The 288,358-nt window shown below is 42.2% G+C and overlaps 2 protein-coding genes, 1 long non-coding RNA gene and 1 other non-coding gene across 4 annotated transcripts; 2 read left to right on the forward strand and 2 right to left on the reverse strand.

The window, feature by feature from the left end:
• Positions 1 to 8,533: 8,533 nt before the first annotated feature.
• LOC126278750 (uncharacterized) lies at positions 8,534 to 111,820 on the reverse strand. Its single transcript, XM_049979026.1, has 7 exons — positions 111,557 to 111,820; positions 91,417 to 91,557; positions 65,810 to 66,339; positions 40,219 to 40,318; positions 25,209 to 25,322; positions 18,530 to 18,685; positions 8,534 to 8,590 (listed from the first exon to the last, which is right to left on the reverse strand). The coding sequence occupies exons 1-7, from the start codon at positions 111,818 to 111,820 to the stop codon at positions 8,534 to 8,536; spliced, it is 1,362 nt and encodes a 453-aa protein (XP_049834983.1).
• On the forward strand, positions 98,126 to 98,199 carry Trnat-ugu (transfer RNA threonine (anticodon UGU)). The gene has a single exon. It is a non-coding gene; the product is annotated as a tRNA-Thr (tRNA).
• Positions 111,821 to 138,258: 26,438 nt separating the features above from the next.
• Positions 138,259 to 198,967, reverse strand: LOC126277873 (gem-associated protein 8-like). Its single transcript, XM_049977400.1, has 3 exons — positions 198,451 to 198,967; positions 141,302 to 141,355; positions 138,259 to 138,589 (listed from the first exon to the last, which is right to left on the reverse strand). The coding sequence occupies exons 1-3, from the start codon at positions 198,965 to 198,967 to the stop codon at positions 138,393 to 138,395; spliced, it is 768 nt and encodes a 255-aa protein (XP_049833357.1). The 3' UTR covers positions 138,259 to 138,392.
• A 91-nt stretch (positions 198,968 to 199,058) lies between these two features.
• LOC126277874 (uncharacterized) lies at positions 199,059 to 210,707 on the forward strand. Its single transcript, XR_007550614.1, has 2 exons — positions 199,059 to 199,226; positions 209,929 to 210,707. It is a non-coding gene; the product is annotated as an uncharacterized LOC126277874 (long non-coding RNA).
• Positions 210,708 to 288,358: the final 77,651 nt, after the last annotated feature.

Genomic DNA, 288,358 nt, shown 5'->3' on the forward strand with positions numbered 1-288,358 from the left:
CTGTGTGCCGGACCGAGACTCGAAATCAGGACCTTTGTCTTTCGCGGGCAAGTGCTCTACCAACTGAGCTACCCAAGCACGACTCACAATCCGTCCTCACAGCTTTACGTCTGCCAGTACCTCGTCTCCTACCTTCCAAACTTAACAGAAGCTCTCCTGCGAACCTAGCAGAACTAGCACTCCGGAAAAAAAGAATATTGCGGAGACATGGCTTAGCCACAGCCTGGGGGATGTTTCCAGAATGATATTTTCACTCTGCAGCGGAGTGTGCGCTGATATGAAACTTCCTGGCAGATTAAAACTGTGTGCCGGACCGAGACTCGAACTCGGGACCTTTGTCTATCGCGGGCAAGTACTCTACCAACTGAGCTACCCAAGCACGACTCACAATCCGTCCTCACAGCTTTACGTCTGCCAGTACCTCGTCTCCTACCTTCCAAACTTAACAGAAGCTCTCCTGCGAACCTAGCAGAACTAGCACTCCGGAAAAAAAGAATATTGCGGAGACATGGCTTAGCCACAGCCTGGGGGATGTTTCCAGAATGATATTTTCACTCTGCAGCCGAGTGTGCGCTGATATGAAACTTCCTGGCAGATTAAAAGTGTGTACCGGACCGAGACTCGAACTCGGGACCTTTGTCTATCGCGGGCAAGTACTCTACCAACTGAGCTACCCAAGCACGACTCACAATCCGTCCTCACAGCTTTACGTCTGCCAGTACCTCGTCTCCTACCTTCCAAACTTAACAGAAGCTCTCCTGCGAACCTAGCAGAACTAGCACTCCGGAAAAAAAGAATATTGCGGAGACATGGCTTAGCCACAGCCTGGGGGATGTTTCCAGAATGATATTTTCACTCTGCAGCCGAGTGTGCGCTGATATGAAACTTCCTGGCAGATTAAAAGTGTGTACCGGACCGAGACTCGAACTCGGGACCTTTGTCTATCGCGGGCAAGTACTCTACCAACTGAGCTACCCAAGCACGACTCACAATCCGTCCTCACAGCTTTACGTCTGCCAGTACCTCGTCTCCTACCTTCCAAACTTAACAGAAGCTCTCCTGCGAACCTAGCAGAACTAGCACTCCGGAAAAAAAGAATATTGCGGAGACATGGCTTAGCCACAGCCTGGGGGATGTTTCCAGAATGATATTTTCACTCTGCAGCCGAGTGTGCGCTGATATGAAACTTCCTGGCAGATTAAAAGTGTGTACCGGACCGAGACTCGAACTCGGGACCTTTGTCTATCGCGGGCAAGTACTCTACCAACTGAGCTACCCAAGCACGACTCACAATCCGTCCGCACAGCTTCAATTCTTCCATATTTATTTGTGTTCTATTCTGCCATATTTATTTATGTTCCAGGCGTGTTTCGCTTTTTACATTATAGCATCTTCAATTATTTAATCTAGAATGAAAAGTTTTTGTTTTAATTGTTCTTAGAGATTAGAGAATAAGACACCTCATAATTTTGAGATTAATAAATCTACTACAGTTATTCGTTGTTCCGTCGGAAATATGCGTCTCTTTTCATCTGGTAATTCACTGAAGCATCGACACATCTTCACGTCATGATCATTTTGTTTTGTAGTATTCTGAATTTTATTTGCCAACAGAATTAAAACTGTCACAAAGATGACAGGTGTTACGGTATTATTAATTCCTTGCTTAGCATAAATAATTTGCCATATATAATGATGATGAGTAAGCTTTGACTCAGCATTTGTAATTGTAATTCATTTTATTTCCGTATGCTGATATACGTTAGCGGTAAAAAAAGGCTCAGCCAGTAGGTCACTTGCCCACAAACGCAAAGGTCACAGGTTAGAGTTCCATTCCGGAACATAGTTTTAATCTGTCAGGAAGTTTGAAACGCTTTCTTTGCGTATTTACATTAGTCAGCATCAACTGATATTCAGGAGAAGTGATTTCATGCAAATGATTTTGAAATGCCTCTATTTCTTGAGCGAGTGATATTTACACTGGCATCCTATATTTGCACAATTAATGGGCTTATCGAAGGCAGCTGATAAATAGCCACAGCTATATATTACGAGGCTTCCAGGTACCACGGGAACTAAACATAACTCGTGACATCTGTACAAAAACTTTCTTTGCGGGCGTTTGTGTCCGTTAGCGTAGGGAAAAAAAAGAAGGAATTACAAAAAAGCTACGGAATTTATTGCTAAAAATGTAAGTAGGATGTTTAGGTTTTTATGTTGGTAACGCCACATAGCTCCCTGTATGAAAATCACTGACTGTGCTGTGTGCACTCAGTGGCTGTTTGGCATTGTTGCAATACTTGCAATTGTAGTGTTAGGCAGTTGCATGTGAACAGCGCGTAGAGTTGGGCAGTTGGAGGTGAGCCGCCAGCAGTGGTAGATGTGGGGAGAGAGAAGCCAGAGTTTAGAGATGTTAATATGAGTGGACGATCTGGACGTGTGTCCGTCAGAAAAAGGATATTTGTCAAACTGGGTGTTATATATATATTATGACTTTTGAATACTATTAAGGTAAATACATTGTTTGGGCTCTATCAAAATATTTCATTTGCTAACTATATACCTATCAGTAGTTAGGATCTTTTATTTAGCTGGCAGTATTGGCGCTCGCTTTATTGCAGTAGTTCGAGTAACGAAGATTTTTGTGAGGTAAGTGATTCATGAAAGATATAGGTTATTGTTAGTCAGGACCATTCTTTTGTAGGGGTTATTGAAAGTCAGATTGCGTTGCGCTAAAAATATTGTGTGTCAGTTTAGTGATTATCAGAATAAGTAAAGAGAGAAATGTCTGAGTACGTTCAGTTTCGCTCAGCTGTTTGAAAATCAAATTACGTAAGAGGTTTACCAGCACAGTCATTTATAAATTATTTTTAAGGGGATGTTACAAACAGTTCGATTAATAAGGTAAACGGTCAAAGTTGCTAAATCAGCTGTATGGACGCGCTCATCAGACTTCGAGAGATTCACTTAGAGCGAGCCATCGACGAGATCCTTCACGAGGCGCGCTTCAGTTCTATGAACACTGATGGTCATTTTTAGATCAATTTGGTGATGATAATAACTATCAAATCCGCTTGTTGGGCTGAAAAAACAAATTTTAGATCGTAGACTGCTTTGGTTTCAAGTATCCTGTGGCACTTCGGAGTCTACTGGAAGGTTGGGCAAGCTTTTGCCTGAGCACAAAAGGAATAACGGCCACTAACAGCCCCAGTTCCGCCAGACCCACCAACATGCAAGAGCAGCAACACAATTTGTGAATGTAAGTCAACATAAAATAGACGTGTATCAGGAGCATTTGCTAAGTGGTCGCCGTCTTATTAAATTGACAGCCCTCTTCATCTGCCACCATACTGTTGTAATCCCACACTTGCTGCTATGCTAACTGCGCCCTCCGAGATCGGTGCCACTACTTAGGAGAGTTATCGGGGCCTCAGTGACATGTTAGACTTGCGCGTCCTCAGTACTAATTTTATTGTTGAAAGCACTTTGGAACTCATGAATGATTCCTTCCATGATTTCGAACGATTTTATGCAGCCACGTTCCGCGTGAGCCGATAGTCCCTGTCCGTCAAATCTGAGGCCTATCTCATCTTGTTTAACATGTGGTTGTTCATTCACTTTTCCACTTCACAATCACATTACCAACAGTCGACTAGGGATTTGTCACTCAGGGGACGTCCCATGACTAATCCACCTTCGAAGTCGTGAGCTCTCCCGACTGACCCATGCTCCTGTTACTCCTTCTCTACTGACAACACAATACTCCCGTCCTGGTTTTGTGCTGGCGGACACGCTTTTCATGACATCTTGTGGTCGGTTCCGCATTACGTACGGGTCTTCGGGCACTTTCGATCATATAGTATAAGAGTATTTAAATGTAGAATGTACGAATGCGAAACCTTACCGTCTCCTCTATATCTCTATTGTTACGCAACCTTCCCTTCTACAATAACCTATGAAACCTTCCCTTAGGATTTCTATCTCTTGCTTAATAATAACAGATGAAATCTTCCCTTTGAAAGTAATTCTCTTTCTCAATAAGAATAAGTGCAATCTTCGCATAAAAATTTAAATGCTGCTTATTAAAATTGGTTTGCTGATTATTTCGACGAGACATAGAATGTGTCGTCGTCGTGGCCCTCAGTCGTTACCTGCAGTAACCCAAAACTGTTCCTTACCTTTTTTGACTGTTACTGGATCGCCATCTAACTGCTACATCGAACTGCGACATGAATATACTTACTCTGTTTTACTATCTCTATTAGCTGCTGGTGGGCTGTCATAATAAGTGGCTGTATTTATTATCAAAGCTGACGTTATTCTTTAATTAATTTGACTGAAGTTATGTAATGGTTACACTTTTTCTTGACAGCAAGAAAATTTTGCAAAGTTTTACGTTCATGGTTTTTGGGATGGATTATGCAATATTGCCGGCAAAAATTTATTATATTCTGAAAACGCTTCAAATATTTACTGTTGGTAATGAAATGATTTTACAAACGTTCAAATGGGACTTAATTTTTAAAATAATCTTACAACTAGAATTGCGCAAACATACCTTCAGTAGTCCTGAGTTTCTCAAAAACATAATTCATTAATATTAGTTCCTCTTATGATAATAGTTAGTTGACGTTTCTGTACATCCGTTTATAATCTCTCGTAAATCATAGCTGGTGGCTGGTAGGCTCAAAGCTCCTCTCAACCTCTCGCTTCAGACCTGCTACCGACTCGTTTCACATCGCGCTTACTACTGACTTCCTACGAACGCTAAAGTGCGCTCTCTCCCACCAACAATGCATATTGGTGCAGTCAATCCCTGCTGCCATTACAAAATGTATCAATGCGTCGTCTTTCCCGCACTTTTCTTAAAATGTATCCATACGCGGTCTCTCCCGCCCTTTTTAAAATTATATCAATATGCGGTCTCTCCCGCCAACAATACTTTGGTGCAGACATTCCCTGCTACCACAATTATTTCCAAAATGACAAATATTAATTATTCCTACTTAATCCTATTAATAAAATATAAACATCTTTCATAAATTGTGGTTTGACAATAGACAATAGAAATATATACGTCCTACAAATGTCAATACAGAAGTGTATTCTGCACTATGTTTAATTATTTAAAACTTATTCAAGTTTCTACCTGTACCACCTCTTCAATCAGAATTGTTGTATACGATTTTGTCTCTAATGTAAGCAGTGCTTATAGGCAAGAGCGTGTCTACCAAATGTCTCCTTGTCCACGGACGGTCGATGAATGATTTTTCAGGTGCGAAATGGGATTGTGTGCCACGTGTCAGTGCCTTTGTGGCAGAGGGCATACATTAAAGGTGGATCAGAGCGACCGCCAAGCAGAAAGATGTTCCAGAAGTATCAGTGACGTATCGATTTAGACGCTACTTTCAGACCCTTCCCTTATTCTCCGCTTCGTAGCAGTCAGCAAAATGTTCTCGCGCCATTCACGTTGTCAGTCATTCAGAGCAGAGAGTTCGTGACATTCTGAATTGTGAAAATTAAATGTTTCGCTGTCTGTCACACTTCTCCGTCATCGTCTTTTGTACGCTTCTCAACTGAATTACGCCAACTCCACATCTCAAATGAAATTTATTTCTCTTTATACCGTCAATAGTACATTCTTGGCAGCTACCGTTTCCCACTTCAACAAGTTCTTGATCTGAAAATTTAAGATGTACAAATATTGATCAATTTTGCATTTCGCTCTCCTGCATTAACTTGTAGCTTGTCTCGTAGCCGTTACGGTAGTTGTAATTAAGCGGCAAAAATCTTAGTGAGTGTCGGAAGACTTTTATTCAATAGTGTACATAACTCAACAATTTTATTAACAATTTTATTCGCCATGAGCAGACTTCGTTGAGCCGATAACCAGTTTACCATATGTGAAAAGAATATTAGTGCACCCACCAGGATAGTCGTTGCAATACCTAACAGTTACACTGACGAAGTTGATTATTATATTGTGGCATAAACAATATTCATATATATACACGAAAATGTCACAGTTTGTGCTTATCATTGCCCTGTAGTAATTTACTGAAGAAGATCACACTGTGGCAATTCAGGTCTTGAGTTTCGCGGTTGTCGGTGCTCGTAGTTTTGGGTACAGTAGATGTATAATTACGGCTCTTACTCATGCGGGAATAATAACAGACCATACATCATAAATTGCATTGCGCTTTGAAAATAGGTTGGGCTAAATTTTACTTTAGATTAACTACAAGAACTTGTGTGATTTTAGCTTACAGAAATTTTTTGCTGGTCAGAAATTTATAAAAATACATGGTCACCATTGTCCTTACGCAATGTGGATCCCTTATTTCCATGTATGTTCGCCATATTGCAAATTAGGGTAAGTTACATGAAATTATTAACTAGTGAATAAATTAATCATAGTTATATGTTATTTTGTACAAAAAAATTAAGTTAAAAAAGAATGTAGTCAGAATTCAAAATCTAACAAGGTTTGGACGAATCTGCAACGAAAACTGGCAGTGGCTCTGAACTTCAAGATTAATTATTCCGGAAGATAATTAGTTTTAGGTAATTTAAAGTGCTTTATAAGAAAATCAGAATGAAACTTCCTGGCAGATTAAATCCGTGTGCCCGACCGAGACTCGAACTCGGTGCTCTTCGCGAAGGTCCCGAGTTCGAGTCTCGGTCGGGGACACAGTTTTAATCTGCCAGGAAGTTTCATATCAGCGCACACTCCGCTGCAGAGTGAAAATCTCATTCTGGAAAATCAGAATGCTTAACTTTATGTTGGTGTGGATCACATTGTGGAATTGTGTTCATTAGCCCCAAAAACTTTTCATTTATTAAACTTTTAATTAATCTGCTGAACTTAAAGGAAAACTGACCACCAGCGTAGTCCACCAAACCTAGAATAAAGTTAGCCGACAAACTCTGGACAACCCAGCACTTGAGGGTCCATGTAAAAACCTGAATTTTAAACTTAAAGCGAGCCTGACCTACTACGTCGAGAGACCACCCATCAGCAGCGATACAAAGTTGATTCTCCAGTTTTAGCCCCGGCAAAATCTACTCTTAACAGAGATCCCACAGATAGAAATACATGCCTAAAACACAGTGATAAAGCACACTCACTTTCCTTTCTATATTCTTAACACTTCGTTCGGAACAGTCAGAACCAAACAACGAGCTCTGACGAGGCACCAAGTCGATACAACTATTAATGCTGAGTACAACGGCCTTAACGCCCTAACAGCGTAGAGCACGACCCCACTACATCGTCAGATGTGGAGCAGTAAATGTGCCTCGCTGTTTCATATCCATTCGAGCAGCGCAGCAGAACAACAACTGTACCTCCTATCCCGAACCTGTGGGTGCAGACAAACACTGAGAGCCCTCGGCAACAACCACGTCTGCTAAACGCCTCCAGTCAAAAAACAGTTCCGCCGTCAGGAAGACGCCACGCCAAGTTGTCCCACAGAACTGCCATGCCACTCACTGCCCAATATTCGGCACCTGCCCTCATCGGGAGCCGCGGCGCCCTCTCTTTAAGCCTCTGCCAGCCAATCGCAGCTGTTCCGAGCAAACTTGTACAGCCTCGTAGATGAACCAGCGCAAACCAAGGGTATCGGCTGCAGTTACGGCTCAGAGTGTGCTTCAACTTCGTGTCCTTCAGTGTGTTCACTCTGCATCAAACGCTGTTCATGCCTCTTACATAGCCTCCGGGTCTGCTAACAGCATTAAACAAGGCCAATAGTTATCCATTCTGGCTGTCGTTCTGCCTGTCACAGAGAACTGCAACTATCATTTAGATAGCCACCGATGGCGGGTACGTGTATGAGGTTATGTTGATGTCCGGTCATGTCTTCCGGAGGCTTCACTTTTTTTTGTCAAGAAGAATATTAGGTAATTACTAAGGCAGAATTAAGTTCTCCTTTTGGATCTCTCGTTTGAAATGTCATTGTCTTCGTTTTGTGAGTTGAAGCACCCAAAACGCTTTCTTTACTAGTCTGTAACCACTGGTAACAAGTTCTTTGTGGGTTATCATATTAATATACAACACAGTAATTTGGCGCACAATTGATAGGTAGTCGAGATGATGTTTCAATTTTTTAATAACTACGTGTATGTCCGTTTCATGGATGTGACACAGTGCTTGGTAAAGAGGAGGGACGTGATATGCCAGCTTAAGTTGAAGTATTGAATACTGAATCAAACCATTTATTTTTAATACAGAGTGTAACAGTTTTTCTTACAGAATGCTCGTTTAAAGCAGCAAGAAGTATAGTATCGTAAGTATCACTTAAAATTTTAAGGAAGAATGTAAATGTTTAATTTGTCTAATGTTTGACGTGCAGATGAAACAGTGTGCAAAGCGCAAAGTGTTTTTGTCTATGTGAGAAGGATACACCAATGTGCGGTGTTCGTGCAGCCACAACAATAGCGCCCGTCGATATTCTACTGCAAAATCCGTTGAAGAGAGAAGCTGTTCGTCGGAAACGGTGACACTGCCGAGCATGATTCGACCGTTGTTCCACTCCTAGCTGCTCTGCAATTGGTACACCAAGTTGAAGAGCTGATACGATAACTTCATCACCTGCAAAACAACACACATTTTATGCCAATGAAAGTTCCATTGAATCAGTGCAAAGAGAATTTTAAAGATTAGTTATACATTTCCTCGACCTGTAGGGTTGATTCAACTTTGCAATAACAATTATCTCCTCCAGAGTGAAGTATGTCATGTGACCCGATTTACAGCGCGATTAGTCGCAGTGAATTGTGAATTATGGTATCTAAATTGAATGCAGTTGCCTTGTTTTCCTTTCCTTTATTGAATTTTGATTCCCCCGAAGGGGGCGGGCTGGCAGCAGCTTAGTACGCTGCTCGTCAGCCTACAGAATTTTTAAAACGTAAGAAGATAAGAAACAATAAAAGCAGGCGATAAAACCGTGACTTAAATTGTAAAACGGCGGAAAATTGTGGAAAGTTAAAACATAAAACAGAGGGTGGGAGATGCAAATAAAATACACAGGAAGCAGACAAGTAAAATAGTAGACAGACAATTAAAAACACGCCGACAGTCTGGTTTCTGTTCCCAAGAGATATAAAAATCACACCCAGCGACAGTATAATGTCCATTCGCAACACTTCGGAAAAGACGCACAACACTTAACAATCACTGCAAACACTGCACTAAAAAGTCGGCACGAAGATGACACATCACAGTCAAGGACAGATGGGAGGGGAGAACCTGGACAGATTAGGGGAAAAAAGGGGGAGGAGACGAAAAACGAAAGGGGTTGGGGACCGACGGAGGAAGAGGACTCATAACGGGGAGGATCTTGTTTGTCAGCCGGCCGCGGTGGTCTCGCGGTTCTAGGCGCGCAGTCCGGAACCGTGCGACTGCTACGGTCGCAGGTTCGAATCCTGCCTCGGGCATGGATGTGTGTGATGTCCTTAGGTTAGTTAGGTTTAAGTAGTTCTAAGTTCTAGGGGACTTATGACCACAGCAGTTGAGTCCCATAGTGCTCAGAGCCATTTTTTTTTCTTGTTTGTCTGCCTTTCCTTCATATATATACTACGTAAATTTAAGGTGGATTTGGGGTAGGGGAGAGGTGGAAAAGTAAGGATTTATTATATCAGCTACTCTCGGGATTTTATGCGGAATCAGCAGCGACGAGTGAAAATCTGTGCCGGATCAGGACTCCGGCTTACGAGGCAGTTGCGTTAACCAGTGCGCAACCTAGCCACAGTGATTATCGCAATTGCGTGGAATATCTCGGCACGCTTCCCGGCCTATTCACACACCTACCTAGCGCCACCTGCTCGCAGTCCCAGTATATTCCCTCCCCGTGCTCGCTAATTTTAGATTACCGCTGGAGGACGACGCAAATCTGCATCTGCACTGATGTTTTTGGATTCATATTCCATCAAGGCGTATCAATTACACTATGTGATCAAAATTATGCGGACAATCTCAAAAACACACGTTTTTCGTATTAGGTGCATTATAATGCCACCTACTGCCAGGTACTCCACATCAGCGACCTCAGTAGTCATTAGACATCGTGAGAGACCAGAATGGGGAGCTCCGCTGAGAGAGACCAGAATGGAGCGCTCCGCGGAACTCACGGACTTCGAACGTGGTCAGGTGATTGGGTGTCACTTGTCATAAAACTGTACGCGAGATTTCCACATTTTTCGCCGCGTGGGTTAGGCGTGCGGTCTAGGCGCCTTGTAACGGCCTGTGTGGCTACCGCCGTCGGAGGTTCGAGTCTTCCCACGGGCATGGTGTGTGTGTGTGTGTGTGTTGTTAGCTAGTTTAAGTTGGATTAAGTAGTGCGAAAACTTTCGGACTGATGACCTCAGCAGTTTGGTCTCATAAGACCTTACCACAAATTTTCTAATTTTCCACACTCCTTAACATCCCCAGGTCCACTGTTCCCGATGTGATAATGAAGTGGAAACGTGGACGGACACGTACAGCGCAAAAGCGTACAGGCCGACCTCGTCTTCTGATTGACACAGACTGCCGACAGTTGAAGAGGGTCGCAACGCGTAATAGACAGACATCTATCCAGACCATCACGCAGAATTCCAAACTGCATCAGGATACACCCAAAGTACTATGACATGGTCGAGCGGCTGCTCATAAGCCAAACATCACGGCGGTAAATGCCGTATGACCCCTTGCTTGGTGTAATGAGCGTAAACATTGGACGATTGAGCAGTGGAAAAACGTTGTGTGGAGTGATGAATCACAGAACACAATGTGGCGATCCGATGGCAGGGTGTGTGTATGACGAATGCCCGGTGAACGTCATCTGCCAACAGTAAAATTCGGAGGCGGTGGTGTTACGGTGTGGTCGTGTTTCTCATGGAGGGGGCTTGCACCCCTTGTTGTTGAGCGTGGCACTATTACTGCCCAGGCCACACTGATGTTTTAATAGCTTTCTTGCTTCCCACTGTTGAAGAGTAATTCGGGAATGTGCGATTGCATCTTTCAACACGATCGAGCACCTGTTCATAATTCACGGCCTATGGCGGAGTGGTTACACAACAATGACATCCCGCTAATGGACTGTCGCACAGAGTCTTGACATAAACTATATAGAACACCTTTGGAATGTTTTGGAACGCCGACTTCTTGCCAGACCTCATCGACTGACATCAATACCTCTCCTCAGTGCAGCATTCCGTGAAGAATGGGCTGCCATTCCGCAAGAAACCTTCCAGCACCTGACTGAAAGTCTGCCTGCGAGTGTGGAAGTTGTCATCAAGGCTAAGGGTGGGCCAACACCATATTAAATTGCAGCGTTACCGATGGAGAGCGCTACGAACTTGTAAGTAATTTTCAGCCAGATGTCGGGATACTTTTGATCACATAGTGTATATGAATGCGTGATGTCGGTCTTTCGAAAATGTATCGTGTCTGTTCTTCCGGACATGTCCGAAAGAAAAGTCTCCACGCGGAATCCGCAGCTGTCACACATGTTATGTAAATTGAAGGTGGAGGAGGGAGAAAGGAAAGGAAAGTCCCGACGCATCATCAGTTCCTTTCCTTTCCTTTCTCCCTCCTCCACGTTCAATTTACATAACATGTGAGACAGCTGCGGATTCCGCGTGGTGTTTCTTCTGTCGCACATGCCCGAAAGAACAGGCACTATACATTGTATGCTTCAGTATATAGTCCATGATAAACGTAGGTTTGGTTCAAATGGCTCTAAGCACTATGGGACTTAATATCTGAGGTCATCAGTCCCCTAGACTTAGAGCTATTTAAACCTAACCAAGCTAAGGACATCACACACATCCATGCCCGAGGCTGGGTTCGAACCTGCGACCGTAGTAGCAGCGCGGTTCCGGACAGAAGCGCCTAGAACAGCTCGTCCACAGCCAACGTAGGTTTATTATTCCCATATAATCGTTATTGTCAAGATTTACAGTCTAAATTTGCAATATAGTCCTAACACTGATTCCACAAACTCTTGCCTACTAGTAGATGGCGACAGGTAAAAGGTCCTGTGCTCCCACCCTACTGAAAACCTTTCGAACTGACGCCGCTACAGCAGCTCATTTATTCAAGCAGTTCCTCAGTTGCATTTACGAGGCTGAGAGAACCCTCTCACAGATATTTCTACATCCGAAAAGTTGTCAGAGCTCACAAGAAATGAGGTCGAAACTTACGTGTCACTCGCCAAAAACGCTAACCACTAGACCACGCAAGTGGTCCTCTAGACAAGTCACACGATTCCCGTCGTTGCGCACATGGTGTGTGACTTCATACATAACACTCACTGGCATGTAATATGTATCTACTAGGACCATACCGTCCAAAATTGATGACTGGTATGTGTAATATGTTATGCTCCTCAGAACACTACTGTGATCTTGTAATATGGAAAATCGTCCAGCTTATTCAGGGGACATATGGTGTATCTCTTAGCTATCACCCTTCCTTTTGTGTCAGTCAGAAACCCACAGAAGTAAAGGTAAACAATACGATGAAAGGGCTACACAGGAGAAGATATAGACTCAAATTGCAATATAGTACTGATGGTTCAGAGACTCGTCCAGAAGAATCATGTGCAAAGAAATAGGTTACTGAGGTACTGAGGAACCATGAGATGTGTATGAAGTTCTCTGAGGCTGTACGTACTGCTGTAATTAACGCCAAAGTAGGAGGTTGAACCAAAGAGATCAATCACTGATACTGGACAGGGATACATCGGTACAAGGAGGTACATGTGAAGAACACGAGAAATATTTCAGTTGATCTATGAGAAAAGGAAGTACAAAAATATTGAGATAAATTCAGGAACACGCATTATTATGTGCTAGGAGAAAAGCAATCTTATGTATTTCTGAACAAAAGTTTCAATAAAATTTGTAAATCATTTAACTGTTTTGATCGCAAAAATATATTACATTACATTTGAGTACAAGTTTCAGTCGCTAAACGACCGCCTCCATAACACACGCGGTAAATACGGTGTGTCTACGTACACTGTAGGCTAGAGCTCCGTTGTCTGATACTGTTTCTTGATACATGCCCATGAAAGAGCCAAAATTCAATATACTGCTAATTATACCAACAGGTTACAGTGTGCAATACAGAGCCATACTTATTACGAAGTGTACCAGAGTACAAAGTTTACCCATCCTCATAATCAAATATGGCTATTCAGTACCAGGAATGTGAAATCTAGAATACTTAAAGTTGGTCAGGTCTCTTCTTACTAAGTATGTTACCAAGATTGTTTCTAGTATGCAGCATAAGTTACACTGACAAGCCCTTACACATCTTGCATACAGTACCGATCCATCCCCATGAGATTTCCATAGTTTTGGAGTCCTGAATAAAGGCATTCTTAGCCATCGCTTTGCTTCAGACGAAGAGTTGAACAGCTAGGCACAATGATGGTTCCTTAGGCAAAGGCAAACATTTTTGCATGAAGGAACTGACCGTCTTGATTCACAATGGGATTAATGTATCACCATTTATTGCGATTGCTTGTGAAATAATAATAAGTTTACTTAACTTTTATGGTGCAGTGCTTAAATAGGCGAAAATGGAACCCTTTATAGGATCATTCGTTGTCCATCTGTCTGTCCGATTGTCAAAAACCGTTTTTCCCAGGAACGGACAGTTGACATTTATGTCACATACTGGAGGGGGCTATAGACCCTTGTAGGTGTAAAAAATTAAAGCTTCTAAGTCAGTGCAGTCAAAAGATAAATCCATTTATGTAACATATTTCACCACTCGCAACCTCACTCATCAAAACCTATATGGTACTTCCTATTTGCCTAGAAACAAGAGATTTGGCAAAAAGGAGTGTTTCACCGTACAACCAACGGAAAAATGCGAAAACTGTAAATAATAATTTTTGTCATTTCTTATTTGGCTCTGTCCGTTCGTCTGTTATGACTCCTTTTTATGAGGAACGAGTTGACGCATCAAGTTGAAATTTATGTCACATGCCAAGGCGTACATGTTCATGGCGCTGTAATAAATGTAAGCTTCTAAGTCACTGCAGCCAAAAGCTAAGACCATTTAGGTCATTAAAACCTATAGTGTACTTCCCGGTATCCGAGAATCATGCAATTTAGCAGGAAACAAGGTACCTCAATAAAAGTAAATGAAAAAATCAGAAAACTGTTAATTTATATCACAGGAAAAAAATATCTCTTTTTTATTTATTATCCGATATCAAACTTGAAATTAAAACAATGAGTAGTTCTGCATTCAGGCTGGTTGGATCGCAGCGATAAAAGTCAAATATCAGGCAAGGAATGACGTTATTGCTCACATGGTGCGTTGTGAAATTTATCCATCACCAGATATCCAGGCGTGATTACTTCGCGTAGATATGGCGTTTCAACTTGTATATGTAACAAATATTCGCAGACCAGTCTGCGAATGTTCGTTTCATCCATCATCAGACATCAAGGACCGATGCAGAACTGTTGATTATGAAAATAATGGTCGCCTGCCTCCTGCCTGACGTTTTTACATTTATCGTTGTAAAATTAAAACGTTCTCAAAATCTTCAAATCCGTGGGACTGATATCTTGCCAGAAACAATGTTAATAACAGGTAAAAACGGTCGATATTCTCTATTTCCAGAACAGATAAACAATGCATACGTAATTATATATATTGAGTCATGGAACGTATAAGAGCCAGTGAAATGAAAAAGGGATATATGTTCCATGCCTCATCAAATATTCTACTTCGGATTTCATACAGCTTTCGGGAAAGTTTTTAATTATCCCTCCTATAGTCTGAGACTCACCCCCATAATCTGGGTCTTGCCCCCACGCACTTCCACCTTCCCTTGCAACTGATGGTGTGGTAAACAATTAAAGAGTGGTAGTGAGATGTAGATGGTTTACACACATTGCCTCCAACACAGTGCAGAATACATTTGTTAGAAAAATATGCGAAATTTTACCCGCCTACAGGAAGAGTGTCCCAGTTCCAGTGGGGAAGATGTCGAGATGTACCTCAATGATTACTGTAACAGTCGCTCTACGTTTTCCCAAGGTTCCTGTTCTCTCTACAACTTCTACGAGGGGCGTTGAAGAAGTGATGCAATACTTTTTTTCTGAAACCAGGTTTGTTTTATTCAGGATTCCAACACACTATATAGTTCCCCAATCTTTTGGCTACAAAATCCTATTTGTCAACATAATCTCCGATCATTGTGACGGCCTTAAGCCACCTTCCTGGGAGTACTGAATGTCCTCATAGTGCCACCTTAATGGTAGACGTCGGAGCCGACATCTTGCAGCATCGATAACCTCCCCATCATCCACAACATAGTGCGTCCCGCGGAACGCAACTCTTATTGGGCGAAACAGATGTAAGTCGGATGGGGCGAGATGCTGGCTGTAGTGTGGATGAGGAAGAACAGACCAATGAAGTTTTTTGAGCGCCTCTCGGGTCCGCGAACTAGTGTGAGGCCTTGCGTTGTCATGGAGAAGGAGAAGTTCGTTTGCATGTATGTGGTGACAAACACACTGAAGTTCTTTCTTCAGTTTCCTGATGATAAAACAATACGCTGCAGAGTTGATCGTTGCACCATGAGGGAGGATATCAATGACCCCTCCGCCATGACTGTATTGGCAGAGGGCGTCGCTTTGAATTTTTTCTCCAGAGGAGATTATCGTTTTGTTTCCGGTTCAGAGTGATATTTCGCCTGCGATGATGTTCGGCAAAACATTGTGCACGATGAGTCTCATAAAGCGCAAGCCACGCCACACGCACTGCCCTTGTTGCTCTTTATGGTCTTCTGTTATGCGGCGAAGAAGACAACATGCACATACCTCTGAGTGCCCCAACTGTTGTAACGGCGACCGGGACAGTCGCGTGGTTGAAGTGGCGGAACGCGGCAGGACCCGTGGAGCGGCCCGTGAACAACAACACAACGGGAGAGGACGGACACTACCAACGAAGGACCTTACGGCACAACTAGAACGCACAACAGAGTCGAGGAAACGAAACAACACAACCACGTCCACTCGTAAAGAAAACACGAAAACAAATACGCTGCCTAATGCGAGGCGATATGTCCTGAGACGTACGCAAGGCTAGAACGGTAGGCTGTTTTTTTTTGTTTTTTTTTCTTTATTGATTTTCAATTTCCCCGAAGGGGGCGGGCTGGCAGCAGCTTAGTACGCTGCTCTACAGCCTACATACTTTGTTTTTAAAAACGGAAGAAGAAAAGAAACAAGAAAAACAGGCGAGAAAATGGTGACTTAAAGTGTAAAATGGCGGGAAAATGCGGAAAGTTAAAAAAGAAAGCAAAAGGGGTTGGCAATGTTTATAAAAGACACAGGAATCAGACAAGTAACATAGTACACACACAATTAAAAAACATGGCGACAGTCTGGTTTCTGTTCGCAAGAGATAGAAAGCACACCCAATAACAGTATGATGGCAGTTCGCAACACTTCCCAAAAAACACAACAAGGAACACACACTGTAAAACAGTCACTGTAAAACACTGCACGAAAATGGCGGCACAAAGATGACACTCCCGAGCAAAGGCAGATGGGGGGGGAGGGGAACTGGAGGAGGGGGGAAAACAAGGAGGGAGGAAGGAAAAACCGAAAAGGGGGCACAAAGGAGGGAGAGGACACATAGAGGGGGAGAGGGGCAGGGCAGACGCGTGAGGGAATGAGAGGAGGCAGACGAGGGAAATGCAAAAGGACTCGGGGGAGAGAAGTGGGCAGAGAGAGGGGAGGTGGGGAAAAAAGAGGATGGAAGGGGGGAGAGGGAGCCCGGGAAAAGGACAGAGGAAAGGAGGGGGAGTGAGGATCGGAGTTGATAGGAGAAATAAATGAAGGGAGAGAGGGCATCATCTGGGAGGGGGAATTGATGGAAGCCACCTTGGGAAAGGAGATGAAGGGTGTAGAGATGGAGGGGGGGGGACACAACAGTGAAGATGTGGCAGGGGGCAAGGATGGGAGAGAAGAGGAGCAACCAGGGGAGAGGGGGCCAAGGCGGCGGGAGGTGTAGAGGATGCGGATATGATCGATGAATAGGAGCAGATGGGGGAAAGGAATGAGATCGTAGAGGATCCGTGTGAGGGACGGGAGGCATATATGGAAGGCGAGGCAGAGTGCATGACTCTCAAGGATCTGGAGGGATTTATAGAATTTGGGGCGGGGGGGGGGGGCAGATATCCAGGCAGGACTGGCATAATAGAGGATGGGGCGGATTAAGGATTTTTAGGTGTGGAGGATGGTATAGGGGTGAAACCCCCATGTCCAGCCAGAGAGGAGTTTGAGGCGATTGTGGGCTTTGGATTGGATGGAGCGGAGATGAGAGATCCAGGTGAGGTGACGGTCAGTGGTGAGGCCAATGTAGGTGAGGGTGGGGGTGAGGCAGACAGGACAGGCGCAGACAGTAAGGCAGAAATCCAGGAGCCGGAAGGAGCGAGTGGTATGACCTACGATGATTGTTTGGGTCTTGGAAGGATTGATATTCAGGAGCCACTGGTTACACCAGGCCAGGCTGAGCGAGAGGCAGGTGCTTAAGTACGCTATCGGGGACGCCGCTATTGGCGATCTGCAACCACGTGTTCCACTGTGGCGCCCTCACTGTAATTGCGGGCCAGGAGGCGCGCTCCGCCACAGCTTACGGCGCAATGATGCAGAGACCTCTGTGGAGTTCGATGTCCATGACGTCTGGCGGGGATACAAATTCAGCGGCGTGGGGTACCAGACCAATAATGGACAAGTGTGTCACCACTACGAACAGAAACGTCCAGTTGTGCAGCGAGGTGTTTGATTGTGATCCGTCGATCACATGAAATGAGAGTTGCCACACATTCCAACATTGCAGCAGTCACGGATGCGCGTGGTCTGCCGACATTTGCAACCTTGTTGCGATGATGACAGGCACTGTGTTTTTGTTCACTGCCAGGTGTCCGTAAACGTTCTGCAAGCGCCTATGAATATCAGGGATGCTCTGATTTTCCTCCTAAAGAAATTCAATGACAGCTTTCTGTTTAGAACGCACCTCCTCTACAGACGCCACTTTGACAGCTACAATGGCGCCTCCACACATCGGAACTTCATGAAAATAGAGGGGTTGAAGCGGGAATATTCCACGATATCCAAAACAATTGCTGCATTTATTTAACCGAAACTGGCCGGGAAAAAAATGTGCTGCTTTACGTATTGAACGCCTCACGTATTTAACACTCGGATAGTGTGTGTGTGTGTGTGTGTGTGTGTGTGTGTGTGTGTGTGTGTGTTTGTGTGTGTGTGTGTCTGTGTCTGTGTGTGTTTTTGTGGTCGGCCGGACTGGCCGAACGGTTCTAGGCGCTTCATTCTGGATCCGCACTACCGCTACGGTCGCAGGTTCGAATCCTGCCTCCGTCGTGGTTGTGTGTGATGTCCTTAGGTTAGTTAAGTTTAAGTAGTTCTAAGTTCTAGGGGGCTGATGACCTCAGCTGTTAAGTCCCATACTGCTCAGAGCCATTTGAACCATTTTTGTGTTTGTGTGTGTGTGACTGACCTCCTGGAAAGTCTCCCTGGAGATGGTGATGAGCTTCCCCACTCTGAGGCGGAGAGGCTGCCCTGCACGTACCATGAAGATGAGTAGCGAGCTCTTGAAACGGCCGTCGGTGTCTGACCAGTGGGAGCTGAATGCCGAGTGCACGAGTCGCTCACTCTGCAAGAGACCAAGACAGCTCAGGAAAACGACTGTAGATGATCTTCACTCGTCATATGAGGACATGAATGATCAGTGTAATTGTGGGACATTCTTCTCTTACATAACTTGAAATCTTGTTTTTGTTTAGGTCTTAAGCTACAAGTAAGGTTTTTTACAATACTTTTTCTTCAAATAACTGTCCGTGACTAAACAATGACCATGGACCTCGTCAAGGAATGGGGCTTGCTTGTCTCAGTAACACAGGCAGCCGTACAGTATGTGCAACCACATCAGCGGGGTACCTATGAAGAGTGTGGGACAACTAGTGTGGTTGGCAACACTGTGAGCGATCTGGCAACGTTGTGTTGTTCTACCAGTGTAGAACGGTGCGTTCATTTCTTCGAGTTACTCAGTCCAAGTTTCAGCTCTACAGCCATCACGTAATTATTGAGTGTCCCTTCAATAAAGTAGTGTTCATCTTGTGTGTTACGAAAATGAAACAGCGGTATTCAGAACAATGAACGTTATGCCAAAAAGTTTTGTGTTAAACTGAGGAATCCGCAAGTATTACCTTTGAAAAGTTGAACCAGGCCTGTGGGGAACATTCCTTATGAAGAGCAAAAGTTTTTCGCTGGTACAAATCATTCTTGGAGAGGCCGAGAACACATTGAAGATGAACCTCTCTCATGGAGACCTTCAACTTCAAAAACCGATGAAACCTCGAACGTGTGCGTCCTCTTATGAGATCAGATCGGTGTTTAACAAGGATTATGGATGATAACCTGCAAAATTTAATCGCTTTCGCCGTACTTCAAATTTTGCCCGAAGTTTTGCACATGTGGAAGTTTTGTGCCAAAAATCATGCCGAAAACCCTGACAACTGAACTAAAGAACAATCGAAGAAACGTGTGCATTGATATTCTTGAGATAACTGCCAGTGACCACGAATAATTGTCATGTAATCACAGGTGAAGAATCTTGGATTTAGTTTGATCCTGAGACAAAGTGGCAAAGTGAGGTTTGGCACCTGAGACATCTCGACCATAGTAGGGACATCGTTGCATAAAGAATTTGTTCCTCCAGGACGAACTGTCGATCAAGTTTTTTAGAAAAAAGTCCTTGAAAGTCTCGCGAAAAGGGTGCACCGAGAGAAACTGTAATTTGCCAACAAGTGTATGCTGCATCATGACAACGTCCCATGTCACACGGCCACTTCCATAACGGAATTTTTGACCTCAAAAGGCATTCCTGTTGCTCCACAGCCCCCCTCTTCGCCATATCTATGTCTATGTCACTTTTTTCTTTTGCCGATATTGAAAAATGTATTAAAAGGACGTAATTTTGGGACTCTAAAAATAATTCAAAAAATCTCACCCACATGATAAAGACTCTACCAGTTGAGGCTTTTCACCGCTGCTACCAAGACTGGGAACAACGATTCGTCGGTATGTAGCTGTCGAAGGTAACGGCTTGGAAGGAGACAATATTGTTGTTTGAAAAAATATATATATAAAAATTTCATGCATATAAAATCGGTCTCATTACTCTTCTCATAAACCTAATATGAATAGTCCAGATTAACGTATGTTTCCTTAAGGGGGTTATAGCCTTTTTGTAGTTTCTAGAGCAATAGTCTGGATGACGGAAAGAAACCGTCTTATAACATTAGCCAACATGACCTTGCAGTGTTGGTACTCCAAACGGATGAAAACAAGGAGAAACCTCACCAGTTATTTTTCCTGTGGTCGTGCAGGTAGGCCTACTGTGCCCCTGTCCTAATAATGACAGTATCCTCTTCGGTAAAATATTGCCAAGATAAAACATTTCCCCAAATGGATCTGAGGACAGGGGCTACTAGGAAGGATGTTGTCATAAAAACAAAATAAAAACAAAAAATCTGCCATTCTACGAGTCAGAGCATATAAAAGTAGATTCCTTAATCGGGTAGTTAAGTTACAGAATTTGAAGAGAGAAATGTATGAGTTGAAGTTAGATGTGGAAATAGTGAAGTACAATGGCAGGAAGGATACAGTATTTTCAGTAAAAAAAATCAATTTGCTGCAATGCAATAATGGGTCCAATAGTGAACAACAACACAGGGTGTAACAGGGAAAACGATTAATATTTAGGGCTACGACAAGAAAGACCACTGCAAGCAAAAAAGGCTACTAAACTGTGGACTCTAAAATGGCAGGAAGGATACAATTTACCTTATGGGCTATGAGAACTTCTTCATCTTCGGTACCGTGAATCAAATCTGTTCCACTGCAAGCTCTTTACTTTCCATAATTTGGAAGGAGGTAGAACTGTAACAAAATAAAAAAAAAACGTCTAGTGAACATGGGCTCAAAATCCATACCTGAGGAACTATGAGAACTTGTTCACTAGAAGAGATGTGTTTCACAGTAGCGATGACCAATGATTGCTTATAGCTCTTAAGGTACGCACTTTAGATTCTATGTTCACTGGACCTTTTTTCTTCTTTTGGTCCACACTACCCCCTCTCAAAACATGGAAATCAGAGCTCAGAGCTCCTAAGGGGTGGACTTTGGACCTCGTGTTTACTATATTTTCTTTGCTTCGAATGATCGTTTCTGTCATACCTTTGAATATTTAGTATTCCTGCTGAGATACCCTGTATAGAAACATAGAGTGAACTACAATGTAGCGCATAGTCAACGAATAATCATAGCCAAGACAGGCACAAAACCACGATCCTTTACTATTGTACATTATAATTTTCTTCTGGGTGGACACCACGGTCTTTGATAAATTTGAAGAAAGACATTCCACCGACAAGTATTACAAAAGTGCACCTCATTCAGCACTACTAATGTTGGGCATGGCCTGTTTCCAAGTGCATCTAAAAGCATAACAATACACCACAATGAAAAGAAAGTTACAACATCAAAGCGATAGTAATTACTTACAACAGATGTTGATATGTCGTCCTCGTCTCGTCATGCAAAAATCACGTGCTATGCGTAAGTGTGCATAGCATGGACTTCAGAATGCATGGTCTAAAATATAAAATGACAATGGCTTCAAGAATTACAGCATTAACACACTATTTAAAAGCCACATCTAACGAGTAACAACAAGAAGACAAATTTCTTGATGCATAGGTACAAAACACGCCTACACATACCTCTTTATAGTAATGACACATGTCTATAAATGTGTGCGGGAGAAGTCAGATATAAACTGTAAATATAAAGGATCTACAGAGCTGTCCATATACAGTTTCAGGACATTTTGTGCCTTATACTGTAACATGGAAGAAGGTAGAACATATCCTAATAATATTTACTGAACAGTGTCACATATGAACACCGATACAGAAATCTTTACAAACAAATGCCAGGACGTAATTTATAAACAGAACATGGACATTTATAGCATATACATTCATCACAATTTTAGTAAGTTCCCACAGTATAGTACACCGTTATACTTAGGAGGTGCGTCAGAAATTAAGTGCGGGTAAATTAATATTTTCTTAGCTATCACAAATAACAGTATGTCAGTACAGAGATAAATGTAGTTAATATTACAGCAGCGGAACTAGAGTGAGAGGAATAATGCTAAGAGGCCAGTATGTAGAAGATATATAGCATTATACAGCATAAAAATGTGGTTATAGGTATACGTGACTGTACTCGGTTGTTAATAGTACTGCAAATACATTATATATGATTTAACCTTTGTTTATAAAACTGTTACTGATTTAAAATCAAGTTCTCCTTGCAAATGCATAAAATCAGACATTGTATAAGAAGTTGCCCACTTGGAAAATACATTCGATTAAAGGAATTAAATTTTATATCGTTCGGCGTAATATAAATATACATGCCTACGAGCTCGTCATAGGATAAAAAGAGTGAATGAATGTTTGGTGAGATAAAAGAAAGTGATCGAAACGTTAAGCGAAAAGAGAACTTCATTTTGATGGGGACGTAGGGGGCGGAATACGATAGTAGGAAAAGGAAAAATATAGGAACCGACTGGCGGGGAAAGGGATGAAAGGGGAAGCAGCCTATCAATTTTTGCACAAAGCAGTTTAATCACTGATAACACTTGGTTTAAGAATCATGAAAGAAGGTTACGTACGTGGAAAAAAAGTCAGATAGATTATATAATGGTAAGACGGAGATTTAGAAACCAGATTTTAAACAGCGAATCATTTCCAAGTGTAATTGTGAACTCTGATCACAATTTATTAGTTATGAATATGAAATGCAGATGAAATCTGAAGAAACTGCAGAAAGGAAGAAAATAAAGGATATTGAATCCAGATAAGTCGTAACAACCAGATGTTCTTGTGGGTTTCCAAGTGATTATTAGGCAACGACGTACTGAAATTGTCCAGTAGGACAATACTAACATTACTGTACCACCAGTTTCATAAGTCATAGTTGCAAAATACTGTAAAATATCACCAGAGGATGAAACGACTGATAGAAGCCTACCTGAAAATGGATTACTTAGAGCTCTAAAAAAGAGTAGGAACACGCAAGAGTGTAATGACCCTATGCATTCTCTTAGACGATAGGTTGAAGAAAGACAAATCCTAATTTATAGCACTTATGACAACGTTAACTGGAACACATTATTTGAAATTCCATACTTATCAAGAATAAAATACAAGGGGGGGGGGGGGGGGGGGCAATCGCTATCTGTAAGTTGTCGAAAATCAAATTGCAGTTGTAAAACGGACACTAACAAAATTAAAACAGGAGCAATGGAATGTAGACGGATTAAGTGACGGTATCCTGAGAGAATTTGGTTATGAAATGAGATATTGAAAGCAGTAAGCGGTTATGCTATTTAGGATGCAAACAAAACGACGTAGTAGAAGTACAGTGTGTACAGAATGTGTGCAGGAAATAGCAAGAAAAGCTTTACAGGTGAATTCTTTATTTAATTTGTCACACTTGCACGTAATTTATGTGACAGGTACATTTAACACATGAAACAGCTCTGAATCAGTGCAGTTGCATCTGTTGAATGTATCACGCATGTAATAAGATCACTCCACATCTGTCGTATGCCTGTTTGTTATGTAGACGCCACCTAAGTATTTCAGTGGAATTTTGCTTTGATAAACACTTTCGGTGCAGGCCTGATTCGAAAATGAACATCTACGTTCGAAACTACTCGCCAGTATAAATTATCTGCAACGGTCACAGAATTATCGCATCAGTGTTGGTGATCGTTCCCCAACAAAATGTTGGAACTACATTTTCAGGTGAAGGTACGTATTTTAACATATAAAAAGTATTTTCCTTTTTGAAACGTGCATTGAAGCACTGTATTAAACATTTTTCTTCCAGATTAACATCATTATTTTCCTCTGTCATATTTCTCCTAAATTCTTCCATCTCATACAGGTTTTGTTGTATTCTTTCAACCAGCCAGTTCTCTATTTATATGTAACAATACATTGTCATCTGCATATCCCACATACTGACAGTGCATTTAGTACCCTACATGCTGTAGTTTCTTCTTCAGTATGATCAAGTTTTCTTGGTAGCCTTTCTATTTTGAATTTCGTTTTGTCTTTATTTTCTCCTATTTGCTAAACGATGTTCCCACCATAGAAGTTTGTATATATTATCTTTATATCAATAATTCAATGATTTGGTTTGTTTCTTCGCTTTCGGATCCGTTACCTCAGTTTTCACGAACTTCCAGTCATTTCCTTGTCCTTCGTTACACTTAGCTTTTTTTCTGCATGGTAATCATTCTTTTGGTTTACTCTTTTTGAGTTTCAGCCTACTTTTCATCATTACTAAGTAAATTGCATTGTGCATGTTTGCATCAATGGCTATTTTACAGTCGAATATTTAATTTCTAGATGCTGTTCTGGTGATACAGTACCTTTCATTCCTTCAACTGTGAAGATAACAGAATTTATTACAAGATGGGAGTCCATCCTCATCACACAACAGTTTTTTACTAATATAAAAAATTTTGTATGATAAATCTGAACTGTTAAGTTGTAATAGCTCCTGCCTAATCACTGTCTTTCTTATTCACGTTCCACAATAATTTCTATAAACTATGCCATTACTAAATCGTTTTCTCCCTCTTTTAATGTTTTATCGATTTCTCAATTTTCTATTACCTTTTGTCACATCACAGTTCTGATGTTAGCTGAATCTGTATTATAACGAATATCAGGAACTCAATTTCAAACTTGTAAATAATAATTTTTATTTTTATTCAATTTAACGCTTTTCGTACCTTGTTTTCTCGCCCATAATTATTCCACAGTGTGATGTCACTGTAACACTGTAGTTAACTAGCTAGAATTCTCTTTTCTCTCTTTATTTTATCCAAACAGACGCAAAATTTTACTATTCTAGAAATACCACGGCAACAAATACACAGTTTTTGGAAACTTAACTCGATACAATCCTTCATTTCGTTAGTCAAACGCCTGTAGTTCATTTAGCAAAATTTAGTATTTTGTGTTTATACTATAACAGTCATCCCAAGATACATACTTAGTGTTAACCATTTGTGGAGATATACTAACCTGATCTATTATTATCTGCCCTGGAAGGCAGTATATCGCAGTCTCGATCACAAATCCCAGGCAGCCGATCAACGATTTGACTACAGTAGACGAACGTGGGTCTTTCTCCAACAACTGTGTTAATAAAAGAAACAGATTTTGAATTTAGAAAATCAGAAACTAGATTCAGTGTCTTAATGAAAGATGAATGAAGGTAGAAGTTAAAATAGAATAGATCTAAGAAAAAATAGAAATGTAAGACAGATGTACAGGTCATCGAATTCAGTGAGGTTTACTACACAAGATTGACCAGTATGACTAGTGAGCACCATTGATGCTTTTATTCGTCGTAAAGCATTTCTTTAAATGCTCTTTGATCTCAGATACAAGATAAGATGCTAAACTTCCTTTTGGCTGCTATCTCAAGATCTTCGGCCGACGTTTGTGTGATGATTTTTCTGACGTTTCGCCAGCACCAGTGGCCGGCATTGTCCAAACTTCACTCTCCATTGATGGTGGTCGACTGGAGTCGAGCTTACGACCTTTTATCATATGTACCTGGCGCGTCAGCGTCTAAAGGCTTTTCCGTGGTCGTTACCGGTGCGGTTGTCCCCTTGCTACCTGCAACGGACGTTCGGTGCAGCATGGGAATCCAGGAACCATCCTCGAGGCTTTCTTCTTTGCTGCTGAACCTACTGCCGTCTTTGTGTGTTTCTACAGCTTCCTGAACAAGCGGGTGTGATATCTCTTCTCTAAACAAGAACTTCCGTAGCGGCGAATTTTACTATGTGGTCGGTCTCACACAGCTCGTGCTCCGCTACGACCGACTTCCCCACCTATACCAACCTGCAATGCCGCTTATGCTCGGTGATCCTGGTGTTGACTGATCGTCCAGTCATTCCAACGCAATTTTTTCTACGTGTATATGGTATTTGGTACGTTGAAAGTCTGCTGCCGTATCCTAAAACTCCATTCAATATTTCGGCGATCCAACTGTTCGCCATCTTCAGGAAAACACTGCAGCTGCTACTGCTAAGTCCCACTTGGATCTGATGCCAAGGCTGCAAATTCCTTGCATAGGACTCAGCACCGTATCCGGCGCCGCCCCCCACAGTTGCAACCCTCCAAAACTGGGCAGATTGCAGCGCCCTTAACAAAAACACCGGCGGCAACGAAATATCGACTCAGAGACTATTTTCGAACACTCCGACTGACCGCACCAAAGAACGTTCTGTTTTGATGCGACAGAGCTCCAAGTCCTGCTAAGAGGAAACCCATTGTCTCTACCAATTTCTCTAAGCACGTCCGACGTTACCTGGATGACACCATTCCAAAAAGTCGGATTAGAGAGGAGGAGCAGGTCTCCAGACCTCACACCTTGTGACGTTTACTGTGGGGTTACGTAAAACACCCCTATGCCTGACACTCTTAAAAAGTCTGCGATATCACACTGTTGAAGCTGTGAATCCGTTAACGAAAGACCAGCTGTGTCGTGTGAGGCAGGAAATGAGCCGCTGTTTTGATATTTGTCGTGTAACACATGATGCTCACATTGAATGCAGAAAAATTTCAACTTTTCTCTTTCCAGAAACGATGCAACTGTGTTCCTACTTTTTGTAGTTTGGGAGCAATTAATGTCTAAGGCCTGTTCCTTCTTTTTGTATAACCCTCTACTGCCGATTCTGTCCGTCACTCACGAATGGTTGTCAAAAAGGCAGTACCCGACATTAATTTTTCCGATGTGTCACGTCGCCGAATGTTTGATTGTTTCATCCTGTATCACTTATTACGTAACTGGTGGAGTACCGATTAGGCCTCAGAACACTTTCTAGGTGTTTCACTTCGTGTCTGAGGTGCTGCGGCTCACATATTCGTCTTGCTCGCGTTGCGAGCGTATTGATCATGCTAGTTTTCTCGCTCGGGCGGTTATTTGAAAGTTTGTGCAGGTATCGGTCAGTTTGTGTCGGTTTTCGATATACGCCGTACCCCATGTTTTCACCATCTCTCGTGGCACCAGCACATCTAGAAAGCGTAGCATCTGTGTCACACCTTAGGTTCAGGTGCGAAGTCCTTCGCCTGCGCTTCAACATTTAGCATGAAGAAGTTGGCCGTAACTGTACTAATTGGACTATCCATGGCTACGTCGTCCAGCTATTCGCACAAGTTGCCACTCCAAGTGAAATAGCTCATAGTGAGACAGTCGTGAAAGACCTCGGTGCTGCCTTGCGAGAAAATGGAACCGCTATACTCCGGAAATCAATGAGTGTCACTTTGGTAAGCAAAGAAACAACATCAACGCTGACAAGGGTGTCGTTTGGTCCAAGTTCTGCTTTATTTAGTTTCTTAATGAAATATCCTCGAAAACCTACAGACACGGAGCGATACCTCTACCTCCCGAGCCAGAAAATGGGTATGATTAATACGCGAGTAACGTGAGCAAGACGAATATGTGAGCCTTAGCACCTGAAACATGAGATGTAACGCCTAGAAAGCTTTCTGAGCAGCAGAGAGTAGTCCACCAGTTACGGAAGAAGTGTCACAGAATCGAATACTCGGCGAAGTGACAAATCGGAAAAAGTATGTCGAGTATGACCTTTTTGATAATCATTTCCAGAGTGACGGACAAAATCGGCAGTATATTGTGCAGTCGCGGCTCAGAGAAAATTTATAAACCAACAAAGTATTATCTCTGGTGTGTACCCGTGGTCTAGGGGCAGCGTCTTTAATTCATAATCAAAACGTCTTCGGTCCCGGGTACGATCCCCGCCACTGCCTAAATTTTGATAAATAATCAGCATCGGCGGCCGAAGACTTCCGGCATAACAAGTCAGCCTCATTCTGCCAACGGCCTTTTCAAAAGAGGTCGGAGGAGCGCATAGAGGTTCAGGGCACTCTCTTTGTCCTAGGGGTGGGAAATTGCCCCTAAAGGCGGAAGAATCAGCAATGATCAACGACATGAGGATCAGAAGGCAATGGAAACTACTACATTAAAGACACGTAACGTGTATCCAAATGTGGCCTGTAGTTGAAGAACTGTCATGATGATCTCTCCATTGGCAAAAGATTCCGGAATAGTCCCCCATTCGGATCTCCGGGAGGGGGCTGCAAAGGGGGAGGTTACCATGAGAAAAAGATTGAATAATCAACGAAAGGATAATGTTCTACGAGTCGGGGCGTGGAATGTCAGAAGCTTGACCGTGGTAGGGAAACTAGAAAATCTGAAAAGGGAAATGCAAAGGCTCAATCTAGATATAGTAGGGGTCACTGAAGTGAAGTGGAAGGAAGACAAGGATTTCCGGTCAGATGAGTATCGGGTAATATCAACAGCAGCAGCAAATGGTATAACAGGTGTAGGACTCGTTATGAATAGGAAGGTAGGGCAGAGGGTGTGTTACTGTGAACAGTTCACTGACCGGGTTGTTCTAATCAGAATCGACAGCAGACCAACACCGACAACGGTAGTTCAGGTATACATGCGACGTCGCAAGCTGAAGATAAACAGATAGAGAAAGTGTATGAGGATATTGAAAGGGTAGTGCAGTATGTAAAGGGGGACGAAAATCTAATAGTCATGGGCGACTGGAATGCAGTTGTAGGGGAAGGAGTAGAAGAAAAGGTTACAGGAGAATATGGGCTTGGGACAAGGAATGAAAGAGGAGAAAGACTAATTGAGTTCTGTAACAAGTTTCAGCTAGTAATAGTGAATACCCTGTTCAAGAATCACAAGAAGAGGAGGTACACTTGGAAAAGGCCGGGAGATACGGGGAGATTTCAATTAGATTACATCATGGTCAGACAGAGATTCCGAAATCAGATACTGGATTGTAAGGCGCACCCAGGAGCAGATATAGACTCAGATCACAATATAGTAGAGTAGAGTAGGCTGAAGTTCAAGACATTAGTCAGGAAGAATCAATAGGCTAAGAAGTGGGATATGAAAGTTCTAAGGAATTACGAGATGCGTTTGAAGTTCTCTAACGCTATAGATACAGCAATAAGGAATAGTGCAGTAGGCAACACAGTTGAAGAGTAATGGACGTCTCTAAAAAGGGCCATCACAGAAGTTGGGAAGGAAAACATAGGTACAAAGAAGGTAGCTGCGAAGAAACCATGGGCAACAGAAGAAATACTTCAGTTGATTGATGAAAGGAGGAAGTACAAACATGTTCCGGGAAAATCAGGAATACAGAAATACAAGTCGCTGAGGAATGAAATAAATAGGAAGTGCAGGGAAGTTAAGACGAAATGGCTGCAGGAAAAATGTGAAGACATCGAAAAAGATATGATTGTCAGAAGGACAGACTCAGCATACAGGAAAGTCAAAACAACCTTTGGTAACATTAAAAGCAACTGTGGTAACATTAAGAGTGCAACGGGAATTCCACTGTTAAATGCAGAGGAGAGAGCAGATAGGTGGAAAGAATAGATTGAAAGCCTCTATGAGGGTGACGATTTGTCTGATGTGATAGAAGAAGAAACAGGAGTCGATTAAGAAGAGATAGGAGATCCAGTATTAGAATCGGAATTTAAAAGAGCTTTGGAGGACTTACGGTCAAATAAGGCAGAAGGGATAGATAACATTCCATCAGAATTTCTAAAATCATTAGGGGAAGTGGCAACAAAACGACTATTCAAATTGGTGTGTAGAATATATGAGTCTGGCGACATACCATCTGACTTTCGGAAAAACATCATCCACACAATTCCGAAGACGGCAAGAGATGACAAGTGCGAGAATTATCGCACAATCAGCTTAACAGCTCATGCATCGAAGCTGCTTAGAAGAATAATATACAGAAGAAGACATGACAAGAGATGACAAGTGTGAGAATTATCGCACAATCAGCTTAACAGCTCATGCATCGAAGCTGCTTAGAAGAATAATATACAGAAGAATGGAAAAGAAAATTGAGAATGCGCTAGGTGACGATCAGTTTGGCTTTAGGAAAAGTAAAGGCACGAGAGAGGCAATTCTGACGTTACGGCTAATAATGGAAGCAAGGCTAAAGAAAAATCAAGACACGTTCATAGGATTTGTCGACCTAGAAAAAGCGTTCGACAATATAAAATGGTGCAAGCTCTTCAAGATTCTGAAAAAAGTAGGGGTAAGCTATAGGGAGAGACGGGTCATATACAATATGTACAACAACCAAGAGAGAATAATAAGAGTGGACGATGAAGAACGAAGTGCTCGTATTAAGAAGGGCGTAAGACAAGGCTGTAGCCTTTCGCCCCTACTCTTCAATCTGTACATCGAGGAAGCAATGATGGAAATAAAAGAAAGGTTCAGGAGTGAAATTAAAATACAAGGTCAAATGATATCAATGATACGATTCGCTGATGACATTGCTATCCGGAGTGAAAGTGAAGAAGAATTAAATGATCTGCTGAACGGAATGAACAGTCTAATGAGTACACAGTATGGTTTGAGAGTAAATCGGAGAAAGACGAAGGTAATGAGAAGTAGTAGAAATGAGAACAGCGAGAAACTTAACATCAGGATTGATGGTCACGAAGTCAATGAAGTTAAGGAATTCTGCTACCTAGGCAGTAAAATAACCAATGGCGGACGGAGCAAGGAGGACATCAATAGCAGACTCGCTATGGCAAAAAAGGCATTTCTGGCCAAGAGAAGTCTACTAATATCAAATACCAGCCTTAATTTGAGGAAGAAATTTCTGAGGATGTACGTCTGGAGTACAGCATTGTATGGTAGTGAAACATGGACTGTGGGAAAACCGGAACAGAAGAGAATCGAAGCATTTGAGATGTGGTTCTATAGGCGAATGTTGAAAATTAGGTGGACTGATAAGGTAAGGAATGAGGAGGTTCTACGCAGAATCGGCGAGGAAAGGAATATGTGCAAACACTGATAAGGAGAAGAGACAGGATGATAGGACATCTGCTAAGACATGAGGGAATGACTTCCATGGTACTAGAGGGAGCTGTAGAGGGCAAAAACTGTAGAGGGAGACAGAGATTGGAATACGTCAAGCAAATAATTGAGGACGTAGGTTGCAAGTGCTACTCTGAGATGAAGAGGTTAGCACAGGAAAGGAATTCGTGGCGTGCCGCACCAAACCAGTCTGATGACGAAAAGAAAAGAAAAAAAAAGAAGTTCAAAGAGTGTCTCAGATCGGAAAAGGTGAAGAGGGATCCACTTGCAATGTCGGGAGTATACTGCATACCATTCAAATGTGGAGAAATCTATGCTGGAATCAATCAACAAAAGGATCATGCAAGGATAATGTAACATATTTACTAGTAGGTGGAAATGAATGAAATTGCAGCAAGGAGTCGCCAGAGGCCTCCCAGTCGTGCATGGAAAGTTGGACATCACATGGCATGAGGCCAGCGTGACCATAGCGCCAAATGGGGCTGCCAGTCGAAGGAGCAGGAAAAGACAGTGTGCGCCAATCAGTGAGCAGTTACGGTACACTGTGGTGGTGCTCTTCATTACCACGTAGCCCAGAGACAGTATCTGGATGTCTCCACATGGAGAAGAATCGTCGGGAAACTGGATGAAGGACGAACAGTGACGAGTGCAGCCCAGGAGTTTGGATTTGCTCACAGCATTGTTTCTCGTGGATGGGGAGCGTTCCGAACGACAGGCACTGCTGCCTGGAGGACAGGAGTTGTCGACCACGGACAACTACAGCAGTCTATGACCACTCCATTATGCTACAGGTAATAAGGGGCCCATGTCAAAAAGCGGATGCAATTGCAACCACATTTAACAGGACTGCAAGGGACGCAAAGTCATGCTCCACCGCGGCATTGTGATGGTGCCAAGAGCATAGCGATTAGATCAACGGGAAAATTGGGCCATGTGCTCTTCTCGGATGAGAGCAGATTCATTCTGAGTAGTGATTCTGCACGTAGAGAGACTGGGACAAGTAAATCACCCAAGAATATTGTCGAACAAGTTTGTTTTTGTGGTCGAGGTGTTATGGGGGGGGGGGGGGGGGTGATATCCAAACTCCAAATCTTTGAACACGATACAATCACAGGTCAGCATTATTTTGACACTGCCCTCCCTCATGTCCTTCTTTTCGTCTTTTAAGGGTACATTCGGCTCCTATTTTTATGGCTGACGATACCCAACTGGATCGAAGAGCGCAGGAGGAGAGACGCTTGGAACGCGAGGATCTTCAGCGAATGGATTGGCCACCTCATTCCCGCGAGTTAAATCCCGTCGATCAAGTATGTGACGCATTGGACTGACGTAATGTACACTCCTGGAAATTGAAATAAGAACACCGTGAATTCATTATCCCAGGAAGGGGAAACTTTATTGACACATTCCTGGGGTCAGATACAACACATGATCACACTGACAGAACCACAGGCACATAGACACAGGCAACAGAGCATGCACAATGTCGGCACTAGTACAGTGTATATCCACCTTTCGCAGCAATGCAGGCTGCTATTCTCCCATGGAGACGATCGTAGAGATGCTGGATGTAGTACTGTGGAAAGGCTTGCCATGCCATTTCCACCTGGCGCCTCAGTTGGACCAGCGTTCGTGCTGGACGTGCAGACCGCGTGAGACGACGCTTCATCCAGTCCCAAACATGCTCAATGGGGGACAGATCCGGAGATCTTGCTGGCCAGGGTAGTTGACTTACACCTTCTAGAGCACGTTGGGTAGCACAGGATACATGCGGACGTGCATTGTCCTGTTGGAACAGCAAGTTCCCTTGCCGGTCTAGGAATGGTAGAACGATGGGTTCGATGACGGTTTGGATGTACCGTGCACTATTCTGTGTCCCCTCGACGATCACCAGAGGTGTACGGCCAATGAAGGAGATCGCTCCCCACACCATGATGCCGGGTGTTGGCCCTGTGTGCCTCGGTCGTATGCAGTCCTGATTGTGGCGCTCAGCTGCACGGCGCTAAACACGCATACGACCATCATTGGCACCAAGGCAGAAGCGACTCTCATCGCTGAAGACGACACGTCTCCATTCGTCCCTCCATTCACGCCTGTCGCGACACCACTGGAGGCGGCCTGCACGATGGTGGGGTGTGAGTGGAAGATGGCCTAACGGTGTGCGGGACCGTAGCCCAGCTTCATGGAGACGGTTGCGAATGGTCCTCGCCGATACCCCAGGAGCAACAGTGTCCCTAATATGCTGGGAAGTGGCGGTGCGGTCCCCTACGTCACTGCGTAGGATCCTACGCTCTTGGCGTGCATCCGTGCGTCGCTGCAGTCCGGTCCCAGGTCGACGGGCACGTGCACCTTCCGCCGACCACTGGCGACAACATCGATGTACTGTGGAGACCTCACGCCCCACGTGTTGAGCAATTCGGCGGTACGTCCACCCGGCCTCCCGCATGCCCACTATACGCCCTCGCTCAAAGACCGTCAACTGCACATACGGTTCACGTCCACGCTATCGCGGCATGCTTTCAGTGTTAAAGACTGCGATGGAGCTCCGTATGCGACGGCAAACTGGCTGACACTGACGGCGGCGGTGCACAAATGCTGCGCAGCTAGCGCCATTCGACGGCCAACACCGCGGTTCCTGGTGTGTCCGCTGTGCCGTGCGTGTGATCATTGCTTGTACAGCCCTCTCGCAGTGTCCGGAGCAAGTATGGTGGGTCTGACACACCGGTGTCAATGTGTTCTTTTTTCCATTTCCAGGAGTGTATAATGTCCTGATGCACTAATGACCCTCCAGCAGTTGTAAACCGTGGTGGTGGAGGAATGGAGCGCCCTACCACACCAACTCCTTACCAACCTTGTGGCCAGCATAGGAGCAAGTTACAGAGCGTGCATTGGTGTCCGTGGTCACCACACGCCATAGTAAGAGCCATTTCACGCTCTAATGCACAAGGGACCACCATGAGCCCGATGATTGAATTAAAGTTCGTCTTCTGATCGTTTCACTGTGTATTCCTTCCAGTTGCGCTTTATACTACAGCATTTTTTTCTACGTACGGTCTACGTTTCATCGAGTTATGTTACTTGGCAGTGACACATCATTCGAAAGCTACTGTCGTCGTTAAATTTTAGACGCCAAAGTATTATCCTTAGAAACTTCAACTATGTGACTGCGTCTAGAAGTGTATAATTGATTTCGCAGTAGGATATTACCCCTTTCTGTCTCCTCGTTGCAAGTATTGCTTTGCATTTAAAAGGGGAGTTCAGTAAGTAAAGCAGCATTTTTTTTCACACCAGTTTCGACTGAAACAATGCAGATTTTGTTGTGGGACATCGTGGAATATTCCCGCTTCCGCCCTTATGGTTTCATAAAGTTCCGGTATGAAACTTCCTGGCAGATTAAAAATGTGTGCCGGACCGAGACTCGAACTCGGGAGTTTTGCCTTTCGCGGGCAAGTGCCCCACCAACTGAGCTACCCAAGCACGACTCACTCCACGTCCTCAGATCTTTACTTCTGCCAGTACCTCGTCTTCTATCTTCCAAACTTAACAGAAGCTCTCCTGCGAACCTTGCAGAACTAGCACTCCTGAAAGAAAGGATATTGCGGAGACATTGCTTAGCTACAGCATAGGGGATGTTTCTAGAATGAGATTTTCACTCTTCAGCGGAGTGTGCGCTGATATGTAACTTCCTAGCAGATTAACACTGTGTGCCAGACCTAGACTCGAACTCGGGACCTTCTCCTTTTGCGGGCAAGTGCTCTACCATCTGAGCTACCCAAGTACGACTCACGCCCCGTCCTTACAGGTCCCGAGTTCGAGTATCCGTCCGGCACACAGTTTTAATCTGCCAGCAAGGTTCATATCAGCGCATTCTGGAAGTTCCGGAAGGTGGCGGTGCTTTACATAACCTTTAAAATAGCATCTGTACCGGATGTGCGTCGCAAGCAGTGAGCTGTCATTGGATTTCTTTTGGCAAAAAACCGGAGCATCACAGACACTCATTGCAGAATGTCTGGCAGAGACCTGGCAGTGAACAAAACTACGGTCAGTCTACGGGCGAGGCGTCTGTCATCATTGGAACAGGGTCGCGCAAACCTGTCCCGATATCACGCTTGCCGGACGACAGCACTCAGCTGCGATTGCTGCAATGTTGAAACGTGCGGAGGACACTCTCATTCGAGGTGACCGATGGATCACAATCAGACACTTCGCTCCTCTACTGGACGTGTCGCTTGGTACTGTTGACACACTCTTCCACCAGTTGGGGTACTTAAACGTGTGAGATAGCTGAGTTCCTTGTCGCCTAGCAGATGACCATTAAGAGCAACGAACGATCATCTGTGCGGCTTTGCTTGGGAAGTACGAGGCTGATCCTGAGAATTTCTTGTCGAAGATCGGACACAAGCGACAGTTTATCACCGGAAACAAACGGGAAACCTGGAACAAAGTGGCAGTCCATGGAGTGGCGCCACAACACCTCTCCTCCCACGTAAAAGTCCAAAGCCGCATCCCCAATCGATAAAGTCATGGTGAGGACTGTGGTATCGATAGCTACGATGCCACGGTGTAGGTGCAAGTTCTGAAGTTGCCACTACGACAGACACCGACAACAGCGCCCTCTAGCCGGCGCTGTGCAGCTCTCCGAGCGCCGCTTCAGATTCAGCCCATTTGATTCCGTGGAGACGACCAAGCAACATTGTTTGTATTTCATAGTGGCCAAGCCACTACAGATTTTGCCTGTGTAACTGCTGTGAGCTATGAGACATCCGGCTTCGCACCTACATGCTCCTCAGTGCAAAGATAGGTATTCACATTATGTATTAAAGTTAATATTGTTGTGATATAGTAAAACCATTTCTAAGAGCACTACCGAGAGATTTTTACCTCACCTGCTCCTACTCGCTTCCTACATTCGGCCTACCCTTCAGTTTACAGGAGCAGACCAACGCGGCACCTACCAGACGGGATACAAAAAGGATCTTCTGAATCTCCGAATGGCTTATTCTGTTTGATGTCCTCCCTGAAGATAAAACGACCAACTCTGAAGCATACCGTGTTACCCTCAGGCAATGGAAGAACCGTCTTCAGCGTGTTCGTCACCACAAAATGCAGACGAACTTCTTCTCCATGATAACGCAAAGCCTCACACAAGTCCAGGCACCCAAGAAGAACTCACAAAACTTCATCAGATTGTTCTTCCTCATCCACACTGCAGCCCCGACTTCGCGTCCGATTTCCATCCGTTTGGTCCAAGCACTCCGCGTAAATCAGTACGTGGATCATGGGGAGGTTATTGATGGAACAAGACTTTGGCTCCCACATCGTCAAGTAGAGTGATACCTTGCGAGCATTATGGGCCTCCCAGTAAGGTGCCCAAGGCCGTCGCATTGAACGGAGAGTATATGAAAAGTCGGGTATTGTAGCCAAAATAGTGGGAAATAGTATAGTGTATTAGAATGCTGAAGAAAGTCCCGCCAGGTAAGCCGAAAAAGCTAATGCGCTGCTTCCTGGACTCGGGTAGGCGGATTACCGTTGTCGGTCGATGTGCCCGCCAGCCTGGAAGTGGTTTTTATGCAGTTATCCACATCCCGCTAGGTGAATAGCGGGCTGATCCCCACGTTCCGCCTCAGTTACATGACTCGCAGGCATGTGAACACGCTCGCCTTATTCCATGAATTACACTCGCTGCAGACAACAGGGGTACACTAATTCCATCCCGGGGTGTACGGGGTGGCGGCAGGAATGGCATCTGGCCACCCCTTTCCACTAACCTTGCAAATCCGTTCCTAACAATGCCGACCCTGCGTCAGCGCGGGACATGGCACCAGTGAAAGAAAGAAAGAAAGAGTTAGAATGCTGAATAAAACCAACCTGCTTTCAGAAAATAAGTGTTGCATTACGTATTTAACGCCCCACGCCATTTAAAAGAGTGCTCCGGTCAGTACACCAAGGTGTTCTACCTTTCCTTACTGTCATCTGACAATGATGCTTGTAAACCACAGTGACCTCAGTGGACAAATCCGAAATGCTGCTAACGTTGTCTAGTAGATGGTCTACGTCCTGTTAGACTTCCTTGGCACACAGTCAGTGTACCGCAAGTCTCTAGTGGAACGGAAGGTTCCAAATGATTGGAAAAGAGCACAGGTAGTCCCAGTCTTCAAGAAGGGTCGTCGAGCAGATGCGCAAAACTATAGACCTACATCTCTGACGTCGATCTGTTGTAGAATTTTAGAACATGTTTTTTGCTCGCGTATCATGTCGCTTCTTGAAACCCAGAATCTACTTTGTAGGAATCAACATGGATTCCGGAAACAGCGATCGTGTGAGACCCAACTCGCTTTATTTGTTCATGAGACCCAGAAAATATTAGATACAGGCTCCCAGGTAGATGCTATTTTCCTTGACTTCCGGAAGGCGTTCGATACAGTTCCGCACTGTCGCCTGATAAACAAGGTAAGAGCCTACGGAAATCAGACCAACTGTGTGGCTGGATTGAAGAGTTTATAGCAGACAGAACACAGCATATTGTCTCAATGGAGAGACGTCTACAGACCTTAAGGTAACCTCTTGAGTGCCACAGGGGAGTGTTATGGGACCATTGCTTTTCACAATATATATATATATATATATATATATATACTCCTGGAAACTGAAATAAGAACACCGTGAATTCATTGTCCCAGGAAGGGGAAACTTTATTGACACATTCCTGGGGTCAGATACATCACATGATCACACTGACAGAACCACAGGCACATAGACACAGGCAACAGAGCATGCACAATGTCGGCACTAGTACAGTGTATATCCACCTTTCGCAGCAATGCAGGCTGCTTTTCTCCCATGGAGACGATCGTAGAGATGCTGAATGTAGTCCTCTGGAACAGCTTGCCATGCCATTTCCACCTGGCGCCTCAGTTGGACCAGCGTTCGTGCTGGACGTGCAGACCGCGTGAGACGACGCTTCATCCAGTCCCAAACATGCTCAATGGGGGACATATCCGGAGATCTTGCTGGTCAGGGTAGTTGACTTACACCTTCTAGAGCACGTTGGGTGGCACGGGATATATGCGGACGTGCATTGTCCTGTTGGAACAGCAAGTTCCCTTGCCGGTCTAGGAATGGTAGAACGATGGGTTCGATGACGGTTTGGATGTACCGTGCACTATTCAGTGTCCCCTCGACGATCACCAGAGGTGTACAGCCGGTGTAGGAGATCGCTCCCCACACCATGACGCCGGGTGTTGGCCCTGTGTGTCTCGGTCGTATGCAGTCCTGATTGTGGCGCTCGCCTGCACGGCGCCAAACACGCATACGGCCATCATTGGCACAAAGGCAGAAGCGACTCTCATCGCTGAAGACGACACGTCTCCATTCGTCCCTCCATTCACGACTGTCGCGACACCACTGGAGGCGGGCTGCACGATGTTGGGGCGTGAGTGGAAGACGGCCTAACGGTGTGCGGTACCGTAGCCCAGCTTCATGGAGACGGTTGCGAATGGTCCTCGCCGATACCCCAGGAGCAACAGTGTCCCTAATTTGCTGGTAAGTGGCGGTGCGGTCCCCTACGGCACTGCGTAGGATCCTATGGTCTTGGCGTGCATCCGTGCGTCGCTGCGGTCCGGTCCCAGGTCGACGGGCACGTGCACCTTCCGCCGACCACTGGCGACAACATCGATGTACTGTGGAGACCTCACGCCCCACGTGTTGAGCAATTCGGCGGTACGTCCACCCGGCCTCCCGCATGCCCACTATACGCCCTCGCTCAAAGTCCGTCAACTGCACATACGGTTCACGTCCACGCTGTCGCGGCATGCTACCAGTGTTAAAGACTGCGATGGAGCTCCGTATGCCACGGCCAACTGGCTGAGACTGACGGCGGCGGTGCACAAATGCTGCGCAGCTAGCGCCATTCGACGGAAAAAGACAGCGGTTCCTGGTGTGTCCGCTGTGCCGTGCGTGTGATCATTGCTTGTACAGCCCTCTCGCAGTGTCCGGAGGAAGTATGGTGGGTCTGACACACCGGTGTCAATGTGTTCTTTTTTCCATTTCCAGGAGTGTATATATGACCTAGTAGATAGTGTCGGAAGTTCAATGCGGATTTTCGCGGATGATGCTGTAGTATACAGAGAAGCATTAGAAAATTGTAGCGAAATGCAGGAAGATCTGCAGCGGATAGGCACTTGGTGCAGGGAGTGGCAACGGACCCTTACCATAGATAAATGTAATGTATTGCGAATACATAGAAAGAAGGTTCCTTTATTGTATGATTATGTTATAGCGGAACAAACACTGGTAGCGGTTACTTCTGTAAAATATCTAGGAGTATGCGTGCGGAACGATTTGAAGTGGAATGATCATATAAAATTAATTGTTGGTAAGGCGGGTATCAGGTTGAGATTCATTGGGAGAGTACTTAGAAAATGTAGTGAATCAACAAAGGAGGTGGCTTACAAAACACTCGTTCGACCTGTACCTGAGCATTGCTCACCAGTGTGGGATCCGTACCAGGTCGGGTTGACAGAGGAGATAGAGACGATCCAAAGAAGAGCGGCGCGTTTCGTCACAAGGTTATTTGGTAACCGTGATAGCGTTACGGAGATGATTAGCGAACTCAAGTGGCAGACTCTGCAAAAGAGGCTCTCTGCAACGCGGTGTAGCTTGCTCGTCAGGTTTCGAGAGGGTGCGTTTCTGGATGAGGTATCGAATATATTGCTTCCCCCTACTTATACCTCCCGAGGAGATCACGAATGTAAAATTAGAGAGATTCGAGCGTGCACGGAGGCTTTCAGACAGTCGTTCTTCCCGCGAGCCACGCGCGACTGGAACAGAAGAGGGAGGTAATGACAGTGGCACGTAAAGTGCCCTCCGCCACACACCGTTGGGTAACTTGCGGAGTATATATGTAGATGTAGATGTAGTTCTAACAATTTCTTGACCATGTTAAATAGCTCTTATACCTGTCAATATATTTATTATTTGATGTTTGATATTTGAAAGGATGCATGTCGAATGACGTTGCCTTCATCAGAAATATTATAAGCGAACAAAACCGTTCTGAAACCGTTTCATGACGGCAGAAACAACTATTAGAATTAGTTACGTCTATAAACGTTATGTCTCCCATATTATACTTACCGCTGCTAGAGAGATGATGCTCGAGCACAGATTCAAAACATTAATGGCAACTATAAACAGGAGTGGTGTCCCAGTAGCCTTCTGGAACTCGTCGATACATCTGCAACGATACGAAGCATTCCACATGAAGGTTTTGTTGATTACACTTCTATTATCTTTTGACACATGATCAAACATATACACGTGTCCATAGATCTAGAAATCATTTTTAAAAAAACGACATATGGAACACGTTATTTCTGTATGTGAAGCTATTGGCCAAAACTAGGACACAGTTTTCTTCAAACAATATAAATTCGAAATCAGAAATTCTGTGAAAGATTCCAAGTGGATGTGTCACTTGAGTATGACCTAACTTATATCGTAGCTACAATACTGCCACACATCACAAGTAATTCACATTACACGGTTTTGGGTTTGCAAAACTTTAGCTTAACTTCATAAGTTACCCCAAGACATGATATCTTATTATATTGTGGAACGAAAGAAAGCCAGCTTTCCTGTGTCTGACCTGCACAACGGCAGCGGTGGTCTCGCGATTCTAGGCGCGCAGTCCGGAACCGCGCGACTGCTACGGTCGCAGGTTCGAATCCTGCCTCGGGCATGGATGTGTGTGATGTCCTTAGGTTAGTTAGGTTTAAGTACTTCTAAGTTCTAGGGGACTGATGACCACAGCTGTTAAGTCCCATGGTGCTCAGAGCCATTTGAACCATTTGAACCTGCACAAATGGCCAGGTACCGAATCGCACTGGGGAGAAAATAAACACTGAAAGGGATATGTGATTATCCTCTTCATCCGGGCCCAGTTATTTGCTATATTTAACGTTGTATGGGATCGATGCAGCTACGCTATCTTTAGGAGCGATGAGTAAGAAGGTGGTTGCCACGATGGGGTGCACCGAGAGCGATACTGACATTGTCGTATTACGGTGCTCAAAATACACCACTGGATGCGGAGCTTGAGCAAGGCGTGAGAGTCGACGTAACTAGACGATCTTAGACGAAGGGCAACCACAGACATTTAGGTGTGAAACTAAGACCTTCTTATATCAGATATTAACTGTTAGAGTCAACTTTGGCGCGCGGGATGGCCGCTCGGTCTGGGCGCCTTGCCTCGGTTCGCGTGGCTCCCCCCGTCGGCGGTTCGAGTCCTCCCTCGGGCGTGGGTATGTGTGTGTTGTTCTAGGGACCGATGACTTCAGCAGTTTGGTCCCATAAGAACTTGCTACAGATTTCCAACTTTTAGAGTCAACTTTCGAGATTAGAAATGCTGGGTGGGAGCCTAAGTGTAATTAAAGGTGTGTTGCCATGATTCCACTATCCTATTGTCTTTTGTCTGTCAGGTTATGGAATGCGGGGACTAGCTCACAATTGATTCACCTCTTACTTTAAGAACAGTCAGCAAAAGGTTATTCTCCACAGTAATGAGAGTGGCGATGATGTAGGGTCTGTGTGGGGCACGGTTAATTGGAGGGTGCTGCAGGGATCAGTCCTGGAGCCACTCCTGTTTCTCATTTATATAAGTGGTAAGCTTTCTAGTATTACAGATGATTCTAAAATATTTCTGTTTGCTGATGACAATGTAAGGTGTCAGGCAAATCCAACACCTTACATGAAAACACTGACATGATAAGCAAATCCAGTAGTATGTCACATAGCTCGGAATAAATCGTGACATTAAATTAACCAAAGTAATACGAGTAACGAGTGAGCAAATGGAATACCACAGACTAACACAAGAATGCCTAAATGGATGTCGTACCTTCCCACCGTGAGGCAGACGCAGTTCCGAGGGGAGAAACGAGGACAGAAGCCGAGAGCAGAACTGTGTTAAGCTAGATAAGGGAGGGGCTGGGCACCCACGTCGCGAGCCTACCTGTACGACTATACAACCCGCACTTTTTAGCGTGAGGCTTTTTCGCGTCTCAGGTATGTCAAGGACCACCCCCAGCCCATGTTAAAAGCTAGAGCCCTCCAGAAAAGCAGTATAGATCTTACTATAACACAAAAAGGGCCACTACCACCAGAAAGTTTTAGCGTGAGACTTTTTCGCGTGTCTGTTACATTAGGACAATCCTCCAGCCCATGTTAGAAGATAGAGCCCTCCAGAAGAACAGTATAGATCTCACGATAACGCTAAAATGCCCAAACCAGCTGCAGGTTTTAGCGTGAGACTTTTTAGCGTCTCTGTTACGTTGCAAACTTTAAAAAACATTGCCTCACCACGAAAATTATAACGTTTCTCATTGGATAGACAGAAGTTTTGTAGGCGGAGCTTAAGGTTAACATTGAGACCCTGATTGGTCAGATTAAAACACAGCCAGATAGTTTTTTAAACTAACTTCGGTAAATTGTAGTAAGGAGAAGTTTGAGAGTTGGTTCCGAGACGGCGAGCTGGATGGCTGCTGCGCCGGCCGCTGCCGCCCTGACGCTGCTTAAACACCGACAAGGTAATGAACGCACGCGATGCCGCATTTTTGAGCGCATAAGGCTTCACTCAGAACTGCAGAAGTCTCATCTGTTACACCCCCTTTTTGCGTAAAACTAGTGTCGATCGTTAATTAAAACTCACGGTGTTCACATTTGCCACTTGAAGTAAAGATCTGAAACGCGATGATTTTTCTTTTATATAGTTATTGAGAAGCCACATCAGCCACGGTAATTTACGACAAGCTAGATAAGTAATTAAAGATAATTGAGGGTCACTGTAGACCATTTTGATAGTTTGCTCTTTTGTGAAACTTAAATTAAACCTAGATTATAGATGTGATTTGGCATAGGTCATCCTTCGATCGATTGTAGTACTTGGAAACCCATTCAGGGAATATTCGTTCACATTTTTGTTGAACGCATTTGGTTTTTACCATCCTGTATTAAAACATTTCCTTTTATCAATAGTGCAATTTGTAATCATTGTTTTGTGAGTAGAATAAAATTTCCAATGGTAAACTTAACTGATTTTTCGTCGTTATTTTACCAGCTAACTAAAAATAGGAAAGCCTTGAACCCTTTCCACTAAATTTAGTTAGTATTAAGATTCTTTTACAGGGAGTGCAGTGGAGCTGACGCTGAGATCATTAAGTATTTGGTTATATCATCGCTAGTCTCACTGAACTCTTCTGAATTCTACATGTCATGTGTGGTCTGGCGTCTCCTTACCAGCAGCAGGTCCCAGGTTCAAACTAGTTAATTCCGTAAAAAACACGCTCAGAGCGTCGTTGCGCGGAAGTGGTAGGGAGACACGATATAGTACAAACAGACACCACCATGAATGTTTAGAACAATAGATTGGTAGTACAAGATGTTGTGTGCAACATTTGCACTGTTTAAAATAGCGCAGTTCAAGACATAAGCTCATGGCTTCTGGAAAACAAACTAACTCTCAATCAGTAAGACTCTTTTACATATCAACAAAACCTGACGTTCTTTTTACACAGAATGGATGATTAGTGGGACTGAACAGTTCAGATTTGTAGTGTTCAGACAGATAGTAAACTGTTGTGCAACGCCCATGTTCAGGATCTAGTCCAAAGACTGAATGCAGCCACTTTTTCTCTTAGAACAATATTTGCTTATTTTCATTCGCTTATGATGTATGGCAGTATATTTTGATGTTACTCTTTCCATTCTCAAAGAGTATTTTAGGCTCAAAAACTGAATGTTCTGGCAATAAGTTGTGTAAGTTCGTGAACCACTTCTCGACATCTGTTCATTATTCTGGGTATTCTGACATTGGCGTCTCAATATATATACATTCTTTAATTGCGTTTCTTGTTAACAGTATCAGCTTATTCCAAAGTATTAGGAGCTTTCAAAATTAAGCTAAAGCCCGTGTTACGTAGCTGATTGCGTTTATATAAACGCTTGTCGTCCTTTTAGGATTCATAAACATTTTATTTTACCTATTATTACTTTTGAGTTATAATTTAATGTACTGACACGTTCCATGCTCATGAAAATTTGCTTCTCAGTTTCGTCCTACAGAACTAGACGTGTGATATATAAAAAAAGTATACTGTTTACATCAAGGAACAAACGACGATTAATATTTTCTGACAACTTAGGAATCGTTCTGGTGTTACACGAAGCATGCTAGAGATTTTTTTTTGCAAGGTAGGTGCTGTAATCGACGTTATGATGCATTTCAGATCTTATCTCTGTGTTGAACACGCTCTCGCTTTTCCGCAATCTTTGGGATTAATTGTTTTAAGCCGAGAAATTGTGATTACTTTATGGTGTTTTGTTCATAAATGCATTATAACGGCGGCTGGAATGTTATTTAAAGTAGATTAGCTACCGACTATCCACTCATAACAACATAGTTAAACTCTTAGCAACTCTGAACGATTACAAAACGCTACAAGACCTGCTACGAGGGTTTAGGTCAGCAACAGTAAAGCACAGAGCAGGCTGAACAGGTAGTAGGAGTTTCCACTCACCGATTCCCAAAAGTAATCCAAAGCAGTAAGGAACAACAAGTTTTACTGCGTCTCTACTGTACCACTTTCTACGGGCTTCTGGCAAGATTGAGAAATATCTATCGAGGTTCACAACCAAAACCGATCTTGCAATATGGCAGCCCTTGAGCGGACTGAGTTCTCTCTGCCATCACCTCCAGCCTTCATTCCCTGTCCATATCCACCTCCCCTCTCCTTGTCCATCTCATCTTGCTCCATGCCCACTCTCTCTGTCCATTTCCTCTTGTTCATTTCTGACTTCCCCTTTTTCTGTCTGTCTCCTCCTCACTAATATCTGTGATTTGAGTCCTTCTCCTCCTGCCCCCTCCCCCTCTCAGTCTGTCCGTAACGTTATCCCCGCCGTGGTTCCTGGCTCTTGACTCCACAGCACTTGTTTCCAGATAATAACCAATATGTGATAGAGTAGCATGGAGGGCTGCATCAAACCAGTCTCAGGACTGAAGACCACAACAACAACAACAACAACAACAAGCAATATGTGTACAGGGTTTGGTTTAAACTGATCCATTGATTTACCAACAGCTTATTACCCGCAGCTTTGCCTGCGTACGCACTTGTCACATACGTTCACATCTGTTGTTGTTGTGAGCTTCAGTTCAGAGACTGGTTTGATGCAGCTCTCCATGCTACTCTATCCTGTGCAAGCTTCTTCATTTCCCAGTACTTACTGCAACCTACGTCCTTCTGAATCTACTTAGTGTATTCATCTCTTGGTCTCCCTCTACGAGTTTACCCTCCACGTTGCCCTCCAATACTAAATTGGTGATCCATTTCTCTTCTCTCCAATTCTGTTCAATACGTCCTCTTTAGTTACGTGATCTACGCATCTAATCTGCAGCATTCTTCTGTAGCACCACATTTCGAAAGCTTATATTCCCTTCTCGTCTAAACTATTTATCGTCCACGTTTCACTTCAATACATGGCTACACTCCATCAAATACCTGCAGAAACGACTTCCTGACACTGAAATCTATGCTTTGACCATCATCAGTCATTTTGCTCCCCAAATAGCAAAACTCATTTACTACTTTAAGCGTCTCATTTCCTAATTTAATCCCCTCAGCATCAGCCGATTTAATTCGACTGCATTCCATTATCACCGTTTTGCTTTTGTTGATGTTCATCTTATATCCTCCTCATCTATTTAACATATTTCATTCGTATTTGTACACTTGTATTTGTATCTCTAGCCAATTTCGCCCTGCAGCTCTATGTTTGTGACGTCGTATCTTATGTTCAGAAAAATGGCTGAAATGGCTCTGATCACTATGGGACATAACATCTGAGGTCATCAGTCCCCTAGCGGTCGCGCGGTTCTAGACTGAAACGCCTAGAACCGCTCGGCCACAACGGCCGGCTGTTCAGAAGAAACAGAACATCTTGAACACCTATAGATAGAATGCTTTTTTATTCCAGTCTCTAATCACAACATGAATTCTTTAGACGATGACCGGTTTTAGTCTGTAATGACCATCCTCAGATGCCCGTATTACTTTAGGACATGGTGTAAAAAAGATCTGATGATGGTCATTACAGACTGAAACCGGTCATCGTCTAAAGAATTCATATTGTGATCAGAGACTGGAATAAAAAAGCATTTTACAGTATTGGATCATTGTTTGTATATGCGATTATGTCGGAGATGGTGAAACTTATAGATAGGACGTTCATATTCACAGAACATGAATATAAGTATATTCTGCAGAAATGATTAGCATTTCAGTCACCTCGGTTCAGTACGGGTCATGTTGCCCAGCAGGCACATGGTCCGCCGTCGGCCCTCATAACTTGTTTCACACGTGATGGCAACCGCACATATAAGGCGCGAATGGTATAGCCAACCATGATGCACTCACATGGTTCCAAAGTTCATCTGTGGTGACTGACATTGGGTCACAGCACTACGCACGTCGTTTCACTGGTGATCTGGCGGGCCAGGGCAAAAGGCTGACATCCTGTGACAACAAGAAGACACGTATTTGCGCTGCAACATGTGGTTGTGCATTGTCTTGCTGAAAAAAGGCGTCCGCAGTGTTGTCCAAACAGGGTACGGCTACGGGTCGCAGGATGTCATTCACGTAGGTCACACTGTTCACAGTGTCCTGGAAATGCACCATCTGTGCTTTGTAGTCTCATACAGTAGGATCCCACACCGTAAGACCTCGAACGGGCGCTATGTGTCTTGAGCAGATGGAGTCAACATGATGCCCACTCTCCCTGCCTGCGGCGAACCTAAATGCAGCCAAAATTTTCAAACAAACAGAACCTGGATTCGTCGGAAAACACTATCTGATGCCATTCCTGTCCCAAATAACGTCGTTTCACACACCATTGCGTGTACCATGTTTCTGGACATTCGTCAAAAGCAGGCGGAGAAGTGGGCGTTGCACATGTTACCCACGCTGCAATAAACGGCGACGGAGTGTCACCCCTGTGAGTGTACGATCCTTACACTGTTCCACTGTTGCACTAGAGCCGAGGACGACGCACGTCTGTCCTGCAGTGCCGTTTGGATGAGGTGTTGATCTTCTCGAAAGGGCCGGCCGGTGTAGCCGAGCGGTTCTAGGCGCTTCAGTCCGGAACCGCGCGACCACTACGGTCGCAGCTTCGAATCCTGCCTCGGGCATGGATGTGTGTGATGTCCTTAGGTTAGTTAGGTTTAAGTAGTTCTAAGTTCTGGGGGACTGATGACCTCAGAGATAAGTTCAATAGTGCTTAGAGCCATTTGAACCATTTTCGAGGGGGTGGTCTGGGTGGTCCGACCTACATCGTCGTGTTCTACTGCCTCCCGTGAACCATTCTGCACTGCCGATACACTTCGTCCCACACGAGCAACAGTTTCCCGGACGGATGCATCACATTCTCTCATGCCAATAATGCGCCCTCTGTTAAACTCACTGACTTGATGGTACGGTTTGCGCATACGCCTGCGAGGCATCCTGCACATCTGCTCAAGACACTAAAGTATTACCTTCAGTTTATAGCAACAACGAGAACGTCAGGCACCCGTAGGTGGTCTTGTGCCGCTATATTGATGTTGAGCCTGAACCCACAGGCCGACATGGTTCAAATGCTAATCAGTTCTGCAGAACACACTAATGTACATGTCCTGTGAATATGGACGTCCTATCTTAATCATCAAAGTGTTCCGTTTTTTTCTGAACATGAGTGTATGTGTCATACAATGATACAGTTTTGCAGCTACATCCAGTGGCATATGTGGATACTGTCCGCAAATGTGTTGGTAGTAAAGAAGCAATAAATTAAAACTTTACTACATGAACAGTGAAAATGTATTACGCGAAAACCTTTTTACCTTTCGTCATTTTATGGAGGATGTCAGCGAAATATAGTCTCATAAGGATTTGTAATTATGTGTCAACTTTGTTGCAAGTCACTATGTGCTCTCGTTCTCATACATAGGATGAATATAATGTGGCTATTTAGGAGTCGTGAGCTCCGGTAATTTTTCACCCCACTCTTTCGAGAGGGAGATGGTTGTTTCCCTCGCAGTGCTTTTTCCCAGACAGTAAGTTATACGTGTACCAAGTTGGATCGAAAACGACCCAGTTGTTTAGGAGGAGATGTGGAACATACATACATATATACACTTTTGTAATATGTTTGTATAATGCCTCGAAACCAGTAAGAAAGCGCCTAGTACGCTATGTCTGCCGCTTCCTTTAATCCGTGGCAACTGTTATGGACAACACGTTCACACGTCCTTTGGGTTCTTTTACTGTAAGCTTGAAGTCTGACAACAATAGCACTTCAAGAAGTGTACAGGAACATACACTGAAGAGCCAAAGAAACTGGAACACCTGCCTAATATCGTGCAGGTCCCCCGCCAGCACGCAAAAGTGCCGCAACACGACGTATCAAGGACTCGGCTAAAGTCTGAAGTAGTGCTTGAGGAAACAGACACCATAAATCCTGCAGGGCTGTCCATAAGTCCGTAAGAGTACGAGGGAGTGGAGATCTCTTCTGAACGGCACGTTGCAAGGCATCCCAGATATGCTCAATAATGTTCATGACTGGAGAGTCTGGTGGTCAGCGGAAGTGTTTAAACTCAGAAGTGTTCCTGAAGCCGCTCTGTGCCAAGTCTGGACGTGTAGGGTATTGCATTTTCCTGCTGGAAGTGCCCAAGTCCCTCGGAATGCTTAATAGACATGAATGGACACAGGTGATCAGGCAGAGAGCTTACGTACGTGTCGCCTGTCAAGAGTCGTATCTAGACGTATAACGGGTCCCATCACTTGTCAGAGTCGTATCTAGACGAATCAAGGGCCCCATATCACTCGAACTGCACACGCCCCACACCACTGCAGAGTATCCACCAGCTTGATCAGTCCCCTGCTGACAAGCAGAATACATGGATTCACGAGGTTGTTTCCATACTCGTAGACGTCCATCCGCTTGATACAATTTGAAACGAGACTCGTCCGAACAAGCAACATGTTTCCAGTCATCAACAGTCCAATGTCGGTGTTGACGGGCCCAGGCGAGGCGTAAAACTTTGTGTCGTGCAGTCATCAAAGCTACACGAGTGGAGCATCGGCTCCGAAAGCCCTTATTGATAATGTTTCGTTGAATGGGACGCACGCTGACATTTGTTGATGGCCCAGAACGAAATATGCAGCAATTTGCGGAAGGGTTGCTCTCTGAACAATTTTCTTCAGTCATCGTTGATCCCCTTCTTGCTAGATGTTTTCCCGGCCGCAGCAATGTCGAAGATACGATGTTTTACCGGATTCTTGACATTCACAGTACACTTGTGAAATGGTCCTACGGGAAAATCCCCACATCATCGCTACCTCGGAGATGCTGTGTCCCATCGCTCGCACGCCGACTATAGCAACACTTTCAAACTCACATAAATCTTGAAAACCTGCCATTGTAGCAGCAGTAACCGATCTAAGAACAGCGTCAGACACTTGCTGTCTTATAAAGGCGTTGCCGACTGTAGCACCATATTCTGCCTGTTTACATACACTCCTGGAAATTGAAATAAGAACACCGTGAATTCATTGTCCCAGGAAGGGGAAACTTTATTGACACATTCCTGGGGTCAGATACATCACATGATCACACTGACAGAACCACAGGCACATAGACACAGGCAACAGAGCATGCACAATGTCGGCACTAGTACAGTGTATATCCTCCTTTCGCAGCAATGCAGGCTGCTGTTCTCCCATGGAGACGGTCGTAGAGATGCTGGATGTAGTCCTGTGGAACGGCTTGCCATGCCATTTCCACCTGGCGCCTCAGTTGGACCAGCGTTCGTGCTGGACGTGCAGACCGCGTGAGACGACGCTTCATCCAGTCCCAAACATGCTCAATGGGGGACAGATCCGGAGATCTTGCTGGCCAAGGTAGTTGACTTACCCCTTCTAGAGCACGTTGGGTGGCACGGGATACATGCGGACGTGCATTGTCCTGTTGGAACAGCAACTTCCCTTGCCGGTCTAGGAATGGTAGAACGATGGGTTCGATGACGGTTTGGATGTACCGTGCACTATTCAGTGTCCCCTCGACGATCACCAGAGGTGTACGGCCAGTGTAGGAGATCGCTCCCCACACCATGATGCCGGGTGTTGGCCCTGTGTGCCTCGGTCGTATGCAGTCCTGATTGTGGCGCTCACCTGCACGGCGCCAAACACGCATACGACCATCATTGGCACCAAGGCAGAAGCGACTCTCATCGCTGAAGACGACACGTCTCCATTCGTCCCTCCATTCACGCCTGTCGCGACACCACTGGAGGCGGGCTGCACTATGTTGGGGCGTGAGCGGATGACGGCCTAACGGTGTGCGGGACCGTATCCCAGCTTCATGGAGACGGTTGGGAATGGTCCTCGCCGATACCCCAGGAGCAACAGTGTCCCTAATTTCCTGGGAAGTGGCGGTGCGGTCCCCTACGGCACTGCGTAGGATCCTACGGTCTTGGCGTGCATCCGTGCGTCGCTGCGGTCCGGTCCCAGGTCGACGGGCACGTGCACCTTCCGCCGACCACTGGCGACAACATCGATGTACTGTGGAGACCTCACGCCCCACGTGTTGAGCAATTCGGCGGTACGTCCACCCGGCCTCCCGCATGCCCACTATACGACCTCGCTCAAAGACCGTCAACTGCACATACGGTTCACGTCCACGCTGTCGCGGCATGCTATCAGTGTTAAAGACTGCGATGGAGCTCCGTATGCGACGGCAAACTGTCTGACACTGACGGCGGTGGTGCACAAATGCTGCGCAGCTAGTGCCATTCGACGGCCAACACCGCGGTTCCTGGTCTGTCCGCTGTGCCGTGCGTGTGATCATTGCTTGTACAGCCCTCTCGCAGTGTCCGTAGCAAGTATGGTGGGTCTGACACACCGGTGTCAATGTGTTCTTTTTTCCATTTCCAGGAGTGTATCTCTGTATTTGAATATGCATGCCTATACCAGCTCATTTGGCGCTTCAGTGCCGGCAAAATAATGCGTAACCTCGTAACCGCACAGCACAGTATGACTCTATTACTAATTAGCTGATTACACGTCGTTTCCTGGTTACTTATTGATCCCAATCTTATACTGGGGTAGCCTCTAACCTTACCTTTGGCGCGAAGTTACGCGAATGATTCGAAGAAATCGTCATTATGTAGAGGTTAATAGTTAACATTAACAAAGAAACATTTACTGTTTCTGTTTTAAAACCATCCTCACCGATCAATGTTGCATTACACAACAAGAAATAAGATGTGCTTTATCCAGTATTCATTTTTGCGCTGTGAACCTGAAAGATGGGTGCTAAACGGCGCTTTCAGTTTATTCACAGCTTTGTTTTCTTTGGCTGGTGAAATAGTCTTCAAAAACCTTTTTTGCAAAGATATCTAATAATCGGTAGTCGAGAGCTAGCTGTTTTAATGCCTCTCTGTGAAGCACTGCTGTAGTAACGTGTTTCACTCCAAGCGAGTTCCACTTGCTTTCAACCAGTCGGAGTAGCACACGATCAAGTAGGCCACGTGGCTGAGCGTGTTCGTATTAGCACTTTGTTCTTGACACTAAAGCATGGAAGTTAGAGCAGTTCGGAGGTGGCGGCTAAAGTTTTGGAGACTTTTTAGGGAGGCCGTTTTAGTTATTTGCGGCGACTTAGTACACAACCTTCGATACATTTAAACCGTAGTGATATTCTTGTTGTTTTGCGTGACATTTAGCGTGCTGAATTCGTCAAGACTTGTGAACATGACCTCTTACTTAAGCTTGAGGTGTTGCATGTGCACAGCCGTAGTTTGTTTTTCTTAAGTTGGTAACAGATGACAGGATCGTGTCTTTGTGACCCAGTCCTGTGAATTACGCACTCAAGTTTATCATTCCTCTTGCATTTCAATCTTTTCAATGCATTACTGAAAGGCGTGTGTAGAAGACTTGTATTTTCGTGATTGCTGGATATTTGATTCATCTTCAAGTGCATTGTGATTCCCACGTTGTGTATGTCCTTTTTTCGTCAGTTTCAAGTTAATACAGAGTATCTATTTAGTACTACTATCATTCATTTCCGTTCTCCCGGCTCATTTATTTAACATTCGTGCGCAGTTCTGATGCACGCTTCGAGTGACGCGTGTTCTACATCTACATCTACATCCATACTCCGCAAGCCACCTGACGGTGTGTGGCGGAGAGTACCTTGAGTACCTCTATCGGTTCTCAATTCTTTTCCAGTCTCGTATTGTTCGTGGAAAGAATGATGGTCGATATGCCTCTTTGTGGGTTCTAATCTCTCTGATTTTATCCTTATCGTCTCTTCGCGAGATATACGTAGGGGGGGGGGGGGGGGGGGGGGGGAATATACTGATTGATTCCTCGGTGAAGGAATGTCCTCGAAACTTCAACAGAAGCCCGTATCGAGCTACTGAACGTCTCTATTGCAGAGTCTTCCACTGGAGATTATCTATCACCTACATAACGCTTTAGCGATTACTGCTCTTCGTTGCGTCTTCTCTATCTCTTCTAACAACCCTATCTGGTACGGATCCCACACCGGTGAGCGGTATTCGAACAGTGGGCGAACAAGTGTACTATAAACTACTTCCTTTGTTTTCGGAATGCATTTCCTTAGGATTCTTCCAATGAATCTCAGTCTGGCATCTGCTTTACCGACGATTAATTTTGTATTGTCATTCCATTTAAATCACTCCTAATGCCTACTCCCAGATAATTTATGGAATTAACTGCTTGCAGATGCTGACCTGCTCTATTGTAGCTAAATGATAAAGGATATTTCTTCCTATGTATTCTCAGCACGTTACACTTGTCTACATTGAGATTCCCTGCACCATGCATCAATTCGTTGCAGATCCTTCTGCATTTCAGTACAATTTTCCATTGTTACAACCTCTCGATATACTACAGCATCACTCGCAAAAAGCCTCAGTGAACTTCCGATGTTATCCACAAGGTCATTTATATATATTGTGAATAGCAACGGTCCTATGACACTCCCCTGCGGCACACCCGAAATCACTCTTACTTCGGAAGACTTCTCTCCATTCAGAATGACATGCTGCGTTCTGTTATCTAGGAACTCTTCAATCCAATCACACATTTGGGCTGATAGTCCATATGCTCTTACTTTATTCATTAAACAACTGTGGGGAACTGTATCAAACGCCTTGCGAAAGTCAAGAAACACGGCATCTACCTGGGAACCCGTGTCTCTGGCCCTCTGAGTCTCGTGGACGAATAGCGCGAGCTGGATTTCACACGATCGTCTTTTTCGAAATCCATGCTGATTCCTACAGAGTAGATTTCTAGTCTCCAGAAAAGTCATTATACTCGAACATAATACATGTTCCAAAATTCTACAACTGATCGACGTTAGAGATATAGGACTATAGTTCTGCACATCTGTTCGACGTCCCTTCTTGAAAACGTGTATGACCTGTGCCCTTTTCCAATCTTTTGGAACGCTACGCTCTTCTACAGACCTACGGTACACCACTGCAAGAAGGGGGGCTCGTTCCTTCGCGTACTCTGTGTAAAATCGAACTGGTATCCCATCAGGTCCAGCGGCCTTTCTTCTTTTGAGCGATTTTAATTGTTTTCTATCCCTCTGTCATCTATTTCGATATCTACCATTTTGTCATCTGTGCAACAATCTAAAGAAGGAACTACAGTGCAGTCTTCCTCTGAGAAACAGCTTTGGAAAAAGACATTAGTATTTCGACCTTTAGTCTGTCATCCTCTGTTTCAGTACCATTTGGTCACAGAGTGTCTGGACATTTTGTTTTGCTTCACCAACCGCTTTGACATAAGACCAAAATTTCTTAGGATTTTCTGCCAATTCAGTACAAAGAACTATAATTTCAAATTCTTTGAACACCTCTCGCATAGCCGTCCTTACACTACATTTCGCTTCGTGTTGCAAAAAACCCCCTTTGTCTACTCAATGATTATCCAGGCTCCTGACAACTAAATAACTGGTGAAAACAGAATTGTATACACCTTTCCCACATTGTTAGTAATAAACAACCTGTTCTATTGTACGACTGATATTCAGATTGGGAAAGGAAGACTCAAATGCTTTTCCAGAATGCAGATTACTGTGGCAGATTTATGCAACATGTGTATTTTTGTAGCAGTGAAATAACTTCCACGGGACAGGGTAGCGGTGCCTTCAGCTTTTGAAATAAAAAAAGCAAGATTTTGATCTTGAATTACAACATTACTCAGTTGCCTTGGTGAGACATTTCCAATGAGAGATAGTTTTCAGATTACAGTACTGTGATTACATTCGCAAGAAATTATCCCAAAGCACTGGGTCTGGCTACAAGCCCACCACATCAGCACTTTGTAATTTTGATTACATTTTCAGAATTATTTCGACATCGTGTGACGTTCTGTCATATAAGCTATACCTGAAAATTTGAAGTTGCGCGGTTTATTATAAGTGTGATTGCTTCTTTTCTTACTACTCAAGGTCAGCCTGCCTTGTGAAACTGACTGTTTGGTCATTAACATTCAAAGAACAAAGCGTTACTTCAATAAATCAAGGCTTAGTCTATCTAAACACGTTAGCAGATGAGTTTTTAACACAATAGAACACTTACAATCTGTTTGCATCATGGCTGGTAACTCCTGACAGCAGATCGCTCAGTTTCACTTAATGTTCGTCAGTAACTTCAGATCGAAATCAAGCATTAAGTTGAGTGTCGAGTACAGTCATCCAAAAATTGAGCTCAGTCTCTTGGCTCACACTTTTGTTAGTAGATATTTTTAATGCGGAATCTTCTTTGAAAATTAAATAGCTGAACAAGCAGCTTATTTCAGTCTTTTCAGTCCTTCACCCTTTTCCAGTTCTAGTAGCTCCAGCCCTACCGGTGCTGACTTTCAGATAACTGGGAGTGAAACGGAACAGCATCTTCGCTAAGTGCTTACATAAGCAAACTAGTGTAGTGTTCCCACTCTTTCGTTTCGTTGATATTTGGAATAACTTTTCTTTTGTCTACGAAACCTTCACATTTCTTATTTTCATTCGACAGTCTAAGATATTATGAAATATTTTGCCAAATATTTAATTACTTATGTTTTTCTTGAGTAGGATGATGGTGTAGGGCGTAATGAGATTTACAATGTTAGGTATAATCCGTCTTAACTGCAAAATTTTTATTGATATGACCAGTTTCGGTTCATCTAAAACCATATTCAGATCTGATATTTCGGTTACAGGAGTACCCCGTCCAAATCCAGCAACTTTCACATGCTGCGTCACTCCTGTAACTGAAACATCAGATTTGAAGATGGTTCTAGATGAACCGAAACCAGTCATATGAATAAAAATTTTGCAGTCAAGACGGATTATAACTAACATTGTAAAATTCACTGATTGCTGCTAAAATATTAGACATTGTGTCTGTTTTTGCAACGTAATGAGTTTATAGTAGTTATAAGTTTATAGATGGCTGACTTTTTGTATTTTCCTATGAAGATATTGATTTAATTCCTAATGATGAGTGACTGTGTACCATTACTTTTTGGAAATTGATGCAGTGCAATAGTTATGGCCAGAACTTCGGCATCAATATTTCTGTAGTACATTGACGGAAAAAAATCGCAGTACCAAAAAATAATTCATGTACAGTAATGAAATTTCGGAAATACACTTGTCTACATAATATATCGTTGACAGAACCGACTGCGGACCTTTGGTGCAGAGCCGGGTGGAGGGTCTGAATCAGAGGCTCAGACGGTTTTGCGACCGTATTGGCTGCAGATTCCTTGACTTGCGCCATAGGGTGGTGGGGTTTCGGGTTCCGCTGAATAGGTCAGGAGTTCACTACACTCAGCTGGCGGCTACACGGGTAGCGGAGGCTGTGTGGCGTGGACTGGGCGGTTTTTTAGGTTAGAAGGCCTCGGGAAAGTGCGGGATGGGCTGCAATGTCAAAGGGTGCTTGGCAATTACAAGACGTGCTTGGATCAAGGAACAGTCGGAATTATAGTTGTAAATTGTTGTAGTTGCGCTGGAAAAGTCCCTGAGCTTCAAGCGCTAATAGAAAGCACAGAAGCTGATATCGTTATAGGTACAGAAAGCTGGCTAAAGCCTGAAATAAGTTCTGCAGAAATTTTTACGAAGTCTCAGACAGTGTTCAGGAAAGACAGATTAGGCAGAATTGGTAGTGGAGTGTTTGTGTCTGTCAGTAGTGGTTTATCTTGTAGTGAAGTCGAAGTAGATACTCCGTGCGAATTGGTGTGGGTGGAGGTTATACTTAACAGCCGAATTAAGTTAATAATTGGCTCCTTCTACCGACCCCCAGACTCCGATGATACAGTTGCGGAACAGTTCAGAGGAAGTTTGAGTCTCGTAACAAATAAATACCCCACTCATACGGTTATAGTTGGTGGGGACTTCAACCTACCCTCGGTATGTTGGCAAAAATACTTGTTCAAAACCGGTGGTAGGCAGAAAACGTCTTCCGAGATTGTCCTAAATGCTTTCTCCGAAAATTATTTCGAGCAGTTAGTCCACGAACCCACGCGAATTGTAAATGGTTGCGAAAACACACTTGACCTCTTAGCCACAAACAATCCAGAGCTGATAGAGAGCATCATGACTGATACAGGGATTAGTGATCACAAGGTCATTGTAGCTAGGCTCAATACCATTTCTTCCAAATCCATCAGAAACAAACGCAAAATAATTTTATTTAAAAAAGCGGATAAAGTGCCACTAGAAGCCTTCCTAAAAGACAATTTCCATTCCTTCCGAACTGACTATGCGAATGTAGACGAGATGTGGCTCAAATTCAAAGATATAGTAGCAACAGCAATTGAGAGATTCATACCTCATAAATTGGTAAGAGATGGAACGGATCCCCCGTGGTACACAAAAAAGGTCCGAACGCTGTTGCAGAGGCAACGGAAAAAGCATGCGATGTTCAGAAGAACGCGAAATCCCGAAGATGGGATAAAATTTACAGACGCGCGAAATTTGGCACGTACTTCGATGCGAGATGCCTTTAATAGGTTCCACAACGAAACATTGTCTCGAAATTTGGTAGAAAACCCGAAGAAATTCTGGTCGTATGTAAAGTACACAAGCGGCAAGACGCAGTCAATACCTTCGCTGCGCAGTGCCGATGGTACTGTTATCGACGACTGTGCCGCTGAAGCGGAGTTATTGAACGCAGTTTTCCGAAATTCCTTCACCAGGGAAGACGAATGGAATATTCCAGAATTTGAAACACGAACATCTGCTAGCATGAGTTTCTTAGAAGTAGATACCTTAGGGGTTGCGAAGCAACTCAAATCGCTTGATACGGGTAAGTCTTCAGGTCCAGATTGTATACCGATTAGGTTCCTTTCAGATTACGCTGATACTATAGCTCCCTACTTAGCACTCATATACAACCGCTCGCTCACCGATAGATCTGTACCTACAGATTGGAAAATTGCGCAGGTCGCACCAGTGTTCAAGAAGGGTAGTAGGAGTAATCCATTTAACTACAGACCTATATCATTGACGTCGGTTTGCAGTAGGGTTTTGGAGCATATACTGTATTCAAACATTATGAATCACCTCGAAGGGAACGATCTATTGACACGTAATCAGCATGGCTTCAGAAAACATCGCTCTTGTGCAACGCAGCTAGCTCTTTATTCGCACGATGTAATGGCCGCTATCGACAGGGGATCTCAAGTTGATTCCGTATTTCTAGATTTCCGGAAAGCTTTTGCCACCGTTCCTCATAAGTGACTTTTAATCAAGCTGCGGAGCTATGGGGTATCGTCTCAGTTGTGCGACTGGATTCGTGATTTCCTATCAGGAAGGTCGCAGTTCGTAGTAATAGACGGCAACTCATCGAGTAAAACTGAAGTGATATCAGGTGTTCCCCAGGGAAGCGTCCTGGGACCTCTACTGTTCCTGATCTATATAAATGACCTGGGTGACAATCTGAGCAGCTCTCTTAGGTTGTTCGCAGATGATGCTGTAATTTACCGTCTAGTAATGTCATCCGAAGACCAGTATCAGTTGCAAAGCGATTTAGAAAAGATATCTGTATGGTGTGTCAGGTGGCAGTTGACGCTAAATAACGAAAAGTGTGAGATGATCCACATGAGTTCCAAAAGAAATCCGTTGGAATTTGATTACTCGATAAATAGTACAATTCTCAAGGCTGTCAATTCAACTAAGTACCTGGGTGTTAAAATTACGAACAACTTCAGTTGGAAGGACCACATAGATAATATTGTCGGGAAGGCGAGCCAAAGGTTGCGTTTCATTGGCAGGACACTTAGAAGATGCAACAAGTCAACTAAAGAGACAGCTTACAGTACACTCGTTCGTCCTCTGTTAGAATATTGCTGCGCGGTGTGGGATCCTTACCAGGTGGGATTGACGGAGGACATCGGAAGGGTGCAAAAAAGGGCAGCTCGTTTTGTATTATCACGTTATAGGGGAGAGAGTGTAGCAGATATTATACACGAGTTGGGATGGAAGTCATTAAAGCATAGACGTTTTTCGTCGCGGCGAGACCTTTTTACGAAATTTCAGTCAGCAACTTCCTCTTCCGAATGCGAAAATATTTTGTTGAGCCCAACCTACATAGGTAGGAATGATCATCAAAATAAAATAAGAGAAATCAGAGCTCGAACAGAAAGGTTTAGGTGTTCGTTTTTCCCGCTCGCTGTTCGGGAGTGGAATAGTAGAGAGATAGTATGATTGTGGTTCGATGAACCCTCTGCCAAGCACTTAAATGTGAATTGCAGAGTAGTCATGTAGATGTAGATATATTTGATTAACGCAGGCACGAGATAAACTGTTGAAACGACGCCAGTTTGAGGCGCCATGTCACAGACTGCGCGGCCCATCCCGTCGGAGGTTCGACTCCTCCCTCGGGCATGGGTGTGTGTGTTGTTCTTGGCTAAGTTAGTTTAAGTTGTGTGTAAGTCTAGGGATTGATGACCTCAGCAATTTGGTCCCTTAGCAATTCACACACATTTTATTTTTAAACTGTTGTAAATCGAAATGCTAGTTCATTAATAACCGTATAACCTCAGGAATGTTGAATGCAAGCATGCCAACGTGCTTGCATTCTGTTGCACAGGTGGTGGATGTCAGTTTGCGGGACGGAGTACCGTGCCTGTTGCACTTCGTCGGTCAATACGAGGACGGTTAATGGTGCTTGTGGATGACGCTGGAGTGGTCGCCCGTGTTGGAGTGGAGACAGATCTCGTGATCGAGCATAACAAGAGACACTCTGAAGAGCATATGGGACTACAACGGCGGGATGTGGCCGAGCTGTTGGAAAACACTCCTCAGAATGCGGTTCATGAATGGCAGCAAAGCAGATCGAGTCACCAATCTGGCGTACAACTTTGCAGTCACGGTACCTAGGATAGCCATGAGATTTCTCCTGCTGTCATACGATATCGCACTCCTGACCATAACTCCAGGTTATGTCCGGTATGTCTAGAACGCAGACAGGTCCGCTGCAGGCCTCCATCTTACCAACACACAGGCGTCGCTGGCAGTGAGGCAGAACCTGCTTTCATCAGAGAACACAACACGCCTCCTCCCTGCCCCCTAATGACCTCTAGCTTTACACGACTGAAGTCGCATATGGCGGTAGTTTCGGGACAGGGGAATCCACGCTACAGGGTGTCTGGATCTTCCATCTCGGGCAAGTCGTCAGGTCCAGATTGTATACCGATTAGGTTCCTTACAGATTACGCTGATACAATAGCTCCTTATTTAGCAATCATATACAACCGCTCGCTCACCGATAGATCTGTACCTACAGATTGGAAAATTGCGCAGGTCGCACCAGTGTTTAAGGAGGATAGTAGGAGTAATCCATCGAACTACAGACCTATATCATTAACGTCGGTTTGAAGAAGGGTTTTGGAGCATATACTGTATTCAAACTATTATGAATCACCTCGAAGGGGACGATCTATTGATGCGTAATCAGCATAGTTTCAGAAAACATCGTTCTTGTGCAACGCTCTTTATTCGCACGAAGTAATGGCCGCTATCGACAGGGGATCTCAAGTTGATTCCGTATTTCTAGATTTCCGGAAAGCTTTTGACACCGTTCCTCTCAAGCGACTTATAATCAAGCTGCGGGCCTATGGGATATCGTCTCAGTTGTGCGACTGGATTCGTGATTTCCTGTCAGGAAGGTCGCAGTTCGTAGTAATAGACGGCAACTCATCGAGTAAAACTAAAGTGATATCAGAGGTTCCCCAGGGAAGCGTCCTGGGACCTCTGCTGTTCTGATCTATATAAATGACCTGGGTGACAATCTGAGCAGTTCTCTTAGACTGTTCGCAGATGATGCTGTAATTTACCGTCTAGTAAGGTCATCCGAAGACCAGTATCAGCTGCAAAGCGATTTAGAAAAGATTGCTGTATGGTGTGTCAGGTGGCAGTTGACGCTAAATAACGAAAAGTGTGAGGTGATCCACATGAGTTCCAAAAGAAATCCGTTGGAACTCGATTACTCGATAAATAGTGCAATTCTCAATGCTGTCAATTCAATTAAGTACCTGGATGTTAAAATTACGAACAACTTCAGTTGGAAAGATAACATAGATAATATTGTGGGGAAGGAGAGCCAAAGGTTGCGTTTCATTGGCATGACACTTAGAAGATGCAACAAGTCCACTAAAGAGACAGCTTACACTACACTCGTTCGTCCTCTGCTAGAATACTGCTGCGCGGTTTGGGATCCTTACCAGGTGGATTGACGGAGGACATCGAAAGGGTGCAAAAAAAGGCATCTCGTTTTGTATTATCACGTAATAGGGGAGAGAGTGTGGCAGATACGATACGCGAGTTGGGATGGAAGTCATTAAAGCAAAGACGTTTTTCGTCGCGGCGAGATCTATTTACGAAATTTCAGTCAGCAACTTCCTCTTCCGAATGCGAAAATATTTTGTTGAGACCAACCTACATAGGTAGGAATGATCATCAAAATAAAATAAGAGAAATCAGAGCTCGAACAGAAAGGTTTAGGTGTTCGTTTTTCCCGCGCGCTGTTCGGAAGTGGAGTGGTAGAGAGATAGTATGATTGTGGTTCGATTAACACTCTGCCAAGCACTTAAATGTGAATTGCAGAGTAATCATGTAGATGTAGATGTAGATGTAGATAGTGCCATCTGTCCCCCTGGAGCCTGGTCTTCTTCCACTCTACATTCTCGTGGCCACTGCTGCGAGCAATCATGTACAATGGCTACACTTCTGTCGAGTCTTCCTGAAATATCACGGAAGAAAAATCCAGCTTTACATGACGTAGTTCAAACTCAGCGACTTGTTGATAATCGCGTTTTTGTCTTCTTATAGGCCTTCTTGACTAACATCAGCGCACCACGTCCAATCTCAAAGGTAACTAGCGCCCACGACCATTACAGCGTGTGTTTCAAGCAAATCTGATTTGGATCCTCATAGCGGCGCTACTAGTGCCGCTTTTACGCGGCTGGCATGAAATCTGAATAGGCTCCATCTTTCAGATGTAGAAACACGCCTACACGCCTACACGCCAGCATGCTGAGCAAGAGGTAAATTACTTTCCTTTCGGGGTAAAACTCACTTTGTATTCTTGTGAGAAAACAGCACGTAGTCAGAATTTCCAGGTGTTGTGCCGAGTAAGCAGATTAATCTACAGTGAAAAGTGCAGCAGTACAGGTTATCTTAAAGAATTATTTTCTACTGTGTTGAGAAGTATTTTATTTTCTGGATATTTCGTGTCAGATATTGCACTTCATTTTAAATAAATTTCATAACGTACTTCAGTATTGAGTTTCAGTTAAACCATTTTCAATGAGTACATAATTAGTATGCCGGCCGTTGTTGCCGAGGGGTTCTAGGCGCTTCAGTCCGGAACCGCTCTGCTGCTACGGTCGCAGGTTCGAATCCTGCCTCGGGCATGGATGTGTGTGATGTCCTTAGGTTAGTTAGGTTTAAGTAGTTCTAAGTCTAGGGAACTGATGACCTCAGATGTTAAGTCCCATAGTGCTCAGAGCCATTTGAACATGACTAGTTTATTTTAGGATTTAATTAAATTTATTACGGACACACAACACCGTGATTCCAATACAACATCAATTTATTTCTCTCCAAGCAACGTCCATCATGGAATAAAAACATTAATTCAAAGATAATCAATATTTCCAGAGAGTCTATAATTACAAATATCAACCCGCAACACCCTCCCCACCCTGGTCAACTTCTACAGGAATGACCAGTTGGACGGGACGTGAGATTACGAATCCTTCTGAAGTTCGTAAGGTTACAGTTCGTATTTTCCCATCTCTTCCTTCATGAAGATCTTCTATCCGCTCCTTCCTCCACATGTGTCGTGGACGAACATCCTCTTGTAGAAGGACGACATCAGCCAGCTGGAGTCTTCCTGAACCTGGCCTTGGTTGATGAGTTTCATGGAAGTTTTTGAGCAGAATCAGATATTCTTTCTTCCACCTGATCCAGAAGTGTTCTACCATCTCATGCAACCGTTGAAATTCCTTGTACAAGTCCTTTCTAACTGGTGATTTCGTTTATGTTGCACAACTCCTTCTTGGTGTTGCGATTTTTATCTCTCAGTGTATCTGCCGAGGTTGTTCCTGAAGACAAGGCGCCAGCTGTACATTCCTACATTCGCAGTTTCACCTCTTTCTGTTGTAGACGAGTCTACGTAAAAATGTATCCATTCTTCTGATGCGTACCAGGTTGGCACTGTGCCTATCGAGGTGGATTTTATATCAAATTGAAACGATTTTTTCCTGTCGGACACTTCCGATAAATTGAGTCATTCCAGAACAGGGTGTAACAATGCAGTTCTGTTATTTTTCAACTTCTCCCAGTGTAATTCATGACAAAACGGTTCACAGATGAACGGCCAGATGTCAGTATCTAATGGGCACAATATTTTGGCAAGCAATCAAGTTGCTCTCACCAGATTTGCTAATGAATTCACTGCCGAGGAGTCGGCATGGGGCTTATATATCCTCCTTGATCCGCCTGCCACCTCTGCACCCCCCCCCCCCCCCTTACGAGCTGCTGGAAAACACTACTCAGAATGCGGTTCATGAATGGCAGCACAGCAGGTCCAGTCACGAATCTGACGTACGAATTTGCAGTCAGGGTGCCCACGACGTCAGTTCGTTCTGGGATATCTCGTTCCACTTCTTAAGCAGACTAAATGCGGGTTTCCTGGCCTTACTAAGGACATAGCCTCTGTTACGATTGTTCAACTGTTCACCTGCTTAAGTCTCGATAGATTCATTACTCTTCACCAGTCCTCTACTAAATCCTTGGAACTTAGACTTGATCTAGAGACTACCAACATTTTTAGGCCTGTCTTGAGGTCGACATAGCTACTTTTCGATGATACTTACTACGAGCAGGTGGATAGAGTAGCCTACGGAGTCCACTTTCACCAATTGTTGCCAACACGGAACGTCTCGAGGAGGAAGCCGTGAATCAGCCCAATGGAAACCAAACTGTTTTTTTTCTATATAGCTAATTAATCGGTCAATTAATTACGAGAAAGTTGGTCCGATATCCACACCGCTAAACGGCTAAAACAGTAACCCGGCCACCTTTTCCAGCTGTAGGTTACCTGTTTAATGACTTCCAGGGGCAACAAAAATTTTACTTTTAGTATTTCATGCAATTATTGACCGAATTTAAAAATTTAAAATGCTGTCATGGCCTACTCATTAAGGATTAGTCTTACGTTAAAGGTTTAACACAGTAAGTCTAGTATTAGAGACTCTGTATTACCCAAATTATATTCGTCCAGTATTTGAGGAGCACTTAGCGACTTCCCAAACACATCACACAATTTCAAACTTTTTCTGAATTTTTTCTAGCCTACAGCCCAAAAGAAATGAAAGGAAAACATCTGTAAAATAAGCAGACGTCTGAAACTATACAGGGTGCTACAAAAAGGTACGGCCAAACTTTCAGGAAACATTCCTCACACACAAAGAAAGAAAATATGTTATGTGGACATGTGTCCGGAAACGCTTACTTTCCATGTTAGAGCTCATTTTTTTACTTCTCTTCAAATCGCATTAATCATGGAATGGAAACACATAGCAACAGAACGTACCAGCGTGACATCAAACACTTTGTTACAGGAAATGTTCAAAGTGTCCTCCGTTAGCGAGGATACATGCATCCACCCTCCGTCGCATGGAATCCCTGATGCGCTGATGCAGCCCTGGAGAATGGCGTATTGTAACACAGTCGTCCACAATACGAGCACGAAGAGTCTCTACATTTAGTGCTGGGGTTTCATGGACAAGAGCTTTCAAGTGCCTTCATAAATGAAAGTCAAGAGGGTTGAGGTCAGGAGAGCGTGGAGGCCATCGAATTGGTCCGCCTCTACCTATCCATCGGTCACCGAATCTGTTCTTGAGAAGCGTACGAACACTTCGACTGAAATGTGCAGGAGCTCCATCGTGCATGAACCACATGTTGTGTCGTAGTTGTAAAGGCACATGTTCTAGCAGCACAGGTAGAGTATCCCGTATGAAATCATGATAACGTGTTCCATTGAGCGTAGGTGGAAGAACATCACCAACAATGCCTGCCCAAACGTTCACAGAAAATCTGTGTTGATGACGTGATTGCACAATTGCGTGCGGATTCTCGTCAGCCTCACATGTTTTGGTAAAAATTTACAATTCGATCACATTGGAATGAAGCCTCATCCGTAAAGAGAATATTTGCGCTGAAATGAGGATTGACACATTGTTGGATGAACCATTGGCTGCAGTGTACCCGTGGAGGCCAATCAGCTGCTGATAGTGCCTGCACACGCTGTACATGGTACGGAAACAACTGGTTCTTGCGTAGCACTCTCCATACAATGACGTTGTCAACGTTACCTTGTACAGCAACAATTTCTCTGACGCTGACATTAGGGTTATCGTCAACTGCACGAAGAATTGCCTGGTCCATCGCAGGTCTCCTCGTCGTTCTATGTCTTCCCCAGTCGCGAGTCATAGGCTGGAATGTTCCGTGCTCCCTAAGACGCCGATCAATTGCTTCGAACGTCTTCCCGTCGGGACACCTTCGTTCTGGAAATCTGTCTCGACACAAACGTTCCGCGCCACGGCTATTGCCCCGTGCTGATCGATACATCAAATGGGCATCTGCCAACTCCGCATTTGTAAACATTGCACTGACTGCAAAACTACGTTCGTGATTAACACTAACCTGTTTGTGCTACGAACTGATATGCTTGATGCTAGTACTGTAGAGCAATGAGTCGCATGTCAACACAAGCACCGAAGTCAACATTACCCCCCTTCAATTCGGCCAACTGGCTGTGAATCGAGGAAGTACAGTACATACGGACGAAACTAAAATGAGCTCTAACATGTATGTAAATTAAGCGTTTCCGGACACATGTCCACATTACATATTTTCTGTATTTGTGTGTGAGGAATGTTTCCTGAAAGTTTAGCCGTACCTTTTTGTAACGCCCTGTATTATACATAAGAGATCGATTCTTTAGAGACCAGTATAAGAGGGGTTACTGGTTTATAACTGACATTCATGACTCCCACCGGACCTAGAACACAATTACGTTAATATTGTTAAGACACGTAGTGCGTTTACTTACTTGATGATGAGTTGGTGGTGCTGAATGTTCTTGACAAGTAGTCTATACGTATCGTTGCCGTCACTTCTCTCCACATCGCAGTGCCCTGGAATGTAAGCAGGTATCAAAGGTTTTGCTCCAGCGGATTGTGCTGAAGGGAAATTTGGGATGACCGCTGGACCATCGTGTGTCGCTCCGGCGCGAGACGCGCCAACGTGGCGAACCTCACCAATCTTTCTGTTAGAATGTCCGGCGACATCAGCTCCGTTCCCCGTTATTTCAACGTTGTCATTGAGGACGTGAAGCTCCGCAGCGAAGTTGATAATGAGCGTGATGTACAGCACGTCGACGCAAATCGCAACGAACGCGACCCAGCCGAAGACGATGGCCTCAAGCGCGAACGTTACGCTGTAGGTGTCTGGTGCGCTCCCGTCGAAAGGCAGCCAAACTGGCAGCGGAAGTGCAGGATCCGGAGACGTCCCGTTTAGCGGAAGCGGTTGACTGAGCAGGGGGTCCACAGCCCATATCATTCCCCCCATGAGAGCCATAACCTGTGGCAGAAGACGGTGTCAGACATGGATCTGACTTAGTATTCTGTAACTTACCATTTATATTTTAATAAAACTGTTAATATGTTTTTTTCCTCAGTAGCTTGTTTCAAAAAGGAGACCTGTTATAAGTGTCAACATGTATCCTCGTGCATAGAACCACACTACTCGGAGAACTGGAGACTCTGATGCGTTTGTTTAGTTACCAGTTTTAACTACCCAATACGGCAGCACAGGCCGAGAGAAGGAAAGACCAAAATGAAGAGTTTAACGTAAAGAGACTATTTTCTGAAACTACCAGGCGGAAGGTTGCAAGCCTCGATGATAAATTACTGCATAGTTCAACTATTAGGTCATCCTGTGCCCTGGAATAGAGTTATCTACAAGTGACAGAAGTCGTGTGTTAGCGACATGCACATATAGATATGGCAGCACTATAGCGTACTCGAAGTAGACGAGGGACACTCCAAAAGAAGTGCACACTATTTTTGTAAAAATGCAGTTCTCATTCTGCATGTGTGAAGGTTTTACAGTGAGTAGATACATCCTTCCCGCTTGTTTTCAAACTTGGTTCAACCTGTTCCCGTGAGTGGCGCCGCCACAGCATTTCTTCAAGATAGATGCTACACTTGACGTTCGTCAGAAGCAACGTGCTGTCACAGAATTCCTGTGCTGTGAAAACGAGACAGTAGAAAACATCCACAAGAGGTTGAAAAAGGTGTATGAAGATGCTGCTGTCGATCGCAGTACAGTTAGTCGGTGGGCAAGCAGGTTATGTGATGAAAGCGGGACGGCCGTATTGAGGATTGTCCTCGCAGCGGCAGGCTCTTACTGCATACACTGCAGACAATGTGCAGAGAGTTAACGAATTGGTGACTGCTGACAGACGCATCACAGTGAACGATTTGTCACGCTATGGTGGGATAGGGGAAGGAAGTGTTTGCAGAATACCGAAAGTGTTGGCGTTAAAAAAATTTTGTTCCAGGTGGGTTCCCAGGACGTTGACAGTGGATCACAAAGAAACAAGAAAAAACGGTATGCAGCGAACTTTTGGAACAGTACGAGAATGGTGGAGATGAATTTCTTGGAATAATTGTGACAGGTGATGAAACATGGCACCATCATTTTCACCAGACACGAAGAGGCAATCAATGGAGTGGAATCATACAAATTCAACCAAGAAAAAGATATTCAAAACCACACCTTCTGCTGGAGACGTTATGGCTACGGTGTTTTTCGATTCCGAAGGACTCTTGCGTATGGACATCATGCCAAGTGGAACCACCACAAATTCTTATGCATATGTGACGACACTGAAGAAACTTCAAGCTCGACTGAGTCGTGTTCGACCACATCGGCAAAAGCAGGATGTTTTGCTGATGCACGACGATGCACGGCCACATGTCAGTCAAAAAACCATGAAAGCGATCACAAAACTCGGATGGACATCACTGAAACACCCACCTTACAGTCCTGAACTGGCTCCATGTGACTATCAAAAAAATGGTTCAAATGGCTCTGAGCACTATGGGACTCAACTGCTGTGGTCATTAGTCCACTAGAACTTAGAACTACTTAAACCTAACTAACCTAAGGACATCACACACATCCATGCCCGAGGCAGGATTCGAACCTGCGACCGTAGCAGTCGCACGGTTCCGGACTGCGCGCCTAGAACCGCGAGACCACCGCGGCCGGCTGTGACTATCATCGCTTTGGAAGACTGAAAGACTCTCTTCGTGGAACAAGGTTTGAAGATGATGACTCCCTTGTGCACGCTGCCAAACAGTGGCTCCAACAGGTTGGTCCAGAATTTTACCGTGCGGGTATACAGGCGCTGGTTCCAAGATGGCGTAAGGCAGTTGAGAGGGATGGAAAGTTTGTGGAGAAATGAAAATATTGTTCCTAAACGATGTATCTACACACTGTAAAACTTTCAAACATGTAGAATAAAAGATGGGTTTAAAAAAATAGTGTGCATTTCTTTTGGAGTGATCCTCGTAAAACGGCAGTGCATCGGAGGAGATGTCATTTGTACTCAGGGGAGCCGTATGAAAAGGTGTCCGGCGTGAATATGACCGCACGAACGAATTAACAGATTCTGAAAGAGGAATGGTACTTGGAGCTAGACACAAGGGACTTTCCACTGCGGAAATCGTTAGGGAGATCCAGCAGTGGGCGGAGAATATAAAATTTCAGTCAATACCTCTCACCGTGCCCAATCCAGCGGCCGACGGACTTCACTTAACGATCGAGAGCAGCGCCGTTTGCGTAGGGTAGTCATTTGCTAACAGACAAGCAACACTGCGTTAAATAACTGCAGAAATCAATGTGGGACGTGCGACGAACGTATGGTAGGACAGCACGGCGAAATCTGGGTTTTAATGGGCTATGGTATCAAACGACCCACTTGAGTGTCTTTGGTGACAGCACGACATTGCCTGCACCGCCTCTTCTGGGCTGGTGGCCATATCGGTTGGACCTTCGACGACTGGAAAACAGTGACCTGGTCAGACGAGTTCTGATTTCAGTCAGTATGAGGTTATGATAGGTTTCGAGTATGGTGCAGACCCCACGAAGCCATGGACCCAAATTATCAACAAGAAATTGCACAAGAAGATGGTGGCTCCATAATCCTGTGAGCCGTGCTTACATGGAATGAACCTAGGCCCTCTGGCCCAACTGTGTCGATCATTGATTGGAAATGGTTATATTCGAGTATCTGGAGACTATTTGTAACCATTCATGGGCTTCATGTTGCCAAACAACGATGCAATTGTCGTGGATGACAGTGCACCATGTCACCGGACCACACTTGTTCACGATTGGTTGGGAAAAGATCCTTGACAATCCGAACCACTGATTTGACCACCCAGATGGCCCAACATGAATCCCATCGAACATTTATGAGCCACAATCGAGAGGTCAGTTCGTGCACAAAATCCCGCACCTGCAACACTTTCGCAATTATAGACGGCTATGGAGACAGCATGGCTCAATATTTCTGCAGGGGACTCACAACGAGTTGTTCAATTCAAGCCACGTTGAGCTACTGCTCTATGCCGGGAAAAAAAACGTCCGACATGATATTTCGTCCTATCCCATGACTACTGTCACCTCTGCGTATTTCTCCTTCTTACAGTATGGTTGGTTGGTTGGTTTAAAGAAGGGGAGAGAGGGAGGGGGGGGGGGGGGGGAAGGGACCAAACTTAAGGTGTGATCGCCATGCAAAAATAAGTATTGCTTTTGGTTCCAATAGATCTCTTCCATTATGAGCTGATTCTGGACGCACTACGAAATATTGTGAAAGATACAGTAGAAAATAATGTAATATCTACGATAGAGCAGGGAGGATCTACAGGGTGCTTCAGAAGACATAGCAAATATTTTAGATAGTAGTAGTAGTATAACATTAACCCACCAGGGTAGCCAAGAGCGCTAATGCGCTGCTTCCTGCACTCCGGTAGGCGCGCTGGCCCCAGATCGTATCCGCCTAGGGGATTAACGACGAGGGTCTGCCGGCCAGCCTGGATGTGGTTTTTAGGCGGTTTTCTACATCCTGCCAGGTGAATACTGGGCTGGTCCCCACGTTCCACCTCAGTTCAATCGTGATTAACAGTTCTGCCTCAGGTTGTTGATCGCAATTTTTTCGGATGCAGTGCACGTCATAAGATTGTGGTTAGGTTATATCATGAATTTAAATTCAAGGCTACAAAACGCATCGCTTGCCGTAGTTCATTCATTGGTCACTTGAAATCAGCTGCCGACAAGTACCGCGCGTTCGTATCATACGTCACGTCGGCACTGCCAACAGCACCTGCGAAGTGACCCTCTATGTTTGTGTGTCGCTTATCACCGAGTGGCTTCTGATGAGCAGCAAGTGACAGACGTCAACCAACAAGCAGTTTTAATGAGAGTGTACTTAATATTATTATCATGTTCTGTCTAGCACCGACGGGAAATTCAATTAATGTTATACTCCCTTCCTTTCCTTTCTGCCTTTGCCGCGCTCCAACGCGGCGTCGGCCGTGTTACTTGCGTAGGACGGAGTTAGTGTACCCCAGCTGTCTGCGTCTAGTGGAAGTCATGAAAGAGTGTGAACGTGTTCAGACGTCTGCGAGTCGTGTAACTGAGGCGGAACATGGGGACCAGCACAGTATTCACCTGGCGGGATGTGGAAAACCGCCTAAAAACCACATCCAGGCTGGCCGCCAGACGGGCCCTCGTCGTTAATCCGCTGGGCGGATACGATCCGGGGCCGGCGCGGCTATGCCACTCCAGGAAGCAGTGCATTAACGCTTTCGGCTACCCTGGCGAGTTAACGTTATACTACCATTACCCAAAATATGTGCTATGTCTTCTGAAGCAACCTGTAGATCCTCCCTGCTCTTTCATCGAATTTACATTATTTTCTACTGTATCTTTCACAATATTTCGTAGTGCGTCCAGAATCAGCTCATAATGGAAGAGATCTATTGGAACCAAAAGCAATACTTATTTTTGCCTGGCGATCACACCTTAAGTTTGGTCCCTTCCCCCCCCCCCCCCTCCCTCTCTCCCCTTCTTTAAACCAACCAACCAACCATACTGTAAGAAGGAGAAATACGCAGAGGTGACAGTAGTCATGGGATAGGACGAAATATCATGTCGGACGTTTTTTTTTTCCCGGCATAGAGCAGCAGCTCAACGTGGCTTGAATTGAACAACTCGTTGTGAGTCCCCTGCAGAAATATTGAGCCATGCTGTCTCCATAGCCGTCCATAATTGCGAAAGTGTTGCAGGTGCGGGATTTTGTGCACGAACTGACCTCTCGATTGTGGCTCATAAATGTTCGATGGGATTCATGTTGGGCCATCTGGGTGGTCAAATCAGTGGCTCGAATTGTCCAGAGTCTTTCCCAAACCAATCGCGAACAACTGTGGTCCGGTGACATGGCGCATTGTCCTCCATGACAATTCCATCCTTGTTTCGCTACATGAAGCCCATGAATAGTTACAAATAGTCTCTAAAGACCCGAACATAACCATTTCCAAACAATGGTCGGCACAGTTGCACCAGAGGGCCTAGTGCATTCCACATAAGCACAGCCCACAGGATTACGGAGCCACCATCAGCTTGCAAAATTTCTTGTTGAAAATTTCGATCTATAGCTTCGTTGGGCCTGCATCATACTCGAAACTACCATCAGCTCATACTGACTGAAACCAGAACACGTCTGACAAGATGACTGTTTTCCAGTCGTCTAAGATACAACCGATATAGCCACCAGCCCAGACGAGGATCTGCAGGCGATGTTGTGCTCTCAGCAAAGACACTCAAGTGGGTCGTTTGATACGTGGTCCAACTAAAACATTCATATTCCTTTACGTACTACACGAATAAGTAATAAAAATGGGGGTTCCTATTTTAAAAAACGCAGTTGATATCTGTTTGACCTATGGCAGTGACATCTAGCGGGCCAACCATAGCGCCATCTGGCTTCCCTCTTCAAGCTAGAACTTTGTAGTTTTTCTATTGACGCTTATTTTGTGTGATATTTGGCCCGGTCACGGTCAATGGACCACCCTGTATTATCCGATCCACAATATGTAATGGATGAAAACTAGAAACTATGAAATTTCCTGGCAGATTAAAACGGTGCTCCGGACCGAGACTCAAACTCGGGACCTTTGCCTTTCGCGGGCAAGTGCTCTACCATCTGAGCTGCCCAAGCACGTCTCACGCCCCGTTCTCACAGCTTTTAGTAACTATGGTTTTTTTAATTATACCAGAAAATTAAACTGTCTGGTTCACGTATATACCAAATTAGCATCACTAACATTATTTCAGATCATTTAACCGTAATTAACAAAAAGTTAGGAAAACTGATGATGTGAATTGACATACTTTCGCAAATTTCAGCAAAATTCATAATTTTATTCTCGTGACTGCATTATTACATTCCCATAGAAATGTTAGGAGAAATATCTATGTTGTAATTAAACCAATGATTAATTAGAAAATCTCATAAATCTCAACTTACCTACAAAACACACATATTTACCAGTCATCTAATGTGTTTAACATGACTTGAGCATTTTGCGTATCGTGCCAATAACGAAAAACCAATTAGATCAGTTATAATTTAAGTTTTCATTAATGGATATCGAACTTCCTAATTTAAACACTACCGATTTTCAGTCATTTTGATACTAAGAAATTAACATGCAGAACTTTAACCTGAAATTCCCTTTTGGCACTTTGTACCGTACCTCAATTAATGTTCGGCATAAAATTAAAAGAGAAATCAAGATGTAATTAATGCTTTTACGATGGGTATTGTTATTGTAACTTGTTAACCAAATTTCCACACGAAAGTCAAAACAACAATATTTAGAAATGTATTGATAATGAATCATCATTTATTGTCTTTAAAATCGTACTAGCAGTTGTTGTAAATCATTAACTTCCCATGGCAAACAGTAAATGTAATTGTTTGTGACAATAGGCTGAAGAACATACATTGTTAAGATTGTGTATTTATTCAGCGTTTCAACGTACTTGAAGTCAGTCCCAGTTTGGCCAATGTAATAACGCAAAGTCTGGAACAGTCGCTGTTTTGTTAGTCATGTTGATAGAAGACAGTTTATATGTGCACATCTTTGTAAATGCTTACGGATAATACATCTGCCGTTGAAAGGATTCATCAGTTTGTTGGGAAATATTATTTTAACATCCAAGTTTTCATCACTTCCGAAATGCAGGCAAATCTGCAATATACACACATCAATAAATTTTTGCATCACTCCAGTTCCCAGAACTTCTGAAGATATAAGTTGACTGTAAGTATTGTATCACAGACAGTCCCTTTGACTGTTCAGAGATGTCACTAAACCCGCCCAAAGATGTAAACAACCATGCATGAGCATCGCCTATTAGACGAAGGGGGTCCGACAGCCGATCAGTTCCAGTCATTTCACCAGGAAGGAGGTGCACGGCTCGTGTTGTCTGTATTTCAACTATGCCTAGACTGTCACTACCGCTGTTCGATCACGTCCCCATTGTTAATCTGTGCCAGGATGGGCTCTCAACAAGGGAAGTGTGGAGGCGTATCGGAATGAACCAAAGCGATGTTGTTCGGACATGGAGGAGATGGAGAGAGACCTCGCTCAGGCCGCACAAGGGCTACTACTGCAGTGGATGACCGCTACCTACGGATTATGGCTCGGAGGAACTCTGACAGCAACTCCACAATGTTGAATAATGCTTCTCATGCAGGACGTCGTGTTACGACTCAAACTGTGAGTAGTAGGCTGCACGATGCCGAACTTCACTCCCGACGTCCATGGTGAGGTCCACCTTTGCAACCACGACATCATGCAGTGCGGTAAATATGGGCCCAACAACATGCCGAATCGAGCGCTCAAGATTGGCATCACGTTCCTTTCGCCGATGAGTGTCGCATATGCCATCAATCAGACAATCGTCGGAGACGTGTTTGGAGGCAACCCCGTCAGGCTGAACGCCTTAGACACACTGTCCAGCACGTCTAGCAAGGTGAAGGTTCCCTGCTGTTTTGGGGTGGCATTATGTGAGGCCGACGTACGCCGCTGGTGGTCATGGAAGGCGCCGTAACTGCTGTACGATAAGTGAATGCCATCCTCCGACCGATAGTGCAACCATACCGGCAGCGTATTGGAGAGGCATTCGTCTTCATGGACGACAATTCGCACCCCCATTGTGCACATCTTGTGAATGACTTCCTTCAGGATAACGACATCACTCGACTAAAGTGGCCAGCATGTTCTCCAGACATGAACCCTATCGAACATGCCTGGGATAGATTGAAAAGGGCGACGTGACCCACCAGCCACCAGCCGAATCACCGTTGAGGAGTGGGACAATCTGGACCAACAGTGCCTTGATGAACTTGTGGACAGTATGCCACGACGAATAAGTGCATGCATCAATGCAAGAGGACGTGCTACTGGGTCTTAGAGGTACCAGTGTGTATAGCAATCTGGACCAGCACCTCTGAAGGTCTCGCTGAATGGTGGTACAACATCCAATGTGTGGTTTTCATGAGCAATAAAAATGGCGGAAATGATGTTTATCTTGATCTTTGTCCAATTTTCTGTACAGGTTCCAGAACTCTCGGAACCGAGGTGATGCAAACCTCTTTTGATGTGTGTACATCTCCTAATGGACTTTATTGGTAGACAAGATTCGACTGTTCAAAGCTAAATATTACAGTGCAAAATTACATCACTCTCATTCTACCATGACTGTCTCGTAATGAGAAGTATTTTAGCCAGAACTGCAGTTGGAGTAATTTTAGAAACTTCATACGGTTAAGTGGACTCATACTGCCAAGTTTTTAGTAAATTTGACTCTATATTGTAAATACTGTTAAATTACTTCACACACCATCTATTCGCGTGAAGTTTCATTTTGTTTCCTTCTCGTCTTCAGTCTGCTCCACTTTTTTGGTCAGGCAATTTAAAGCGTTACCTTACAGCCCTAGTTAAGCGCAGTAGCTTTCACCGTAACTGATGGTACGGTTTCTGTCTTCCTCTGCTTGTGGCAGCCGTATTTTGCAATGTGTCACAAGTGTTTCTACCTACCCCCATAATGCTCCCCTTCGTCACGCATGAATCAGCGCGGAAGCTATTCATCAACCCACTAAACACTGTCTCTGCTCCGTATATAAACGAAGTACATTTTGCGTTACTTCCGTCGGAGGCAATACTCTCCTATCCAATTATTTATACAAAAGGCTTTTGTGCTGGGACAAGTCTCCTCCACTGCAACAGAGCGAGTCCTTTAAAATCTACGTATAGGACAAGCTGCCCATCCCAGCGTCTTGTTGAAGTGCCTTTACACTGCCATATTTTACAACAAAATTTGGCTGCAATGGTGTTGCCGTTAACACTACTACAATGTCGCTACAGTACAAGGCAATTGCCGGGGGAATTTTTCTGATGTCGAAGACGGTTGCAGGTAGTTGCCGACGTAATGTCGAGGGATTACCGGTGTTGTCCACCGAGAGTTTGGGGGGGGGGGGGGGGGGGGGGGGTATTTCGAGTGTACGTCAACGGCAGAATTATACTACGTTCTTTTAGGACAGAGACAATTACACCCACGCAGATGCAAATATGGGGACATGGTGCTACAGACTTACGCTGTACGTTGCTTTGAAGCCGGCCCCACGGTGTTAGCTGCATTTATGAGTTATGTTATTCTGCACACTGATGTTCATGAATGTAACGATCAAGCTCCATCAAGATTTAAAATTAGGTTCATAACGTCGTCTTATAGAGGAACGGAAGTACTGTAATGTGGCAAAGTTTCTTTTTTATGGAGACGATCAAGCTGCTCAAACATCTGTGCTGAAGTTTTGCCTTTGTACACAACATGCTGCTGAGGAAGAACGGACAAGATCCATTTTCCACTTACAACTAAAGCTGTTCTCTTCTCCTTTTATGTTTCATCTTAATAGTGCTGTAACTTCATGTTACTCATGTTACTGGCTTTCGAACAATGCTTGCCACCCACGTATTGTAAACGAATTTCGAACTGTTACATTGGTTAGTAATAAAACGAATACCGAAATGAAATTGCGGCACATTGTTCATTCAAAGCAGGCTGTAAAAGCGGTATTTCTCGATAGGTCGAGCAGAAACATTCGTGTTACTGCTACCGAGAATGTGCAAAAGGTTGTTTCTTAAGTGAAACGAAAGCATCAGATATGCCAGGGAATGAAGACGAACTATCCAGTCCGGTGTAGATACAAGTACAAGGAAAAGAAAAGCGTTGGGGCGTATTTCTGATTCTTGACAAACATTACGGGCCATGAGTCACGTCATAGGAGACGATTTTAAGTGCTTTTATAGAAAGCAAAAGATTGACGAAAGAATTCTGTGAGACTGCTTCCTATGACAAAACTCACCTGACTGGACTAATCAGTGTAAATCATGTGATGTGAAGTAGGCCAAGAAAATGTCCCAATGAAACGGCGTGACATGATTTTTTCTATGTATGTAAGGCGCAGATGGGTAAACAGGATCTTCATATATGCCAACCAGCATTCTTGGCATTGCATGGTATCGCCAACAAACATCTTATTGCTCTTAAAAGGCATTGGCTATTATAGGGAAAGCGCGTGTGGAGACCAGAGGAAAACATAACACTAGACTAGTGACACAATTAATACAATGATCCGGGCTGTTATGCCGTGGTCGAATGGATTTCATCCTAAAACCCGACGTTTCGTCCCCATCTGTGGAGGACATTTTCAAGGGGAATCGGATTCGCATATCAAGACTTCGGCATATTTTATAAGTAAATTAAATGGCATAGTGGTCCAGCCAGAGGAATTATTTTTGATGTAGTGTCGCTATTCACAGTAGTTCCACTCAATGAAATGTTATAACAGCTGAATCGGATTATTCCTCCCGATGTTTCCGAACTGTTTATACATTGCCTCACAACCATTTATTTCAAATGGAACGGAGAGTTCTATGAACAGACGGATAGTATTGCTACGGCGAGCTTCTTTAGGCCAGTTATAGCGAAATTTCTTATGGAAGTATTCGAGTAGCGCCGCGCGGGATTAGCCGAGAAGTCTAATTCGCTGCAGTCATGGACCGTGCAGCTGGTCCCGGCGGAGGTTCGAGTCCTCCCTCGGGATTGGGTGAGTGTGTTTGTCCTTAGGATAATTTACGTTAAGTAGTGTGTAAGCTTAGGGACTGATGACCTTAGTAGTTAAGTCCCACAAGATTTCACACACATTGGAACATATTCGAGTAGCAGGCATTGGAAACAGCGAACAAGAAACCGAATATTTGGTTCCGTTACGTGGATGATTCGTTTGTTTTGTGGCGACATGGCAGGGAGGAACAGGATCGTTTTCACAAACAATTGAAAGGGATCAATCCAAAGATTCAGATAACCAAGAAGGAAGAGGCAGGCGGAGGATTAAATTTCCTTGATGTGATAGTTTTCGAGGAAGAAGACAATAGCTTGGGCCACACGGTTTACCGAAAGCCCACGCACACAGACCGTTACCTACACCAGGAGTCGAGCCACCACCCACAACAAAAGCGAGGCGTCCTAAAATAGTTGGCAGATGTTGTTGTTGTTGTGGTCTTCAGTCGTGAGACTGGTTTGATGCAGCTCTCCATGCTAATCTATCCTGTGGAAGCTCCTTCATCCCCCAGTACCTACTACAACCTACATCCTTCTGAATCTGCTTAGTGTATTCATCTCTTGGTCTCCCTCTACGATTTTTACCCTCCACGCTGCCCTCCAATGCTAAATTTGTGATCCCTTCATGCCTCAGGACATGTCCTACCAGCCGATTCCTTCTTCTAGTCAAGTTGTGCCACAAACTTCTCTTCTCCCCAATCCTATTCAATGCCTCCTCATTAGTTACGTGATCTACCCACCTAATCTTCAACATTCTTCTATAGCACCACATTTCGAAAGCTTCTATTCTCTTCTTGTCCAAACTATTTATTGTCCATGTTTCACTTCCATACATGGCTACACTCCATACAAATACTTTCAGAAACGACTTCCTGACACTTAAATCTATACTCGATGTTAACAAATTTCTGTTCTTCAGAAACGCTTTCCTTGCCATTGCCCGTCTACATTTTATATCATCTCTACTTCGACAATCATCAGTTATTTTGCTCCCCAAATAGCAAAACTCCTTTATTACTTGAAGTGTCTCATATCCTAATCTAATTCCCTCAGCATCACCCGACTTAATTCGACTACATTTCATTATCCTTGTTTTGCTTTTGTTTATGTTCATCTTATATCCTCCTTTAAAGAGACTGTCCATTCCGTTCAGCTGCTCTTCCAAGTCCTTTGCTGTCTCTGACAGAATTACAATGTCATCGGCGAACCTCAAAGTTTTTATTTCTTCACCATGGTTTTTAATACCTACTCCGAATTTTTCTTTTGTTTCCTTTACTGCTTGCTCAATATGCAGATTGAATAACATCGGGGAGAGGCTACAATCCTGTCTCACTCCCTTCCCAGCCACTGCTTCCCTTTCGTGCCCCTCGACTCTTATACACTCCTGGAAATTGAAATAAGAACACCGTGAATTCATTGTCCCAGGAAGAGGAAACTTTATTGACACATTCCTGGGGTCAGATACATCACATGATCACACTGACAGAACCACAGGCACATAGACACAGGCAACAGAGCATGCACAATGTCGGCACTAGTACAGTGTATATCCACCTTTCGCAGCAATGCAGGCTGCTATTCTCCCATGGAGACGATCGTAGAGATGCTGGATGTAGTCCTGTGGAACGGCTTGCCATGCCATTTCCACCTGGCGCCTCAGTTGGACTAGCGTTCGTGCTGGACGTGCAGACCGCGTGAGACGACGCTTCATCCAGTCCCAAACATGCTCAATGGGGGAAAGATCCGGAGATCTTGCTGGCCAGGGTAGTTGACTTACACCTTCTAGAGCACGTTGGGTGGCACGGGATACATGCGGACGTGCATTGTCCTGTTGGAACAGCAAGTTCCCTTCCGGTCTAGGAATGGTAGAACGATGGGTTCGATGACGGTTTGGATGTACCGTGCACTATTCAGTGTCCCCTCGACGATCACCAGAGGTGTACGGCCAGTGTAGGAGATCGCTCGGTCGTATGCAGTCCTGATTGTGGCGCTCACCTGCACGGCGCTAAACACGCATACGACCATCATTGGCACCAAGGCAGAAGCGACTCTCATCGCTGAAGACGACACGTCTCCATTCGTCCCTCCATTCACGCCTGTCGCGACATCACTGGAGGCGGGCTGCACGATGTTGGGGCGTGAGCGGAAGACGGTGTGCTGGACCGTAGCCCAGCTTCATGGAGACGGTTGCGAATGGTCCTCGTCGATACCCCAGGAGCAACAGTGTCCCTAATTTGCTGGGAAGTGGCGGTGCGGTCCCCTACGGCACTGCGTAGGATCCTACGGTCTTGGCGTGCATACGTGCGTCGCTGCGGTCCGGTCCCAGGTCGACGGGCACGAGCACCTTCCACCGACCACTGGCGACAACATCGATGTACTGTGGAGACCTCACGCCCCACGTGTTGAGCAATTCGGCGGTACGTCCACCCGGCCTCCCGCATGCCCACTATACGCCCTCGCTCAAAGTCCGTCAACTGCACATACGGTTCACGTCCACGCTGTCGCGGCATGCTACCAGTGTTAAAGACTGCGATGGAGCTCCGTATGCCACGGCAAACTGTCTGACACTGACGGCGGCGGTGCACAAATGCTGCGCAGCTAGCGCCATTCGACGGCCAACACCGCGGTTCCTGGTGTGTCCGCTGTGCCGTGCGTGTGATCATTGCTTGTACAGCCCTCTCGCAGTGTCCGGAGCAAGTATGGTGGGTCTGACACACCGGTGTCAATGTGTTCTTTTTTCCATTTCCAGGAGTGTAACTGCAATCTGGTTTCTGTACAAATTGTAAATAGCCTTTCGCTCCCTGTGTTTTACCCCTGCCACCTTTAGAATTTGAAAGAGAGTATTCCAGTCAACGTTGTCAAAAGCTTTCTCTAAGTCTACAAATGCTAGAAACGTAGGTTTGCCTTTCCTTAATCTTTCTTCTAAGATAATTCTTAAGGTCAGTATTGCCTCACGTGTTCCAACATTTCTACGGAATCCAAGCTGATCTTCCCCGAGGTCAGCTTCTATCAGTTTTTCCATTCGTCTGTAAATAATTCGTGTTATTATTTTGCATCTGTGACTTATTAAACTGATAGTTCGGTAATTTTCACATCTGTCAACACCTGCTTTCTTTGCGATTGGAATTATTATACTCTTCTTGAAATCTGGGGGTATTTCGCATGTCTCACCAGATGGAAGAGTTTTGTCAGGACTAGGTCTCCCAAGGCCGTCAGTAGTTCTAATGGAATGTTGTCCACTCCCGGGGCCTTGTTTCGACTCAGGTCTTTCAGTGCTCTGTCAAACTCTTCATGCAGCAAAGTATCTCCCATTTCATCTTCATCTACGTCCTCTTCCATTTCCATAATATAGAGCAAGGAAAATCTGCAAACCAGAGGTGCTTGATGCAGAATTAAAACATCTGACCAACGCGTTGCTCACGATTGGTTACTCGTTCACAGAGGTGAACAGAGAGTTGAGACCACCGCGTTGAAATTTTAGCGATGCTCAAACGCCAGTGAAATCGAAAGTTTTCCTGCCATTCATTAATTACCTGACGCACAGCATATGAAAAATCCTGCAAAAGCGGAACATCGCGGTAATCCATACACTCACACGGAAGATACAAGATCACCTAAAATCGGCCAAGGACGTTCGCCAACAACTAGAAAAAGCTGGCATTTATAAGATTCCGTGTCGTTGCGGTGAGATGTACTTAGGTACTACAAAAGGAACTGTCAAAGAACGGCTAGAAGAGCACAAGGGCAATTGCAGAAGAGGAGAGACTGACAGATCAACTGTTGCGGAACATGCTTTGCAGTCACGAGACCACCACATTCATTCTGGTGGAACTCTAGTTCTGGCAGCCACAAGTGGATACCATGAAAGTCTATACAGAGAGGACAACCAGATTGTAAAACACACCAGGAATTTCAACAGGGAGGAGGACGACGTGAAACTGAATGGCATTTGGATTCCGGCACTGAAGAAGACGTGTACCAGTCTTCCACCGAGGGACAAAGCAACAGCGGACGCGTATTCAAGACATGTGACGTCACGCCATGTGCGAGAATGGAATTTTGCTGTAGTCAGTAGTAGAGATGGGCAAACTCAAACAGGTAACTTTTTCGAAACAAATGAAACAGTACAATGCAATTTTTCGATACGTTGTTTCGAAACAGTGAAACAGTTTGTGTTTTGTAATCTAATAAACCTACACCTTTTATCATCTTGAATGTCTAGTGTATAAGTATGTCCATATAAACACAAATGGGTGCGAGAGCGCTAATCATATCGCAGAAAGTGTGAAACTATCACTTAGGCGTCTTGAAAGTTTCGTATTTCCTGCAGCAAATGCGCTGCTTTCGTGTCGTGTGACTTTCATACTTTTCAATTAGCTGAGGACAGCCATAGCTGAAGACAGAAGAACCACCACGAACGGAACTGGAGGTGGGAGCAAACTGCAGAAACAACGGATATGCTACTGGGATTCCCACATTCCGTTGTTAGGGGTAATATATCCATCCTGCTAATTTCCATGCACACAAAGGGAATCATTGTGGATAATAGGCACAGTGACTATAGACTCTCAAATAATGCCAAATAATTCGAATAAATAACAAAATATAACATAAAAAATTTTGCCTTTCTAGCTATTTCGATCCGTTACTACAAATTCACCATGCTTCCCAGCCCTTCCCGTTCACCATTACACTATCAGTGATATGTCAAACAGATTGCTTGCAATTATACCTACACCAAATTTATGTATTTGTCTAATAACTGTCACTCTACGACTTTTTTTATTCAAAATGCTGTAGGCTTACTTGCGTTACTTAATATGATTACTGTACATGAACAGAAAAGCGTATTTTATAAAAAAAAGTGTAATTTAACTGAATGATCTTCACATATTTATTATTTTGAATAGTATGCGTTGTTTTATTGTTTGGTTAGTGTTTATAAAGCAGATGTTACGCCATTTCGGAATAGGACAGTCAGCTAGAAAAGAAGCTTTATTTTCGGATATCTTAAGCTTCATGCTATTGCTTGTCAAAAAGATTTCGACACTCTTGAAAGTGTTTCATGAAGTGTTAGTTGTGTTTCAGTACCTGTGCCGAGCCCGAATCTCGTCCGACACAGAGCGGAATGAAACATCACTGTTTCGATACAATCAGTCCGTTCCAAGCACAGGTGGACTGAAACAGCCTTATTTTGAAAGAACGACACAGTTTCTGTGTCTGGCTCGAGATCGAATCTGGTCCGGTTATCCGAGACTGGGGCGGAATGAAACACCACTGTTTCGAAACAGTGAACCACAGCCGTTCCGAAACACTGAAACAGCTCCACGTATCGATACACTGTATCGAAACATAGAAACAGTGTCCAAGTCCAGTCAGTAGCGAGCGAGAGCGCGCATAAGACATTCAAAAAAGCCACTATCCCCCTTGAAAATGACGTCCACGGATGGGGACGAAACGTCGGGTTTTAAAGTGAAATCCGTTCGTCCACGGCATAATAGCCCGGAACATTTTATTAGTTGCGACATTTCTGGTCGTGAAAGTTTTCATTTTACACTAGACAAGTGGTAGCTAGGAAGCGGATCGCGAGTCTTTGGCTCCTTGAATATGACTCACCACGTGCGACTGCGCGGGTACAGTGCAGTGACAAAGATATATGACAGCAAATAAAAATTCTTGTAGATATGACTGGTTTTCTTATTCCTATTTTTCTGCGTTTCATTAGTATTTATGTTTGGCAATAAACAGCGGCATGCTACGCCGCTCTTCAGCCATAGTGGTGACAATTCAGAACACAGAATGGAGAAACAGAATGAACATAGTGACGGGCAAAAAATAGTGGTCACAGATACACAAAAAACACGGAGCCGTTCACACTCGACGATAACGACACTGACAACACGTTGACACGGCGCACAGAACACTGATGAATCCGACGGCACAAGTGAACGTTGAAGCATGACGGCGGACACTAAAAACACAAAACGACGTCACACACACGTGACACAGATGGCGATGACCTCCGGCGCGCGAAAGTCCATGGAGCGTGTGCGAGTCCGGGGACCTGCCAAGAGGGGAAGAGAGGTAAAGGGGGGGAGAGGGTGGAGAGGGGAGAACAAAGATGCCAATGGCTGAGGAGATGGGAGGAGGGGTAGATGGACAGGGGAGGGGAAGCCCGGGGGAGGAGTGGGGAGAAAGGGAGGAGGGAGGGAAGGTGCCCAAAGGAACAGACAGAGGAAGAGGGAGGGTGGATCAAAGTTGGTAGGAGGGGTATATGGATGGGAGGAGGACATCATCAGGGAGGCGGAGCTGGCGGAAGCTACCTTGGGAGAGGGTAAGGAGGGTGGAGAGATGGAGACCGGGTGGGACGTGGGAATACAGGTGCGGCAGTGGGCGGGGGCGGGAGAGGATGGGCGAGACAAGCGGGTGAGGAGGATCGAGTTTGCAGGAGGTGTACATGATCCGTATCCTCTCAAGGAAAAGGAGGAGGTGGGGGAATGGTATGAGATCGTACAGGATCCGCGTGAGGGAGGGGAGACGGATGCGATAGGCGAGGCGAGAGCATGGCGTTCAAGGATTTGGAGGGATTTATAAAAGGTAGGGGGTGCGGAGATCCAGGCCAGATGGGCGTAACAAAGGATAGGGCGGATGAGGGATTTATAGGTGTGGAGTATGGTGGAGGGGTCCAGACCCCATGTACGGCCGGAAAGGAGCTTGAGGACACTGAGTTTGGAGCGTGCCTTGGCTTGGATTGTCCAGAGATGGGGGGTCCAGGAGAGTTGACAGTCGAAGGTGACGCCAAGGTACTTAAGGGTGAGGTCGATAGGAAGGCCGTAGATGGTGAGATAGAAATCAAGGAGGCGGAAGTAAGGGGTGGTTTTGCCTACTATCATCGCCTGGGTTTTGGAGGGATTGACCTAGAGCAACCACTGGTTGCACCAAGTGGTGAACCGGTCAAGATGGGATTGGAGAATGTGTTGGGAGCGTTGCAGGGTGGGGGCAAGGGCAAGGAAGGTGGTGTCATTGGCAAATTGGAAAAGGTGGATGGGGGGTGACGGCGGCGGCATGTCCGCCGTATATAAAAGGTACAGAAAGGGAGAGAGGACGGAGCCTTGGGGCACACCGGCGGAGGGAAAAAAGGTGTAGGAATGGGTGTTATGGATGGTGACATAGGAAGGATGGTGGGAGAGAATGGAAGCCGATCAGATGGACGTAATTAATGGGAAGGGCGAAGGTTTGGAGCTTGGAGAGGAGACCGGAATGCCATACGCGATCATAAGCACATTCGAGGTCAATGGAGAGGAAGATTGCGGAGTGACGGGAATTAAGCTGTTCGGAAAGGAGATGAGTGAGGTGAAGGAGAAGGTCGTCAGAAGAGAAGGATGGCCGAAAGCCACACTGGGTAACGGGAAGGAGGCGGTGCTGGCAGAGATGCTGGTGGATGCGGCAGGTGAGGATAGATTCCAGGACCTTGCTGAAGACTGAGCTAAGGCTGATGGGGCAGTAGGAGATGGCAGACAGCGGTTTACCAGGTTTAAGGAACATCAGGATATGGGAGGTTTTCCATAGGTCAGGGTAGTAACCGGTGGACAGGACTACATTGTAGACCCTGGCCAGGGTGGAGAGGAAAGAGACAGGAGCTTCACAAAGGTGACTGTAGGTGACACAATCATGACCAGGAGCGGTGTTGCGTTTTGTGCGGAGTGTAACAATGAGATCCTGTGTAGTGATAGGGCCATTGAGTTCCGTGTGTGCAATGTTGTCCAAGTACTGGAAACCAGGTGCGAGTGGAGGGACAGAGGTGTCAGTTCGATCGCGGACATCCGGGAAGAGAGAGTAATCGAACTGGGGATCATCAGGGATGGAAAAGACATTGGAGAGGTAAGAGGCAAAGTGATTGGACTTACTAAGGGTGTCAGGGAACGGGTGATCATCATGGAGAAGAGGATAGTAGCGAAAGGGTTTAGTTCCAGTAAGGTGACGGAAGGCTGACCAGAACTTGGACGAGTTTAAAGGCAGGGTAGATTTTAAACGGGTGCATGTCTGTCGCCAGTCCTGGCGTTTCTTAGCCGCAAGCAAATTTCGAATGTGCCACTGGAGTTGCCGGTGGTGTCGGAATGTGTCCAGGTCACGGGTGTGAAGGAAGGCACGGTAGAGATTGCGGGATTCACAGAGGAGGAGGATGGCCTGTGGGGGTAAGGTATGACGGTGGGGGTGGATGGCGACAGTAGGGACATGGGCCTCTACGACCTCAGACAAGGTCTGCTGGAGAAAGGAGGTGGCATGGGTTACATCATTAGGGTGGTGGTAGGTGAAGTGGTGGCTATCGACCTGGGTAGAAAGGGTATCCTGGTAGGCATTCCAGTCGGCACGGGAATAGTCATGGACATACTTTGGGGGAGGGTCATTATGAGGGTCGGGGCAGGGGGCAACGACCGTCTGAAACGGTGAGGTGGACAGGAAGATGGTCGCTACCAGTAGGCTCCAGGACATCCACCGTTATGCAGCCAAGAAGGTTAGGGGAGGAAAGGATAACATCGGGAGTGGAGTTGGATTCAGGACGGGTGTGCTGGGGGATGGGAATGTGGTCGCCTTGAAGGGAGGAGAGGAACCGATGCCACAGCTGTAACGACTATGGATGTTGAGGTCGGCGGCGATCACGTAGGAGGAGAAGGTACAGTAAATGTGGGAGAGGAAGTCGAAGGGAATAGGGACGTTAGGGCGGACGTAGATGGTGGCGCAGGTGACGGTAAGGCCGGGGAAGAAGAGACTAAGGATCAGGTGTTCGGTGGGGTCGGGAAGGAGAGGTTGGAGCTGAACTGGGATCTGGCGGTGGTGACCAATGGCAACTCCGCCACGCGCAATCGGGAGGGGATTATCGGAGCGGTGAAGGAGGTAGGGCGACGTGGGAATGGTGTGGTGGGGTTGGAGGAAAGTTTCATTGATGAGGAAGGCATCCGCAGGAAGAGGTTCTTGTTGGCAGGAAGGGAGCGGATTTTGCTGAAAAGGATACGGTGCTGTCGCACCATGACAGGGATTTAGACAAGGGTGTCAAGATGGGACAAGGTGAAATGGGCCTGGTTGTTGGAGTACGTGGCATACATTTTCAAGTGGAAAATGGAACGGGTAGCGAGGGAGACCTGTTGGAGGGTGTGAGGGCGCTGGAAAGGGTGGACGTTTTGTAGGACATTGGTGATGTTTGATGATGTCCTCAGCGGTGGGGGTGGGGGGTGGGGAACTAGGGAATTGCCAGGAGGGGTGGGGGCGTCCAGAGGACGGACAGGTACGGTGAGTTCAGGGGTGCTCGGAGGGGGTTGGGCTTTACATTTTTGGGATTAGGTGGGATAGGGCAGATTGCAGGTATTGCAGGAGAGAGGGGATTGGAGGTTATGGCACTGCCGGAGGAAGTGCGCTTGTCTACAATGCGGGCAGGTGGGGGCCTCGCGGCACTCGGCTGTTGGGTGCACATTATAGCGCAGACACCTCTGGCAGCGCAGGGATTGAAGAGGCGAACAGGAGGAGTCTACCTTATAGCGCTGGTTGAGGAGGAGGGCACCCTCCTTCAGGAGACGGTCAATGGAGGGGGTGTCCTTGGAGAAAACCCGCATAAGGCCGGTGAGGGCGGCCGAGTTGAAAATGCGGCGGACCGCCCGCACCTCCAGCATGGGATGCGCCTTGAGCTCCGCCAACACCTCCTCCTCCGTGATCGACGGATATACCATTGTGAGCTGCAAAGTGACGATGTCTTTGCGAGTTTATTACAGCAAGTGCTGGGTTCTAAGATTTATCAAGATTGAAACCACTATCTCTATTAATTAAGTTAGTCGTCAAGCGAATTTCAATTGCCTCCTTTACTATTGAGTCCCAAAAGGATGGTGTAGTTGCCAAAATATCGAAGTTGTCATACAAGACGTCGTCACAGTACAGCGCACAATGATACATCGATATGCCAACAAAGATCAACTGCAGAGTCATAGATACAACTCGCGCATTATGCACGTCTCTGTCGCCGACCAACTTCTCTGGCGCATTTGCATCTGTGGCCTATTGCGCAGTCGCGTGGTACAACAGTATAATGGGACGAAGCGTGCGTTGGAGCGGCAGTCTTGCGGCTCACTCTGAAGATACAGCCGAAATATTAGAAGAAGAAGGAAATTTCTTGCGGCTGCACACCCGAAACTTAATGGAACAGTCCTTGCGCCGCCAAAACATGAAGACTCACAGCAAAATATTTATTTCATCCTTCGTTTTGTAATCAGATAGAAATGTAAATAACATCGAATACTGCAGAATATACTTTTATTATGGTCTTAAGGAGGTCCTGAATATATGGCGATTTCCGAGTGTGGTCAGACGGGACCCTAGAAAAGCACTCCGTCTTCAGGCCACAAGTGGCCCATCGGGACCATCCGACCTCCGTGTCATCCTCAGTTGAGGATGTGGATAGCAAGGGTGTGTGGTCATCACACCGCTCCGGAACCCTAGAAGGACAGCTTAAATTACTGCGAGTGAAAAGAGGGGCACAAATATTTGGCCTTTTACAAAGAGGTGTACAATCACTTAATCAGTACAGGTCATTGGTTGTTTATTTCCTTGGGTACACAAAGACAATGAAGAGATAGATAATTCACATGTAACAGCCACTGGCACATCCGGCTGGTATATATTTTGATGCTAACGTCATGTGATATTTCGTATGGCATATCAATATCTATTTCCGTCTTTGTTGCCAAATGCCTCCTTCCCACTCTCACCTTTGTTTCCTAGTTCTCTCACCGCCAGCGCTGCAGTCTTTAGTGCGTAAGCATAGACCATAGATGTTATTTATAGTTTATATGCATAAGTTGTGTGTGTGTGTGTGTGTGTGTGTGTGTGTGTGTGTGTGTGTGTGTGTGTGTGTGTGTGTTCTGTTATTTTCTGGTTTTGAGTTTAATGTGCACAGCAGCAGAGAAGTGGACAAACGAGCGAACTATGAATTTCATAAGGGCGATTTATCGAGAACCAGAGCTACGAAATGTGGGGTTGTTGGGATTAGGGAAGGACGGGGAAGGAAGTCGGCCGTGCCCTTTGAAAGGATCCATCTCGGCATTTGCCTGGAGCGATTTGCGGAAATCACGGAAAACCTAAATCAGGATGGCCGGACGCGGGATTGAACCGTCGTCCTCCCGAATGCGAGTCCACTGTTTAACCACTGTGCCACCTCGCTCGGTATATGAAATGTGGAAAGTAATGTATATACGGACAGCACTCTGACAAAGGACGGTCGGAAAGCTGTCGTCGATTAGGTCAGAATTACGCTTGATTTTTCTGTGAGCTTCCGTGTGAAGTTGAACAAAAATAAAGTATAAATAAAAATTGTATTCTTATTTCAAACTTTACTCAATTAAATCTCTTAGTCATTCTACCAAAGCATTCCATACTTCTGGGACCAAGGGATTTATTGATGAATAGTGTATTTTAAAGAGACATCAAACTTCCGTATCAAACACCAGTAGCTAATAAGGAATTATCTCCAATCTGATTATAACTGATTATACTCTCGTATTTGTATCGGTTCTAGCAGTTCACGAATCAGTTGCTTAAACGAGATAGCTCGAATCGTGTTTCCGACATTCAGTAAAAATCAGGGTGCGATTTGTGCTTTCACCATTGGGGAGGATGTCTTAGGGGGTTAGTAGAATTATCTATGTTACTAGCTTGGACACGCATGGTTAAACAGCTATTTATAAATAGATGTTAATGCCGAAACTCACTATTCACGCGTATGCACTATCAGAAAAGCCACCCCTTGTTATATCTTTAAAAGTACACCATAGGTAAAGCTTATTTACAAAATCATCTACATACAGGTATACGAGGGGAATTCAAAAAGTAGAGGAATTCAAAAAGCTGTACTTGTTCTGATGATAGAAAACTGAAACATATTAATAGCATTAATAGTAAGACTTACTAAAAACTTTCAGTGTTCAGCTCCACAAATTTAAATTATATGTAAAGTTTTACTCCAGTGCGTGGGAAATAAACATTCCAGGTTGGGATGCATAAACTAAAACCAGAGGAGGGGATGGTCTGATGCAGAGGGGGGGGGGGGAATCCCCCCCATCCACCCCTGCAAATCGCATACTGGTAAAAATTCAGGGAAAAGGTATGTATCCAGCATCAGTTCACGAGCTAAATTTCCAAGGCATTCCTTTTAATTAAAAAATTAATTTCCACTATCCCTTGTTCGTCTATACTGAGCTAATAGTGTGGCCCCTGTAAACACTTCTCGGCCGCATACGTATTGCCGTAACCATTGCCTTGCAATAGTGGCCGGTAATTTTGCAGTATCTGTGGCTGCAACTCATGTGATGGGAATGTTGCCGGATAACATTTTCGGAATATATTGTTGGCCATATGCCTTTTTATAGTCCCTGGAAATGTAGCTTAAGACAGGCCAACACTGCAACAGCTGTTGCGACAGATGGCCAGCGTGTGAAATTACGTTGAACGGAACACGCCGGTCCTAACTGTACACTCGCCGCAGTTGCTGAACGTAAAATACATGAACGTAACTAAGAATATATTCACATAAAAAAAGTCTTAGGAAGAGTCTCAATATTAGTAAAAAAAGACGCCACATTGCAACAGAAAGTATTTAAAAACACAATTTTGTGGTAATAAGTGGGGTTCGCCTTGTATTCTGATCAATGACGAAAATTTACGAGGATGTACGAGGAGCAGTTCGAACTCATAACGGCATTGATTTGAAAGTCGGTCGAGATGGGACTTCTGTAAGCAGCGGATGCAGTAGAGTCGAAAGGTGGCCTACTTCCAAGCCGGGTGCATTTTAATTGAAATGTGCAGCGAAAGAGAGTTCAATCTATAATAGGAGCAAGGTGGTTCGTCTCAAGGAACTTTCGTCATCTTTAAACATACTTTGTTGTAACTAACAACAGATAGCAGTGATCTGGCGTTACCCAGTACCTTAAGCGTTCGGGTCTATTAGCGAAACTTCACGGGACAACATTGCTCCCGTGTAAGGAAGTTTTAAATACGCGGTTTTCACACAAGAAACAAGCGTGTTACCCAAATTATGCCTCTTGTAGCCTCAACAATCAGTCCTACCTTAAAAATGTGTGAATTTGTTTGGAACCCTGTAGAAGAAAATGAAGAAGACGGTACTAAAGAAAGGAGATTAAACACTGCTGAGCAAAAACAGTGTGTTTTCCCGCCATCGTTAGATTCAATGTCGCCTGGTTTCGTTTTGGGACTTGACGAGTTTGCATTCATGTAAAATGGTTCAAGGACAGTGAAACCACGAGTCTTTGGACGTCCACGCCTAGTCATAAAAAGTGAAGGTCGGAGGCAGGCCTGTTCTGTCATGACAGGCAGCGATCTGTGGCTGATCGACCGAGTACAATATTGGTACAGCCAGAAGTGAAGCAAGCGGTTGCTAGAAACAGGCACTGCGCCGCGGGGGCATACTGTTAGGGGAGGGGAGGGGGGAGAAATTAAGCTGGGCTTCCATGCAGCCTGTATTAGTACTCTAAGGCTCCATGACAACTGAGGACTACATGAACATTATCCCGGACTATCTCCATCCCTTGATGGTTAATGCCTTTCCCAACTGTGATGGAATCTTCTAGCAGGATAACTGCACATGTCATGAGGCCAGAATCGTGGCACAGCGGTCTGAGGAGCATGGTTGTGAACTCACACAGATGTCTTGGCCACAACATTTATCTTATCTTGGCCTGATGGCACACAGCTGGGGCGCTATCAGGCGTTAGCTCCACGCCCACAAACCACCAGCCCCTAATTTATCATAATTGCGTGATCTGGACCTGTAGGATATCTGCTGTCTCGGACGTCAGTAAACCTACAAAGGAATCGCTGCTGTATTTCGTTCCAGAGGTGGACCAGCACAGTATTTTGCCGCTGGTCATAAGGTTTTGGGTCAACAGTATAGATATTTTGGAATAATATCATAGTTATTAATATCTAGGCAACGGCCTTGTCGCAGTGGATACACCGGCTCCCGTCAGAAGTTAAGCGCTGTCGGGCGTCGCCGACACTTGGATGTGTGACCATCCGGGCCTCCATGAGCTGTTGCCATTTTTCGGGGTGCACTCAGCCTCGTGATGCCAATTGAGGAGCTACTCGACCGAATAGTAGCGGCTCCGGCCACAGAAAACCATCATACCGACTGGGAGAGCGTTGTGCTGACGATACGCCCCTCCTACCCGCATCGACATGTGAGGATGACACGGCGGTCGGACGGTCCCGATGGGCCACTTGCGGCCTGAAGACGAAGTGCTATTAATATCTAGAAACAAATAACAAAGAACTTCATTCGAATAAAATTCTGTTAGTTGCTCAAGTATATATGTAAGTTTAGATACAACTGCCGACCATCCACATTTTGCCGACGAGGTTGACGCTGCGAGCGTAGAGGCGGCGTCTTCCAGCACCATCCTGGACGGCTCTCCTCATGACGAGTAGCCAGACCACGACCTGCTGCAGCCGTGTCCGCTGTCGGGTCAACGAGATCCCCTGCAGACATAGCCGACAGTGAGAACATTCTTTATTGGACACTCTGATTGTTTGCATGAGCGCCTGCATGTGGCAAATAGCCACGTCAGCCGTTTGGATATCACACCCTACGACAAAAAAGCGACGCACCACGAAGGGATTATCCGAATAGGACGAAAATCGGTAGACAAACAGAAGATTAAAATTTCGGAAAAAAATTGGATAATTTAGTCAAGAGGAAGAGCGTCACAAATTGAGCAAGTCAGTAACGTATTCCTCCACCTCTGGCCCTTAGGCAAGCAGTTATTCGTCCTGGTATTAATTCATAGAGTTGTCGGATGTCCTCCTGAGAGATATCGTGCCAAATTCTGTCCAACTAGCACATTATATCATCAAAATACCGAAGTGGTTGCAGGGCCATGCAGATAATCCTCCAAACTTTCTCACAAGGGAACCTCCCCATCGCACCTCCTCAGATTTAGTTATAAGTTGGCACAATGGATAGGCCTTGAAAAACTGAACACAGATCAATCGAGGAAACAGGAAGAAGTTGTGTGGAACTATGAAAAAACTAAGCAAAATATATAAACTGATCAGTCCATGTGCAAGATAGGCAACATCTAGTGCAGTGTATGCTTAGGAGCGCCGTGGTCCCGTGGTTAGCGTGAGCAGCTGCGGAATGAGAAGTTCTTGGTTCAAGTCTTCCCGGGAGTGAGAAGTTTAATTTTTTATTTTCAGTTTATGTGACAAACTCTTATGTTTCCATCACTTTCTTGGGAGTGACTATCACATCCACAAGAAAACCTAAATCGGGCAAGGTAAAAGAATCTTTTTACCCATTCGCCAAGTGTACAAGTTGGGTGGGTCGACAACATATTCCTGTCATGTGACGCACATACGGTCATCAGTGTCGTCTAGAATATATCAGACGTGTTTTCCTGTGGAGGAATCGGTTCACCTATGACCTTGCGATCAAATGTTTTCGGTTCCCATTGCAAAGGCACGTCCTTCCGTCTACTAATCGCACGTTTTTGCGGTGCGGTCGCAAAACACAGACACTAATCTTATTACAGTGAACAGAGTCGTCAATGAACGAACGGACAGATCATAACTTTACGAAAATAAAGAAAGTAAACTTTTCACTCGAGGGAAGACTTGAACCCAGGGCCTCTCGTTACGCACCTGCTCGCGCTAAGCACGGTACCACGGCGCTCCTGAGCATACAGTCCCCTAGATGCTACTTATCTTGCACATGGACTACTCAGTTTGTATATTTTGCTTATTTTTTTCATGGTTTCACACAACTTCTTCCTGTTTTCTCGATTGATCTGTGTTCAGTTTTTCAAGGCCTATCCACTGTGCCAACATAACTAAATCTGAGAGGGGTGCGATGGGGAGGTTCCCTTGTCAGCTAAGGAGAGATTTGGTGAGCATGCTGCCCACGGCAGCTTCGGCAAACACGAAGACAAGCAGTAGAAAGCCACGCTGTGTGCGGGCTGACATTATCTTGCTGAAATCTAGGTCCAGGATGGCTTCCCATGTAGGGCAAAAAAAAAAAGGTGCATGAAATATCGCCAGCGTATCACTGTGCTCTGAGGGTACCGTGCATGACAACCAAAGGGATCCTGCTATGAAAAGAAATGGCACCCCCAAACCATCACTTATGATTGTATGGCGGACGACACTGAGGATGGTTTTACACTGCTGTCCGAGATGTCTCCAGACACGTCTTCATCCCATTGAGTACAGTCCAGATGACCAGCGAAGACGTGTCTGGAGCCGCCCCAGACACTGGTAGGATACCAACCTGACTGTCGCCTTCCATATAGCCCGAAAACCAAGAGTGATGGTACAGCGTGCCACTTCTTTTCATAGCAGGACTCCTTTGGTTGTCAAATGGCTCTGAGCACTATGGGACTTAACAGCTGAGGTCATCAGTCCCCTAGACTTAAAACTACTTGAACCTAACTAACCTAAGGACTTCACACACATTCATACCCGAGGCAGGATTGTAATCTGCGACCGTAGCTATCGTGCGTTCCAGACTGAAGCGGCTAGAACCGCTCGGCCACAACGGCCGGCGTTTGGTTGTCATCCGCGGCACCCTTACAGTACAGAGTTACGTTGGCGATATTTTGTTGCCCTACAAAGCAAGCCACACTGGGCTAATATTTCAGCAAGATAATACGGCGAGAGTTTGTACGGCTTGTCTTCGTGCTTGCCAAACCCTACCTTTGCCATCAAGGTCGATGGATCTCTCCTCATTTGAGAACATTTGGAGCAGTTTGGGCAGGGCCCTGCAACCATCTCGGTATTTTGACCATCTAATGCACCAATGGAGAGACTTTGGCACGATATCCCTCAAAAGGACATCCAACAACTTTATCAATCAATGTCAAGCCCAATAATTGCTTACGTAAGAGCCAGAGGTGAACCAACGGTTTATCGACATGCTCAATTTGCGAAGTTGTTTCTCTTGAGTAAATCATTAAACTTTTTCTGAAACTGTAAACGTTTGTTTGTCTGTACATGTACATCACATCTAGTGATTACCGTTCCATTCGGATAATTCCTTTGTGGTGTGTCAAACGTTTTTCTTTTTTTTTTTTGTCTTAGAGTGTATACTGCCAGGCATATAGAGTGATTTTTTTCCCCCGTGTGCAAAATTTTGGGACTGATCAATGACAGCATATGGGATAAAAATGGTCTAATTTACTTATGTCTGGAAATGCATAGTTTTCATGCTAGAGATCATTTATTCAACCATACTTCGTTACAGAGACTGCAGTCTAATACGCGCTGTACCATGCAGCCACAGTGAGCCTGGCCGCAAGATGACACGCAGGTCCGTGAGGTAACGCAGGGTGACACGCGGTGAGTTTTTTGCGAACCACACAACTGAATCGTCCTGCGCACATTAGAGGGCAGCGTAACGTGACGCAGTTCCTGCGCTTGGTGACCCTACGGATCGCAGTCTCCTGTGCGCAGTTTACTGCGAGGCTCACGGTGGTTCTGGCTGTTGGTAGTTCGAAATGGAGGAAAAGCTAATTGAAGCCGTACGTGTTCGCAAAGTTCTGTATGATACAAGCCATGAAGATTACTTGAAAACGAAGCTGCAAGCTGAGAAGTGGGAGAAAGTGGCCAAGGAAACGGACATACGAAATGCTAAGTTGCATTGTAATTCGTTGTTAACATTCTACGTTGACATTGTTAAAACTCTGTAGCAAATTTTCGTGATGTGCTCTGTCCTGATAAATGTTTATCAAAATAGATGCCTAGGTTCCTTACAATATCATTCCTTACTAGCGTGTAGCCCTCCATATCTACCAGTGAAAACGGAATAGATGGATTTAACCACGTCTTTGAAGTCCATATAGAATCGAAACTGTCGTCCAAGTACACACACACACACACACACACACACACACACATATATATATATATATATATATATATAGGCAGTCCCGCGGTTCCGGACTGCAGCGCCAGAACCGCGCGGCCACCGCGGCCGGCTTTGATTTGTTGTTGAATAGTCCTGATGACTAATAGGATTCTGTTTCTGATAGTGTCTGTATGGGAAAATACGGTTTCTGTTAATTGATAATAATGAAACTTCCTGGCAGATTAAAACTGTGTGCCCGACCGAGACTCGAACTCGGGACCTTTGCCTTTCGCGGGCAAGTACTCTACCAACTGAGCTACCCAAGCACGACTCACAATCCGTCCGCACAGCTTCGATTCTGCCATATTTATTTATGTTCTTCTGGCAGAAGTAAAGCTGTGAGTACCGGGCGTGAGTCGTGCTTCGGTAGCTCAGTTGGTAGAGCACTTGCCCGCGAAAGGCAAAGGTCCCGAGTTCGAGTTTCGGTCGGGCACACAGTTTTAATCTGCCAGGAAGTTTCGTATCAGCGCACACTCCGCTGCAGAGTGAAAATCTCATTCTGGATAATAATGAAATTTGCCCACTTCTCTTTCTCACCAGCTACTCTGTCCCTTCTGACTCACGCCATATGGACCTCCTCTTGCCTTCTTCGGCGTGAGAACCTGTAGCCAGTTTCATCAGAGCGATGTAGCACACCGCTTCGAACTCAAACTCAGAATCGGAATCGGATTCAGAACTTATATCTATTAACATAGCAGAAGTAGTGGCCATCTCTGCCAGAGCCAAAGTTCCTCAGCAAACTGCGTATTGAAACTGCGATCCAACCTGCGATGATTGTCGCCGTGACTCACGCTGCCGTGAGGAATTTGGAGTGAGCACCCCTGCGTCACATCACGGGCCTGCGTCTTATCTTGCGGCCAGCCTTACAGTATGCATGGTTTTCTCCTAGAGGGTAGTACTGTTCCTCATACTACATGCCCTTGTGGAACATTCTCTACGACAACTGCTTCTACCATTATTACTTACAGCACGTATATGAAGACAGTAACTGTACTCGAAAGAACAGAATACTGTTGATGAGCGTGCAGCTTTTCCCTGGAATAAATGATGACTAACTGAAACCCTCAGCTGCCGACAGGTGTTGTTGATATACCTCGATGTGGACAGCTGAAAATGTGTGCCCCGACCTAAACTCGAACCCGGGACCTCCTGCTTACATGGCAGACGCTCTATCCTTTTTTTTTTTAGTCTCATTTTGTTCGCTTTTGTTCGTTGCATCTGCTCGGGGCGGACGTCGTAAGACATCCATTTACGTTCGTTTTCGATCGATTGACTGAGTTTTTTTTTTTTTTTTTTTTTTTTTTTTTTTTTTTTGTTACAGAGGGCGCGTAACACTCTGACCGAACACGCTGAGCTACCGTGCCGGCTTCCATCTGAGCCACCGAGGACACAGATGAACAGCGCGACTGCAGGGACTTATCCCTTGCACGCTTCCCGTGAGACTCACATTCCCAACTGTCCACAATTCTACATATGTAATATACCTTATAGACATTTGCCCATTCACTCATTGCATATACACTTCTGGAAATTGAAATAAGAACACCGTGAATTCATTGTCCCAGGAAGGGGAAACTTTATTGACACATTCCTGGGGTCAGATACATCACATGATCACACTGACAGAACCACAGGCACATAGACACAGGCAACAGAGCATGCACAATGTCGGCACTACTACAGTGTATATCCACCTTTCGCAGCAATGCAGGCTGCTATTCTCCCATGGAGACGATCGTACACATGCTGGATGTAGTCCTGTGGAACGGCTTGCCATGCCATTTCCACCTGGCGCCTCAGTTGGACCAGCGTTCGTGCTGGACGTGCAGACCGCGTGAGACGACGCTTCATCCAGTCCCAAACATGCTCAATGGGGGACAGATCCGGAGATCTTGCTGGCCAGGGTAGTTGACTTACACCTTCTAGAGCACGTTGGGTGGTACGGGATACATGCGGACGTGCATTGTCCTGTTGGAACAGCAAGTTCCCTTGCCGATCTAGGAATGGTAGAACGATGGGTTCGATGACGGTTTGGATGTACCGTGCACTATTCAGTGTCCCCTCGACGATCACCAGATGTGTACGGCCAGTGTAGGAGATCGCTCCCCACACCATGATGCCTGGTGTTGGCCCAGTGTGCCTTGGTCGTATGCAGTCCTGATTGTGGCGCTCACCTGCACGGTGCCAAACACGCATACGACCATCATTGGCACCAAGGCAGAAGCGACTCTCATCGCTGAAGACGACACGTCTCCATTCGTCCCTCCATTCACACCTGTCGCGACACCACTGGAGGCGGGCTGCACGATGTTGGGGCGTGAGCGGAAGACGGCGTAACGGTGTGCGGGACCGTAGCCCAGCTTCATGGAGACGGTTGCGAATGGTCCTCGCCGATACCCCAGAAGCAAAAGTGTCCCTAATTTGCTGGGAAGTGGCGGTGCGGTCCCCTACGGCACTGCGTAGGATCCTACGGTCTTGGCGTGCATCCGTGCGTCGCTGCGGTCCGGTCCCAGGTCGACGGGCACGTGCACCTTCCGCCGACCACTGGCGACAACATCGATGTACTGTGGAGACCTCACGCCCCACGTGTCGGGCAATTCGGCGGTACGTCCACCCGGCCTCCCGCATGCCCACTATACGCCCTCGCTCAAAGTCCGTCAACTGCACATACGGTTCACGTCCACGCTGTCGCGGCATGCTACCAGTGTTAAAGACTGCGATGGAGCTCCGTATGTCACGGCAAACTGGCTGACACTGACGGCGGCGGTGCTCAAATGCTGCGCAGCTAGCGCCATTCGACGGCCAACACCGCGGTTCCTGGTGTGTCCGCTGTGCCGTGCGTGTGATCATTGCTTGTACAGCCCTCTCGCAGTGTCCGGAGCAAGTATGGTGGGTCTGATACACCGGTGTCAATGTGTTCTTTTTTCCATTTCGAGGAGTGTATATAGTTAAAGGGTACCCAGCCATTGACCTTCGTCTGTGCGAATGCGCACAGGTTGCCCAAACTCTTACTGGAATGACCAAAGCGTGCGCGAGTAATGAGCGAATCGGCAAATGTCTATAAGGTACATTACATATGTAGATTGTGGACACTTGGGAATGTGAGTCACACGGTATAAGTCCATGCACTCGCTCTATTCGTCTGTGTCCTCGGTGGCTCAGATGGATAGAGCGTCTGCCATGTAAGCAGGAGGTCCCGGGTTCGAGTCCCGGTCGGGGCACACATTTTCAGCTGTCCACATCGAGGTATATCAACAACACCTGTCGGCAGCTGAGGGTTTCAGTTAGTCATCATTTACTTACAGCATGTGCGGGGCTTACTAGCAGCAGACTTTTCCCATCGGGTTACTGGTTTTTTCACGAGGCAACCACGAATCCGGGATTGTGTTATCCATCGTATTTACAGATGCGCCAACTTTACGTGTAGTGGTATCTTCACCTTTCATAACAGTCATCTGTGGGGTAGCACAAAGCTGGAACGTGTGAACTGTGATAATTGGCAACCGTATTTGGCGACCAGTCTTCCTTCCACGTCGCCTAACGAGCCGGGAACTATCGGCTTTTCTTGCGGTTGGCTTTGCCTCCCCTGCTGGAAGAAGTGCCATTGGTGATTCGAAGCCGGTCGCTGTGGCCGAGTGGTTCTAGGCGCTTCAGCCTGGAACCGCATGACCACTACGACTGTAGTCCGAATCCGGCCTCGGGCATGGATGTGTGTGATGTCCTTAGGTTAGTTAGGTTTAAGTAGTTCTAAGTTCTATGGGACTGATGACCTCAGATGTTGGAGCAGCGTCTTCAAGCTGTTAGGGTGCAGCCTGACCGATGTGAAACTGTGAAACAGAAATTGCTGTGGAGCGTATACGCATGAGTTGAGGCACATGGAAACCATTTTCAACACGTACTGTATCTGTGGCTGCATGGTACAACGTGTATTAGACCGCAGTCTCTGTAACGAAGTATGACTGAATTAAATGTTCCCAGAATGAGATTTTCACTCTGCAGCGGAGTGTGCGCTGATATGAAACTTCCTGGCAGATTAGAACTGTGTGCGCGAACGAGACTCGAACTCGGGACCTTTGCCTTTCGCGGGCAAGTGCTCTGCCAACTGAGCTAGCTAAGCACGACTCACCCCCCGTCCTCACAGCTTTACTTCTGCCAGTACCTCGTCTCCTACCTTCCAGACTTTACAGAAGCTCTCCTGCGAACTTGCCTGCGAAAGGCAAAGGTCCCGAGTTCGAGTCTCGGTCCGGCACACAGTTTGAATAAAATGTCTCCAGCACGAAAACCATACATTTCCCGGCATAAGTTCATTGGGCCATTTTTGTTCCATATCTTCTCATCGATAAATCGAGTTTGCACGCGGTGAAAAAAATCGCACTGTATGCATTTAGATCTAAATTATTGCTCTGCAGATTACAGTTAAGTGTTTGCCAGAGGATATATGGAACAACTTTCACACTATTTCTCTACCGTTCCTCTCCCGAATAGCACGCGAAAAAGTGAAGACCTATATATTTCCGTGCGAGTTCTGATTTATCTTCTTTCGTCACAATTGTCACTTCTCACTGTGAAAGTAAAAGCCTAAAAAATATCTTTGCTTTCGGACGAATGAGTTTTTGATTGAAATTTCGTGAAAAGAACTCGCCCCCACGTGGAATGCGTCTGTTTCAGTAATTTCCGCCTCGACTCACTTATCGTATCCATGACACTCTCTCCCCTATTTTGCGATAATACAAAACGAGTTCCTTGTTTTGAATTTTTTCGATTTCCTCTGTCAATCCTATCTAGTAAGGATCACATACGATGCAGCAGTATTCCAGAAGAGGACGGACAGATGTGGTGTTGGCTAAAGTACTAAAAGTACTAAAGTAAATTGGTTGCTTCTTCTGTTCTGACAATAAAAAGCTGACTTTTGTACGTCTTCCCCACAACATTTGTCATGTGACAGATGTAATCTCTGGGTATTTCATTGAACGACAGCCTTTAAGATTACACGATTTATCGTGCAATTTAAATTTAACGGAATCTTTTAATACTCAAGTGGAGGATCTCACACTTTTTATTGCCCAGAGGTGTGGCGCAGGAAACGTTGAAAGTGGTAAGTAGCCGGTGGTTATAGGGGCGTAAGTACTTATCAAGTTGAATAATTTGTTAGCATCACATTCGAGCAAACCACAGTGGACGATCATAATCAAAAACACAAGGAAATATTGCTTGCGTCCAAATCGAATAACCCACTTAAACGCAATTTAGCAATTATTTAGGAGCGCACCTCCCAGTGTCTAATTAACCAAAATTTTCAATAACTGAAACGCATTTCAGCCAAATACAGTTAGGACTTGCAGCAACCATGCCGTTTGAACAAAAATAAACGTGTTGAAAATCTCTTCGGGTTTGCTGCCGGATCCTAAAATCAACTTGACTCGATATTTCGGCGATCCAACTGGTCGCCATCTTCAGTTCTCAGCGGGAATCATCAGCAAGCAGCATTCTCCTGAAGATGGCGACCAGTTGGATCGCCGAAATATCGAGTCAAGTTGATTTTAGGATCCGGCAGCAAACCCGAAGAGATTTTCAAGACTTATTACGCCGGGAAAGCCTACGAAGTCACAAAAATAAACGTGCTTCGTCAGCACGGCGGAATGTACCAGGTGGTTTATGATAGTAAATAAATAAAATTAAACTAATCGTCAGACAAAACCAATCTGTTGCTACCTAACCAGAAAAGTACGGGCTTACAACATGTGTTAATTTAGTGGCTCGACTGCTAAGCTAGCGGGTGTGGCTGTACGCTGTTGCACTGTGCTTTAATGAAATCCTTGAAGTCAAGAAACCCCAAGCTAAGTAACATTCAAGGAATAAATTGCAGATCTGAAACACATGCGAAATGTTAAACAAGATTATATGGGGATGGTCCGTTAGGACAAGATTGTACCCTTACAAACAGCATTAAGAATCACTCAGTTTTATTTAGCACAAGAAAACAAATTACGTTGAGTAGCAGTCTTATACACAGGCTAATATTATACACAAGGAAACAAATAAAATTTGAAATAGCGTGCTATGTAAGCAGGCAGTACATACACAGGCAACATTTAATTTGGGCTGATGGCGCTGCGCAGTACACCAGAACGTTAACCTGAACAAATTCCTCATATCTAACCAGCTCACTCAAGTCTGAATAACTAACTCACTGAAGCATTTCAAAAGTTGAAATGTTGCACTGAAAAGACTTGTCCAGGCTGGCTGCACACCACTCTATCATTTAACACACGTTCAGCTCACCGGCCGAGCAAAAGCTTACCCAACCAGTATGAACAGCAAATGATCCTTAAACCAACTCTGCTTGTTCCTTCCTCAGCTCTTCTCACGTGACCTATTACCGTTTTCAAAATACTGTCTGCACGCCTGGCCACCATTTTCTGAGACATAAATCGTTACAAGTATTAAATATTCCAAATCAATAGATTATAAGAATTTGAACAATTGCACTTGAATGGCACTTCATTACAGTCAAGTATTGTCATATACACTAGAGTTCAAAACTAAAGCAACAAACGGAAATTTTGCGAAGTTGCGTTTATTTTGCCGCAAAACAGTATAAACAGTAAAGCAGAAACAATCTAAAGAATACAGAACGTAAACAACTGCAATATGCGTAACGGTAGACAAAAATGTTCTTCGTTTTTTACAGCTTAACGGATTTGCACATACATTCTGACAACGGGTTAATGTGCTCTGTATGGGGTGTGACCTCCTCTGGCAGTAATATAGGCATGATAAGGATGAGACATGCTGTGAACGATGTCATCAATCTCATGTTGAAGCAACAACGCCTGTTCCTCCTGCAGAGCTGCTAGTAAGTCTTGGAGAGTGGTTGGTGGAAGCTGACGTCATGCAACCCGTCTCCCTAGTACATCCTAGGGGTGCTCTATGAAGGTCATTTAGGAATGCGATCATACCACACCATGCATGCACTACATTCCGTTTCCAAAAAAAACATCAACCAACCGTGCTCTAAGAGGTCGAGCATCATCGTCCTTCAGTTCGAAGCCTGGGCCCATAGCACCTCGTAACAACCGCACATAAGATCCCAATATCTCGCCACGATACCTGACAGCAGTAAAGCCTTGCTGATTCACCTGTACAATTTCGTGGTGTTTGTGTTTAGGGATCCTCCTTGATATCGGTCTTTTTCCACAGCGTTTAGGTCCCGAAATCGAATTTCAAGTTCTCTCCAGACGCAAATCGTCGAGAATCACTCTCCAGACTGAATCAGGACTCATCTGTGAAAAGAAGATTGCCCCACTGATCGATCGTCCAGGTGGCATACTGACGACTCCAATCTAGACGTTCCCTTCTGTGAACCGCGTCAGAAGAACATAAACAGCATGTCTCTGACAACAAAGGCCAAAGTTCCGAAGCCTTCTGTACACCGTTTGCCTCGGTACAACACGTCCACTGATGCTGCGGAATAAGATGCCAGTTGCAGTGCAGTACAAAGGCGGCACCATCATGTCCTTACAACCAAATAACGGTCCTCTCTTTCTGATGTCAGAAATGATCGGCCCTGCTCTGGTCTTCGGGATACTATTTCGGTTTCTGTACCCAACAAACACTACCCCGTTTGATATATGCCCTGACATCATTGTGGTTGTCCGTCTAACAGAATGCCACCTTCAAAATGGTTCAAATGGCTCTAACAAGGAGAAGGCCTCAGACAGGGCCAACCGATTCGGTTCAAATTTGGCAGGTCGCTTGCGTACAACTTAAAACGAAGGAATCTAAGATATTTTGGGTCAACACCCGCGTTTTTAAAAAATCACCTCTAAAGTTTATGACGAGAAATCGACTCAAAACTGGGGGGATCGATAGATAATTGTAAATAGAGCATTTTTCATCATCAGGTATGGGGTCTGCAAACGCATACTTTTCCAGAAATCGAGGTAAGAAACTTTTACAGCTGCCGCTTCTGTATCCACATGGTAAACATTTCTCGCCCACAGCACCGATAACGCCGGCACGATAACACCGCGTGTTCGGTCAGAGGGTTAGTTGCCCTCTGTAATAATAAAAAAAACTGAGTTAATGGATCAACGACGAACTGAAACAGGTGTCTTGCGACGTCCGCCCCGATCAGATATAACGAACGAAAACTAACATATTGAGATTTTAAAAAAAAGTAGAGCAACGTCCAAGGCATCTGGCTGGGAATCGGAGAACCCGGGTTCGAATCTCGAAGAAACCTAGCAGTTGTTCTTCTTTTCGTTTGTATTTTTCCATATCTCAATTGATAGGGATAGAAGGGTTAATAAGGTAAGTAAATCAATAAGGAATGATAATAATAAGGTAGACAAAAAATTTCTCGAACCTCATGGGATAGTAAACAACTAAAATGTTACTCCCGGTCACTTTACAATGGCTCTTTCAGTCACTGTTACGTGTCCTCACTTTTCTTCGAACAACTAGATGGACTGTACTTGTCATATAAACATTCGAAACAAATATATTCACGGCACCAAGAACATCTAATAAATGCAATCTTTCGACAGCTATACTGTTCCTTCCGAAGAGTCGGCGGAAAACAAACTTGGTTTACATTTAAAAGTATGTCTTTTTCGAGAATTAATTTTGATGCGTACCAAGCATATGATATCATTTCCTGAAAAAATCGGTGCTGAAAGTTGGTTATGAATTATGCTGTGAATAGTTAATGCATCCGTGCGGTTGTGCAATTCCCGCTGCGTTTCCAGAAGCACACTGCAATTCTGAAGCCTGGAAATAGAGTTGTAACCTAGCGATAGAAATAAACATCACACGGCTGACACACGGGTGTGCTTCTTGGCGGTGACTTTCGCCGTCTATAAACATTGTGTCATATATTGTAGTATTAATTTGTCCACTCCAGGAATCCAGTATTAGACAAAACTTGTCATCAGAAACGTATGGTTTTACAAGAGTCTCAAAAAATGTTCTGTAAATCTCATTTGCCAGTTTCCCGGGTTTGGAGCAGGAATGTAAGAATTTTCAACGAGTCGGTTCAGCTATTGACCTCTTGTATAACCCGAGGACCAAATGTAACATTCGTTTCTTGTAAACACTGAAAAACCTTAGGCAACGCTTTTCCAGAGGCTGTGATGGCATATTTCGCCGTGTACGAATGTGTTAGTTTGTTCTTACTACCAACTGCGACAAGGGTTCGTTTTTCTCCCTTATGCGATAATGTGCGTCTAATGTCCACCCAATACTCGCATCCTGTTTGATCGGTGTTGCTCACGTAATCACGATTAAAAGCGGTCATAACTGACAACGTTTGCGTGCTGAAAAGAGCCGCCACTTTCTGTATCTCTTCTATATTTTGTACCTCCTTATGAGAGACCTTTTTAGTGACGTGCCGTTGACGAATTTTATACTCCGATTAGAAATTTCTTGCCCAAGATAATGATGCAGCAAACGTAAAATCCTTGTTGGCCGTAAATTGAAGCGCTGCACCTGAAGCCCACTCCTGAAGTATTCTCGTTGTTACATTCTCGTTACGACATTTATCGCCTGGTATTTGTCATATCTTGTCCCTCCTTTACCGATATCACTTTCCTACAGTTTCAAGTCCTTCTTTCTTTTCAGGGCTGTTGTTCCTCCATTCTTTTGCAGTGTTTGTAGGTTCCAATTTGTATGATTCCTGACTAGCGCTACCGCCTTTACTTTTACTTCAAGGGGTATAGCGCCGTAGTTCAATCGTTTAGTAACCGGTTCGTAATACTCATCGGGAACAGGTGAAGCACATATTCCCAGTGACGCGGAGATTTCCAAAGTGTTATGATCATTTTGCGATTCACTAGTCGGGATATCTTCCACTGAATGACCTTCTGCTTCGTCTTCATGGTATAGTACTTCAGTATCAACAAAAGTCATTTCGTTCGACAGCTCCAAAAATCGCTCGACGATAGCCGCTCCTACCAATCTAGAACGCGGAGAAACAGAACTGCCTGCTTCCGTAGTGCACTGATAATGCATCTGTCTTGCAACACTTTTGCAAACCAAAACACAGCGTCGGTAACTTCCCACCTGCCATCGTCTGTGACAGGCTCCCAACTATATATTACAGCGCTAGTCGAAGGGTGTACATCCTCTATTACTCAGATTATACACCTGAAAGATATGACACAACCAGCAATAACTAACATTTTAGTTGTTTCCTATCCCATGAGGTTTGAGAATTTTTTTGCCTACCTTATTATTATCATTCCTTATTGATTTACTTGCCTTATTAACCCTTCTATCCCCATCAATTGAGATATGGAAAAATACAAACGAAAAGAAGAACAACTGCTAGGTTTCTTCGAGATTCGAACCCGAATTCTCCGATTCCCAGCCAGATACCTTGGCCGTTGCGTTATTTTTCGCATTTTGTTCGTTTTCGTTCGTTGCATCTACTCGGGGCGGACGTCGTGAGACACCCATTTAAATTCGTCGTTGATCGATTAACGCAGTTTTTTTTTTTTTATTACAGAGAGTAGCTAACCCTCTGACCGAACACGCATTTTTTTCCATTTTGTTCGTTGTTGATCGTTGTGTTTGGTCGTTGCGGACGTCACATGACATCCGTTCAATTTCGTTTGTTGATCCTTCCACTCAGTGGATTATTTTATTTTTTATTTTTTTATTTATTTATTTTATTTATTTAGTTTTTTTTATTACAGAGGCCAACCAGCTCTCTGACAGAACACGCTGAGCTACCGTGCCGGCGCACACGCTGACCTACCATGTCGGTGCGAAACCATGTCGGTGCGTAAAGCGTTTACCATGTGGGTACAGAAGTAGCAGTTGTAAAAGTTTCTTTCCTCGATTTCTGGAAAAGTTTGCGTTTGCAGACTCCATACCTGATGATGAAAAATGCTCTATTTGCAATTATCTATCGATCTCTCCAATTTTGAGTCGATTGCTCGTCATAACATTTAGGGGTGATTTTCTCAAAATTGCCGGGGTTTTGACCCAAAATATCTTAGATTCCTTAGTTTTAGGTTGTACACAAGCGACCTGCCAAATTTGAGCCGAATCGGTTGGCCGTGTCTGTAAGCACTATGGGACTTAACATCTGAGGTCATAAGTCCCCCTAGACTTAGAACTATTTAAACCTAACTAACCTAAGGACGTCACACACATCCATGCCCGAGGCAGGATTAGAACCTACGACCGTAGCAACAGAATGCCACCTTCAAAAAAAAGGTGTGTGAAATATTATGGGACTGCATCCATCGGGTAATGAATGCTGTTCAATATGGCCGCCGCGAACGTAGACAAGGCTAACGCGACCATCAGCCATCGAGCCGTTGGTGTAAAACCTTTCAGAGCCCCGGAACACGCCAAGAATCGAGAGGAAGTGACAGCTGAGAGCTGCAGGATTAACGGAGTCCTTAGGGCCATTTGAAAGGTCCAGACGAAGCTGCGGTCGAGGCGTACAATATGGAGGCCTACGTGAACGGACCGCAAGTAGATGTACTAAAGGGAAGGACTCCAGTTCGGAGAGAAGGGACGGCACGCCAGCCGCAATCGTTAGCCCTGACCTGGGCCGCCAAAGCGGGAGATGGACTGCCCCGGAGGGAAAAGGAGACGGTAATTCGGATGCTCAGGAGAACTACGAATGTGTGCAGCGTAACTGGCGAGCAGTCGTGCACGTCTGATCTGCAATGGAGGGACCCCAGACTCCACCAGTACACTGGTCTGTCGCTAGTCGGACCCTGCAGTGGTGCACAGGGTCGAGTAAACGCAACGCTTAGGGAGCTGCCGAACCATAAACCACACTCCATCATCAATTCGGGATTGGACAAGGGCTCCGTAGAGCCGCAGCAGCGTAGAGCGATCTGCACCCCAATTGGTGTCGCTCAGACGACGGGGGGCACTGAGGTGCTGCCAGCACTTTCGCTTAAGCTGCCGAAGATAAGGAAGCCAAGTCAACCGAGCGTTGAAAACCAGTTCTTAGTATCGATATGTCTCCACTACAGTGAGTGGATAGTCATGAAGGTAGTTTTGCGTCCGGACGAACGGTACAACGCCGACAGAATTGCATGTCACACGACTTTGCGGCTGAAAACTGGAAGCCGTGGGCTAGAGCCCATGACTGGACCTTGTGGATGGCTCCCTGTAGGTGCCGCTCAGCAACACCAATACTAGAGCAGCAGTACGAAATGCAGAAATCGTTTGCGTACAGAGATGGCGAGACTGAAGGCCCTACAGCTGCTGCTGGACCGTTAACTGCCATTAAAATGAAATAGACACTTAATACAGAGCCTGCGGGACGCCTTTCTCCTGGATATGGGGGGAACTAAGGGAGGCACCAACTTGGACACGGAAAGCTCGAAGCGACAGGAAGTTTCGGATAAAAATAGGGAGCGCGCCCCAGAGACCACACTCATACAATGTGGCAATGATATGATGTCTCCAGGTGATGGTGTCTGGAACAGGCTGTTTGGATGGCAGAGTCGAGGGATACCAGATTATCAGTGATAGAGCGACCCTTGCGAAAGCCGCCCTCACATGGGGCCAGGAGGCTACGTGACTTCAGGACCCAACTCAACCGCCGACACACCGTAACTTCCAGCAGCTTACAAAGAACTTTGGTGAGGCTAATGGGCCGGTAGCTATCCACGTCAAGCGGGTTCTTACCGAGTTTGAGCACCGGAATGACGGTGCTCTCACGCCATTGCGATGGAAAGACGCCATCGTACCAGATCCGGTTGAAGATGACAAGGAGATGCCGCTTGTAGTCAGGCGAGAGATGTTTAATCATCTGACTGTGGATCCGATCCGGCCCAGGAGCTGCGCCAGGGCAACGAGCTGCGCCAGGGCAACATGCAAGGGTGCTGAGGAGCTTCCACTCTGTAAATGGGGCGTTATAGGGTTCACTGTGGTGTGTAGTGAACGAGAGAACCCTCCCTTCCATCCGCCGTTTGGGGACGCGAAGGGCTGGGCGATAATTCTCCGACGCAGAGGCGCGAGCGTAATGGTGAGCAAAGTGCTCGACAATTGCGCTTGCGTCGGTAGACAATACGCCATTGATGTGAACACCAGGGACACCCGTTGGGTTCTGGTACCTGAAAGACGTTTGATCTTGATCCAGACTTGGGAAGGTGACGTATGGTACCCAATGGTCAAGACGTACCTCTCCCAAATGTTTCCGACTTTGTATAAGCTGGTGAACGCGGGCACGGAGCCGTTTAAAAGCTACGAGGTGCTCTAGGGAAGGGAGTCGCTTATGTCACTGCATAGCTCGCCGACGCTATTTAATGGCCTCAGGGACTTCCGGCGACCACTACGGGACTGTCTTTCGCCAGCAGCACTCTAGAGAACGAGGGGTTGCGTTTTCCGCCGCAGAAATGAGCGTTGTGCTGACCTGGTCAATCACAGCATCGATTGAGCCATGTGGGGGGAGATTCAACGGTGTCAGAAAAGGTGAAAGCTTCCCAGTCTGCCTTGTCTAAAGCCCATCTGGGTAGGCGTCCATGGGCATGACGCTGGGGGAGTGACAGGAAAATGTGGAAGTGGTCACTACTACACAGGTCGTCATGTGGTCTCCAGTAGATAGGTGGGAGGATTCATGGGCTGCAGATAGATAAATCAATGGCCAAGTAACTACCATGAGCCACACTGAAATATGTGGTGGCCCCAGTATTTAAGAGACAGAAGTCGAGTTGGGACAGTAAATTTTCGACTCATCTGCCTCGGCCAGTAAGCATGGTACTACCCCACAAGGGGTTATGGACCTTAAAATCTCCCAGAAGTAGAAAAGGTTTAGGGAGTTGATCAATCAGGGCATCCAGGACGTTCATGGGTACTGCACCATCTGGAGGAAGATATAAGTTGCAGACAGTTATTTTATCTTGACAGCAACAGCTTCAAGAGGAGTTCGAAGGAGTACAGGTTCACTACACACCGAGTTAAGGACATAGACGCAAACGCCACCTGACACCGTATTATATTCGCTATGGTTCCTTTAACATCCCCTATAGCCATGGAGGGCAGGGGTTCGCATTGCCAGGAACCAGGTTTCCTGCAGGGCAATGCAGAAAGCGCGTGTCAAGCATAACAATTGTAATAGGTCAGTCAGGTGGTGGGAAAAACCGTCGCATTTCCACTGGAGGATGACGTCATTGTTACGCTGGGAAGGCATGAAGCGATCAAGGAGCAAGTTACGCCTCGGAGTCACCTGCTGCTACCGATTGAGTTCCTGTGCGATCGATATCCACTGTGTCTGAGGGTCCGGTTAGATCTAGGACCTCAGCGGACACCAGAATCTCCACCACATCCTCAGAGGCACAGCTTGTAGGGAGCAGTGGTATGGGTGCCACCACAAGATCTGGATTCTTAGGTGCCTTCTTCTTTTTTGGTTTCTCTCGCTGTTCCTTCGGTGTTTCTGGCTGGGAGGGCTTCACTGGGTTGGTCTCAGGGACTGAGGTGGACCGTGAAGCCCTACAACCAGCTACATGTTGTTGCTTCCGACACTGGTGGGTATCCACTTTTCCACTGGTCTGAACCTGGGAAGGGAGTGACCCAAGGGACCCCATCCTGGGGAGAGGAGCTGAAGAAGACTTACGCTTATCTGGCTGAGAAGTGGGGACTGATGTCCCTGATGATTTGGGGGGGGGGGGAGTGTTGCTCCCAAAGTAGGTGATGTAGAACTAACTGTGAGGGAAGTGCTCCCCACCATCAAGGGAGCAGGTGGAGTCTGACAGCTCTGAGAGCCAACTGTACACAGGCAAAATGGGAGTTGGTAGAACTGTTGCCATAGTAGCGGCATAGGTCACTGTCTTACACACAGGATGGAGCCTCTCATATTTTCTGTTAGCCTTAGTTAGGTCAGGCAGTCCAGGGTCTTGTATTCCATTATCTTCCGTTCTTTCTGTAGAATCCTACTGTGCGGCAAGCAAGGGGAATGGTGCTCTCCACAGCTGACATAGATGGGAAGTGGGGAACATGGAGTATTGGGATGGGAAGGATATCTACAATCCCAACAGGTGGCGCTGGAAGTACAGTGGGAAGACATACAACCGAATTTCCAGCACTTAAAGAACCGCATTGGGGGAGGGTTATAGGGCTTGACATCACAGTGGTAGACCATCACTTTGACCTTCTCGGGTAATGTGTACCATCGAAGGCCATGATGAAGGCACCAATGGCAACTTGATTATCCCTCAGACCCAGTTGGATGAAGTGAACACCTTGCCACGCTTAATTGGCTCACAGCTCGTCATCAGACTGTAAAAGAAGGTCCCTGGACTGTATTTAAGCTCTTACGGGGCATGATGGAAACAGAAACATCCCCCAGCTTGTCACAGGGAAGTAATGCCCATGACTGGGCAGAGGATGCTGTTTTTATTACGATTGACCCAGATCTCATTTTGGACAAGCCCTCCACCTCCCCAAACTTGTCCTCCAAATACTCCACAAAAAACTGAGGCTTCGTGACATGAATGATTCCCCATCAACTCTCGTACAGACAAGATACCAGGGTGAATAAGCTTTGATGCTAGCCTTAGCCATGTGTTCCTCCCATGGTGTGGCCAGGGAGGGAAACGATTTGGGATCATACTTCTGCGCATTGAATTGAGCCCTGGAACGCTTAGAGACTGCTGGTGGGTTGCTACCAGCAAGAGATGATGTACCTCACTTCACCGCATGTCATCTGCCCTGATGCCACCCCCTCCGACCAACTGCTTTCCCCACGGGCGCCACCCAGCCTCAGCAAGGGCCACCTGGCAGGATGGCCATTGCTGGGAGTACCTATGCCCCAGGGAGACAGGCATGTACGTGGGGAGTTAATGGCGCAGCCATAACCAACATGGTACATGGCGGCCCCACCACAACGGACTGGCTATAATGGTGGATATCAGGTGCAAAGAAGTCCATGGTCATCGTCGGTGCAGAAAGCGGCACTGCATACTGCATGGTGGAAAACGCACCAAGGAAGGTGTCCTCGCCCAAAAGACGGAGAAGGAGCGGGACTGCAATGCAACGACGAGAAAGTGGGCTAAAGATCTCAATTCACAAAGGACACTATGCTCTATGTAAGGCGCCTTCCCCAATTGGCTCGCTCTTTGGTAAAATTTTGAAGAATGGAGGTCAAACCCTACGGCGGACCGACACATAAAGGCCGAAACGTGTAAGACTCCTTTTAGTCGCCTCTTATGATAGGCAGGAATACCTCGGGACTATTCTTACCCACGGACCTGCAGGGGACATCTGTTGAGACAACAGAGATTAACTTCCGTGGTACTAGAGGGACTGTAGAGGGTAAAACCTGTAGAGGAAGATAGAGATTGGGATACATCAAGTAAATAATTGAGGACATAGGTTGCAAGTGCTATTCTGAGATGAAAAGGTTGGTACACGAAAGAAATTCGTGGAGGGCTGCATCAAACCAGTCAGAAGACGAATGACTCAAAAAAAAAGGTATCCAGCTACTATCTATCAGATATTGCATTTTGATATACACCAAGTACACAGTTAAATACAATGTCTTCCCTGTGTAAGCTCAGTATTAAATGTATTGTAAGTTACTAGACACTCTTGAATAAGAATACCTACCTTCACTGTGTTGGGTATAGAGACTGTCAGCAGGAAAGAGACTTGAGATGCCTTCTCAGTTTCTTCCGGTGGGTCCAAGTAGAATTTCAAAGTAGAGCAGACAGTGATCAAGAAGTTGGCTGCCGCTGTTGAAAGCAAGATGGCAGTTGTGGCACAGTCGGTCATCTGCGTTCTCAAGGAGCCGTCGCGCCAAGCCATTGGCCTCCCAAGAAGAACTCTCACCGAGCCCAGTAGCCGCTTCTCGTCGTCTGCTGATGGCAGCATACCGCAGGGGTGGCAGTGCCTTTGATCACTACAGTGAGATCAAACAGTGAATTTCTACCACTCCGAATGAAGATCGAGTACGTGTCTTCCTGGGGAAAAAAGAATGTGTGACAAAATAGTAAGAGGATGTAATATGGCTCGCTTTTTGGGCCATATTACTTATAGGATAAGTATGCTTTTGTTGGATCCAGTTAGGTTTTATATTCGCTCCAGAAGAAGGCGCAGCGACTTGTAGGCATGTCAGCTGGCGTTGACGCTGCAGCCTGAACTGCCAACATTGGCTCACTTAACACCCTAACAATGACTTTATTACTCATGTCGCACATACGAACAGGGCATTTTCTTCTTACATTGCCCCTTGCCCTTCTGACAGCGGACTAGAAACCACTGACTTCTGGAATGGCGAAGTGTCCTCCTTTTCTGCACGAAGCACGACTCCACTCTCCACTCGCACACACACACACACACACACACACACACACACACACACACACACACATGCGCGCGCTCGCGCAGTCCGTAATATTATCCCAAAAATAAACTGACAGTTGATGCAATTGACCGTTTCCGACGGAGGTTTTCGGGACGTTTCCCTTAGTTAACAGATGATTGCCAGAACTGGAATTGCCCTACCGCCATTGTCCTCAGCTGGGAACCCCAGACCTAGACTCTGAACCTACTGGGATATTTGGTGTAAAAATACAAACCTCTACAATAGCCTTTCCTCCTCTCAGGAGTAGCGAATAAAAAATATGGAATTGTGAATCCCCTTTGACGCAACACTTCTCATCAGTTTTGGCGAAGTACTGTCATCTTCAGCGCGATCCCTTACCCTAAAATTTGAAAAATTAGGATCATTATGTGCATTACATCACGAGAAAACGTTATTATATGTGAACTGCGTGGTTCCAGATATATGTATGTGTGAATGATGTTATTGTACCTTTCTTCTTTAAAATCATTGGATAATTCCAATGTATGTCGCCGTTTCTTGGCAAATAGTATGTCATCTGCAAAGGTAAGAGCTGCTGTCATTTACAAATATGAAAATGGCAACTAAAAAGATCTGTACTGCGACTGGTACTTGCGGCTGTATTGCGCTATGACTCTGGTGTGACTGAGCTTGTAATTTACTCTGTCGTGTACTTTTTTTACAACCCAGTGCCCTCCAAAACTGCAGCACAGTACGGCCGCAACTTCCGTCTGTAATAACACAGGCATTTTAAGCGTACATTTTCGCATTTGTTAATGACAGCCGCTCGCACCTCCTGCGTGCCGCAAGAAGGGCGCCCACACTTTTAAATAATTTTCTTGAAAGAAAGCACCTGACTGCACAATATTCTTTTTTTCCTTTTTCTGAGAGGAAGAGGTGGGGAGGAGGGGGGGGGGGCGGCTCCCCCTGGCCCAGGGTATGTACGGCCTCGTGCAGAACAAGGCAACAAATATATGCGTTATAAAATGACTTTAAAGTGAAAAGGTTCTATAAAATCATTCACGCACATATATGAAGGGCTTATTTCAATAGTGGTACAAGTCCATTTTTGCTCATATTGAGATACAGAGTCCTAAAGTTAAATGAACGCTGAAAAATCTGTGCTTGAGATACGAGACATATTCAGGCATACGGATTGTTGCTAGAGATTAATCTTTCTTTCTGTTCGTTTGGCTCATTGATTTTAGAAGCATTATAGACAGAAAAGTGGAGGTAATGGACTTGTACCACTATTGACATAAGTCCTTCATGTCGGGAACCAAGCGGTACACATATAGTAACGTTTTTTCGTAATGTAATGAACCTAACTGTCTTAACTTCTCAGGCATTAGAATAAAGAAACCCACTGGTAGAGGTATTTCGCCAAAACTAGTTTGAGGAATTAAATACACAAAACATATTTGCTTCAAGGCAGACCCACAACCTCGTACTGATTTTTACACAGAGGTATAACAACCTAAGAATAGTTCAAGTTACTGTGAGTGTTGGGAAAAAAAGATGTAAATTTAATAAAAAAATTCGCGAAGCGTAAGAGTACAGAAAATAACAGAGGTGGAACGACATTACGCACATACAGGAAGACCAGTACCGTAGCACGTTGCAGATTCTACTCTACCTGAATTTTAAACATTAGACTACATCCTGATGCTCAGTGCTGCCTTCGGAGATTGACGAGCATCTCCATGACGTCCCAGGTGTCGATCCTGTATTTCGCTACATTCTCTGGCACTGAGACTTTCCTGTGTACTACATCATCCAAGACCACCCTTACGGAGTTTCCGACTGTATCTTCCAGATTTATATCCTGAACAGAACACCGGCCTGCGTTCAGATTGCTGCAGCCTAGTGTGAGTGACGAAATTGTGTGTGTGTGTGTGTGTGTGTGTGTGTGTGTGTGTGTGTGTGAGAGAGAGAGAGAGAGAGAGAGAGAGAGAGAGAGAGAGAGAGAGAGAAATCTTATGGGACTTAACTGCTAAGGTCATCAGTTCCTAAGCTTACACACTATTTAACCTAAATCATCCTAAGAACAAACACGCACACCCATGCCCGAGAGAGGACTCGAACCTCCGCCAGGATCAGCCGCACAGTCCATGACTGTAGCGCCCTAGACCGCTCCGCTAATCTCGCGCGGCAGTGACGAAATTCATGTACACAAACAATATAATATCGCTTTTTATGTGCACTGTAATTATAGAGCGGAATATTTAGAATTTCAGTTGTACTGAGGATCTGATTATGTGTAATCGATTAGCAAACTGGTGCATTTGATTGCTGAGCACAAAAAAATTACTTTATGATTAAACTTCTTCTGGGTGTTGTACTGCGTCATTATATAAAATGCTTTAATTATAAACTTAAAACCTACGTTTCGACTGTAATATGACGACCTTCCTCAGAGCGAGACTGGTTTTGGTGGAGGGAAGGTGGCTCTATTTGCTGCAGACGAACGATGTCAATATTTTTAAACCTTTTTTCGGCCCTAGAATATTAATAGGCTAATCATGGCACAAGGAGGAGGTCAGGAAGGAAGCTATTGGTGGGTAGCCGTCTTGTCAGTGGTTGACAGTCTGCAAATCAGCACTTGGCTTCTGGTGGCCACGTTTTCTTCCTGGTGCGCTCGGAAGTGCCCTAACAGTTGCCCTATAGGTAGAGGTCTGCGCGGATAAGAAAAGTGCGATCCCCATCTGCACCGCATCCGCATATATTTAAGTTTTGAGTGAGTAATTAATAGTAATAGACAGTAGTACTTAGAATTATGGTATGTAATGACACAGTTATTGTTAGGGCGCTATTTCTGCGACAACTTAACTACTTTTGGCTTCTTAAATCACAGGACATGCTCTATACCTACTCTAAAGCAGACCATTCCAAACAGGAAAGCACTGGCGCTCCAGAGCACACACAGTAGTGGCTCGGATCTCGTGAGACTGGAAACGCTATTTAACAAAATAAAATTCAATGTAACAGTATTAAATGATGAAAATACGTGTATAGAAACAATTATATTTCGCTGCTCTTGTGCCAAGGCAGCTGAAAATGACGATGGTTTTAAACTGTTACTAGCACATTGCATCATTTACCGACAGTTTTTTTTTAACAGCGGTTACCCCACTTTAATTTATATATTGTATTTCACTGCTGCGGATTCCGAAAGAACGGACACCACATATTCATATAAGCAGATGATTACTAGTCTTGAAGAGGAAGAAGCATTTCGAAAAGCAGAAATTTGCCATATCTGCAAGAAAAGCTCCAAGCACAATGATGTGAAACATAGTGATCATCATCATATTACAGTCAGAGTTTGAAGAGCTGCACACACTGTAAATTCAGCTATAGCCCATAATGTTACGATGCCTGTTGTGTTCCACAAGCCAACAAATTAAAATGCTCATCTTGTAATAATTATGAACCTGTGCGAAGAAGTGGAAGGTAATAAGCACAATAAAATTGTGAAAACAAAGCTGGGCAATTTTTCTGTGATTGCAACAAAAATGGAAAAGTATAAAATATTTGTTAAACCTATTACAGCGGAACATAATGCGATATAAAATTTTGGTCTATATATTCGTGAACTTTATGCCATGCACTCTACAAGAATGTGTGTCATATTTAAAATTGATAAGATGAAAATAAGAAGAAACTACTTCCCCGACAGTGAACAGTTTAAAGTGATTAACAAAAAATATGTACTTTGATGTGAGCATGTAACTGATGAATCCATTTTGTAGGATGAATAATAGCCGCCAATTGAAGCATTTCAAAAGCTGTCTGACCATTGAAACAACAATCAAAGATCTGGAATACCAAAGAGCGTACAAAGTGTGGTGTTTATTTGAATCAATTAATTAGGAGATTACTCCATCTTACACTTGAAAATCGACTTCTTGCTATCGACCGAAGGCTTTGAAAAGTTCCACACTCTCTGTATCAAAATGTACAACCTGGACCTAGCCTGTTATGTCACTCCATGTGGATTAGCTTAGGATGCTTTGCTGAAGTCTGCCAATGTAGAAATAGAACAGTTACAATCTGTCGAACATGGCGTCAGTGGTATCATTGTTTACTACTCACATTGCCATGCTGTTGTAAATAGTAAATTCAGGCCGTTTGTAATATAAGACGACGAGTCTTATATTACGCATCTCAATTTTAACAGTTTTTATAGGCTCTACATGTGGCAAATGCCATACTTACCACTTTGATTTTTCATGGCTGGCTGTGAATGCATCAGACGTAATGTGCTTATCATATAAGATGATTCAGATATAGGTTACATTTTACAAGTAAATCTTGAGTATCCCGAAAATATCTATAAAATTCATTTTGATATACAATTACGCCCGGAGAAAACGGTACCACAATCATGCATCAACAAATCAGTAGTTTCAAAGAAGCTGATTTCCGCATTAGTGATTGTAACGCTGAGAGATGTATGAATGCAGAAAACAATCTCGAATAGAATTTTTTCCAATTAATGAATAACAGAGTTTGGGTAAAATTATAGAATGTGCAAAAAATGAGATTTGTGAAGCTAGTTAAACGTAGGGAAGGTAGATATGGAGCTGCTAGTCAGATTTCAATGACGAATTTCAACCGCAGTGTCGTATTTAAGGAAAATTTGGTTGTTATTGAAATAAATGGACTTAACATCGTTTTTAATAAATGGATAGCTGCAGGAATGGCTATTTTAGATATTTCTAAGAGAGTTCTTGTAGATTTCACTTTTGGATATATGTTGCAGATACTTGATGCAAAAAATGTTTAATTGTTTACACAGATGCGGGTAGCGTATATCTTGTAATTATCTCAAATATTTATGATATTAAAAGTGAACTACATGGGTGATTTAACCCTTCCGATTACCCCGATAATAATATTTATAAAATCCCATGCATCACTAAGAAGAAAGTGAGTTTAATGAAAGATGAATAATCATCCAAGATTGTTACAGGACTAAGGGCAAAAATATAGACTCGCGAAACTGAAGTGAAAAGTGTAACGCATAGAGCAAAAGGTGTGAAAAACTCATCAGCAAAGGAATTAAGCATCGATGATTACCCAGAATGTGTGTTAGACAATGTTGATAACTCAACTGTTCAGTATATAATTCGATTCGAGCTACATACAGTTACCTCTATAAAGCAGCGTAAATTGGTATTATCAGCAGAAAATGAAAAATACGTCTTACTCGATGATAAATTGACTACTATTGCATAAGCTCGTTTTCATGAGGGCAGAGCTGTGTGTGCAACAGAGAACGATTTAAAATTAATTTAGCAGTAAAATACTGGCTGTAGATGAATCGTAACCTACATGCCACACATGTAGCAAGGATATCACTGAAATTTAACCTACATATGATGATAATGTAAAATACTGAAATTGTAACATATATACTGCTGACATTAAAATAATGGTAGCAGAAACGAATTGTAAACTAGATGTTATAGACATATTTTGTTAATGTAACTGTAACATTGGTTATAAATTAAGAGGAGATGCAATTGATGTGTTACGAAAATTTAGCGAAAATCTTTCACAATATATTATGAGTTACATATCCCACTGATTTTCTTGTGATCAGTACCTAACACACCTGTTTGACCCTGCAAATCGCAATAACGCAGTTGGCATCACCACTGGAGGGGAATGATGTCACACCCCACTCATCCGTACTGTAGGAAGCTCTCTGATCGGCTGTTTCATTTTAATAGCATTAAATTCTGAACAGTGATTGGGAGACCCAAACATCTGTGTACTGGCCTATAACATCGCTTTTGGCCAATTTCCAAGAAAGGGGGCGCGGTTTAAAATGGGCGGTAATATACTAAGCTGTGATTGGGAGACCAAAATATGTGAACTTTTGCTTAGAAAATCTCCAACTGACATATTTGCAAGGAAGTGGTATGCCTTAGGAAAAGGGAGGGGTGACGAGGGGGAGTGGGAGGAGGTAAGGGAGGGGAGGAGAAGGGTGCGTAGCTGTGAAGAGGGGGGTGGGACATGATGTCATGTGTTTCACTACCTGCGGAAGCCCGAGAAACGGCCAGAGCGTATTGTTGATCTAAGTGGCCACTGCATTCTTACTACAGTCCGTTGGTGAAGTGGAGTAAAGGGCACTAATTTGCTTTAGGCTGCAGTGTAACTTTGCAGTTGTGTCAGGCGAATCCAGATGGCTTCTTTCGTCGGCTGGATTGGTCTGGCACACCTCGAGTAGCTTTTTTGAATACTGGGGGAGGAAGAAATTTTCATCACCAGTACTTCGTCTGCAAGATGAGGAGAGGTGGTGGGTTATCAACAAACATGACGCCAATGTCTTACATCAAATTCGAAACTACTCTACAGTCCCAGCACACTCTACAGTCATAGCACATGTGACGCCTCTGCTGGTTATCCGACCATTACATGGGGTCGCTAAGCCTGTCAGTCCCTTGACACTATTCAAGTGGAGTAAGCTGTGTGTTAGTACCTCCCTTCTCTCTTCATCACACAACATAAACATGGAGCTACACTGTACAGATACCCATTACAGTTACCTATCCTCATCAGATACACTTAAGTTGCAACTGTCGTACATCGAGTGGAGAGAGACCATTGTGTGAGGAGGATGAAACCAATTTCCCATTAACACAAAGAATTCCACACGATCCTTTCTTTCTGTCATCAGGTACTGAATTTACACAAGCTAAAACCTTTTTGTTGCTTGAAAATCCATTAGTCCATCAAAGACGACTACTGGTTTATCAAGCTACAAAAGTCGAAGAAGGAAGAACAATCTGTTCAGGGAAAGACAGAAATACCATAATTTAAATCACTTAGGCCTTTAGTAAATAGAAATTGCAGAGGAGCTAAGGCGAAATGGATGCAGGAAAGATGATAAGAAATGGAAAGAGAAATGATCGTCAACAGGATTGGCTCAGCATACAGAAAAGTCAAAGCGACCTTTGGTGAAATTAAGAGCTAGGGCGGTAGCATTGAGAGTTCAATGGGAATTCCGTTGGAATTTCTAAAATCATTGGGTGAAATGACAACCAAACGGCAATTCAAGTTGGTGTGTAGACTCTATGAGACTCGCAACGTACCATGAAACTTTCGGAAAAACATCATCCTCACAATTCCAAAGAAACATAGGCAGATAACTGCGAAAACTGTCGCACAGTCATGCATCCAAGCTACTGACAAGAATAAGACACAGAAAAATGGAACAGAAAACTGAGGATTTGTTAGCAGACGATCAGTTTGGCTGTAGGAAAGGCAAAGAAAGGTATCAGAGTGGTAATTCTGACATTCCGCTTAGCATTGGAAGCAAGACACCCTCATAGGATCTGTCGATCTACAAAAAGCGTTTGACAATGTAAAATGGTGTAAGGTGTTTAGGTCTGAATAAAATAGGATTAAGATACAGGAAAAGACGGGTGACAAGCAATATTTACAAGACCCAAGAGGGAACAAAAAGACTGGAAGACCGAGAACGAAGCACTCAGATAAAAAATGTTGTAAGACAGGGATGTAGTCTTTCGCCCCTAATATTCAGTCTATTCATCGAACAAGCACTGACAGAACTAAAAGAAAGGTTCGAGAGTGGGATTAAAATTCAGGGTGGAAGGATATCAATGGCTCGATTCGCTAATGACATTGCTATTCTTAGTGAAAGTGTAGAAGAATTACAGAATATGTTGAATAAAATGAAGAATTTAGTGATTACAGACAATGGATTGAAAGTAAACCGGAAAATGAAAAAAGTAATGAAAAGTAGCAGAAATGAGGATAGAGAGAAACTTAACGTCAGAAGTGGTGGTCACGAAGTAAACAAAGTCAAGGAATTCTGCTACCTTGAAATCAAGATAAATAAATGTAAATGTCGTGTAACTAGGGCCTCCCGTCGAGTAGACTAATCGCCGGGTGCAAGTCTTTCAACTTGACGCCACTGTAGCGACTTTCGCGTTGATGAGAATGAAATCATGATGAATAGGACAATGCAACACCCTGTCCCTGAGCGGAGAAAATCTCTGACCCAGCCGGGAATCGAACCCGGGCCCTTAGGATTGACATTCTGGCGCGCTGACCACTTTTTTTTCTTTTTCTTTTTGTTCATAATTGATCGTTGTGTTTGGTAGTTGCGGACGTCGCAAGACATCCTGTACAAGTTCGGTGGTTGATCGTTCCATTCAGTTTTTTTTTTTTTATTACAGAGGCCAACTGGCTCTCTGACCGAACACGCTGAGCTACCGTGCCGGCTGGCACTCAGCTAGCGGGGGCGGACGAAATCAAGATAATCCATGACGGGCGAAGCGAGGACGACATAAAAAGCCGACAAGCACAGGGAAAGAGAGCATTCCTGGGTACGAGGAAGCTACTTGTACCAGATGTAGGTCTCAAGCTGACGAAGAAATTCCTAGGAATGTGCGTCTGAAGAACATCACTGTTATCATAGACAGTAGAAAATCCGGAACAGCACTTAAGCGGTTGATATCTGTTACTACAAAATAACACTGATAATTAGGTGCGTTGATAAGGTATGTGGAGGTTCTCCGCAGACTTGATGAAGAAAGGAACATATGGAAAACGCTGACAAGAACAAGGGACAGAATGATAGGACATCTGTTAAGGCATCAGAGTATAATCTCCATAGTGCTAAAGGGAGCTGTAGAGGGTAAAAACTGTAGGGGAAGGCAGAGATTGGAATACGTCCAGCAAATAATTGGGGACACAGGATGAAAGTGCTGATCTGAGATGAGGAGGATGGCTGGTAGAACCAAATGACTGATGACTAAAATGAAGTCCAGTAGAGAAGCATACGAGTTTCAATAGCCAGGTATTTACGTGAGAACATCATGGATTGACGTTAGGTCGCTCCCAGGACAACGGCGCGCACATGCAACTTTCAATCTTATTGGACTAATAACACTGTCTTTCTGCACGTACCCTCTACCAACTTCTGTCTCCTTCACCAGCCTTACAATCACGGGACGCATAGGTGGGAGTGCCGAATGCCTGCTGCCACATACAAGAATAGCTCTTCCACCCCTCCACAGCGATCGTTGCACTCCTGACTCGCTACGAATTAAATATAGAGGGTGATTCGCAATTCCTATTACAGGCTTCTAGGGGTTGTAGAGGGGACGTAGTAGATGATGTTTCGATAAGGAACCCGCGTCCAGAAATGTGCGGTTTGGATACAAAATCGTTTGGTGGATCAAATCACTTTCAAATTTCCAGCCTCGAGGTATGCACACAAGCTGAAAAGAGTTCGCCGTCGGCATCTCGTGTTTTAATTACGCCGTCACGTAACACCTTCCTCAATCTGCAATAACGGCTACGAGAAACTGGTACGTTCGAATGTGGGAGGGTTGGCTGAGGTACTCCAAGGACGCGCTACGCTCTCGACTTTGTAGAGGACGTCCTTCGTCACGGGTAGAACAGAACCCGAGGACAAGTAGCACAAGTACTCGAAATATTGCCCATGACATGTGCAACTGCAGCACACAGATCACAGTTCGCTGTCTCCTCTCTGTGCACACCGCGAAGTGGGAGGTTTGAAAGTGACCCGATACTCAGACTGATTTTACATCCAAACGGTACATTTCCGGACACGGGTTCCTTACCAAATCTTGACCACTAAGTCCCCTCAACAACCGCTGCAAGCTTGCAACATTGTAACAAGAATTTTGAATCACCCTGTGTACAGCTACAGGAGTAAAGTCTCGTTTGTCGGATACGACTCGATTTTGGCACCCTGTTCCCTACTAAAATAAAAATGACTCATTTCTAATATATATTCCTGTACGATTCGAATATCATGTTTCCAACAATAAAAACTCTACGTGTTAACCATAAAGTAGTTCAAACAGGTTGTTTTCGCGACTACACATATCCAGTAATGTGATGATACAGTCATGTCCTAATTGTCCTCACTTACGTTAACGCTGAAGCTGGTACCCGTCTGCAACAGGTTCGTAGCGCCACTGTTATGCTGAAGATCTATTCTGACGTTCGCGAATGGTACACGAAACAGGGAAATGTCCTTCACCTTATATGGGTCGATAAAGGATTTTTCACTTTGAAAATGGGAATAAGCGACAACCAGAAACGCTTTTGTGACATACGGAATACATCAAAGACAGATTACAAGCAATGACGTATAGCACCGTATGGTACTCAAATGCTTGCCTGATATTAATTTTAGAAAGCCACTTTCCGATATGTGCTTTGATATCGTCTTTGACGAGTGCTCCATGCAAGGACTCTGACGTAACGCTCATTTAGAATCAGCGACAGCACAGAACTACGTGAAATGTTTGTGATGTAACGTAAGGTTTGTCTCACGTGCGTATCTGTGCATCTTATCGTCCAGCCCTTTCTTTACACTGAACCACACGAAATCCTTATTGCGTGTTAGTGGTTTTTCTATTGTAACATTATCCATTCTCTCATTATTTAATAAGATAGAAGTATATGGGAGTTAACTACAACTGCAATTTACTCGAGATAATTAAATAGTGTTACGGCAATATAATTTAACGTTTCTTGGGCCTAGGAAATCTACATTTGTGTTTAGTTTTCATTTATGTTTGCCTTCACAGATTTATTGTTGTTCACGGTCGCTCCATTCTCTGCAGACACTACAGCATAACTACAGCTGGGATTACATTTCTTGAGTATATTCACGTGACTATTTGTACACATCACTATTCACATATTAGTACGCTTCACCTTCCGGCCGAATCAGTAGCCACTGCCACCATTCCGGGCTTTGCACCAGCCCTCATATATACAAATAACAACTATCAATTATTTTTATATTGCTACAGTTTTTATTTATCTTGATTTGCAATGAAGAAACGAACTTTTCTTAATTTTTCAGTACGATAATACAATGAAGAGCCAAAGGAACTGGTACACCTGCCTAATATCGTATATTGCACCCACGAGCACGCAGAAGTGCCACAACCTTACGTGGCATGGACTCAACTAATGTCTGAAGTAGTGCTGGAGGGAACTGAAACGATGAATCCTGCACGGCTGTCCATAAACCCGTAAGAGTACGAGGGAGTGGAGATCTCTTCTCAATAGCACATTGCAAGGCATCCCAGATATGCTCAAAAATGTTCGTGTCTGGGTAGTTTGGTGGCCAGCAGAAGTGTTTAAACCCAGAATTGTGTTCCTGGAGCCACTCTGTTGCAATTCTGGATGTGCGGGTGTCGCATTGTCCTACTGGAATTGCCCAAGTTCGTCGGAATGCACAATAGACATGAACGTATGATCAGACAGGATGCTTACGTACGTGTCACCTATCAGAGTCGTACCTAGACGTGTTAGGGATCCCAAATCACTCCAACGGCACTTGCCCCACACCATTACAGGGCCTCTAGCAGCTTGAACAGTCCCCTCGAACATGTTGGGTCGATGGATTCATGAGGTTGTCTCCATATGCGTACACGTCCAGACGCACAATACAATTTGAAACGAGACTCGTCCGACCTGGCAACGTGTTTCCAGTCATCAACAGTCCAGTGTCGGTGTTGACAGGCCTAGGCGAGGCGTAAAGCTTTGTGTCGTGCAGCCATCAAGGCTACGCTAGAAAGCCCATATCGATTATGTTTCGTCCAATTGTTGATGGCCCAGCGTTGAAATCTGCAGCAATTTGCGAAAGGGATTCACTTAATTTGCGGGAAGGATGCACTTCTGTCATGTTGTTCGGTTCTCCTCAGTCGTCGTTGGTCCCGTTCTTGCAGGATCTTTTTCCGGCCGCAGCGATGTCGGAGATTTGATTTTTATCAGATTCTTGATATTCACGGTACACTCGTGGAATGGTCGTACGGGGAAACCCCACTTCATTGCTACCAAGGAGATGCTGTGTCCCATCGATCATGTGCCGATTATCTTGATAAACTGCCATTGTAGTAGCAGTAACCGATCTAAGAACAGCGCCAGACATTTGTCTTATAAAGGCGTTGCCGATCGCAGCGCCGTATTCTGCCTGTTTACATATCTCTGTATTTGAATACACATGCCTCTACAAGTTTCTTTGGCGGTTTAGTGTATATTCCGCATAAACGAATAACAAATTTGAAATAGATACATATTTTTTTGTTAAATACTAAACCTTCCTGCACTAAATTTCATAAAATATTTAATTTTAAAAATAAATTCTAAAATATGCAAATTTCACTAATATAAATTGTTTTCGTCCACTTCAATGACAATGTTACCAACGCTTAAGTTTTATTATTTTGTATAGAGTATTGCCTTTAAAATCGTGCTGCAGGTTGTTAATATGGTCAATGTTTACATTTGGAACATCTCCCTACGTAAGTTTATAACGTTTTCCAGAAACTTCCATTAGAACATCCCATATTTAAATCACACCATTAATCGACATCTGATGAGAAAACAAAACTCCATTCTACTGCACTGTGGACTGTTATTTCTGTTGCTATGAAAGAATAATTTCAAATGACATCATTTTACGACAGGCTCCACAAAGAGAATTGTTCCAGTGCTTGAGGGACTACTTAAGCAAGAAAAGTCTTGCCTAGTCAATTTTTCGCCAGGGAAGACGTCTGTTGGGGAAAATGATTGTAAAGACAACATTAGACAATAATCTTAACACACGTCATAATAAACAGATGTACTATAATACACAATTGTTTACGTTTTCTTTACCTCTGTCTGCATTGAACGCCAATGATTTAAGGCTGTTCACATTACAAATGTGTTATCTTTACCTGTTTTTTTTTACATTTTCGGTCACCAGCTACAGTTTGGTCATTCAATGCGATCAAATAATCGTCTAATGCACAACTGACATTTCTGATGTTTAATTGCACTGTTCCTAGCCCGATTGTTGCTTTGAACAGTGTAGTGGTCTTATTGCAGGTAGTACACACATGCCTTCTTTTGCCTTGCTAACTGATCTACCCAGCCGACTATAGAGGGTGGGGGAATTTACAATTTCACATGGTGCGGTTTGGCTTGTTTAATGTAATAGGAATAATTGGTAGAGAAGAAAGAAGCAATGAACGACCTTTAGATTTTTAATCTGGCACTTAATCACTTAGTCACTGCACCACAAGGTACACTACATACTACACTGGCGTGAACCAATTCAAGGGCTCATTGCCATAGTCATTCTTCTTGGCATAACCAGCTGGAGTAACGTTTCTCCACCTCAGCTGTGTTGGCAAACCAGCACGACCATTTGGTCAATGTTCAGTGGTACTGCTGAAACCTGGTACACGTTGGAGATATTGCACCAAGTGGTGACACCAGGGGCTTCTGCTCAACAACAAGCCCGTCCTAAACAGTATAAATAATAGCTGCCCAACAAGACTGGGATATCGAATCAGCAAGTCATTGAGTCGGTGTACAATGTAACGTGAGCTTGCGACATGAGGCCACCATCGCTCAACCATCATGCCGATAGAACTGCCTGCCCGGATTCAAGTGCAGCATCAGTGGTCCAAGTGCCGAACTGAAGCCCTGTCAGCCACCAGCCTGGTGGGCATCTGCCATACTCTGAAGTATTCAACCAGCCTGCCCTGCCTACCCAGGTTATGCAACCTCAGCATTAGCTGGCTCAGCGCAGGACAGCCACCAGGGTCTCACAAGGCTGTCCCATTGTCGAACTAAGACAGGTTTAGTTCCTGCCGGCCACGTCTCATCCACACATCGTGCACCATCCACCACCAGCCTAATGTAGGCATGAATCTCCTGCAATAAACTATTGGGAAATAAATAAAGGATTCAACTTACTTAAAGGGTATGTAGCACCAAGTTTTAATTTCTAAGATGGAAATGGTAAGTTATGATTAAACAACAAAGAAAATTGGGAAATGCTAGCAAAATTAGTTGACAAGGTCTTAAGCTGCCCAGTTCGAACAGTTAAATTGGAATTTCCAGCAATGCCACAAAATATATGGGAAAATTTCACACCAACGCAGAGCAAGAAATTCGTGAAGCTATCAAATCACTCAAAAAACAAAGCAAGTGGTGAAGACTCCATTACAGCAGAAGTATTGAAATTGTCAGAACCAAAGATAATAAATGATCTACAGCTGATTTTTGAGAACATAGGGAAAACTGAAAAAGATTCCAGAATAGTGGAAAATAGCATTAATCCCCCACTACAAAAATAAGGAGACAAACAAAAATGTCCACAATTACAGAGGAGTGTCACTTCTGCCTGTAGCATACAAAATATTATCAAAGATTCTCCTCAACGTAGTAGCAGAAACATTAGACAAGACTGGGAGAATACCAGGGTGGTTTTCGAAAGAGGAGATCCTGTACAGAACATATTTTTTACTTGAAATGCATAATTGGCCACAGAATGTTAACCATCCCTATAACAGTATCACTTATTGATTCCAAGAAAGCATTTGATTTGGTACACAGAGAAACAATGACAAAATCTTTAGAAAATTTGATGTTGAAGCAAAATTAGCAAACATTTGTGAAACTTTAAGAATCTAAAGTTAAATTTATGGAAGGAGTATATCAGCATTTTGAAATGAAAACTGGTGATAGACAAGGAAGATGGTTTATCACCTTCAATGTTTAAATGCGTTCTAGAAAAAATTGTAAGGATCTGGAATTCGGAGCTAAGAGATCACAAAATTGAACCAACAATTCTAGGAATGAAAACAAATGGAATTAAGGTCAGCTGCTTGGCTTTTGCAGATGATTTTGCAATTCTTTCAGACGATTTGAGAGACACAGTTCTTGAAGAAATAACAAATAGAACTGGTCTCAAAATTTCAGCTGACAGAACGAAATACATGACAAATATAACAAAAATCACCAAAATTCAGTGTAACTCACATAGGTAAAATAGAGTGAGTAAGTAAATTTAATTTACTCGGTGAATTATACAACAGAATAGACTCTAAAAGTTTGCACTGGATATAAGAGTCAATAAAATGGAGAGAGCACAAGGTTTGAAAAAAAATTTTCCAACAAGACATGCATATCTAGAAAAATGAAACTAAAACACTACACAACAGTCTCGGGTTATTAGAAAAATAATGGAGGCAGTAAAAAACTACAGGTACCTGAAAAATGGGAAGTACTGAGGCAACCTAGAAAGAGAAAATATCAGAAGCAATGGCTAAAACAAGACTAATCTTTTTTGGAAACTTCTACTGAAAGAATGATAACAGGCTACGAAACAGATATTCCTGTATTTCTGGAAGAACAAATCGACAATACTGTGGATTACAGTAATAAGGAAAGAACTACAAGGAAATAACACCAAAGCACTGGAAAACAGACAGAAACATTTTTAAAAATAAAATACTAAATTTAGAAGACTTTTAACGCAGAAGAAATCAGGAATAATATGGACAAAAGAAAGGAAATGACAACATGTGGAGGAAATGAGGGGGTACTAGAAAAACAGGAAAGAATGTCAATACATAAACTTAAAAAAAAAAGGACTCAGCTGTCCTTGAGCTGTCCAGGACTTGTGCTGCCCACCTACCTCCAGCAGTGAACTCTAGCACCAATTCTACGTACATTACACTCCTTATTCCCAGTCATAATGTTTGTGCACCTGACATTTTGCTTGTTCCTCTTTGTGGTTGGCAGGAGAGCCAACACCGTGTTACTAGAGGAGGCCAAAAGGCACGTGTTTTAGCTCATGCAGGCTGGCATGAGGTCTGGAACACAACAAGGAAATTAGACTTCAGAAAAACGGACGTAGCTGGTGGAATACTTAACTTTAATCCATTAATGACGAACGTCGCTCTTGACATAACATGATTCACAGTATCAATAGTAACTGATAATGGCGCCTTGCTAGGTCGTAGCAAATAACGTAGCTGAAGGCTATGCTAACTATCGTCTTGGCAAATGAGATCGTATTTAGTCAGTGAACCATCGCTAGCAAAGTCGGCTGTACAGCTGGGGCGAGTTCTAGGAAGTCTCTCTAGACCTGCCGTGTGGTGGCGCTTGGTCTGCAATCACTGATAGTGGAGACACGCGGGTCCGACGTATACTACCGGACCGTGGCCAATTTAAAGGCTACTACCTAGCAAATGTGGTGTCTGGCAGTGACACCACATTCCTCCTCCGCAAATTGGCGTACAGTTGTGGCATAAGGCTTCCGCCTGCTGTGGGGAGGACCCCATGTTGACGTATGCGACGAGGTGGGCGGCCTAACAGGCGAGGTTGTGCCACCCGCACCCTTCCATTCGGACTGCGGGGAGCTAGGAAATGCCTGAAAACTTGCTCCAGGGTGCATGCCAACATGCGGTGTATGCGCCCGTAGAAATTAGTGGAGGTTGAGGCCTGGAGGGTAACAAGAAGAGAGGATGTACTGAAGGGCAAGTTCCCATCTCCGGAGTTCTGACAGGTTGGTGTTAGTAGGAAGTATCCAGACAACCCGGACGGTGTAACACTGTGCCAAGATGTGCTGGCCATGCACTAAGGCATGTTTAGCCACAGGGTGATCCTCATTACCAACAAACACTGTCTGCCTGTGTCCATTCATGCGAATGGACAGTTTGTTGCTGGTCATTCCCACATAGAAGGCTTCACAGTGTAGGCGTATCAGTTGGTAAATCACGTGGGTGCTTTCACACATGGCTCTGCCTTTGATTACGTACGCCTTCCAGGTTACAGGACTGGAGTAGGTGGTGGTGGGAGGGTGCATGGGACAGGTTTTACACTGGGGACGGTAACAAGGGTAGGAGCCAGAGGGTAGGGAAAGTGGTTTGGGGATTTCATAGGGATGAACCAAGAGGTTATGAAAGTTAGGTGGACGGCGGAAAGACACACTTGGTGGAGTGGGGAGGATTTCATGAAGGATGGATCTCATTTCAGGGTAGGATTTGAGGAAGTTGTATCCCTGCTGGAGAGCCACATTCAGAGTCTGATCCAGTCCCGCAAGGTATCCTGTCACAAGTGGGGCACTTTTTGGTTCTTCTGTGGGAGGTTCTGGATTTGAGGGGATGAAGAAGTGGCTCTGGTTATTTGCTTCTGTACCAGGTCGGGAGGGTAGTTGCGGGATGTGAAAGCTGTTTACAGGTTATTGGTGTAATGGTTCAGGGATTCAGGACTGGAGCAGATTTGTTTGCCATGAAGGCCTAAGCTGTAGGGAAGGGACCGTTTGATATGGAATGGGTGGCAGCTGCCATAATAGAGGTACTGTTGCTTGTTGGTGGGTTTGATGTGGACGGATGTGTGAAGCTGGCCATTGGACAGATGGAGATCAACGTCGAGGAAAGTGACACGGGATTTTTAGTAGGACCGAGGTTGGAGAGGAAATTCTGGAGTTCTTCACTGTGAGTCCAGATCATGAAGATGTCATCAATAAATCTGTACCGAACTTTGGGTTGGCAGGCTTGGGTAACCAAGAAGGCTTCCTCTAAGTGACCCATAAATAGTTTGGCATACGAGGGGGCCATCCTGGTACCCATGGCTGTTCCCTTTAATTGTTGGTATGTCTGACCTTCAAAAGTGAAGAAATTGTGGGTTAGGATGAAGCTGACTAAGGTAATGAGGAAAGAGGTTTTAGGTAGGGTAGCGGGTGATCAGCATGAAAGGAAGTGCTCCATCGCAGTGAGGCCCTGGACGTGCGGGATATTTGTGTATAAGGAAGTGGCATCAATGGTTACAAGGATGGTTTCCCGGGGTAACAGATTGGGTAAGGATGCCAGGTGTTCAAGAAAATGGTTGGTGTCTTTGATGAAGGATGGGAGACGGCATGTAATGGGTTGAAGGTGTTGATCTACGTTGGCAGAGATACGCTCTGTGGGAGCTTGGTAACCAGCTATAATGGGGCAGCCAGGATGTTTGGGTTTGTGAATTTTAGGAAAAAGGTAGAAGGTAGGGGTACGGGGTGTTGGTGGGGTCAGGAGGTTGATGGAGTCAGGTGAATGGTTTTGTAGTGGGCGTAAGGTTCCGAGGATTCCTTGAAGCTTCGCCTGGACATCAGGAATAGGATTATCTTGGCAAACTTAGTATGTAGTGTTGTCTGAAAGCTGACACAGTCCCTCAGCCACATACTCCCGATGATCAAGTACCACATTCGTGGAACCCTTAACAGCCGGAAGAATGACGATGGATCGGTCAGCCTTCAGATCACGGATAGCCTGGGCTTCAGCTGTGGTGATGTTGGGAGTAGGATTAAGGTTTTTCAAGAAAGATTGAGAGGCAAGGCTGGAAGTGAGAAATTCCTGGAAGGTTTGGAGAGGGTGATTTTGAGGAAGAGGAGGAGGGTCCCGCTGTGACAGAGGACGGAATTGTTCCAGGCAGGGTTTAATTTGGATAGTGTCTTGGGGAGTTGGATCATTAGGAGTAGGATTAGGATTATTTTTCTTTGTGGCAAAGTGATATTTCCAGCAGAGACTACGAGTGTACGACAGTAAATCATTGACGAGGGCTGTTTGGTTGAATCTGGGAGTAGGGCTGATGGTGAGGCCTTCAGACAGGACAGAGGTTTCGGATTGGGAGAGAGTTTTGGAGGAAAGGTTAACTACTGAATTGGGATGTTGTGGTTTCAAATTGTGTTGACTAGAATTTTGAGGTTTTGGTGGGAGTGGAGCCGGGAGTGTGAGATTGAGTAGATGGGAGAGACTGGGCCTGTGTGCAATGAGAGGAGGTCGAGGTTTGTTGGAAAGGTTGTGGAGGGTGAGACAGTTGCGTTTCCAAAGGTGGGAAACCAGGAGATTGGATAGTTTTTTGAGGTGGAGGGTGGCATGCTGTCCTAATTTGCGGTTGGCCTGTAGGAGTGTGCTCTGAACAGCCAGTGTGGATGTGGGAGAGGAAAGATTGAGGACTTTTATTAAGGATAGGAGTTGACAGGTGTGTTCATTGGCTGAGTTGATGTGTAGGTGAAGGATTAGGCAGGTGAGGGCCATGGATTGTTCGGTTTGGAACTGGTATAGGGTCTGATAGAAAGAAGGGTTGCAGCCAGAGATGGAAACTTTAAGTGTAAGGCCTTTGGGGGTATTGAATAGCATATTGCATGAGAGGTAGACTGATTGTCGAAGCACCATACCATGTCCTGTACGTTCACCGGATCTGACGTCCCCGGATTTCTTTCTGTGGGGAAAGTTGCTATTGTGAACCACCGACAATGCCAGACAAGATGTGTCGGTGCATTGTCAATGTATGTGCAAACATTGCGGAAGGCGAACTACTCACTGTTGAGAGGAATGTTATTACACGTATTGCCAAATGCTTTGAGGTTGACGGACATCATTCTGAGCATTTATTGCATTAATGTGATATTTACAGCTGTAACAGCAGGTGTTCTCAGAAATGATAAGTTCACAAAGGTATATGTATCATATTGGAATAACCAAAATAAAATGTTCAAAAATACCTACGTTCTGTATTTTAATTTAAAAAACTTACCAGTTACCAACTGTTCGTCTAAAATTATGAGCCATATGTTTGTGACTATTACAGTGCCATCTATCACAAAGCGAAAAAAGTGGTCCAACTAAAACATTCATATTTCTTTATGTACTACACGAGTATGTAATAAAAAATGGGGGGGGGGGGGGGTCCTATTTAAAAAAAACACAGTTGATATCGTTTGACATATGGCAGTGCCATCTTTTTTCCCCCCTAAGGGAAGTCTTTCCGCTCCCAGGATTGGAATGACTCCTTACCCTCTCCCTTAAAACCCACATCCTTTCGTCTTTCCCTCTCCTTCCCTCTTTCCTGAAGAAGCAACCATCGGTTGTGAAAGCTAGTAATTGTGTGTGTGTGTGTGTGTGTGTGTGTGTGTGTGTGTGTGTGTGTGTGTGTGTGTGTGTGTGTTTTGTTCATTGTGCCTGACTGCCGGCGCTTTCCCGCTTGGTAAGTCTTGGAATCTTTGTTTTTAATATATCAGTTTGTGGAGTAACGTCACCTGAGCAGCGTGGATTGACATGTACAGATGAGGAAACCGTCAGTTTTCAATGCGCTGAAATTATGGAAGCTGCTCCTACCGGTGTCGTTTTATGCAGTCAGCAATGTTTCAGCTGGCCTTCATAAACCACCCCCAAGATTTTCGTACTCTCTCACTCGCTATGCGTAAACTATTAGTCCTACAGAAAAAATGAACAGTGACTTTTTGTAGGAAATATAATGTATTGCATTTTACTTGGATATGATTTCACTGGAGGCCACCGTTTTCGAGTTATTCAAGAAAAATGTACAAAATTGACCTTCAAATGCAACTCCACGCCCACTTTCATCCCTTACCAGTCAGAATTTCTAGTATGTTGGTCGTGACGCTTCCTCCTACCACTGTACGAAAATTTCCAATTACACTAACTGTTCCCGATACTGGACTTGTTTTCGTCTCTATTGATTGGGTTATTGCCACCAGTATAGTCAAACACATACAAATTGTAAAACTGACATCTGTGTGAATTTTACCTAACAGTTTTGTGAGTTTTAACAGCATAAAATAAACAATTACGTCGTTTTATTAGTCAGGCGTACTAACTACAAAAGTACTGTGCTTGTAAGGCTTAAGTTTGGATCAAGTTGTCAACGTAATTAGTTTTAGCGTAACGTTTACAAAAATCATTCTCTTTCACTGCCCTCACAGGCCCAGTTATAATGATGTTAACGTAATAGCCGACTATGTTGGCATAACAGCACAAACAATTCTTTCTTTCGTTCTTTCTTTCTTTCGCTGGTTGGAAAGTATTTGGCGAGATTAGCTTTAAGGGTGGCCGGATGCCCTTCCTGCTGCCACCCCGTACCCCCCTGGGATGGAATCAGTGTACCCTAGCTGTCTGCATATAGTGTAAATCGTGAAATAGTGCGAACATGTTTCAAATGTCTGCGACACATGTGACTGAGGCGGAACGTGGGAACCAGCCCAGTATTCACCTAGCAGGATATGGAAAACCGCCTAAAAACCACATCCAGGCTGGCCGGCACACCAGCCCTCGTCATTAATCCACCTGGTGGATTCGACCTGGAGCCGGCGTGCCAACCCAAGTCCAGGAAACAGTGCATTAGCACTCTCGGCTAACCTGGCGGGTCTCCATAACAGCACAACCAATAGAGACCAGAAAAGGTCGAATATTGGGAATAGTTTGTGAAGGTGGAAATTTTTGTACAGTGGTCAGAGGGACTGCCATGAACAAATACTAGAAATCCTGACGGGTGAGGGATGAGTGTGGCACTGGAGCTGCGTTTGAAAGTCACTTTTGTACATTTTATTTGAATAACTCGAAAACCATGGCCTTCAGCGTAAACGTATCCCAGTACAAAATTTAGGTACATTAAATTTCCTATAAAACGTTCTTGTTAATTTTTTTTCTGTATGACTAATAGTTTGCATGTAGCGGGCGAGGGAATGTGAAAATCTCGAGCGTGTTTTTTGTAGGCCAGATATAACACTGTGGGTTGCATAAAGTGACATCGCAGGGCAGCTGAATCAACTTGTATAAAGTGGATCTTACACAGCAGTGTTGCTGCTAGAAACTGGAGACTATAGTAGTATACATCCTCAGATCTGTGCATTTTCACACTGAGAAACAGCAGGTTTACACAGACATTTGATTCACACAATTTTGTTACATCGGCACCTGCAATATTTTAAAGTTTGGCGCCCATCTGTTACTCAGGAAATAAATTAGCAACTGCTGGTTAAAAAGTGTGTCCTATGGATCATAAAGTTGAAGAAACTTACAACTACACAACAATAATAACTTGATTCTTATTGATAAATGGATGACCTTGTGTAGCTCACAGCCCGTTAGTAGCCTTTTTTTGTACTTAATGCCTTTTGGGAGCCTTGCGTGTTGCCTTGTTGTTATTTTTGTTGTTGTTGTTGTTGTTGTTAATGACAATAGCACTGATGGTTATGGTGAAGATTATGATGGTAGTGGCGATGGTGGTAGTAAAGGGAAAATATTGGAAATCTGCGCAGATACATAGTGCATACATTTCAAACAATATCAGAGCGGCCACCGAGCTTAATATTCCCATCCGACGAGCAGTTCTACATTGACACTGTTACATGGTCTCACTCAATGAGATACTGCTGAGAGGTTTGGCAATTAATCCAGGACATTGGCTCGAAGTCTGATAATCACAAAGTTCACTTCACCAATTGTCTCCTTGCTGTCCTAATATTGGTGCTGAAAATGATTTTACTACGAAGTCTATGCTCGCCGTATAAGCATTCCATTGTGACCTCACCTAAGAGTTCTGGGCCAGGCAATACAACACCCTGAAAATGTCAAGTAAGGCTATAGAAAGTACAACATTCTAAGTCAAATTCGCAGCTGCGACAGATTGCTAATTCTGTTGTAGCCATTCTTACAGCAGAATGGTTATGTGTTATTCCAACAGAGATATACTCGGCCACTCACTACCCGTGAAACTCAATGTGCTCTGCAACACGTGCAGCAACTTCCCTGGCCAGCACAATTGCCGGTCTTGTCTCCAATCGAGCACGTGTGGGATGTGATGGGACGAGAAGTGACTCGTGTGACTCGTCAATAAACAACTCTTACAGAACTACGTGAACAGGTCAAACAGACGTAACGTAACGTATCCCACAATAATATTCACCATCTGTACGATCGGCCGGATGCCGAAGTCACCACCTGGTGATGGTTTTTTATTTTAAAGATTTTATGATGGACATTATTTCTGCTGGGGTAGTGAGGGTCAAATTCATATTATGGAAGTTACTTGAAGTGTCTGGTCTGAGGTCTTCCACAGTAGCATCTACCGAACCTGACAACCCCATCTTTTCAGTAACAGTTATAAAATGTTTGTTAAAAAGTTCTGCAACATTATGCACATCTGTCACCAATCTATCATTTACTCTTAATGCTATTTGTTCCTCTTCATGTTTGGTTCTACCCGTCTCCTCCTTCACTATATCCCATATTGTCTTTATTTTGTTATCTGATATGACTATCTTTTCCTTGTAATATATTTGCTTTGATGTCCATGTTACAGTCTTTAATATTTTGCAGTATTTCTTGTAAGGCGCTATAGCATCAACATCGGAACTGTTTCGGATTGACAGATACAGTTTTCTTTTTGTTTTACAATACACCTCTATTCCTTGAGTAATCCGTGGCTTCTTTGTAGACTTTGCTCTAACCTTGGTAAGTTTTGGGGGAAAACTGTGTTCAAATAAAATAAGCACTTTATTAGCAAAAGTTTTATATTTTTCATTCATGCCATGAGCACTGTAAACATCAGTCCAGTGAGTGTCTCTGAGGAGTGCCCTAAAATAATCAATTTTTGGCTTATTGGTTACCCTCTTGAGCTCAGATTTAACAGATTTTATATCCTGTTCAGTATTAATGTTTAACAGAAGGAACTGCATTTCATGGTCTGAGAGGCCATTGACTACTGTTTTTTTAATATAATTTTGTTCATTGGAATTTATAGAAGATATTATCAATGGCCCTTTCTGAGCACTTGGTTACCCTAGTGGGGAACTTTACAGTGGGAATTAAGTTGAATGATAGTTATACTAACTCAAGTAAGTTCTTATTGGAAGAGACTTTAAGGAAATCTACATTGAAATCACCAGCAACCACTATTTCTTTGTTTTTGGTTGTTAAATGGGCCAGTAAGCTTCAAGGTGGTTTATGAACAGATTAAAGCTACCTGCAGGTGCTCGATATACACTTAATATTATGAATGATTATTTATGAAATTCTGCTTCTGTTACACATTCTTCCATATGCTGTTCTAGGCAAAATTTATGAATGCCTATGTTCTTAAATTTATGACAGTTCCTGATGAATGTGGCAACTCCTCCTTTCTCCATTTCTGATCTACAAAAGTGAGATGTTAACCTAAACCCTGTAACACTTTAAAGTTCTATACCAGTGGCCACATGAAGTTCCGAGAGGCAGATTACGTCAGCTGGGTTTGAAGCCTAATTCATCTATGCAGATAGCTAATTCATTAATTTTATTTCTCAGTTCTCGAATATTTTGATGCAATAAAGATAGCTGACATTTCACATTGAGTGAGTTAAAATTAGGTAGAGTTAAAATATCTGCTGACTGTTGAAAATTCTTAACCAATAGCTGTTTATGCTGATGTAATAAGCTAGAATTATGTTTTTTTGTTTCTTTCTCAAACTGAAGGTTTGTCTCAGTTCTAACCTCTCTTAAAATTTGGTTTCTTTCTGTCCTCTCTACCCTAAAAAAGGGTCTTTTCTGAACCCTATAACCACTAGTATTTTACCACTCATGGCAGTGCCTGCCCCCTTTAACTTTCCTGCTTATTTCCGAGCCAATTCGCCCTTCCCCTTCCTGTTGAGGTGAAGGCCATGCCTAGTATAATCCCATCTATTGAGAGAATCAACAGGAACCACACAAATGTGTGACCCTGCACCCGACATAAGCAGCCGTTCCAGCTCCAAATTAACTCTCTTGATGGAGAGTTCAAATGAGGTCGGTCATGGTGCCCAAGAACAGATACAAACTCAACACTAGTATGCTTCGATGCTGATGCAATATTTGCCAGGTCACACTCTATACTGTACCCAGGATCTCTGTCAATACTGTTGCCTGCCCACCCACTATAGCCACGGCGTCTTCCTTAGTGAAATCTTTTCAAAGTGATCCTAAATCCTCTGCAACCTGCTCCAGACCGGCACTAGGTTTTTAAAAAAATTGGTGACCTGGTATTCTGATCCTAGTTCATCCTGCAAAAGTTGGCCAACACCTCTTCCATAGGAGCTACCTAACAACAACACTTTCTTTCTCTTTACTGATTTCCCTACATTCTTACTTTTCAATTTGCTCCTGAAAGTTTGTTGTGCCCTGTCTACACCTGCAACTGCTTGACATTCACCAGCTTCTAACTGAAGCAACAGGTCAAATCTATTTTCCACATTCACCACAAAGCTGTCAAAGTTCTAGGCCTGTTCCTCCTGTTGCCTGTTTCCATTTCCCACCTCTCTTTGCCCTTCTCCCTCCTTAACCTGTCAAGATCTCCCATGGCTTTATATAATTCAGCCTGAAGGTCGGCAATTTTCCCCTTCTGTTTTAGTATCTTTCTTTCTCTACTACAAATCCTACAAAACCACTGATAAGTCTCATTTACTTCCCCTATTCCCATGTCACTAGTCACCCACATGGAAAAAACTACAGCACCCATCACACCAAAGCCCCGACCTAACAATCCTGTGACAAGTCAAGCACTTTTCACTCATGATAAATGTAATAGTTTATAAAGAATGAGTCAGTTAAATTACAGATAAACATGAAAATATGGTTCCACAAATTTGGCCTACACGCAACTGTGTGTAAACAAAAACAACAGTGCAAAGTTTCTGAAATAACAACTTAAACTTTACGCTACTTTCCGGAAATGCTAGTTAAAAAAGTTTTGCATGTACCAAACTGAATTAGACCATGATAGATAGATAGATAGATAGATCGATAGATAGATAGATAGATGATCACATAGGGCGAACATCTTTCACAACGGAACTTTACCAACCGTAAATAACCAGGCAAGTTTCCCCACATTACATAATAAATTATATTTGTGAGCACTGAAAGGCCACTGTTTGGGAAGAACATTTCCACTATTCCATCTTTAAAATAATTACCGAGTGTAGAGGACTAGTCATAGTGAATGTGAAATTAGTAATTCAAGAATCTGATTTTTACAAAAAGTGCATTGAGGCTATTGGTAGACATTAGTATTTTACTCCCAATATTAACTTGTATAACAGAGCTGCTGTTAAGGAGATGTTACAGTTTTCAGGCAAGACACCTGAAGGACCCTACAGCTGGAAGTCATACGGGACACTGTTTTTAAAGGATTTTTCAGATGTTGCTTACAACCATATGTGCTGCCACTGCAGTGTAAAAATGTCATAGCTAGGCAATTAGAAGCCTACAAACATCACTTAGGAAAACTGGACCAAGAAAATTCCATAAAGGAAATATATATATAAAAAAATATCCCCGCAACATCCACTAAAGGTATAAAAGTGTTAAGTGTTTCATTATTAATTTATTATCTATGAAAAATCTTTACATTATTTTGAAACATTTGTATTTACATTTGCTTTTGGGCTGCTGAAGCAGCAAAATTAAAACATAATCAAACCTCATTATAACACATTTATTATAGTTTTAATGGAATATTGGGCCACATTCGAGGCTGCAACTTATCAACATTTCTGTCAAACGAAAGCTGTAATGCAGTTTCCATTCCCATAATCATAGGAGCTGCTTTACCATACAGCGATTTCATTTCTTCAATTCTCTGCTGACCCACAGGATGCTTTGGCGGCACTGTATCTAAGTTATCATCATCTTCAGCTGCAAAAAGTAAAATGGTAGTGAAAACTCAATATTAATACTACATTTACTATTAATCTACATTCTTGTAAACTGCTTGAGACTATATAAAATAAAAATTTCAACACTGTTCTGCCTAATTGGTATAAAATGTACTGTAGCCATATATTGGTGCATTAAATGAAAGACTTCCTTATCTAATTGCTAAACAATGTACTATTTACACAGAGAAAAATAATTAACAGTTATCTACAGCAAGCTCCCAATTATCTGGGATAATGTAGACCAGAAACTTCACAGATAACTGAAAAAAAGAGATATAGTAATCCAAAACACATGTTTTTACCAGAAATTTTATTTACTGATAGGTCAGATGTTTGAGCAGAGTGAAAACAAGACTCCTCCTAACAAAGGAGCTCTCTTTAGTTCATCAGCTCATGGGTTGTTATCAGACTTTTTTATAACCAAACAAAGAATGAGAAATGGACGATCAGGGTGAGGTCTAGTTTAGTACAAAAAAATTAAGTGGTTGAAAGTAATAAGGTTAATACAGAAAGAAATTAATCACTGAATTGAGGGAAAATTGAAATTTTTATAAACAGCTGTTGCTAGCTATGTAAATGAAGTGTTGAAAAATTTATGTCTTCAAGGTGTAGCTATTTTGCATACAAAAGTTGATCTGGTGTGATATTTGTTTTAAAAGGGTTCCTTCAAATCTTGTACTAAATATGGGGCATTTCAACACATAAAATGGAATGAAAAAATGATCTACATGTATAATGAGGTGTTCAAAACAAATATATTCATTTTAATAATAATAGAACACTTCTTGATTTTTATTTTTTCAAAACTTATCAAATTCTGCATAGATAATCTAATCTGCAAACTGTATAATTCGCATCTGGATAATAAGGATCTTGCTATATATTAACAAACGCATGAGCTGATGAACTAAAGAGAGCTCCTTTGTTAGGAAATGAAGGAGAGAGAGAGAAAGGGCGAGAGGGGGGGTTAAGGAGGGAGAGATATGTGGACGACAGGCATAAGACACTCCCTTTCCAAAACAGTGTAGTATGTACTAGGCTTTACACATGCCACTTTGAGCACCCAGATTTGGATCAAAATCAACTGCTTTGGGCAATGTTGTCTTAACAGGGATCACTGTTGACTGTGGACCAGTGTCACAAATTACTTGCCAATTCGGTGCTCAACAAAAAGAGTGAGCAGCTGTACCTTCCAGAACTTCCTCACTATGGAATATCAAATACATCACATGACACATGCATCTCTGTTCACTGCATATCACAGGGCACAGAGATTAGTCTGGACACAGGAAAACTGCCACTGGACTATTTAAGCAAGGAAAAAGGCTGTCTGGACTAATGAGTTGAGGTACATTGATACATGCAGATAGCAGGGTTTCCATCCAATATAAAACAAAAAACTGGAACTCCCAACATTTGACATACATGCAATATATAGCCAATCTGACAAGAAATGAAAAACATACCTGGTTATCAACTCCCATACATTATGCAATTATCTAGAATGAAAGATTGAGCATACATTTTGGCTGCATGCTAAGTACCAGTGTTAATTGTAAAGTTGGATGACAAGTAGTGGTATATTGTATGAAAACACTCCTAGTTACAAATGTAGAGAACTATTTCTCTTTGGAAAGTATCAATGTAATAAAGTAAATACTAAGCTATTAATAGAAAATAAACAGCAACTATTTAATACAACTGTAGAAGCAGCAGCTATCTTCCAAGTAGTGGCTTTCTCCTTAATTTACTATATTACATTAAACTGATAGTTACGAATGGTATCAAGCAGTGTGTGATAGTTCAATGTTAATGCACTGTGCAGATTAAGTTTTTTGATCTGCTTCTCTTTTGTTAATGCATACCTTGACTAGCTTCCACATCCCTGAAGATAGTTCTTTTTGATTGGACCTATGAAATACAAGGAGTGAATGAACAAATGATTGTGGGTATGTTTGCAACACAGTTGCCAAGAAGGTACTATTCACAATGATTGTGAAGCTTCTTCAAGGGAATAGGTGTTTATAAGGGATGAAATGTTTCTCACCAACATATAAATGTTTCTCACCAACATATAATACGGGAAACTTCTGTCCAATTCTGCAGAAACTAATGTAAAAAAAATTAAAAATGTAAATGAATTAAAGATAATTAGAAGAGATCACTCCTGCAAACTGGGTAGTAACCCTAAATAATTGCATTATTACAAAAAGGATAGTTGTACTCATCATAGAGCGGAGATGCTGAGTCACTGATACGCACAACAAAAAGACTTTTTGTTGTTATATGATGAGTAGCAACTATCCTTTTCATAATATTGGAGACGCTGAGTCGCACATACGCACAACAAAATGATTTTTTCAAAATATGATGAGCAGCTGCTATCCTTGTCGTAATATTGTTATATTAATTAATTACTGTCTACTTCAAAATATATACTTTATAGTACTTAAGAAGATGCAGGGAAGACGAAGATATGAGAAGGGGGCTGGGAGAGGGGACGGGGGGAGGGGGGGGGGGGGGGAACGGCAACAGAAATGCAATTTTCTGAAGATGAAGTTTGTTTTGCCTAATAAAAACACACAACTATCAAAACTCTGAAGTCTTTCAACAGCTAAATTACAATTCCATGTATCTTACTGCTTTCATAAACAATATGAAACTATATAGTAGGAAATAAATCACTCACATTTACCATCAGGCACTTTTTCCTTTTTCTGTTCTTGAGCAGCTCTCAGCTTATCTGTAACAATAAATGCCACATATTTTACAACTTATTAGTTGCAGACAGACAGAACTCAATTTTGGTCCTCAAAATTTAAGGATAATCACTTCTGGCACAATATTCCAAATTCCATTAAAATGTTACAAACTGGTACAAAATCTTACAGAATGATATTGTTAACAATTGCTTTCAACTCCCAAAAGAATTTATAGTGTTTCAAATATGAAAATAGCAAACACTGATAACTCAAACACACAGTAAAACACTTTTCAAAAAACTAAGCAGTAAATTTTGAAGGCAGATCTCTAATTGTGGCACTGAAGTGTGAAGGAAGATGGCGAAAATTTCCCAACATACTTTATTGTACTAGTGACTAATACTTATGTGTTACAGACTTTTCTTATCGATCTTGAGTGTACAAGTAGTCAGCTATTCGTGTACTAAATCATCTCATCTCAGTATCACAGCATACACCGTGAGCCTGTGACACCCGGAGCAACATCCCGAAATGCAATATGGGGTTTGCTGTTTAACCACAAGACAGCTCAGCGTGTCCTGAGTAATGACAGAGGCACCCGTTTGCTGGAGGAAGTAAACAGCCATATCAGCTACGTTGCCACACTGTCTAAGCAAGATCTGCCCATCCAAAATCAATTCTGTTCTTCACTGAAAAATGTTTTTGAAAGTACCTTAAGCCTATCAGTTTTGCATCTATGAGGGTCATTCCGTAAGTCATGGTAACAATGGTATGTCTTGCAACAACATGACAATTCCACGATGTGCATTGAACTGATATGCATTAAGTAGGGCACCAGTACTGGAACCCTGTGTAAATTTATTGGAAACAAGTACAAATGGAACAAAAATTACTCAAAATCAATTACAGTGCTTCAAAATAATCCTCCAGTGCATACATAGAGCATTGCCAATGACGGCAAAGGTGCTGAATGCTATTGGCATAGAAATCAGTGGGTGCCATCTGTCGCTAAAATACCACGAAGATATGCACTCTGCTTGCAGAGCATCTCCCATGCAATGGTTTCCTCAGATGTAGAATGACACTGAAGTCATATGGACTGAGGTTGGGTGCATCTTGTAGTGCGGCCAACCTCACACAGAGTTTCAGGGGCTGGCAAAGACCCATGCTCACATGCAGTCACAATCTGATTTCAATAATGTCTGCTCCATTTCACTCAAAAAATGTTCCTAGCCTTTTTGTTTTATTTTTCTTGTCTCTCTTTTGAGCACTGCTGTGTGTAACTTATACATAATATAGTCTTCTTGTTTCTTTCATTGTAGATATCTCGGGTAGGCCTGTTTCTTACATTTTATTATGTCTACTAGTTCATGATTCCAGACTGGGAGTCTCCTTTCATTTTTATATTTCATTCTTTCTCCTAAAGGTTCACCAGCAGCTATGAGTATTATTCTTACTATTTCCTTCTATTCTATGTTAATGTTCTGTTTTTCTTGCATGTGTTTTAGACCTTTGTTTTCTTTATAACCATCTAAGGCTTGGCCTTGTAGCAAATGTATTCTATGGACTACTTCTTGTGTTTGTTTTTTGATTGTTCTTTTATTGTGTTACAGTGGGATTGTTTGTTTTTTATATAACTAGAAAATGGTCAGTACTGACATTGTATCCTCTTTAGTCTCTGGTGTCTTCTATTAATGGGATGGCTTTCTTATTTGCAATTACATAGTCTCTTATAGATATAGTACACCTAGCACTCCATTCAATTTATGAATATCTTTATGAGGGAAAACCATTTGCTATCCTTAAGTGGCTGAAGGAAGAAAAATCCCTTAAGTGATCTCCATTATAGTTTTTAGTATGTTCTCCATGTGGCCCCTTTATTCCTTTAGTGGTAGATTTACCTATCCTTGCACTAAAATCTCCGGCAATTATTGAATATTCTACTTCAGGTATTCCATTAATCACTGCATGCATTTCTTGTCTCTTTCCCTCCTATGGTCCATATACAGGAATATCATTGAGCAGACTCGCCAATATCTTAAACCTTAAACATATCAGTCTTTCAATTACAAATGTATATGATTGCAACCATTTTCATATCATTATTTGAAAATAGCTCTCCACACAAGCTGATCACAGAGGATATGAAGCAGCCACATAAAAATCCATGGATCACTAGAGGGATTAAAATATCTTGTTAAAGGAAAAGGAAAACTTATCTGTTGGCAAGAACAAGCAGAGATCATACAGTAGTTGCACACTGAAAAAAACATCTCCAAATTAATAAGAAAAGCTATTAAAATCTCAAGAAACAAACACACAATGTCAGATCAGTAATTCCAGCAACAGACTCAAGGGTGTATGGAATGTAGTAAAATGAAACAGGACAACCAGCCACAGAAAAGGATAACACCACTAATGAACTGAATGTAAGGGCTATGAATGACGAGACTCAGGTAGCAAATATATTCAATAATCATTTCTTAAATATAATAGAAATAGGGACCAACAGTTCAAGAGAAAAGTCACAGCAGTATGTAGAAAACGCAGCTCTCTCAAAAATATACGAGGTCTATTCAGAAAGAAGGGAACATTTTGGCACTAAAAAAACTAAGTACAAGAAATACATTTTATTATATACACCTGAAAAAGCGACTGACATACTACTTTTCCACATAGTCACCAAACACATTGAGGCACTTATCATAGCAGTGGACAAGAATTGAAATACCTTCGTTGTAAAATTCTGCCACCTGAGATTTCAGCCAGTGAGTCATGCCCGCCTGGAGTTCCGTGTGGTCATCAAAGCACTACATGGTAAGCCAGTTCTTCATCTTGGGAAACAAGTGGAAGACACTTGTTGCAAGATCAGGGCTGTAGGGAAGATGAGGGAAAATTTCCCATTTGAGTGAATTAAGGAGTTCTTTAGCACAGTTTGCCATGTGAGGCCGGGCATTGTTGTGCAAAAACAAAATTTTGGACGTCAGCTGTCCTCGGCATTTGTTTTGAACTGTTCTTATAAGGCTGTGCAAAGTTTGACAGTACTGGGCAGAATTTATGGTTGCTCTACATTCGAGAAAATCAATGAGAAGCACACCTTGCCTATCCCAAAACAATGTCGCCATCAACTTCCTTGCTGACAAGGTTTGCAAAAATTTTCTTGGTTTTGGAGGGGGACCTTGTGTGCCTCCACTCCATGGACTGTAATTTTGTCTCACAATTGACCTGTTTCACCCATGTCTCGTCACCAGTTACAATTTGATATAGTAATGAATCACCATGTTTGTGGTAGGCCTCCAGAAATGTCAATGTTGCTGCCATTCGCTGTTCTTTATGGTTCTCTGTATGCAAATTGGGCACCCACTTTTGAGTGACAATTTCAAACAACAAAGTCCGTGAAACTTGTGGAAAAGAAATCAAAAGCTCCATTATTGTGAAGCGACGGTTTCCATGAATCATTTCATCAAATTTAGCAACAATATCATCAGTCATACTGCTCGGGCGTCAACTCTTCTCTTCATCATGAATGTTCGTTCAACCATTTTTAAACTGAATCCACCATTTCCAGACAGAACATTCACTCATTACATTGTTTTCATACACTTCACACAGTTCACAATAAATTTCTATAGGTTTTATGTTTCTTGCCAACAAAAAATATATCACAGACTGCATCTCACAACTGGTGGGATTTTCGATTGCAGTCCACATTTCAGATTCGAATATCGAAAAAACCAGAAGTGCAGAGACGTTCCTGCCATCACGGATGGATGCTGATTGAGCTGCCAAGTACACACATACCAAAATATATGCGATCGGCGTGGGCCTAGCAGCATCAGACAGAAATGTTCCCTACTTTCTGAATAGCCCTCGTATATGCTCTCAAAAATAAAAGCTCATCTTGATTTGATGGTGTTTCCAATATAGCACTGAAGATTTGTTCACACATAATGAGCTGTGCCTTATGTGAAATATATAATGCATCACTAAAGCAATGCATTTTTTCCATATTCTCTGAAACATGTCACTGTTAAACACCTCTTTAACAAAGGTGATAGACAAGTGATCCAAGAGATGTCAGTAGCTACCAACCTGTTTCACTACTGACAACATTTTTCAAAGTATTTGAGAAGGTGATGTACTCTAGAATAGTATCAAACATGAGCAACAATCGTATCCTCAGCAAATCACAGTTCGGATTTCAGAAGAGTTGCTCAACTGATAATGCCATTTACACGTTCAGTCAACCAAATTTTAGAAGCATTAAGTAACAGAATAGTGTCGGTTGGCATTTTCTGCAACTTATTCAAGTCATTTGACTGTGTAAATCACAGGGGCAGCTCAGCAAAATTATACCAATGTGCTCCAATGTTGTGGGTTGTAGCTTTTTGAGTTGCAGTGGTAGTTAACTAAATAAGATACATTAATTTTACATATATAAACTGAACTTTTATTTTTAAAATTTATAATCAATAGTTTAACATTGTGAGGAATATAAAAAGAAAAAGAGAGAGTGGTTTCAGCATGAACTGAACCCGGTTCCACAAATTACAAATCTGTGCTTTCGGTCAGTCGCGCACAGTGCCGGTACGATAACAGTTCTTTAAAAGGTCCTCATACTCTATGCTTGCACAATACACCACACACAATTTCAAAGCAAAATTCTGACCTAGTGCTGTGGGCAATGTAGCACTTATGGTGATAGAAGGAACAACATCTCAACGGAGCATCCACAGGTAGAAATCAGACAGCTCTGCGGCTTCTCTGAGTTGATTGTAGTGTGGCTGAATGCCACTTCAACCCTAGACAGTGGTTCCAGTTGCACAGGACTGATGGTATAGGCAACCAGTTATAATAATTTTGTGTGGCTCCCTGACCTCGTGCAGGTATTTCAATTGGACGGCACTTTAGCGACCTGCATGTCCCTAGCCTACACTAGTTATCCAACTGATGGCAGAGGACCTATAGTATCACATGGCATCTGACCCACATGTCATTTCTGGTGACTCGGCAAATCATTGAGAGGTGAAGGCTAGGCTAAAATGCAGATAGAAAAAACTCCACGACCCAACTGGAATTTGATCCCATGGCCTATTTGTTTGCAGTCAAGTGCATTAATGAATTATGTTATATCTAACCAAAAAAAATGTAGAAAGTTGCACTTAGTAATTTAACCAATGTAGTCTGGAGGCATTATTCTGTTAAGTTAAAAAAAATCATCATATATGGGTTTCCCTAGGGCTCAATCTTAAGTCCACTATTGTTCTTCATATGTGTAAATGATCTTCCATCTAATATACAATAAGTAGTAATGGCACTTTTTGCAGATGACACTAGAATTGTAATCAATCCAAGCACACACAGCAACAGAAGAAATGGTAAACAACAATCTTAAAAGTATCACATACTAGTTTTCTGCAAATAGTTTTGCCATCACTTTTGTGAGGACAGAACATATTTTCTTCTGCACATTTAGGTGTACACCATCAATAACAACCAATGTAATACAAGGCTAGGAAATAATAAATCAGGTGGAAACTTCAAAATTCACACACATTTCCACTTAAAAATATTGTAAACCATGTGGGAGACTGTTGTGATTCACCAATCATTCAAAGTGCCGCCGCGCAATTATGCGCGTCCTCTACATGCAGTGCTGTTGGCCAGCCTTGCAGCAGCCGCGCCACCTAATCGGCCAGCCAGCCAGCCAGCCAGCCAGCCAGCCAGTCTGCCAGCGACCGCTAGACTTGGACTCAGTGCCCATTCGAATGTTACCTTGTTCACATGCCTTGCTTGTCAACTTGCTCTGTGACTTATATGTGTTGTGTTGTTTTGAAATATGTGTGTTCAACTGACGTTATAACAATTGCCGACGAGGATGGGATTTTTCCTTTTCATCGTTGACCCACAGGTTTCCATGGCTACTGTCGAACAACTCTTACAAGGTCTAGTTGAACAGCAAACGCTTCTAACATCGGCGATTTGCGATTTCGTCGCGGTGTCAAATGCGGAGCGTTTCTCGTCATTGGCTATATCTCCTTTTCCTCCTTACGACAAGACAGCACTTCTTGGCATTTCATGTCACGGACGAACAAACATGTAAGTCTCTTTTCCTTTCCTGGATTTCACCTCAAATGTATCGGTTGTTGTTGCAATTGGCTCCTATGAAAGATCCTGCATCTTTGTCCTTTGCTGAAATGTGCTCACTTCTGTCTGTCTATTTTCAAAAGCAAAAGCATGTGGTAGCCTCTCGTGTTGCCTTTTATCATTGTCAAAAACAACCGCATCAGTCCTAACGTGCTTGGGCTGCTGAACGGCCTCAGTCGAAAGTGTTGATTTGTTATTGATGTTCACAAAGAATCGTATGCCGATTCCATGGTAGTCTTCCAGAAATTGAAGACTATGCTGAAACAGGCCCCATGCCTGGCTACTTATTGACCTGGCCAACATCTTGTTCTTGTCATGCACGCCTCTCAATATGGGGTCGGTGCAGTCCTTGCGCACCGTTTTTCTGACACCTCTGAACAACCCATTGCTTAAGCCCCCAAAACGTTCACGGATGCCCAACAAAAGTATTCTCAAATTGAAAAAGAAGCTTTGGCCATTATTTATGGTCTTCATAAGTTTGGTGTTTTTCTCTATGGATCTAAATTTCACCTTGTTACGGATCACAAACCGCTTGTTTCCTTGTTTCATCTATCATCGTCACTTCCCGACAAGGCTGCACACCGCCTCCAGCGTTGGGCTCCTTACTTCTCTCGTTTCAATTGTGAGATTCATTTCCGGCCGACAGCTCAACATGCAAATGCTGATGCACTGTCTCGCCTTCCAATGGGTTCTGATCTGCCATTCGATAAGGACAAACTTTTGTGCTTCCACCTGGACGTTGCTGAGCAGCAGGTTGTGGACAAATTCCCTATCACCGGGGATCGGCTGGCGGCTAATACAGGTTCTGATCTCTTTCCCAGGTTTTACGCTGTATTCAGAAGGGTTGGACAGATCATCCGTCCGCTAAGACTTCTGATCCACTGCGGAACTACTACACTTTGCGCTACCGCCTCACGGCTAGGGATAGTGTTATCCTCCTTTCTACCAACAATGCTTCGCTGCGTCTTTGAGTACTCCGGTCTTGCGCCTCCTTCACCAATGGCACTGGGGTGTGTCTTGCACAAAATTTCTGGTGCACCAACATGTGTACTGGCCTGGCATCAACTCTGAAATAGCACATATGGTCACTGCCAGCGGACCCGAAGTCATCTTTGTCACCATGGCCTTCACCTGAGACGCCCTAGGAGCGCATTCATTCTGACTTCATGGGACCTTTTTTAGGTACTTATTGGCTCGTCGTTATTGACATCTAGTCTGACTTTCCTTTCCTTGTCTGTTGCACATCACCTACCACCGCAGCTGCCACAACTGATCTCGCCCGCATGTTTTCTTTGGAAGATCTTCCCACTTCTCGTGTTACTGATAATGGTCCGCAATTTGCCTCTTCCGATTTTGTGGAGTTTTGTGCTCGCCACGGCCCCTCTGTTCCATCCACAATCAAAAGGTAAGGCTGAACAACTGGTCCGCACATTTAAGGTTCAGATGTGTACACTCCTGACTTCTTCTGCTGCTGCTGATGCCCTTCTCCAGCTTCTGGCTTCTTACCGTTTCACCCCCATGGGTGACCCCAGCTCGGCTGAGCTCTTACATGGCCTACAGCCCCGCACGCTACTTCATCCTCTGCGGCCTTCCACCTCACAGCCGCGGGTGTCTTCGCGTGGCTGGTTCACCGCCGACGACCTTGTCTGGGTGCGGGGATATGACAGGCGGCCAAAATAAAGTCCAGGCCACATCTTATGACACCGTGGCCGACGCCTGTATGAAATCCAGACGGACACGGGTGTTGCAGTGCGTCATTTGGACCTGCTTCAGCCTTGTTTGCTGGAAACGCCTGTTCAGAAAGCTGCTGTACCACCTTCAGCTCTACCTGACACTCGAGATCTTGGCATATCTCATTTCTCACAACACAGCCCTCTCACCGTCAACTCGGTGCCAGTACAAGAAAGGTTGCCACCAGGTGACGTGCCTATGCAGGAACCCGATGACCATCATCTGTCGAAGCCAACTTACTTGCCTCCTCCTCCTACGGAAGCCAACACATCGCCCATGTCTCCTGTTATATCAGCTAGACTTGCCGCAACGGGCAGAATGTTGCATGGGGCCCTAGCAGATTCGACCCCTACGTCTCCCGTCATCTCGACCCGGTATCACCGGAGACACTTCCGTCAGTACAGGAAGCCTCCTCCTCGATACTTTATGGCCAGTCAAACAACGCCTATGGACGTTAGCGATCTACAGTCCACCTCCATCAAGACCAGTGAAAAAATTTCAAAGGGGGGGAAAAGTGTTGTGACTCGCCAATCATTCAAAGTGCCGCCACGCAATTACGCGCGTCCTCTACATGTGGCGCTGTCGGCCAACCATGCAGCAGCCGTGCCACCTAAGCGGCCAGCCAGCCAGCCAGCGGCCACAAGACTTGGACTCAGTGCTCATTCAAATGTTACCGTGTTCCCATGTCTTGCTTGTCAATTTGCTCTGTGACTTATATGTGTTGTGTCGTTTTGAAATGTGTGTGTTCAACTTGACGTTATAACAGAGGCAAATCAGTGAGTTGACATATTTTGCATATCTTCATTCGATAATATCATGTGGAATAATGTTCTGGAATCACTCAAGAAAGTAAGTCTTCATTACTCAAAAACGAGCTCTGAGAATATTGAAAGTAAGACTATTGAAATACTGCTACAACATGCAGCTTTTGGCCAGAAGGCCTTCTGAAATATATAGAACACACACACACGCACGCGCGTGCGCGCGCACGCACGCACGCACGCACAATGGGAGGAGCAATCTGGTTGGTGTGGGTAAGGAGGAGGCTTGGGTGGGGAGGGGGAGGGAGAGCATGATATGGGTGGGGGATGGTGAAGTGCTGTTTGTGGAACATAGAGTGGCGAGACGGAGAGAGGGTAGGGCAGTTAGGTGCAGTCAGGAGGTTAGTTGGAGGGTGGGTGGAATGGAAAAGGAATGAAGTAAAAAACCTGTGGGCTTGTGGAATACAAAAGGCTGTGGAGTGGAAACAGGGAAGGGGATAGGTGGGTGGAGAACAATGACTAATGAAGGTTGGGGCTAGGAGGGTTATGAGAAAGTAGGATATACTGCAGAGAGAGTTCCCACCTGTGCAATTCAGAAATGCTGGTGTAGGTAGGAAGGGAATTCTCCCCGAAATATATCCTACATTCTCATAACCCTCCTGGTCTCAACCTTTATTAATCATTGTTCTTCACCCACCTACAACCTTTCCTGTACCCACCTCACAGCCACTTACATTCCACAAGCCCACAGTCTTTTTACATCTCTTCTTTTCTCCCCCCCCCCCCCCACCTCCCCCCTCTGTCTAACTCCTCAACTGCATATAGCTGTCCTAACCTCTCTCTGCCTTGTCTCTGCATGCTCTCAAAAAAAGCACTTTACTGTTCCCCACCCACATCCTGGTCTCCCACCCTCTCCACACCGAAGCCATCTCCTTATCCCCACCAGCCTGATTGCTTCTTCCAGCTCGCAGTCTGGTCTTGGCAGCCAGAGACAGTGGTCACACGAGTGTGAGCTGCATTTGTGTACATGTCTATTGTACATTTCAGAAGAAGGCATTCTGGTCAAACACTTGTGTGTTTACTAGCCTTTTGTTGTGCCTGTCTGCAACTCAACATTTTTGTTATGTGGTAAGTAGCAATCCATCATTTTCATAATACTGTCATTTTGGATTTTGTACTGTAAGAATATTGTGTGATGTTCACTCATTATCATCTTGTGGATATCTGTTTAAGGAGTTGGCCATCTGGATTACTGCTTTATTTGTTGTAAATAATCCACCAAAGTTCAAATGGAACAATTATGTACATAATTACAATACCAGAAGGAAAAAAGACTTTCATTATTCCATATTAAGGTTGTCTTTGGCACATAAAGGGGTCATAATGCTGCAGCAAAAGTTTTCAGCAACTTGCCCAGTGATATAAAATGTCTGACAGACAGCAAAGTAAAATTTGAAAAGAAATAGAACAAGTTTCTCTTTGACAACTCCCTTTCCGTAGGAGAATTTTCTCTACTGTAATGTGTAAAAGACAGTGGGTAGGTATTAATAACTCACATCTGTATATTGTATATTCAATAATAATAATAATAATAATAATAATAATAATAAATAAGGGAATGGTCACCATTAGCCATATTTACAGATTAACTTGTGATGTGAATGTAAAATAACTAGTTCCACATCATTATGATGTATCATGCAAATGATCCACAGAACACAAACTTACTCTGGAACAAAGCTAGTAAATGTTCAGGAAGGATTTATAAGGGGAGCAGGTATGTTTGTGCTCCTTGTTCATTGAGTTTCTGAACAATAATGTGCTTCCAAGTATCTTCCTCTTCTAGGTTTTCTAGCACCAAAGAATATCTTCAGAAGATGATGTAGATGCAGAAAGGCTACCTATACTCCCATCAACAGCAGCATAAGCTCAAACGTAGAGTGGTCTCATCCTAAAATCCCACAGAATGTCAAGTAGCTTTCTGGAATCCAGAACAATGTCTAGACAATGGTTAATAAATCATTCAAGCGACCCTTAAAGTTATAATTTCTTAGCTCAAAAATTGCTTAGTGGCTTTAATATCATGAGTGTAAGAATGCTTTTATGGAATGTGTATTCTAATACATATAACATTACCAATATCAGTACTAGTTATGTGTTCATGTTATATGTTCAAGGCTTGCCATAAAGTGCAGAATTTATAATTCTCACAACCAAATGGTATAAATTTCAGCAGAATATTTGTCATTACAAGGAAAAGATTTAAGGAACTGAATTATTCTTTTAATGAAGACAATTACTTACATGGGTTTTCCCTGGAATGATAGCGAAGATAATTAAGGCAGTGTCTACTGTAATAAAACAATGGAATACTGGAACAGCAGAGAGTTGTTCCATATCAGCTTTGAATTCTATAGCTGAATAAGAAATGTTTACTTCTTCTGAATCAGATAAGCAATATTCCTGTATGACAGGTGAGCAAGGCATTCTGTTGAGAATGAGGCACAGAAAGCTCTGGATATTTCAACACATCACCAGTTTGCTTTCTGTCTCTGTTTCTTACATTATTCTATGTTCTGACGACTGGAAATGCCAGGGGATGCTCCACTGGGGGTCAAAGAATATTAATCTTCTTATTTATCACAGTAATTTGGATTGACACCCATAAACAGTAGCAAAACAACGATCACTATACACACACCAGCATGAAAACCTATGCTAAGCGATTCACATACAACATGAAATGTAACAAAAATGGCAGAATCACATTACTAGTTGGCATGTTACAAATTGCATTGCCTCTCCCAACTGTGCACAAATGCACCACTAGCCAAGCTAATACGCACATTACTCTAGTGACACCTGTTTCCTGCAGAATGTGAATCAATACTGATACATGATAATTAATTTGGTTCAAGCACAAACTCCTTCAAAACAGCTTACTAACAAGGAACACATTGACTAAGTAAATTATGTAACAAGCAATATACGTACAGAGGAGACATGTATTATGAGAATATCTGGAAGATGTGTGAATGAATGAAAAAAAAATGTATATAAAGGCAGCAGTTCACTACACAAATCTGCTCTGCCCTCAGAATTAGAAGCATGGCCAGTTAGAGCTCTAGAATTCCACGGTCATTATATTTAATTTCTTCCTGGTACAGAACTAAATAATAAGTTTCCCACTGGACAACTTTTGTACAAAATTCCCACACTCACCAAACAGCGAACATCATGCTTAAAAATTAAGATGACAAATCAGTTAAAAACACGATACAGTTCAATAATATTTTCCTTATGTTTGGGCAATATATATTTCCCACAGTAGTTGTCTTGAATCTCCAGTGGCCAGTTACTCAACAGAGCCCTGGTATTAGAGCATAAGTTTAAAACAGAAATATAAACTTGCCAGTAATTATTCTTATTCAGTTACCTACAAGCATTGGCAGATTAAACCATATGTTTGCTTCTACACTAAACACACATGTCTTAAAAATTAATGAACCACTTTGCAGTTTTTACATTCTTTAAAACCTATAAAAATTTATTTTACTTGGCCAACATGATATACCTGTAACTGATAAAATTAAAAAAAAACATTATCTATAAGTGATTTAAAGTGTTTTTAGATGCTATTGAAGAGCTTTCACAGTCCTCTTCTATCCAGCTTGTCAATTCAGAGGAAGCCATGGTCTTCATTTGCAGTTATGGCCAGTGGAATGTCATTCCTCAGGCACTTTGTCAGTATGTACGTATTCCCAGACTAAAAATAACACACTATTGTACCCTGCTGTCCCTGAGTTGTTACAACATGAAGAAACAATCATAAATTAATTTACTTTAGCCCATGAAATAAAGGGGAACTACTAGACATACAATATTACTTGCGTAAAACCAGTATTTGGGGAGGCTCTCATTTGCAGGGGAGAGCTTCTACACATGGTAGTATTGAGAGGAAAAAAAAAAAATGGTTCTTATTTAACGCTCTCTGAAGTTAAACACTCTAAATGTTTTACCCAAGTCAGATGTTCAGCTATAATGCAAACTGGATGAACAATTTAAGTAGGTTGGCAACCAATTAAACCTCTCAATTGAATACATCCCAGGCAACTGAGAAATACATGAAAGATGCCACCTCTATCATGCATTTTCCTTGCAACATGTGCGATACAGATCCAGGTCTACTGGAAGTAATACATCACTAGAATGCAGCAAATAAACTCAATTTACAGTAGTTTAATTTAAAAAACTGTGTCTGTAGTCAGTCTATTCCAAAAACCTGTATTGTAAAATGGAAAATTGCTTGTAACATTGGTGTTATGCAGCGTCATACCAGATGCCAAATGAAGATAAATGTTAAATTACTAGGAGGCAAAACAGCTGGTCATTGCCCACCTTCAGAAGGTCACATTCCAGTACAGCTGACAATTTCTGAACTGTCAGTTCCTTCCCCAGGGAAGACAGAAGCATAAGTTTGGGAAGGGTAAACAGCGGCTTCAGTTATTGTGATCACTTCTCAGTTTTGGTTATTGATAACTTGATACCGGTGTCAGAGTTTAATTTGTACATATCAGCACTGAAGATGATTAGGCAAAAAAAGAGAGCCATTAAAAAAAAAAAAAAAACAAATCATGGCTCAAGTTCGGTCTGCTAAAGTGACAAGTCTATACCTGTATATCTAGTACATACTCTGTGAACCATTGTGAAGTGCTTGGCACAGGGAGCTTAAAATGGTACCTCATGTTATGGTTTCTTCCCATTTGAATTGCATATGAATGACTGCATAAAAGCCTCTGTCTTGTACTTGTATTTAGTCAAATTTTGTCTTCTCAGTCCCAACAGAAGTGGTACAGAGGGGGCTGAAGACTATGTCTATATTCCCTCACTGATTTTTTGAAACTTTATAAGCAAGGTTTCACAGTATAATTGGTGTCTGTCTTCACGAGTCCATCAATTCAGGTTCTTCAAAATTTTTATGACACTCTTCTATGAGGCAAGCAAAGCCATGACCATTCATGCAGCCCTTCTTCGCGTACATTCAGTGTTCCCAGTTATTCCTCTAACCTGTGGCAGAGCTCATATGATTACTCCATCTCATATCCCTATAAACTGTTAAGCTTAGGGATTTGTACAAATTGGCTAGTTCTGAATCATTGATACTGCAGTCACAAGATACTACTTTATTCTGTTTTGTGAAGAGCACAGTTTTACAATCCAGTACATTTTAAGCAAGTTGCCAATGTTTATACCACTTCTGAAATCTTATCAAGACCTGACTGAATATTTCTGCAACTTTTCTTAGACAGTGCTTCATCACAGATTATTATCTGCAAAAAGCCTGTGGCTGCTATTAACAATGCCTGCCAGGTCATTAATATACAACAAACAACCACACTTCAACGCTCTCCTGGGCCACAACTGAACCTACTTCTGCCCCTGTCAATCGTTCCCCATCTCAGTAACATGCTGTGATCAGGTTACCAAGAAATCCTCATGCAAGTCAAGCATTTCCATTTATACCCTATATAATCATACAAGCATTATTAAATTCTGGTGTGAAAGAGGCCTCAATAGTGAAGAACAAAACTGTAGAAAGTCAGCCAGTTGATTTGTGCTTATTGATTAATATTCTCCCACACAATCCAGCAACATTGTCGCAAATTTAAATGACTGAACAACCTTTTGTCAAGAATATGAGCAGCTCTGTATGACAGAAAACCCAGTTTTCTATCCATGATGATAAAGTTTTTCTAATACAAATGCTGTGAAACTTTTTTCAGAACATTCGTTCAGATTAATAAGCATTACATCCTGCTACACCATACAGTCAATCCACATCTGCAAGTTTCTGTAATAAGAAATGTTCCATCTTTGACAAGCATCGTGAACTGTAAACAGTGGTAATATCTACTGTGGACACATCACAGATGATTATGTATTGTTTTTTAATGTAGTGCTATTATCATCATGTGCAGGAAATTGTTTGTTATGACACAACAGTAGTTTACATACAAGTGCCTCATGACCACTGCTCATTCAAGAGTTCATATCACCTGAAATATTCATTCTCATCAGTGGTTCCTTATGCCAAAATACTCAGTTTAGTTTCCTTTCTGCCTGTCTTATTTTACAACAGATAATAGGGATACTTGAGAAAGCACACTGAAAGTGGCACTCTCGAGTTTTGAGAAGTTGCTAAAAGTTTAAGCCATTACTATAAGCACAAGTCTGTGAAACTTTTATACTAATGGTTTAGGACAATCTATATTGAAGATTTTAGTTGCAATATGACATTCAGATTAAGGAAGATAAGTGTTTAACACCCTAAATATCCATCATACTTGCATACAAGTAGGCCTACTTCCAAAAATTCTGTCTTCAGTCACCTTGATATCTTCATGAACGAAGAAATGATTAAAAAACTATAATTTACCTTGTATCTCCAGAAGCTTGTTAGTTGTAAAGCCGCAGAAGCTAAAAGTAGTCACGAAGGAGTGAAAGAGTGATCTCCATAACACCACCATCAAACTATTAAAAATACTGGTTACCGATAGAAAATGCAGAGGTTAACATAAGTTTAAATAAGAGAGTAATGTCTGCCTGACTTGCTGACAGTCTGTGGCTAAATTATAGATATTGTGTACTCATTTTCTAATAAGATGTCTCAACAAGCTCGCTAGGTATTTAAACAGCGCATCACCAGGCACATATGTATGTTAATTACAACTGGTAAAATGGCAACACTTTTAGAGGTGTATCCAATTGTAAGCACAGTTACTGCTCTCTGTCCACTTTGCTTAAAGTAGATTGTCTTTTTTACTTACTGCTTCATTCAGTTCACTTACTACAGAGTGACTTCTCTTTCCATTCAAGAAACCTTCTCATTTGTTTAGTTCCACATTTATATTTTTGTACAATATTACAAACCTTGGAAAAAACAGAAGATATGGCAATACTTGACTTCAGTCTAATGGTAACTTCTTTGGATAAAGAACTGAAATACAGAAATCAAGCAATTCTCTCCTTGTAAACTTGCAATCCTTCTCAACCTTACAGAATGTTGATTCATCTAGGAGGTTGGACATCACTTTAATGAGGACATTTCTCAACAGCAAGAATGTAGGAAAGCTGTTATTTGCAAGGAGAATGACTTTTCAGCTCTTTCAGTCACGAGATATTGCATTTTGTCGGATGGGATGTTCTCAGGATTTGGCAAGCTCCATAACCTATTTTCTTCATCAGAGTGACCGATAAGTTTTCCGAGAGCATCGTGAATAGCTCTGACAATACTTAATGTTAGAGATTCCATACATTTTAAATACGTAACATATGAAGTAGGCCGCAGAAATAAAAAACAAAATTTTAAAAATCTGCATGTAATTAGTAGGACCCACTGATGTAATATGGAGTAAAATTTGACGTCAGATGAACTCTTTATTTCATACAATGCAAATTTTTGGGATGCAAAGCCAATGTTCTTACAGTTTTTTCTAACCAGTGCTTTCGAAGCCATCTATATAAGAGAAATATGCAACTTATTATTGATGTTCTCTGGTCACATGATCAAATATAGTTTCTTCAAAATTAATAAATCTTTTTGTGGCTCTCTCTCTGTTATTTATAGTTAGACTATCACCTTTCTCTTAGCAGTTCATAGCCAAATCAGTTCCTGAATGAAACTGCTGTCAGCTCATTTGGTGACTACTATTTGACGTATGGATTCAATAAATACAGAACAGTGACTCAGTGTAGCTTGAAATCTGTCTCATCCTAACAATTCGAACTAAGGTGTCAGTGCTCTTCTGACAAATTTTATTTACCGGTGTCACATACTAGATTTTTTTTTTTTCGATATCTTCATCATACATACAAAAACTGAGAAGATATGTGGTTTTGTCTGTAGCTTCGCACAAGAAGTGACACTGGCTGTTGGAAATGCACAACAGATGACAGCAAGTCATGAGTCTGTGGAACCAAAGATTCTTTCTTCACCACCTTGTAGCGGGACTTTGAATTTCGCCACACTACACTCATCCCCTCAGATATAAATTATACAGCCGCAGTGGTATGAGCGCTCGACGGCAGAGAAAATACTAAAATTGAAATTCTTTTTCTTTTTTTTTTTTTGGGAGCGGAAGCTTAATGCAGACGTGATCTGATGAAGACGTAAAAAACTTATTAGCTAGTCTTGATCTGATTTTAATGTGTAGACATATTGTGGGAGTTATGAAATTCGGAGGATGGAAGTAGCAAAGTAAATTAAATTGCATTCAGTATCAAGATGATTTTCATTTGTATAAATTAGTGATTCCTGGACGTTTGCAAGATTACGCAGCAGACTTTTCATGCAAAAATGAAGTAGGAGATTTTTGAAGACCTGGAAGCCGCACGAAAGAAGACAAGTTAACATGGTAAAGGATTAACCCTTATCTACACCATTTTCCCCTGTCAGTTACATTTTATTTTTCTCTGTTCTTTTTCAATAATTTTTGTAGTGGAAATTGGTTTAACTTTTGCTCAAATACGCCACAAGGACCACACCAACAATAGCTTTTCCGAATCACGAAGTCCGATAGCTTTTCTGTTATACGAAGTCCGATTTGCATTTCATTCTTCCCCTTTTTCACGGTCATTTACGATTTTAAAACCCCTTTTTATTCACCATTCCTTCCCACCATTTTCAACCTTTTCTTTTATTTTCTTCTCTTTTTCTTTTTCTTTTTCTTTTTATTAACCACTACAGCCTAAAAAGAAAGAGTAAATGCTCTTTGGCTCCAACTATTGCTGACACATTTTCAGATACATTTAAACTTTGATAATTTCCATTATTCTCCTATGACTTTACGTACAAACCTATCCTGAAGATATAAGGCACAACGAGACTTACTTTGAAAAATTTCACATGAAAATTATCAGAAAACAACTGAGCTTTTAAATTGCGAACACAACATGACGTCTGTTGTGAACTACATATTCTGCTTCTCAAGTAGTATCATTTTAACATGAATAATTTGCCATATTCATTGGACAAGGTTAAAAAGTCAGAGAAAATCAAAGGTATGACGTTTCGGATTTAATGTCACATGGAGAAGATTGATACAGCATTTGCCTAAAGCAGCTTTGGGACACCAAGGTAAATTTAATACAGTACAGCCAGATGGTGAAGAGTGCTATAACGTCAAGTTGAATTTTCAGATACATTTAAACTTTGATAATTTCCATTATTCTCCTATGACTTTACGTACAAACCTATCCTGAAGATATAAGGCACAACGAGACTTACTTTGAAAAATTTCACATGAAAATTATCAGAAAACAACTGAGCTTTTAAATTGTGAACACAACATGACATCTGTTGTGAACTACATATTCTGCTTCTCAAGTAGTATCATTTTAACATGAATAATTTGCCATATTCATTGGACAAGGTTAAAAAGTCAGAGAAAATCAAAGGTATGACGTTTCGGATTTAATGTCACATGGAGAAGATTGATACAGCATTTGCCTAAAGCAGCTTTGGGACACCAAGGTAAATTTAATACAGTACAGCCAGATGGTGAAGAGTGCTATAACGTCAAGTTGAACTCATATATTTCAAAATGACAACACACATATAAGTCACTGAGCAAGTTGACAAAGTAAGACATGGGAACAAGGTAACATTCGAATGAGCACTGAGTCCAAGTCTAGCAGGTGCTGGCTGGTTGGCTGGCTGGCTGGCCACTTAGGTGGCGTGGCTGCTGCATGGCTGGCCGACAACGCCGCATGTTTAGGACGCACGTAATTGTGCGGCGGCACTTTGAATGATCGGCGAGTCACAACACTTTTCGCACCTTTGAAATTTTTGCACTGGTCTTGATGGAGGTGGCCTGTAGATTGCTAACATCCATAGCCATTGTTTGACTGGCCGTAAAGTCGCGAGGAGGAGGCTTCCCGTAAGGACGGAAGTGTCCCCGATGATAACGGGTCGAGATGACAGGAAACGTAGGGGTCGAATCTGCTAGGGCCACGTGCAACATTCTGCCCGTTGCGGCAAGTCCAGTTGATATAACAGGAGACATGGGCGATGTGTTGGCGTCCGTAGGAGGAGGAGGCAAGTAGATTGGCTCTGACAGGTGATGGTCATCGGGTTCCTGCATGGGCACGTCACCTGGTGGCAACCTTTCTTGTACTGGCGCCGAGATGACGGTGAGAGGGCTGTGTTGTGAGTAATGAGAGATGGGAAGATCCCGAGCATCAGTTAGAGCCGAAGGTGGTGTAACGGCATTCAGAACAGGCGTAGCCAGCACACGAGTCCGAAGCAGGTCCAAATGACGCACTGCAACACCCGTGTCCGTCTGGATTTCATACAGGCGTCGGCCACGGTGTCATAAGATGTGGCCTGGACTTTATTTTGGCCGCCTGTCATATCCCCGCACCCAGACAAGGTCGTCGGCGGTGAACCAGCCACGCGAAGGCACCCGCGGCTGTGAGGTGGAAGGCCGCAGAGGATGAAGTAGCGTGCGGGGCTGTAGGCCATGTAAGAGCTCAGTCGAGCTGGGGTCACCCATGGGGGTGAAACGGTAAGAAGGTGGAAAGGAGTTTCCGCATCTGAGCCTTAAATGTGCGGACCAGTCGTTCAGACTCACCGTTTGGTTGTGGATGGAACGGGGGGTCGTGACATGCATAACGCCGTGACGAGCACAAAAATCCGCAAATTCAGAAGAGGCAAATTGTGGACCATTATCAGTAACAAGAGTAGAGGGAAGGCCTTCCAGAGAAAAAATGCGGGCGAGAGCACTTGTGGCTGCTGCGGTGGTAGGCGACGTGCAATGGACAATGAAAGGAAAGTTAGAGTAGCTGTCAATTATGAGGAGCCAATAAGCACCTAAATAGGGTCCCGCAAAGTCACCATGAATGCGCTCGCAGGATGTCTCAGGCGAATGTCACGGTGACAAAGATGACTTCGGGGCGGCGGCCTGTGATGCACAAGGGCCGCAGGCAGCGACCATGTGTGCTATTTCAGAGTTGATGCCAGGCCAGTACACATGACTGCGCGTCAGAGATTTTGCGCAAGACACACCCCAGTGCCCTTGGTGAAGGAGGCGCAAGACCGAAGCATGCAAAGATGCAGGTACCACAACAAGCAGCGAAGCATTGTTGGTGGAAAGGAGGATAACACCATCCATAGCCGTGAAGCGGTAGCGCAAAGCGTAGTAGTTCCGCTACGGATCAGAAGTCTTAGCGGACAGAAAATCTGGCCATCCCTTCTGAATACAGCGTAAAACCCAGGAGAGAGTAAGATCAGAACCCGTAGCAGCCGCCAGCCGGTCCCAGATGATAGGGAATCCGTCCACAAACCGCTGCTCGGCAACATCCAGGTGGAAGCACAAAAGTTCATCCTTATCGAAGCCAGATCTGGACCCATGGGAAGGCAAGACAGTGCATCAGCATTTGCATGTTGAGCCATCGGCCGGAAATGAAACTCATAATTGAAACGAGACAAGTAAAGAGCCCAACGCTGGAGGCGGTGTGCAGCCTTCTCGGGAAGTGACGTTGATGGATGAAACAAGGAAACAAGTGGTTTGTGATCCGCAACAAGATGAAATATGGATCCATAAAGAAAAACACCAAACTTATTAAGAGCATAAATAATGGCCAAAGTTTCTTTATCAATTTGAGAATAGTTTTGTTGGGCATCCGTGAGCGTTTTGGAGGCATAAGCAATGGGTTGTCCAGAGCCGTTATAAAAACGGTGCGCAAGGACTGCACTGACCCCATATTTAGAGGTGTGCGTGGCAAGAACAAGATGTCGGCCACGTCGATAAGTAGCCTGGCATGGGGCCTGTTTCAGCATAGTCTTCAATTTCTGGAAAGCCGCATCGCATGACGCGGACCAGTGAAAAGGCACGTTTTTATGCAACAGGCGATGCAATGGCTGAGCCACTGAAGCAGCAGATGGTAAGAACTTGTGATAGTATGCTATTTTCCCCAAGAAGGCCTGCAGTTCCTTAACAGATGTAGGGCAAGGACGGGCATCGATCGCAGCAACACTTTGCTGAAGCGGACGAAACCATCCTGAGAGAGTTGAAACACCAAGTACGTGACAGATGCCTGAAAAAATTGTGATTTCTGAAGATTACACTTAAGACCGGCAGTCTGTAAGACATGAAAAAGTGTGCGGAGGTTCCAAAGATGATCTTCAGTGGAGGAGCCAGTGACAACAATGTCGTCCATGTAATTTATACACCCAGGGACAGGCAGCAATAATTGTTCCAAGAATCGCTGAAAGAGAGCAGGGGCACTAGCAACCCTGAATGGCAAGCGTTGGTATTGATAGAGGCCGAAAGGCGTGTTAAGGAGCATAAACTGCCAGGAAGCAGCGGCGAAAGGAAGTTGATAAGCTTCTGACAGGTCAATTTTAGAAAAATACTGGCCTCCCGCAAGTTTAGTGAACAGTTCTTCAGGTCGGGACATAGGGTAAGTGTCGATGAGGCATTGAGCATTTTCAGTGGCTTTAAAATCGCCACAGAGGCGAGTATCACCATTGGGCTTAGCAACAACATTGACAGGAGAGGACCGCTCCCTGGAAGCGACAGGAAGCAAGACCCCTGAAGCAATGAGATGATCCAGTTCCCATTTTAGTCGATCACGAAGGGCCACAGGAATGGGCCTAGCCCGAAAAAACCAAGGCCGAGCAGTGAGTTTGAGCGTGATATGAGCTTCAAAGTCGTTTGCAAGGCCTAACCCAGGAGAAAAAAGGGATGAAACTGTCGTTGACAAGGAATCCAATTGAGCATAAGGAATAGCATCAGAGACGATATTAATGGAGTCATCTATGGAGAACCCAAAAACGCGAAAGGCATCGAAACCAAAAAAATTATCTGCGTTACTCTGGTCGACCACAAATATGGGAACAGTGTGAACAACAGATTTGTAAGATAACTCAGCATTAAATTGTCCCAAGAGACAAATCTTCTGTTTTTTGTACGCCCATAATACGGTTAGGCTGAGGCTGCGCATGGGAGCACACTGCGGCCACGTCGGCCGGCGGGGACACGCCGCACACGTCGTCAACAGCGCACAGAAGTTGTACTTCCCCGACATCAACCCACGCCTCTATTTGCGCCCCAGCGGCGCGAGAAATTTCAAAAGACTGCACGATGGATAGGACTTCATCTAGAGTCGGATTTGCCAACTGAAGGGCACGTTGCCCAATTTTTTTGTCGGGTGCTGACCGGATAATAGCATCCCGTACCATGGAATCGGCATAGAATTCTTTGTGAACATCAGTAAAAAATTGACACTTTTGCCTGAGGCCGTGAAGTTCAGAAGCCCAAGCAGGAAAGGATTGATGCGGTTGTTTTTGACAACAATAAAAGGCAACACGAAACCACATGCATTTGTTTTTGAAAATAGAAGTGAACACATTTCAGCAAAGATCAAAGACGCAGGATCTTTCAAAAAATCCAATTGCGACAACAACCGATACATTTGAAGTGAAATCAAGGAAAGGAACAGAGACTTACATGTTTATTCGTCCGTCACATGAAGTGACGAGAAGTGCTGTCTAAGATGTTTTTCGTTATCAGACCAGTCTTCCGCCATCTCATCGTAAGGAGGAAAAGGAGTTATAGACAACAATGAGAAATGCCCCGCATTTGATGCCGCGACAAAATCGTTAATTGCCGATGTTAGAAGCGATGGCTGTTTAATGAGACCTTGCAATAGTTGCTGGACAGTAGCCATGGAAACATGTGCGTCAACGATGAAAAGGAAAATTCCACTACCTCATCGCCAATTGTTATAACGTCAAGTTGAACTCATATATTTCAAAACGACACAACACATACAAGTCACAGAGCAAGTTGACAAGGAAAACATGTGAACACAGTAACCGTCGAATGAGCACTGAGTCCAAGTCTAGCGGCCGCTGGCCGGCTGGCCACTTAGGTGGCGCAGCTGCTGCATGGCTGGCAGACAGCGCCGCATGTAGAGGACACGCGTAATTGCTTGGCGGAAATTTGAATGATCGGCGAGTCACAACAAAGAGACTATAAAATAGTAATGTTAAGCGAACACAGAAGCATGGTGTGGGGAAGAAATTATGCATGGCTGGTGGAAAGCGGAGAAGCATAACTATTACCACACATAAGCAACAGTGATGCACCCACAGCTGCAGACACTGCAGGAGCAATAACAGACTTGCAGGAAACAGCATTAATGGCAGTCAGAAAGCAGAGGCAAAAGCGGAAATGGTAGCAAGGCCTCCAGTGTTTGATAATCATTCCAACAAAGGTGGGACATTTCCAGAAATAAAAGTAGAGTCAGGGGAAGGCAACACTATGAGAGAAACTCATCAGAGAGCCCTGAAGAATCAGTATATAAGCGGCTAGTGCAAAGTGCAAGTCAGTCATTACCATGAAGCAGTCGAAGAAGTAGCATTTAATAGTCAGTACAGACGTCAATGCTGCAATGCTAGTCACATACACAGTACACATCGTTGAGTCGTTGGAAGCAATACCATGTCCAAGCCTCGACATCACTACAGAGTGACACTTTGATGCTGCTGCAGTAGGGCTCCAATACAACTGTACACATTTGAGGGAGGACAATTAAGTTTCTGACAAGTACCCAGCAGCAGTTATAATCCTGTCTTCTGCATGTTAATGAAAAACAAGAAATATAGACTTAGTCTTTAGTAGAAGCAAGTAGTATTTGATATTTTTCTGTCTGTCAGAATATTGGGAGGAAAACCACTGTCATGCACTTTTCTCCAGTTTTGGTTGGTTGGTTGGTTTGGGGAAGGAGACCAGACAGCGTGGTCATCGGTCTCATCGGATTAGGGAAGGAAGTCGGCCGTGCCCTTTCAGAGGAACCAGCCCGGCATTTGCCTGGAGTGATTTAGGGAAGTCACAGAAAACCTAAATCAGGATGTCCGGAAGCGGGATTGAACCGTTGTCCTCCCAAATGCGAGTCCAGTGTGCTAGCCACTGCGCCACCTCACTCGGTCCCAGTTTTGGTTAATGTATTTGTTGTGTACTGCCAGAACAGGCTGCAAGGAGATCATCTGTCCCTAATAGCATAAAGTAGAACTTGGGAACTAGGAGTTGCTGGAAAGGCCATACATACAGAGTAGCATGGCGTACTTATCAATTTGTAAAGATGTACAGCTACTGTAAGACATCTCTCTGAACAAGGTTAAGCTATTGGGAAAAGAAAGAGTTTTTCCAATTGAATCCTTAAGTACCCTCCTTCACTGCCTACTAATCAAAACTTCTCCTCTCCATTCCAGAGTCACCTGTGACAAGCAACGTACGAGACTTCCTCCCTCTTTCTCTATTAAAGCTATTGACACCATCCTGATTGTGCTACACAGGCCACAGCTTTACCTAAGCTGGTGACAGAACCTGTGTAGGGATGCAACACTGCATGCCACTTCACTTCAGTTATTAAAGCAACTGATTGTGCTGTACAGTATAAGCTACTTCTCATGTCCCATTCATCTACTCAGAGTCAAGCAGAACTTTCATACACACAAAAAAATGGTTCATGCAAATTCAGCCTAACATATTCCACATCATTTCTTTCTGTTCATCAACTGCCATGACAGTAATTATTGATGCTGTCTATCAAACAATTCCCTAGCCTGCTACTTCCATTTTGCTACTCACCACACCCGAAATTACACATAAACCTTTCCACTATGTGGTAAAATAAGTTAACTGAACACTCCTTTTCATATCTTCAAGCAAAGTTGTTGATGCAGTATGGTCTGCTCTCATTGTTATTAGTTGTGAACATCACAGTATTACTAGTACATATCACTTTCATCAATATTTAATGCACGAAGTAATAGTGCTGGTTTTTTGTTCACTATAAAAGAACGTGGTGCTTAGATGAAGAAGATATCACTACCAAGTACACAAATCACATCTACCTCAATTCACATGCATAAGCAACCATCCATTCAAAAATGAAACACGGTGATCTATGTTGGAGTGTTTGCAAATATAAAAAATATCTGCCAAGTAATTTCAGAGAATGACTGTGATGCATTCAGTGGAGCAAAAGATCATCTGAAAATATTAAATAATGGAGCTGCATTGCAAGTCTTTGTTAGCACCTTTTGCACTAATCAAGTAGCAGAATAAGTTTACCCAGCTCAAAGTGTGTTTCCTTTAATGTTTGCAACAAATTTCCTTTCAGTTACTCTATAGTTATAGTTTTAACTATTTTTCACACATCTTCATTTCAAGACTGTTTACTACTGTCTTCAAAACCACTGATGCAGTGTGTATCTGTTATTATGATATCATAATCGAATCACATTTAATACATTACACAATGCTGCAAAGTACTGACAAGGGGAAGGCCCCACACAGGGCCAACCGATTCGACTTACATTTGGAGGGTCACTTGTGTACAAACTGAAACAACAGACTAAGATATTTTAGTCACCAACTGGATAGGTTTTGAGAAAATCACGCCTAGAGTTCATGACATCCGACTGACCCCAAATTGACAGGATCACTATATAATTAACTGAAAACTGAAAATTTGTCATCATCATACAAGGGGTTCACAAACATATATTATCCTAGAAATCAAAGAAAAAACTTTTTTGACTGCCACTTATAAACATAAGGTAAACCTTGTTCAATGAGAGCATCACTGGTGGTGCAACCAAGGTATTTGGCAGGTATACAGGCTGTGGTATCACCAATGCCTACAGCTTGGCCCCTTGCTGCCATATTGCCACAGCCCACAGGCAACAATTTTTAGCTCATGTGCACTGTCACCCAGCCAGACAGCACAGGTGCGGCCTCTCTACATAGCTACCTGGTTGGTTGGTTTGTGGGGGTTAAAGGGACCAGACTGCTACGGTCATCGGTCCCTTTTTCCAAATACGTTTAACACCCACAGAGGATAAAAACGATCAACAGACGATAAGACAGACGACACAGAACAAGAGAAACGTAGACAAAGACCAGACAAGACGAACTAAAATCACACAGAGTGTGACGGTGGTTGGCCGACCATACTAACAAAAAGGGAAAAGCCAACCACCGAGAAACACATGAAAAAAAAAAAATCAGACAAATCGTAGGCCATAGGCCAGAATCAACACAAAAACACACACTTACATTAAGCGATAAAATCCCCCTGCCCGAATAAAATGCAGAACTATGTCCGTTATGGAAGAGTCGTCAGATAAAAGCGCAGAGAGCGTATCAGACAGTGCAAAAGTCTGCCTGAGCACAGTTAAAAGAGCACACTCCAAAAGAATATGGACCACCGAGGACGCCCCACAACGACAAAGAGGGGGATCCTCACGACACAGTAAATAACTGTGCGTGAGTCGGGTGTGGCCAGTGTGGAGCCGACAAAGGACGACTGATTCCCTGCGGTTGGCTCGCATGGATGACCGCCACACAGTAGTCGTCTCCTTGATACGGCGGAGCTTGTTTGGCACAGGCAGGTTGCGCCAATCAGTGTCCCATAAATCGAAAAGTTTGCGGCGTAATAGTGCCCGTAAATCAGTCGCCAGGACGCCAATCTCCAGAGATGGTGCACTAGTGGCCTCTTTCGCCAGGCGGTCAACAGTTTCATTTCCAGGTATCCCAACATGGCCCGGGGTCCAAACGAAGACCACAGATCTGCCACAACGGGCAAGAGTATGCAGGGACTCCTGGATAGCCATCACCAGACGAGAACCAGGGAAACACTGGTCGAGAGCTCGTAACCCGCTCAGGGAATCACTACAGATAACGAAGGACTCACCTGAGCAGGAGCGGATATACTCTAGGGCACGAAAGATGGCGACCAGCTCAGCAGTGTAAACACTGCAGCCAGCCGGCAACGAACGTTGTTGAGAATGGTCCCCTAGAGTTAGTGCATAACCGACACGACCAGCAACCATTTAACCATCGGTGTAGACAACACCAGAGCCCTGATATGTGGCCAGGATGGAATAAAAGCGGCGTCGGAAGGCCACCGGAGGGACTGAGTCCTTCGGGCCCTGTGCCAAGTCGAGCCGAAGGCAAGGGCGAGGCACACACCATGGGGGTGTACGCAGAAGGGCCCGGAAAGGAGGTGGTACAGGGAAACACCCAAGCCCGTAGAGAAGCTGTTTGACGCGAACGGCGATTGGACAACCCAACCGGGGCCGACGTTCTGGCAGACGGACGACTGACTGCGGGAAGAGGACACGATAATTTGGATGCCAGGGCGAGCTAAAAACATGGGCAGAATAAGCAGCCAGTATTTGTTGGTGTCGTAACCGCAGTGGAGGAACACCTGCCTCCACAAGTATGCTGTCCACAGGGCTGGTCCGGAAGGCACCAGTGGCAAGGCATATCCCACTGTGGAGGATTGGGTCCAGCAGCCGCAACGCAGATGGGGATGCTGAGCCATAAGCCAGACTCCCATAGTCCAGACGGGACTGGATCAACGCCTGGTAAAGCCGTAGTAGAGTAGATCGGTCAGCGCCCCACCCGGTGTGGCTCAGGCATCGCATAGCGTTTAGATGCCGCCAACACGCCTGTTTAAGCTGCCGAATATGAGGCAGCCAAGTCAACCAGGCATCAAAAACCACCCCCAAAAACCTATGTGACTCCACCACTGAAAGAAGCTCACCGTCAAGATAAAGCCGCGGCTCCGGGTGAACAGTGCGTCGCCGGCAGAAATGCGTAACGCAGGTCTTGGCTGCCGAAAACTGAAAACCATGCGCTGCAGCCCAAGACTGCGCCTTGCGGATTGCGCCCTGTAGCTGATGTTCAGCAGCTGCAATGCCAATAGAGCTGTAGTAAACGCAGAAGTCGCCAGCATACAGCGAAGCGGAGACAGAATTTCCCACGGCCGCAGCGAGCCCGTTAATGGCTATTAAAAACAGACAGACACTTAGAACAGAACCCTGTGGCACATCGTTCTCCTGGACTTAGGAGGAACTATATGAGGCCGCGACGTGCATGCGGAAGGTACGATACGACAGAAAATTGCGGATATAGATCGGCAGAGGGCCCCGAAGGCCCCATCCATGAAGCGTAGAAAGGATGTGATGACGCCATGTCGTATCATACGCCTTCCGCATGTCGAAAAAGACAGCAACCAGATGCTGACGGCGGGCAAAGGCAGTACGGATGGCCGACTCCAGGCTCACCAGATTGTCGGCGGCGGAGCGGCCTATACGAAACCCACCCTGAGACGGAGCCAGAAGGCCCCGAGACTCCAGTACCCAATTCAAGCGCCGGCTCACCATCCGTTCAAGCAACTTGCAAAGAACGTTGGTGAGGCTAATGGGACGGTAGCTGTCCACCTCCAAAGGGTTTTTCCCCGGTTTCAGAATGGGGACAACAGGACTTTCCCGCCATTGCGACGGAAACTCACCCTCGACCCAATTGCGGTTGTAAAGGTCGAGGAGGCGTCGCTGGCAGTCCACTGAAAGGTGTTTCAGCATCTGAGAGTGGATGCTATCTGGGCCAGGAGCGGTATCAGGACAAGCGGCGAGGGCACTGCGGAATTCCCACACACTGAATGGAACATTGTACAATTCAGGATGGTGGGTGCAAAAAGAAAGACTTCGACGTTCTATCCGCTCTTTAATGGAGCGGAAGCCCAAGGGGTAATTGGCAGAAGCGGAATTCAGAGCAAAGTGCTCTGCCAAGCGGTTTACAATGACGTCGGAGTCAGTACAAACTGCTCCATTCAGTGAGAGCGCAGGGACGCTGACAGGGGTCCGATAGCCATAGAGGCGGCGAATCTTGGCCCAGACCTGCGATGGAGTGACATGGAGGCCAATGGTGGACACATACCGGTCCCAGCACTCCTGCTTGCGTTGGCGGATAATGCAGCGGGCTCGCGCACGCAGCTGTTTGAAGGCGATAAGGTGTTCGATTGAGGGATGTCGCTTGTAACGCTGGAGCGCCCGCCAGCGAGCTTTAATCGCTTCAGCGATCTCAGGCGACCACCAAGGCACAGTCCGCCACCAAGGGGACCCAGAAGAACGGGGAATGGCAGATTCGGCGGCAGTAACGATGCCGGTGGTGACCGATTGAACCACTGCATCAATGTCATCGTTAGAGAGAGGCTCAATAGCAGCAGTGGAGGAGAACAAGTCCCAGTCAGCCTTATTCAGAGCCCATCTGCTAGGGCGCCCAGAAGACTGACGCTGTGGTAGTGACAGAAAGATCGGAAAGTGGTCACTACCACAAAGGTCGTCATGCACTCTCCATTGGACAGACGGTAAGAGGCTAGGGCTACAGATCGAAAGGTCAATGGCGGAGTATGTGCCATTCGCCACACTGAAGTGTGTGAAGGCACCATCATTTAATATCGAGAGATCGAGCTGCGCCAATAAATGCTCAACGATGGCGCCTCGACCTGTTGCCACCGACCCACCCCACAGATGGTTATGGGCGTTAAAGTCGCCCAGTAACAGGAAAGGTGGAGGCAATTGAGCTATCAGAGCAGCCAGGACATGCTGCGAAACATCACCATCCGGTGGAAGGTAAAGACTGCAGACGGGAACAGCCTGTGGCGTCCACACCCGAACAGCGACAGCCTCTAAAGGTGTTTGGAGAGGTACAGACTCACTGTGAAGAGAGTTCAGGACATATATGCAGATGCCACCAGACACCCTTTCATAAGCTGCCCAGTTCTTATAATAACCCCGGTAGCCACAGAGGGCGGGGGTTCGCATTGCCGGAAACCAAGTTTCCTGCAGAGCAATGCAGAGGAAAGGGTGAAGGCTGATAAGTTGGCGGAGCTCATCTAGATGGTGGAAGAAACCGCTGCAGTTCCACTGTAGGATGGTGTTGTCCATGGCTGAGAAAGGCGTGATGGGACTGGGAAGGGAGATTACGCCGCTGGGTCACCTGCTGCCTCCAATTTAGCACCTGTGATAGTGCTTTCCATGGCGTCTGATGGACCGGCGAGATCGAGGTCCTCAGCAGACGCCAGAATCTCCACCGCATCCTCAGACGCAGAGCTGGAAGGTTGCGGTGGGATGGCTGCCACCGCGAGTTCCTTGGGCTGAGAGCTCTTCTTGGGTTTCTCACGCCGTTCCTTGGGTCGCACCGACTGGGAGGGCTTCACCGATTCAGTCTCCGGGACGGAGGAGGATCGTGAAGCCCTACGACCAGCTGATTGCGGGCACTTATGCCACTGTCGGTCGTCAGCCTTCTCGCTGGCGGAAACCTGGGAAGGGAGGGACCCAAGGGACCCCTTGCGAGCGTGAGAAGCCGAAGATGTTGGACACTTCTACGGCTTAGAAGTGGGGACGGACGTCCCCGATGGGCTGGATGGTGTTGCTCCTGAGGTAGGTGGCGCAGGAGCAACCCGGTGGATAGAGCCCGCCACTTGCGAGGGGGCAGGAGGAGTTGTACTACTCGTCGATCCGGCCACAATTTGAGAAACAGACGGGCTAGCACAGGTGTTGTAGCAGCAGTGTAGGAAGATGTCACTCTCACAGGATGGAGTCGGTCATATTTCCTTTTGGCCTCAGTATAGGTTAGTCGGTCCAGGGTCTTGTATTCCATGATTTTACGCTCTTTCTGGAAAATTCGGCAGTCTGGCGAGCAAGGTGAATGGTGCTCCCCACAGTTGACACAGATGGGAGGCGGGGCACATGGAGTATTGGGATGTGATGGGCGTCCGCAATCTCGACATGTGAGGTTGGAAGTGCAGCGAGAAGACATATGGCCGAACTTCCAGCACTTAAAGCACCGCATCGGGGGAGGAATATAGGGCTTAACGTCACATCGGTAGACCATCACCTTGACCTTTTCCGGTAAGGTATCCCCTTCGAAGGCCAATATGAAGGCACCGGTAGCAATCTGATTTTCCTTCGGACCCCGATGAACGCACCGGACGAAATGTACACCTCAGCGCTCTAAATTGGCGCGCAGCAGTTCATCAGACTGCAAAAGAAGATCCCTATGATAAATAACTTCCTGGACCATATTTAAACTCTTATGGGGTGTGATCGTAACGGCAACATCCCCCAACTTGTCACAAGCGAGTAACCGTCGTGACTGGGCAGAGGATGCTGTTTGTATCAGGACTGACCCAGAGCGCATTTTTGACAAGCTCTCCACCTCCCCAAACTTGTCCTCTAAATGCTCGACGAAGAACTGAGGCTTTGTGGAGAGAAAAGACTCCCCATCAGCCCTCGTACATACTAAGAAGCGGGGCGAATAACTGCTACTGCCATCCTGAGACTTACGTTCCTCCCACGGTGTGGCCAGGGAGGGGAACGTTTTCGGATCATACTTCTGAGCGTTAAACTGAGCCCGAGAACGCTTAGAGACTGCTGGCGGCTGGCCACCAGCGAGAGACGATGTACCACGCTTCATTGCGTGTCATCCGCCCTGATGCCACCTACTCCGACCAAGGGCCCTCCTCACGGGCGCCACCCAGCCACGGCAAGAGCCACCTGGCAGGATGGCCGTTGCCGTGAGTCCCAATACCCCAGGAGGATAGGCATCTATTCCTTGGCATACGTGGGGAGTTAACGGTGCAGGCATCAGTAGAGCGATCCCTGTGTCGTCAGGGGGCTACAACCAACAGGGTAAACAGGGTACATGGCGGCCCCACCACAACGGACTGGCTACCGTGCTGGATGTTAGGTAACATGTGGTCCATGGTCGCCGTCGGTGCAGAAAGAGGCACTGCACAGTGCAAGGTATAATCTGCACGCAGAAACAGAGTCATGCCCAAGAGATGGAGAGCGGACAGGACTGCAATTCAACGGTGTATAAGCTGGCAAAAAGTCTGATCGTAAGATGGACACAATGCACCAAGTAAGGCGCCCTTCCCCAATCGGCTCGCTCTTCGGAAAATTTTGAGAGATGGAGGTCAAACCCAACAGGGGACTATCATATAAGGTCGAAAAGTTTGAGACTCCTTTTAGTCGCCTCTTACGACAGGCAGGAATACCGCGGGCCTATTCGAACCCCCGAACCCGCAGGGGGACATAGCTACCTCCATGGTATCACAGCAACACCTGGCCAGCATGCCCTCACAAAATAGCTGTACACCGATGCCGCACCAATCATGCCGTGCCACACCACTACAGACTCACCGACAGCAGGCACATTCCTATGCCACTGGGGCTTGATAACCACATGCTGTATCACACTCAGACAATCTCTTCCTGGATTATGCTATTGCCATTAACACGATGCTGCAGCTTGGATCACCCTCAACTGGACATCGACCCTGCTCGGAACTAGACTGTTCCGGGATTTCTTCTACTCAGCACACTGATCACCAGTGTCATCCACAGACTTCGCTAATTGCCATTCGCTGTCCCAGTGACAGTGCTAGCTCAGGCATTGGAGTTTTGCATAATTCTGTTTTATGTCTTCATCGTAGAGCAATGAGCTTTGTTGATTACTCACGCCTTCTGTTATTTTTTTACATTTTTTCATGGATACAACACAGGTGACCTGTGTTCAATTCCCACTATAATCCTGCAGTTGTTTTCTGTTCTTTTGTAATTTTTTCTGTGTGTGCTGAGGTGGGTTCAAATGGTTGTTAAGATAAGTAAATCAATAAGGAATAATAAAAGTAGGTAAAAACAAATCTCCAACTACTTGTATTAGCAAAAAATTAAAATTTTAAACTACGCTGAATGAAAACAATTCTGAGTACCACTACTGCAAAGGTGAGCATTTGATGTACATTATCACGTACGGGAGAGAAACGAACCCTTGTAACAGTTCGCAGTATATGTAAAAATAAAATAACTTATTTGTATATAGTGTCAAAATTCCATCACATCATCTGTAAAATTGTTGCCTAAAGTTTTCCTCTGCTTATAATAAACTAATAATTAATTTTTTCCTCAGTTACAAAACATGTAAACCATTTAACTGGCTTGTTAAAAAATGTTTACATCATTTATTCCAAATCCAGAAAATCGATGAATTCAGTATTACAAAAAGGACCGATTGCTACTCATCATATAGCGGAGATTATGAGTCACACACAAGTACCACAAAAGACAACTAAACATGTAAGCTCTTGGCCAGAGGGCCATCTTCTGAAATAGGCAACATACACACACATATTCACACAAAAACAGCTCATGAATATGTTCGTGCTTCTGGCCAAAAGCCCATGTGTTTAGTAGACTTTTTGTTGTGCCTGTCTGTATCTCAACATCTCCACTATATGACATTGACATTATTCTGTACTGGATTTTCCATTGTTTGAAACTGATAAATTACATTTACAAAACATATCTTGAGAACATTTTAAAATAATGCACTGCTGATAACAAGTTTTGTCTGATATTGTATTCCTGGAGTGGACAAACTAATACCATCATGTATGATAACATGTTTAGATGTGATGAAGGTCAACCAGCTTGCAGAGTACAAGTAATACCAGCAAGCTGTACACCTGCTTGCCAGACATGTGATGTTTATTTTTATCACCAGGTTAAAAAATTTACTTCAAAGCTACAAAACTGCAATGTGCTAATGGGAACCCAGAAGCAATTGTATAACTGCCCGGATGCAATAATGATTCACATCCATTTTCTACCAAATCTTTGGAAGTAACAATGTAGTTGTACAATGATTGGCTTCACTGTAAAAAAACTGTTCTTGGCACAATAAGCATATTTGCTTTGAATGTATAATGAATGACATGTACTGCAGTTCTAGTTGTCTGGAGGAATTGTAACACAGTGAGTGAAACAACCATTGTAAAGTGACCAGGATTAAATTTTTAATTCTATAATAATCCAAGGCATATGAGAAATTTATTTGTCCACCTCGTTATTTGTTATTGATTTACTTACCAGTATGTGTACATAACCAGAAACCCTAAAAGTTTCTTTCCTTGATTTCTACGATAATATACATTTACAGACCCCCATATATGAAGATGAAAACTGCTCAATTTTCAATTATCTACTGATCCTAACAATTTTGAATTGACTGCATGTCATAGATTTTAGGGGTGGTTGAGCCGAAGTAACTTTATGTCTTTCATTGTAGAGTGTACACAAGAGACCTCTTAAATATGAGCCAAATCAGTTGGGCATGTCTGAGGCCTCCACCTTGTGACTGGATTACAAGTAATGGAAGGAGTAAAGGTAACCACCACCCACCACTAGTTAAGCTACCGAGCAGTCAACAACCTCATAAACAAGACTAAAAGTGTTGTTGAGCTTTTGGGTGACATCCTTCCACAGAGCTAACTGTAGATTTGAAAAAAATTGGCCATAACTTCACTCTTGTTCACATATCTGTTCACCTCACAATGCATTAACTGAACACTAGAATGCCTACCTCTACACATTTAATGCATTTGTTTACTATTAATTTTTCATATTTCAATCAGAATTTCTGTAAAAAAAAAAAAAAAAATAAAAAATAAAAAATAAAAAAAAGGGGGGGGGGCAGAAAGAGTAACATCATGTATCAGCACTTTTTAAATTAGCCTCTATGCACTTGGAGGCCACAGAACAGGCTAAGAAGAAACCAAATTCTTTATGCTAAATATATATCAAGAAATACTATAAGCAAAATCCCTATAAAATATCACATTATGTGCTTCAAGAAATTCAGTCCTATAAATCACCAAGAATTGAGCTCTCCACACAGGTACATCCTGTGAAGCCTCTTTGTCTCTGCGTAACTACTGCAACCTATATCCATTTCTATCTGCTGTCTATAGTCGATCCTTCATCTCCCTCTGCAATGTTTACCACCGACAGTTCCCTCTGTTACAAAACTGATAATTTCTTGACTCCTCAGAATGTGTCTTATCAATTTATTTTTTTCTTTTACATGGGTTGAGCTCTGAATTTCTTTTCTTAGTGATGACTCAAGTGTTGCATGAGTATCTTCCTATTTTACAGAGGCATGAAACGAAAATTTCGAGCTAACTAGGTACTATAGGTATGAGAGTAACAATTCAATCAGTTATGTTTTTACGAGTAGGCCACCTAACTTGAGTAACACTGATTTAAACAGTGAGGAACTAAATTTGTTGCATAAAGGACTGAAGTATAACACCCCTCCTACAACTGATAGTAAATTACTCAAAAGCACTATTGCAGAAGTGGAAACAGTTTGCGATGTAGCAAAATCAAGTGCAATTCAACAAGCAGGCATTGCCATAAGTCTGAACAGGGCAATAAGGAAAGCTAAATAAGACATGCAAAAACTGAACTGATATCAAAAACTGTACGGCAATTGAACAAAAAACTGTACAATAACAAAGTCATACTGACAAAGGCTGATAAGGGCAATTCAATTCTGTTCCTTAACAATTGTGATTATATTTACAAAACTATGTAAATTTTCATGGGTAGTGCTAGTACCAAGATTAAATGAAATGCGATCCAAAAATATACTGCAACATTGAAAACCAAGTTAGAGACAAGTCGTTTTCTATGTGCAACAGAGAAAGATAGCAACAGAGCAACAATAATGAATCCAAGCATGTGTATATTTAAATCGTAGGTGAAGCTGAACAAATACTTGTACAATTCTAAACAGTGGTGCTGCAGCCAAGTATAAGTGAAACAGGGATCTCAACAAAAGACTTAGAGAAGCATATAGTTTTGAATGATTAGTTGGTTGATTCAGGGGAGGGGACCAAACTGCAAGGTCATCAGTAGACCGCGGATTTTAGGTAAAAACCTATTTTGTTCCTGAGTTCCTATTTGCATAAAAATTTTTACTTATGCATTTCATGACTATTTTCACTTAATACCATTAATTCTATAGGACCTAAAAAAGCCTATTTAGACATTAGTGGCTATTTTTGCCTATTTCGGCTTTAATATCCTAAAAAGTGCCTATTTCATCATATAAGACAGTGGCTCCAAGTTTCTCCACGCTATACAACAGATGGAAAAAAATATTTTCTGCCCAGCGTACAGCAAGGTGGCTAGTTGATATGCGCCCATGCTTCGTATTTGCCTAACATTTCGGACTTTAATTTTTTTATATCGCTATCCCTCTTAATACCAAATAGTCTTTATAGGTGTTCTATTATTAATATGTAAAAAATAGATCACTAATCTTTAGATTAAAACCTATTTTTTTCGTAAGCTCCAATTTGCATATAAGTTGGTACTTATGCGTTTCATGACTTCTTGTTGTTGTTGTTGTTGTTGTTGTTGTTGTCTTCAGTCCTGAGACTGGTTTGATGCAGCTCTCCATGCCACTCTATCCTGTGCAAGATTCTTCATCTCCCAGTATCTACTGCAACCTACATCCTTCTGAATCTGCTTAGTGTACGCATCTCTCGGTCTCCCTCTACGATTTTTACCCTCCACGCTGCCCTCCAATGCTAAATTTGTGATCCCTTGATGCCTCAAAACATGTCCTACCAACCGATCCCTTCTTCTAGTCAAGTTGTGCCACAAACTTCTCTTCTCCCCAATCCTATTCAATACCTCCTCATTAGTTACGTGATCTATCCACCTTATCTTCAGTATTCTTCTGTAGCACCACATTTCGAAAGCTTCTATTCTCTTCTTGTCCAAACTAGTTATCGTCCATGTTTCACTTCCATACATGGATACACTCCAAACAAATATTTTCAGAAACGACTTCCTGATACATAAATCTATATTCGATGTTAACAAATTTCTCTTCTTCAGAAACGTTTTCCTTGCCATTGCAAGTCTACATTTTATATCCTCTCTACTTCGGCCATCATCAGTTATTTTACTTCCTAAATAGCAAAACTCCTTTACTGCTTTAAGTGTTTCATTTCCTAATCTAATTCCCTCAGCATCACCCGATTTAATTTGACTACATTCCATTATCCTCGTTTTGCTTTTGTTGATGTTCATCTTATATCCTCCTTTCAACACACTGTCCATTCCATTCAAGTGCTCTTCCAAGTCCTTTGCCATCTCTGACAGAATTACAATGTCATCGGCGAACTTCAAAGTTTTTACTTCTTCTCCATGAATTTTAATACCTACTCCAAATTTTTCTTTTGTTTCCTTTACTGCTTGCTCAATATACAGATTGAATAACATCGGGGAGAGGCTACAACCCTGTCTCACTCCTTTCCCAACCACTGCTTCCCTTTCATTCCCCTCGACTCTTATGACCGCCATCTGGTTTCTGTACAAATTGTAAATAGCCTTTCTCTCCCTGTATTTTACCCCTGCCACCTTTAGAATTTGAAAAAGAGTATTCCAGTCAACATTGTCAAAAGCTTTCTCTAAGTCTACAAATGCTAGAAATTTAGGTTTGCCTTTTCTTAATCTTTCTTCTAAGGTAAGTCGTAAGGTCAGTATTGCCTCACGTGTTCCAACATTTTTACGGAATCCAAACTGATCCTCCCCGAGGTCCACATCTACCAGTTTTTCCATTCGTCTGTAAAGAATTCGCATTAGTATTTTGCAGCTGTGACTTATTAAACTGATAGTTCGGTAATTTTCACATCTGTCAGCACCTGCTTTCTTTGGGATTGGAATTATTATATTCTTCTTGAAGTCTGAGGGTATTTCGCCTGTCTCATACATCTTGCTCACCAGATGGTAGAGTTTTGTCATGACTGGCTCTCCCAAGGCCGTCAGTAGTTCTAATGGAATGTTGTCTACTCCGGGGGCCTTGTTTCGACTCAGGTCTTTCAGTGCTCTGTCAAACTCTTCACGCAGTATCTTACCTCCCATTTCGTCTTCATCTACATCCTCTTCCATTTCCATAATATTGTCCTGAAGTACATCGCCCTTGTATAAACCTTCTATGTACTCCTTCCACCTTTCTGCCTTCCCTTCTTTGCTTAGAACTGGATTGCCATCTGAGCTCTTGATATTCATACACGTGGTTCTCTTCTCTCCAAAGGTCTCTTTAATTTTCCTGTAGGCAGTATCTATCTTACCCCTAGTAAGATAAGCTTCTACATCCTTACATTTGTCCTCTAGTCATCCCTGCTTACCCATTTTGCACTTCCTGTTGATCTCATTTTTGAGACGTTTGTATTCCTTTTTGCCTGCTTCATTTACTGCATTTTTATATTTTCTCCTTTCATCAATTAAATTCAATATTTCTTCTGTTACCCAAGGCTTTCTAGCAGCCCTCGTCTTTTTACCTACTTTTATCCTCTGCTGCCTTCACTACTTCATCCCTCAGAGCTACCCATTCTGTTTCATGACTAACTGAACTAAATACCGTTAGTTCTATAGGACCTAAAATTGCGTATTTCGACATTGACGCCTAATTTTGCCTCTTTCGGCATCAAAATTCTAAAAAGTACCTATTTCGCTAGTCTAACAGAGAGTTCTTCTGTTTTCAAAAATTAGAAAAAGGAAGTAAACTTAGGGCTTTACGTCTCATCGAAGGTCGTTAGAAACTGTTTACAATTCGTTTGCTTGCCTTACTACCAGCAGCACTCGGTACGGTTGAATGGTCATCCATCCAAGTATGTGCCAAGTGCGACAGTGCTTAAGTTCGGTGAGCGAATGGGAACCGGTCAAAGATTTGATTTACACATTAGAATTGAACATGCTAGTACTAAATGTTATATTTAAAAATATTTCGTTTGTAGGATTCTGGCCAGCTGTGTATTTTCGCAAAGAAACGGTTTCATAGGCCTTAAGCTGAGCACAGATTAAAAAATCACAATGCTACTCACAGACGCCCTCTATAGCTAAATTACTGCCCATCGCGCATTTTCTAGCTGCTGTCTACAGGCAGTCCTATCAAACTACTCTGTTTCGTGAAAGGTATTATACGTGAATTTTCTGGTTCGAAAAATAATTTGCCAGTAGTGAGATGTTTCCATCTGAAGCACCGGTAGATTCCATTCGCTTGTTCAGAAGGGGCAGCCATCTGTCAGGTGCCATATGTCCAGGAATGAGTACGGTACTTCCCCCACCGCTCCCATGCACCGCAGTAAAAGGAAAAAGAAACAGGTCATTGTTCACTTTTTCCCAGCGAAAACAAATCAGTACTGACAAGTGCCACAGTTTTTCACTAGAAAACCTAGAAAAGATTTTGGTTATTTATTGTGAAGCCAACTATGGTCAGAATATGTGAAACTACAAATTTATTAATTAAACCATTGCCACATCTTTTTTATGGAGATATTTATCTTGCAGGAACTCAAAAATATTTGTAGTTATGTTCAACATTAATGTTGTAGATTGCTGTGCTCTGTAACTGTGTAAATATTCATTCTCCTTGTTTTAAGGACTAATAAGATGTTCATACTGTCAACATTGTGTATTTTAATTTATTTTTATTTTCTCTGCATCATTTTTATTAGAGCCTATTTTAGGTTTTATATAGCCTAAATGAACTACTGAAGGAGTCTATTTTAGGTGCGTAAAACACACCTTTTTACGACCTAAAAATCCATGGTCTAGTCATCAGTCCCATCAGATTAAGGAAGGATGGGGAAGGAAGTCGGCCTTGCTCTTTCTAAACAACCATCCAGGCATTTGCCTGATACACTTTTGAAAAGTGCTCTTCTCTGAGGAGCTCATAGCATTTTGTATAAAAGACAAAACATTCAGTGCTACCACAAAATGCTTGCCTGGCCTCCTTAGATGTTGTAGCCTCCGTAGATGATGTTAACCTTTGTACTAGCATACCAGTTTCTGAAAGCATTGACATTATCGAGTGTAATTTATTAAAATAAAAAAAAATAAAAAAAAACAAAAAAAAACAAAAAAGAAAATGATATATGTTAGAGTTCTCTTTATGTTCCAATTATTTCTTTTTTAAAGGTAAATACAATCATCAAATAGTACGTCTAGCTACGGGGAACATTTTATCAGGCACAGTAGCCAAGATTTTCATGGATCACTTGGAAAACAGTTTTGTTGCCAAGTACCCAAAAATCAGGAGTAACATTCTAACTAACAGTAAATGTGTGTATGACACTTCCACAGTAGTAAATGACAATGATGAAACAATCAAAGAGGTGGCTGTGAAATTTAACAGCTCGCAACCAAACAGAAAATTTACAGTTGAAAACAAAATTTGACAAGCTATAAATTTTCTTGATTTAATTATAAATAGGTGCACTAGCAAACTGACATTTGGCAATTTTTAGCAAGCCAACATTTACAGAAGCCATTATATAAGCAGACTCATGCCACCCAAAAGTGCACAAATGGGCCTATTTCTGGACTGTGCTACGTAGGTTAATAAAGGTGCACTAAAACAAGAATAACATTGAAAAAGAACTCAATATTTTAGAACAGATAGCAAGAACACAGTATTCTTTATGTGATAAATGCTACACCATTCTGTATTTCCCCCCCCCCCCCCCTTCCCTACCCCCCCCCCCCCCCCCACCCATACCTTGCACCTTTTTGTGGCTTAACCCCTGCCTTTTGCTTTTATTTATTCACTACACATAGCGTCATTCACTCATATTGGTCAGTGGCTGATATTACATATTTATACGTTGTTTGCTACTCAGTACTTGACTCTGCATGGCACAAACTGAAAACTCCCTACAGCAGTGCTACTATAGCTGTTCCACAACACCTTTGTATTATTTTATTTAAAGCTGTCATTTTATAAAACATTTGTATTCATAGGATTACAAACAGTTTTAAAGGATTCTTCAATAGATCAAGATTAATCTTGTTTACCCCTTAAACCCCCCTCCCCGCCTTTTTCATTGCTTCATGACATTTTACAATGCTTGTTATTTACAGAGAACAGTTTTATGGTGACAGAGCCGCATAACATTTTATGTATGTTATTTTAAGTGTGCCAGTTCTAAACATATTCCATTCCCACCCCTTCGAAACTCTGTAATCTTAATTTTCATTAATGTATCAGTTGTCATACAGACAACTACAGCTTATGGATTGTTACACTTATTTCTGTAAGAGTTATCTTTGATTCCTGTAAAAATTATGATATGTAATACAGGTGAAAGGAAATAAGTTATGTCAGGTAGCACAATCACCAATGTACCATTAGCAATAATATTGCATTGGTTTTTACAGGACTGTATTTTGGATGATGCTTTAGTTAAACTGACATTTTGAGGTTAAGGAGTTTTAATTAGATATGCCAATCCGGGATGGTTGCCATATAATATTTATGGAACTGGTGTATGGCATTTCAAGACTGTGCCTTCTCAAATTGTCTGAATTTTTTTATGGTGCTTATGCATTTGCTCTTATTGGCAGAATTGGCAATGCATGGTTACCACTCACTCTGTATAAGCGAGCGCTATATGTCTCAACTGGTGTCTACATGTTGTAAATTATTATAACATTGTATCTATGAACTTCTACTGATGCTATTAATTTATACAATGTAAGTTGTAAAAAATTATTTTGTAACAAATCACTTCCTCATGTACCCTAGCACCACTCAGCGACCTCTTCCAATGTATTATTTCTGACCATTCAAAAGATTTGTGACGCATTGTTTTGTAAAAAAGAAAAAAACTCCTCTTGTCAAAAACTGTGAAGTGATTTCCACAAACTGTTTACTAATGAATTTGTTTTGTATGTTGTGATAACGAAACTGCAGTTGTGAACAAACAAATGTAGTATGTACCACACATCCAGTGCCGCCTAGCATTTTAGTCCACTTGGTTCATTATTTGTTTCTCGGTAGTGGTTTGCACTTGTCTTGTGATTGAGAATGTTGATGAGATACAATGTATCTACTGAACAATTTTATATTTACAAAATTATTTAACTCGATAGATAAAAAAAATTAAACAATAAAAATAAAAAACTAAAGAATTAAATAATTTTGTCAATAACTGACTGTTTTTGAACAATTTTAAATGACTGCCATAACATTGGTAAGCTAGAAAACCATCATCTACTCATTATACACTGAAGTGCTGAAGAAACTGGCATATTCAAATACAGAGATATATAAACAGGCAGACAACGGAGCTGTGGTCGGCAACACCTATATCAGACAACACTTGTCTGGCGCAGTTGTTAGATCGGTTACCGCTGCTACAATGGCAGGTTATCAGGATTTAAGTGAGTTTGAACATGGTGTTATAGTCGGTGTACAAGTAGTGGGGCACAGCATTTTTGAGGTAGTGATGAAGTGGGGATTTTCCCCTACGACCATTTCACAAGTGTACTGTGAATATCAGGAATTTAGTAAAACATCAAATCTCAGACATCACTGTAGCCAGAAAAAGAGCCTACCCATGATACATCTAGATACAACACTGACAAATGACACATATGAAAGCATCCTGTCTGATCACCTGCATCCATCTATGTTCATTGTGCATTCTGATGGACTTGGGAAATTCCAGCAGGACAATGTGACACCCCACAAATCCAGAATTGCTACAGAGTGGCTCCACGAACACTCTTCTGAGTTTAAATACTTCTGATAACCACCATACTCCCCAGACATGCACATTATTGAGCATATCTGGGATGCCTTGCAACATGCTGTTCAGAAGAGATCTCCACCCCATTGTACTATTATGGATTTATGGATATCTCTGCAAGATTCATGGTGTCAATTCCCTCCAGCACTACTTCAGACATTAGTTGAGTCCATGGCATATCATGCTGCAGCACTTCTGTGTGCTTGGAAGGGCCCTACACAATATTAGGTAGGTGTACCCGTTCCTTTGGTTCTTCAGTGTACTATGTCTCTGATCAATGGTGAAATGTAACATATTTTCTGAAACCAGTTTTGTGTGGTATTTTATAGCCTTTGAAAATGAAATTATGTTGAAAAGCTTAAGGCAATTTCAGAAATATTAAAAAGTGTGGCCAAGACATCTGAAAGTTATTTAAGTGCATCCAAATGGCGGCTTTGTCTCGCAGCATTTACATGGAAATTGCAGCTAACTGTGTGTGCATTTGAAACAGCACAAGTGGCCCAAAAAAACCTTTTCAACAGAATTTGACATTTTGCATATGGCCCAGAGCCATAGTGATACAGTGCAGTGGGTTTCCATAACAGGCCCTAAAAAGGTAAACGAGTTCCGTTCGGCAGGGCTACCAGCCTCATTCTCTGCAAAACCAGGTAACTACAAGACATCATTTTTCGTGATTTACTTTGTTTCCAAGTTGTTCAGACTAATTTTCTTGTATCTCAGATGGAAATGTCCACACAATGGGGTGAATCTTATAAGACATACATTTACGTAGACATTATAATGCAGAAGTATGGTGTAGTACAGAGGGCACCAGGCATCAGCCCCTGTCAATTAAAATCAATAACATTTCAGGTAGTGTTTATGTTCTAGCAATGTCCAGTTTCCTATTCAATACCAGTTCATTGGTCTCTGTCATTAACTAGTCTAATTACTTTAGTGTGGGTGCTCCCTCACTCAGCAAAGTGCAGACTAAGTTGAGAACATATGGCTACCATGAGGTGCTACTCTTAGGTCATGTGCAACTGACAGTCGTTTATTATCATGAATATTACCTTGAATATTATATTATCATGATTATCATGAATATTGTCTTTTTTGTAGTGGATCTGTAAGTTAAAGATGTTTCTGGCATTGACAACTATTCCACATTTCAGTCATTACATGTTATCTCACAGTGTTTGATAAGATGACCTTTTCAGAATTTAGCCATATCTGGTACATGGATACATACATGTTTTAGTAGTAAAACTACCAAATAGTGCTGTCCTAAGTATGATCACTTTTGATAAATTTAGGACTGAAGACCCAAGAGTGTGTAGCTGCTCATTTGTCAGGCACCAATTTCCCTGTTTTCAAAGACCTACTGCATATTACTGAGATAACCTACAGACCTATGTTTTTTAAGCATCTCGTATGTTGGTCACTAAGTTGATATAATGTATAAAAAATAGGATACATCAGTCAGATTCTTTACTAAAAATGTTGAGAAAATATACTTTTAATATGCTATGCTTTAAATTTGTGATTTTTTTTTAAATCTTAACTTTACGCAAGGAAAAAGTAGTGACCTCATCTGAAGCACTGCAACTCTTCAGTTCTAGTATTTATTATAAATAACAATGAAAAGAATCTGCCATTGAAATTAGTAGTTCTTCACATATGGACAACACCCTCACAAGAAAGTCAAATTTGATGAATTACAAAATCCCTGGGGGGGAGGGGGGGGGGGGGGGGGAAGGGAGGTTATGTAGACAGTTGAATCTCAACTTGACTTTTTGCTGAAATTTTTACATATATGGCAGCAATCTTAGGTGCAAAGAAGAGTATCCTAATTAACCTTATTCATTGGTAAACAATAAAAAGAAAATGCCATATACACATGCTATTCACATGCAACACTACAGTGAATTGGTAAATAAAAACCATGTGTATTCCTTAACAAATTGTTTCTAAAATATTTGTGGTTGACCTCTAGGTCATAATTGTAAACAGGTGAGAGCTGAAAAACAAGTCATCAATTATTTTTCTCAGTGTATATGTTGTATTTCAATGTCAATGGTCTTTTCAATTAAAGGAGGCAGCTTGGGTGCACAAACAAGGCGATGAATTCTTATTCTGTTACTGTAAATTAAAAAGATACTTCGGTGAAACATAAGAAAAGGTGCAAGCAATGAAGAGAGACATTAAAAACTTTTAAATATATACTAGTATATACAGATTTAGCAATTGTGCAAACAACATTTTCATAAACAAATTCAAATATAAAGAAGGAAACTGCATTTTTAAAACTGTTCCACCTTGTATATACCTGTTTTCCTTGCCATTTCAATACAAAAATGAAATGAGTTCACATAAAGGTGAGAGAGATGATTTTTTAATGCCACTTACTGTCAAGTTTATTCAACCACACACTGTGTCTTGGTAATGATGGGACATCCATCTTACATGCAACATTGGAGAAGGGGACCCACATAGCATTCTTACTGGACCATGATAGGAACTGTCATTCAACAGTAGACACGCAGTTAATCTCAACATCTTTAAATTCATGTGACACCTGGAAAACATGTCCTACATACAATATTTCATTGTATTTGAAAGCCACATTCTGCCCGGCTTTCAGCTGTTCCCACAAAGCATTATCATGAGCATCCATAGCAATAGTGCTCCAATTTGGATCTATTGGAAGTTCCTTCATTAGGAAGGTGTTAGTGGTAGTCACTAGAAATACATGGTATGATCAGGTTTCTGAAACGGTCCTCACTGTACTGGTGTTCTAAGAAACCTTCATATGATTTGATCTGTGAAGAAACAAAGAAAATATTAGCATCTGTATTGTGTAGAGTGCCCATGTGGACAGGGCAACCATTTTTTCCAATGTAATGGAGTTCCTCACTCAAAAATGTAGAATTCAACTCACAGTGGACATGTTCGAGTTATATCATTTGCTCCACTACTGTGGCATTGTCAGGGCAGCATCTACTGTTGGTCACAGAGTACATAGTGAGTGTACTAAGAAAATTTAAAGAGATCAGTGGTGTAACTGCTGTTCCAAATCACAGAACTGGTCAAAAGATGCTACCTGAAACTGAGAAACAAGACCTTGTGACATTTCAGGAAAACAATATTTTTTCGAGATTTCGTACAAGGCAGAAAAAATTGTGTGTCTGCCACGGTAAATAACAAGAAGATTCACAATCAGAAAAGACTTATTTTAGTTAATCTGACAGGGTTGTGTACAAAATACACTAGGAATACAGAGTATTAATATGTTTTTTGTTTCTTTGCAGGGGGTGAAATAATATAAAGTTTCTTGAAACACAGGTTTCACTAATAGTACCTTTCTAATGAATAGACTTCCAACAGGTCCAGACGGCAGTACTGTTGCTATGAATGCTCATAAAAAAGCTTTTCAGGAACAGTTGCAAGCCAGACGATAAAGACGATAAAACCTGGTATGTAGCAACCTTTCCCAAGCACCACATCATTTACGAAACTGTTCTTTGCAGAATATTGTATCTGTATATACTGGTATATACTTAAAAATTATTAATGTCTCTCTTCACTGCTTGCATCCTTTCTTATGTTTCACTCTATTTAATTTACAACAACAGAATAAGGATACATCACCTCGTTTCTGCATCTAAGCTGCCTGCTTTAATTGAATAGACAATTGACAGTGAAATACAACATACACACTGAGAAAAGAAGTAATTGATAACTGTTTTTCAGCTCTCGCCTGTTTGCAGTTCTGGCCTACAGGGTCAACCACAGATATTTTAGGAACAATTTTGCAAGGAATACACATGGTTTTTATTTATCAGTTCCCTGTAGTGTTGAATGTGGGTGGCGTGTGGCATTTTATTCTTTACCAATGAATAAAGTTAATTAGAATATTCTTCTTTGCACCTTGCACCTTAGATGCTACCAGATGTATAAAAATTTCAGCAAAAAATCATGTTGAGATTCAACTGTCTACATAAACCCCCCTCCTCCCACCCCCAGGACTTCGAAATTCACCAAATCTAACTTTCTTTATGAGGGAGAATTATTTATGTGAAGGTAAGAACTACTAATTTCAATGGCAGATTCTTTCCATTGTTGTTTGTACTTAATACTAGGATGAAGAATTGAATTGCACCAGATGAGGTCTCTACTATTTCCCTGAGTAAAGTCATGACTTTTTTTTAAAAATCACAGCATGGAAAAAGTGTGTTTTTCAACATTTTCACAAAAATATGAATTGTGTATCCTACTTTTTATGTATTATGAGAGCTGAGTGACCTATACATGAGATGCATAAAAAAGTTAGGCCTGTAGGTTTCTAGTATACCTCTTAAAATAGGGAAATTGGTACCTGACTAGTAACTGGGTACACAACCTTGAGTCTTCAAACCTTAATTTATCAAAAATGGTTAGAGTTAGGACAGTGCTATTTGGTAGTTTTACTATTAAGACAAGTAGGTATCAATGTACAAAATATGACTAAATTGTGAAATGATCACCTTAGGATCCACCAAAATATCTGTGATTTTACATGGAATGAACCAGAGTTGGACATTCATTACATTATGAAGTGCAGTTTATCAGTACTTTGTACGCCATTGATACATGTCACACAAATTTTGTGCCCTTGTTTGGACCAGATCTGAAGAAGGTGGTAGACTTTCAGGTCCATATTGTCTTAAAGCCAACAGCAAGTTAAAGATTTTGCAAAGCTCTCCCAATTCAATTGTCCATTAACGGTGAGGTTGCGACTGAACTAGACTCATTAGAACAACAACAGGTTTAACCCTCCAACTCATCTCATAAGCCAGTAGGTTCCACTGTTACTGGTGACTGGGATGCCTGCTGGCTCCCTTCAGCTGTGTGGATACAGTTTGCAAACTATCAACACTTGAAAGTAAGAGCTGATTTTCATTCCTTGCCTGATACAGATGAACTCTTTTCTAGATTTTCAAGACATACACATCTCTAAGATTGATCCAGTTGAAGCATGTTTCTGGTTACCTCTTGACAAAGACACAAGGAAGATTTTAGGCTTAAAACACATTGTTCGGACTGTATCAATATAACTGTTTACGTTTTGGTGTGTATAGTGCCCTTGCCAAATTATGTAGGTTTCTTGAAAAGGCTATTCCAGGGATTCCACATTGCATGAATTATTTTGACAATATTCTGGTCACTGGACACACAACAAAAGAACATTTGCCGCAATCCACATCTGGTTTTCGTGGCCCTTGCACTGAAAGGTCTTAAGTGTAAATTTTTGATACATATTTTCTTTCAATCTGTGGTCACTTATCGAGGAATATCCTCAATGAAGAGGCTGTTCACAACATGGCTGTACCTAAAAGTCTACCTAGGAAAAGTTAATTACTATGCTCCACTTATTCTCCAACCAGCAACCATTGTCCGTCCACTAAATAACCTCCATTAAAATGGAGTCCCCTTTCATTTGTCAGAAGAATACCTTCTGGTGTTTTGGAAGTTGAAATGAGCCCTGCAATCACCAAATTGCCTTGTGACCTACAAGCCTCACTTACTGTTCTTTTCACAACAGCTATACCCTCCCAGCGGCATTGGGCCCATTCTCTCTCATACACTGAAGAATGATACAATAGATCAATTACATTTACGTTAAATATGCTTATTCCACACCAAGAAAGTTATTGGCAGGTAAAAAAAGAAATGTTGACCGTCATTTTTGGTATCCATAACTTACAAATGTAGTGAAATTTCCTGGCAGTTTAAAACTGTGTGCCAGACCGAGACTCGAACTCGGGACCTTTGCCTTCTGCGGGCAAGTGCCATCTGAGCTACCCAAGTAAGACTCACGCCCCGTCCTCACAGCTTTACTTCTGCCAGTACTTCGTCTCCTACCTTCCAAACTTTACAGAAGCTCTCCTGCAAACCTTGAAGAACTAGCACTCCTGAAAGAAAGGATGTTGCGGAGGCATGGCTTAGCCACAGCCTGGGGGATGTTTCCAGAATGAGATTTTCACTCTGCAGCAGAGTGTGCACTGATATGATGATTAAAACTGTGTGCTGGACTGAGACTCAAACTCGGGACCTTTGGCAAAGGTCCCGTGTTTAAGTCTCGGTCCGGCACACAGTTTTAATCTGCCAGGAAGTTTCATATCAGTGCACACTCCGCTGCAGAATGAAAAATCTCATTCTAGGTACAAATTTATTGTTTGGGCACAAATTTCATCTCATCACCAACCATAAACTACTCATCACTTTTTGAACCTAAAGTCAAGCTGACAAAAAGTACAGCACATCACCTTCATTGATGGGCTCTCTATTGAACAAATTTCCACTGCTACACTGACCACCACAGTTCTGCTCATCATTCTAATGTGAATGCACTTTCTCAACTTTTGAAAGGTCCTGTTACTGAATTTGACCATCAGGAGACAGTGTGTTTTTAGTCAGACAGCCAACTGGAGGAGTCGCTCTACAAGTTCCCTCTAAATTCCCAGGACATGACTACAGAATCTTTTCTTCAGTGGGTCATGCAATCCATCTGGTTGGAATGACTTACCAAGCTCTCTGATGCGGAACCACTTAGCTGCCAATGTCTTTTTCTTCAGCAGCACCAATTTCAGACTCGCAAAAGTGTGGTGCTTGTTACAGTAGATGCACAACAGTGCTGGGTGGTGGTGCCATCATCCCTGCAGCGTCAGCTGCTCCAGTTTCTACATCACACCCAATGCGGAATTTTCAGGATGGAGCAGCTACCTTTAATGGACAATGATGATGAATGTGTTTCAACAAAGTGCCTCTTAACAGGCACACCAGCTGGCCTCTCCACAGTCTCTCATTCCATCGTCAGTGGCAACAATCTGTGGGACTGAGTTCACCCTAACTTTGCAGGCCATTTCTTGGGGACCATGTGGTCAATTACTGTGGATTCCTTCTGCCACTTCCAGTACATCATCCGTCTCCAGGCAACAACAGTGGTCATGGTGGTAGCCTTGGAGCAGATCTTCGCAACAGAGGATGCATCCTGCACACTGACAGCTATCAATGAATCCCATTAACAAAGGCAAATTTAAAATGGTTTTGCATTGCAGTGGAATTAAACGTCTTACCACCCCCTTTCAAACCTGCGTCAAAAGGGCAAGCACATCGTTTGTTCGTAATTTCAAAGTTCAAATGTTAAAAGCCTTGGGGCTCTTAAATTGGTTTCAGTGCTAAAATGCCTATACCTTTTTATATGTCTAAACCTGTCCATGTTTGAAGCCCCACAGAGATCCCTCATAGGTTCCCTGACAGGACACTTCCGCATCTCCTATATCCACAAAGGGAGCACAAGTCAAATTCAGTCACGCCTTTACGTGTGGGTGCCGCAGTATGGGCTACAGTATGAATGAGTCATAATTGGAATTGGTTAATTCACACAAATGCCCAAGTGTAACAGTTTGTAGGGATGTGAAAGTAAATGATCACATAGGCTTAGTCACAGGTAAAGCAGGCAGCAGAGTTTTATTCCTTGGCAGAATACTAGGGAAGTACAATCACTCTATAAAAGACTTACAAAACACTAATGTAGCTCATACCTGAATACTGCTGTGAGACATGTATGAAATAGGACTAACAAGGGATATTGGGGATATACAAAGAAGGTCAACATGAATGGTCGCAGCTTTGTTTGATCCGTGGGTGACTCACAGAGTACCAAAGGATCTGAAAAGACAGATGCTTGAAGACAGATGAAAACTATCCCCAGAAAACCTATTTACAAAGTTTCATGAACCAGCTTCCAGTAAAGAATTTAGGAATATATGACAACCCACTATGTATCACTCCTGTAGGGATTATGAGAACACGATTAGACTGATTACAGCACACACAGTTGTATTTAACCAATCATTTTCACTGTGCTCCAGGGCTGAATGGAATGGGAAGAAGCTGTAACTGGTGTACTGGGAAGTATTCTCTGCCATTCACTTCACAGAAATTTGCGAAGCATGCATCTACATGCACATACAAAAACAAGATTCAGCTTATCAATGGCAGAAATGTAGTAGTTTCAACACAATGCTAGGTAACTTGTACAGAATGCAAATAGGACACTTTGGAATTCTTATAACATGCCATTATTTCATAAACCAACTATAAAATCGAAAAATGGCACAACCTTCAACAGACAAAATAACAGAAGAATTAAAAATAAATTATGATTTCATTACTGTGTGTGTAGGCTTAAGTCAAAGCTGTTAGAGCTGAATATTGGCCAGCACCTATAATGAGATGAACATTCACAAACAGTACCAAATACAATACTACCCGCATTAAATTTATTGACATTAAAACCATGCTCAACTCCCAATGTGCTCCACACCTTCCACCTATTAGCAGCTCTCTGCTACCATTAAAAATTGTCAGTAGCTCTCATGCACACACTGAGACAGCAGCACTCCCAAGAGAAGGAACACTGAAGGGAATGGCTTATCCAAAGCAATTCATTTGTTTCCAGAGTGAATATTTCACTTTGAAATGATGTGTACACTGTTGTGAAGCTACCTTGCATAAAACAGTATGTGTACCACACCAGGACTTTAACCCATCCACTTGACTTAGGAGAAGAATATCAAAAAGGAAGATTAGGGTATCACATTCTATGAAAGGCACCCAAAACCTGGGCAAGAATGGGAAAGGCTATTCATCATGTCCTTTTCAAAGGAACCATTTTGACATCTGCCTTAATTCAACAAAACCACAGAAAACCTAAAACTGGATGATAAAACAGGGATTTGAGTGCCACTCCTCCCAACTGTGAATCTATTGTCTTAACCAGTGCATCACTTTGCTGGGTTAAAATATCATAGAATGAGGAATGACTCAGGGTATAAAGAAGCATATCTCAGAAACTAATATGTAGACTGCATTTACAATTATTAATTAATCTTATGAACTTTATTTGTGCTTAAGAGTGCCTATAAATGAAAACTATAATGAAAAATAATGCATAACATAAAAGCCATTTTTGTGAGAGACATAGCACCACTGAGGAGCTTTTTCACTCTTACCTCAGTAGAAATCAATAATACTTGCTCCAATACATTCAGAAAAATATACATATCAGGTTAAATGTAGGTAAATAAAATTAGAAAATAATATTACAGCCAGTTTGGGTCATGCTATCTTTCTTAAAAAAAAAAAAAAAAAAAAAAAAAAAACATACTGATGCTGTGCAGCTCCCCCCCCCCCCCCCCCCCCCCACACACACACACACACACACCAAATAAAATTCTAAAAAACTAGATTTCTGTAAACCATGTGTAACAGACTGAAGAAAACAATTCAAAAGTGAATGGAATTAAAGATTCATAAAAGCTGTAAAAGCGTTTTGTAACTCTTTCTAAACTTATGCAAACACAAAGTTACACATCATATATAGGCCTACAGTATGTAGGTGTTGGGACCTTTATGAACAAAATATTTGTTATGTTGGCAGTGAGTTTATGTGTACAGCTCTCTTTGCCTGTTATATGTATTCTCAGGTAACTCTGCTATATGTTCTGTGCTATATGCCTTGGTGTAGTATGCCTTTGTATAATGCTAGGAACACGTTAAATATAGTACAATATATGTTCCTAAATAATGTTTCTCTATCAACACTGTTTTACTGTGTAAATACACAATCTAAGAGATTATGGGCCAAGGAAGAATGAACTGAATAGTGTGATTAGAAAATGGTAGAAAACTTAATATTGTTTGTGAGCAGTTTATAATTTAGGCCCCTAATTATATTGTAACTGTACAAATGGCTTCTGTCCAGATGCCACAGATTGAGAAGCTCATGGATCCAGAGAATTAGGCAACTCCGAAGTCTGCAATAGAAGTATGTCAACAGTTGCACAAGAGAACTTATCACCAAGAGTTCCTATGAATGTAAAAATGTTGATGAACGTGTAAAAAAAATCATCCACACTACAAAATGTCTAAGAAATAACAGAGTTTGCATTGCTGAAGAAAGGATTGGTACCTTGTTACTAGATGGCCAACCTGATACGTATTCCCCCATTATAAAGGGCATAGAGAGTTCCGGGATACCAATTCAAGAAGACAGTGTGAAAGTAAAGATATAACAAGACATTCAGAATGTACAAGAATATCTTGTCCAAGACAGGGAAACAGCTTTATATTCAAAATACAAAAAGAAGGAAAATGTTTGATGTTATAAATGCCAAGGAATGGGACACTTTGCATCACAAAGCATGGAAAAACAAGTACACACAAACTGTTACAGCAGATAATGTACATTAGGTGAAGAATGTTGCTACAAATTTGCTTTCAGTGAGTGAAATAGCGAATAAGGGCAACAAGGTAATTTTATATTTAAATGTTGCGGAAATAATTGACCAGAATGGCAGTGTGATAACCACAGTGAGAAACAAAAAGGGTATTTTTAATTGAGATATTTTCAACTTGGAAATAATTGTCCACTATATTCTGCAAAACATTTTTTTATGGCACTGAAGACTCACATCTTAACAGGAAAAGTATGGCCTTTTTAAAAGGCATGGAAACAGGGTAAATGATAGTAACAGTGGTAATGTATCTTATGATGTTTGTATACAAGGAAAGGAAGCCAAATTACCATTTCAAAAAAGTAAAAATAGATCTACTGAGCTTTCGCAGCTGTTACATACAGAAATTTATGAGCCTATGGAAGAAGAATCTGTAGGAGGCAGTTGTTTACTTTGATTGATTTTTAAGATACACTCATGTTTATTTCCTTAGAACAAAGGACAAAGTGAGCAAAATACATGCCAGTTTTTATGCCATAACTGAAAGAAGCCAATTTATCAGATCAGACAATGGTATCGAATATGTCAATAAACAGTTTAGGCAACAACAAAGTGAATTTGGAATCTGATAACAAACAATAATTTGCTAGAGTTCTGCTCAAAACATCGGAAAAGTGTAGAGGAAACAGGGAGAATTTTTTTATTTATCCTTCATAATTACAGTGTGTTATTTAAAAAGCTAAAATAGGTCACACAAATCACATTCCCTAGGATAGTTATATGTTATGTATTAATTATTTATTTCTGACCATTAATTTAAAAAAAAAAAAACATTAAATCCCTTAACCAATTACTCAAGTACTAATCTACTTCAAACACTGGAATTTGTTCTCTGTTTCTTCATTTATTTTGGTGGATTTAACTTCTACATGGCTCTTCCCACTCCTGGATCCACCCTCAGCATACCCAGTCAACAGCCATAGTCTGCTGGATTCCTTGAGCATCAGGCAGAACATCAGCAGCGTTTCCACTGTAGCAAGTAATCCCACTCATCGCTATTACTTCTTAAAGTCCACACTTCCATGATCACTTGCACCAATGCAATATAGATTCTTGGGACAGTATTTCACATAGTGGTCACCAACCTCAGCAATCACGAAGCAAGGAGCATGTTAAAAGATGCAATATTACCAAAATGTTATTGGGCAGAAGCAGTATCAACTGTAGACTCTCAAAATAACAGATCTCCTGCTAAAGCTGTACCAAACGAGGTTCCCTATGAAGTTTGGACTGGAAAGAAACCTAATCTTGATCATCTAAGAAGTTCTGGACGTATGACCATGGCACAAGTTCCAAAACATCTTAGAAGAAAAGAGGACTCTAAATCTGAAAGATATATTTTTATTGGATACTGTGTAGATTCCAAAGGTTACAGATTCATAAATTCTAAAAAGATAAGGTTAATAACTAGCAAAGAGGTAATCTTATGAAAACAAAACAAATGGTGAGAAAGTGTGTGTGAACATTAAGCTTGAAGTTGATGACCAAGAACATGCAAAGGTACCTGAAGAAGTTTTTCAGGAACAACTAGATTTGTTCATTGACGATGAAATGGATAATCAGATCCAGAAAATTCCAACAGCAAATCATTTAAATTCACAGTGTTCATCACACACACAAATAAAATGGCTGCTCAAACATTCAATGATGAACCTCTTATACTTGAAGAAGCCTTTCCAAGAATGACTGGGTTGATGCACCACCAGAAAAGAAACAATGATGAGTGATATGGGTCTTTAGTATCGAAAACCCGAAAGATGCAATGCCAAATTTTAAAGCCCATTTAGTAGTTAAAGGCTGCTCTCAAATAGAGGGCATTGACTATAAACAAACATTCTCAGCTGTAGTGAAATATGCGTTTTTAAGATATCTCCTGTCCTTTGCTGTAAAAGAAAATTTATTAATACAGCACATGGATGAAAAGACTTCATATCTCAATACAGAACTGGAGAAAAAAATCTGTGATTCCGCAAGAGGAAGGTTTGAAAATTCCTCAAGAAAAGCATAACATTTGGTGTCTGAAAAGGAGCAATTATGGTCTTAAACAGAGTGGATACTGCTGGAATCAGTGCTTACACAAAGCATTAACAAGAATTAACATGAGTCAGCCAGCAGCTGATCGTGGGGGTCCACAGAAGTGTCCGATTCCACCTGTCGCCTTTTACGGACTGTTGTTGTGTGTGACGTCACGATGGTGCAGAGTTTAGTTTGTGAGAGTGGCGTGTTTGTAGGTGTCATTGTGATGTGGTCGGTGGTGCTCTCTGGTGGTGTGTGTGTGTGTGTTATGGGTTAGGGCATGTTTTTGGTTCAGTTTGCGTGTGTGACTTGTTTTAGGTGGTGTGTTGTTGTGATCAGTGGTTCTCTCTTGTGGTGTTTATGGGTAGCATGTTATGTGGTATATGGAGGTTCATTTGTGTGGAAGTATTGCACGTGTGTGGTATCGGTGGTGACTGTGCTTCCAGCAGAATATTTTTCAGTGAGTTAACGATTTTGGTTTTGTTATGTTGACGTTATTACACTTTTTTTCTGTTCATCGTGTGTGAATTTTGGTAAATTGCTTTGTTTATGTCTTTGGTAGGTATGGATATGACTGACAAGGACAACAGTTTTCTGTTGTCGGTGATGATGGGGGACAGTGTGTTGTCTCTAATAAAATTTCTTCAGCTATTCAGCCTGTTGGCTGAAGTCATGAAGTGTTCACTGTGTCATGAAGAAAAGGGGCTTACTGAAAGTTCCAGCGTCTCAGACCAGGGACGGCTATATGTGGAGCTGTCTTAAGGATAACAGGTCAAGGGAAGTGTTCCATTCCAATTTTCTTGGGGTGGGTTTTTTTTTTTATTTTTTTTTTTTTTTTATTTAGTGTAGTGGTGGTGACAGTTTTGGGATTTATAGTGTGGTATCCGTTGTTTCTGTTGACCTATATAGGTCAAGAGAAGTGATCAAGTCCAGTGGATTATGTGTGTAGTGGTATTTGGGAAGGTTGTGGTATCTTGGTATTTTAGTGTTTTTTTGTCATTTGGTGTAGTGGTGTGTGTTTATATTTAGTTTGTCCCCAACCAAAAAACCCCAGTTTCCCTCACTTGTCCCATTAGTTTCATTATATTTTTGGAGGAATATCTGTTTGGTGGTTTTTCGATCTATTTTCATGTATGTTGTCATGTTTACATGATGAAGTCATAGAAGCAGTATGGGAGTGTGAATGGTCATTTCCACCATATTGGTGAAGTCATTGGTCAACTTCAATCTGAATTTGATATGCATCATTCAGATAAATCTTGGTATGAAGACCACAAAAAATGACAATGGAGACGAACTATCAATTGACCAATTGCTGTTAACAAAGAGAATACTACAAAAATTTGTCATGAATAATTGCAAACAGTTTCCACACCAATGGAACAAGATGTGAAGTTGTTAGTAGCAGAAGAAGATGAAATATGCAAAAAGGAAATACCTTGTTTGAAAGGAAGTGCCTTATTTAGAGTTAGTAGGAAGACTTTTATATTTGGCTCAAACTTCCAGGACAGATATTGCCTTTGGCACTGATACTGTGAGCAAATTTTGCACAGATCTTAGAATGAGGCATTGGGTTGCAGTTGAAAAATATTTAGGTATTTAAAAGGAATTGTTGATTACAAATTAAGGTCCTGTAAGGCAAGAAACTAGATTCTGGAATGTTAAAATGATGCAGACTGGGGAAGTTAAATGCATAACAGACTTTCCATGTCAGGAAACTCTTTCATGTTGATGGGTGGATTAATATCTTGGTCTTGCAAGAAACAAAGAGCAGTGGCTTTGCTTTCTCTTGAGGCTGAATATATGCCATTGCACTATGGTTAATGACTCTGATAGCTGAAATTGAGCTACACACAATTATGGAACCAACCAACATGTTTTGTGACAACATGGGCACAATCAAGTTAGCTCACAACCAAAGTGCAAGTGAGCGATCCAAGCACATTGATATTAGACAGCATTTTATTAAGTACCTTCTAAAAAAGAGGAAATGTTTTCTGGTTTATTGACCAAGCCTCTCAGTACAGATAAACTCCACAAACAGTTAAAACTGTATGGCTTAACAACATAACATTTTCTGCATAGTGCTTTGAGATGGTGTACTGCTCAAGATTAGCACATAAAAATATTTATTAAAGGGCAGGTGTTGGAATTCTGTGAACATGATATTTCTTATGTTGGCAGTGAGTTTATGTGTGCAGATCTCTTTGCCTGTTATATCTATTCTTCGGTATCTATGCTAGATGTTCTGTGTTATATACCTTATGGTATGTCTTTGTATAACACATCAAATATAATAAAATATATGTTCCTAAGTTGTGCTTCTCTGTCAACATAATTTTACTGTGCAAATATATAATCCAACAATATGCTATTACATCACTTTCATATTTCATCAATTCTTGACTGGTCAGGCAATCACTTTGAGGTTACTGTTCCCTCTTTCAACCGTTTTTGCAGATATGAGAAACAAAGATACAGAAACATTTGGGTGGTAAAACACAAACTGTCACAAGGAATAATAATAGATTTAACTCATGTAAAAATAACATCATCTTTTCCCTTGTGTTCGTATAACAAATACCACAATGATGTTAAAAGAGCAAGTTTACCATAAATGCTGACAGGAAACAAATATGAAAGAGAAATAAATACATCTATAGGGGAAATGAATTGCATTGCATTGGCTAGACCTAACTTTCAGACGTATCACGAAAAATCATTTAAGGATTGGGCAATTCGTGTAAATATGGTAAACCAGTCTACTTAAAGAAGTGAAGCACGGTAAAGAGGGAGATGAATTTACTGTTGTGCGTGACGCAAATGTAGCATATGATTAAGACTCACCTCTCTCCATTCTGTGCTTCATACTGTGTTCAAAAAAGTCAAGCATCTCTTCAGTTAGCTGAAACTCGAATTTATAATCCTCCGTTTCTTCTGCTGTGCATTTACTTTCAGAATTGACAGCAACGGGAACTGTTGGCTTCGCTTTGGGCTTCCTTTTCACATCTTTCTGCGTCACTTTGTCTTTATCCGGGCTACAGCTAGTCAACTGCACATTATTTTTATTGGAAGAAGATATTTTCGTTATGCAGTCCTTAAGAGCTCTATTTTCTGCCTGCAAAGCTATACATTTTGCCCTCCAATACGCTATATAATGTTTTCCCTGCCATTCAACCGCTCTCTGATAGCTCTGCCAAAACCAATCGTTTTCGCAGTATTGACCGGATTGTAGTAATCTACTTGCATTGTATCTCCTTTTAATGTCCATTCTGCGTTTCTTCAACTTTCTTTTCTGTTTTCTTGACTTGCATTTCTGTTTTGTCTTCCCCGCAACACGGACTACTATTTCTGGTCCTGACATTTCTTCGAATTGTTGTCAGGTTTCTCAGCGATTTTTCAATACAATATATCGATATTTTCCCGCCTCGACTACAGGTCGCTATGTTCGTTCAACGTCAAGACCTGCAATGTAACGTCAAAACTAACGCTGATTTGTTTTTATTCAGGGTAAACAACCACTAAGGTGGAAGATATGTCATCAGTAATTGGAAAAAAAGAAGAAAAGCGTGTTGCATGACTTGCATTTCATTAGTAGTGCACAGGTTCTTCAAGAAATAAGAGTAAGTTATGCGTAATTATTTGTACTTTTCTGTATAACAAATAAGGGAAAATATGTTCGAATTCGTGTTCCTTCGATAAATTCTTCCTACTAAATGTTGCTGGAACAAGACAGTTACGTCACCACTTGGATGGTTTCTATCAGCTGTAATATTTTCCCCATAATTCGTAAGTTATAGGGCGCTCCAATGTTTCTTTTGAGCGTAGCGTGTCAGCAGATGTTTGACACGAAGTTATGTCCCAAAAGAGTTTAATGTCAAAGGCGGAAAGTAAGAGCCTTGGTGACACGAATATGTTACCGCAATACAGCTTATAGTGCTATCGTCACATGAACATGCAATTTGCTACTGTGGAACTACCGTAAAAGGTGCTGGAACATATATTTATATCAGAAATGGGACACATTTTAAAGCTAGATAATATCTGGTCACAATGAGTGCAAGTACAAAATTCGAACTGGTAGCCATTGATTTAAAATGGCTAGACATCCATAAAAGTTAACCATTCTAGGCATGTGTTGCTCATCTAATAGTAATATGGAGTCTCAGGCCCCAAAATTAACATTTAATATGTGGAGATGTCAGCATAAACATATGCTTGATGAAATTAGTAATAACCTTGTAAGTATTCTAAGCATTTTTGGTAGAGCACAAATGGTGAAGTTCAGACATCAGAGTTCACCATCAGTCTTGGACAGGGTAAATTATTGATCTCTCTGATTATTACTGTCAGATAATAACATGAAAGACACACTTGGTAAAACCCATGAAACTGCACGCCTACAGAAGGATCTTACCTGAGTGTAACATACTTTTTCTAGGACATTGGCAAATCAAACCTGGGATGCAGTGTATGTGGAGAACAATGTAGGCGTTAAGTTCGCTAAATTCTGTGGGTTGTTTAAATTGATTTTTGAAACAACATTTACTATAGTAGCCACTTTTGAAGCAAAGGAAAACTGACAGATAATTGTGTTAGAGTGTCCTCCCAAACTCTTAAATATCTTAATGCTTAACATTATGAAAATGCAGAAAGTAAAAGCAAAGTAGTCTGGGAGTAGGCCTAACCAAAATAAATACAACCTTCTGAACAAAGCACTGTTTGGTTTCCAGTGTAGGAGAACTATAATATGGCCATCACAATTGTGATATTTGACAGTTCTTGACAATGCAAGCTGTGTCACAGACATATTCTTAGACTTGCTCTAGGCTTTTGACACTGACCATAAAATACTGCTAAATGCACCAGAAGCACTAGATATAGTAAAAGTGGGGATCTTGTCTCACCCAAAAAATAGTGTGCAAACTGTAAAGAGAGTTCACGCTTGTGGTGATGATAATTTTTAAGTAAAACAGCAGTCAGACAAGAAATATACAAATGTACATGTTTCTCAGGGTAGTATATTGGGTCCATATCTGTTCTTCATACATGTTAGTGACATGTGAAAAACTCTCTTGTTAATGATAGCAACATCATAGTCACTTATAAAAGACAAAAATTCCTATTTGAGAAAGCAAATTAAATCCTGAAGCAGGTTTACAATTGGACAGTGTGTGATAAACTAACATCGAACATAAAGAAAGCAAATAGCATACAGTTAGGCATAAAAAGGAAAAAGAATTCTGTCACATTAATTATAGATGATAAATCTATATATTGTGTAAAAACAAGAAGTTCTTGGGGATGAGTATGTATTGTCTGCTAACACAAAATAACAAAATAAACACATGAATATACTGCAAAAATAATTAAATCAGTATTTTATACTCATAGTGCTGTACTCTTGGGGTTCTGTCATACTGTTCCTATATGCACTAAATTCTTAGCTATGGGACTCTTTTCTGGATATCAAAGACACAGTACAGCACACAGTTTTGAAAACCACAGAAATTGACCATAAAAATAATGACTCAAAGGTCTAAAAAAACACGTACAGTGTATCTTTGTCTTCCACCAGGTGTTGCAGTTGGTAACTGTGGAATGAACATGACAGATTGTCACAGTTTTGTGCTGAAATTTGTTGGCTTTGCCAACTCACAACCTAACCACAGCCTCAGGCTTCATTACAGCTCACTGACACCAAATCAGGTTTTCTCCACATTCTACATATTGAGTACAAATTCAGTCATCCACCTCCCATCATGCATCATGTAGTTGCCAACTCCACACAGGCTATTCAAAGCAAATATAATCTGTTTGTAACTTCCACATAATAAATAAATATCTTCAGCAACTCTCTTTGGCTACCATATACTGCCACTCAGTTGGCAATAACCAACTTCAACAAATTGCTAACATCACCACATAACGCAAGAGCTGCAGACAGTGTAAGAGCACTTTAGTCCAGTATTCTAGAAAGTATCACACAAGCGTGTTGTAAGCATATCCTTTGTAAACTAGCTTCATTCTCCCAGTTTTTGTTGTTGTTGTTGTTGTTGTGGTTCTGGTTGTAGTCATCAGTCCAGAGATTCGTTTGATGAAGCTCTACATGCTGCTCTAACCTGTTCAAGATTCGTCATATCTCAGTACCAATTGCAACCTATATCCTTCTGAATCTGCTTAGTGTATTCATCTCTTGGTCTCCCTCTACACTTTTTACCCTCCACGCTGCCCTCCAATACTTAATTGACGATCCCTTGATGCCTCATAGATTTTCCTACCAACTGATCACTTCTTCTAGCAAGTTGTCCCACAAATTTCTCTTCTCCTCAGTTCTATTCAGTACATCCTCATTAGTTACATGATCTACCCATCTAATCTTCAGCATTCTTCTGTAGCACCACATTTTGAGTGCTTTTATTCTCAATGTTAACAAATTTCTCTTCTTCAGAAATGGTTTCCTTGCCATTGCCAGTCTACATTTCATATCCTCTCTTCTTTGACCATCATCACTTTTTTTCTCCCCAAATAGCAAAACTCCTTCACTGTCTCTTTTCCTAATCTAATTTCCTTAGCATCACCTAATTAAATTCGACTACATTCCATTGTCCTCATTTTGCTTTTGTTGATGTTCGTCTATTTCCTCTTTTCGAGACACTGCCCATTCCATTCAACTACTCTTCCAGGTCCTTTGCTGCCTCTGACAGAATTACAATGTCATTGGCAAACCTCGAAGTTTTTATTTCTTCTCCATGGATTTTAATTCATAACCCAAATTTTTCTTTTGTTTCCTTGACTGCTTGCTCAACATACAGATTGAATAACATTGGGGATAGGCTACAACCCTGTCTCACTCCCTTCCCAACCACTGCCTCCCTTTCATGCCACTTGACTCTTATAACTGCCAACTGGTGTCTGTACAAATTGTAAAAAGCCTTTCGCTCCCTGTATTTGACCCCTGCCATATTCAGAATTTGAAGGAGAGTATTCCAGTCAACATTGTCAAAAGCCTTCTCTAAGTCTACAAATGCTAGAAACATAGGTTTGCCTTTCCTTAATATATCTTCTAAGATAAGTCATAGGGTCAGTATTGCCTCACATGTTCCAACATTTCTATGGAATGTGAATTCTCCGAGGTTGGCTTCTACTAGTTTTTCCATTCATCTGTAAAGAATTCGTGTTAGTATTTTGCAGCCGTGACTAATTAAACTCATAGTTCAGTAATTTTCACATCTGTCAACACCTGCTTTCTTTGGGGTTGAAATTATTATATTCTTCTTGAAGTCTGAGGGAATTTGGCCTGTCTCATACATCTTGCTTACCAGTTGGGAGTTTTGTCAGGGCTGGCTGTCCCAAGGCTATCAGTAGTTCTAATGGAATGTTGTCTACTCCCAGTGCTTTTTTTCAACTTACGTCTTTCAGTGCTCTGTCAAACTCTTCATGCACTATCTTATCTCCCATTTCGTCTTCATCTACGTCCTCTTCCATTTCCATAATATTGTCCTCGAGTATGTAAGCCTTGTATAGACCTTCTATATACTCCTTTCCCTTTGCTTAGTACTGATTTTCTATCTGAGTTCTTGATATTCGTACAAGTGGTTCTTTTTTCTCCAAAGGTCTCTTTAATTTTCCTGTAGGCGGTATCTATCTTACCTCTAGTGATACATGCCTCTACTTCTTTAATTTGTCCTCTAGCCATCCCTGCTTAGCTGTTTTGCACTTCCTGTCAATCTCATTTCTGAGACATTTGTATTCCTTTTTACGTGCTTCACTTACTGCATTTTTATATTTTCTCCTTTCATCAATTAAATTCAGTATTTCTTCTGTTACCCAAGGATTTCTACTAGCCCTCGTCTTTTTACCTACTTGATCCTCTGCTGCCTTCATTATTTCATCTCTCAAAGCAACTCATTCTTCTTCTACTGAATTTCTTTCTCTTGTTCTTGTGAATCATTCCCTAATGCTCTCTCGGAAACTCTCTATAACCTCTCGTTCTTTCAGTTTATCCAGGTCCCATCCCCTTAAAATCCCACCCTTTTGCACATTCTTCAGTTTTAATCTACAGTTAATAACCAATAAATTGTGGTCAAAGTTCTCATCTGCCCCTGGAAATGTCTTACAATTTAAAACCTGGTTCCTAAATCTCTGTCTTATCATTATATAATGTATCTGAAACCTTCTAGTATCTCCAGGCCTCAACCATGTATACAAGCTTCTTTTGTGATTCTTGAACCAAGTGTCAGTTTTGATTAAGTTATGCTCTGTGCAAAATTCTACCAGGCAGCTTCCTCTTTCATTCCTAACACCCATTCCATATTCACCTACTACTTTACCTTCTCTTCCCTTTCCTAGTATTGAATTCCAGTCACCCATGGCAAATAAATTTTCATCTCCCTTCACTATCTGAATAATTTCTTTTATCTCATCATACATTTCATCAATCTCTTCATCATCTGCAGAGCTAGTTGACACATAAACTTGTACTACTGTGGTAGTGTCTATATTAGCTACAGTAATGCGTTCACTTTGCTGTTTGTAGTAGCTTACCCACACTCCTATTTTTTTATTCATTATTAAACCTACACCTGCATTTCCCCTATTTGATTTTGTATTTATAACCCTGTATTCACCTAACCAGAAGTCTTGTTCCTCCTGCCATCGAACTTCAGTAATTCCCTCTATATCTAACTATATCCATTTCCCTTTTTAAATTTTGTAACCTTCCTGCCCGATTAAGGGATCCGACATTCCACGCTCCAATATGTAGAACGCCAGTTTTCTTTCTACTGATAATGACGCCCCCCTGGGTAGTCCCCACCCGGAGATCCGAATGGGGGACTATTTTACCTCCGGAATATTTTACCCATGAGGACAGCATCATATTTTAACCATACAGTAAAGCTGCATGCCCTCGGGCAAAATTACGGCTGTAGTTTCCCCTTGCTTTCAGCCGATCACAGTACCACAACAGCAAGGCCATTTTGGTTAATGTTACAAGGCCAGATCACACAATCATCCAGACTGTTGCCCTGCAACTACTGAAAAGGCTGCTGCTGCTCTTCAGGAACCACGTGTTTATCTGGCCTCTCTACAGACACCCCTTCATTGTGGTTGTACGTACAATATGGCTATCTGTATTGCTGAGGTACGCAAGCCTCCCCATCATCGCCAAGGTCAATGGTTAAGGGGGAGGGGGGGGGGGGGGATTTCCCCAGTATCCTCCAAATCACACACAGTCTGCCTCCTATTTCACCTATGATTGATCCCATATGACCATTCTACATCAAATTCCCATTATCATCTAGGTATCTGTATGAGTTGTTAATGCTTTTTAAGTAAAGCAGACGACTCACCAATAAGCAGAAGTGTGCACACATTATGATGTTAGCAGTTCATTTTGGTAGCCAATGAGAGTTGCTGATTGTAATGACTTTGTAGCTGCTAAAATTTATTTTCAATATGGAGAGTGGTTAGAATACTATATGTGCTGATAAAATGACCTATATTGTAGCCCAAGTCCTGTATTAGTGTAAAATATGACATATTGGTAGTGAGCTGGCGCAAACTAATGAAAGTAAATTGGAAAAAAACCTGGATCTGCAGACTTTAGCAAAGCCCAAGGCTGAGTTTGGGTTGGTATATTTTGGTTGTGACTTGGTGAAACCAATGAATCTCAACACGAGAATATGATTGCCATTGTAGATTAATTTGTAATGTACACTCATCGTTGCAATAACCTACTTGTATATCTTATTTCAAATTTTGCTGAAAATTCTGTGAAATGATTAAGTTCTGACCCAATAGAACAAAATACCAGCCATCTTTATTTACAAACCTTAGGAAATTGTTAACAAGCATTTTGATTGACTATGAACAACCAACCCACTATTTGTTCTATTCAGTTCTTACCATTCTTCATAGAAGTTGCTACCAACATTAGCATGCAGTGCAACAGCCACAGACACTCTAAGTGCACAAGTGCACTTTCACCAAATATTGATTATATTTATGAGACATACCAGAGAAACCTGAATATGTACAAAAAATGATAGTATAAATGGTCATAGGTTTTGACCCATAAGAGAGTGTCACAAACATGCTGAAATATGACAGTTGGCAGATGTTTGAGAATAGATGTCACATACAATAAAAATATAATTAGAAAGTCTTAAGAAATGGTATTAAGTGAGGAATCTAGGAATATATGTTGACTCCTACAATTGTTCCAGTAAGGACTATAAGACAAGATTAGACTTATTACATCACACGCAGAAATGGTGAAGCAGTCTTTCTTCCCAAGTTCCATACGTGAATGGAATAGGAAGAAGCCCAAATACACTGTAAAGTGGCAAGTACCTTTCACTACACTCTTGACGAAATGGATGTAAATGTATATTTAGATGTGAGGATTGGTTTGGGTTGTTACGGGGAGGAGACCAAACAGCGAGGTCATCGGTCTCATCAGATTAGGGAAGGAAGTCGGCCGTGCCTTTATCAGAGAAACCATCCTGGCATTTGCCTGGAGCAATTTAGGGAATTCACGGAAAACCTAAATCAGGATGACCGGACACGGGATTGAACCTTCACCCTCCTGAATGCAAGTCCAGTGTGCTAACCACTGCATCACCTCACTCGGTACTTAGATGTTAGTTCAGTGGAATATTAGTGGATATAAACTTGCATTAGCTTGCAGTCTTTGCAGTGTTTTGAACTAATATTGAGTGTACTTTGGAGTGGAGCTACCATCACTGTTTCTATCTCTAGACTTAGTGTTACTTTCAGGTGCCTCAGAATCTTTTATTGTGCTTTTAACTGTTAAAACAACGTAAATCCAAAACTTCATTCCTGTTTTTCAATCCATTTTATTACTCTCCATGACTTCTGCAGTGGAGTCTTTTCCCTATAAACAAGTCCAAATTAGCATTGAGATACTAACCTTTGAAATTATATAACAGCTCCAGACCCTTCGTCAAATCAGTTTTCATGGCTCTCTTCATGAAAGTCTGAGAATTGTCTGTATGACACTTCTATTGTGACACGTGAAAATATGAGCTTCTTCTTCTCTTCAGACAGTATTGTTTGTGCAGTAATTATCAATTTTTTATGTGCTTAATTAATTGGTAAATACAGGTTGTCTCCCTTATTTTATTTTATTTATGTCATATATAAGACAGTCTTTACTGTCAATGAGAGTGTTGTTTATGCCATTCTTGAAGGATTTAGTAATGATGTCTTCTCTTACTCTAGACCACAACTGTTTTATCCACTGACACATTCATTTGATTGTAGGTCACTTTAAAGCTCCATCCATCATCCATTTGTACCATTCTTCCCTCATGCACACTTTAAATGGTTTATTTATCAAGACATCAAGAGGTTGCAGTTGTGAAATAAGTCCTCCCAGAATAACAGCTAGCTCTGTATTTCGGTGTCTCAGTTTCTCTTTCACAGAATTTTTCAAATGGTTACTAAACTGATCTAGCACAAGAAGATAACTGTTCTTCAATAAAGCACCTTTCCTTCTCTCCCACTCTTTGTTAATCCACAATTTCCTACCACGCTCGTACATTCAATTATTGTGAGTTACCTGGCAGTATTTCAGAAGGTTTTGACATTATTTTGCACTTGAAAATGATAACTGGATTTAGTACCGTCAGCACAACATGGAACATGGCAACAGTTCTGTTACTCGGCACATCAAATGTCAGTGGAGTTTGTCCATATTTGCTATGTTACTTACTTCCAGGTTGGTTTTCTTTCAAGGTTGAATAGCAAAGTGATGAAAAGATAATATTGTCTTTTCATACTCTTGTGGCATTTTCTGATATACTTTGGTTCTGTTTCACATGTTAGGTCTATGATGCTTCATAAACTTGTAGCACTAACCAACTCTACCCTTAAAGTCTGTTAAGTTACAGTGTAGTGCTAGCTTAAAAAAATGTATTTGAATCACTTTTGTATTAATTACAATCCCATTTTGATGGCGTCCTTGAACCTATTTCAGTATGTTATCTTCTAGTTTTGGTCATTATGCATTCAGTCCTCTATTTTTTTCTGTTGGTGGAGGGCCGAAATGCCACTTGGCTGCTCTGTTTCCATATTCTTTTGCATATGCTAATACTTTTAATTTATAGCCAGGATCATATAAATACCTTTCATTCTTTCCATTACAAAACAAGTTACTAACAATAATAATTTACTCTAACCAATAACACAAGTCACTTTCAATAACAGTTCCCTGGCACCAGAGACTGCAATGACACATCATAGGCGAGACAGTGTTCTGCTCTTGTGATGGTGGGGCGGGAGGGAGACAATGTTAGCAAACTTTTGAATCCTCACAACTCATGTTCGTTGCTTTGGTGCACTGCTGCTGCCAGTTGAATCCAATGTTGCCAAATAGGAATAGGTTTCCTGCAGCATCAAGTATATGGCCATTTTAGGACTTGCCAGAATTTTAAATCAAATACTGGACATTTTCATATTAATTTTGAGTATAAGATGTACCTGAATTTTGGAGGCAATTTCTCAAAGTAAAAAGTGCACCTTGCAGTTCATAAAATATTGTAATGTTGAATTTGAGTTGCAGACAGGCACAACAGTAAGACTTCTAAACACATACACTATGTGATCAAGAGTATCCGAACACCTGGCTGAAAATGACTTAAAAGTTTGTGGCACCCTGCATCAGTAATGCTGAAATTCAGTATGGTGTCGGCCCACCCTTAGCCTTGATGACAGCTTCCACTCTCACAGGCATATGTTCAATCAGGTGCTGGAAGGTTTCTTGGCGAATGGTAGCCCATTCTTCACAGAGTGCTGCACTGAGGAGAGGTAATGATGTCGGTCGATGAGGCCTGGCACGAAGTCGGCATTCCAAAACACACCAAAGGTGTTCTGTAGGCTTCAGGTCAGGACTCTGTGCAGGCCAGTCCATTACAGGGATGTGATTGTCGTGTAACCCCTCTGCCAAAGGCCATGCATTATGAACAGGAGCTCAATCGCATTGAAAGATGTAGTCGCCATCCCGGAATTGCTCTACAACAGTGGGAAGCAAGGAAGTGCTTGAAACATCAATGTAGGCCTGTGTTGTGATAGTGTCATGCAAAACAACAAGCCCCCTCCATGAAAAACACAACCACATCATAACACCACCGCCTCCAAATTTCACTGTTGGCACTACACATGCTGGCAGATGACATTCACCAGGTATTGTGTGATGGCCTGGACAGACGTCTGCCTGTTAGACATTATGACCCTCTTCAACTGTCCGTGATCCCTGTCAGTCAACAGACGAGGTCGGGCCGTACACTTTTGTGCCATACGTGTCCCATCACGTTTCCACTTCACTGTCACATCGGAAACAGTGGACCTATGGATGTTTAGGAGTGTTGAAATCTCACGTACAGATGTATGTCACAAGTGACACAGAAATCTCATGTACAGATGTATGTCACAAGTGACATCCAATCACCTGACCACGTTCAAAGTCTGTGAGTTCCGCGGAGTGCCCCCCTTCTGCTCTCTCACGATATCTAATAATTACTGAGGCTGCTGATATGGAGTACCTGGCAGTAGGTGGTAGTACAATGCACCTAATATGAAAAATGTATGTTTTTGGGGTTATCTGGATCACATAGTGTAAGCTTTTGGCCAGAAGACCATCTTCCAGAATAGATAACATAGACTTACACACATTCGCATAATTGCTGTTCACACACATGTGACCACTATCTCTAGCTGCCAGGGCCAGACTCACCTCATGAAGGTAAATACGGTTTAGCTGTTATAACCTCCTAGAGGTAGATGCTATTCAGCCTTTCCATTTCCTTAATTTAGTAGTTTTGCCATTGCCCCTAATTCAGTTAAAGTGAACTTCTAAGTGTCTTGCTTGTATTGCATATGGAAGTGACATTTTTGTCTAATGTGTTGTTTAGCAAATAAAAAAGTACTCGTGTTATTTTTTTCTAAGCTTCACCTCTCTGTTTTGCTGTGTAAAGGAACCTCTTGTTCTGAAATCTGCTGAATGTAAGAGTTTCGATCTGCTACCATCTACAACAAATTTGTCTCCTGCATTATTTAGTTTTAATTTCTGCATGCTGTTAGTGTAGATACACATCTTACTTAAGTCACATATACATCTGACAGTTAACAGGATCTATCTGAGTTAGATGATCTGTCAGTTTTTAGATAATAGAAGGAAATGAAGGATGCACATATTAAGATGCACTTTTAACTGAATGATTCATTAGACAATTAAGCTGTTGTAGTGCTTGAAATATTATTTTGTTGTGATTCAGTGTCTGATTTCGTTTTCTTTTTTAGGTTGCCTGTACACGTTGTTGGAGAGTTGATAAGGCATTGTACACTCTAGCTCTAAGAAACAGCAGCACAGCTCTTTGAAATGAATACTTCTTGCAAGAATAACATTGTTTCTAATCCCTGCAATGCTAAAAGGGTGCCACCCGAGGAATTCAAAGCAGGTATTTTATTCCAAGCACTGGAATTTGCCATGCAGGATGACACGGACAATTTAATTGAAAAGGCTAGGGGTGTTTTCGCTTGCAAAGTAAGGAATGGACCTGGTGGTGCTGAAGGATACTGGGTTGTTGATGCAAGAACAGGAAAAGGAAAAATTGAATATTTTGGTAAAACTAAGCCAGATCTCATTTTTACCATCAATGATGAGGATGTCCCAGACTTGATGACAGGAAAACTAGATGCACAACGAGCATTTTTCCAGGGAAAAATCAAACTGCAAGGAAACATGGGGTTGGCAATGAGACTTCTTGATGTGCAAAGAAGAGCTAAAGGGCGTATTGAAGAATTCAGGTCAAAACTGTGATTCAGTGGGGGAAATTGTTGCCAGTATGTACTCTTACTATTGTCTGTTGTTCTAAGAAACTTCCCTCAGGTGTTTGCCAGTCATAATTATAATGTTCTTTGTTGCTATAAGAAGCTTTCTGAGTTGTTAATTTCAGGTTATGGAATTACATATGTTTACTTTTATACAGTGGTTTCTTTTATATATATTTAAATACAAAATTGTTTCTTGACTTACTTGACTAAATAATATTTGTAATAAAAGCACTTTGTAAACATTATTTACAGATTATGATTAATATTTTGTTTACCTTGTTTTTACCTGTTAAGTACATCATTAACTATATCTAAAGAGAAAGTGAGGCAAACCGTACGACATCCCCAAATTACCATCTCTACCCCATGATTCCTGGCATTGACTTCATCCCTACTGTATAGCAGACCTTTTGTGCACTCGTTTATGCCCACCCATCCACACACGCACTCTCACATGCTCAAGCCCAGGTATGCCTCAGCATCCCATCCCATCCCCTCCCCTCCACTCTCCTCCCCTCCCCCCCCCCTCCCCCCCCCCACACACACAAAATAAAGCTTGTTTCAGCTGCCCTCCTGTCTTCCCTTGAAAAATATATGTTACAGGCTCAGAGAACTGTGAAACCACTAATTATATTTAGCAATTGACATGCTGTGTGCATAGCCCATCTCCATTTAGGTTCTGAGAGAACTCCTCCCTCCCAACCCAACCTCCGCCAACTGTTTTCTCCGTGAAGAAAGAACTTGCAGTTCCAGAATCTAGGGTTGCTGTCATTATTTACTTTTGTTTTGGATGCATTGAGTTCTCAAGGGTAAGTACAGATTAGCCCAACTGAGTGTCTGAAGGTAAGTACCGACCAGCCCATCTCTCTCACCTCCTCTCCCCCCTCTCCTTTCCCTATATCTCCTTTCCCACCCCTGTATTGAGAGGAAATTCATGATGGCATATTTTAAATATGTGACAATGGATGTATCTGTTCGTTCTATCAAATGTTTGGTGTAAATTCACTTGTAGAGTCTTGCCATTGTTTCTCATTCTGTTTTTAATCTGTTTCTATGTGACTTGATTCATACGTTGATAATGCTATCATTACTGTGTTATGCATACATGCCTGAAGACAGCACATTAACGTGCTGGAACTGGTTGCAACAAAATAAAATAAAATTATAAGGACGGCTGTAGGTGTTTTATTTTGTTACAGTAGTAAACGGTCCCAAAGACCTTCTGCCAAAAGGGTGGACATACAAAAACTTAATGAACTTGTGGTCAAGATATGGAAAAAGAATTGCAGGGTGAAAATTTTTAGATAGTATATTCTTTATTGGAAATGCAAAGGAAATCATAAGAAGCGAATTAGTATTATGATACAGGCATATATGTCAAGTCCATAACATAACAACACTATTGCATGTACATTTGTCATTTGCATGAAGTAATTATTCCCACTGTCGTACAGGAATCATTTATCACAAATGAAAGTATGCAAGTAGTGCTGCATATATTGCATGCAAAACATCAAATGATTTTTTTGCTTTATAGACAACATAAGGAAAGAAAACACATTCAGTGCTTAGAAAATGCAGTATTATTGAAAAGTATTTATTTTGCAAACTTCTAAAAATGGTAGTGAGACCTTTAAAAATAATTCAGATACTGGTGTAGGGTAGTAAGTGCACTTCTCAGTTAAGTGATTAAATGTTTTTGTGATTTCATTGCTACAAACATGGACCACTATTTACAACATTGCCTATGTAATGGAAACTGCAGCAGTGTACTTGTAAGATAACCATGCTTAAAATTTTGGTTAGCTTTTACTGTTATATTTGGCTTCCCCAAATAATCTGAGCCAATCCTGATTAAGATAATCTCAACGGATCGATGTAAGTGAATATTATTTTCCAGAATGTAACCCTGCTACTTTCTACAGATGCTGCAAGGTATGGTGTTAGGTGTATCTGCTACCTGGACTCCAATCAGAGTGTGAACTATTGTTGGTCTTGGGCCACTATTTATAGCTGGTTGTGTGTTTGACTCCCAGTGTCCACTATGCCCTTTGTTACTGTCAACAACAATAATAAGTCTTGTTTGTAATATTAAAGATAATCTAGGTCTCAGAAAGCCAGATGTGTACTGCATTCCACATGAATGAGGCCTATTTTTTGTAGGGCAGACTATCAGAGTAATTGAGGAGAGATGCAAGAAGCATCAGTAATACAACCAACTAAAATGACCATGGAAACCAGCTGTCACTGAGTTTTGCTTTGAATATAATCATTAAGTGAAATATGACACTACTATTATCATGCGCTAATACCGAGCGCGCCCCCCCCCCCCTCCCCATTGGTGGGGAGGCTTGCGTGCCTCAGCGATACAGATAGCCATACCGTAGGTGCAACCACAACGGAGGGGTATCTGTTGAGAGACCAGACAAACGTGTGGTTCCTGAAGAGGGGCAGCAGCCCTTTCACTAGTTGCAAGGGCAACAGTCTGGAGGATTGACTGATCTGGCCTTGTAACATTAACCAAAACGGCCTTGCTGTTATGGTACTGTGATCGGCTGAAAGCAAGGGGAAACTACAGCCGTAATTTTTCCTGAGGGCATGCAGCTTTACTGTATGCTTAAATGATGATGGCGTCCTCTTGGGTAAAATATTCCGGAGGTAAAATAGTCCCCCATTCGGATCTCCGGGCGGGGATTACTCAAGAGGATGTCGTTATCAGGATAAAGAAAACTGGTGTTCTTCGGATCGGAGCATGGAATGTCAGATCCCTTAATCGGGCAGGTAGGTTAGAAAATTTAAAAAGGGAAATGGATAGGTTAAAGTTAGATATAGTGAGAATTAGTGAAGTCATGGGTGGCAGGAGGAACAAGACTTTTGGTCAGGTGACTACAGGTTTACAAACACAATATCAAATACGGGTAATGCAGGAGTAGGTTTAATAATGAATAGGAAAATAGGAATGCGGGTAAGCTACTACAAATTGCATAGTGAATGCATTATTGTGGCCAAGATAGACATGAAGCCCATGCCTACTACAGTAGTCCAAGTTTATATGCCAACTAGCTCTGGATATGACGAAGAAATTGAAGAAATGTATGATGAGATAAAAGAAATTATTCAGGTAGTGAAGGGAGACGGAAATTTAATAGTCATGGGTGACTGGAATTTGACAGTAGGAAAAGGGAGAGAAGGAAACATAGTAGGTGAATATGGATTGGGGCTAAGAAATGAAAGAGGAAGCCGTCTGGTAGAATTTTGCACAGAGCATAACTTAATCATAGCTAACACTTGGTTCAAGAATCATAAAAGAAGGTTGTATACATGGAAGACTCCTGGAGATACTAAAAGGTTATTAGATAGATTACATAATGGTAAGACAGAGATTTAGGAACCAGGTTTTAAATTGTAGGACATTTCCAGGGGCAGATGTGGACTCTGATCACAATCTTTTGGTTATGAACTGTACATTAAAACTGAAGAAATTGCAAAAAGGTGGGAATTTAAGTAGATGGGACCTGGATAAACTGAAAGAACTAGAGGACAATGTTATGGAAATGGAAGAGGGTGTAGATGAAGATGAAATGGGAGATACAATACTGCGTCAAGAGTTTGACAGAGCACTGAAAGACCTGAGTCGAAACAAGGCCCCGGGAGTAGACAACATTCCATTGGAACTACTGACGCCCTTGGGAGAGCCAGTCCTGACAAAACTCTACCATCTGGTGAGCAAGATGTATGAAACAGGCGAAATACCCTCAGACTTCAAGAAGAATATAATAATTCCATTCCCAAGGAAGGCAGGTGTTGACAGATGTGAAAACTACCGAACAATCAGTTTAATAAGGCACAGCTGCAAAATACTAACACGAATTCTTTACAGACGAATGGAAAAACTAGTAGAAGCCGACCTCGGGGAAGATCAGTTTGGATTCCATAGAAATATTGGAACACGTGAGGCAATACTGACCTTACGACTTATCTTAGAAGAAAGATTAAGGAAAGGCAAACCTACGTTTCTAGCATTTGTAGACTTAGAGAAAGCTTTTGACAGTGTTGACTGGAATACTCCCTTTCAAATTCTAAAGGTGGCAGAGGTAAAATACAGGGAGCGAAAGGCTATTTACAATTTGTACAGAAACCAGATGGCAGTTATAAGAGTCAAGGGACATGAAAGGGAAGCAGTGGTTGGGAAGGGAGTGAGACAAGGTTGTAGCCTCTCCCCAATGTTATTCAATCTGTATATTGAGCAAGCAGTAAAAGAAACAAAAGAAAAATTTGGAGTAGGTATTAAAATCCATGGAGAAGAAATAAAAACTTTGAGGTTTGCTAATGACATTGTAATTCTGTCAGAGACAGCAAAAGACTTGGAAGAGCAGTTGAATGGAATGGATAGCGTATTGAAAGGAGGATAGAAGATGAACATCAACAAAAGCAAAACGAGGATAATGGAATGTAGTCGAATTAAGTCGGGTGATGCTGAGGGAATTAGATTAGGACATGAGACACTTAAAGTAGTAAAGGAGTTTTGCTGTTTGGAGAGCAAAATAACTGATGATGGTCGAAGTAGAGATGATATAAAATGTAGACTGGCAATGGCAAGGAAAGCGTTTCTGAAGAAGAGAAATTTGTTAACATCGAGTATAGATTTAAGTGTCAGGAAGTCGTTTCTGAAAGTATTTGTATGGAGTGTAGCCATGTCTGAAAGTGAAACATGGACAATAAATAGTTTGGACAAGAAGAGAATAGAAGCTTTTGAAATGTGGTGCTACAGAAGAATGCTGAAGATTATATGGGTAGATCACATAACTAATGAGGAAGTATTGAATAGGATTGGGGAGAAGAGAAGTTTGTGGCACAACTTGACCAGAAGAAAGGATCGGTTGGTAGGACATGTTCTGAGGCATCAAGGGATCACCAATTTAGTATTGGAGGGCAGCGTGGAGAGTAAAAATTGTAGAGGGAGACCAAGAGATGAATACACCAAGCAGGTTCAGAGGGATGTAGGTTGCAGTAGGTACTGGGAGGTGAAGAACCTTGCACAGGATAGAGTACCATGGAGAGCTACATCAAATCAGTCTCAGGACTGAAGACCACAACAACACAACAATGCCAAGTTTCTGGGACCGTGTGGTTAAGGAATCTATCAAAATAAAAATGTCATAAAACTTAAATAAGTACAAATGGAGGTTTCAGTTTAAATAAAACTTGGGGCCTGGGTCTCTATTAAGATCCACCAGAGCTGGAAAACAATGAGAGAATGAGTGTTTCATGCAAGGTCATCCTGGGCTATGAAAAAGAAAATCAAAGAGCACAATAGTGTCTGGAGTCGAACTCAGTCAGCTATAAAAAGGAGCCAATACCAACAATAGTTCAGTCTGACAGTAGCCCACAAAGTGAGTACAAGTATCATAACTCAAAACATCCGAAAAAACCTGCCTTGCTCAGTGCAAAAATGGAAATACAAACTTGGCTGAAAACCTCAAAGTAAATCAAGTATGGGTTTTGCCAGTGATTGAGTGATGGGTTCATGTTCAAGGGAATTTGGTCAGCTGATGTTAGTGAAAGGGAGGCTTGACTGTCTGACATAATTACCTCATGTGGATATAGGTGATAGGAGGATGAAGAGGAGAATAAACACTCAAAAGATAAATTAACGTTCAGTCTCAACTTACAAAGTGACTTTCCTAACTGAGGTACCTCTATACTGAAGTCCAGTTCGTACACAGAGAGAATGACTGCTTATCACTGTTCCACCTGCTAACTGAAATCCTTGTATAAATCTAAGATTAACACAGCCTTGCAACTGTATAACTCCTGTTTGTAACTTCAAAACGTGCTGTATGGCTTCTGCCGACTTTTCTGCTAAATGAATTCTCTCTTTGGCTGGTAGGTACACAAGTTTTATTTTGCTTTCTCTTTGAGTGCAGCTGTCCTTGACATGATGTAATGCCAAAGGCCTTCACTTTGCCTTACTGCCTAACTTGGTTAATTATTGTTCAGAAATCTTTCAGAGGCTGAGTGGAGTGAAAAGGAAGTCTCGCCCCATGGGGCTACAAAATACATTGTATGCCTTTCATTGGCATTTCATGATAAATTATGTCAAATAACTTTTTTCATAGGCCCGTCTTCTGCCTCGTTCCTCTGGCCAAACATATGTAGCCTTTGTGGCTTCTTCTGCTATGCCAAACTTCTGTCTTTATTTCAAATATCATGTGCAATATTTGTGTGTTACCTAAGGTCATGGCAGTTCCCCCCTGGGGAAAATTGGCGTTACTCTTAGGTTCTTATTTAGGGTACTTGTATGTCTTTTCTTGTGTTATATGTTGTTTAGAGAGTTGCAATAGTACAACAGTTACATTCAAATATTTTCATGTTGTTGCAGTTCAGGATACATTATTGCAACATTTAATTGCATACATGTATGTACACTATCCTCCCCCCATGAACCATGGACCTTGCCGTTGGTGGGGAGGCTTCCGTGCCTCAGCGATACAGATGGCCGTACCGTAGGTGCAACCACAACGGAGGGGTATCTGTTGAGAGGCCAGACAAACGTGTGGTTCCTGAAGAGGGGCAGCAGCCTTTTCAGTAGTTGCAGGGGCAACAGTCTGGATGATTGACTGATCTGGCCTTGCAACATTAACCAAAACGGCCTTGCTGTGCTGGTACTGCGAACGGCTGAAAGCAAGGGGAAACTAAAGCCGTAATTTTTCCCAAGGACATGCAGCTCTACTGTATGATTAAATGATGATGGCATCCTCTTGGGTAAAATATTCCGGAGGTAAAATAGTCCCCCATTCGGATCTCCGGGCGGGGACTACTCAGGAGGATGTCGTTATCAGGAGAAAGAAAACTGGCGTTCTACGGATCGGAGCGTGGAATGTCAGATCCCTTAATCGGGCAGGTAGGTTAGAAAATTTAAAAAGGGAAATGGATAGGTTAAAGTTAGATATAGTGGGAATTAGTGAAGTTCGGTGGCAGGAGGAACAAGACTTCTGGTCAGGTGACTACAGGGTTATAAACACAAAATCAAATAGGGGTAATGCAGGAAGTAGGTTTAATAATGAATAGGAAAATAGGAATGCGGGTAAGCTACTACAAACAGCATAGTGAACGCATTATTGTGGCCAAGATAGATACGAAGCCCACACCTACTACAGTAGTACAAGTTTATATGCCAACTAGCTCTGCAGATGATGAAGAAATTGAAGAAATGTACGATGAAATAAAAGAAATTATTCAGATAGTGAAGGGAGACGAAAATTTAATAGTAATGGGTGACTGGAATTCGAGTGTAGGAAAAGGGAGAGAAGGAAACATAGTAGGTGAATATGGATTGGGGCTAAGAAATGAAAGAGGAAGCCGCCTAGTAGAATTTTGCACAGAGCACAACTTAATCATAGCTAACACTTGGTTTAAGAATCATGAAAGAAGGTTGTATACGTGGAAGAACCCTGGAGATACTAAAAGGTATCAGACAGATTATATAATGGTAAGACAGAGATTTAGGAACCAGGTTTTAAGTTGTAAGACATTTCCAGGGGCAGATGTGGACTCTGACCACAGTCTATTGGTTATGACCTGTAGATTAAAACTGAAGAAACTGCAAAAATGTGGGAAATTAAGGAGATGGGACCTGGATAAACTGAAAGAACCAGAGGTTGTACAGAGTTTCAGAGAGAGCATAAGGGAACAATTGACAGGAATAGGGGAAAGAAATACAGTAGAAGAAGAATGGATAGCTCTGAGGGATGTAGTAGTGAAGGCAGCAGAGGATAAAGTAGGTACAAAGACGAGGGCTGCTAGAAATCCTTGGGTAACAGAAGAAATATTGAATTTAATTGATGAAAAGAGAAAATATAAAAATGCAGTAAAAGAAGCAGGCAAAAAGGAATACAAACGTCTCAAAAATGAGATCGAAAGGAAGTGCAAAATGGCTAAACAGGGATGGCTAGAGGACAAATGTAAGGATGTAGAAGCTTATCTCACTAGGGGTAAGATAGATACTGCCTACAGGAAAATTAAAGAGACCTTTGGAGAGAAGAGAACCACGTGTATGAATATCAAGAGCTCAGATGGCAGCCCAGTTCTAAGCAAAGAAGGGAAGGCAGAAAGGTGGAAGGAGTATATAGAAGGTTTATACAAGGGCGATGTACTTGAGGACAATATTATGGAAATAGAAGAGGATGTAGATGAAGACGAAATGGGAGATACGATACTGCGTGAAGAGTTTGACAGAGCACTGAAAGACCTGAGTCGAAACAAGGCCCCCGGAGTAGACAACATTCCATTGGAACTACTGACGCCCTTGGGAGAGCCAGTCCTGACAAAACTCTACCATCTGGTGAGCAAAATGTATGAAACAGGCGAAATACCCTCAGACTTCAAGAAGAATATAATAATTCCATTCCCAAGGAAGGCAGGTGTTGACAGATGTGAAAACTACCGAACAATCAGTTTAATAAGGCACAGCTGCAAAATACTAACACGAATTCTTTACAGACGAATGGAAAAACTGGTAGATGCAGACCTCGGGGAGGATCAGTTTGGATTCCGTCGAAATGTTGGAACACGTGAGGCAATACTGACCTTACGACTTATCTTAGAAGAAAGATTAAGAAAAGGCGAACCTACGTTTCTAGCATTTGTAGACTTAGAGAAAGCTTTTGACAATGTTGACTGGAATACTGTTTTTCAAATTCTAAAGGTGGCAGGGGTAAAATACAGGGAGCAAAAGGCTATTTACAATTTGTACAGAAACCAGATGGCAGTAATAAGAGTCGAGGGGCATGAAAGGGAAGCAGTGGTTGGGAAAGGAGTGAGACAGGGTTGTAGCCTCTCCCCGATATTATTCAATCTGTATATTGAGCAAGCAGTAAAGGAAACAAAAGAAAAATTTGGAGTCTGTATTAAAATTCATGGAGAAAAAAATAAAAACTTTGAGGTTCGCCGATGACATTGTAATTCTGTCAGAGACGGCAAAGGACTTGGAAGAGCAGTTGAACGGAATGGACAGTGTCTTGAAAGGAGGATATAAGATGAACATTAACAAAAGCAAAATGAGGATAATGGAATGTAGTCAAATTAAATCGGGTGATGCTGAGGGAATTAGATTAGGAAATGAGACACTTAAAGCAGTAAAGGAGTTTTGCTATTTAGGAAGTAAAATAACTGATGATGGTCGAAGTAGAGAGGATATAAAATGTAGACTGGCAATGGCAAGGAAAGCATTTCTGAAGAAGAGAAATTTGTTAACATCGAATATAGATTTATGTATCAGGAAGTCGTTTCTGAAAGTATTTGTTTGGAGTGTAGCCATGTATGGAAGTGAAACATGGACGATAACTAGTTTGGACAAGAAGAGAATAGAAGCTTTTGAAATGTGGTGCTACAGAAGAATACTGAAGATAAGGTGGATAGATCACGTAACTAATGAGGAGGTATTGAATAGGATTGGGGAGAAGAGAAGTTTGTGGCACAACTTGACCAGAAGAAAGGATCGGTTGGTAGGACATGTTCTGAGGCATCAAGGGATCACCAATTTAGTATTGGAGGGCAGCGTGGAGAGTAAAAATTGTAGAGGGAGACCAAGAGATGAATACACCAAGCAGGTTCAGAGGGATGTAGGTTGCAGTAGGTACTGGGAGGTGAAGAACCTTGCACAGGATAGAGTACCATGGAGAGCTACATCAAATCAGTCTCAGGACTGAAGACCACAACAACACAACAATGCCAAGTTTCTGGGACCGTGTGGTTAAGGAATCTATCAAAATAAAAATGTCATAAAACTTAAATAAGTACAAATGGAGGTTTCAGTTTAAATAAAACTTGGGGCCTGGGTCTCTATTAAGATCCACCAGAGCTGGAAAACAATGAGAGAATGAGTGTTTCATGCAAGGTCATCCTGGGCTATGAAAAAGAAAATCAAAGAGCACAATAGTGTCTGGAGTCGAACTCAGTCAGCTATAAAAAGGAGCCAATACCAACAATAGTTCAGTCTGACAGTAGCCCACAAAGTGAGTACAAGTATCATAACTCAAAACATCCGAAAAAACCTGCCTTGCTCAGTGCAAAAATGGAAATACAAACTTGGCTGAAAACCTCAAAGTAAATCAAGTATGGGTTTTGCCAGTGATTGAGTGATGGGTTCATGTTCAAGGGAATTTGGTCAGCTGATGTTAGTGAAAGGGAGGCTTGACTGTCTGACATAATTACCTCATGTGGATATAGGTGATAGGAGGATGAAGAGGAGAATAAACACTCAAAAGATAAATTAACGTTCAGTCTCAACTTACAAAGTGACTTTCCTAACTGAGGTACCTCTATACTGAAGTCCAGTTCGTACACAGAGAGAATGACTGCTTATCACTGTTCCACCTGCTAACTGAAATCCTTGTATAAATCTAAGATTAACACAGCCTTGCAACTGTATAACTCCTGTTTGTAACTTCAAAACGTGCTGTATGGCTTCTGCCGACTTTTCTGCTAAATGAATTCTCTCTTTGGCTGGTAGGTACACAAGTTTTATTTTGCTTTCTCTTTGAGTGCAGCTGTCCTTGACATGATGTAATGCCAAAGGCCTTCACTTTGCCTTACTGCCTAACTTGGTTAATTATTGTTCAGAAATCTTTCAGAGGCTGAGTGGAGTGAAAAGGAAGTCTCGCCCCATGGGGCTACAAAATACATTGTATGCCTTTCATTGGCATTTCATGATAAATTATGTCAAATAACTTTTTTCATAGGCCCGTCTTCTGCCTCGTTCCTCTGGCCAAACATATGTAGCCTTTGTGGCTTCTTCTGCTATGCCAAACTTCTGTCTTTATTTCAAATATCATGTGCAATATTTGTGTGTTACCTAAGGTCATGGCAGTTCCCCCCTGGGGAAAATTGGCGTTACTCTTAGGTTCTTATTTAGGGTACTTGTATGTCTTTTCTTGTGTTATATGTTGTTTAGAGAGTTGCAATAGTACAACAGTTACATTCAAATATTTTCATGTTGTTGCAGTTCAGGATACATTATTGCAACATTTAATTGCATACATGTATGTACACTATCCTCCCCCCATGAACCATGGACCTTGCCGTTGGTGGGGAGGCTTCCGTGCCTCAGCGATACAGATGGCCGTACCGTAGGTGCAACCACAACGGAGGGGTATCTGTTGAGAGGCCAGACAAACGTGTGGTTCCTGAAGAGGGGCAGCAGCCTTTTCAGTAGTTGCAGGGGCAACAGTCTGGATGATTGACTGATCTGGCCTTGCAACATTAACCAAAACGGCCTTGCTGTGCTGGTACTGCGAACGGCTGAAAGCAAGGGGAAACTAAAGCCGTAATTTTTCCCAAGGACATGCAGCTCTACTGTATGATTAAATGATGATGGCATCCTCTTGGGTAAAATATTCCGGAGGTAAAATAGTCCCCCATTCGGATCTCCGGGCGGGGACTACTCAGGAGGATGTCGTTATCAGGAGAAAGAAAACTGGCGTTCTACGGATCGGAGCGTGGAATGTCAGATCCCTTAATCGGGCAGGTAGGTTAGAAAATTTAAAAAGGGAAATGGATAGGTTAAAGTTAGATATAGTGGGAATTAGTGAAGTTCGGTGGCAGGAGGAACAAGACTTCTGGTCAGGTGACTACAGGGTTATAAACACAAAATCAAATAGGGGTAATGCAGGAAGTAGGTTTAATAATGAATAGGAAAATAGGAATGCGGGTAAGCTACTACAAACAGCATAGTGAACGCATTATTGTGGCCAAGATAGATACGAAGCCCACACCTACTACAGTAGTACAAGTTTATATGCCAACTAGCTCTGCAGATGATGAAGAAATTGAAGAAATGTACGATGAAATAAAAGAAATTATTCAGATAGTGAAGGGAGACGAAAATTTAATAGTAATGGGTGACTGGAATTCGAGTGTAGGAAAAGGGAGAGAAGGAAACATAGTAGGTGAATATGGATTGGGGCTAAGAAATGAAAGAGGAAGCCGCCTAGTAGAATTTTGCACAGAGCACAACTTAATCATAGCTAACACTTGGTTTAAGAATCATGAAAGAAGGTTGTATACGTGGAAGAACCCTGGAGATACTAAAAGGTATCAGACAGATTATATAATGGTAAGACAGAGATTTAGGAACCAGGTTTTAAGTTGTAAGACATTTCCAGGGGCAGATGTGGACTCTGACCACAGTCTATTGGTTATGACCTGTAGATTAAAACTGAAGAAACTGCAAAAATGTGGGAAATTAAGGAGATGGGACCTGGATAAACTGAAAGAACCAGAGGTTGTACAGAGTTTCAGAGAGAGCATAAGGGAACAATTGACAGGAATAGGGGAAAGAAATACAGTAGAAGAAGAATGGATAGCTCTGAGGGATGTAGTAGTGAAGGCAGCAGAGGATAAAGTAGGTACAAAGACGAGGGCTGCTAGAAATCCTTGGGTAACAGAAGAAATATTGAATTTAATTGATGAAAAGAGAAAATATAAAAATGCAGTAAAAGAAGCAGGCAAAAAGGAATACAAACGTCTCAAAAATGAGATCGAAAGGAAGTGCAAAATGGCTAAACAGGGATGGCTAGAGGACAAATGTAAGGATGTAGAAGCTTATCTCACTAGGGGTAAGATAGATACTGCCTACAGGAAAATTAAAGAGACCTTTGGAGAGAAGAGAACCACGTGTATGAATATCAAGAGCTCAGATGGCAGCCCAGTTCTAAGCAAAGAAGGGAAGGCAGAAAGGTGGAAGGAGTATATAGAAGGTTTATACAAGGGCGATGTACTTGAGGACAATATTATGGAAATAGAAGAGGATGTAGATGAAGACGAAATGGGAGATACGATACTGCGTGAAGAGTTTGACAGAGCACTGAAAGACCTGAGTCGAAACAAGGCCCCCGGAGTAGACAACATTCCATTGGAACTACTGACGCCCTTGGGAGAGCCAGTCCTGACAAAACTCTACCATCTGGTGAGCAAAATGTATGAAACAGGCGAAATACCCTCAGACTTCAAGAAGAATATAATAATTCCATTCCCAAGGAAGGCAGGTGTTGACAGATGTGAAAACTACCGAACAATCAGTTTAATAAGGCACAGCTGCAAAATACTAACACGAATTCTTTACAGACGAATGGAAAAACTGGTAGATGCAGACCTCGGGGAGGATCAGTTTGGATTCCGTCGAAATGTTGGAACACGTGAGGCAATACTGACCTTACGACTTATCTTAGAAGAAAGATTAAGAAAAGGCGAACCTACGTTTCTAGCATTTGTAGACTTAGAGAAAGCTTTTGACAATGTTGACTGGAATACTGTTTTTCAAATTCTAAAGGTGGCAGGGGTAAAATACAGGGAGCAAAAGGCTATTTACAATTTGTACAGAAACCAGATGGCAGTAATAAGAGTCGAGGGGCATGAAAGGGAAGCAGTGGTTGGGAAAGGAGTGAGACAGGGTTGTAGCCTCTCCCCGATATTATTCAATCTGTATATTGAGCAAGCAGTAAAGGAAACAAAAGAAAAATTTGGAGTCTGTATTAAAATTCATGGAGAAAAAAATAAAAACTTTGAGGTTCGCCGATGACATTGTAATTCTGTCAGAGACGGCAAAGGACTTGGAAGAGCAGTTGAACGGAATGGACAGTGTCTTGAAAGGAGGATATAAGATGAACATTAACAAAAGCAAAATGAGGATAATGGAATGTAGTCAAATTAAATCGGGTGATGCTGAGGGAATTAGATTAGGAAATGAGACACTTAAAGCAGTAAAGGAGTTTTGCTATTTAGGAAGTAAAATAACTGATGATGGTCGAAGTAGAGAGGATATAAAATGTAGACTGGCAATGGCAAGGAAAGCATTTCTGAAGAAGAGAAATTTGTTAACATCGAATATAGATTTATGTATCAGGAAGTCGTTTCTGAAAGTATTTGTTTGGAGTGTAGCCATGTATGGAAGTGAAACATGGACGATAACTAGTTTGGACAAGAAGAGAATAGAAGCTTTTGAAATGTGGTGCTACAGAAGAATACTGAAGATAAGGTGGATAGATCACGTAACTAATGAGGAGGTATTGAATAGGATTGGGGAGAAGAGAAGTTTGTGGCACAACTTGACTAGAAGAAGGGATCGGTTGGTAGGACATGTTTTGAGGCATCAAGGGATCACAAATTTAGCATTGGAGGGCAGCGTGGAGGGTAAAAATCGTAGAGGGAGACCGAGAGATGAGTACACTAAGCAGATTCAGAAGGATGTAGGTTGCAGTAGGTACTGGGAGATGAAGCAGCTTGCACAGGATAGAGTAGCATGGAGAGCTGCATCAAACCAGTCTCAGGACTGAAGACAACAACAACAACAACAACATGTACACTATATTTCAAGAATTCAGTGATGAGAAGATCAATGACAGAATAATTATCAAGTTGCAAGGAACAAAGCAATATTACTGCTAAGTGTAAACGCTATACATCTTGCATGCTTGTACACATCAATGCGCAACCACTACATTCACTCTTCCCCAATCCCACCACCCTGAATGGTAACGATATCGCCGATTGAATTTGAAGTGATATCCTGATCATGTGACAACAGGCCTTGCTGCTGTGGAGCCATCAGAGACAGCACTTTGTGTCTGTGGTAGCTTGCTGTGACAAGTGGTGGGCTTGGCAGGTGATTCTGTCTTACCTTTGGAGGTGTGGCCGGTGATTTGCATGCATCAGTGAAGGTAGTGCGGAAGGCAGGTTTCATATTGTCGATGGATATTGTTGTGGGCATATCCATGACATCATCCATCAATGTTATGCCATCTGTGTTTAGTACTGGCTACAGCCTGTCATACGGTGGCTGCAGAGGCATATGGATAGCATCGTGAAACACATACTTGTTTCACTTTGACAGGTTGTCAAAAACAAAAGGGCGGCAAGTCTCCTGGCTTCTTAATGCAATAGGATGGAGCTACCATATCTGCAAGCGCAGCTTGCTTACAAAGTCAGATGTATTGATGAGACTGTCCAGCATATTGCAAAGGAACTCACTGGGCAGTCTAGTTGGCTATCCTAGACAGTCAGCTGTCGTTGTTTTAATATTGGACTTTATGGTTGTGCAAAGGGCCAGTAGGATGATCATTAGCATCTCAGTCCAACATTGGTACTTGTGGCACTGAAGAGACACTTTAAGCTGATGATGTAGGTGTTCTACTAAACCGTTCATTGCCATGTGATAAGCCATTGTCCAGATATACTTTGTAGCTAACAGGGTGGTGAGTGCCTTGAACTGGTAGGATTGGAACTCCAAGCCCTGGTTGGTGGTAATGCACAAAAATACGCCAAAATGGGCGATCCATCCCTGAAAGAAAGTAGTTGTAACTGTATTGGTGATGATGTCAGACAAGAGGAAGACCTCAGGCTAGTGAGTAAATCAGTCGATGGTGGTGAGATAATAGGTACATTCCTTAGATGGAGGCAAAAGTCTTATGATGTGCGTATGGATATGGTTGAATTGCTGATTAGGTGAACAATTGTGAAAAGGGATGCACTAACATAGCAAGTGATTTTATTTTACTGAGGACCATGAATTGGAGATCAGAAGTTGAGCATTGTCTGTCAGTATTAGGCCACACGACAGTTCATATCACCAAGTATGCTGTAATGTGTATCCCAGGATAAGGCAGATGATACAAAGATATGGTAGCCTGCTGTCAAAAACTATGTGCCACAGAGGGCCATGGCTTCAACGTGGAGACATCACAGTACAAGAGCATATTTGTTTGAGGCACCTGGATACAATGGAGCTGCAGACTGGATGGCTGAACCAGTAAGTCTTGAAGCTCATTTTCAGATTGTTGTACCAAGGTTAGTGACTCGTAGCTTACTGCACATGAAATCACTTCAGTGCAAGGGAGAGAACATCTGCTGGGACATTACATTCCCCCATGACGTAGACAATATGGTTTGTAAAATGTACTGTGAAATCCAAATGACGAATGCTTTGTCCCGACATTGGCGGAAGGCATATTTCAGTGGTTTGTTGTCCGTGACAAGACTAAAGCTTCAATTTTTGAGCATGTGCCTGAATTTCTAATGGAAGCATATACTACACACAGCTCGCAGTTGGACATGGACCAGCTCTGTTGTGATGGATGTAATTTTTTGCTGTAGAACACTGGGGCTTGCCACTGTTGATCAGTTTATTGTCATAGTGTGGACACCTACTGCTTTCGCCAACATATCAACTATTAAGGTGAGTGGTGCTTGTGGGACACTGTCCACTAACAGACGAACCTCGGCAATAGCAGTCTTCACATTGTTGAAAGCTGTCTCAGCTTTGTTACTCCATAGTGGTCTTGTCACCTGGTCCAGGTGAGCTATTTAGGAAGGTCATTCAGCAGATCATCCAACAGTGCATGGTTACACACGCAAAGGCAGTAGAAATTGGTTACACCGAGAGATCGTCATAATTTGTGAACAGTCACAGGTTGCGGTTAGTTGACTGACATCAACCATCTCTTGTGGTGGCTAGTTTCCATGAGTATTGATCGTGTTGCCCAAGAAGCAGACTTCTAAAGTTCCTAAGACATATTTCAAGGGATTAATAATTAGTCCACACAAATGGAGGTATCTAAATATCTCACACTGATGTCCCAGATGTTCGGCTTCAGAGCTGGTCGTAACCAATACATCATCAGTGTATACGTAGCAAAAATCTAGATCTCACGTCACCTTATCCATAAAATGTTGAAATTGCATAACCTACACAGCATTCTTGTAAATTCAAATAGGCCAAATGGATTGATGATGGGAGTTTTAGCTATGTCTTCTGGTACTATAGATACCCGATAGTGTGCAAGCACTAAGTTTTAAGGTGGAGAAGATGTGCTTGCTGTAGATATTGTATGTGAAGTCTTCAATATGCAGAACTGGGTGGCAATCATGGATTATCATGGCACTGAGCTGTTGGTAGTCACTGCACACTTCATGGATGCCACCCGTTGGTCTTTTTGGGAACAGTGTGTAATGGCAAGATCCAGCTGGTGCATCGTGGTCCTTGTGTAAGCATGAAAGAAAATTCTTGTTTGGCTACTTTCAGCTTCTCTGGTGTCTAGGGACATGGTCAAGCATGGACTGGTAGTCCTTGTGTTGTTAAGATATAACGTACTGTCTGATGGTGTTGGTAGTTGGGTTACCTCTGGGAAACTGTTTAAGAAGTTCTACATAAGGAGAGTCACCATTGATCATGTGAATAGTGGTGTTGTCCATATACTATACACATCCCTGACTTGCCACATTGGTAGTGGTATCAAGGAGACAATGATGTCAAAGGACTGGTAGCAGGCCACAGAATGACAGAAAGTTGGGTCTGTGTATAGGATATGTCACCTTTGCTACAATAAACTGCCATTCAAACTTATGGTGTAGACCTAGGTTCAGTGAACTTGTCATGTGACCATGTGTCTATTGTAGATCCATTGGCAGTGAAGAGATGAGTCATCTCTACTATTGAGGCAGATGGGAGGATTGGTATACAGACATATCTGCATCTATTTCTGCCAAGAAGTGCAGTTTTGTGTGGATGTCAGTGACAAACAGTCAACAGCTGCTGTTTAGAAAGCCCTTAGCTGTCAGTAATTACTTCCTACTGTTCTTCCCATTTCACATGGAGGACTGAATTTCTGTACATGAGAACCAAACTGTGTTTGTAGGGCAGCAACTTGCACAATAAGCTCCACAATCTGCACCTGTAGTGATGCAATAGCAGAGTTTGATTGTGAACTAACAGTTGCTATCACTGCAGCAGGTACATCTCTGCTATGCAATCTGCAGTTTGTGCTAGTGCATCTAGGTCTCTGGCACATACTGTGAGAATCTTCTGTGCATATGAAGAGAAATGTGACAACTAACTACTCAAGACACTTTACCTCAGATTGTGAGAGGCAAGTGATCAAGACATTCTTAAGAGCCATGTACTGGTCAGTGCTTGCTGGTAAGGCATAAATCTTCAGTGTGTGTGTGTGTGTGTGTGTGTGTGTGTGTGTGTGTGTGTGTGTGTGTGTGTGTGTGCACACTACAATCCCAGAATTCAGTAACGAGAAAATCAGTGACAGAATAATTATCAAAAGGTAAATAATAAAGCAATGCCTACAATATTACTGCTAAATGTAAACACATTATGTCTTCCACACTTCTATACATTGATGCACAACCTCTACAGTGCCTTGTACATAGTTACAGTATTACAACAATTACATTCAAAATAGGTTACATTCAAATATACTTTTCTGGAAGAAAATACTTTGGCTCTACATTGTTCCTCTTACAATATGTTCTGTTGAACTTAACAACTACTTCTAATAGCTCCTTCTTGTCATGGTCTTTAGGACAGTGCATTATCTGGACACTGGTTCAATGTAGAAGTTCTAACACAATTTGTTCCTCAACAATAATTCTTATCAAAATACGTATAAATAGCATATATTGCCCATATAATTAGTGTTGTGCTCACATGTGTTATAAATGAAAATTGTGTAACATATCTAGATTCTCATTTGCTCCTGCTATTCATCAGTCATTTTTTCCGAACTCTTTTAATATTTTTCCTGCAATTTTCAAGTCATCCAGTTGTATAATCACATGATCCAAATGTAATTCTTAATTTAACAATGAAATACATGTCTTCTCATTACCTTACTATACAACAGTCAAACTCCAAATGTATCTGTGGTATTACATCTTTTTTAGTCGTATTTGCATGTATAATTTGGTTTATCTACATGAACACTCTTTTCCGAACCCTTTACATTTAATTGTAGAAACTTACTTTTCCAACTTCTTTCAACAACGCATCCTTCAGACCTGCTTTCCACATAGTACTGTCAGACCTTTGTCTTTAGGATCTGCTTGTATTATTTGTGTCCAAGTACTTCGAGCTGAAGTTACTTTTCTTTTTACACAGTCATTTGGAATTTTGGATACCAGCTGAAGAAATTTGGCTACACACACTTCTGATCAAGAATTGAGAGTAGTGCAAATGTTTGTTCACACAGCCATCTGTTCTTATTTAATTCTCTACTGTTTAGCTGTTCAATCAATAGTTTTGGATACTGTCCCTCTGGTTTATCAGTTAACGCCGGCTGAATAAACATATACTTTCCATTTGAGTGAGGAATCTCTTGTAGTAATGGAACATTCTATGCAATTTAAACAATGTCAACTAAGAGAACATGTATTACATAACCTAATCCACCCTCAGCTACACAGGCGCCGACTCCATGGGGGCTGAGGGGGCCTGAACCCCCTCAAAACTTAGTTTGGGGAATCCCCCCAATAATTTAAGAAAATTATTACTTATATTATGCTTTGTAAACTCGCAAAATTATGTTGCAATTTTTTATTTTCCTTGTTTGACGATAGTTATCTTTTAAAATATATCTAGTAATGAGTTAAAATAAATAATTATTACAGTAGTAAGCAGGTTAATTGAAAAGAAGTGATGTGAATCATGATAGTGTTACGGTGCTGTGGGCACACTTAGAATTTGTCCCGGTGTGTGAACCTTTGGGTAAAGTCTGGTGCCAGCGGGCCAGCACTGCAGCCGCAGCGACATCAAAAGAACTGGAACAGAAGCACCTGGAACCTTCCGCCTTGTGTCACACTGATGCTTCGAGACATTACAACGCCGCAGCTATACAGTCATTCAGTATGGATAATTTCATTCAGTGCATGCTGCAGATGTGTTTAGTGTTCCGACTTAAGTGTCTAGTGGACTATTTTATATGACTATATTTTATTTGTTTATTTAGTCTCTTAGTGTACTGTGAATTAAGTTTGCAATGGATAAATTTGTTACCAAAAAGGTAAGCATGGCAGTTGATGATACTACAAGTCAATCTCCAACAATTATTGTGTCATCACTTGCTTCATCATCTTCAGGCAAGAACCGTTCACAGCTGAAACCTGGACAGGCCGGTACAGAAAGATCGTTTCAGAAGTCTTGCTTGATCAAATATGCATGGCTAGAATATGAAGCATCTACCAAAAAAGTTCTTTGCAACACCTGCAAAGAGGCAGATGCTACAAATCTATTACAATTTTCTTCAAAAAAAAGAAAATGCATATGCTTCCTTTGGGTTTTCTAACTGGAAAAAAGCTTTGGAAAAATTCCATCTTTATAAAAATACGTTTACGCATAAAGAAGGTGTTTTGAAACTAAATTCAATCACTAACTGAAAAGTGGCCTCCCAATTGAATGAATAGTTAGATAGTGATATGAAGAAAGGCTGTGTAGCTCTTGTGACAATTTTTACTACCGTGCAATTTCTATGCTGAGAAGGACTAGCAATTAGAGGGCACAAAGATGTGAACTCAAATTTTTTTCAATTGTTGGAACTCCAAAAGAATGAGTTTAAAGATTGGTTAGGGTGTTTAGTGTATAAGTGGAAGTCCCACAATATTTGAAACGAGGTCATTGATGTACTATAGGTATTGGCTTCAATCAAGAAAACTGAACATTTTTCTATTATGGTTGACGAAGCAAGTGATTCTTCGATTCACGAACAAGTGTCATTTTGTATTCGTACTGTCGATGATTCCTTAATCATCAACAAATACTTTATTGGCTTGTACAAGACCCCCGACACTGAATCACAAACTCTGTTTAGTATTTTAAAAGACGTTTTTGCTCGTCTCGATTTGTCAATGGATAATTTACGAGGACAGTGCTATGATGGTGCCTCAAATATGAGAGGTAAGTTCAAAGGATTATAAAAGTTAGTTTTGGATATACAACCAAAAGCACATTACGTGCACTGTACTGCTCACAGATTAGACATGGCAGTTATAGAGAGTCTCCGTCATCTTAGGTCTATGAGGGATATTATGGCTTTAGCCAAAACACCGTAAGGGAAGCCAACAAAGTGATAGGACTTTTCAGGAGCACACGCTGTGAGTCTGCCAATGACCAGGCTGGTCTTCGACCCCTTTGCCCGACTCGATGGACTATGCAACCTTCTAGTATCTTGAGAATATTGAAAAACTTTGAAGAACTTCTAGAGCTTTTTGAAACATTTTCTGCAGAGGACAAAACAGAGGCTGGTTACAAATGTGCAGGCTATCTTGAGTCAATGTTACAATTAAAGACTTATTTATTTTTACATCTTTATTGCCATGCAAAGGACCCAGTAGAGTGTGTCAAATGAAAAAAATTCAATGCCCTCAACTAAGTGTTGCTGATCTGGAAAAAAACATCTGAGGGATCGAATTGTACATTGAATGGAAGGCATGATAGTTTTGAACACTTTTGGGAATTGTGTTTAAAAGAAAAACCTTCATAAACTGATGATCTTCCACTTCCTCAGAATCAATACACCAAAGAAGCATGAAAACAATGAAGCCAGCTCACCACACACTTTCAAAACCACAAAGCTATTTACATTGAAGTTTGTGAAGCAGTGCAGTCTTCCATTACTGGGCGGTTTGCTTCACCTGGACTCACACAGGTCATTGCAGCTGAACAAGAGTGATTGCTTTTAGTAAACAGAGGTGAAATAAATTTGGAAAAATCAACTGAGTTTTTCAAAAATGACCTAGACACTGAGAGACTGCGCTTACAACTGGTCTTAAAAACATGCATGATATAAGAAAGTACATTACACTAGGTCCTGCAGTTGGAGAAATGTTATGTGAAGCAGTGAAGTTCATTAAGCTTCTCAAAGTAGTTCCTAACATGACAGCAATAGCAGATCGGTCATTTAGTGCCCTTAGACATCTGGAGTCATATCAAGAATGGGACAGAAGAAATTGAACAACTTGGCTGTTCTTCATGCCCACCAAGATGTTTTGGATGAACTGGATATTTGACCAGTCATCAACAACTTCATATTCAGTAATCCAGTCAAATGGTCGACATTTACACCTTTCTAAAGACACTGTAGCCCTAACAATGACATTGAGCAATATTAAAAATCTTTATAAAATAATGAATTAAATACAAACATAATGTTAAATTTTGAGTTTCGAAATGTTAGTACTATTTTAGTACTGTTACTATATTACTATAGTACTGTATAAGTTATTTTCAAATACTTAAATATTTTTAGGGTGCAAGACCCAATTAAAACCCACTGTTTACATACTTTTTGACTGAAAGTATTAGGCATACTGTATTAACTTTATTAACTGTATTAAAGCATTAACTTTGAGATATCATTTTTATTTAACACCTTTGCTGTGGCATCGGTGCGACCCGGCAACGTGCGAGTGTGGGCCGGTAACACTGAAACCGCTCGGAGCTGACGCTCCTAAGCACACCTGATCCACAGGTTGACGTCAAGACCTTGTAAGATCTGTAGGATCATGTTCTATACTGACTTAATGATGACACCTTAGATGCATTACTTCAAGTAAGCTTCGACGGTATTGTGATTATGTTTTAAAGTCTGTTTGCTTTGTGACACCTATAGGGGTCACAGGCATCATTCAAATGTTCCGTGATTTGTTGATGATGTAACAAAAAATACAATTCAAACAAGCAACAAATCCACTGCATTCAGGATAAATTTGGATTACAGGACGCAAATTCTTAAGACGGAAAAAGGAAACTGGATTCATTTGACATTATATTTACTTCAAATGCGCATTTTTAAGATTGACTCTGATAGAGGTCGTCAATTTAGTAGCATGTTTGTTTCTGGTATGAGAGAATTAGTCATCTACATTTATCATAGACGGCCAGGGGACGCTCAGATGTGTAGAAATTAGTAAGCGAAACACACCCTATGTGGAGGCTTCTCTCTTGTCCCCCATCACTTCAATTGCGGTGCTATTAAAACAAATTTATCACAACAAATTCTTTCACAAAAACTGAAGTGGACGCTTTACAACGCAATAAGAAATAAGTCAACTTAACACAAAAGAAAACCTCATTTTCTGGGTCCTGTTCAAAAAATGGAAGATATCCAGTTCACATTTTGTTATCTTATATATTTGAATTAATTATTAGGTATAAAATGTTCATTCTAGCATGTAATTCTTCAGAAGAAACTAAAACTGCATCCTGGTAAACTACATAAATAGTATGAAATAAATTTGTATATGTCCAAATTTGTTTAATATTTTTAAAATGGCAAATAAAACTGCACCCATCAAAATGACAAGTTGGTCCTCCTAGGGAGACCACAGTCATCAGAACTTCTGGTGTTAATGTTATCTTGTGGTACAGGCAATAAGTATTCTAGTTCATGAGGTGTAGGATTCCAGGAGCAGACATTTATTTTGCAGCAGACAATGACCAGGAGTGTTGGAACCAAAGGAATGGAACTGGTGATATTCTGTTGTGTCAGGACAATCACAGTACTCAGCCTTTTTATTTATGATCATTAGCTGTAACAAAAGGCAGGAAAAATCAGTCGAGTTTGCCTGGCATGCCAAAGTTCCCTCAGTTAGTTCAGCAGTTACCATATGCATGAAGAGCATGAGTTCATTGTTCTGTATTGTCGCAGTTCGTTACAAACAAGTTCATTAACTCAAGATTATATTTTTTTATTATTAATGCCTTAGCATACACAGTATGAGGGTTATGCTTAAAAAAACCATATGATTTTAACTACAGTTCAAGTTAATAATACGGTTTGCCAAGTAGAGCCACCAACAATCAAAACTGATATCACACATGCAGAGCTGTTAGCTCAGGCGAATACACAGTTCTCTCTTGCTCAACAGCTGTGCAGAGTTCCTCAGAAAGTGCTTGTGATGTGTTTGCAATGAACCACAGCTCACATGGAGTCCATTTTCCAGCCAGTCACTAAGGCCATCCAAAGGTAAGTATGGAACCAGAAAAAAGCGTATCCCAACACTTCAATTTGTCTTTTGTAATTACATGTTCCCACACTGTACAGTTCAAGCTGTACCATTGAACATGCACATCATAAATGTCAATCACTGTCATATCTGTCATTGTATTTACTACCATTTTCTACCATTTACTACAATCTTTTGAAGTTGTATTTCACTGTAACACAGTTTGTCATTACATTATTTACATGCTCTTTTTGTTTCCCACAAAGATTCAAAGATTTTTAATGTAACAAACTAGGCAATTGTTCACAAAATTAATATATATAGACATCTCCTTGTAGGGACCTTGCTTGTTGGCTGTTGCACAGATATATTTACAACCATTTCTCACTTTTCTATATGCAATTTTGGACTGACTACAACATTGTTTTGAGAAGGTAACATAGTTACAAAGTATAGGACAACAATGTGTATTACCGGGTAAAATTAAACCTTTATAGAGGCTGCCAGATCAACTCAAAAGCAGAATTTAAAAAAAGAAGAAGAAGAAAAGAAAAGAAAAGGAATGAAGCAAACACTGAAAGCTGTGCAGAATATATATACTCATACTTACAACCCATAAGAATTCAAATACAGTACATATACAAAGCCTGCTTACACTCTTATCCTAATCTCTACATATGAGTAACACTACTAATAATTTGCATATATAAATTTATATAGGTAGACTACCTCCCTGTTTTGTTGAGACTAAAATAGTGACAGTCCTTACAACTACTTTTTACTTACATACCCATAAACTGGCAGTTATTCAAATATTTAATACTGTAGTTTACCTAGAAAATTATTCCTCCTTCAAGTTAAAAGTAACTGAGCAAGGTGGTGCAGTGGTTAGCACACTGGACTTGCATTTGGGAGGACAATGGTTCAAACCTGCATCCGGCCATCCTGATTTAGGTTTTCAAATGCCGGAATGGTTCCTTTGAAAAGTGCATGGCTGACTTCCTTCCCCATCCTACCCTAATCCAATGGGACTGATGACCTTGTTGTTTGGTCTTCTACCCCAAACCAACCCACCAAGTTAATAGTCAGGAAGTGAGGAATGAGTTCACTTAAACAACTTATGTAGGCTGCTGTCGCTTGCGATAACCTTAATATTATTCTCCTTAACTTGATAGCAGCTTTCCTTAGTGTCATTAAGGCATCTCTCTTTTCTGTTTGACACATAGCTCCTGTTGATGTTGAGTACATTTAGACATAAATATTACACATACAAAAATAAGATCTACTTGTTATGAAAATACGTCTTCAAATCCTGATGGGAATATAACTTCTTTATTTTATCACTTTTAGGATAACTTCCATGATGGAATATTCTCACTGTCCTAGGTGGACTAGCATATAAAAGTTGCCACTTACAAATTTTCATGCACCAAAGTGATGAGTTAGTGCAAGTTTTTAAAATAATGTTATCTCCCACCTGGTATTTTTGTACTTCTTGCAGTTTCCTGTCATAGTGTAGTTTTTGTAATGTGCCACTTGTGTGACTGTAACTAATACTTTCCTTATATTTTCCTTCCAGGAACGCTCTTCCCTCCATGTTCTCAGAAGCAGATTTATCCATTCATTCTCTTTTGATTTAGCTATTAGATCAGCTGGAGTGAATTGTATGTTATACAGAGAAGAATTTCAAGTACTTGATGAATTTCATTTGATGACTTTGTGCTTATGTCCTCATGAATTTGTTGAACTCTAAAAAGACATTCAAAAGGATTTCTCCTGGATGAAAAAATGAGATTAATATTTGTTTAATGTCATGTTCATGTAGAAATGTTTTACAAGTATGACAGGTTTGCCACTGTTGGGATGTAATGGTTTACTATTCTCTTGATGACTGGAGCTGATGCTGTAGATTTTGTAGCAAATAACTTAACACACTTGGTGAATATATCATATAAGGCTACAACATATTTAACTCCACCTCTAACAGAGGAGAGCTGCAACACCTATGCAGGCTGTTTGAAGTCGTTGTGTTGGTATAATTGGATGTAATGATGTGTGAAAGAATTTATTGATGAGATTGGATTTTTAACAAATAAGACATGTTTTAGCAGTAGTTGTATTCGCTTTCTCATATTTGAAAAGTAATAGCAGAAGTTAATGCTTAATGATGACCTTAAGCATTATGCACATAGCATTTTCATAATATGTACTTGGAATGAAAACACACCAAGTGTTAGAACTAGCTGGCCGGAGTGGCTGTGCGGTTCTAGGCGCTACAGTCTGGAACCGTGAGACCACTACGGTCACAGGTTCGAATCGTGCCTCGCGCATGGATGTGTGTGTTGTCCTTAGGCTGGTTAGGTTTAAGTAGTTCTAAGTTCTAGGGGACTGGTGACCTCAGAAGTTCAGTCCCATAGTGCTCAGAGCCGTTTGAACCATTTTTTATATTTTTTGTTGGAACTATAATTTTGTCTATAGAACAGGATAACATTCTGTACTACATAGAGTTGGTTCAGTTTGTCTAACGGATTTTGACAAATTAATGTTTTTTATCTTCTGCCATTAATTGTCTGCATTCTGTAAATCAGCCATGTTCCAACACATCTGAGTAATACTGGAAATAATAACTATCTTGCTTTAACAGCACTAGATAGTGAGTTGTTTTTTCAGTTAGTTTCTTGTATTCAGACATATGCCTTGTGGTGATGGTGATGTGCTACATTGTTATCTCTTCTGAATATGTAAATGATTTAGGAATTGTACTCCTGAAGAAACAAAGACCATCACATTAAACGAGCGTTGTAGCTTGGGTGTCATGAGAAACCCCAATGTCTGATAATCACAATAGACTTTAATTTTCTTTCCAGAAATGTCGTAGCTGAATTTTCCAAATACTCAAATCACTACTAACATTTCGAGTTCAGTAGTGGAGTATGAGTGTTTGCATTAAGATAAAGTGTGACTGGCAAAACTTGTGACTCGAATTTCTCTTTTTCCATCTTCGTCACATATCTGAAATAAGCAAGCTTCTAATCCAGAAAATAATATGTCAGTAACTAAACAGAAATCCTGAGCCATATCAGGTTGATATAGAATGTCAGAATTTGCTAAAGACTCTCTTATTGTGTTAAAATCATTCTCACAACCACTCGTCCAAATCCACACTGTATTTTCCTCCAAAAGACATAGCAACTTTGAACTGTTTAAAAACCAATTGTATACAAACTAATGAAAAAAATGACCATAAGCCCAAGAATGCTTTAGATTGTTTCTTATTACATCGGTATGAAAATTTTTGATGGCACTGATCTTATCAGGTGCAGGTGTTATCCCAACAGAGGTAGTAATGCGACAAAGAAATTAACCTTCTCTCTGACAAATTCAGACTTCTGCAAATTCGCTATCACTCCTGCTGCTGAGAAGTTGTGTAGCATCTTTTCTAATAATCATACATGTTCTTTCATTGTGAGAGTAGATATTAGTATATCATTGACATACAGTGTATTTTGGCACTGATGACATCGATGTTGAGTGCCCATAAGCCCCAACACACACACATACAGTGTAATTTGGTCAAGCAATTCAGGTCCTAATACAGTACCTAGGCCTACATTTATGCTAGTGAGGAATTTAATGCCTAGAAATTTCTGTACATGTTCATCCAAATTATCTGGATGAGTCTGTAAGGGGTGAAAATCTTGTTAATTGCTCTCGCATCCAAAACTAAATGAATATTGCCACCATGTTTTAAATCTGCTTTCTTAGACCGTGGGATGGAATAGGTTTTGTAGCAATAAATCTCATGGGGCTGGGCTTCCATATGATACTGATAAGTGCTTACAATCATGCACATACTTTAATGATAAATTTTCTAGCTCAGCTCATTGTGATGAGCCAATACTAACCATTCTTTGGTTCTCATTATCTTCAACATGATTACTTTGTGTAGATGTATTATGGGTGGGTGCTATCTTGGCTTCAATTAATTCAATAAGGGTTTTCCACTGTTTGCCTTCAATTAATTTACTTTCAATCATTGGCAGTACTTACTATTGTCTACTTTTGTCTTTATCATATTCATTATGATTCTTTGACTATAAACGTTCAAATACTGTTTACCTCCTCCCCCCATGAACCATGGACCTTGCTGTCGGTGGGTAGGCATGCGCGCCTTAACGATACAGATAGCCGTACCGTAGGTGCAACCACAATGGAGGGGTATCTGCTGAGAGGCCAGACAAACATGTGGTTCCTAAAGAGGGGCAGCAGCCTTTTCAGTAGTTGCAGGGGCAACATTCTGGATGATTGACTGATCTGGCCTTGTAACATTAACCAAAACGGCCTTGCTGTTGTGGTACTGTGATCAGCTGAAAGAAAGGGGAAACTACAGCCGTAATTTTCCCTGAGGGCATGCAGCTTTACTGTATGCTTAAATGATGATGGCGTCCTCTTGGATAAAATATTCCGGAGGTAAAATAGTCCCCCATTTGGATCTCCGGGCAGGGACTACTCAAGAGGACGTCGTTATCAGGAGAAAGAAAACTGGCATTCTACGGGTCAGAGGGTGGAATGTCAGATCCCTTAATCGGGCAGGTAGGTTAGAAAATTTAAAAAGGGAAATGGATAGGTTAAAGTTAGATATAGTGAGAATTAGTGAAGTTCGGTGGCAGGAGGAACAAGTCTTCTGGTCAGGTGAATACAGGGTTATAAATACAGAATCAAATAGGGGTAATGCAGGAGTAGGTTTAATAACGAATAAAAAAATAGGAGTGCGGGTAAGTTACTACAAACAGCATAGTGAACGTATTATAGTGGCCAAGATAGACATGAAGCCCATGCCTACTGCAGTAGTACAAGTTTATGTGCCAACTAGCTCTGCAGATGACGAAGAAATTGAAGAAATGTATGATGAGATAAAAGAAATTATTCAGGTAGTGAAGGGAGACGGAAATTTAATAGTCATGGGTGACTGGAATTTGACAGTAGGAAAAGGGAGAGAAGGAAACATAGTAGGTGAATATGGATTGGGGCTAAGAAATGAAAGAGGAAGCCGTCTGGTAGAATTTTGCACAGAGCATAACTTAATCATAGCTAACACTTGGTTCAAGAATCATAAAAGAAGGTTGTATACATGAAAGAAGCCTGGAGATACTAAAAGGTATCAGATAGATTATATAATAGTAAGACAGAGATTTAGAAACCAGGTTTTAAATTGTAGGACATTTCCAGGGGCAGATGTGGACTCTGACCACAATCTATTGGTTATGAGCTGTAGATTAAAACTGAAGAAATTGCAAAAAGGTGGGAATTTAAGTAGATGGGACCTGGATAAACTGACTAAACCAGAGGTTGTACAGAGTTTCAGGGAGAGCATAAGGGAACAATTGACAGGAATGGGGGAAAGAAATACAGTAGAAGACGAATGGGTAGCTCTGAGGGATGAAGTAGTGAAGGCAGCATAGGATCAAGTAGGTAAAAAGACGAGCGCTAGTAGAAATCCTTGGGTAACAGAAGAAATATTGAATTTAATTGATGAAAGTAGAAAATATAAAAATGCAGTAAACGAAGCAGACAAAAAGGAATACAAACGTCTCAAAAATGAGATCGACAGGAAGTGCAAAATGGCTAAGCTGGGATAGCTAGAGGACAAATGTAAGGATGTGGAGGCTTATCTCACTAGGGGCAAGATAGATACTGCCTACAGGAAAATTAAAGAGACCTTTGGAGAAAAGAGAACCACTTGTATGAATATCAAGAGGTCAGATGGAAACCCAGTTCTAAGCAAAGAGGGGAAAGCAGAAAGGTGGAAGGAGTATATAGATGGTCTATACAAGGGCGATGTACTTGAGGATGACTGAGCTACCCAAGGAAGTTTCATATCAGCGCACACTCCGCTGTAGAGTAAAAATTTCATTCTAGAAACAACCCCCAGGCTGTGGCTAAGCCATGTCTCCGCAATATCCTTTCTTTCAGGAGTGCTAGTTCTGCAAGGTTCACAGAAGAGCTTCTGTAAAGTTTGGACAGTAGGAGACGAGGTACTGGCATTATTGAAGCTGTGAGGATGGGGCTTGAGTCATGCTTGGGTAGCTCAGTCGGTAGAGCACTTGCCCGCGAAAGGCAAAGGTCCCGAGTTCGATTCTGGGTCCGGCACACAGTTTTAATCTGCCAGGAAGTTTCATATCAGCACACACTCTACTGTAGAGTGAAAATTTCATTCTAGAAACAACCCCCAAGCTGTGGCTAAGCCATGTCTCCGCAATATCCTTTCTTTCAGGAGTGCTAGTTCTGCAAGGTTCGCAGGAGAGCTTCTGTAAAGTTTGGAAGGTAGGAGACGAGGTACTGGCGTAATTGAAGCTGTGAGGACGGGGCATGAGTCGTGCTTGGGTAGCTCAGTCAGTAGAGCACTTGCCCGCGAAAGGCAAAGGTCCCGAGTTTGAGTCTTGGTCCGGCACACAGTTTTAATCTGCCAGGAAGTTTCAACACTGGATTTGATTACAAAGCAAATGAAACTATATGGTTCCAGAGATTTTTTTCAGGACTCACACATCTATGATGTGTATATGCAATCTAAAGTGGTGCATAAAAATTAAAAAGATAAGGCAGGAGTTTGAAGGCAGAGAAAGTGTGGCATTGACACTCTGTGACCTTAGCAAAACATTTGACTGCGTCTCTGACAATATACTGCTTAATCAGCAAAACTGTTTGATACTGGAGGTGTTGTTCTGGTGACTTTTCAGTCTTACCTTGAAAACTGAAGATAGATAGACTCAGTCTATGGAGCAATCTCCCAAGAATAAAAATTGGAGCATGCCGTGCCTCAGCAATCCAACATAGGACCTCTCCTGTTTCTTATTTATCTCAGTGGTATGTGTTATGACAACTACATGTTACAGTTTGCTGACAACACCACACTTTTCACCAAAGGAAAAACTGCTCTACAAGCTCTATAACAACTGATATGCTCTTTGAAAACATCAAAGAGTGGTCCATCAAAAATAAAATGAAAATGAACAAAGGAAAAACACATCATCTGACACGCAGCCTCAGCAATGTTGGATGCTGGGGTAATATGGAGGTTGTCAAACTGCTGGGCAAACTATCAATGAATGATTACGTGGTGCAAGATCTCCTAAATTATATTCCATATGAGCAGATTCAAGAGTATATTAACTGAATAGTATCTAATTACTGTGTATTATGTGCTATTTCATAGCAGTATTAATTATGGGCTGCTGTTATGGTGACAATCTTCAGTTTGCAAGGATATGTCAGTGCTACAAAAAAGCTGTCAGGATCTTCACTTCATGCAAAAAGCTGGAGCACTGCAAGTCTATATTCACTCAGTTAGGAACAGTGACAATTTTCAGTCAGTATGTGTTTTTGTACCCAAACAGTATAAAAGAAAACCAAGGGGCTTACAGCATGAGGCAAGAAGTATGTAATTACAACACCCACAACAAGAGGAACTTTGAAATTCCAAGCTGTTGACTGTCTGGAACACAATACAATTTTCCAATGGTATCACTAAAATTTTCAATACACTGCTTTTGGAAGTGCAGTGTCTGCCACGAGGACCATTCAAATGGAAAATTCCACAGGACGTGAAACAGCAACATTATATTCTCCGGAAGAATATTTCAACAGTGACGAGAGTGATTGGACAATCTGTATTTTTCATTGTTTGTTGTCATCATCAGTTGTATATGTCCTTTTTCTGTTACATGAACTATTTTAAAAACTCACATGTATGTAATTTTGATGCAGTCTATCCAATCATGACTGGTAAATAATGCATATTTATTAATAAAGTAAAGTAATATAACTCATTCCATTTTTTTGTATAAACTTCCATTGTGTGCTTCATGTCTAACATCTCCCAATGATTAATGATACTTAGATCCTGTTGAATATGCAGCTAATATCTGAGTGCAGTCAGTGAAGGACTTGAAGCTGCATTTGTTACAAAACATTTTTTTTTTCCTTCTTATGTGTAGTATAAATAATAAGAAGAAGAATAAGAATAATGTCATGGGACTCTCTGGCAGAGTGTCAGTCTTTCAATTGGATGGCAGTTTGGTGATTTGCATGTTCCTATCTTACTCCATTTATCAGTCTGAAGAAGGAGGACATACAGTTTAATGTAGAACACAAGCCACATGTCATTCCTGATTACTCTTAAAATTGTTGAGAGGTGAAGGCTAGATTAAAAGCAGATTGAAAATTTCTGTGGTCCAGCTGGAATTCTATCCCATGACCATTTGGTTTCCAGGCACATGCTTTACCACTAGACCACCAGGCATGACTTGATGGGTGACTTATATTATGATTATACTGAAAGCAATTTTCCTTTTCTCTGTACTACATTTGCATTTTTATGTGATGGATTCTAGTCTAATGTTTACCTACCAATGATTGCCATCCATATATGTACATTAGTACAAGATGACATAATAACTTTTTTGCTTCAACTACATGATTAACAAAGACGTTTGTTACATTTCCTGGAACAGGTGAACTCTTAAGTAGTCTACATTTTTGTAAATAACTTTAGAATCTGAAGTGATTCTGTAGTAATTTTACGTGTGGTGTTCATTTGCTGATACATGAATGTTGTAGCAGAGACCTTTTTGTAAGAGCCGTTTCGCATTGTTATCAGATGGTAGTGCAGCGCTAAGGTACTGGAGAAGCATTCAGAAGGACAGTGATTCAAATCACCATTTAGCTACCCAGATGTATGCTTCTGTGTGGTCTCTTAACTGAATAATGCAAATGCCAGCCCATTGTGCTATGTCCCTCTTATAAGACAGAAACCTGCAAACATGCAAAACACCCATGCCTTGTGGGTGGCTACACTTCAGACATTCTTTGTCACAACAGGAACTAGTGCTGCAAGTCAAACACTGACTCACACTCACCCTGCTTGTTGGTAAATGTTCCAGGCAACAAAATTAATGATTATAGAAACACACCGATTTACTGTCCTCGAAGCCTCTGGCTGCCACCATGAAAGGCGCCAAGTCCACTGCCAGCAGAATGCACTTCCATGACCACAGCACTGTGACGATGGGCACAATTTTCCTGGACCATGTCACATGCGCACCAGCAGCTCACACCGTATTGGAGTGCTGCAACAGTATTTAGGCCGATGCTCAGCCACAGACTGGCAATTTGGTTTCAGTTATCAAAGCAGTGACCCCTTAGAGTTCACTAGGCCAGGTGCTTGCTGCATCTGCAGCCCATCAATCAGAGATCTTACAAGGTGCAATCATCACACGTTCACCATGTAGTGTTTATCTTCTAACCCCTATTGAGCTTAGGGCAATGACTTTTTTCTCTTCAGACTGAGACCTAATGCAAACTAGGTGCTTACAGTCTCCCTTTGCTGAAACCATGACTGACTGTGACATTAAATTCTGAACATTCTTGATTATTCTGAATTTGCACTTTTCTGTTGTTCACTTTGGCATTCAGCAACTTAACTATTATTTTTCTTTCTTGTTTGGGACTCAATGCACCAAACAAACTTTCATTTGTTTGTGATATAACACTCCACAAAGGAGGCTTGTGTTCTTTAATATTGAAATAAAACTATCTGGGCAGTGTTCTCTTGCACCTCCACCAGCACAAAGATATACCACTTTGAAAAGGACGTGAGCAGTTTCCTTCCTGATTCTGAACTTGTCCTCCATCTCTAATGAGCTTGTCAACAAGATCTTAAACATTTATTTTCCTTTTCGTTGTTGAAAGAACTTTTGAAGTGCAGAAGGTAGTTGTGCAGTCATGAGTGGAGGAGTATGACTTTGCATATTTATTGTTGTTCATTATACTATACTCTGCCTATATTAATTTTGTTTTCATTTCCACTGCAGATAAAGTTTATCTCTGGTAACTTTCTGTTTAATTTATGGATGTTTCAGGTGGTGTTCAGTTTTATTTTGGATAAGATGACATCACTTTATCTGTTAGCAGCAGACTGTGAGAAATATGTGACTGTGTGCGAATAAATTCTTAATTTGTGTGCCCATAATATATAGAATAGTTGCATAAATAAATTTTGTTGTGTCACATAAAACCTTTCTCAACTATGTAAAAATGATATTCTTCACTGTTATGTTTTGCAGGAAATCTATGCTTAGTTCTGTCTGAACCTTGCTTATTCATTCATTTGTACATCATGTTCTGTAAATCTCATAATGAAGATGAGCCTTCAGGGATGTGGAATGAGTCAAACTATACATTAACAGACAGAGGTAACTGGGTATGTTATAGTTACATGGAATTTACATCACTGAATGATCTGATAAATTGTATTAGTACTGGCTAATGAGAGATTCTTTTACTTTGTTTTAAAATTTACAGACAAAAAAGTAAAGTATGCAGAAGGGAAGGAATAAATAAAATGAAACTTCACAGTTTAAAGGGGTATGTGATGTTACTTTGCAAATACAAAATCAAATCAAATTTACAAAGAAGTTGGCAGTACGAGCATGAGTATGATGTTGTACCACCTCTGGCTTGGACATGTGGACTGATTCAGTTGGGAAGGGTGTCATCAAGCTCTTACATCCTCTCCTGAGACCAGCTGGCTGACAACTGTTGTGACTGGTCCTTGATAACTAGGGTACTGGCACTGGGATGAAGTTGATGTCCAATGTGATCCCATACATGTTCTGCAGATCTTTCTGGCCACAGGACTACCTCAACATAATGCAGACAGCACATAGAGATACATGCCACATGCAGAGGAACATTTTCCTATTGAAAATGGCATTACAATACTGTTGCATGTGAGCTAATGTGATGTACTGTTGTGTCATCAGGGTCACTCAGTCACTACTAGCTAAGACCAGACACAATGGATCCCCACACCTTGACACCAGGAGTAACACTGCTGTGCTTCTCCAAAACATTGGATGAATGGGATCTTTGCTCATGTCACCACCATACTCACCAATGATGACAATTGTGGGTAGTGAAGAACACAATGTGAAGCTATTTATCAACAGTCCACGCTTCCTAGTTATTGCACCACTCCAAACACAGTCATTTATGTTCTGGTGTTAATGGTGGCCTGTGAGTGAGACAGTTATTCCATATTCTGGCTGCTGCTAGTCTAATAGTCCCATACCAGCAGTACACTGATGACACAGAGTCCAATGACAGGGAGTCCATCACTTACTCTTGGATGGCACGTGCAGATGTGAAGGGGTCGCAGTGTGCACGGTGCACAATGTGGCAATTCTCCCTTGACATGATCGACCAGGACCTTAAAAATGAGTGTGCCTACTCTCACATTCCCATGCAGTCCAACTAATCTAGATATTGCATGATCCGATCAGATAGCCAAATGGAGACTCCCATGCTAAGGCCCCTTTCAAACTCTGTCACATACTTATAGTGCTGTCTCGCACAAGTACACAACAATCTGTGTCCTTCATAGTCATCACTCAACATCTGGCATTGTTCACACCATTTATATGTACTACCGGGCCTAGTAAAACACTAAACATAAACAACAATAATCCACTCCAGTAGCCATTCTACCTGTCATAGAGTGCTGCAGCTCCAAGTGTTTACTTATCCATCAACCATGTGAGGTGTATGGAGTTACAATGAAATCTGACCATCCCTTCCAGATGATTCATGTTTTTGCCAGACAGTGTATTTAGGGATGTTCAGTTTACTACTTCATACCTATTGGCAACTTATTACATATCTCTGTGCCAGAATGCACTCCATTCTGAATCCTAGAGAGAAATGTATTTTCAATATATTCACCATTATCAAAGTAAAACACACTTATTTGAAAGATTATCTCAGAAGCTGTCTATCCATTCTGTTTTAGGCTTTTTGTGGCAGGTTCCCTCACATACTGGGCTGGAAGGATTCTCAAAACAGGTCATGATTGATTTCTTGCTTCAGTCGTTGCGCAGCTCAGTGAGTGCTCCATCTGTAGTACACTCCAATTAGTATAAATAGTCAAGACCACAGAATATCTGATTTATTAAAATGACCAGTCAGTACATTTAATCAGCCATCTTCAGATTATGGACGAAAAGATAGGCTAAACACAGATGGCGGTGGCATGTTTGTCACTGTTAGAAGTAGTCTAACTTGTCGCGAAATTGAAGTAGATACTTCCTGTGAGTTAGTATGGGCAGAGGTCATTGTTGGCAACTGGAATAAAATAATAATTGGATCCTTTTACCAACCTCCCAGTCCAGATGATACAGTTGTTGAAAGGTTCAAAGGAAACTTGAGTTTGATTTCAAACACGTACCCGACTCATACGATAATATTTGGCGATGACTTTAATTTACCCTTGATATGTTGGTGAAAACACATGTTTAATTCTGGAGGTATCATAAAATATCATCCAAACTTGTGCTAAATGCATTCTCTGAAAATTATTTTGAGCAATTAGTTCATGAGCCCACGCGAATAGTAAACGGTTGTGAAAACACACTTGACCTCTAAGCAACAAATAAAATCCTGAGTTAATAAAGAGCATCAAAACTGATATAAGGATTAGTGTACATAGAGTTGTCGTAGTGAGATTGAATATTGTAATACCCAAATCCTCAAAAAATAAGCGAAAAATATACCTATTCAAAAAGGCAGATAAAAATTCACTTGGCACCTTCGTGAGAGACAATCTCCACTCATTCCAAATTAATAATATAAGTGTAGACCAGATGTGGCTTAAATTCAAAGAAATAGTATCAGCAGTAATTGAGAGGTTTACACCAAATAAACTAACAAATGTTGGAGCTGATCCAACTTGGTACACAAAACGGGTTAGAACACTGTTGAAGAAACAACAAAACAAACATGCCAAATTTAAACAAACGCAAAATCCCCAAGATTGGTGATACTTTACAAAAGCTCAAAACTTAGCGTGGAGTTCAATGCGAGATGCCTATAACAGTTTCCACAATGAAACTTTGTCACAAAACCTGGCGAAAAATCCAAAGAGATTCTGGTCGTATGTGAAGTATGTTAGCGGCAAGAAACAATCAATACCTTCTCTGCATGATAATAATGGAGATACTATCGAAGAGAGTGCTGCCAAAGCAGATTTACTAAACACAGCCTTTCGAAATACCTTCCTTTCGGAGTATGCTGATGTATTAGCTCCATATTTAACAATCATATACAACCGTTCACTCGATTAAAGATCTGTACCAAAAGACTAGAAATTTGCACAAGTCACACCAATATTCAAAAAAGGTAGTAGGAGTAATCCACTAAATTACAGGCCCATATCATTAACGTTGATATGCAGCAGGATTTTAGAACATATATTGTGTTCGAACATTATGAATTACCTCGAATGAAACGGTCTATTAACACACAGTCAACATGGGTTTAGAAAACATTGTTCCTGTGAAACACAACTAGCTCTTTATTCACATGAAGTGCTCAGTGCTATTAACAAGGGATTTCAGATTGATTCCTGGATTTCTGGAATGCTTTTGACACTGTACCACACAAGCAGCTTGTAGTAAAATTATGTGCTTATGGAATATCGTCTCAGTTATGCGACTGGATTTGTGATTTCCTGTCACAGTTCATAGTAATTGACGGAAAGTCATCGAGTAAAACAGAAGTGATTTCAGGCGTTCCCCAAGGTAGTGTTATAGGCCCTTTGCTGTTCCTTATCTATATAAATGATTTGGGAGACAATCTGAGCAGCCGTCTTTGGTTGATTACAGATGACGCTGTCGTTTATCAACTAATAAAGTCAACAGAAGATCAAAACAAATTGCAAAATGATTTAGAAATAATATCTGAATGGTGCAAAAAGTGGCAGTTGACCCTAAATAATGAAAAGTGTGAGGTCACCCACATGAGTGCTAAATGGAGCTCGTTAAACTTCAGTTACATGATAAATCAGTCTAATCTAAAAGTCGTAAATTCAACTAAATACCTAGGTATTACAATTATGAACAACTTAAATTGGAAAGAACACATAGAAAATGTTGTGGTGAAGGCTAACCAAAGGCTGCGTTTTATTGGCAAGACACTTAGAAAATGTAACAGACCTACCATGGAGACTGCCTACACTACGCTTGTCCGTCCTCTTTTAGAATACTGCTGCACGGTGTGGGATCCTTACCAGATAGGACTGACAGAGTACATCAAAAAAGTACAAAGAAAGGCAGCACGTTTTGTATTATTGCTAAATGTGGGAGAGAGTGTCACAGAAATGATACAGAATTTGGGCTCGAAATCATTAAAAGAAAGGTGTTTCTCATTGCGATGGAATCTTCACACGAAATTCCAATCACCAACTTCCTCCTACAAATGCGAAAATATTTTGTTGACACCGACGTACACAGGGCAGAACAATCACCATGATAAAATAAGGGAAATCAGAGCTCATACAGAAAGATGTAAGTGTTCATTCTTTCCGTGCACTGTACGAGATTGTAATAATAGCGAATTGTGAAGGTGGTTCGATGAACCCTCTGCCAGGCACTTAAATGTGATTTGCAGAGTATCCATGTAGATGTAGATGTAGATGAGCTGGTAGTGTGGTGAACAGCTGTATCTGGTCACAACTGTAGCAATGTTAATTGGCTCCTTCTATCGCCTACCAGGATCATCTCCTGATGTAACCGGAAGCTTCAGAGAAAACCTCAGTTCATTTGCACATACTTTCCCCAATCATACTGTAATCATTTTCGGAGACTGTAATCATCTAACAGTTAATTAAGAAAATCAAAGTTTTGTTATTGGTGGGTGTGGTAAGACATCCTGTGAAACTTTATTAAATACCTTCCTGAAAACTACCTAGAACAGATAGTTAGGAACGCACTTGTGATGAAAATACACTCGATGTAATGGCAACAAACAGACCTGATGTCTTTGAGGATGTCCACATCGAAATGATATCAGTGATCATGACATAGCTGTGGCAGCAAAGATTACCAAAAGTATATATATTCAGTAAACTAAACAAAAAATCAGTAGTGTCACATCTCAATAAGGAACTCAAAACTTTCAGCACAGCTTAGGAACATGTAGAGGAACTCTAGCTCAAATTTAAAACAATAGTTGACCATGCACTGAATAGATATGTACTCAGTTGAACAGTTCATAATGGGAGGAAACGTCCATGGTATACAGTCACTGTAAAGAAAGTTCTAAAGGAACAGAAGTACTGCATAATAGGCATAGAAGAAGAAGAAGAAGCATAGGTCTGTAGATAGAGAGGTGCTGAATGAAAGACATTTGGCTGTCAAGAGAGCAATGCATAATGCCTTCAATGACTAAACGTAGCAGAATATTGTCAAATGACGTTTCACTAAATCCAAAGAAATTCTGGTCATACGTAAAGGCTGCTAGTGGCACCAAAGTTAATGTCCAGTCCCTAGTGAATGAGACAGGAACTGAAATTGAGGATAGCAAAGCAAAAGCTGAAATCCCTAACTCATTTTCAAATGTTCCTTTACAATGAAAAACTCAGGAGAGTTGCCCCAATTTTATCTTCATACCACTGAAAAGATTAATGAAACAAGTATTAGTGTCAGTGGTGTTGAGAAACAGCTGAAAACAGTAAAATTGAACAAAGCTCCGGGCACCAATGGAATCACTATCAGATTCTATACTGAATTTGCAGCTGAGTTAGCACCTCATCTAACTATAATCTACCATAGATCTCTCAAACAAAAAAAAACATGCCCAGTTCTTGGAAAAAGGCACAGGTCACATTCATCTACAAGAAGGGTAGCAGAAGTGATCTATAAAACTACTGTCCAGTACCTCTGACAGTGATTTGTTGTAGAATCTTAGAAAATATTTTGAGCTACAACATAATGAGGTAGTTTGAACAGAATGACCTCCTCATGGTTTGGTACTTATTTCCTGATAGTGGCTATCAAGATGAACCCATTGATGTGTAACAGCAAGGTCTTTAAAGGTCAATGAAGGTCAAAAAGGTGGCATGAACGTCCATTTAAAGGTGTTCAAAGTGATGACCATTGGTATCAATGCAGTGCTGCAATCTTCTTATCATGGACTGAGTGGTATTCCTTATCATTTCAGCACTTATTGAAGCATATGCTCTGACAATTCTCTCTTGTACATAGTGCAAATAGTAAATATTTGCTGAATACGGCATATCCAGCATTGACATGTAAACACCTTTTGACAGTTTCACAATACAACACTAAAGGAACAGTAAGACTAGTATCATAGATTCAAATGAACGTGAATGATGTATTCCTTCAAAGAACAAGTCAATATGCTTCTCATTTGTGGAAAATGTCAATGAAATTCAGTGAGAGCTAGAGACTTATTCACTGAAAGATATCCTCAACGTACTCACCCTACATATTATACATTTAAATATGTGTATGATAAATTGAGAACAACTGGATCTTTAATGCATTGGAAACATATCTAGCAAAGGAAACAGAAATTGATACTTTTGCCACTGTGGTTCGAGATCCTTGTGTTAATTCACGTCAAATCGCAAGGGAATCTGCCATGGGCCAGAGTAGTTGTTTGTGTTCTGCATCACCATAAATATCATCCTTACCATATCAATCTCCACCAAGAGTTAATGGTACAGATTTATGTGTGGCATTGAATTATGCCGATGGGCTCAACTTCAGATTCAGAGGGATGACACACTTATTAATTTGATTTTATTTACTGATGAGCCTACATTCACAAACCATGGAAATGTTAATTTGCATAACATGCATTGTTGGGCAACTGAAAATCCATGTTGGCTGCAGCAAGTTGCACACCAAAAACTATGGTCAGTGAATGTATGGTGTGGGATTCTGGAGGACAGAATTGTGGGCCCCTATTTCATTGAAGGAAATCTTAATGGTAGGAATTACATCACATTTCTACAAGAAACATTAGGCCTTTTATTGGAAGAAATACCTTTAGGAACAAGGAACAGAATGTGGTATCAACATGGTGGGTGTCTGGCACATTTTTCAATGATGGCTATAAATGAGTTGCAGACAAAATTCCCTGACCATTGGATTTGACATGGAGAAGATGTGTCGCAGCTGGCTCATTCGCCAGACTTGATGCCTCTCAATTTTTTCTTGTGGGGATTTGTAAAAGACATTGTCTATAAAGACGTTCCAACTACACCTGAAGATATGTGAGAGAGAATTGTCAGAGCATGTACTTCAATAAGTGCTGATGTGATAAGGAATACCATGCATTCCGTGATAAGAAGATTGCAGCACTGCATTGATACCAATGGTCATCACTTTGAACACCTTTTGTAAATGGACATTCATGCCACCCTTGTGACCTTCATTGATTCATTGACCTTCAAAGACCTTACTGTTGCACATCATTGGATTCATCTCAATAGCTGCTATTAGAAAATAAGTACCAAACTATAGCATCCTATTTATTAAAAAAAGTTGACCTTCATATCTCTGAAGCGACCCCACCTAGCAACAAAAAGCCAACATCATATTACGGTCCCCATTGTCCCATGCAACTTTCATCCCACAAACTTTTGCAGCTCCTATCACACTTTTGGAGTTATTCTTGGTGGAAGTAGTTAGTGACTCACCCTGTATAATGAAGTGTTATCTGAGAAAAGCTGCACAAACATTCAGTCAGATCTTGATAAGGTTTCAATGTGTTGCAGAGGTTGATGACTTACTCTAAATGTTCAGAAATGTAAATTCTGCACTTCACAAAATGAAAAAAAAGTAGTATCCTACAACTATAGTATCAATAAGTCACTGTTGGAATTGGCCAACTCATACAAATACCTGAGTGTAACACTTTGTAGGGATATAAAATGGAATGAGCATTTAGGTTCAGTCATGGCTAAAAGAAGTGGTGGTAGACTTCAGTTTATTGGTAGAATACTGGGGAAGTGTAATCAGCCAACAAAAGAGATTGCTTACAAATTGTTCTTGTGAATGGTTCTAAAATATTGCTCATATGTGTGGAACCCATACCAGATAGGTACTAACAGGGGATACAGAACGTATACAGAGAAGGGCAGAATGGTCACAGGTTTGTTTAATCCATGGGAGAGTGTCTCAGAGATACTGAAGAAACTGAACTGGCAGGTGAAGACAGGTGTAAACTATCCTGAGAAAGTCTATTAACAACATTTCAAGAACTGGCTTTAAACGATTATTCTTGTGATATACTACAACCCCTACATATTTCTCACCTAGGAATCATGAGTATAAGATTATCATAATTACTACATACACAGAGGCATTCAAACAACCAGTCTTCCCACACAGTGGTTTTTGGAGTACAGATGTAGATATAGATGGAGATGTAGAACTGTAACAGTTCCAATTGTGACCATACACAGCTGTTCACCACATCGCCAGTTCCAGCCAAATGGTGCTCATAATCTTAAGATGGCTGATTAAAGGTGTTGAAACTGGTCATTTTAATAAATGAGATATTCTGTGATCTTGACTGTTCTTACTACCTGATCATCAAGGTCAGATCACTGTTACCTCCTTGCCAGTTGGTTAAATTATGTAGTATCCTCCATGTCAATGGGAACTCAAATCTGTTTCCTTGTTAAAAAATCCATGTGGTTTGCAGTGGACTTTGAATTTAATATTGGCTTTTCATCATTTGGCAACAGGATACAAGATGTGGCAGCTGCACGACAGGTGATGAATACTTCAGTCACAGTCACCCTCCTTCATCATTTTTTTCCAGCTTTTCAGCAGATTCTTGAAGAACTGATATTAAGATTCTTATGACCTGTTTTTCTTAATAGACCACTAATAACTCAAATTTTCATAATATGTGCCTTAACCAGATTTTTTACTATTAATTATTTTACAGGTGTATATAGTTGATGAAAAGCTCTCAAGTTTCTAGTCAGATGGCAATCTTAAGGTACTATACTGTTTCGAAAAGTGTCATACACATCTCATCCTGGAGAAGTCACTTCACCAGAAGATGGTGAGTTTTGAAGAGCATCAAACTCATCATTTTTTGGCAAAGTGACTTTGCCAGAAGATGATGTGTATAATAAATTTTGAAATGCCCTGATGTTTTAATATCCTGTTTATGATAAGTGTGGAAGAACACAGAAGGTGTTTCATTTTTACAATGTAGGTTTGTCTGAATGCAATCTATTGATCAGAATTAGACAACAGGGAGATTAATCATATATTTCCTGTTAGTTAAGTTGAAAACCACAAAGAATATTTAGGTTGGACTGATTTTTCAGACGTAATAGCGACAGCTTTCCTTTTTCTAATACAAGGTTTTTACTGCTCTATTTATTTTTTTACTCATGGTGATACAAGTTACACGATGAGCTCGTTTTGGCAATTTGCCATTATCGAGAGTTTTTGTGAAGATGGTATAATAGGTATAATATTGTTGTTATGTCTGTGTTAGTCTACATCTACATATGGCACCCTATGCATAAGATTTAGCTGGTGTGACATGGTCCATATGGCATCTTGGAGTGTAAATGTCACTTGTCTTTTTATTATGATACAATCATGTTATTTATATGTTTACTTTTCATCTGTGTGATCTTGTAAGTTATTGTTTGACAGCTTCTGCTCCAGTGATGCTATATGTTTTTGTGTTTATCGCAAATAATTTACAAAATAGTAGAACACTTATCATTTATGAAAAAACCACAAAAATATTGTCTCTGAAACGCTGGATCCAAAGTGTCAGAAAAGCTGTCAAAAAATAGCTTTACAAAATCAGGCAAATAAAAAGTAAACACATGTGCACCATGTCACACCAGCTAAGACATAAGCATAAGATGCCATATGTAGACATAGACTAATATAGATGTAAGGAACAATATTACACCTATTATACTATCTGCACAGGTACTCCTAATAATCACAAATTGTTAAAATCATGTAATGATTAAATAAATAAATAGTGTAGCAAAAACCTTGCATTTAAAATAATATACATCATTCTTCAACCTCATGCAAGCTGTGGGCCCACTGGAAAGGAAATTGTTGAACCACCATTTTCATTTAATGTGGTTTCAGGCTGTAAAAACGTCTGTGCTGCAAAAACAGTAACACAAGCTGCTACAGGTCACTCAGATCCCTGGATGAGAGTGATCCACAATATGATGACAGTGGTGGGCCACTCTCATCCTGGAGATCTTAGTGTGACCTGTCTTTGCATTGTAACCTTCCCCCTCTCTGTCCTTATCTGCTCCCAAAGGAAGGAGCCGGTAGGTCCAAAAGCAAGGATAATGTCATCACTTTTACTTTTTTATGTGTCTATCACCAGTAATACACATTTCAATTCCTGAAGGTATGTTATGGCAAGCAATTCGGTCTTGTAATTTATTAGTTTTTTCAATTAAATTTTCTTTTTATACAAAAAACCCACCTTACACAGTTTCAAACTAATAAAATTTTTTTGCAAGAAGTAGAGATCACAGAGCAAACACTGGATGAGGCTCCATGTGTGAAGTTCCTCAGTATCCAGCATGTGAAAAAGTTAACCAAAAGATTCATTTCTGCCTATTTTATACTCAGAAATCTCCTTCTCTGTGCTGTCATGGAGACAAGATTGCTAGCATATTGTCACTTGGTTCTGTACTACAGCATAATCTTTTGGGGCATTGCAGCTAAAGTGAAGTACAAGGGCATGCTGAAAGTAATGCTTCCAAATTTTTTATTCTGTTCTCAATATAAGTTGAGGTGTTACATATCATGCATATTACTCAACCAACTTCCCTGCTTTGATGTTAAAAGGTGCAACCCTCTACTACTAGAGGTCTCCAAATTGTAGCATGTAACATAGCTCTGTGTAACATAACTATGTTGGTGAGTGAGAAACAGTGTGCAGTGTGTTGTAATCTATCAGAAAACTGAGCCACGTGGGGTAGCCGTGCAGTCTAAGGTGCCTTGCCACAGTTTGCGTGGCTTCCGCCCCCCCCCCCCCCCCCTCCCCCATCGGAGGTTCGAGTCCTCCCTTGGGCATGGGTGTGTGTGTGTGTGTGTTGTTCTTAGTGTAGGTTAGTTTAAGTTAAGTAGTGTGTAAGCCTGGGGACTGATGAGCTCAGCAGTTTCGTCCCATAGAACTTGCCACAATTTTCCAAACTTTCAGAAAACTGAAAACATGAATTTCAAGAGCTCATCTGCACATGGAGCACCCTCTCCTTCATCATGATAATGCCAGACCACACATGAGCACTGTAACATCTGCAAAAGTCCGACAACTTGTGTTAACCTTCATTGATCCTCCATACATTCCCAATATGGCCCCATCCAATTTTCTCATCTGTTTCCAAAACTTAAAGAACATATTCGAGGACTCCACTTTGATAGTGATGAAGCAATGTGAGTGGAGCTGAGATTGTGGCTCCATCAACAAAGTCGAACATTCGACTAGCATATGGCTGGCCGCTGTGGCCGAGCGGTTCTAGGTGCTTCAGTCTGGAACCGTGCTGCTGCTACGGTCGCAGATTCGAATCCTGCCTCAGGCATGGATGTGTGTGATGTCCTTAGGTTAGTTAGGTGTAAGCAGTTCTAAGTGTAGGGGACTGATGACCTCAGATGTTAAGTCCCATAGTGCTTAGAACCATTTGAACTAGCATATACTATTTCAATAAGGTTGCATACCATTGGTTCATCTCCTTGCAGGAATACACTGAAACTATGAGCAATGGGGAAAATGGATCAGTGGTGAGCAGCACCTGGGAATTTGAGGAAGATGGGGCCTACTATATTAAAGGTAATTGTGTTGCTGGTGTTCCACTTTCAGGTGGTGCCCTTTGGCCTGAGTTTAATCATATATTTCCTGTTAGTTAAGTTGAAAACCACAAAGAATATTTAGGTTGGACTGATTTTTCAGACATAATAGAGACAGATTTCTTTTTTTTAATACAATGTTTTTACTGCTCTATTTATTTTTTTACTCATGGTGATACAAGTTACACAATGAGCTCGTTTTAGCAATTTGCCCGGGTTTGAGTCCCAGTCTGCTCACAAATTTTCAAGTGCACCTGTTGCATAATTCAACACCCAAATTCCCTTTAGTTAATAAAGTTTGTTTTATTCAAAAAGCTTTAAGAGTTTTCACATAAAAAGTTTGGAGGCATTAGTTTTCAGCATACCCTCATATTTATTTTAATGCCCTGGATTGTAAGAATGCTGAGTAGAGTTGATAGCAAAATATCATATTTTGCAAATTCTTACACTTATGCCAATACATGTACACCATAATGATATGTTTAGTTAATAGCAATTTAGGGTGAACTCAGCAAATACAATAAATAGACATTAATTTCCCTATTGAATTTGAGTGTTTCAATGGCTATTCAGGAAAACAGGCCATATGAATGTATATACTGTAAATAAATACTCCTAATTCTCCAAGTGTCTGCTGAAAGGCTGGAAAAAATAAAAAAGATAAGTGTGTCTGAAGTATTCATTACCTGTGACACCACTGCCACATCTTGTGTCCTGTGGTCAAATGGTTAAAAGCCAGTTCTTAATTCAAAGTCAACTGCAAACCACATTGCTTTCTTAAGAAGAAAATCGATATGAGTCACCAATAACATCAAATGGAACACTCACTCAGCTATAAGAGGATTGAAGAAAGGAGTCAGTCATGACTTGTGTTGAGAAATCACTTAGGCAACTAACTGAGGAAATCTGCCACAGAAAGCTTAAAATGGAACAGATGGATAGCTTCTGAAATCTTCCAAATAAGTGTGTATTACTTAAATAATGATGAAGACATTGAAAAATATATGATGATATAAAAGTCAGTACCTTAAGGGAAATTAAAAGTTCATTGTGTTGGGAAACTGCAATTTGTTCGTAAAAAAAGGAAAAGATAGAAAATAGTAGAACGGACTGGATGGAAGGGATGAAAGAGGATTTGACACAGAACACAATTTAATCATTGTTAACACCTGGTTTATGAAGCCTTAAAAAACATTGTACATGAAGAAGAGAACTAGAGACACCAGAAGGTTTCAAATACATTATATAATGACAAGAGAGAGATTTAGAAACCAGATTACAAACTGCAGATCATTTCAAGGAATGGTTGTGGATTTTGGCCATAACTTATTACGTCTCCTGCTGAGCAGACACAAAACATGAGTTTAAAGTGACAATTGTTTTGGCTGATGCGTCTTCATACTGTGACTTTGTTATAAATGAGGTAGCTGAGGTGCTGTATGCTTGTATGGAGGCAGGAAAAGCATTTTCAGATAAGGGGCTAGACCCCCATGCTATCTGATGTCATCTGGTCCTGAGGTTGACTAGAGCTGCAAGACGCTGCACAACCCAACTTTCTGTTCATTTGTCATATGATTCCTACTGTAATAGATTGTCGATACTCCTGTCTTGCCTATATAACCAGAACACCACAACAGCCCCAGTAACTCATGATGGTATTGGCTAACACAGCAATTGGAAAGTCAATGATTTTATTTGTAATTCATTAGTTATAAACTGCAGGGTAAACCTCAAGAAATTGCAGAAAGGTAGGGAAATTAATTTCCCTATTGAACCTGGATAAGTTGAAACCATCAGAGAGAGCATTAAGCAACATTTCACTGAAATGGGAGATGAAACGGTAGTTTTGATATATGGACTAGTGAAGGTAGCAGAGAAACAATGATGTAAAAGAGATATGGCACATTGACTTTAACTGATGAAAGGAAAAAAAATATAAAAAATACAGTGGGCTAGATTATATTCTGGTGTCTAAAAACTGACATCAACAGAAAGCGCATAATTTCAAAGTAAGAACAACTACAGCAGAAATACAAAGCTGTAGAAGCATGCATGACTATAGAAAATACATATATCATTTGTAGGGTAACTGAAGGAGTCTTTAGAGAACAGAGAAGTATTCATACGAAGGCCAAGAGCTGAGATGGCAAGTCAGCAAAGAAGCTGAGAGTTGGGAAGAATGTGTGGCAGGGCTATACATATGAAAGAAAGAAACCTGAATGTAGTATGGGAGAAGAAAAAAGTGAATAAAGATTAGATGGAAGGTGTGATACTGTGAGAGGATTTCAACAGGACACTGAAAGATCTCATGCAACTTTCTCTTACTGCAACAGACAGGTAGAAAAAAATCTTTTAACTGCTTTACATTAATAGTCTATGTTTGCTGTTTCTTTCTTCAACAGAAATACAAAATTATTAAAAAGGAAAATTTATTAAGCTAGTCCACACCAAAATTGTTGAGACTCAATCTTTATTTTAGCAAATATGTTACAAAAATGTGAGCATGCTGTATTTCAAGACAACTGAAAATGACATGTTGGCAGAGACAAAAATGCTCAAATGAGCACCTAATTGATGATAAAGTGAGACAGCTATCAACAGCAAATTGACTATCAACAGAAAACACAACAATAATATCTCCAAGATCAGAGGTCTTTCTTAGGTCAATTCAATTCTGTTGAAGTCTGTTGTTGATGCACAAGTTTGTTCCATTGTGTCTTTTACATTTCAACAATAAATTATCTTCATATGAAGGTTGAGTTTTCTATTCTACCATGACCAAGTGTAGAAATGTCTACCCACATTAGTGACCATGAACCATTTTGTTTTCCTAGTTATTCATTTTGTGTGTTTTCCTGCACTGGTCTTGAAGACAATAGATTTCCATTAGTGGAGTACTATGGCACCCGTGTTGCCTAGATTCACACATGGATATGAGTATGACATAATGGTATAAACACTGGCCTAACAGACAGATACAAATAATATCATGTTTTTGACTGCAACTGGGCCCCAAGCAACTTATCTAATCTCCCTGATGGGAAACACTTACACCAACGTCAGCTTGCACACCAGGTTACATTGACCATCAAGTTTTGTCTGCAGCTCCAATCTTTGGCCACCTAAGCATGGAGCCTGATGTTACTCCCCACTGTTTTACTACACTGCCTGCAACTACATACTGCTTCCTGTTCAACAAGTGACAAACTCATTTTCAGGGCACATTCCTCAGTGAATGTTTGGGACTGCTAATATGTCTTTCATACAACTTCTGCCTCTCAGTCCGATGACCACCATTATTCCACCCATATATGTCTACACGGCACACACCCCTACTGCATCATGCAACATGTGCAGCTGCAATCTTGTCCCATCCATCAAGACCTCGTGCAATGCAGTGCACCGCATTCCTGCTCTGCACGGAGTCCTCGATCACGATCCATGCCAAAAGTCATGGATCTATCACCACAGCATCCACCTACTGTGTTGCCCACACCTCACAGATTGCTCACACAATCTATGACTGTATAGCACATCCCAGCAAGTAGATTCCCCAAACTACCACAATTAGAAAATGATAATCTGAAAATATGGTTTGCCTTGGTTGACAACTTGCTAATCATGCAAAGAATCCTGGATGACAACGCCTGTTTTATTTGCCACATGAGTCACTTACATAACTTTATGGATATCACTGCATACTCTGGAATCTCACCAGTTCACTTCTTCTGCACAACTCCATCACACCCACTGCAGCCAATGTGTCCACAGCCTAAATTAGCATTCAGACACAACAGTTAGTAATGTTCTTGTCTCACTCTCCCACCTGGCAGCACTGCAGTCCCATGTGATGACCCCTGTGTCTCTCTCTTGAATTTGTCATGTGTACATTTAGGGGTGATCATAAATGGTATTTGTCACAGGATGACCACAACAGAGGGCTCTCCCATGTGTCACAAAGCTTGCCACTACATGCCACATAAGTTACACCATGTGAAGTTGATTCCCAATGAACTGCTATCCACCAGGACTGTAACTGGTCATCGCCTTCCCATCTCGTGCACAAGAAGGATGGTCCATTCTGTTTGTGTGGGGACTATTGCTGACTTAATACCTGCACTAGTATTGACAACTACCCTGTTCCACACATCCAGGACTTTGCCCAGCTACTAAATGGAGACAAGTGTGTTCAGTGTCCTCAACTGTAGGAAGATGTACTTGCACATTCCTATGGTTAGTGATGACATTTCAAGAACAGTGATAATTGATCCTTACAGCCTTTGAGTTCTGTTTTATGCCTTATGATCTCAAGAATGTGGCTAAGACTTGGCAACAGTTTGTTGACTCTGTATTGTTCAGTCTCCCATACTGTTAAGCCCATCTTGATGACATACTGTATCTTCTCCTCAGCCAAGGAACATAAACAACTTATGGCTCAGGTTTGGGCAGCTCTCAGCCCCAACGGTGTTGAAATTAACCTCAACAAATTGCAGCTTACCCACATGAGTCTAACTTTCCTCAGTCACACCGTAATGACTGAAAGCATTAGTTTGACGTCTGATCATGTTGAGTTCATCTGGGTCCTTCCCTTACCCATGATTTATCATGACTTGCATCATTATCTCAGGATGACAAACTTTAATCATAAACATGTACCACTTCCCACCTCCATTCAGATTTCCCTCACAGAAGCTTTGGCTGGGAAGAACATTTCTGGGAACTGCATGGTTGTGTGGTCAGAAGTAGTGATCCAGATGTTCAACACACTAAAGACTGCATTATCAAATGCTGTTACACTCTTGTACACAGAGCCCAATGCATGGGTATCCATAAAGCAAACGCAGGTGAGACCTCAATTGGTGCCATCCTTCAGCAACATGTTGGTGACACAGCTCAATCCATCAATGCAAGTGGTCAGCATTCAGTCTGAGTTACTCATGGTTTACAAAGCCATGAAATACTTCAATGAGGACATTGAAGTATGCGCAGTCACAATTTTCATGGATTGTAAGCTGCTTGCCGCTGCCACCCGCAACCCAGCAAAGGACCTTCTCCCTCACTGAAGTCCGCCAAATTGACCCCATTAGTCAGTGTACCAAGGACATTTAACAGATACAAGGAGCATACAATGTAGTAGCAGATTATCTTTCCAGTGTAGATCCAGTCACCACCCATTTAGACTTGGGTGAGTTGGCTAAGTTACAGGTGGATGATGCCAAGTTTCTAAACTTGTACCAGGATGCCAGTTCAGCCCCAACAAACTTGGAATCCCACTGTCTCCGTGGCTCTGCTACTCCTGTTTGCTGTGATTCATTGACTGGCAACCTATGTCCTTTTCTTTTTCTTTTTTTTTTATGCCCCCCTCTGTCAGATAGTTTGTTTGGCCATGTATGACCTTGTGCACACTGGCATTAAGAGACAGGTTCTGTACCTGCGCATATCACTCATAGAATAATGGTGTTGTTGAATGACAGCATTATCTCCTTAAAGCTGCCTTAATGTGCCATGGAGATTCACGGTCAGAAGCTTTACCATGGGTCCTGCTTGGTATCTGTGCAACCCACAAAAATGATTTCAATGCCTCTCTGGGTGAAATCCTTCATAGTGAGCTGTTTGTGTTACTTGTTAAGTTCATTGAACACATTGCTCTCCCTTTGCAGTAGGACCTACTCATGTTAGCTGAGCATGTTGATTCACAAACCATTCTCACCCCAGCCCCATGCACTCACACACTTCCATGAGTGTTCATTCACAACAATCTAGCCCATTGTGAGTTTGTCATGTTACATGATGATACTGTCCAGTCAGCACTTCAACCACCATACTCTGGCCTCCAGCAGGTCCTCAGTCATTTGAGTAACACTTTAAACATTCTCCTCAATGGAAAAAGCCAAACAGTCTCTCTTAATAGGGTGAAACCTGCTTGGACCATAGATGATGACCATGGGTCAAAGAAGGAAGGTGCTGACAGGTATATCACTAAATCATCAGTAATTCATGCTTTCAAAATGTTAACACAAATTATTTACTGAGAAATGGAAAAATTGGTAGAGACCACCATGAGAGAGGACTAGTTTGAGTTCCAGAGAAATGTAAGAACATATGAAGCAATATTGACCCTGCAAGTTATCTTAGAAGACAAGTAGAAGACAGGGAAAACATTGACAATGTTGAGTGGAATACACTCTTTGAAGTTATCAAAAATAAGATACAGGGAGAGGACATTTATCGGAGCGAACATTTATCTATAATTTGTACAGAAACTTGATTTCAGTTACAAGGGTCAAAAAAATGAAAGAGAGGCAAAAGTTGAGGCAGAGTTGCAGCTTATGCCCCATGTTATTCTATCTGCACATAGATTAAACAACAAAAAATAAATAATTTGTGGTTTTCTGATGACATAATTTTGTCAAGGACAACAAAGGCCTTGGAAGATCAGTTGAATGGAATGAATAGTGTTTTGAAAGAAGTTATGAGATGAACATCAGCAAAAATAAAACAATAGTAATGGAGTGTGATAAAAATAAAATTAGGCGATGCTGACAACGTGATTTTAGGGAATGAGACACTAAAAATAGTGGATGAGTTTTGCTATGTGAGTATGTGAAGTAAACAGTATATAAAATGCAGACTGGCAATAACAAGAAAAAGTGAAATTTCTCAACATCCCGCATAAATTTAAGTGCTGGGATGTATTTTTGGAAAGTATTTGTCTGGAGTGTAGACAGATAAAAAGGTAAAAGAAGGTTGGTTTGAATACAACAGTGCTTTACTATGCATCTTCTCATTGGAGTTGGCACTGTATGCTGTTGCCTTCCTTTGACCTTCAGACTGACTTATCTACGAATTCCGTTTACAGGGAGGGGATTCAGTTTAATGTAGAATCTTGACAATGAGGCAACTTGGTCCTTTTCACAGTAACTGTTAATTGCCAGTTGTCAAGGAGATGGTAACTGACAGAAAAAATGCCTAGTCTGGATGGGTGTCAAACCCTAAATCTGTGGACTTCAAATCTAGCATTTACTCACACTCCTACTGAGTCACTGTAGCCTTATTGCTGTGATGTTGCACTCCCAGTCTAGGTAAAGTTAAATGTATGGGAAACACAGTGCACAAGGAAATCAACAGAAACTCTTTTAGAAAGCTTAATTGGCAGCCGGGAACACGCTCTGGTTAGAAAATTTCAAAAAATCATGACCAACCCTCAATTACAAATCCATGAAGATACTCACAACATGCAAGAAAACTGACTCCGGTCTAGGCATCCTCCACTAAAGATTGCACAGGCACAGCACCAAACCAACTTTAAAATTAATGACCGATGGAAAGAGGAATGGGAGAGCAGAACAGCAGTAAACTGCCACAGTATGCCATAAATCTGTAGTAAACCAAAAGGATTTGATTGCCCTCGCAAAGTTTGGTCAACTCTTAATCGCATAAAAACCAACCATGGGAGATGCGCCGACTCCTTACACAGATGGGGTAAACTTCCTTCGGCCACTTGCGACTGTGGCGCTGACAGACAGACGGTCAAACACATTGTGCAGGAATGTTCACTAAGGGCATATGAGGATTTCCTAAAGTCGGCCCAAGAGGCAATGGACTATATATTATCTAAGCTGGACGTTTGTTTGTGATTGCTCTTCTGTGAGTGTAAATTTACAATTGGTGATGTCCTTATATGTTGTTGTTGCTGTTGTGGTCTTCAGTCCTGAGACTGGTTTGATGCAGCTCTCCATGCTACTCTATCCTGTGCAAGCTTCTTCATCTCCCAATATGTACTACAGCCTACATCCTTCTGAATCTGTTTAGTGTACTCATCTCTTGGTCTCCCTCTACGATTTTTACCCTCCATGCTGCCCTCCAATACTAAATAGGTGATCCCTTGATGCCTCACAACATGTCCTACCAAGTGATCCCTTCTTCTTGTCAAGTAGTGCCACAAACTCCTCTTCTCCCCACTCCTATTCAATACTTCCTCATTAGTTATGTGATACCCATCTAATCTTCAGCATTCTTCTGTAGCACCACATTTCGAAAGCTTCTATTCTCTTCTTGTCCAAACTATTTATCGTCCATGTTTCACTTCCATACATGGCTACACTCCAAACAAATACTTTCAGAAACGATTTCCTGACATTTAAATATATACTCAATGTTAACAAATTTCTCTTCTTCAGAAACGCTTTACTTGCCATTGCCAGTCTGCATTTTATATCCTCTCTACTTCAACCATCATCAGTTACTTTGCTCCCCAAAATAGCAAAACTCTTTTACTACTTTAAGTGTCTCATTTCCTAATCTAATTCCCTCAGCATTGCCCGACTTAATTCGACTACATTCCATTATCCTCGTTTTGCTTTTGTTGATGTTCATCTTATATCCTCCCTTCAAGACACTGTCCATTCTGTTCAACTGCTCTTCCAAGTCCTTTGCTGTCTCTGACAGAATTACAATGTCATCGGCGAACCTAAAAGTTTTTATTTCTTCTCCATGGATTTTAATACCTACTCCAAATTTTTCTTTTGTTTCCTTCACTGCTTGCTCAATATACAGATTGAATAACATCGGGGACAGGCTACAACCCTGTCTCACTCCCTTCCCAACCACTGCTTCCCTTTCATGTCCCTCGACTCTCATAACTGCCATCTGGTTTCTGCACAAATTGTAAATAGCCTTTTGCTCCCTGTATTTTACCCCTGCCACCTTCAGAATTTGAAAGATATTATTGCAGTCAACACTGTCAAAAGCTTTCTCCAAGTCTACTAATGATAGAAACGTAGGTTTGCCTTTTCTTAATCTAGCTTCTAAAATAAGTCGTAGGGTCAGTATTGCCTCACGTGTTCCCATATTTCTACGGAATCCAAACTGATCCTCCCCGAGGTCCACATCTACCAGTTTTTCCATTCGTCTGTACAGAATTCGCGTTAGTATTTTGCAGCCGTGACTTATTAAACTGATAGTTTGGTAATTTTCACATCTATCAACGCCTGCATTCTTTGGGATTGGAATTATTATATTCTTCTTGAAGTCTGAGGGCATTTCGTCTGTCTCATACATCTTGCTCACCAGATGGTAAAGTTTTGTTGGGACTGGCTCTCCCAAGGCCGTCAGTAGTTCTAATGGAATGTTGTCTACTCCAAGGGCCTTGTTTTGACTTAGGTCTTTCAGTGCTCTGTCGAACTCTTCACGCAGTATTGTATCTCTGATTTCATCTTCATCTACATCCTCTTCCATTTCCATAATATTGTCCTCAAGTACATCGCCCTTGTGTAGACCCTCTATATACTCCTTCCACCTTTCTGATTTCCCTTCTTTGCTTAGAACTGGGTTTCCATCTGAGCTCTTGATATTCATACAAGTGGTTCTCTTTTCTCCAAAGGTCTCTTTAATTTTCCTGTAGGCAGTATCTATCTTAACCCTAGTGAGATAAGCCTCTACAACCTTACATTTGTCCTCTAGCCATCCCTGCCTAGCCATTTTGCACTTCCTGTCGATCTCATTTTTGAAACATTTGTATTCCTTTTTGCCTGCTTCACTTACTGCATTTTAATATTTTCTCCTTTCATCAATTAAATTCAATATTTCTTCTGTTACCCAAGGTGTTCTACTAGCCCTCGTCTTTTTACCTACTTGATCCTGCCTTCACTAATTCATCCCTCAGAGCTACCCATTCTTCTTCTACTGTACTTCTTTCCCCCATTCCTGTCAATTGTTCCCTTATGCTCTCCCTGAAACTCTGTACAACTTCTGGTTTAGTCAGTTTATCCAGTTCCCATCTCCTTAAATTCCCACCTTTTTGCAGTTTCTTCAGTTTTAATCTACAGTTCATAACCAATAGATTGTGGTTAGAATCCACTTCTGCCCCTGGAAATGTCTTACAATTTAAAACCTGGTTCCTAAATCTCTGTCTTACCATTATATAATCTATCTGATACCTGTTAGTGTCTCCAGGATTCTTCCATGTATACAACCTTCTTTTATGATTCTTGAACCAAGTGTTAGCTATGATTAAGTTATGCTCTGTGCAAAATTCTACCAGACAGGTTCCTCTTTCATTTCTTTCCCCCAATCCACATTCACCTACTATATTTCCTTCTCTCCCTTTTCCTACTCTCGAATTCCAGTCACTCATGACTATTAAACTTTCGTCCCCCTTCACTACGTGAATAATTTCTTTTATCTCATCATACATTTCATCAATTTCTTCATCATCTGCAGAGCTAGTTGGCATATAACTTGTACTACTGTAGTAGACGTGGGCTTCGTGTCTATCTTGGCCACAATAATGCGTTCACTATGCTGTTTGTAGTAGCTTACCCGCACTCCTACTTTTATTCATTATTAAACCTACTCCTATTTTTTTTATTCATTATTAAACCTGCTCCTATTTGATTTTGTATTTATTACCCGCTATTCACCTGACCAAAAAGTCTTGTTCCTCCTGCCACCGAACCTCACTAATTCCCACTATATCTAACTTTAACCTATCCATTTCCCTTTTTAAATTTTCTAACCTACCTGCTTGATTTAGGGATCTGACATTCCACACTCCGATCCGTAGAATGCTAGTTTTCTTTCTCCTGACAACGACGTCCTCTTGAGTAGTCCCTGCCCGGAGATCCAAATGGGGGACTATTTTATCTCCGGAATATTTTACCCAAGAGGATGCAATCATCAGTTAACCATACAGTAAAGCTGCATGCCCTCAGGAAAAAATTCAGCTGTAGTTTCCCCTTGCTTTCAGCCATTCGCAGTACCAGCACAGCATCCAGATATATACAAACTGTCATTTAATGTTCTGTTTATACAAATGTGATTTTTTTTTTTTTAACTCGTGTTGTTCCTGTAATTTTTACTGTGATGTTATGAGCCATTCACTAAATAAATAAATAGCAGCAAAACAAAATGCAGCTTTGAGTACAGGCGTATGAAGCTGCAGGATGACATACAGTAGAGAATCGATTATCTGAATTAATTGGGAGGCTCGGATGTTCGGAAAAATGGTTTATTTGCATAATCAAACTGCATACTTTCATTTACCAGTTTGCCAACAAAAATTTACATATATTTACACTGAGGTGAAAAAAGTCATGGGGTGGACTGGGCAGTTTTTTACATTAGAAGGCCTCGGTAAAGTACGGGATGGGCTGCAATCTCAAAGGGTGCATGGTAAATACAGAACGTGCTTTGATCAAGGAACAGTAGGAATTGTAGTTGTAAATTGTTGTAGTTGTGCTGGGGAAGTCCCTGAGCTTCAAGCGCTAATAGAAAGCACAGAAGCTGAAATCATTATAGGTACAGAAAGCTGGCTAAAGCCTGAAATAAGTTCTGCAGAAATTTTTACAAAGTCTCATATGGTGTTCAGGAAAGATAGATTAGGCAGAATTGGTGGTGGAGTGTTTGTGTCTGTCAGTAGTGGTTTATCTTGTAGTGAAGTAGAGGTAGATACTCCGTGCGAATTGGTATGGGTGGAGGTTATACTTAACAGCCGAACTAAGTTAATAATTGGCTCCTCCTAACAACCCCCAGACTCCGATGATATAGTTGCGGAACAGTTGAGAGAAAATTTGAGTCTCATAACAAATAAATACCCCACTCATACGGTTATAGTTGATGGGGACTTCAACCTACCCACGATATGTTGCAAAAATACTTGTTCATAACTGATGGTAGGCAGAAAACATCTTCCGAGATTGTCCTAAATGCTTTCTCCAAAAATTATTTCGAGCAGTTAGTCCACGAACCAACGCGAATTGTAAATGGTTGCGAAAACATACTTGACCTCTTACCCACAAACAATCCAGAGCTGATAGAGAGCATCATGACTGATACAGGGATTAGTGATCACAAGGTTGTTGTAGCTAGGCTCAATACCGTTTCTTCCAAATCCACCAGAAACAAACACAAAATAATTTTATTTAAAAAAGCGGATAAAGTGTCACTAGAAGCCTTCCTAAGAGACAATCTCCATTCCTTCCAAACTGACTATGCAAATGTAGACGAGATGTGGCTCAAATTCAAAGATATAGTAGCAACAGCAATTGAGAGATTCATACCTCATAAATTGGTAAGAGATGGAACTGATCCCCCGTGGTACACAAAACAGGTATGAACGCTGTTGCAGAGGCAACGTAAAAAGCATGCGAAGTTCAGAAGAACGCGAAATCCTGAAGATTGGCTAAAATTTACAGACGCGCGAAATTTGGCACGGACTTCAATGCGAGATGCCTTTAATAGGTTCCACAACGAAACATTGTCTCAAAATTTGGTAGAAAATCTGAAGAAATTCTGGTCATATGTAAAGTACACAAGTGGCAAGACGCAGTCAATACCTTCGCTGCGCAGTGCCGATGGTACTGTTACCGATGACTGTGCCACTAAAGCGGAGTTATTGAACGCAGTTTTCCGAAATTCCTTCACCAAGGAAGACGAATGGAATATTCCAGAATTTGAAACATGAACAGCTGCTAGCATGAGTTTCTTAGAAGTAGATACCTTAGGGGTTGCGAAGCAACTCAAATCGCTTGATACGGGCAGGTCTTCAGGTCCAGATTGTATACTGATTAAATTCCTTTCAGATTACGCTGATACAATAGCTCCCTACTTAGCACTCATATACAACCGCTCGCTCACCGATAGATCTATCAACAGATTGGAAAATTGTGCAGGTTGCACCAGTGTTTAAGAAGGGTAGTAGGAGTAATCCATCTAACTACAGACCTATATCATTGACGTCGGTTTGCAGTAGGGTTTTGGAGCATATACTGTATTCAAACATTATGAATCACCTCGAAGGAAACGATCTATTGATACGTAATCAGCATGGCTTCAGAAAACACCGTTCTTGCGCAACACAGCTAGCTCTTTATTCGCATGAAGTAATGGCCGCTATCGACAGGGGATCTCAAGTTTATTCCGTATTTCTAGATTTCCGGAAAGCTTTTGAAACCGTTCCTCACAAGCGACTTCTAATCAAGCTGCGGGCCTATGGGGTATTGATCTCAGTTGTGCAACTGGATTCGTGATTTCCTGTCGAGAAGGTCGTAGTTCGTAGTAATAGACGACAAATCATTGAGTAAAACTGAAGTGATATCAGGTGTTCCCCAGGGAAGCGTCCTGGGACCTCTGCTGTTCCTGATCTATATAAATGACCTGGGTGACAATCTGAGCAGTTCTCTTAGGTTGTTCACAGGTGATGCTGTAATTTACCATCTAGTAAGGTCATGCGAAGACCAGTATCAGTTGCAAAGAGATTCAGAAAAGATTGCTGTATGGTGTGGCAGGTGGCAGTTGACGCTAAATAACGAAAAGTGTGAGGTGATCCACATGAGTTCCAAAAGAAATCTGTTGGAATTTGATTACTCGATAAATGGTACAATTCTCAAGGCTGTCAATTCAACTAAGTACCTGGGTGTTAAAATTACGAACAACTTCTGTTGGAAAGACCACATAGATAATATTGTGGGGAAGGCGAGCCAAAGGTTGCGTTTCATTGGCAGGACACTTAAAAGATGCAACAAGTCCACTAAAGAGACAGCTTACAGTACACTCGTTCGTCCTCTGTTAGAATATTGCTGCGCGGTGTGGGATCCTTACCAGGTGGGATTGACGGGGGACATCGAAAGGGTGCAAAAAATGGCAGCTTGTTTTGTATTATCACGTAATAGGGGAGAGAGTGTGGCAGATATGATACGCAAATTGGGATGGAAGTCATTACAGCAAAAACGTTTTTCGTCGTGGCAAGATCTTTTTACGAAATTTTAGTCACCAACTTTCTCTTCCAAATGCGAAAATATTTTGTGGAGCCCAACCTACATAGGTAGGAATGATCATCAAAATAAAATACGAGAAATCGGAGTTCGAACATAAAGGTTTAAGTGTTTGTTTTTCCCGCGCACTGTTAGGGAATGGAATGGTAGAGAGATAGTATGATTGTGGTTCAACGAACCCTCTGCCAAGCACTTAAATGTGAATTGCAGAGTAGTCATGTAGATGTAGATGTAGATGTACCTCCTACTAATGTGTCAGACCTCCTTTTGCCTGGCATAGTGCAGCAACTCAACTTGGCATGGGCTCAAAGAGTTGTTGGAAGTCCCCTGTAGAAATATGGTGTTTTTATGCACAAACTGACCGCTCACTTACGTCTTGTAAAAGTTCAATGAGATTCACATCGGGCAATCTGGGTAGCCAAATAAAATCATTTTCTCAAATTGCCTAGAATGTTCTTCAAACCAATCTCGAACAATTGTGACCTGCTGACATGGCACATTGTCATCCATAAAAATTCAATCATTATTTGGAAACATGAAGTCAATGAATGGCTGTAAATGGTCTCCAAGGAGCTGACCATAACCATTTCCAGTCAATGAGCAGTTCAGTCGGATGATAGGACTCTACGCAAACGCCTGTGCTCTTGGCATTAAGTGAAGGCCATTGAACTCTTTGTCATCTGCGGTGAGAAGTAACACCTGAAATTTGGCACTCTCGGCACACTCTTGACACTGTGGGTCTCAGAATATTGAATTCTGTAATGATTTCCATAATGCAATGTCACTTGTGTCTAGTTCCAACTACCATTCCACGTTCAAAGTCTGTTAATTCCTTTAATGGGAGCCATCATCATGTCGGAAACATTTTCAAATGAATCACTTGAACATAAATGACAGCTCCACCAATGCACTGGCCATTTATACCTTCCGTACACAATATTATGGCCATCTGTATGTGTGCATATCACTATTCCATAACTTTTGTCACCTCAGTGTATAATACAAGGATCTGTTTTAGTATAACAGAGTTGAGTAGAGCAGGAATGTATGTAGTGAAGCCTGGTGAACAAAAATATGTAATACGTATGTATTTTTCCTATACAGTATATAAATATAGAATTAATGCTTAAGACAAATTTGGAAATTTGGTCTGTCTAAGCAGACCTACGTGCATATGAGCAACTAAGCCACACATTCTTTTCAGGATGGATATCTGATACTGGTCACTTTCATCTTGAGCTTCAAACCTTTTGAAGGCAGTATCTAAACATGTAAATGATTCAGAAACATCAATTATATTTTCATCTTTATCTTCTGGACCACTAGTTGATGAGATGTTGGCAGTGTCAGCCTTACCAGTGACTATGTTTACAATTTTGCTACCCGACATGCTTTGATACCTTGGATCGCTGTTATTGGCACTCATCCAATCTTGAATGCCTCCTTAATCACATTAATGGCCACTGAGTTGTTTTAGCATATTGAGCATTTCAGACATATCATTCTGTTCGTCATTTTCAATTAGACTTTGAGAACTTTCTACCATACCCAAAATTTTATCTCTCACTTTTTCAGTCCTGTCCAGGGCACTGCCAAGGATGCTCCTCAGCATTTGGTTATCATATAAAGATGACCTCCAATCATCACTTGCCAAGATCTTATATGGCGAAACCCTGTTATTACCAGTGGATGTGGCACTGGCTTCGTCTGACGCAGCACACACTGACATGCTGACATTAGTGGGTCAGATTCACACACATATTTAGAACATGTAAATGCCACCACACACACACACACACACACACACACACACACAGAGTTGTATGCCTTTATTCATAAGGAGCTCCACCAGTGTGAGTTTGTAAAGATACATGATTACACAGCCCTCTAGTCACATGCATAGGACCTCACAAATTGCTGTTCTGCAGTGAACAAACATTCGATGTACCAGTGCACAGCACACCAACAACAGTGTCACTCGTGAGGCTCAAACCTGCATGGATTCTGCAGGGCAATCACACTGTTTCTCTCACAGACACCAGACCACCCGATTCCAACACAGGTGAACAGACTACTCCGACAGAGACAATCTCACCCCTGCTATCGACACCACCTTGTCCGCCACTCACAGAGCTACCACTGCTGTCACCTGCCATGGACATCATCTCTGAAACGTGTTTTGGGCACATCAGACAGCCACCTTAACAACTGGCACAATATCATCTGTACACCATTCACAAATACTCCCCCCCCCCCCACCCACCTACATTAAAGGCAGACAATCTGTACACCATTAGCAAATACATCGCCCCCCCCCACACACAGTAAAGGCAGACAACGAATACCTATGCATACACGAGGCCTCAAAGGAGCTTATCACCATTGTATAGAAGTCATCTGACACACAGCTCAACAAGAAACAGTCCAGGTGTATATTGCTCCCACACCAGCTACAGTCTGTGCTTCCTGTGCTGGGGGGGGGGGGGGGGGGGAGGGAGGGATTGGGGGGGGGGGGGAGCTCTGTGGGAGCAACAAAAGCTTCAAGAGGCCGAAACCTCTCTGATGCCCCAAGGAGACGAGCTTTGAAACAGACTGGCAGTGTGTCTTTGATATAAGTGAGTGGAAGCTCTGCAAATTCGCTCTTTGTAATGAAACAATTCTTAAACAGCAGTGACAGTCATCATTTCGTAGTGGTTCTAGTATGCACTACTACCCCACTCCTACAGTGTTTTATGCATGCTTGATGTCCTGGGGAAAAACAAGATTTGTAAAACAATCATTTACAAATAAAAGCAAGCACTAATGATATACAAGGCATCATCAACAGGGAATTATGTAGGAACATTTTTAAAGAACTTTTTTTCCTCTCTTCCAGGATTGTATTCTTATATAAATGTGTGTACCACCTTAAATTACATAGGGAATTCTCAACAATAAACAGTCAAATTCACTTCCAAGCATTGCATGCAGACATACAGAATGCGAAAACACTGTGTCTATTTAAGTAAGCTGAAAAATGTTCTAGTATGTCATAGCTTCTATACTATTGATGAAACACTAAAATTATTCACACTGCGACTTTGTGCAATAGGTTCTATATTTGGCCATCATCTCATTGCAGGTGGTTTGCAATTATGGATGATGAGGACTGCTATGTAAATAAGGAAGATGGCTTGGTCAGCTTTATTGATCGCTGTCATGTCAGTTTTATTATAGCAACTCTGCTGTCAGTTGTTATGCTTAAGTTCTTGTAAATTTTGTAATTTTTATTTTCTACAATGCTGATTTTAGATACGTAAGCATTAAGCCGTAATACAAATATGGAAGAAATTCTTCCATTAATTGCTTCTGAATCTTTACATTTGTCCTCTCACCAATCCTGCTCAGCCATTTTGGACTTCCTGTAAATCTCATGTTTTAGGCTTTGTATTCCCTTTTGCTTGCTTCATTTTTATATTTTCTGCTTTTATCAATTAATTTCAATATCTCATATTATATCCAAGGATTTCTACTAGGCCTTGTATTTTTACCTATTTGATACTCTGCTGCCTTCACTATTTCATCTCTCAAAGCTACTCATTTTTCTTCTACTGTATTCCTTTCCCTTCCCCTGTTCTAGTCAGTCATTGCCCCTAATACCCCCTCTGAAAATTTCAACAACCTCTGAAAATTTCAACAACCTCTGGTTCTTTCAACTTATCCAGGTCCTGTCTCCTTAATTTCCTACCTTTCTGTGATTTCTTCAATCTGAACCTGCAGTTCATAACCAATAAATTGTGGTCAGAGTCCACATCTGCTCTTCGATATATCTTACAATTTAAAATCTGATATTGAAATCACTCTCTTACCATTATATAAACTATCTGAAATCTTCTGGTGTCTCCAGGTCTCTTCCACTTAGACAACCTTCTTTCGTTATTCTTAAACCAAGTGTCAACAATGATTAAATTATGCTGCATTCAGAATTCTACTAGGCAGCTCTCCCTCTTTCATTCCTTTCCCCCAGTCCATATTCACCTACTATATTTCCTACTATCAAATTTCAGTCCCCCCATCATGACTAAACTTTCATCTCTCTAACTATCTGAATAATTTCTTTTATGATAATGATAGAAGCGGAAGAATTCCTCTACCTCGTCATATGGTTTCTCAATATCTTCATCATCTGTGGAGCTAGTTGGCATATAAATTTGTACTACGGTGGTGAGTGTGGGCTTAATGTCTATCCTGGCTAAGATATTGCATTCACTGTGCTCTTCATAGTAGCTTAGCCACATTTCTATTTTCTTATTCATTATTAAACCTACCCATGCATCAACTTACTGCTCCAGATTATAAAGTTGCTTTCCACACAGCTGCTTCTTTCTCATGTTGGATACCTAGTATTTAGGACTGCAAGATATCTCGGCAGGTAAGTCATGCAGATCCAAATAAAGTGACTCTTTGTAGCTGACAAATGGATATTTTATCAATGCCAATGGTTTTCAAGTTCCTTCTCAGTAAGATCTTTTGACACTGTTCCCAGTGTTCCAGAACCACTGAGACAACTTTCATTGGTTCATGCCAGAGTCGTCATAGTTCAATTTTCAAGTCCTCATATCTTGTATATTTTCCAGTTGTTTGTCATCAATTCTGCTCTCTGAGACAATAATGACAATGATTCACAGTTTATTTTTCTCCACTATTGTGGTGTCCAATATTCTGTGTGTCTGTAATTTGGCATGTTTGATTTTGATACCTTTTTCTGGCACCAGTACTTCGCCACTGGAGGTTGATAAGTTTGGCCTGAATTGCAGTGGATCATTTTTGCCATAGCATAGTGCCACTGCTTGTAATCAGTTGGAGGATATCTTTCTGCAACAGCCCAACATGTGGTCAATTGTTTCTCAACTTCTTTGCAGAGTCTGCTCTTTGGGTCATCTGTTCAAATATGTTATTCTTGTTTTGATATTATTATTCTTTCTTTTCTCAGATGTTAAATGGAAGTGACGCTGGAAAAAGATTTCTTTATTTTGAAAAAAATGTCTAAAATCACCAACTGAAAGATGGGTGGTGATATTTTATCAGTGGAATCCTCTCTCTTCAGAATGCAAGGATTCTAATCAGAATGACCAAATTAAATTCATTGCATCAGATGTTTTGAAAAGGACTTCACAGTTACTTTAACTGAATCACATTTATTCCCAGAGAGAACTGAGTCACCAATAAATAAAACGGGACTTCAGTTCATCCACCATGAATCTATTCTCTCAAATACACACTCATTTTTTTTAATGTTATTGTACCTGTCAATTTCTTATTTCACTCATGATAAACACAGCACACAGGAGGACATAGCAGATTGGGATCTTTTGTAAGCAATTAAGTAAAGAGTGGCATTCACATTAAATTACACTTTTAAATTTCTAAGATGATCATTTATTGCATTACAAAAGCAAACAAGGTTCAATTAGTGTGGCATTGTGCCAGTATGTTATTGGTTGTTCATGTCCATAGATCAGAGCAAAGAGTTGTAAAGGTCCTGAATAGCATACTGTGATAGTCCATACTGTGCAGCTTGCACCTGGGCATGCAGTTCCTGCAAATTTGGCGGTATCATGTGCCCTATAACAACCCAACTTTCCTCCATTGGGAGGGATCCCATGGTGAAGCTGGCATGGAAAAGTTAGACAAGTTAGACAATAGGCCTCAGGACAGAAGGATAATTTATGATGAATAAGTATGTATATTTAGCTAAAAAAGTTGTTTATTTAAAAAAAAAAATACGAAGTCCCTTCATAGGGTGAGGCAGTGTGAAAGAACTTCATTTAATTTTTTATTGTTGCTGCATACTTAAGGCTGGAAGGTAGCTCACCTCATCAAGGGCAAGTCAGCTAGAGGACATGTAATGTAATGTATCACTTTCATAAAGTGATGTGTTGCACAATGTCTATAGCATCAATGAAAAATGATCACTACCATAAAATATTTTTTTAGTTTGGTAGTGAGTTTAGACTTGAATGCTGTTTGCAGATTTGGTGCAGCTGGATGCAGTGTTTCTGGAAGGCAAGATGACAATAACTACTTTGCAGTACCTCCTGAGTTAGGTGGCTTATTCCATGCAGTCTTATACCAACTTGGAGATGCATCAAGTGTCATAGAGCAGTGAGTACCATGACAATCAGCATAATGTCATGAGAACATGAAAGAAAGCTGAACTTAAACTATCACTTACAAATGTATCAACACAAACTGAATGTACCGTCTTCTATCGTTGGAGAAATATCACATGTAGTCCAACATACAGTATTTTTGTGCACTGATGGCCAGAGATGTGTGTATTGTATTTTAGTTTAAAAAGGTGGAAATATTCACAACCAATTTTGAAGACTGCATGCCCTAATTACAGGGCCCAAAGTGCACAAAACATTCCATCCCATAAAACCACCATAAAAAGCATAAGGAAGATTAATTACATCAAATGAAAGTTGATAAGTGAAGGCAACAGTCTCTCCAGACCTTTTATATTTTTATCTTCTTCATTTACAGATTATAACAGCACTTCTTGAGATTTAGAGAAAATATTCTGCAGCTAGCTTGATCTCATGGCAGTTCTACATATATTTTGTCATAATCTAACCATAAACATCTAATCAATATTTTTTTTAATTCTCAGCCCAAGCAAACTGAGAAAAAAATGAATGGTAGTCACTTTACAGATATAACATGTGTTTTTTGCTTTGCACTCTTTACTGGATCAGCAGATAAATATATACTCTGACTAAGCCAGACAGGTAGATGTAATTGATACAATGGGACATTACATGGCTTTCAATGGGAGCAGTACTATTAAATAATACTGCTGTCATTCAATTTACATTAGTCGATGCTAAGATTACCAATTTCACCAAGAATGTCAAAAGTTATTCTTCATTATCTCCATAGCAACACATAATAGAATGGACTATCATTCACAGAACGGTGTGAGATCCACTTATCCAATTTAAATGTTCATTTTACCAGAATGTAAGTATGTGCAGTTAAGTTTCCAATTAATTCTAAAAGTTAATAATTCGGACACATCGCTGCACTGCAATAAAAAACTTACATATTAACTAAATTTACTATGTTCTATAGTTGATACAATTCTTAACAAGGTAATATATTAGTGTCTCTTATTAATCAAAAGTTATTATTGCAATAGAAAGTTTTGTGTGCTGTAAAATTGAGAAATTTACAGCATTACATATGCTTAAGTGTACCATACTCAGTCACTACACTAGCACTGGTGGATACTTGGATAGAAAGATCAGTTATGCTTCTCTTTTGGGCTAAAACGCTCAAGGAAATCAAAGGTAAACCCTTGAACAAAGCTATCAGCATTGAGTTACATTGTTTATACATACTTAATTGTCATATTTAACTTCGGAGAATGTAAACTTCAGATAAATACATAGAATATATCTATTATATTTGAATTTCAGTTGAGAATTGAAAATAATTGCAAAATTGGTTGTCATATGCAGACAGTCATTCAGGAAACATATATATTGATTTAATGGATTGTATTTGTATCACCAAGTTTGTTTTCTGATTTGAGTGGGAGAGGGTATGATGTTGAATGTGGTTCCAAAGGGCAGAATATTCACTATAATTATTCTGTAACTGACAGTCTTAATATGAAGGCAACATCCACGTGATGCCAGTGAGGAAGTCAGAGAAGATGGCAGTGATAAATCTAAGGGTGATGGACATTCTTGGTTATCAGTCAGGAGTATGTGACTGAGGGTGCTGCAAGATGGTCGAAGGGAGGACTCAGAGTGCCTGCCAGGAAACAATGGTGAATAGAAATGTAACCTCAGTGCAACAAGTACAAGTAAACACTTTAAACAAAAAACTTCCTGAAAGAAATGGATTAAGAACTTGAATATGCAGATATAGTAGCAGAGGTAGAATAAACTAATTCCATTGAAATCATAATTGATTCAGGAATATTGATTTGATTCCAAGCATAAGATGTTAACATAATTTTCCAAGAATCTCCACCTCAGTTGAGACAAAATCACCACAGAATAATAATAATTCTGCATTTCTTAAGTGAATCTGTTCAAGAACTCACAAGCACAGTCACGGAGTGTCTTTGCTAAGCACTGCACAGAATTATCAATATTGGCGTAAATCAAGTAACAGACTCATTCAGCTATTGCATCAACAGTACAGTCCAGGATGTGGTATTTATAAAGCAACAGCTCACCTATAACAGTGGCTAACTTATCTACACGTCCTACACAGTGAACTATTTACCTTCCTATGGCACTTACACATGGGTGGTCTTCACTTTAGATCACTTCCTGCACCCGAGAGTCAACTGTCACAAACACATACAAATTACTCAAGAATTATAAACTGCTGTAGTCATATTTGTAGTATTCCCCGTTTCTGCTTACAAAACTTACAGCATTTGAATCAGTACATCAGTTGTTGATAATGGAGATGAAGATATGGTAACTGCTGTAATACAAGATGCCACTTATGACAGCTTATATAATCTTACTAAAACAATTTAACTGATACAAATCTTGTATCTCCAATAAGTTGATCTCATGCTTTCAAATATCAGTCATGAGGATTTTTAATCAAGAATAAATTAAAATAAGGACAGAAGCTGAAGCAATGAATTAAAATTAGTTCCAAGGCCAGGACTTGAACCCTGGTCTCCTGCTAACTAGGCAATGTGCTGTCCACTACACCAGTAAACCATCCGTTACCATGATCAAACGAATAATTAATATCTAAACTAAAATTAAGTCGGCATCCACAGAAAACAGAAGGTCCATCCAGCAAGGCTTGAGCAGCGACAGACTTGACTGGTATACGATTCTTCTTGTCTCCAGATGTTGTAGCAAACTCAATGTTCTCGATGGTTTTGTAGACTGTCTGTTTAGTACGGTGACGGTATCTCCTGTAAGGCATCTTGGCAGCGTTCACTGCAGTTGCTTGTGTCGCCGTTCTAAACAGACAATCTACAAAACCATCGAGAACATCGAATTTGCTACAACAGCTGGAGACAAGAAGAATCATAGACCAGTCAAATCTGTTGCTGCTCAAGCATTGCTGGACGGACCGTCTGTTTTTTATGGATGTCGTCTTAATTTTAGTTTAGATATTAATGATTCTTTTGGTCATGGTAACGGGTGGTTTACCGTAGCTGTTGTACGTGGAGGTACAGGGGTACCTAGTGTTGCTGGACTTGAAAGTTTTGTTGACACAGACATTATTGCTTATCGTACCTATAATATGGCAGAACTCGCTAGTAAAGACTATGGTAAATTAGCATATATGTCGCCTTCTTCTTTGTCTTTATATACTAGTAATAAGAGAAAAGTATCTGTAAATGAGTCTTATTCATTTGGGTAAAAGGTAAAGGTGTATGTTCGCATTGTGGCTCACGCAGCTGCATGGAATAATCTAATCCAATGTCCTCCCTAACACAGATTTCAATTAACACATCAACCCATCTTGATTTGCCCCTTCTTAAATCATCAGTATTGCTAGAGCTCTCCACTGTTAGAATAGCACCCCAGCTTTGTGCATAATGGGGAAATCCTGCCTATAGGTGTAGGTGATCTATTGATCTGATGTAAATACATTTTCCTGGAGACATATTGAGTTTCAACTTCATTTTCAATAAGGATAGAAGCTGATGGACTGATTTAAAATTTGTGCCTGTGTCGAGGCTTGAACCAGGGTCTCTTGCTTACTAAGCAGATGTGCTATACACTACACCACCTTTTTTTTTTTTTTTTTTTTTTTTTTTAATGAACCGCTGCAGGAGCAGGGCGACGGGTAAGGCAGGGGTCGACACCCGAAGCCTGGCCTTCCCGTCGCCATGCCCGAGCAACGTGTTCGAATTCAAGGATCGAAGGATCAAGGATCAGGAAGAGGATGTAGTGGGTTTGTCGATGTTGTTTTATTTATTTATTTCTTTAATTTTTAAAAAAAATTATTATTTTGTATTGTATTTATAGATTTATTTTTGTTTCATTACAAAGAAAGATCCTATAACTCCCATAGCCGAGCGTCCGAGTCGTCTTCTCGTCTGTTGGGAGGGGTTCCCCCCTATTCCGTCCGCAGAGGATCAATATGCTCCAGGATTCTTCTTCATTTTCTGCATCTCATACCAAGAACGCCCCAGTGAGCAGGAGGATCCGGAAATAATGAACCTAAATAATTTGCGAAACAAATTCTGTACTTCGGGTGGTGGCTGAAAGCTGCATGTGTCGTCATCCATAGGGACCAAAAGTCGAGTGTGCCTTTGGGAGCATCGCAAAATATGTAGTAAACGGCCATGCCTTTTAGCCAGTTAATGGCGTTCGTTCTGGTTGATGGAAAGTATACGCCATCAGGGTTTAATACATCATCAGGGGAGATAAGACTCCGGCAATCGCCCCAACAGTAATTCCAGCATGCGCTGCGTCATTAGCCAGCACTCGCTGGTCGCAGCACACGTCAGACGGTGTGCATCCGAGTCAGCGACTGATCATGTCGGACACAAGGGGTCGTCCGTCAGATGTATGGAATGTAGCCTCTGACGAGTAGCGAACTTCCCATTCACAACCACGTGGCACAATGAACGCACTGTCGTAGGTAGAAAAGACGTGTGTGCCGCTCGGCACAACGTGTTCCATGCAACTTCAGGATGTCTGTGGGCAACCGTATATACAGGTTGCTGCTATTGATAGAGGCGATAATAGACTTTTGTGCTGGGCTTCCATGTCGTCGGAAGTTCTGACCGTAAGCAGCTGAAGTCAATCAAGAACACTCTGATGTGGGTGAGTGCCGGTGAAATGTGTCCTACAGAAACCGGGGGATGCAGAGTGTGGTGCCACTTCCGCTATCAGGGTGCCCGTCAGAGTGGCGTGGGCAGAGGTCCATGTGCAACGCATAGTGTTGAGATAAAGCGATCACGCACGCTTATATACATGAATTAAACCGATACCGCCCGTCCACTGCGGCAGTGTCAGGGTGGCGTATCGGACTTTAAAAACCAGACAGGTGCTTACGAAATGTCCATATGCTGCTTGAAATCTGTCGGCCGTCGTAGACGTCAAGGGAAGGATATGCACAAAATAGTTCAGTTTTGAGACAAGATAGGTGTTGACATAACATGTTCTGAGGAGCATATCCAAGCGATGCAGTTTGTTGTCCTGCAGCAGAGCACGTGTCTGGTGTAGGAGCTGGTGGTACGTAGCCGCCGCCGTGTGGCGGACATTGCTATAGAACTGCACTCCTAAACACTTGAGTACGGGCACCTTGTCAAAGGGCACCGCCGTTGTGTGGGAAAGCCCCCCTTCGACATCCATGTATTTGATTTGCTTCACATTGATGACACTCCCAGTGACTGCCCCATACTGGCGTAGCCACTGAAATGCCATATGCATTTCATCCTCTGATCTGGCCAGGAACACCACAACGAAAGGTCATGTCCCGCAAGAAGATACCAGTTAATCGCTGCTGTAGACCATGTAAAGCTGGTTCAAGCGCTGCAGCAAATAATATACCTGACAGGGGGCACCCTTGTCACACTGACCGTCCAACAACAATGTGACCAGACTGATAACCGTTGACAATCAAGCAGGATCGCGCTCCGTGGACCAGTCGAAGGACCACCTGTCCAGATTCCGGAGGGAGGGCCATGTGTTGCAAAACTGCTTGTAAGAAACCGTGATCGACGCGGTCGAATGCGTGGTCAAAATCTACGGCGACAAGGGCGCCTCGTATTTTGCAGGTCGCCGTCAAAGCAATTATGTCGCAGTATGCTCCTAACGCCGTATAAATGTTGCTGACACCACCTAAACATGTCTGATCGGTGTGGATGGCTTTCCTGATAGCGGTGTGGAGACGCATGCAGAGGATGCGGGCGAAGATCTTGTAGTCGTTGTTGAGGAGTATGAGTGGGCGAAAGTCCTGCCACCTACAACCACCATTCGGTTTCAGTACTGGGATCAAGATGCCTTCTGTGAATTCTGTGGGGACAGTGAAATGAGGGCGGATCAGGTCTTGAAACATTTGGAACCCATAAGATCGTACAAAGTGCAGTAGAATTCCAGGGGTAAACCGTCCGGTCCAGGCGACTTGTTCGGTGCTCCACGTGCCAAGGCCGATGTCAGCTCATCGGGTGTAATGGGCAACAGCAGACTATCATCGGGTGCCACGTCCTGAGGGCGGGAAAATTGTGCAACAGCTAGTCATAATTACGTACATTTCACGGATCTTCCACGTACAAGGTCCCATAGTGTCTGGCGAACGTGTGCGCGATGTCCGTTTGTGTCACTGCGCGGCCGCCCTCCTCCATGTTTACTGCCGTAATGAGCTGACGTTTGCGGTGGCGCCTCTCGCGCACAATGTGATACACTGATGCCATTTCATTGGGGATACAGTCTTGCACTCGCGCCCGGATGCGGACAACTTCTAGCTGCTCTGTCCTGATGCGAAGTAGACGAGCTTTGATGCGTTGTACGGACATATGATGTTCGGGAGACGGCGGTTGCGTCGCCAGCTCACGTAGCGCTGTGTAGTAAAATTCCGATGTTGCCGTTTGCCAGTTCGATCTGTCACGCCCATAGGCCATCTAGGTCTTTCTGAGTGCAGGTTTGACACATCCCAGCCACCAGAGCAACGTGGTAGCTTACATGGACAGGCGCCCGATACATCAACACCATGTGTCAGTGACTGCTCGCCGACACGCTTCCTTGCGAAGGAGGGAGACGTTCAGCATCCACGGGCCCCTGCTGCATCTTGTGAGTTGTCGGGGGTAAGGTGACAGAGCAGATGTACGCCAGATGGTCCTTGAAGGCCGTCGGCCAGAGTTCTGCAACACAGGTTGCTGTGCGGAGGGCACGCGAGACGTATGTCCAGTCCAGATGACTGACAGAATGGCTAGTAAAGTGCATACATCCACTCTGGGTCCCATGATGTAAGAGCCATGTATCGTGGAGCGCGAGGTCACATATCAATGCTTGTAGAGCCGGGCATGGGACGTAATGCGGTATCTCGTCCTCGGGCCGCAGAACACTGTTAAAATCGGCGCCCACTATTTCCTTGCAAAAGTGGGGCTACCTCCTCCGGATAGAAGACGTGCCTGTCACCACGGTGTGAATTACTGGAGGGAGCATATACGTTAATGAGGCGGACTGCGCCAGGTGTGAATGCGATGCCTCGCCCGTTCGCCAAGTATGTCACGTCTATGCCATCTCGGAGAAGGATGGCCGTTCCTCCTGCGCCATCACCTAAGGGTAGGCTGTAGGTGATGTAGCCATATAGATCTAAACGCAGCTCAGGACAGATCTCCTGGAGAAGGGCAATGTCCAAGTCTGCCGCTCTGATCATGTCGTGTAACATGCGGGTCTTGACAGTGGAGAGGACACCATTTACATTGACAGTTCCCACATGGTATGACTGAGACATATCAAGTGGCGGAGGCAGTGTGCCAGTGCAAGCCCACAGTGATCTCACACACCACACAGCCATCCATCTGCATGCTGTGCATTACTGTGCCGTGTGAGTCCCTGACTGGCAGAGCCCTTCGGGCTCAATGTCAGCCATGGGCTCTGGTGGAGATATCAATGTTTGCTGTGTATCATCTGCCTCCATAACGTCTGCCCAAGAGATGATAGTGATGTCATTGGTGGCTGGTCGCTTTCACAGGAGCCCACATTTTGGGAGTCGACGCCTTGCACCTCGTTTTCTGGGCCACCAAATTTAGGAGAGTGTTTCTTGTCTTCAGGCACCTTCTGGTGAATGATGCCACTGGAGTCCTTTGCAATTGTGGACGAGTCAACGAAGTCGATGTCTTCCGCCGGCTTTACATCTACATCTACATCTACATCTACATCCACATCCATACTCCGCAAGCCACCTGGGTGTGTGGCGGAGGGTACCCTGAGTACCTCTATCGGTTCTCCCTTCTATTCCAGTCTCGTATTGTACGTGGAAAGAAGGATTGTCGGTATGCTTCTGTGTGGGCTCTAATCTCTCTGATTTTATCCTCATGGTCTCTTCGCGAGATATACGTAGGAGGGAGCAATATACTGCTTGACTCTTCGGTGAAGGTATGTTCTCGAAACTTTAACAAAAGCCCGTACCGAGCTACTGAGCATATCTCCTGCAGAGTCTTCCACTGGAGTTTATCTATCATCTCCGTAACGCTTTCGCAATTACTAAATGATCCTGTAACGAAGTGTGCTGCTCTCCGTTGGATCTTCTCTATCTCTTCTATCAACCCCACCTGGTGCGGATCCCACACCGCTGAGCAGCACTCAAGCATTGGGCGAACAAGCTTACTGTAACCTACTCCCTGTCCTGTTCTTCAACTGACAATCACCTCTTCTTGTGTCGCTTGGGTGATTTTTGCTTTCGGGTCCGAGATTCGACATCCACTGGCGGGCGAGCCTCGACACAGTCTCGATCGCTAGGAATCCCTGTGTCCGATCCCGACTGTGACGGTGGATGGGTGCCCACGACGCTTCGGTGGGCAGAGGCTGTAGGAACCTCTGCACCGTTGGGTTGCGGTGTTGTCAATGGTGCTGACTCTCCAACGGAGCTGGCAGCGGCTTGAGTAGGTAGCAGGTTTTGATCATCCACCACATCATGTCGTGCCGCCTCCACATATGTTAGCGAGAGAGAGGTCATAGTGGATCATTGGGGAAGTTCATTGTGGGGCACCTGAACAAGGCATTGCTGCAGACACTCAGTTCTAACATGGCCCTCCTGGCCGCAGCCCGAGCGGGTCCTCGGTTGTCCATCATAGATAACAATTGCGTGGCAGCCACCATCGAAAATATATGATGGAATGTGCTTCTTAAGTTCTATGCGCAATTGTCGTACCCCGTTAAGGACAGGGTACGTTTCTAATGTGTTCCATTTCTCCTCTGTGTGGCTCAGAACTGTGCCATATGGTCGCAGCGCATCAACAACTAGGTTGGCAGGAACTTCAAACTGTAGTTCAAAGATGTGCACGGTACGCACCTCCAGACCAGCATGGTCAACTCTTACCACGCTCACATTACCATCTGCGAGACAGAAGCGAAAGCCATTTGCAGATCGTAGGAGTAATCTGTTGCAGGCCACTTCGTCAATCAGTTTGAGGTACACTGTGCTGGTTACAATAGACAGATGAATGCCTATCAGTTCTTGTGGTTCTATGTGCATGATGTCTCATAGAAAACGTTCAATTTAGTGGACCTTCGGTCTCGTGTACGATGCATTGAATGTTAGTTTGATTGTAGGTTTTTGATATGAGAACGCCATGACAGGTCGGTACAGGTACTATAAGGCAATACAACAATGTAACCACACGCTAGCGGGTAAACAACAACACCTGCAGAGCACTGCCCAGCGCGCCATGCCCGTCCGCACAGTATCACGGCTGAAAGCCGACTGCCCCTAGCACTGTGGCTTACACAGCTGAACAGAACTCAATAGTGAATTGAAGTTAGCATTAGGGAGGGCTTTGGATGAGGGTACTCTGTGCAGCTGTATGAATCACAATGCCAGGGTGGTGTAGTAGACAGCACATCCGCCTAGTAAACAGAAGACCCAAGTTCAAGTCGTGGCCCTAGCACAAATTTTAATTCATTACTTCAGCTTCTACCCTTATCGAAGATAAAGTTGAGGCTCAATATGTCTCCACAAAAATGTATTTAGAATAAATTAAGAATCTGGACCTCAAAAGAAATTCAAAGCCTTTGCTACAGGGGAAGACAGCCACTGTACACTCACATTGATTTTAGGAGACAATTACATACACTGCTCAAAGAAGATATATCTGGCATAGTGACATTATCTCATGCCCACCCCCACAGAACCAATGATACCAGTACCAAGCTCAGTAAGTTAGATAACAAGATAAACACCATCCATTATCAAAATGGGTAATCAAGCCTCACAAAGAGAGGTGACAGATCCAGTTAGAGAAACACCATTCGATTGGTCATTTTCATCACACTAGATTAAAATGCTCTGTATGCAGGCTGAATACAGTCCAACTATAGTTTAATTATTATTCTTTCTACTAAGATGGCTGTTGGTCTCTCTTTATTAGACTCATTAATTCATTTGTAACTGCCAGGGCCTCAAGCATAATTTCATCAATTTACGATGTCCACCTCAGGCTATTACCAAAAAGTCATATTCAAAATTCAAGTCACTAATCTAAAAATATACATACATTCATTTTCTCACTGATACATTTAATTTTGTTGAGGTGGTGCTTTTGCAGGGAAATCAGGTACCACCCCCTTAAATGTCATCAGTTCCTTGGTTACTCAGACCACCTGTTCATTAATGTCATTATGCCATTCAGCAATGTACTTACCAATCTGCTCTTTCATAACTTTGTCTGAACCAATCTTCTCTATTGAAATTTGGCTATCAGTGTCTGACACCTTTTTGTCAATATCTTTAAGTAACTGATCATTCTTAGTAGGAGCCACAATGAAAAGTCAGCATCAAATTGAGTCTTTTTGTAGCACATACTGCCCACTAATTTTGTCTTGCTCAGTATAAACATTTGTCTCTCATTCAGACAACTGGCTAACTCCATGTGTAGTGACTCCTGCACTTGCCTGACCTCACCTCCTTCTATGGTTAACTTAGAGGTAGCCTCACATAAACCCACCTGGGGCTTTCACAATTTGGAAATTTCATTGGCTAAAGTCAGGTGCAACTCTGCATTCTGCCTAGTGAAATCTTTTTTTGGTGGGAAGATCAATGAAACCTCGTATAGTGGTCACAACTGCCAGATCCTGCTTGATGGTCATATCTGCCACCAGTTTAGTTCTGTGAACAATGTTATCACCAGACCTCTTCTATCCACAAAATATTTCTTATAATGGGTCCCTTTTCAGTTGAATTGGAGCAACTGGTTCAGTCTCTCCCACCATTGGCTGACTGTCATGAGTTACTTGGTTGTAACACATAAAAGATGCAAGCCTAATGAACCAACAGCTCTGGCACAACCAAAACTTTGCTCTTTTTCTGTCACTTCTTTCACCTTCCATCTGTTAACCCCAGATTAAATTGTTATTATGTACAAATTCTGCCACTTTTAGAAGCATAATTGTTACACTTAATGTTTTCAATGTATCACCTAATCACATAAATGGGTACAAAGTATAAGCTATGTAACCTTGAAATAGAAGGATTTGTGTATTACTGGAAATATTCACACTAACATCTCAGTTCATTTACACAACCAAAGATCTCCACAGTGCCATAAGACTTACTCCAAAATAGTGGTTTTTTTTCCTGTATGTTCCTTGTACCTGTCAGTTTCTGGGCAATGCTCATCTTGCAAGACTTCTGAGAAGTCTTGTGAAATGAGTGTTACCCACAGTTTCTTTTACATAGTATTATGGTTTATATGATGTATTATGACAGAGGCAGGAGCCTGTGATCGCTGGAAGTATTCTGTTTTAGTTAATTTACTTTCACATTACATTTACATTCAGTCTTCAGTCAAAATTATCAAAATAACCATGTTCTGAAATAGCATTTCCCTAGAGTCATTAAACAACACACACATGGCATAATACACATAAAACCACCTGATGATTGAGGTTTAAACTGATGAAACACATTGGAATAACAAATAAACAGTGACCAGTAACAGCAAACTACTTGTTCCATTCAGTATTGTTAAAAGTCACACAGTAAAGCCTCACCTAAAATGTTTGAATTTACAGAATTTTGAGAGTACATACAAAAGAAGAAAGTTGGCAAGCCAATAGTACTAAGTATAAGTAAATATTTGAATTATTTATTGAAATATCAGTTTCACCTAAGACGCTATTACATTCATATAGCAACTGCTGGTATGAATTTTGTGACATTATTTTGTAAATAAAAGAGGCACAATTCACCTTCTATCTTCTGTTGCTTCTCTTCTGATTATCTCTCTTGCAGCAGCTCAGCATGCAAGCCTCCTTGGTAATAATAATAGCAATCACTGCTTCTGTCCATGTTTCACTTACAGAATACCAGTTACTATTTGTCACTGATGACACAAAAAGTTTCTCTATTTCAGTGTAATTAATTTTTAAAGATCAAAATTATTTGAAACATTGCATTTAATACAAACAAGGTCTGCTATCACCAAATGTTTCTGCTCAGCAACCATGATTCAGAGCTGACTACCAGCAAAGCAGGTAACCACATTAATTATAACAGACCATTTGCAGTAGAAGTTGTAACATTGATATTACTCAGTTCAGTTATGATTTTCATATTTAAATCATGCAGTGGTCACTGTGACTCACCCTGACTTCCAAACAGTTAAAGTTCGGAATTCTCAATTCTTAAAAATAAATTAAAAAGTATTTTAGCTTCTCTATGTCTCTCTCTTTTTATCAGGTGAGTTACACAATGGAAACTGTTATCCACTTTAATTTCAGTAAAATGTGGAAGTAAATATTGTAAGGTGAAAATGGAAATGAGCGTTTGGGGTCATTGGCCAGGAGGCCCCTTGCAGGGCACGTCCGGCCGCCTTGGTGCAGGTCTTATTACATTCAATGCCACATTTGGCGACCTTTGCGCCAGATGGGGATGAAGTGATGATGAAGACAGCACAATGCCCAGTCCCTA

This window comes from Schistocerca gregaria, chromosome 6 (genome assembly GCF_023897955.1).
Source record: "Schistocerca gregaria isolate iqSchGreg1 chromosome 6, iqSchGreg1.2, whole genome shotgun sequence".
Taxonomy (NCBI): Eukaryota; Metazoa; Arthropoda; class Insecta; order Orthoptera; family Acrididae; genus Schistocerca; species Schistocerca gregaria.

Coding starts and splice junctions, on each gene's coding strand:
- LOC126278750 (XM_049979026.1), bottom strand. CDS start 111,820: ATGCTGCCATCAGCAGACGACGAGAAGCGGCTACTGGGCTCGGTGAGA. Junction 18,686..25,208: donor GGCAGATAATAATAGATCAG/GTTAGTATATCT, acceptor GGTCTCTTGCAG/AGTGAGCGACTCGTGCACTC. Junction 8,591..18,529: donor CCAGGGAGACTTTCCAGGAG/GTCAGTCACACA, acceptor GTTGTTTTGCAG/GTGATGAAGTTATCGTATCA.
- LOC126277873 (XM_049977400.1), bottom strand. CDS start 198,967: ATGTCAGGACCAGAAATAGTAGTCCGTGTTGCGGGGAAGACAAAACAG. Junction 141,356..198,450: donor GAAGCACAGAATGGAGAGAG/GTGAGTCTTAAT, acceptor TTATTGTTACAG/ATAAGCTGAGAGCTGCTCAA. Junction 138,590..141,301: donor AAAAGTGCCTGATGGTAAAT/GTGAGTGATTTA, acceptor TACTTTTTGCAG/CTGAAGATGATGATAACTTA.